The sequence below is a fragment of the Sceloporus occidentalis genome, unplaced genomic scaffold, assembly GCF_023333645.1.
Source record: "Sceloporus occidentalis isolate IW3139 unplaced genomic scaffold, rSceOcc1.0.p SCAF_9, whole genome shotgun sequence".
In the NCBI taxonomy this organism is placed as follows: domain Eukaryota; kingdom Metazoa; phylum Chordata; class Lepidosauria; order Squamata; family Phrynosomatidae; genus Sceloporus; species Sceloporus occidentalis.
Window position 1 is genome coordinate 2,642,465 of NW_028316989.1, and position 279,133 is coordinate 2,921,597.

Below are 279,133 nucleotides of genomic sequence, written 5' to 3' on the forward strand. Positions count from 1 at the left end.
GAGCAACCTTTAGTTGAAGTCTGCTGTTGTTGCGTGCCTTCGAGTCATTTCCAACTTATGGCGACCTCAAACTACTACACCACACTGGCTCCTTAGCAGACCACACCAGTTTCCCATGTCATAAGACTGCCATGTACTGAGATGAAAACATTTGGCAGAACCTGTCCATCTGAGGAATAGACTCTCTCAGAAGGTGGTCAACTCTCTTTCCATGGAGGTCTTTAAATAGAGGTTGGATGGACATCTCTCAGGATTGCTTCAGCTGTGGAGTCCAGCATGGCAGGGGGTTGAACTAGGTGGGCCTTGCAGTCTTTTCCAACCACCTCATTGTAATTCCTTTCACAATGATGGGCTACCACAGCAGTTTGTACCAGCAAAGTCCACTTTCAGGTATTGACACACTCCAGCTCTTCAGTGCTAGCCAGCAGAACCAATGCTGAAGGATAACAGGAGCTGCAATGTGAAAACATCTGGAGGGCTGTTCTTTGCCCATTCCTGCTTACACCAAAGCTTCCCTGCATACAACTGGCACCCAAATCCCTAAGCCATACTGAACCCTTTTCAGCCTCACACCCTCCCCATTTTCCCTGTGCATTTCCATTACAACCCTTTACCAGATCAAAACATGGATCCACCTCCAAAGAACTTCTTACAAAATGTCCCTTAAGGCTCTGGATTCTGCAAGTATGGGAAGTGCTCCATACCTGCAAAATCCACAGTCTGTATGTTTCAAAGCACCTTTGTTTTTGCGGGGGGGGGGGGGTGTCTGAGCTCCCACCTCCTTTAAATCCAAAGCGTAGGAACCTCAGAAGATGCCTTTATGTTGAATCAGATCGTTGGTCCATCTAGTTCGGTGACTGAAAGAAGGTCTTCAAGGTTCCTTGCAGAAAACAATGAACCCCCCACATTTGCCAGGAGGGTTAGGGACACAGGGCTTCCATGAAAGTGGGAAAACTGCAAATATAGAAACACTACAGGGTTTTTTTATCTGAAAGAACGTCTCTCTAGGAATCTATAGGTCCTCCAGAGCAACTCTATGGTCAACGTCCAGCAGACACTGACCACAGAACTGCATTGGAGGAGCTACAAAGGCCTAGTAGAGTGTCCTCTCTAGGAATCTCTAGGTCTTTCAGTGCAATTTTCAGTTAAAGCTGACCATAGAGTTGCACCGGAGGACCTAGATATCCCTAGAGAGAACATATTAATCAAATCCGTGAACAGTCAAATCCACAAATATGGAGGGCAGACTGTAGACCCTTTCTTAAACCTACCTACAGATCCTGGGGGTCTCCCATTCAAGTACAATGGTCCCTCCACATTTGCTGGGGTTAGACTACATTAAACTGCATTAATTCTGCAGCCTAGAAGATTAAATGTCTTCAAATGACAAGAAAAAGAAATGCTGTCCCATCCTTTGGGATCCTGGGATTTGTAGTCTTCTCTATCAGGACGCTCTGGGAGCTATGGCAAACTACAAATCCCACGGCGGTTAGAGTGGTGTCAAAACCACATTAAATCTTCAGTGCAGATGCAGCCTTGAACCAACGTATTCAAATTATTAGGGGGAAGAAAAGAAAAGAAACGGAGACCTAAAGTCTGCATGAGCTGCAATGCGGAAATGATGCGCCTCTTTAACTGCCACACGCTGAGTGCTGTGGCATCCTGGGATTTGTAGTTTTGGCCAGACGCCGGACATCAGCTCGCATTCTGGGCTGCGTCTACACTGCGGAATTAAAGCAGTTTTGACACCTCTTTTAACTGCGTGGCTCCATGCTAGGGAACCCTGAGATTTGTAGTTTGCTCCCTGTCATGAGAAGGTGCAACATCTCATCAAAAACTACAAATCCCAGGATTCCATAGGATGGAACAGCATTTGAATACATTGGTCCATGCTCTAGGGCTGCAATTTACACTTGCAGCAATGATGCTGTTTTGACGCCACTTCAACTGCCATAGGCTCAGTGCTGTGGAACCCTGGGATTTGTAGTTTTTTGGTGGAGGGCAAACTACAAATCCCAGGGTTTCCATTATATGAACCCCAAAATAAGGGATCAGGGGCCTTATTTGGGTCCAGCTGGCCTCCATCCCTCCAAGGCTTCCCAGGCCCCTCCAAATCCAGAGCCCCAGGACCCTCTGCCTCCTCACCGGCTTCCAAGACCAGCAGCTGCCTCCCAAAACCCGATCCAGCCAGAGATGGAGCTGAAAGAAGAGAAAGGAGAAGGATGACACTAAGGCCCGCCCACAAACCCTCACTCTCGACGCTGATTGGACAGCGGGAGACAAAACGCTTGTCAGTCTTCTCCAAGCCCGGTAGGCAAAGCCAAGCATCCCCGGCTCCGGCTCCTCATTGGCTGGAACGCGGGCCGATTGCGTCGCGGAGTGTCAGCCCCGGCGACCAATGAACGTCGAGGAGAGGCGAAACCTGGACGAGGATTGGTCGGGAGGAAGGTTCCTCTTGTCAAAAGTGGGCGGGACGAGGCCACCCTAGCAACACCATTAAAACCCCCGCTCACCGTTAGCAGAAAGGAGCGCGCGCGTGACAGTCAGCTGCGGCTTGTTGAAAATGTGATTAAAACTACAAATCCCAGCATTCCATAGCCTTCAATGTTATTTAAAAATGGCACTAATAATAACGCAGTGAGAGAATGTTATATAAACCAGGCCAAAATAAATAAATAAAAGGGAGCAATAATACTGACTGTTTATAATGCCATTCCCTCACAACAACATTCCTGTCAGCAACAACACAGGCGTTATTATTACTGTGTTTATAGGCCCACTTTATGCACCACCCTCCTGTGGAATTCTGGGATTTTGTCATTTTAATCTCATTTTTAACCATGTTAAAAACAGCGTACCGCTTTGTTTGTGACCGATAGCCAACAAATTACCACAAATTAAGTTTTACAGCCAACATATTACCACAAAATGATTAAAAAACGTTTTTAACCTTTTATTGTCATGGTTGGCTCTATAGCATACAGAGGAAGGTCCAAGATGGAAGCGCAAAGGCAGCTCTGAGGAGGCTGCGCGTTGTAAAGAACACAAAAACGACGACCACGGAACGAATACACAAATTCAATCTAGATGACGAAGAAATTGAAATAGTTAAAGAATTCCCATATTATCTAGGATCAAACATTGACCAAAAATGGAGTCTGCAGTCAAGACATAAGAAGAAGACTAGGAATAGGAATGGGAAACTATGAAAGAACTGGAAAAGATATTGAAAAGCAAAGACAGACAATTGAGCATTAAAGTCAGAATCGTCCAGGCCATTGTATTCCAAACAACAACAACAACAACTTATTTATTTATAGCCTGCCCATTCACAAGGAATCCGGGCGGATTACAACACTAAAAAATACATGGAATACAATAAAATCCAAATTTAGCCCCTTCCCAACCCACCTCCCAATACTAAAATAACAATTTAAAAACAGTTAAATACAGTAACTCTTAAAAAGGGGGGAAATATAAATAAAAATATTTGTTATTCTTATTATGATGATGTACAGATGTGAAAGAAGGACAGTGAAGAGCAGGCGGGAAGAAAATAAACTGATTTGAAATGTGGTGCTGGGGAAGAGTGCTTAGGATGATGCCATGGATAGCCAAGAAGACAAGCAAATGGGTTCTTGAACAGATTATTATTATTATTATTATTATTATTATTATTATTATGCTTAATTCATATAGCACTGTAGATTTGCACAGTGCTGTACATACAAACAATAAAATACGTAGATAAGAGTAAAATAGATAAGATCAGACCAGGGCTCTCCTTGGAAGCAAAGATGGTCAAGTTGAGTATCATACTTTGGCCTCATCATGAGAAGGCACTACAAAAAGCAGTAATGCTAGGAAAGGTGGAAGGCGGAAGAGAGAGAGGAAGACCATAAACCAGATGGATAAGACTCAGTCAGGGGGTTTTATGGGCAAGGGCTTATCGCAGGGTCAGGGCAAGATGCATTGGAAAGATGCACTAGATCATCTAGGGTCAGGGCAAGATGCATTGGAAAGATGCACTAGATCATCTAGGGTCAGGGCAAGATGCACTAGAAAAAACAACAATGCTAGGAAAAGTAGAGGGTAGAAGGAAGAGAAGAAGACCATAAACCAGATGGATAGACTCAATCAGGGGGTTATTATGGGCAAGGGCTTATCGCAGGATCAGGGCAAGATGCATTGGAAGATAGGGATCCTTGGAGATGTCTCATCCACACAGTCTCCATCAGTTGCTGACAACACACACACAGAAGATATTGGTTAAGAAAAATCCTATCTAGCCGCTAGGTGGCAAAGCATTAGCTCTCGGCTAAATGACAAAGCCATTTAGCTTGCCTTGTCTATACAACATACATACATCCCCGTGTAAATTATTAATTTTTTAAAGGACGGTGGAGTCAATTGTGTGAGCGAACCCTCTCTCTTTGTTGAAATGACAACAAAGCCAGCCAGCTCTCCTTGAATGGGATGCCGTTGCGTCTTGGAAAGTTTTGCAGAGTCAGTCCCTTGATCTGTCCTCCTCACTAAGTAATCTTTTTGTTGAAGTCCCAAATCTTTAGGGTTTTTTTTTTTTGTGTGTGGGGTTTTTGGGGCTAGGTGGCCGTGTTCTGTATCAAACAATAGGAGGAAGGAATATCAACAATATAAGATATGCAGATGACACCATAATACTAGCAGAAAGCCTCACAGACCTGGGACACCTACTAAGGAGGATCAGGGAGGAAAGTGCAAAGGCAGGCTTACTGTTGAACATAAAGAAAACATAAAGAAAATACCATTGGCATGTGGCCCTGGGCCACAGTTTGGAAAAGGGACTTCTCTCTGTGCCGCTTTGTTGTTGTATTGTTGTGCATTGCTTTGGGAATCCTGGTGACCAGGAAAGCAATCAATTTGTTGTTGTTAACCACCCTCAAGTCAATCCTGATTAATGGCAACCTTGTGGAGGAGACCTCTCCAAGAAGACCCCTGTCCCACTGCTCTGCTTAGTTTTTGCAGATTCATACCCATGACCACCTTAATAGAGTCCATCCATCTGGCATGTGGCCTTCCTCTCTTTCTGCTTCCCTCCACCTTTCCTAGCATTATTGTCTTTTCTAATGAGTCCTTCCTTCTCATGATGTGCCCAAAATACAACAGCCTCAGTTTAGTCATCTTTGCCTCCAGAGAAATTTCACGCTCGATTCATTCCAGGACCCATTTATTTGCCTTTTTGTCTGTATCCTTAGCACTCTTCTCCAGCTCCACATCTCAAACAAACGTATTCACTTTTAGCCCATTTCCTTAACTGTCCAGCTCTGGATACATTAAATTAAATAACAAATCTCCCAGTATAGTCCCAAACAGGAATGTTTCGAATCTCAGCATCTGATCCTGGCAAAATAGCAACTAAGGACTTATTGCAAATTCCAAAACTCTGTTTTTTAAAAAAGCACAAATAACTTTCCATCCAGGAAAGTTAACGCTAAAATGTTTAAACATGCATTGAATTAAAAATAAAAAATTCGATTTAAAAGTGATAGCACCGGGTGTTGAAAGTTATTTCCACACAGCCACGACGGGGGTACCTTCCGATCCAACTCGCCCATTCTATGATTCTATTTCCAGAAGGTCAGCAAATGAGATAATATCTTTGGGCATTAGTAGCAGGGATCCAATTGCTTATGCCTTTGAAAGGTGCCCAGGCAAAGAGGAGGAGGAGGAGGAGGCGACTGCGCATTACCTGCTGTGTGTATCGGCACAGCTGAGAAACAATTTGTTCCATGACATCAGGTGCCTGATTAAATGGTGCAACATGCTTTCGCTGCCTTGTTTATTGCAGGTGAGACTGTCACCGGGCAACTGATGAGTGGCCATCGATCGGGGGCTTTAATAAAAAGGGCACGATGTCCCTGGTTCCCTGGCGTTCCTTCCAGCCTTTATGGATTTCTGGGCCTTGGGCTGTTTGTGGGAGGAGGAGAGAAACAGCTGTTCAGGTCTGACTTGAATTCGAGGCACAGAAAGCATTGAGGTCAGGTGCACACATAGTTGTTTTACACACATACATATATCATACATACTTGACTATAAGTTGGCCTCATGTATAAGTCGAGGGCAGGTTTGGGGGGCAAAATTATGGATTTTGATATGACCCATGGATAAGTGGAGGGTAACATTTATGTTTTTATGTTGTTGTTGTTGTTGTTACACCCTATACTTTGTCACAAGATCCCAGGGTATTTCTCCAAAGGCAGCAATAAAAAGTTGTGTTTTAGCTTGGCACCAGAAAAGTAAATAAATGTTGGTGCCAGTTGTTGTTATTATTGTTTGTTTATAGAGCACCATAAATATACATAACGCTTTACAGACATCATACATAACCTGCCCATGGCATACAATCTAAAAAGTCATAAGATAAAATCTACCGTAATTAGACTAATTGTTCCATTAAAATACAAGCATGACCCTATAAAACTATAAAACAGGCAATGCATCAACAATCTAGATTATCAAACAGTATCGAAAATGCTTCCAAGAATAAAAACATGGACCTTGAAGGGAAGGGCGTTCCACAATTGGGGCGTCGCAGGTGAGAAGACCCTCTTCACATTGCCACCCTATAGAGCAGTCTTCAATTTACAAGATCCCTTGGTATTTGCTGTTGGTTGGAGCTTCTCAAGCTGTTGTCCAAAAAGATCTGTATCTTGAGAACCACAGATCTACATCGGAGATAGGGAATATGTGGCCCTATTTAAACCATCACTGTTGGTTCTGTTGTTCAGGACTGCTGGCGACTACAAGCCAGTGTTCACAGAAGAGCCACAAGATTGCCATTCTTGGTCTAGAGGAGCGGTTGCTTAATGGGCCAAGCAAGAAGAGAGGTTCACCTCAAAATGTTGGAAGGGTCTATGGGACAACTTCTCTCCAACTCCCATCTCCTCCCTAGAGAGGGTGAGGATCAAACCCATAGCCTCCTGTCTGCAAAGCGTCAACTCCATCCCTTTTACCTCTGAGCTGAGGAGACATGTTGGGTTTCACAGAGTTTTGGGGACAAAATGGGAGGCGCAAACAGAATGGAGAAAATCCATTTTCCCTTTGTGTGCCTACAAGCAGCACATCCCCAAATGCTAATGATGCAGCACACTGCATCCACTAAGTCCAGGTTTATGAGGCAGTTAAGAGATCCCAGGGGCATTGTGAATCCAATGCAAAACCAGCTGGTGCCCTGAAGTTGGAGCCTGCCATTTAGGTTTAACTCTTGCTGTGCCTCACCGACAGATGGCATGAAAGGAAACGTCTGTTCGAATCAGGGAATCAAGGGGGATTCTTAAGCAGTGCCTTCTCCTTCTGTGGCCACTGGGCACCTCTTGGTGGGCTGCTGGATGCAAAAGGGGACTGGGCTCTTGAGCTTTGCGCAGAAGAGAGTATTTGAACAGGACTCTCGTCTTTGGCACCTTCTGTTTTGCACCAGATAGATGCATCTTAACAGATGTGTATACACAAGCATGCATATATGTGTGTGCATATATTTGGGAGAGAGAGCAGGGTTACTGTATCAGGATGATTTAAGGGCCTGAGATTTTAGGGCCAAAACCCTGAGACCTTCCAAGAACCACTTGTGATGCGACAGGAGTCATTCCTCATAGGGTTTTATGGTTGCCAGAACGTCCCCCATTTTAGTCACCCTCCTTTGGACACTTTCCAGCTTCTCAGTCTCCTTTTTGAATTGTGGTTCCCAGAACTGGACACAAGATTATTCCAAGTGGGGCCTGACCAAAGCAGAATAGAGTGGGACTATTACTTCCCTTGATCTAGACACTATACTTCTATTGAAGCTGCCTAGAATCGCATTGGCCTTTTTAGCTGCCGCATCACACTGTTGACTCATGTTCAACTTGTGGTTGAACTTGTGGACTCCTAGATCCCTTTCACATGGAGTTTCTGGACTGACTGACTGAATTGTTCTTCCGGTCAATGACCGGAAAATAAAACATACAATATGGGATATTTATGGTACAAAAGAGTATCCAAAGCGATCCTTTAAATGCAAAGCATCTGATGCGGATGTGATATCGCTGCTGCGCAAAGAACTGGCCCCTTTGGCTGTGATTTGAAGGGACCGATCAGCAGGGAAATAATCAATATAATCGATACAATGTGATTCAGGTTTGTCCAGGGATACAAAACTGAAATGAAATGGTTGCGATCCAGGAGCATCGTTATTGGGACAAATTAATATTAATAATAGTAATACATTTTATTTATAGCCTGCCTCTCGCTGTGGATTGAGGCGGATTACAACAAACAGCAATAACAATAAAATACAAGATACAATTAAAACCCACATTTCTAATTAATCCCCCTCCGTCATAAAAAGTAACAAACTAAAAGCAATAATGATATAAAACAAATATGAAACACTAATTAAAAGGAAATAAATTAGCTAAAATTAGAGGTAATTAGAGGTGAGACATCATATATATAAATTGTATATAAAAATAGGCATTCTGTCCCCCAAATAAAATTTTCCTTAAGTTCCTTAATACAGTATTAATGCAGCAAATTAAGATTTCATTTGAGGATTTGGGGCTCTTTCCCTTTAGCTTTTTGCTATTATCTTTGGGTATTGATTATATTGATTACATAGGTCTCTCTGGGAACAGGTTCAAACAGAGTGCTGGGAAATTTGATTTAATTAATCAGGATTCATTAGGAAATCAATGAGGCTGAACTCTTATTATTACTATTATGAGTTAAATCAGAGTAGAGTGGCCCTTTCCTATACATTGGGGAATCTGTTCTGGGTGGGGAAACCTTCACACGCTGAAATCCCATGACTTTCTATGGGCTCCGGAGGCCAGGGTTCAAATCCTAGCTCAGTGGCAGAAACCCACTGAGGGCAATGGGCAACTGATGTGTGCCATGATATCAGAGGCAGCATGGAGTAGTGGTTTGAGTGTTGGGCTATGAGACTCTAGGGGCCAGGGTTCGAATCTTGGCTACTGCAAAAACAACAACAACAAAGAAAGCCCTCTGAACAAATCTTGCCAGAATAGCAGGTCAGACATAAGATGGAAAGGAAGACACACAACAGCAACAACAGACAGGAGCATTTATTGCCTTGCTCCAGAGCAAAAACCCCATTGGAAATGAAGCCATTGCACACAATGACTTTCCAGTCAACACAGAAGGGATGCAAAAAGTGCAAAAAGTCACAGGAATCATTGCAAAGAATAAAAACGCCCAAAAAACATCAGAGGCTTCTTGCATTTTTTATTGACTTCTTCCAAGAAGCTGCTTGCAATGGACATGCCTAGCTTGGGCCAACACGCATGCGCACTCCTCCCCCTCCCCTCCTCATTACCGCCAAGGCTCCTACTTTGCGCATGCGCGCAGGGACATACACATAAACCCCAGCCAAACCGTCTCTCACTATTACCACCAAGGCCCCTAATTCGCGCACGCGCGCAGACACACAGATATCCTGAGCCTCACCATTACCACCAAGGTTTCGACTTCGCGCACGCGCAAAGAAATACACAACATATCCCCAAGCCAAGCCCTCCCTCACCATTACCACTAAGTTCGCGCATGCGCAGAGAGACACACACTATACCCCGAGCCAAGCTCTCCCTCACTATTACCAAGGCCTCCAGTCCGGGCATGCGCAGAGAGACACACAACCTATACCCGAGCCAAGCCTCACCATTACCACAGAGGCCCCCGAGTCGGCGCATGCGCAGAGAGCCACACACATCCCGAGCCAAGCCGCGGCTGTTCCCTGACTCGGCCTGCCCTCCCTCCTCTCCTCCTCCTCTCGGCTTCTCCCTATTGGTCCGCTGGCTCCCTCCTGAGGCCCCGCCCCCTCCCCCTCCCTCCGGGGCTGTTCCCGTGTCCGGCGCCGCCCCTCCCTCCGCGTCGCTCGGGGAGCCTCCAAGATGGCCGCCGTGTCAGTTTGGGTCTCGGCCGCCATCGTCGGGCCTCTGCCTCCTGGGCTCCGCCTCGCCTAGGCCCCGGTGAGTGCAGGCCGCGGGGCCGAGGAGGGAGGACGGGGCGCGGAGGGAGAGAAGGAGGGAGGGAAGGGGACGGGGCGGCGAGGCGGAGGGCTTCCCTTGCGCCAGGCCCGGGCCTCCTCCTCCTCCTCCTCCTTCGCGCGGCAGGTGCAGGCCTCTCCGCCAGAGACGCCGCGGCCTAAGCAGCGGCCCAGGCCCAGGAGGAGGAGGAGCGGCGGCGGAGGAGGAGGCGGCGGCGGCCTGGGTCCCTCCTCCGGCCTCGGGCCCCTGCTAGGCCTCTCTCCCTTCGCACCCGCCTCGGCCTCGGAGGCGGCCTTTTCGGCCCCGAAAGGGCAGAGGCGGCGGCGGAGGGAGCGAGGGAGCGAGGGAGGCCCGAGGTGTTGTGGCGCCGCCGCCGCCGCTTTCCCTCCTTACATAAGCCTCCTTCCTCCTTGGCTCCCTCTGGGACTTAGGCCGCCGGTCTCTAGGATTGGCAAAGGACGCTCTCCCTCCTCCTCCTTCCTTCCTTCCTTCTCTCCTCCAGACTCCTTTCTTTTCCATCTACAACTGGAGCCTCTCTTTGGCAAAGGACCCTCTTCTCCGCCACAACCAGGCCCTGAAGCCCACTCAGCCCCGATGGCGGCTCGGCTTCATATCGGGCAGTCAGCCCCTTCCTTCTCTCCTCCAGACCCTTCTTTAAAGCCCCCAACCAGGCAGGGAGACGGAAGTCTGGACATTGAGCAAGTTGTCAGCCCAGGAGGCTCTCTCTCTTCAAACTTTTCCCGGCCGGGAGAAGGCGAAGATCTAGCCCCCTTCGTCTGCGGAAGAGAATGCGACTCAGGGGGAGAAAGAAGTTGGCAGCAGCAGTCTAGTCCCTAGACTAAGAGTCTGCTTCCTCAGATGCTTTGGAGGAATTGCACTTCCTTGGAGACACTGACAGATTTCCTCTCCATTCGGCTAAATTTGGGGCTTTCAAAGAGATGGCCCCTTATTCTGTGGAATCGGTCCATAGAGAGATCCTGCAGCACCTTTGAGACTCACTGAAAGGAGGAACCTTCGTAGACCAAAGTCTATGTCCTGAGATGCTGCCAACCTCTTTCTCTGACTGAGTCTCAAAGGTGCTCCTGGAACATGCCTTTCAGACCCGGATTCCTCTCCCTGGGCTCAGTTTGGAGGCTGCTTCTGCTCCCTGGCAGTGAAAGGCTTCCCTCAGCAGCAAAGGATATTGTGCTTAGACCTCAGGTCGACCTGTCCTGGGTAATTTGGGATCACATTAAAAGCATGGTACAGGCCAGATCCACACTGCAGAAAGAACCTGGATCCACACCGCTTTGACTACTGCCGTGGCTCCATGCTGTGGGGTCCTGGGGTTTGTAGTTTCATGAGGCGATTGGCCTTCCATCTCAGAGAGTTCTCTTGCCCAATAAATGATAAATCTTAGCATTTCATAGCATTCAAAGTGGGGTCAGACCAGATTGTTTCTGCTGCGCGGATGGAGCCCTAGTTGCCCTTAACCTCCCCGGTTTTATCTAATTCAAAGACATAGCCGTGTGCGTCAGGAAAACCAGCAAACAGGGATCTTGGAGCACCTTTGGGACTAACTGAAAGTTCATGCCAACTTCTTTCAGTCCAGTTTTCAGTTAGTCTCAAGGGAGCCACAAGATCCCCTTTCCTTCCAATTTTATATACTTCGTAAAAATGTTAATAGTGGTAGATATGTCCGTTTGTTTTTTGTACACCTGTTTACAAGTGTTTTTCCCCCCGGGTGAAGCGAGGAACCGGGATTTAAGTGGCTTTTTCTCCTTTGCAAGTTGCTAGCACCTTCTCTTGACGGATGGCATCTCGCTGCCACAAGGTCAGAGTTGTTGGAGAACAGGCCTATTTCAAATGCCATTTCTTTAATCGCCTTTTATTTTAGCCGCAGCCAAATGTTCTTGGAAGGACCCTTCGGGTTTCTGGCCCGGCTATTGTGGATAAAAATGGCCTTTGGTCTGATCCAACTCCAGGGCTTTTAAAATCATTGCTGTAATATATATAGTGCAGATACAATGCCAGTGTTGCTGTGATGGACTAGAACAGTGATAGTCAAAGCGACAATCCATGGTCCAGTGCTAGTCGTGTGAGCATTGGCTGATGCTCCTGGGTGAGTTTCCAAGAAAGGAAGCTATGGCCTGTTACAGACTGCCAAAATAAAGCTGCTTCAGGTCTCTTTGGAGGTATGCTGTTTAAATGATGCATGGGTCCTAAGAGTCCGGAGGTCGTGCCAAAGCCACACTCCAGTCCTAAGCACTGGAGTGCAGCTTTGGTGCAGCTTCCGGAGTCTTAGGATGCATGCATCATTTAAACAGCATCCCTCCAAAGAGACCCCAAGCAGCTTTATTTTGGCAGTCTGTAACAGGCCTATGTCTAACAAATATGGTGCCAGCCCCTGCCATCTCCCCACATCTGATAGTTTAAGTAGCACTGGGCTAGAGAAACCTTGTAGTATTGTGAGGTTTGTTAAAAAGTGACATAACTGTGTTTTTTCTCTTATTGCAGGTGTGTTTTTCCTTGTGTGTCCGGTTCAGACATCAAGGCCTGGAGTGAGCTGGACTGAACTCTTTCCACCTGTGCGCTAGCTGTTTGGAGGATTCATTGGAAAACATGAACCAGGTTACATGGTTTTTTAAACAGAAAGTGGGAAGCACTCATGTTTGAAGAAGGAAGAGCAGTTTGGGGCAAAGAAGGTGGTATGCTATGGTTAACTGGTCCCCATTCTCCGACCATCTCTTTCCCCACTGCGTGAAACTCCTTCAGCACAGGGATAAGGGATAACGACTCTATGGATATACAGAATTGTTCACCATGGTAAAACTCGCGAACCCGCTGTACACGGAGTGGATTTTGGAGGCGATTAAAAAGGTCAAGAAGCAGAAGCAGCGCCCTTCGGAAGAGAGGATATGCAACGCCGTGTCTTCGTCCCACGGTTTGGACCGCAAAACTGTTCTGGAACAGTTGGAACTGAGTGTTAAGGATGGAACCATTTTAAAAGTTTCCAATAAAGGACTGAATTCCTATAAGGATCCTGATAACCCTGGGCGAATAGCACTTCCCAAGCCACGAAATCATGGAAAGTTGGATGGCAAACCCAACGTGGACTGGAACAAACTGATTAAGCGGGCGGTTGAGGGCTTGTCGGAGTCCAGTGGTTCGTCACTGAAGAACATTGAGCGCTTCTTGAAAGGGCAGAAGGATGTGTCGGCTTTGTTTGCAAACAGTGCTCCTTCTGCCTTCCACCAGCAATTGCGTCTGGCTGTCAAGCGTGCTGTTGGCCACGGCCGGCTCCTTAAAGATGGACCTCTCTACCAACTCAATACGAAAGCAGCCGCAAACGCAGAGGGGAAAGAGAGCTGTGAGTCTCTTTCTTGTCTGCCTCCCGTATCGCTCCTTCCACATGAAAAGGATAAGGTAAGGAATGCTCAGCTTCTGCTGGTTGTGGTGTCAAAAGATGGGTCGAGGGCTCAAGATTACTTGCTTCATGGGAAAGTACTTTTGACATTGTAAACTGTGAGATGAGAGTTTCCCAGTTCGGATTTCAGCTCAGCCCTGAACTCCCAAGAGGCTTTTGACAAGGCTCTCCGTTTGCAGTATGGGAATAACAATACTTTTACAGGTCTGTTGAAGGATAGAGTTTTAAAAATCTCTCTTGAGATGCTGGTAATATTGCTAAATAGTGCAGTTAAAAGGAGTGTGAACATACCTTGTATGTTTTTGTGGTAAATGGGGTGTTAGTTCCACTTGTTGGTGGTTTGTACCCTGTTAGAATAGTAAACATAAAATCCCCTGTGAAAGAATAAGAGTAGATGTAGAATGGTGCAGAGGGATTCTTATTTTAAAGGTTTACATGTTAAATAAAAAGACTGGTAGATTTTACTAAGTTGTTACCAACTTGTTACTAAGTTGTGGGAAATCCACAGGACAGATGTAATGCATTTGTAACTGTTCCTTCTTTCACCGAATTCGCAGCCATCATCTGGTTCTGCTCTTCAAAATGGAGGGCTCTCCCTTCCTCCCAGGATTTCCATGTTTTGCAGAATAAAACATTTTCACTTTCCTTTTCCTAGCTACTCACTTGCGTCCTGTGTGAGAAAAATAAGTTCTGGCTGTTACTAGAAGTTTGCTGGAGTAAGAGATCAGAGATCTATCTGGACTGTTTGAATGAAACTGCCTTTGTACTTTACTTTTCTGTCAATACTGGAGAGCAGGGAAGAGTCCTAAATTCATGGTTTTACTTTCTAAGTAGATGGTGATGAGCAAAAGAGTGTACAGTAAGTTCTTGATACTTCCAGGAAGTCTTAAAACACCACCACTGCATGGCAATAGGAAGAAAATACAGAGTGTAATGTAGTAGTAACACCAGGAAGTTTTAACTGCTGGCATTCACAGCAGCCTTGAGATACTTAAGGAACCATAAACGTAATTCTGGTAGATTGTTTATGATAGTGTGTAAAAGACTAGGCAGACAGTGGAGTAATAGTCAGTGAAGAGCTTGAAAACCAGTGTTCAAGCCCTTGCTAAGCCATTGGCTTGTAAGATGACAAGTAGTTGGCTCTTGGCCTCAGCTCACCTACTATTGAGTAAGAATAACATTGGCCTGTCTACTTGACAGTGGTAATGTGAACGTTAATAGCTCTGATAGGCCTTGGTATAACTTGCTATTGAGAACTTAGTAAAGGGCTTAGACAGAGGGGGGTTGTGGGAATCCTTTACAGAATTTGAAACACAGTCATTCTGCACTCCTTCTGCTGATTGTCATGATATCTTCATGAGTTATTTCCAAAGGCACAAGTACCATTGGCTTGATTTCTAAAAGTATTGTAGCACCGTTGACTTTTGAATGGTAGTTTTCAGTGTTTTACTGCCCTCCTTGCGCTTGGTAGATGTTATGTGAGAGATGTAGGAATATGGAAATAGCTGTGCTGGACCAGCTCAAAGGCTTCATTTCACCCAGCGGCCAGACGGATGCCTGTGAGATGTTCGCAGTCAGGACATGAACGCAACAGCACCCTCCCATTCATCTTCCCCAGCAACTGGTGTTCAGAAGTGCATTGCCTCTGACATGAGAGAAAAGGTATAGCCATGGGATTAGTAGCCACTGATGGCTTTATTCTTCAAGAAAGTGGATTGTGTTCATTCTCACAGCAGCAGTTGTCTAGATGCGTATTGGTTTTGTATCGAATAAATACGGTTGTGCAGCTGTGCTTTTAATCTTGATTCTTGGGATTCTTTACTAGGAAAGGTCTAGCACGTATTTTTAAAGCAGGATAGCACTGGTTAGTCTCAGAGCAAATAGATAACTGCCGGGGATACTAGTTGTGGTCTTGACTGATCATTCTGTGCAGTTTCCATTGGCAAGAGAAGATTCTTCCTGGCCATTTTTTCCCATTGGCAACTGATTGTCCTGTGTGTTACCTGTGCTCTGCTTTTCTTCCAAGGAGCATTGGGTGGTATATTTTGAAGTGATCCACTTTTATTCCCATGACAATGTTGTGAAGTAGATAATACTGAGAAATACAGACTGACTTGCAGTTACTAGTATGAGCCAAGGCTGGAGCGCATTTAGAATCCTGCCCTTCTGTCTAACACTCCAGTTTTACTTGTCTCTTCTCTGCTGGCTCCTCCATCCTCTGTGGCAATCATCCCCAAAGGTTCTAGAGATAGGATGGGACAGGCAATCTAGTACCATCTAGATATTTTGCCAACCCATTGGCCATGTATGGACAGTTGCGAATCGAGGGCATGGTTGCCTAAGCCATTGTAATATTTCCTGTTGGAAACCTTAGCTTTCAGGGAGTGAGTGGGAGGTGGAGAGGGCATCCCAGGGAGACTGGCATCAGACATTCAGTGCCAAGACCTTTTTTGGTTGAGGGTTATGTACCCCTCCATAGACTGGTGTCTTTGCTGCCTCTTCATTAGTTTCTGTAACTGCTTGTTTTTGATGTTGACAACACAGCTCAGTTGTGTATATTTGGCTTTATGTTTCCTGTGGCAGAAGCATGATCTGGGAAGTAATACACAATTACAATTATATGTGCATTGACCCTGATTATTGAGAGCACCAGTAAAAATGACAAAACAAGTTGAATGGCTTGTTTTGAGATGTATATGGGCCCTTGATAGCCAATGGGGTTTGCTTCCAAGACCTGCTGTGCGTGCCAAAATCTGTGGATGTTCAAGTCCCATTAAACACAAAGGCATAGCAAAATGGGCTTTCTTATATAAAATGGCAAAATTACAGTTTGTGTTTTGAAATTTAATGTTTTCAAACCGTGGATGGTGTAATCCATGGATAAAGAACCCACAGACATGGCTTACCAACTGTATATCTATCCACCAGTTGGGATTCTGCTCCTTCTGGCTATAGAGGGTTTCCATTGGACTCTGACATAACTCCCCACTTCCTCAGTGCACGAATCCCTGCTGTATACTCCAGGGAGCAATACAGGGGTACTTCCAGTTGAATTAAAGCTTGGGCTCAGAGTGATATGTCCAGCAGGGTAAACTGGCTGATGCGGGAGAGAGATGTCAGAGGAGTGAAGTGTTAATGCTGAATTCATTGAGACCCCTCCATATCTTATTCTCACATGGAACCCAGTTGCAATCCAAAGCCATCTTACTGGAAAGTAACTTCTCCTGCCTTTAATGGGTTATGTCTGAGTAAACATGGTTAGATTTGGGCTCTGAGGTGAGTGTTGTTCCTAGGTTCTGTGTGGAATATTTACATAACCGCTGTTACATGTTTGACTTCTGAAGAAACAAAGAAATACTCAGCAAACATTATTCTGTTTCTTGAGCCTTAAAGCACTTGGCAAAGTTTTTATACGACTGTTAGCCCGCTCTTTGGTCTAAACCAGCCTTGTAAGTGTGTCAATCAGGGTTACTGGCCTGGAAATGTTTTGCAAGTTTGAGGAGTAGGCTTTCATCCGCGGCTAGTGTTGAATCCAAATAGGCGTGGAAGGAGCAGCAGAAGTGGTTTGTGAGCCTGCTTACTCACCTGTGTGGAATTCCTTGTGGTCTCTGGCAGAGATGGGAAATATGTTGTTAGGCTACAGCTCCCAACATCTGTGTCCATCAGCCATGATAACTGAGATTGAGGAGACTTGGAGTCTAATGGAATATTACAGATTGCCTGTCCCTGGCTGTTTCTGTGATGATCAAATAGATATCTGAGTTCGAAATATTTATTTATTTATTGTATTTATTTGTATCCCGAAAGACTGACAGACAGTGTTGATGCTCATTCATTGCACTTTTTCAGCAAGATAATGCCATTGGTTAAAGCAAACTATACCTCTAAAACTTCCTTTGTATGCATTCCACTGCTTGTTCCCCAACATTAATAGTGAAACTTTAAACTCATGGTACCACTTGCTTACATGATCTTGCTCAGCTTTGCTTCTATATGCTTCCTGTGGTGTTTAGGTGCTGCTTAAAAGCCCTGACTGCTGGAAGGCGATAAATGCATCTTGAAGTCTAGGATAGGTTAATGAAAGTATGCTGCTTCACATACAGGCCCCCCAACACAACAAGGTTGGACTTCTTAAAGTTTAAACCCTTAAGAAAAGATGGACTAAACAATTCAGTCCCAGTCAGTCTTCTTGAATTCTATCTTCTGAGCTGTAGAACTCTTTGGGTGGCTATTCAGATGTTATATTTCAAGTGATTTGTCTGTAGTGCAGGTATGTTGTAAATCAGTGCTTCTCAAAGTAGTGAGCCACAGACTGGCAGCGGTCTGCAAGCCTTGGCTGCTGGTCTGCAGTGAGTTCCTAGAAAACAGTGTGGAAACAATACTAGGGCACTGATTTCAGTCCCTAGCACATGGGGAAAATACTCCACTCTTCTACATCACGTGGTTTGAGAAGGGCTGTTGTGAAGCATTGTTATAAATCACTTAGCACTCTAATGTTATAGTTAGCTCCTAGTTAAACAGATACAGTAGGAATAATGTCTGATGCATTCCATGGTTGTTCTGGACATTTCAGATACAAAATGGAGTTATACAAGTGTTTGTTTAATACAAGCTTGGTTAATTAGTATGAGTGGCCTTCTCTGAGACTTACTTGTTTTCATTCCCAGTTTTCAAGATTCAAACCATTCTTACTTTTATCTTTATCTAACCCAGAAATGGGAATGTGCTGTTGTTGCGTGCCTTGAAGTGGCTTCTAACTTATGGCAACTTTGAGACAAATCTGTCATGTGGTTTTCTTGGTAAGACTTGTTCAGAGGGAGTTTGCCTTTGCCTTCCTTTGAGGATGAGAGAGTGTGACCTGCCCAAGGTCACCCAGGGGGTTCTGTGGCTGAGCAGGGAGTTGAACCCTGGTCTCCAGAGTCACAGTCCAGTGCTCAAACCATTATGCCATGCTTTCCAGTGGATTGCGACTCTGGCAAGGATAGCCAATGGTAAGGAATGCTGGCAGTTGCAGTCCAACAGCAGCTTGATTCCCACCTCAATGTAACAATATTGTTAACATACTTAGTCACTGTTGGAAATGTATGTGTGTGTGTATGTGCCTTCAAGTTGCTTGATGACTTGTGGTGACCCCATGAATTTCATAGGATTACTCAGAGGTGTTTGTGCCAGTTCCTCCTCTGAAGTATTGCCGACAGTACCTGGTCTTGGTTGGTGGTCTCCCATTGAAGTATTAACCTGAGCTGAACCTGCTTAGCTTCCAAAATCAGCCAGGATCTGGTACTTTAAGGGTATTTAATGTTGGCCCTGAAATGTTGCATACATTTAATTATAATTGTAGGGAGCCAGTTTTGCACAATTACAAGTAAACGTCTCATGGAGCAGATTAATAGGAACATACTGTACGTTCTAGGAATATTAAATCAAAACATGTCATCGATTTTGGGTGTGGTTTGTGTTGGAAGTATAATGCAGAATTTGAAAGCTTTTTGTGCAGAACTGGAGTGTCCATCTGTGTCTTACTCATGTAGTTAATAGCTCTTGGTTGTTGATAAGGGAAAACGGGATTCTCTGGGATCTCCCACAGAATTATTCAAACAAAGCTACTCAGGTAGATGTAAATAATTTTTAAACCATGATATCCCGTCTTGTTAGGTGGCAGATAACTTTCCAGTGCGATAATATTAGAAGTGATGATACTTGGGAAAACTTGGAAGGATGAATATTTTCTTGTTTCAAACAAACTTGTAATTCTGAGACTCTTAGGGATTAGTCTGTTGACTAGCCTTTCTCAACCTGGGCCTTATCATCTCTGCCTACTGACCATGTTGGCTGGGAGGTTATAGTCCAGGAGAGAGACCCAGTGGGGAGAAAGCTCATGGTTTGGAGAAACTGTGTAAGCCTGGCTTTTGTTTCCCGTAGTAAGGGGTTTTCTTTTAATTGGAAACCATAAAACAAGTGCCATCTAGAGTCTGGACCAGTGGTTCCCAAACTGTGGTCCTCCATAGGTTTTGGACTTCATAGCCCAGAGTTCCTGTCTGTTGGCCAAGCTCTGCGTATATTTTTTGTAAATGAAATGGCTTCTGGGTTCACCAAGAACTGCTAGAAGTAGACTTGGCATGGTCTTAATTTTCACAGATTGAAGAGGAGCTATCCAGAGTCTGAAAATGCGTTGCCCATTGAGGTGCTGCAGGAACCACTCCCAGAGGATAATGGTTTTTGAAGCAGGCCTCTCTTCTTGCTGCCATGTGGCATAATGTAGTGCACAGCTTGTGTAGAACTGCAGCCTTGCAGCACCTTTCAGGTCTTTTCAAGCACATCCATCAGCCCTCCTTTAAGCTGAGAGGTGCTCCTTTCAGGCCTCCAGCGTGTCCCTGGACAATTGCAGATCAGAAGTCAATGGATTCACCGTCTCGCCGGTCATGTCACATCAGCCTTGGTATTACTAGCAGCTTGTTTTGTTTCATATTGTGTTTGCTGTCCTTCGGTCCTCTTCTTGTTCTTAGGAAAAAAGAGTTGGGTATTTAGAAGTGGCGTGCTGTGTTTATTTTTGGCCTACCTGTAGCCATTATCTCCTTTCAGCTGGAAACTGAGCAGTTCTTTCCCTCCGGGAATCTGAAGTTAGAGGAAGGAAGAGGGAAAAAAGAGTACAAAAAATAGCAACCATTTTTCTGTTTGCCTCTTGCATAAGATGCTGGTCTCTTCTTCCTTTCCCTGCAGTGCTCTAGGGAGGGTCAAAATAAGGATCATAGTTAAGGTCTGTGCATGCAACCAGTGACTCCTCCTTGTCTTTTCTGGTGCATGGGATCTGGACAAGACTCTGAGGGCAGAGATGTATGTAGAGAGAAACCTTTTGGCTCTGCTTTATGACAAGCAAGAAAGACAGAAGCAGATGCAGTGTGCCAAGGAACATTCAGACTCAATTTTGCAGAGTGCTTTTTCAATGGCTAGGAGGTGGTTAGAAGGAGAATATCAAAGCCTGTATACCAGGGTTGGCAAAGATGTTTGCAATTAGGATATGGAACAAATAAATACGGAACAAATTACTTCTTGAACTTTGTAGCATTGTTCTTTATCAATTGGTAAGATTTCTTCAACATAACACTTGGTTTTGGTTTTGGCTTTGTTATCTGTAAACCAAAAGCAATGCTTTAATTTGGTAAGGAGTCCTCTTAATTTGAATACATGAGGAAGTGTTTACAATTGTTTTGCAAAGTTTACTGTTTTATCAAATGCAACAGTATGGTCTTGCTTCTTGATAAGTACAGACAGTTAAAGACAGCAAACTTATCAGACTAGAGGGAAATCTTGATCACATTTTTTCCTGGCGTAGTTTAGTTTGTTGGAACAGTTAACAGGCAGAATAGTAGCAGAGTGGATGAACTGATGGCTTAAATAAGGACAATTTAGACTACTAAGTTAACTGGGTGTTCATCTTTTAAATTATTGCATATTCTATATAAGCATGTCTGCCGATTGTGTGTTATAATAACTAAACCATAGGATGACTATAAAGTATATAGTGAAGTAGAGCCTCTGTGTTTTTCATAGGTATAGTCCAGAACTTCAAGTCTTGCAGCCTACATACTTTCTTGCATTATAGTTTTGATGTGTAAAAGAGCACAGCAGAGAACTGAGAGATGATGAGGTCTTTCTCAGCTTTGTTGACACATTTAGGGATGCTAAGCAAAACTGGTTACTTCTGGCCCTAAAAATGCCAGAACCAAGGGCTGGTAAATAACTGTCTGGATCAGGGTTGCTTCATGAGATGGAATTTGTTTTACATTTTGTAATAAACAACAGTATATGGCTGTGTTGAATTTATAATACTTGAACTCAACATCAGTAGGCAGTAATGGCTGCTGCTGAACGGTGATAGAAGTGGTAAGGAAAAGAAATCTGCGCCCTTACTGTTGGGCCCTATGGGCAGTCAGCTGAAGCAGCACTGTGAAGGGCTGCTGCAGGTCTAGGGCCAGAAATAGTGTTCCCATGTTGTGTATATAGGGCAGTGGTGTCACTGGGTGTGTGGACCACACCAGATGACACCTCATAGGAGAGGTGATGCCTTAGTGGAGTCCTCCCACTGCAGCAGAGGGATGAGCGCACCCCTTGTGGCTTCAATGCAGCCCTGGCTTATCCCCTGGGAGGTGACAGCGAGGTGGGCAAGGGCATGAGTGCATCCCTCGTGGCTTATTCGCCACCTGGCTTCCTCCCCAGGGAGGGAGCACAGGCAACCGGAAGGGGCAAGCATGCCCCTCGTGGCTTTGTCACTGGTCAGGCTCTCCCCACCTACACTGGATATCACCAAGCCTGATGGTATAAGGTATTGCTTTCTGTTCACCAGAAGAGCAGCTGCATGATGGTGAGCATGCCACCCTCTGATTCAGTTGCCTCCAACAGAATCACACCAGCACAGGGAGCCTTTTCCTCTCAGATGCTGCTCAGTTTTATTTCTGGCTGCTATCTAGTTTGTTGTAACATATAAATATGGGCTTTATATCAGTTGTCTTTGTTTTAAGGGTTTGGGCCAGTTTTGTTCATCTTCACATTTGAAACATTTCATTTCCAGCTAGTTTCCATTATTTAAAAGTACAGTGGACTCTTGATATCTGTGGGCTTGCCATCCACAGATTTAACCATCCGCTGACGCTAAGCCCTGTTGAATTCAATGCATTGCGCCTGCCATTAAGTACAATGAGACTCAAGATCTCACCTTTTTTTAATCCATGGGGTGGTGGTGGTGGTCTGGAATGGATGCCCCATGGATGTAAAGGGTGGACTGTACTGTATTCAAGATGTTTTTAAAAAACGAACAAACCCTGATTTTAAAATAAAGTTTAAAGTTTTTACAAGAAGTTACTTGTTTTTCTTCACCCTGAATAGTGCCTCTCTTCTTTAGAATTCTTCTGTTTTACTAATATATTTGGATAGGTCAGTTGGGGCTGCATTAACATAACTAGAGATTATCCCGCCAGAGGGGTCTTTGGTCGTAAAAGAGAGCATAATTCAGAGAATTTCTGTTTCTGCGTAATGAGTTCTTAATACCGCAGCAGTTCTTCTTGCCAAAAGGAGGATAGTTAATACTACTTAGCAAAGGGAGGAAGCAAACAAGCTATTTATAGCTGCATTTTATAATGCTGGGGGTTGCCTCTCTGATACAAGTGATGCAATAAGAAAGATCTTTTGAAACTTTACTCAGGACACAAGCAACAACTGTGTAAGCCTTATTCTGTTGGACTTGGTTATGAGTTGATATATGTACAGGACTGTGCTTGCAAACCTTTTGAGCTTTTCTAGGTAAGGCACCACACACAGATATTGTTTTGTTCTTTTTTTTAACCCCAGACAAAGCAGATCAAAGAAGGGCCTCCAAGTGGAAATGACAGTCCTTTTGGGGCACTGCATGGGCTATGCATCTTATTTAGTAATCCATATACTTTTAAAGTTAGTGTCAAACAACTCTTTGAAAGCTAGTTTAATTGTAGAGTTCATTTTAACACAATGGTATTTGGTTCTCACCATTCATAATCGAGGTTTCTATGAGTTTTCTATGCCAAAGAGCAAACCAAATAGTAACAGCCAGAGATCATTAAGTTTCCTCTGAGTTGACAGGGAATCTCTACCTTTACCTTTAGGGTTTTGTTAGAATCATAGAATCGTAGAGTTGGAAGAGACCACAAGGGCCATCCAGTCCAACCCCATTCTGCCATGCAGGAAATCCAAATCAAAGCATTGACAGATGGCCATCCAGCCTCTGCTTAAAGACCTCCAAGGAAGGAGACTCCACTACACTCCGAGGAAGGAATGTCTTCCACTGTCGAACAGCCCTTACTCTCAGGAAGTTCCTCCTAATGTTGAGGTGGAATCTCTTTTCCTGCAGCTTGCATCCATTGTTCCTGGTCCTGTTCTCTGGAGCAGCAGAAAACAAACTTGCTCCCTCCTCAATATGACATCTCTTCAAGTATTTAAACTGGGTTATCATATCACCTCTTAACCTTCTCTTCTCCAGGCTAAACATCCCCAATTCCCTAAGTTGTTCCTCATAGGACATGGTTTCCAGACCCTTCACCATTTTAGTTGCCCTCCTTTGGACACGCTCCAGTTTCTCCGCAGCCTTTTTAAATTGTGGTGCCCAGAACTGGACACAATATTCCAGGTGGGGCCTGACCAGAGCAGAATAGAGTGGGACTATTACTTCTCTTGATCTAGACACTATACTTGTATTCATGCAGCCTAAAATTGCATTGGCCTTGTTAGCTGCTGCATTGCACTGTTCACTCATGTTCAACTTGTGGTCTACTTGGACTCCAAGATCCCTTTCACATGTTGTCTCATTCAGCCAGGTGTCCCCCGTCCTATATTTGTTGGAAGTAGTTGGATCAAGTGTTGGTTGGTTTAATGTTGTGAAGGTGCTCTACTGATGGACTAGCAAAGAGGTATTTACACAAGATGGAGCAATAAGCTGACATGATTCTGATTTTTTTGGTGGTAGCAGAGAGGTTAGGGTCAGCGTCCAACTTGACAGGTTAAGGTACATGCCAACAGCATGGTAACAGTTGCTTTGCATTTTTCCTCCTCCTGCTTTTTCCTCTGAATGTAAGTAATATTTTGGATTTTATTAATCATATTTGAAATGCTTTCTTCTATGTTAGTCATTGAGAGTATTGCATTGTGATAGTACTAGTAGTTTCAAGGAGGTAGGAGGCAAATTTTGGATTGTGATTGTAGAAAAATATTATTTCCCTCATGGTAGCTGTCTAGTCCATCTTTCTGGGGATGCAGTTCTTTCCCAGCAGTTTAACATCTGCATGAAACCTTTGGGAGAATGCTGCAGATATATGAGCCCTGCAGGTATATGCTTCAGCATAATAACTGAATTGCTAATACCAACAACCAGTTCTCCTTCACACTGAATCCAAAATAGGTGCTTGAAATTTTATCTGCAGTCTGTGGTTGGCTGAGAATGATTAAATATAAATCCAGTCTAGATAGGACAAGGTTTATGATAGCAAAGGCTCATTGACTATTTGATTTGGAAATTACTTGTTCTTGGCAAGACCAGGCTTTCTTCTAAGCATCAGATGTACAGGGTTCTGTATTGTTAGGTGGCCAGCTTGTGGCAGTTGTAAAGATTGCATTATACTAGCTTCCAGGGATACTCCAGTTATACTTGCTGCTGGAAGATAGACCTTTGTGTGCTTTGCAGGCTAGATTGCGCTGTCTTTGAGAATAGATTGGACAACTCTGCCTATTTTATCTGTTCATACATTGTGATGTCGAAGGCTTTCACGGCCGGCATCCATGTTTTTTGTGGGTTTTTCAGGCTATGAGGCTGTGTTCTAGAAGAGTTTATTCCTGTTTATTTACGAGTTTATTTAAAGTCTTCTAGAACATGGCCTCCTGGCCCCAAAAGCCCACTAAAAACTATTCTTACATTGCCTATGTTGAAACCGTTGCATTGCTTGTCTGTGTGGTTCCATACCCATGGCGGTGCTTTGCTTTTTAAACCTTACATCCATAAAATATCTTGTGTCCTGGTCATATCAGAGGATGTTTCCCTCCATATTATATCTCACACGTAAATAAAGATGCGCAGGAGAAACCCTGGTTTAGGTCAAGAGACAATATTGGCAGATTGGATAGCCTTTTAAGCCTTTGTCCATATGACTTATGTTGCCTTTCCTGTAGCAGCCAGAAACTTTAGAAAGCAACTTAGGAGCCAGGAGCTACCTCATAGAAAGCCAACATGTTTGTGGAATGGCTGGTTTTGGGTGGAGCTGTTATACAAAATGATTTGTGGCAGCCAGTGTAGTGTCAAGAGATGAGGAGAAACCTCACCCATGTCAGCGTGGTTTGTCCCGGCTGGAGCAGGATTAGGGGAGTTGCTGTATTCCTCTTGGTTTCTCTGACAGGAGAGTCCGGCTCCGAACAGATGGCCACCATCTGTGCGCAACTCTGGAAACCCCAGTGCCAGAAAATTAGTCTGAATCTGCTTCACTGGGTTTGGGAACAGGTGAAATGGTTCCTAATAACTTAGTATATTGTGTAAATGGTATCCATTCATGGGTTTCCATAATAGTGGCTAGAAACAAAGCAACAGGAGGACAGCACATCCCGGGTGGAATTTTAAACAAAGGAGATGGGGAGCGCATTGGCATTTGATCTGAAAGGCTGGGATGTCTTGCTTCTGTGCAAAGTCACAGAAGTCAGTGGCAATGGAGATGCTTTGGAGGAAGAAAGCGTGCCTCAGGAAAGGGCTGGCTTTAGTTTAAGGTACTGAGAGTTGAACAGCCGGAGTTGAACACAAGGTGTTAAAAAATGAAACCAGCCTATTATACTATGTGTTTACTGCTTTCTATCGACAAAGCTTGTTAGTAAACACAGAGCAGGCCATGCCAAACCTTGTATTCCACGAGTTGCATTTTGAGTACAAAAGCATTCATAGTAATATTGATAAATGTGTGAATTCTGCCAGCATGTACAGGTTTGTATGCACCATTTTCATTTGTGCTTATTCATTTTGTCTAGGCTAACAAGGCAGGGACTAATAAAGAAATGAGCAACATAAGTGTTCCTGGAGAAGCAAACTGGGATGGCTCCTTTTGTACTAGTAACTCTTGGAAATGTATTTGCTGGGTTTTGCAAATAAGAACAAACGGCTTGCATCATAAGGAGTCTGCTTTCCAATTCCCACTTACGAACTTACTCTCTTTCACTATGACTAGTTTAACTGGAAGGTCAATGGTGCATCACTGGTAACAAACAGCAGTGATTCAAAACACAAATTATAAACATAGCCTTTGTTAAGATTAGAAAAACCCCACCACATACTCTGCCTTCCCCCTTGCAAATGCTGAAGCATGGCTTATATATTTAGAAAACCCAGCAGAACATCACAACAGTAGCAAATGGCATGTCAAGACAGGCTTGCATCACATAAAAGAAACGAATTTAATTTTTCCTGGGATCAATAACATCAGAGTACATGGGTCCAGCTAAACCTAGCACCAGGGACAGAGCTGTTGGCCTGTCACTTTCTTTTCTTCCTCCATGCTTTCAAAACAGTCCTCTGTTATTCCCTATTTCCCCCCATCTCTGTGAAGCAAAATTCCATTAGTCAAAATGTTTCTGCTCAGACATTGTCCAAAAGTCAATGTTGGTTCAAGACACACTGCAGAAATAATCCAGTTTGGGACCACCTTAACTGCCCTGGCTCAGTTCTAGGAAATTCTGGGAACTGTAGTTTGTGAGATATTTTGCCTTCTCTGTCAGAGAGCTGTGCTGCCACAATAAACTACAATTCCCAGGATTCCCTAGCATTGAGCCAGGGCAATTAAAGCGGTCTCAAACGGAATGATTTCTGCAGTGTGTTTTGGACGCCAGTTGTTTGATGCTGTTAAGTTTTACTAAGCCTTTTCAACATGAGCATTATGGATATGACAACAAGAATTTCCCTTTTAAAAGCCGCCCAGTGAATATTTACTGAATTGGTAGGCTCTGTTGTATGTGTTGCCCGTTTTCTTCTTATTGTGGTGCTATTGAGCAGTTCATTCTGTTTGAAGCTTGAAGGCAGAGGTTGCAATTGGGCAGCCTTTCAGGTGATGATGGATTGCAATCTCCAGCATTTCTCACCATTTGCTAAACTGGCTTGGGTTGCTGGGACTTGAGGTACAAACATATGCAGCCTGGTATGTTTTAAAGAATTTATTAAAGGTAGCGTCCTTGTTATTGCGGCAGCCCCGCTTGCATGGTGAAACAAGAGTTACGTTTTGCAGTTCCTGGCCTGCTTGTTTGTTAAGGCCTTCCCATTGTTGATCCATTGGATCATGTTTAGATTTAATTCTATTGCTGGAAGTAGCGTGTATGTTTAGTTGGGACTGCACCGTCGAGAGAGAGAGCGTACTTAATAATAGAATTGCGGGGCAAGTCGTTGGAGTATGGAGACGTCGATATGAGTTTGAAGGAGCACTTTGAAAGAGCTGGAAATCATAAATGGTGGGAAACAGTTTACAGCCCACAGTGAATTAAGTGGGTGTTCATCTGCTTTAGGCCATTGTAAATAGTGAATATCTGAGGAATTAAGACACCTTATACTGAGTCAGGCTGTTGATCCAATAAAATCTATTTTGGCAGTAGCTCTCCTAGGTCTTGGTTATATGCCTTTCCCACTTTGAACTAGGATCCCAAGGACTGGGCCGAATGCTTCACCAAGGACCTATGACTCTTCCCCACTTTGTGGTACCGACTGTTACTCTTTTGAACATTTTAAATACCCACTTGATTAGTTTTTCTTCCAAGTTTGGGAGCCTAATTTTGCTTTCCTGTCCTTGCCAAAAGGAAACTTCTCAGTTACTGTCAACGATAACATTGTTTTGGAAATGTTTGCTTGTATGTGATAGAACATGTTCAGTGAGCCAAATGAATTTTATAGAAACAAGCAACCGTCTCCTCTTCTAGTTTGGTCCAAAAAAAGCTTGTAAATGTTAATAATATTAGTCAGGATAAACTCTGAAAACTCTTATCAGGTCAACCTGACACTTTCAAGTTGTGTTGCATTTCTGAATGGATGTATTCCATGAATTGTGGCTGAGGTGTGTGTTACTGTTACCTGGCCCTTGCAAGCATAGTGTGGGATTTAAATATTAAGTGGGCACCAACTTGTTTATGGTTCTGAAAAGTCGGGTGCCATTTTGATGCCGGTGGCAATAATTCATGTGGAAAAATTCTGTAGATCTCCACAGGATCATTGCTGATTTTTAATCTTACCTTCTGCATGCTACTTCTTTAGCAAAGCATGGACCGTGTCCCTGATGCAAAATTACCATGACCTAAATCATGAACTATTAACTAGTGTGTTAAACATTCTCGATGTGGATGAGCCTATGAATGGCTGTCCTAATCTTTCTGCTTAGACCTCAGTGGGCTCTTGGAATAAAAGTGCAAGATTTTTCCATTTTTCCATACTTCATTTGCCTTCATTTTCCATTTTCTAGAAGGTTGTTTTGCTTTGGTCGCAGGGAGGCAGACATATCATCAGTTTCAAATCCTAGATTTCTAATTATCAGATTTCAGGAATAGTTCTTTCTGAGCTTGAGAATATTTCTTTTTCTTCTAAGGATTGTGATCGGAGGACTAATGGCTGAAGCTGCTTCACTGAGATTAGCAAGGCCTGACTTTAAACTGCCCTCTTGATGTTTGGAAAACTAGCAGGAAGATCGGTTCAGGGAAATGATGTGCAGCAGCTGCTAAGGACTTTCTGTTCTTCGTTCCATGTATTCATTTGCAATTTCATTCATGCCTGAGCTCATGTTGCAAAGTCCCTGGTGTCATCTTGGTGGCAAAATAAATCCTGAGGATTGTATTTATGTAATCCACATATAAGAGAATTCACTATCAAGGACCTTCATTGATGTTCTTGTTGTGAACTGTCATCAAGTCAACTTCAACGTACGGAGACTTTATGAATGAGGGACCTCCAAGTCACCTTCCAAGTCAGGTCTCAGGACCGTGGCTTCCTTGGTTGAGTCCATCTATCTACAATGTAGGCTTTCTCTCTTCCTTCTGCCTTCTTCCTTACCAAGCGTTACTGTCTTTTCTAGTGAGTCCTGTCCTCTCTAGTGTCTTCTCATGATATGTCCAAGGTATGGCAGTTGAGTCTTCTTGGCTTCTAGGGAGAGTTCAGTTCAGGCTTGATTTACTCTAGGACCCTTTTATTGGTCTTTTTAGCAGTCCACATTTCAAATGAGTTGGTTTTATTCCTGTCAGCTTAGAGCTATGCATGGAGATTGGGAATCCTAGATTTCCTTTGCCCACCTGCTCAGCTAATGATTTTTCTCTCTAGCACTGAAGCAGCAGCCAGTTTTGTGAATATGAAGCTCAAGTGCCTTGAAACCAGTATGCTCTTTAAGTCTGACTGCTTTCCTTATCCTGAATCTGGAAGAGATTGAGGCAATAATAGGTCCAGCAAAGCAAAGACAAGACCAAAGCAAAGGTCAAAGTAGACATGATAAATTATAGTGAATTTGGTCTTTCGGGAACAAACTGTTGTGCAGAACTTCCTGCAGTTGTCTGTCATAATTATTGAGCAAATGGATTTCAGTTTAGGTTGATTTCAAATTTAGTTGAAATTTATTTTTTAATGAGGGGACCTCTGAGAAAGTGAGCTGCATTTCAGAGAGGCACTTTCCCAAAGCAAGGAGCTTGCTTTCCAGCTATTGTGCAATTGTGTTTAGTGAGTATCTTCCTTTTGAAGCCATAGGCAAAAGTTGGCAGCTTGCGTGGCGATACAGTGCAGTAACCCTAATTACTTGAAAGACAGGTTTATGTTGGCCTCAACAGTAAGCAGTGCAGATTAACTAGATAAATATTACATTTGATATTCATAGCAACCACTGAAGATGGGAAGAAGAAGGAAGGCAGACGTAGTCCTGAAATGTTAAAAGAACTTTTATCTCATTGGGTCAACACTGCCTTTCCATATTGCTGGGGTCCTGTGCTCCTGTGAGTCAAGAGGCTGTGCTGATAGCAGCAGTGCTTCTGGTGGGGTTTCCAATATCAGACAGGATTTTGCTTGAAGAGCCCGACTGTATATGCCAAACAGGTACTAGGCATCAGCAGTAGTGGGCAGTGACACTGGTGGAGGATCTCTCAGAGACAACAGCACTGGCAGGATAGCTAACACTTGTTAGTACTGTGCAGAAGGAGGTACAGTAAACGCCTCTTGAATGTCTTTTGCCATGAAAATCCTATGATGAGATGGTCCAAAATGAGATAGTGCCAGGAGATGACACTCTCAGGAATGGAACATTTTGTATGATGTAATTACACAGTGCTTTAATCAGGAAATGAATGTCTAAGAAGAAATGGGGTGGCATTAATAGTGAAAAGAGACATGGCAAAAGCAGTCAAAGGATACAGTGCAAAGTCCTATCAGTCGGACTTCAGGATGCCATAATCAGTATAATCATAAATTGAATTTATGTTCTAACTATAGAGGCAGAAGAAGGAGGAGGAGGAGGAGGAGGAGGAGGAATTGAAAGATTCCATGCTGGAGTCCAGGAGGAAATTGATCACACACCAAAATCTCATTAATCATAGGCAATTGCAATGCAAATGTAGGAAACAGAGGAGAAACAAAGATTGTAGGAGAATTTGGCCTAGGATTAGGAAAGGAAGCACAAGAGTGACATTGTTAGGAAGGAATGCAAAAAGGACATTATCTGCATCTAAAAAGAAAGGAAATCCACAACGGATGACAGATAAAACTCTTCAAACAGTTAAGGACAGACAAGAAGCAAAAGTAAAGGGTGACAGAAATAGGATCACAGTCCTGAATACAACCATGCACAGGGGCAAACAAAGCTACCATCATAACCAGTGCAACAAATAAGGAGGAACAGGAGACCTCTTTTCCAAAAGATCAGAGAAATCAAAGGGAATTCAATGACATAATGAAAGTAGAGGGGGACACTAATAAAATTACCAAGCACCTAGGATTTGTGATTTGTGGAGACATGCTGGCTCCAGTGTCTACAAACTTGAATCGACTGAACTGTGTTAGTCAGTGTATTCAGTTGATGTACCTTCCTCCCATCTGAGTTGTTATGAAGCTCTGGATTCATTGTGCATTTTATTTTTGTATTGATTTGATTAGCTCATGCTCATTCTGCACTGTTCAGGGACCTGCAAAAATGAAAACATAATTGTAATAATAGCTGCTCCCCCTTCTCCCCAGCCATTATGAAGTCAGCGTACTTGCTGTTTCCTTAAGTATCAGGATACCATCCAAGATACTGCCAGTGATATGTTATTGTTCTTTCAGTGCGAAAAAGACTATTTCAGAAGCTTCATTAGTTTAGCAGCTAACAACAATACGCTTGTTGTAGCTGGTCAGACTCAGGCCAGAAATGAAGGCCAGTTTTTGAACCTTGAGGTTGCAGCGATTTATTTATCAGCTTCTTGAGCCAAGTAGAATCCTATCTTAGACTCTTTAAACTGTGATTGAGTATAGTCCTAGGAGAAAACTTGGTAGCTCTTTCTCAAGTGGTGGTCTTGATATAGGAACCGAATGGGATTTTATGTTTCCTGCAGCAGGAGATAACGAGCTTCTGTTCTTAAAATCTCTGCATGCTAATAGGATTCTGCAGTTTCCAAGGGTACAATTGGTCAAGGAGTTCAGCTATTGTCAGAGCATTTCAGGATTTATGATACTGGGAGTCTTACCGAGATGTTAAAAGAGAGGTTGATTCCAAAGATCATTAGTAGAAACCAAATGTAAATACAGATACCCTTATAAATTGAGCAAGTGGAATCAATTTGAGTTATCCTCTGATTTTTTTTCCACCCACCTCCAAAACACACTTTGGAGTTGTGGTGTTTTCATCCACCTTGCTATTTGTATAGCTTGTATCTCCCCTTTCCTGGTAGTAAACCTCTCTGTTAATCTCCTGTCCCCTCACCCCAAGTAATCCAGGAGAGGGAAAGCACACTTGGGAATGTTTCATGATGCCCTTAGCTGTATATTTGACAGAGATATAACCTAGTTTACCGTTGTTCAAAATGTGACTGTTCAGAAATGCCTGTAACTCCTTTGGTTTTGGGTCTTTCACTTCAGGTGTCTTATTGCTGCGACGTGGGTGGTACTGTGAAATCAGGGTAACTTACTGTGTAGACATGCACCCTTGCACATGTGTTCACATCCATGTGTCTTGTTTCTAAACTGGCTAGTCTGCTTCCTTTGTCCCCTGCCCAGATGTTTTTGTTTGCCTCAAGCCACTGAGAGCGGAAAGGAATAAATGCAATAAATGGTTGTAATGCGGGTCCTTATTTCTCAAAGCAGGACTTGGCAATCCAGCCTCTGCCTGTAGACTTGTGACCACAGAATGAGATAAAATGAGCCCTTATGTCTGCAGAAGGGAATCACTGGCTGAAAAGCCTTCTGTGTGTGTGTGTGTGTGCGTGTGTGTGTGCATTTGTGCTAAAGCCTTCCTTTCCATAGATTCTTCTCTGCTCCGCATTTCTCTGTGGGAGCAGTTTAGTCTTTGAATCTGTCAAGCAAGTTGGCTTCCCAGACATCCTTTGTATAGTAACAGCATGTGCCGAGAAACTGGCAGCTTTTAAAACAGAGTCACTCTTTCTCTCTTGACTCTCCCTTTCCCTCCCCTTGTTCTCCCCTCCCTTCTTTCCCTCTAGCTCTGGTGACATTACATAGATAGATGTGCTTGCAAGGAAAACAGCAGCCAGAGTTGAGTGTCTGCCAAAACTCTGCTGTTGGAAGTGGAGCTGCCCTTCCTCCCCCCTCTTACCTTTGTTTTCCCAGTCTTCAGTCGTAGGCATTTATTCCTTTTAAAATTTCCTTGGATTTCTTCGCTGAGCCAATACGCCAGCAAGGAGATCCTCCCCATGAGCTGTAATGTTTGATTCAAAAGATTACTCTGCCCAGGCTTCCCCACCTCTCTGGTGTAATTACATGTACCCTTATCACATCCGAGTAACATTCAATATGCTTTCTTTCTAAATATACTGGCATTGATTGGACTTGTAAAGCTGTTAGTTTATTGTTCAGTGACTCCCTTAGGGATGATAGCTAGAGGAAAACTTCAAGCTGTGAAAAATGTTTTTCTTCCCCTGTGCTTGTCTGCATTCCTTTCTTGGCTGCACAGTCAGAGTTGTGGAGTTGCTTGTTTTAATGGGGCAATTGTACTGCCGGCATGAAAAGAGCCAGGTAAGGCGACATGGACAGTTGAGGTACAAGGCAAGGAAATGATCTCGTGTTCCTGTTAGGCATGAGAAAGTTACATTATGCAGTTTACATGGCGGAGGGAGATTTACAGAGAACTGCAAGGGATTATGTAAGCCTTCCCCTCATAGATGTTTTGCACAGTGGCTCTCATGAGTCACAGACATCTTGGACAGTGCTTCGGGATGGCTGGGGTTACAGACCAAAGCATATTGAGAGCACCAGGTTTGAGAAGGTTGGATTAATACATGGTGGTAGTTGATCATCTTGGGAAAAAGTCCCATCCTCTCCTTCCCATTTGTAGGTGACAGAATGAAGACTCCTCCTGTAAAACTTAAGACTAGGATGGTCTATGCTGGATGTCCTTTCAGCTTGCATCCAATTGCATCATTAGCCACAGTGCTACACACTTATCCTCTGCTCTTCCCCAGTAGCATGTTGAGTGCCTCCTAACCCCTGAGTGTCATCTTTTGGCCCTGTCTCTTGTTTCATTCTGGAAGGTCTTATCATGGGGTTTTCAAAGTAGAAGCTTCGGGAGTGGTTTACCATTGCTTATCAAGTTTTAGCTGTGGTGCCACTGCTCTTGTCTCTGAGAGATCCTCTGAAAGATCATGGTGAAAGATGGCACTACTTTTCCCTGGTGCTGTGATTACATGCTCCTGTGAGGCAAGAGGCTATGGTGATACTAGCAGTGCTACTGTGGTAGGGTCTTCAGTGTCAGATAGGCTTTTGTTGAGAAGCCAGACAAATTGCGACAAGCAACTACTGGGCAGCAGCAGTGGGGTGGGTGGGTAGGTGACATACGGTTAGTTCTTAAAGAAGGTTAATTCCCACAGCTTGGGCTACTGTTGAGGAGTGCTGTGAAAATAAAACACCGCCTCGTATATTTTATCTTGAGATCTTCTAGAGGGAAATGGGATGCAATGTGATCAGTAATTAAGATATTTATTTGTGTGCTTTGTAGGGCCTTGAACACTGAGTTAGTTGTGGCTATTGAGAGCTTTTGTTAACTTCAATTACTCACTATTCAAGTCCTACATTATACAGAGGTAAATAAATGGGAGTGGAATACATTTTCACAATAATCTTGTGCAGTTAGTTGAATTGTGAGAGTGGGTTTCCTAAGGCCCCACCCAGGGAGCTACTTGGTAGAGCAAAGACTGGCTCTCTTCCCTCTCTCTTGCTAGTTGGCACTTGCTAGTAATCAGATAGGAACTTTGGCTAAAGCCTTCTCTAGCTGGTGATGTGAATCTTTCCATGTCAATTCATTGCAGCACTTTGCACTCTGCAACTATTGCCACTCCCTCCCCACATGCAACCCAATTTTCACCACAGTCATTTACACTCTAGGAGGGTGTTCACACAAGTTAGTCTTATGTATCTTCACTGTAAGATACTCTGAATATTAGAAAAGATATCCAGGTGTAGCCATGTTGGTCATACAGCAAAATGCAACATCCAAAATCCACAAAACAGTGAATGTTAAGAGTTAGAGGTCTAGTATGTCTTACATCTCCTTTCACGTTGGTTGTAACACCCTCCTGTTCTGTTTATATAGTGGTATGCTTTGCAAGACATGCTAATAAATGAAAATTTGTGTTCTTTCCCCTCTCTGCCTCCTTGCAGCCAGTTGCTGAACCAATCCCAATCTGCAGTTTCTGCCTTGGCACAAAAGAACAAAACCGGGAAAAGAAACCTGAGGAGCTCATCTCTTGCGCTGACTGCGGCAATAGTGGTAGGTTACTGCTTATATTTTAAGCAGTGTGGTCCACTAAAGTGTTAGCAACATATTCTCTCATCTGTTTGGAGTCACCCACGGCTGGCCTTTGTACTTCATTTTGTGTGTGCGCGCGCCATCAAGTTGCTTGTTGACTTGTGGAAACCCCATGGATTTCATAAGGTTTTCTTAGGATTTTGCCAGTTCCATCCTCAGAAACATATCCTACAGCACTTCCTTGGCTCTATACAAAGGTCAGTGGTGGAAACTCCTTTCCTCAGAACTGCTATAACACTGACTCTGATCCTGATATTGGTATCCTGATCTTGCTTAAGTGGACAGAAAATGCAGGGCAAAGCAGAAGAAAATAGCTCTCATTGTGATGAGAAAAGTCACCTCCTTTTCTGAATTTACTCTTTAGCCAAAGGAATAGAGCCACCAATTGCTTTTTGAACACCAGAAAGCGAAGAGTAGCTCGGCTCTAACTGCATTTAATTGCTCACTTTGCTCACCACCTTCTTCTGGCCTTAGTTCCTCTCCCTTCTCTTGTGTTTCCACTTTTTAGCTTGTAAGCCAAATGACAGGGCTTCCTTTCCCTTTTTTATTGATAAGAGTAACCCTATCTTAAACTTTCAAAATACAGTGAATGAACAAAGAGTTAAATGTATAGCATCTTTTATGTGTTCCATGCAGATTGGTGGAGGGGTGAAATTGACTAGTCCCAGATAGCATGCAATTTCCTGCAAGAAACATGCACTTGTGTACATTAAGCATACCTGTACTTAAAGACTATGACTACTTTAGAATTTTACTGCCAAGAATGGAAGTGATAAATGAACTTCCTAGAAGGATGGTTCATTGTAGCCGGGGAATACTCACAAGTAGTATCTTGGATTGTTTGAACAGCCTTGCCATTGCTGCTTGCCCTCCTGTCAAGATAATTTGTCATTGTGTGCACACCACCACCTAGAGTTTGCAGGGAATCCAGTTTGTGAAAGACACCTCTGCAGATGTGCCCTTTAGTATAATGAGTGGTTTGTTTGACATTATTTCAGCACATCCCATTGGAAGAATTTTGCCAGTCATATATTGCTGAAACTACCACAGAATATGCTGTTGCTATTTCAGGGCTTGCACTTCACCAGGGTAGTGCAGAGTTCACATTGTTAATGACTAAGAGAAATCATGCCTAAACATTCTAGCACCAGCTGTTCAAATTGCAGTGCAGCAATCCCAACAGTTCTGGTGCTTTGGCATAACTGTGTTTCTTCTAATATAAATAATGGTAATGAAAACAACGGAGAATCAAGCATCTTAAAGGTTAATCAGTTAAGCTGTCATATGCACCTGTCAAAGTGGGGTTTGTAAGACATGAAAATGCATGCCACAATATATTACACAGTCCTTAAAGTGTCATAGCCCATAGTATTAAGAACAACAAACATGGCTACCCCTCTAGAATTTGATAGAACACACACACTATAAGCAATGTTCTTAGGGCAAAAGGTATTTTTTTCTCTGTATCTAGTGTGTATTAGAGGGCAGTTTTAAAAAAAAAAACACCACCTCTAACCATTTTCAACATGTGAATTTAGAAGACAATTGCTTTAAAATAACTCTGTAAATTGAATGTATGGGCAAGAAACCAGCTTCCTTCCGAAGAGACATCACGCTAGTTAATCTTAAGACCGCTGAGCACATGTTGAACTACTCTGATAGAACTGGAACCTTTTAAAGATGTCCAATCTTAACTATATTGGAATCTGTACCTTGTGCTCTTCCTGAGCACAGGCTGCTCCTACTTTGTTACACTTAAATTGTTCTCAACACCTTGGTTACAGGTCATCCATCCTGCTTGAAGTTCTCCCCAGAGTTAACAGTTCGGGTAAAGGCCTTACGATGGCAGTGCATTGAGTGCAAAACGTGCAGTTCCTGTCGAGACCAGGGCAAAAATGCTGTGAGTACTTGGTTTGGCAGTCCGTTCACTGATAGATATGAATAGTTAATTTTTCTAACCAGTTGCATCAGACCTAACAGATGGAGGTCAAGTTAGGAATAACAGAGGGTAAAGGAAGGTTATCTGGATTGTGCTTGCCAGGGGGAAAAAAAAAGTAAGACCTGATCTGGACTCAGCCAAGGGTTACCTTAGTACCATTCTGTAAGTGGCATTTTAAAAAATGATCTGAATGAAGACATTTTCAGGACCTAGTAAGGAGAAGAACAAGCTCTTGATTCTGGTAATTCTGATGGAAGAGATGGTTTTACAGACTCTGAGCTATGAAGGGGAGCCCCCTACTTTATGACTCAAACTCAGTGTGTGGAGGAGGCACTTCCACAAATATCTTGAACCCTGGATGGATTACTGACAACACAAACTTATCCGGGTCTTAGTTTCCATATATCAGAGACTGGCAATGGGCAGACATGGCCAAATCCAAACAGGAGTGCCAGTCATCTGTACCCTTGTTCAGTAATAAAAGGAGCCATTTAGCCGCAATAAATATCAGTGCTAATTGCTGAAATGTTCTTGATCCATTCATTCGTGCCATTTTCCTCCCTCCCTTCCTTTCAGAACAGGTGGGGCAGTTGCTTTGCACTCTGGGGAAACAGGAGGGCACCAGGTCAATCTGCCACTGCCAAATATGTATTAATAGCATATGATCCAACCTTTTAACCACTAGACAGTTGTTTAGTTGTGTAGTTTAATGCCAGCAGCTTAGATCATCAATTTTACTTGAAGTAATTTAAATGTTTAATATTATTAAAGTGCAAGAAAAAGAAGAAGGCATTGGGATTGCCCAGAGTTTTTGATTTCTGCAAAAGATGTCATGTGATATATTTCCCATGCTAATGCTTGTAGATAGTTCCTTCCTGTGTGGGCCTATGTTCATTCCATCCTTAGTGAAATGGGACATTTTTTTCATTAGAGGGAATGGATATTTCTCATTAGACTGGAATTGTAGTGAGATATATTTGGGAATAACCAATCTGAAGTCTTTCTCGTTGTTTAAGCTTTCATTTGAAGGACATTAACTTGAAACCTCTGTGTTTTACAGGATAATATGCTGTTTTGTGACTCATGTGATCGAGGCTTTCACATGGAGTGTTGTGATCCTCCTCTGACCAGGATGCCAAAAGGTACAGAGGGTAGAAGGCTGGTTGACATAAGGGGGCAAAGCATGCTGTTATGGCTTTCAAATTATAAGGGAGTCTTTATTAATTAGAGCAGAACTGGATGGTAGCTTAGCCCAAGTGATGACTTTTAACATTTCACAGCTTTTATACTTGCACACCAGCATATTAAAGTACAGTGGTCCCCCGGGTTACGAAATTAATTCGTTCCGCTGCCGCTTTCGTAACCCGAAAGGCTTTCGCAAGCCGAATTGCCATAGGCGCTAATGGGGAAAAGCCGCGATTTCGTGCGAAATAGCGCCGAAAAGCACCAAAAGTTTTTTCGTAACCCGAAAAAACTTTTGTAACGTGGAACAGTTTTTTTAATAGGATTTTTTTCGTAACCCGGAAATTTCGTAAGGCGGCGCATTCGTATCCCGGGGTACCACTGTATGGTGTATTTGTAAGGAAGTGGCCAAGAGTGTGAGCTATGAGAGCAAAGGCCCATAAATGTCTACTGGTTTTATCTTCCTTACAGGCATGTGGATATGTCAGATATGTCGGCCACGTAAAAAAGGCAGAAAACTTCTACATAAGAAGGCAGCACAGATTAAGCGGCGTTATGCTAACCCAATAGGACGACCCAAAAACCGATTAAAGAACCAAAATTCAACGTAAGTTACTCTGATGTTTGCTGATAAGTACAGTGTGATAACAGTGACCAGTGCAATTATTTTGCTATAGATTTTGTTGTCATTAGTAAAGTATACATTTTAGAAAAGATTTGTCCAAATGTAATGGGTCGTGCTTTTAAAGAACCCAGGAAATGATTGTTCTCAATACTTTGCTTCTGGTTTGTCAGGTCCCTTGGTTCTCAAACTCCCAAAAGTTCAGAACTTGTTTTGGATTTATACTTCTGTCTAAAGATAAAGGCATTGGAGAAGACCATTTACAGGCTGGCAGCGTTCAGTACAGGCCATCCACAGAAACAAGATAATTGTTTTCATTTGTGTTTTTAAGGGAGTCCTCTGTTCTGTGGCTTGAGTGGCTAGGGATAGGTACCCCAGAAGTGGGATATATTCACAAATTCCAATCCATTAGCTGAGTTATGAACAAAAATAATAATCATTTATTTTTATTCTAACCACAGGATTCTTTAGAAATCAGTTTAGTGTGCATTCTTTAAATAGTTAACATGAGAATAAGCCCATTGGAGACGATACATTTCCAAATAAGCCTGCACAGGATTACACTGCAGTTACCTTTTTGTTTGTTGTTGTTCTTTCAAGTTATTTCTGACTTATGGTGACCGTAAGGTAACCCTATCATGGGGTTTTCTTGGCAAGTTTCTTCAGAGGGGGTTTGCCATTGCCATCTTTTGAGCCAGAGAGTGTGCCTTGCCCGAGGTCACCCAGTGGATTTCCATGGCCGAGCCAGGATTCGAACACTGGTCTCCAACACTCAAATGCTACACCTGGTTTGGAGTGACCTTAGTTGCCAAGTAAAAAAATTGAAATCATCATCTACTCAAAGCAAAAGGCTATTTGTGCATGGTTCATTAATACCCTTTTTAAAGTCTTCTGCAATTTTTCTGACTTGCTGTGTTTCCTTGTTTCTTCAGATCAAAAGCCCCCTTCAGCAAAGTTCAGACGGGACCTGGCCGAGGTCGTAAGCGCAAAACTCCCTTATCCAGCCAGTCAGCTTGCTCATCAGATGGGAGTTATCTGGAGCAAGTTGATGGCCTGGAATTCTGCAGAGATGCCAGCACCACCTTGAAATTCAACAAGAAAACCAAAGGGCTCATTGATGGCCTTACCAAATTCTTCACCCCGTCCCCTGATGGGCGTAAAGCTCGAGGAGAAGTGGTGGACTACTCTCAGCAATATAGGATCAGGAGAAAGGACAATAGGAAATCAAGCACTTCAGACTGGCCCACAGGTAACTAAATGATGGCAGGCATTCACTCTGCATTCTCTGAAATTCACACTCTTTCAGCATGAGGAACAGGTTCTGACGAATGCGCAGCTTTCTATTTCTGATTAGTAGTTTTACAGTGATCAGTTGGTTTGTCTTTTAGAGCATCAGGACAATAATCTCTTGGTTTACTCCTGAAATTGATTGCTTCGGTTGGTAGCTCCTTGAAAAACAGTGCTAAATCCTTGTCATAAACCCCAGGGTGATGTAGTACCCTTTAGATGAAGGGCCTTGGATAGATGCAGTGGAAAGTTTATGCTTCTGTTTGGGGTGTTTCCACAGCCCTAGCAACTGTCCTTTTTACGAAAGTCAAGAGGTGTTGAATACTATTTGCAGATTTCAGACATTCATATTGTATTTAGGGTATTAAGTAAAATAAGCATACATCCTGTAGAATTTCTGTATTAACATGTTTAAACCATGTCCAGTGAAAACAATCAGAGTAGTATACAAAAAATGTACAGCGCGCCCGCGTCAGACGCAGGTGCGCTTTACGCGGACTTGAGCTTACGCACTCAAGCCGCGGGGCGTGCGCAGGGCAGAAGGGGTGGCGCGTCCCATTAAATTGAATGGGTGTGTGCGCCCGTTGCGCCTTGCGCGCCGCCGCACTGCCGCGCCGCCATGCACACGCCCCATTGTTTCCAATGGGGCTTGAGCATAGGCGGAATTTGCCTTACGCGGAGGGATCCGGAACGGATCCCCGCGTAAGATGAGGGCCGACTGTATAACTTAATGGTGGTGTACTAGCAAATCACCAATTTTGTAATGCAATAGTACTCCAGTTTTCCTCTATAGGAAGTCATTATCTAAAACCACTTGATTTGCTCTCCATGTTGATAATCACCAAGAGTTTCCAACTGTCCTTCTGTTTTTATTTTCAGACAATCAGGATGGCTGGGATGGAAAGCAAGAGAATGAGGAATGGCTCCTTGGAGGCCCAGATGTCATGGCTGAGAAAGAGATGGAGTTGTTCAGAGACATTCAGGAGCAAGCACTGCAGGTAAAATTGAGGACACTTGCATGCAAAAGCTACAATTAATAGAGTTTAATGGAGGGATGTGTGAGTCTTATCAGGCATTCTCTTGTCATGAGGAGAGGAAGTGAAGCAGGCAGTTTGTACAGGATTTTCTGGGCATCAACCAGCTGACAGAAGAAATAAAGTAGAGAGATCTTAGATAAAAAGAAAGAGAAGGATGCATGCTGCTCTAAAGGGGAACGTAGGATTGCATGGCCCAGAGTCATGGGGCAGAAGGCGCTGATAAGTGGTGGTTAAGCTTGGGAGGCTTTACATGCTAAATATAAAAATTGGCTTTCATTCTTTCTACACTAGGGCACAGATTTTACTGTCGTGTTTTCTCAGTTATATGTTCCCGAGCCCCTTCCGTTCATACGAACTTCTGCAAAGTCTGTTTTAGGATTCAAAGTGGAGTTTGCTTGTTTGTCTCCATCCTGTATAAAAGGCTACAGCTGAGTGCAGAAAAATGGTAATTTCTAGAGTCCCCTGAGTTTTATATATCTGCCCATAAGTTGGACAGCAGCCCTGGGACTGCTGTATATATGTGGGAAAACTTTCAGTGAACGTTGTAAGTCGCCTTTGTGGAAAGATGTCCTTCCTCTGGTTAAACACAAATGAAGAACAGAAAATATTTTATAATATACAAATCAGGCTGTGTAAAAATCAATGATTTTAAATATATCACTGCTCCATTGTATTTAATGGGATATGAGCATTCATGGATTTTGGTATCCATGGGAAGTCCTGGCACCAAACTCCAGTAGACACCAAGCATGCTTTTACCAAGCATCCCTGCAAAGCTGGCACTGTCCTTTGTCTCAGTTTGTTCTTAATTGTTATGCTTAACATTTCTGGAAACTTGAATTAGACTTCATTTAAAAGCTTAAAAACTGATTAAAAATTGCATACCCCGTAGTTTTCTGTTTGTTCAGCCTCATTCAGGCCATTCCTGGTAAAGGCTCTAGTTTTGAACTAAAGCAGCTTCTTTGGCTTGTATTGAAAGCTGCCAAGAAGTCCAGCAGAACCAATGGACACACTCACTCCCTCTGTCTAGTTCCCAACATTGGTATCTACCAAAGCGGGCAGAGCTGTTTCTGTTTAAATCAAATATACTGGAATGTGTCATAGCCAACCAAGGGTTTCTGGATGAAATGGATCACCTAAGTCAATTTCAAACTGGTTTCATAACTAGTTTGCGATGGATCTAGGTAATCCATTTCATCCAGAAACCCTTGGAGCTAGGTGGCTGTGACATACTCCAGTACGTTTGATGTAAGCCCTGATTACCTTGACTTAGATCCTTGGTACGGAGTCTAGTGAATTTAATAGAAATGTTTTGAGCATTTCTGTAACAGATGTCCTAGTCAGAGGCTAAAGTATATATGCCCTGGGAGAATTGTTTCAGACGTTTGAAAGAGATGGTTTGATTTTTGTAACAAAGTGTAAAACGTGGAGTACATGCTTGGGCATTACAGAGCCACCACACATCTTTTGCAAGCTCTGAGAAATATTAAGTGGCACTGATACTGTGTATACCTTCGTAGAGGCATTTTCTGGGTGATTAGTTTCAGCAGAGAGTGGGTTAAACTTGCTTTAGCTGCTGACGCAGCCCTGTATCCAGGTACAGCAAAGGGCTGCACCTGAGAGCAGAGGTGCAGGAATGGCAGCTTGACTTGTGTTCCTGAGAGGGAGAGAGATTTAGGACAGCGCATAGCCACTGTGGGAACTGCCTGTCATGTTCTGATGCAATTTGGGGCTGTTGTGATGTGCAAGCAGTTGTGTTGGAACTGGAACTCCACTTTTACCTCAGGCATTCATTTGGAGGAATCTCTGGCTGTCGGGAAGGCAGAAACGCATGAGGCATTGCCACAGGTGCCGTTTACGTTCTGTGTCTTTGCACCGTCTCTGTGTTAGCTGGAATAGTTCTCTTGGCAGCATTGTCTGAGCCGGGTAATTGCAACACTGGCTGTCTTGGCTGGGATCAGAGATTCTGTTCTGGGTGCTTTTGCATTGTTGATTTTAATAGATATTACACATCTTCCATTCCTTTTATGAAATGGTGTCTTGGTAAATTGGCTTCTGTCAGTAAATAGAATTCTTCCACTGAGTAATTCCTTTTTGAGTAGCAGATGGGGCAGTAGCACTTTTGCTGCCATTATATTTGAGTAGCTGAATACAAGACCATTTCTAGCATCAAACGTGGTATTTTATTCAGCTATTGTATACTCCCCCCCCCCCCCATCGATAGCGGCTGTCTGAAAGTATAGGAAAGGTGAACTGAGTGCTTCATCTTGCATCCTTCCCCTTAGGAAAACCCAACTAATCCCTGGGCTCCCTCCCTGCATTTTGTTTTGTTTTTAAAGAGCCCTGGGGAACAGCAGAGAAGTGATATTCAGCATGGGTGGACTTGCTTATGATTAAACGATGAGCAAGGCTTTTGTTTTGTGTTCCGGTGCTGTGAAAAGGTACAAAATGTTGTGTTCTGGTGTGTTTGGTGTGTTGATGAAAGCATGAAAGCAGAGGGAGGAAAAGTTTTGTGTGGGTGGCCGCTAACCTTTTTGCTACTTCAAGATGAATAACAAGTGAGGGCAAAATAAGGGTGGCTCCTGAAATAGTTCTGCCTTGATACTAATGTTAGTACAGTCATCCCTCGATATTTGCGGCTTTGATATTTGCGGATTTGATTATTCACGGATTTGATTAATATGTTCTCTCTAGGAATATCTAGGTCCTCCAGCACAACTCTATGGTCAACTTTAACTAAAAGTTAAAGGGAGAATGCTCTACTAGGCCTTTGTAGCTCCTCCAGGGCAGTTCTATGGTCAGTGTCTGTAGGACATCAACCACAGAGTTGCACTGGAGGACCCAGAGATACCTAGAGAGGTGTCCTCTCAGTAAAAACATGGCATTTTTGTTATTTGCGGTTTTTCCATATTCACGGGGGTCTTCTGCCCCTAACCCTAGCGAATATGGAGGGACAAGTGTATAGTTGTCTTGGTGGCTAAAATCACACATTTGGCTAGTACAGTAGCCCTTTCCCAATGCTAGCCAGCCAGAGGCGTCCATCCATCAGCTCATGAGCATGATATGATGGAGGTAGTTATCTCCTATTGCTTTTGTCACCAGTATCTGGTACTCTATGACTTACTAGGCCTACAGGTGGAAGCTTTGTGTAGCTGCTGTGGCTGACAGCCATTGATTCAAGTGTCCTCCTAATCCTTCTAAAACTCATCAATATCTCCTGTGATAGTGAACTCTAAAGTTAAATTACATATTGTATGAAAAAGTACTTAGTATCTCAAAACTGAAGCTGGTAGCCAGTTCTTCCTTACTGCCTTCATGTTCTGCTAAACTAAATTAGAAATAAATGTTTAAATGTATGACCAGCAACAAGGGAAATGCTCTCATATTACAGAAGTCAATTGCAGGGTGCACTAGCTACAACCACTTGGCATCTGAGAACATTTATTTGAATATGTTATCTGTGCTCTTTCAAAGACTCAGTGGCTCATTGCAGATTAAGGCATCTCAGTCTAATAAATCATCGTTTATTGGACTGAGAATGAGCATTATAATCCCTTCTTTTGCTTGCTAGAATGAAAAGCTTCCATGGTTTGTTAAAGCCAGAGTTTCCTTTTACATCCAAATCAGGATCCAAGGGAGCTGGAAGTGCCTGTTTTCAGTCTAATTAACTATAGTTTCTTGAAGGTTTTTTGGGATCAAGGAAGAAAAACCAGATACCTAGGTGGATCATATACACAGAGACTGGCATTTTGACTGCCTCCCTGTAAACACACCCTGATGTAACTATTTCTGCACATTATAGGGCATGCTCCCATGACTTGAAACCATTGTGTCCATTAAGCAGACATCATACTCATGCACTTACTTTCTATCCCTAACCTGTCTCCTTGCTCCAGTGCTGTGATTTAGGTTTGCTGTTACGTCCAAACTATGGCCACTCTCTAAACCAACTTGCTGACTGTAATTTGAGACTTATTGAGCCCTGGCTTGAACTGCAAGCACAAACTCTACTTTATCAGTTGGAACATAATGATCAACTTTGGCCAGCACTCAAGAGGAGGCAGCGCATGGAAAGGAGGGTGGGGGAGGAAAGGCGAGCCAGGAAGGAGTGGGTGAGCATGAGGCTTATTCTTGTAGGGCCAGTTTCTAGGTGAGTAGGAGACCAGGAGCCTCTTCCCTTCTTTCCATTACCTAAACGCTTGGAAGTGGCGCCTAGGAAAGCAAAGGGTAAATAGAGACAAAAGGGAAGAAAGCAAGAAATGGCTGTAAGCAGGAATTCCTGCCCTGGCTAAGCTGAACTAATTGGTCCCTACTGAGGGACCATCTGCCCTGGCTTCCTAACGCTGTAGAAATGTGAGCGTGTGGAATGGGAAGGGAGGCCAGGGCTGGATCTTCCGGCATTAGCAGAAATGCTTTTAGCACTTGTTTTAGAACTGGACGTCTGAAAACTTCCTGGGATTCGGCGTCCTTCTGGCACTAAATACAGCACTAGAAACAGGAAAGCGCAGTACAGAGCTGTAGGTACATTTCTATGTAAGAAGCCGTAATAGTGATAATAAGGCACATTTTAAAAAAACAAAGTAAACGGCTTTGCGACCTCATACATTAAGCAGTCTGTGGGTATAATAATAATTAAAAATTGAATAACATCGCTAGGAATAATATAAATGTTTGTTCAGATGCTAACCAAGCCTGACCCCGCTTAGCTTCTGAAATCAGAAGCAGACAGAACAGAAAAGGATTGTGGAAGTCTAATCAGCACTTTCTTTCCTCCTTTCATTCTCCTGCCTTTACATGCGCAGGCAATTTGCAAGGTATCATCTCATCAAAGCATATGTGAGGAGGAAACTGAATTGTGGAAGTGAGAAGAAAGGAAAACTAGTAATTATATTCATCAAAAGTAACAGTGGAGGCCAAAATTGTGTAGAGCTTTTCCTCAGAAGGCTGAGGATTCCCAGTTGAGGAATGATGGCCATGGTGCTTCTAGCAAGAGCACTTTTGCCCCATTTAGAAAACAACAACACAACACACATGAAACAGCTTCCTTTACAACAAAAGATAATTCTCCTACCTGCTTGTATGTTTCAAGTGAGCTTGGAGTTCATTTTCTGTTCAGATGTAAACATTGTTCATTATGAAAAATGGTTTATGTGCAGAATGCAAATACCGTAGGTGCTATTTCTTTTTTGCCCAAAGATTTGCATCTGTGTAAATTGGAGGTGACTGCTTTTTGGAGTTCTGTAGATTAAAATCAAAATCTGAAACCCTGTTCTTTGGTGACTCAGACCTTTAATGTCATGGTGGCAATTCTCACCCAGGGAGTGGTGTCTATTCTATATGTATTTAGGTAGGATATGCTCATGCATTTTTTTCTCCCCTCAGAGGCCAGCAGTTTTCTAGATTTATGAAGGAAGATATAAACCATGTTAAGATCATTATCAGACTGGAACACCTTAAAGAATAATGGTGTCTAGCAAATGAGTAACATTAAATTTTCCCTAGCACACCAGTTTTTATAGTCTTCTTTCATCTTGGTGGTCTGTGCAGAGGAGGAAAGCTTTATTTATCCAAAGCTGTTGCTTTAAAAGACTGCTGGATCTTGTTTGTTAACTCTGGCAGATGTTTCTTTCCTTTACAGAAAGTAGGGGTGACAGGAGCCCCTGACCCGCAAGTCCGCTGCCCATCAGTCATTGAATTTGGGAAATATGAAATCCACACCTGGTATTCCTCGCCATACCCTCAAGAATATTCCAGGTACAGTGCACACACATATCCTCCTCAATATGCGCCACATGTTGTGCTTGCTGATTAGGTAGCAAGTAACAGAAATGCAGCCGTTCTCTAGTTATAGATTTAGCCTGATGACAAGTTCATATTTTAAATGCATGTCCTTCCTTAAAATTAAGGCTGGCATGTTCTCTGTACAAAAACAAATATGTGACCAGGATAAAATTATGCAGAGCAAGTAAATAATGTATGTTTGCTTATTTTACATAAGTCTCTTTCCAAGGTTGAAGCTTCCAAAGAATTTTGAACATGAACTGCAAAATTGGGATGTGGGTGGGGAGGCGGATAATAATAATAATAAATGGTTTATTTATATACCGCCCTTCCAAAGATCAGGGCGGTTAACAAAAGATAAAAATACATAAATACATAAATATCAAATATACAAAATTAAAATACAATAAACACAAATAAAAAACAATAGCAGATAACAGATAACTAATGCCCCTAGGTTAGATACCCATTGTCTGTGCGGTCGTATGGCGGGGGGGGCTTATCGGGACTAGTCGGGGAATGCGATGCCAAACAGGTGGGTCTTCAACTCCCGCTTGAACTGGGCCAGGGAGGTGACTGAGCGGAGCTCTAAGGGCAGCGTGTTCCAAAGGGCCGGGGCGGCGATGGAAAAAGACCTCCTAGAAGTGGAGGATAGCCTCGCCCCGGGGACCCTAAGGAGTTGCTGCCCAGATGTTCTGAGGGTGCGAGGCGGAATGTATGGGGAGAGGCGGTCCTTCAGGTAACCTGGGCCCAAGCCATTTAGGACTTTATAGGTTATTACCAGCACCTTGTATTGCGCCCGGAAGCAAATGGGCAGCCAATGGAGGTTTTTTAGAACCGGTGTTATATGGCTGGCCCTGGACGTGCCAGTGACCAGCCTTGCAGCCATGTTCTGCACCAGTTGAAGCTTCCGGGTTAGGTACGAGGGCTGTCCCATGTAGAGTCCATTGCAGAAATCCAATCTCGAGGTTACCAGGGCATGTACCACAGTTTCAAGGTCCCTCTGGGTCAGGTATGGGCGCAGCTGGCGAAGCAGCCGAAGCTGATAACAGGTGCTCTTGACCGTCGCATTCACCTGAGCAGTCAGGTGAAGGGACGAGTCAAGAAGCACCCCCAAACTGCGCACGGAGTCCTTCACAGGGAGCGTGACCCCGTTCAGGACAGGTGGAACCACCGCCATTCCTGGACCAGGGGAACCTATCACGAGTACCTCCGTTTTCTCTGGATTCAGCTTTAGTCGGTTTTCCCTCATCCAGCCCATTACTGACTCCAAACAGGCCACGAGAGGAGAGACGCCATCCTCGGTCACTGCATCAGTCGGAGACATAGAGAAAATAATCTGGGTGTCATCAGCGTACTGATAACCCCGCGCCCCATGTCTCCGGATGATCTCTCCCAGCGGTTTCATGTAAATGTTAAATAGCATGGGAGACAGAATGGCCCCTTGAGGGACCCCAGTTTTAAGGGGCCTCTCATCGGAGCACACGTCTCCCAGCTGCACCATCTGGGACCTCCCAGAGAGGTAGGACCGGAACCACTGGAGCGCAGTGCCCCCGATCCCCACCTCTGCCAGGCGTCCCAGAAGGATACCATGGTCTATGGTATCGAAAGCCGCTGAGATGTCCAAGAGCACCAACAGGGACACGCTTCCCCTGTCGATGCCCAGACGGAGATCATCGACCAAGGCGACCATGGCCGTCTCAACCCCATGACCAGCCCGAAAGCCAGTTTGAAATGGGTCCAGATAATCCGTTTCATCCAAGACCCCCTGAAGCTGGATTGCAACCGCCCTCTCGATCACCTTCCCTAAAAATGGCAGCAGTGAAACAGGCCGATAATTATTATACACCAGGGGGTCGAGGGAGGGCTTTTTTAACAAAGGTTTTACCACGGCCAATTTGAGAACAGATGGAAATTGCCCTTCCCTCAAAGATGTATTAATTATCCGGTGCAACAATGAGGTTACAACCGGTCCCCCCTGGGCTGCTAACCACGAGGGACAGGGATCGAGAGAGCAGGTTGTCTTCCGAACGCTTCCGAGGATCTTGTCCACATCCTCGGTATTAACCGACTCGAACTGATCCAGCTTAACTAAATCCACGGAGGCCCTGGACGCCTCTACGTTAGGTTCTGCCTGAATGTCGGCGTTAAGACCTTCGCTTATACGAGAAGTTTTATCCACGAAAAAGTCGTTAAATAAGTCACAGCAGGCCTTAGAAGGTTCCAGGATCTGGTTCGGGGCAGGAGGGAGCTGAGTTAGCTCCCTGACTACCCTGAACAACTCTGCTGGACGCGACTCCGCGGACGCGATACGAGCACCATAGAACGAATTCTTTGCTGCTCGTATCGCCTCTCCGTAGTCCTCTAACCGTTGGGCTAGGAGAGTCTTGTCGTGTGAGCGAAGGTGTTTCCGCCAACGGTACTCTAGCCGTCGCAGCTCCCGCTTCCTTGCCCGGAGATCTTCCGTATACCAAGGCTTACGTTTGGAAGCGGGTCTGAGAGGGCGCTTGGGAGCGATACTGTGTATAGCCCTCGAGAGACCGGTATTCCAGATACCAGTCAGGGCATCAACAGAGTCGCCGTCGCTTCCAACCATGTACCCCTCTAGGGCTTCCTGGAACCGGGCAGGTTCCATTAGCCTTCGAGGGTGGACCATCCTAACAGGTCCACCACCCCCGGGAGGGATCTGGGTAGAGACCTTGATTTTCACCTCAACCAGGAAATGATCCGTCCATGGCAAGGGGGAAATATCAAATATTTCCGCCCACGGATTTTCCACATCAGAACAGAAAACTAAATCGAGGGTATTACCCGCGCAATGCGTAGGACCCTGGATTAGCTGGGACAGGCCCATGGCAGCCATGGTATCCATGAATTCACGAGCCGCACCGGATGGAACATAGCTGGCCGTGAGTGAGATGTTGAAGTCACCCAGGACAAGTAGCCTGGGTGTCTCCAACATCAGCTCAGCGACCAGCTGTGTCAGCTCGTTAAGGGAGTCCGTTAGCGCACGGGGTGGCCGATACACCAGCAGAATCCCTAGACTGTCCCTAGCTTTAAGGGTCAGGTAAATACACTCAATATAGGATGTCTGTCTAATGTGGTTCCTAGTGAGGGACACGGTGTTCCTATGTATCAAGGCCACACCCCCCCCCCCGCCCACCTAACCTGGGCTGGTCCTTCACCGAGAACCCGGCAGGCAGGGCCTGAGCCCACACAGCATCCCCTTCAGGCCCCAACCAGGTCTCGGTAATGCAAGCCAGATCACAACGACGGTCCTCCAACAGGTCGTGGAGGATGTGGGTCTTGTTGTTAATTGATCTGGCGTTGCACAGGAGCAGCGACAGGGTTTGTGGCACGGTTGGAGCGACCCTCAGGTTCCTTAGGTTGGGAGGGGGACCGGAAGGAGAGATGGATATAAGGCATCTATCTCGCCTTCCCCTGGAACGCAAGTCCCTCCTCCCACCACCATACCTCCCCCTGCCCCACACTACCTCAATAGGAGCTCCGCTCAGAACGATGTCATCCCCTTCCTCCCCAGCCCGCGCATTCCCGCCGTCCATACCCTCCCCCCCACCCACCCTACACAAACAAATAAAGGGCAGAGGTAAGACACTGCAGACATCCTCTGCCCAATCTAACCCACAGCTTCCCTAGCCCCGTAAAAAACTGCGCAGCTGCGCAGCTGCGCAGTTTCGGAGTCCTGCTGGTGCTCCGCAGTCCGTGGGTGGCACTCCCGGGGCGGTGCGCAGCTGCGCACCTCCGACACCCCGGGAGGAGGCCACCCGGCTGTAGAGCGGCTTGGCCGCGGGCTCCGGTGGAGAAGCAAAGGGGGCGTGGCGGGGAGGTCCGACAAGCGGCTTAAGAGCTCGCCGCTCTCACCTGGCGAGCTCCACAACCCAGCCTTCCCCCCAGAGTCTTAAAGTGCCCCTCTCCGGCTGCCGTCCAAGGGCCCAAGCTGCCTGTGGCAAAGGAGTCCTGCTGGTGCTCCGCAGTCCGTGGGTGGCACTCCCGGGGCGGTGCGCAGCTGCGCACCTCCGACACCCCGGGAGGAGGCCACCCGGCTGTAGAGCGGCTTGGCCGCGGGCTCCGGTGGAGAAGCAAAGGGGGCGTGGCGGGGAGGTCCGACAAGCGGCTTAAGAGCTCGCCGCTCTCACCTGGCGAGCTCCACAACCCAGCCTTCCCCCCAGAGTCTTAAAGTGCCCCTCTCCGGCTGCCGTCCAAGGGCCCAAGCTGCCTGTGGCAAAGGAGTCCTGCTGGTGCTCCGCAGTCCGTGGGTGGCACTCCCGGGGCGGTGCGCAGCTGCGCACCTCCGACACCCCAGGAGGAGGCCACCCGGCTGTAGAGCGGCTTGGCCGCGGGCTCCGGTGGAGAAGCAAATGTTCGAGAGCAGCAGCAAGTTGCAGAAACAAGGGTTGGAAGACACAAAGTTTTAAATCCCTACCCAGACCTCTTTTAGCCCCTTCCTTCAGCTGGTTTTCTTTTCATGCTTTCCAAGAACATTGCCCATATATTTAAGACCTTTGCAATTGAGAAGGTTGTAAACTTGCTTTTAATAAACAAAACACAAAAGCCCAGGCATCTAGCCTGTCGGACTAAGCTGGGTTCCTCTTGTTTATCACATAATCTTGACATACTTGTAGGTACAGCTCTGCTCTGCTTACAGACAGCAAAATATGACATTCAGTCACACGTGAAAGGTAAATTCAGAATAGTCAGCTTTAAATAAAATTACCTTGCTGAAATGCTTTATTGGGAGGATTTCTTTATTTCATTTATTTAAAACATGTTTATCGTTTTCCTCAGCCAAAAAGACTTCCAAATTGGCTTATGTACCATTAATAAAAACAAGATATTCCCTGCTTGTGATACAAAGGAAAAAGAGTTGTGAACAAGTAGACTTTTAGTACAACTGGTGGAATGGCACTGTTTTTCATGTCATCTCCAGCTAAAGCCTGCCAGAATGGCTGCTGGCTACTTAATGAAACAGGAAATAAGTAAAAGAGTGGAATTCTCTTAATCGTATGTGTTTTGAAATGAGAGTAATACATTATGCAACTGCATATTGAGCAGCATCAGAGCTCAGAAAAGCTGAAAGTAGAACCTAAGGTCTAATTCCTTGCAGGTTCATATCGAATACTAGACAGGTTTGGCTGTACTACAGACTGAAGATGATCCCAATAAGTCTTCTATGGAGGCCTCTTGTCTTAGTATTAGAACCCAAGCCAAGCCAAGCCATCTCTTATCCTGCTTTTGTGCTATATTATTATTATTATTATTATTATTATTATTATTATTATTATTATTATTATTAATCATGTGTACACTCAGCTTTTAATGCAGAGGATCTTTTGCTGTACTGGAGAGACCTGCAGTGATTGTCTCACTGAGGAGTGTTGCAAAGCTGCCATGTATTTTGTATCTGAAGAAACGTAAACCCTCTCTCATTTGCAGGCTGCCTAAGCTGTACATTTGTGAATTCTGTCTCAAGTATATGAAAAGCAGAACTATCCTGCAGCAGCACATGAAAAAATGTGGTTGGTTTCATCCTCCGGCGAATGAAATTTACAGGAAGAGCAATGTTTCTGTCTTTGAGGTAAGTTTCTGAAGTTACTAACTGCCCTTCAAGTAACTGCCTTGATGGAACTGTGAATCTGGGACATAAGCGGTTGAAAAGTTTCAGAAGCAAGCTCTCTTACTAAGAACTGGTTTGAGAGCACAGAGCTAAAGTTGTAATGGACTCTAATCATCATATGTTGAGAATCCTATCTGTTGGAGTGATGTAGGAGGAAATTCACATGCATAATGTAGCTGTGTGGAATGGAAAGAAGCGGATGTGGAAATGGTTAAGTGGGCTTGCATATTGTCTTACATACTGTACTCCAAGTTGCTGTCTTCCAAAATGGCTTTCTAAATTGTGAGGTATCTGAGCTATGTTGTAAAGACTAAGTCTTTCAGTGATTCGGATTAAGATCATGGGGATTTGGCCATATTAATCTATTTTCAGAAATGGTTTTCTCATCCGTAGAGTGCTGGTAGTTAGAGTGACCAACATCACACTTTTTTTTTGTTCTTTTAATTCTCAAAGCTACATGTTGTTGTATAGATTCAGGTATAACCCTGCTTAACCGTTGGAGTATTTGTGGCTTCCTTGCTCGCAGCCTATTTAGGATAGTAACTTAACCTGTTCTTTTTCTTGAAGGTGGATGGGAACGTCAGTACCATTTACTGCCAGAACTTGTGTCTATTGGCGAAACTCTTCCTGGATCATAAGACGCTCTATTATGACGTGGAGCCATTTCTTTTCTATGTGCTGACACAAAATGACATGAAGGGCTGCCATCTCGTTGGCTACTTCTCCAAGGTCAGCTTGCAGAGATCCAAACTGCATTTAGACTCTGACTTGTAGATGTGATATTGGTATTCTGTAAGCACTTAGCAGTGGTGCTTTTGTGTTCTCCCTCATTCTCAGAGTGAAGTAAAGTCAGCCTGTGTATATTCCATGCTTTAAAAAAATAAAATCAGATCCTGCACCATGGTATTCCAAATATTTTGTGAATTAACACTGAAGCAACTGCAAGCTAAGAGTGGGGTTTCTTTGGCCAGTGCTGTTTTCTGTATGATTATTATTAAATTATTACTAACATTCAAGGAACTATACAGCCTACTGCAATCCCATACTACTCAATATCCTTTGGTAACTGGTACGGCTTGCCCGCAAGTAAATATGATTGGGATTGAGTTGTAAGTCTAATAATGCCAATTGAAAATAAGCCAGTTTTAAGTGGCTCTAAAACAATTCTCATTTCACATAACTGTACGTGGTTTAACCAGTTCAGTGATCTATGAAATGATGAGTGCAGTTTTCTGTGCACTTTTAAAATTCTGTGCAGACAAAATCCTGGGAAGTGAAGCATTTAATAAGGCTAGCTTTCTCTTTATCCTGTTGTACTAAGTGTATCCTCCAAGGAGCATGAATTCCAGCTTGGCGGCTCTGAGGGGAGAGGGTTTTAAATGACTTCCTAGTCTCTTGGGTGGCGAAGAGTAGAGCTAGTTGGTGAAGTAAACATTAATTGTTACCTCCACTGGGCTTGTTTCTCAAATCAGATGCTGATCTCATTTCAAAGCTTTTGTTTGCACTTTGGAAAAGAGACTATTGAGGCTGACTATGGCCTTAGTATTCCTCACTGAAAGTCTTTACATCCCCCTCCCCTCCCAACCCAACCTCAGCATAGAAGCGAGGAAAGTCAGAGAAAGGAATTGTGTGAGCTTAATCTATGGCTCTGCCCTTTTGTCTTTACAAACACACAGATTGGATTTTGATTTTGGGTTAAGTGCCCTAATTGTATGACTCCTTAGGTAGCAGCAAGGATTTTTGTTCTACTCTAAACACCTTTTTGGGGTGTGGATGGTACTGTGCTTTAAGAACAAAGTCCTGAAATAATGACTTGATGGTAGTATGCACAGTCTTAGGGTTTTTTAAAAAAACCTTTACTAGAGGAGTGGGCTGGGAAGACTTCTGTGACTGAAACCATTGAAAGCGAGTCCCACTTGGAACAGAATTTACTGGGCTAGATGTACAAGTCATCAATTTTGTAATAAGCAGGTGCATGTGTTCCTTGGCAGTTCATTCATCCCCCCTCATCCTGGCAGTATTTGAACTAGTGGCAGTGGCTTATTCTCTTTGCTTTCATTGGAGACTTGTTTTGGGGCTGATGCTCCTGAGTTTCCCAGTGGGGCTATAACTGTGTCTCTTACTGGAATATTCCCTCTGAATTAATTACTAGTCCAGAAGAATTTCCTTTCCATCTCACTAATCCCTTGCTTTAAAAATCTCTGTTTCTTCTCTCTGTCTCTCACCAGGAGAAGCACTGCCAGCAGAAATACAACGTTTCCTGCATAATGATTCTTCCCCAGTACCAGCGCAAGGGCTATGGCAGATTCCTCATTGATTTCAGTAAGCATCTTCTCATTTCTTTTCCTTTTTTCAAGCTTTGTGCAGTAATTGAGGAAGCCACATCGTATTTCAGCAATGAGTTTATGTTGCAGTGGACGTCAAGAACATCAATTGTCTTTAATAGTTACCTTTTGGGATTCTGGAAAACACTCTTTTTCTGCTGATTTATGTGGAGGCATACATTCTTACACTTAATATTTTCTAAAGAAAATACTTTCATCTGTATTGAGTAATGTGTGAACTGAGTAATATGGTTATCTATTTTAATTACAATACAATTCAGAGACACACCATGTTAGTCTGGATCAACATGCAAAGGGATCTTGTAGCACCTTAGAGCTTGAGAGATGGAAGTTGGTAACATAAACTTGTATAGACGTAAGTCTGCTTCATCACATGCGTCTGATGAAATAGACTTCAAGTCTATGAAAGCGTATGCTACCAACGTCTTTCAGCCAGTCTCCAAGGTGCTACAAGATCCCTTTGCATACTGTTTTAATGATGATATTCTGACCGGTGTTTGCTTGTTGTTGTTTTTTAACTAATTGCAGTAAGAAGGTCTGGTACTTTTAAAGTGAAGCAGAGATTTGAGATATCATCATCATCATCATCTTTATTACAGCCAACATGTCAGAAATTCACACTGTGTGAATCCTGAGCTAGTGTTTTAATGAAGGCAACTGTGCCATCCCATCAAAGTCACACTGGTCTGTTTCCAAGAAAATTACTGTGCTTGGTAAAAAATCTTGGGCAGAATTAATTGGTAGAATTAGTTGTTTCCCTGAACATTGGTTAAATCCATATTTGTACCTCTGAACCAACTTGCTGCAATTGGGCAGAGGGTTTTAGCACTGTAGACCTTCGTAAGGAAAGAGCATGCAGTTGAGGTTCTCCCGTTGATCTTGGAGATTGAGCAGCTAAAACAGACCACTAAAGTATCCAGCTTTTAGTCTGTTTAAGGCCTTAAAGACAATAACCAAGCACTTTGAATTGAGCATGGGAACTAATTTGTTGCAGTTGAAACAATAATTGCGTCTTATTTGAAAGGCTCAAAGACAGGAATACAACGTGCCAAGTCTATGCTTTCTCAAAGGAGAGAGAAAAGCCATTTCCAAAGCCAGGCAAACCAACTGTTTGCTTAAGCCTTCCAGCATTAAACAAGGTTGTTGCTCATCAGTTGTCAACATTGATTGTCATCTGCAGTTGAATGGTTTCCTGTGTCAGCAGTCAGCACTCTTACTGGGATACTGTTGTTCAGTCTTTGTCAGGAGCAAACCAAGTTTAACTCTGGAATTTTCAGTGAGAGCCCCCCTCCCGCCGCCATTTCTTTTACATTCTTTAATTATTTGTGTTGTTTGATCCTGTAGCTATCTAGCATGTCTTAGAGCTCAGCATGCATGATCACTGGTCTTGAGGCAGTTTGTTTTCTTATCAGATTACTGTGACAGAAGTGCAAGTTGAAGGCTTGGAGGGGAAAAAACCACTGGATTGTGAGGCCACTTGACTTTGTGTTGCCTTTAGATAACTGATGTTATGAAACAGGAGAGGAGCAAGATGTTTGAAACCAAATGTTGAAAAAGGCAGACAAGATAAGGAGTTGTGCACCCCGTGAGATGAAAGGAATGATGTTACTCATAGTGTGATCTAGTAATCCTTAGAGACTTTTGTAACCTTACTTGTGCACTGGAATAGCCACTTGCAGCAATAACCAGAAAGCCTCAGCCTCCCTCTTCAGTGCAATATCTAGTATCAATCACTTACATCTTTAAAACTTCAGGGTTTGATTGCTGTAATATACTCTAAGATGGGTTTGGTTTTCAGCACTTTAAAAAGCAGCTGCTAGCACATAACTGCGGGTTGCTGTCTGAAAGAGTAATTTATTTATTCATATCCTGCCTTGTCCTGGGACTTGAGTGGTTTTAAAAAAATCAAAAGAGATAGAATTGGAAGCTCACAGAACTCAAAACATAGAAAAGTTAAAATATAATTAAACTGTGGATGGAATCAAAAGCATGATAAAAACGTAAGAGGAATAAGAACAATGCAGCACATGATTAAAAGCCCTTACCCATAAACAGCCATTTCACAAAGCTCTGCTAGAACAAAACAAATAGTCCTTAAGGGCTATTACTAACCCTTAATAGTCCTGAACTTGCTAATAAAAGAAAAAGTTCCAGTCTAAGAAAAAGCTTTCCAGTTAGAGGTTTCCATACTACATAACAATCTGTGCCCCTCCCTTTCCATTCAAGTTGCTGCTCATTACTTTGTCAAAATGCAAATTGTCGTTTGTGTCAGAAATAGTTCTTATAGAGCTACGCTTCCCTTATTTAAGGATGAAAGAAAATTGATGTGAATTTTCTTTTTTGCAACTGTTTTCCTAGTGCTGATCAGGAGAGTCTAAGGTGACATGTGAATTGTTGTGACAAGTTCGGCTCTGCTGCCTGCCTCCCCAACGCATACTTCCTCCATGTCATTGCCAGCTCAGCCAGCAAATTCCAGTGGGATTGCAGCCAAATCAGGGCCACTGAGAAATGAGAAGGGAGGCATCTGCATGCTCAGGGGAAACCAGCGTTTGCATAAATACCAAACCAAGGAAAAAAATTGGGCAGAAACAGTCCCAGAACAGCCCACTAAGAACTGAGCATGCTCAGTGACCACAGTGTGCGGCTGGGGTGGGGAACATAGCAGTAAACAAAGTGGTGTGCAATGGAGGATTCTGGAAGAAAAAGCATGGCTGTCTGGCAGGAGCACTCCACCTTGCACTGTTTTGTTTGAGGTCTCACTTGTAAGCCGCATAATGGGGGAAATCTGCCACCTAGCGGCACTGTTGTCTTCTTAGTCAGCAAGCATCCGATGCAATAATGTTCCCTGAATGTAGTGTCTTTCCTTGTAATCCATCAGCACTGGCTTCTCTTGTGTGGTCACTTGAATTGGGTCCAAAACCCTTCCTGATGTTTGAGGGAGCAACCTTTTCTCTGTTGAAACTGAGCTTTTGTTTGGAGGGTTTCACATTATAGAAGGATTTTACATTTCTATTTATTATTGCAAAAATTCAACGTCTTTAGCACAGATTAGCATCCTATGTCTCTTTGGCTGACTGAATCTGTCTTGAAGGGGCAAAGCAGGCACTGGTGAGCCCCAAAGAAAGAAACCCTGGGCCATACTGATGGTATCATGGGGGCTGTTTCCTTTTATAGAGATACCACTGTGGTGCTTCAGTTTCAGACAGATTCCTCTAGCTGAAAGCCACAGAACAGCAGCTCTTGTTGTGTTGATAGGGCATGGCGCTTTACTGTCTTACAAATCCCAGCCTTCAGTGATTTCTGCTTTCTTTCAGGTTATCTCCTATCAAAACGTGAAGGCCAAGCAGGATCCCCAGAGAAGCCATTATCTGATTTGGGTCGTCTCTCCTACATGGCTTATTGGAAAAGTGTAATCTTGGAGTGCCTTTATCACCAAAATGACAAGCAGATCAGCATCAAGAAGCTAAGCAAACTGACAGGCATCTGCCCTCAGGACATCACTTCAACTCTACACCACCTGAGGATGCTTGATTTCCGTAATGATCAGTGAGCATCATAGCCTGGTTATTTCTATGACAGGACCAGAAGAGCCAAAAAATTGGCAAGATCCATGAGCAAAGGGAGGACTGTGCCTCATTCAGATGCATGCAAAAACATGCAGGGATGTGGCGGAATCCTCTAGCAGTAGAGTAAATAATGCAAAATATTTTTAAACGTTCAGAATTCACAGGCAAAACTGCAGATCACCTAAATTTTCATAATGTGTGCATATCTCTTCGTAGCAGAGAATCTGGATAGCCTAGATACAGAATTGTAATATTTCTATGGACATAGAACCCTAGCCATGAGCTCTCTTAGTTTAACAGCTCCAGATCAGAGTGAAAAGCATCGATCAGAATAAAATGGAGAAGGGTAGTGACATAATTGGCGTGTCGATGGCCAGTACTGGTTGCATACATAGCCTTTTGGAGGTAGAGGGTGGTGTGTCATAGATAGCATGTGGAAGAGGAAAACATGCTTTGCTGCTTTTCCAGTCGATTTAGATATGCAGGGAAGATTGGCAAGTCATGTGTATCCAAGTGTCTTCCTTGTGTTGACTAGCAGACCAAGTCACCAGTACATTGGCAAAAGAGTAACAAGCCCTAGTGAAGCAGACTGCCCTTGAGACTATGAATGACTCGAAAACTGACATTCTGTACCCAGACTATGAAAATTCTGCTTGAAGAGCAAACGGGTTCTGCAGACATCCATAGTTACTTTTATATGGCATAATATGTATTGGTAATTACGGAAAGCAGGAGATAAACTCTACCAGCAAGAAATCCTGCTTGGTAGACTTTTGGCTTCTCAGCCTTGGGCAGCCATAGCTAATATATTTTAAAATTTAATGCCAGAATCGTACGAGCTAAAATAAAAAGGGAAGTCATGTAGTTCTCCAGATGTTGTGGGATTAAAACTCCCATCAGCCCTATCTAATGTAGCATATGGTGTGGAATGCTGAGAGTTGTAGTTCAACAACATCTGGATGGCTGCATGTCTCCCGCTCAGAGCTAGGATCTTCTTTTTTTTTCCTCATCCAAAAATTCTGATTTGTTAGGTATCCAGTGTTTCTTGTATCTTAGAGTGTAAGTAGCAGAACTCTGTCAGGAAGAGAAGCTGTTAAGCTTTCAGGAGTACTGAGAAATTCCTTTTGCTGGGGGCCAGAAATTCAGAATTCTTTGGAAAAAAACCTTTCATACTTTCATTCCTAAACACCCCATCTTTTGCATCTGTTGTAACTTTCATTTCAGTAAGATTCTACACTACATTGAAGAAAGATTAGTGGGAAAGAAGAGTTAAATTGCTGTCCAAAATGTGGCAAAGCATGTATGAAATAGCATCAGATAGGGATTTGGGAGCTATATGTGACTGTGGTGAGCTATAGGTGCCCTGCAAATACTGCTTTCTTGGGATGCTCACATCATTTATTTGTTTGGTTCTTCTGGTCACTTTTCCTTTCCTTGCATCTCTGTGTGTATTACCTGTACTCAGTATCAACTGACTGAAGATCGTGTTTTGTCTTAGATTTGTGATTGTTCGGCGGGAGAAACTCATCCAAGACCATATGGCGAAGCTGAAACAGAATCTCCGGCCTGTCACTGTGGATCCAGAATGTCTGCGCTGGACTCCAGTCATTGTTTCAAACTCGGTCGTTTCTGAGGATGAAGAAGAAGAACCTGACGAAGGGGAAAATGAAGATCAACAGCAGCCAAAGGAGAGAGAAATAGAGGTCAGTAGGAAGTATATTTATACTAGTACATGTTTGCAAAGTAATTTAATACTGTGCTATCTGTGAATGGCAGGTTGTTGTGAACCTGGTCACAAGATCATTTCTGTGGACTGTTTCTTCCAGCCAAGACTTCTTAGGAAGGTTGTCAGGGCTTTCTAGTATGCTAAACGTTTCTAGTATGGCCACATTGGGTCCCCTGCATCAAGAGAAAGACAGAATATAAATCAAATTAAATCAGATTAAATGAATACTCATTTGAGTTAATAACAATAGGTTCCATTTTGGGAATTCACTGCAAAGGCTGTTCAAATGAGAGGAGAGAAAAGGGAGGGAATGTAGAAGAACACATAATGGATGCAAAGACAGAGAGTTGGATCAGAACAAGAGCTGTAGAGGTGAGGGAAGTTAAAACATGCATACTGCTTCGATAGGAAGTTTCTTCCATTGAGCCTGTGGCCTGTAAATGAAACAGGAACTGTCTTCCTTCGTTCTTTATTGTCTGATTTAAATAAAAAATTAAATAATAAATAAATAAATCTTTAAAAAATCACTTGCATCTATTTCCCCCTACATCAGGTGATAAAGTCTCTATCTTGGGAAAGAAAAGAAAGAGAGTCTCGCTTTCCCCTGGAGAGTGAAAAAAAGCCAGAGGTTGCCCCACCCGCCAATCCTGTGCGGCCAAACAAGCAAAGTCTTCCTCTGGCTGGCCTTCCTGCAAACAGCCAAACACCACGAAGGGGCCGATGGAGTCGGAAGAGCAAAAAGCTGCGAGAATCCTATGCTGAGAAGGAATCAAAGCTCCTTTTAGAAGAGAAGTCGGCAATGGCCAGGGGGGGTCGGTGTGGGGAGTGCCAGGAAAAGGCTGCTGCCGCCGCCGCTGCTGCTGCTGCTGCCGCTGCTGCCGCCTCTCGAGGGAGATTTGGGGAGAGTGACGAGAAAATGGCTTCTTCCCAGGGACAGTGTGGCAAATGTGAGGAAAAGGTCCCAGCTCCCCGCAGGCACTTCCATAAAGATGAGGAAAAATCTGCTGTCTCCCAGGGGCAATATGGCAAAGGGGAAAAGCCCTCAGCAACCCAGAGACGGTACAGCGAAAGCATGGAGGTTTGGAGAGGGCAGATGAAGACCCTTGAGCCCCTGAAAAGCAGAATCTCTGAGGACTGTAGCAGGATACCCCGGCGACACAGCACTCCTGCTGACAGGACACTGCCAAGGCACTTCAGTGAGAGCAGTGAAGATGAGGAGGAGGAGCCCATCAGCCCCTGTTCTAATTCTCCACCAGTCCTCACCAAACCCACGCTGAAGCGAAAGGTGCGTCCCTTGCATGCTGCAATTACATTTTCTCTCACTAGCTTCTTGGCTATGCCCCTTTTACTGCTCTTGAGTCCGGTGTGCCTATTTATGTAGGGAGGTTCTCTCAGGGATCATGTACAGAAAAGCTAATTTCTGCAGTCTGTAAGTTCTGCAGATGTGGTGTTCTGCAGTTGTTTTTGTTCTGCTAGTCAAGGGAAAGGGTCAGGGATCTTGCAGAGTGTCATAGCCCCATCTGCTCTCTCTGGAGGTCTTCTCAGCTACCCTTTTGGCTTCTGAGATTTGAACAGGTGTGCTTTCTTACCTATTTTAGCCCCTCTTATTCTAAAGACAGCAAATGGTAATATTAAGCAAAAAGAAATCAAAGCAGAAACTTGTGTCTTGGACTTTACATCTGAAAATTCAGTCTGCTAGAAATGGATGCTATTGATATTCAGACCACTAGAGTCATTAGGGGCAGCCACTGTAAAGTGAAGCAATATTTTATTGGTTTTCCACTCTTAATTATGCTCTCTTTTCAGACTGAGCTGTGGACACTGAACTAATTCATGTGCCCTGGCTGCAAACATTTGCAGAAAATTTGGAGTTATAATGTTAGAGAAGAAAGGGATGACTGAAATGTTGCAGCAGCTAAGGCATAAGGCAGATATTTCTCCCCATGGTCTATTTCTCCAGTCATATTGCTACATGGGGCTGCAATGGTCTCTTTTGGGGTGGCTATATAAATTGAAATAACTGCCCCCAAAAGTGAGCAATGAAGTTGCTTGAGGCCCAGCTACTTCCTGTCCATCTTTGGGAATATACAATATGCTGCATATTTGAGTAAAGTTAAGAAAACTTTTTGAGGATAAAAGATGCCGATTTTATGCTCAAGTTGTTTATATGAAGACCACACAGTTCTGGCAAAGAGATTTCCATGACTGTTTTTGCTTTTGATAATGCTTTGCCCTTCCCACTTTTGCAGAAACCCATTCCTCGAAAGCGGAGGGTCCGGAAGCGCAAGTACCACAACAGCAGTGTGGTGACTGAAACCATCTCTGAGACGACGGAAGTGCTGGACGAGCCTTTTGAGGACTCCGACTCTGAGAGGCCCATGCCTCAACTAGAACCCACCTTTGAGATGGAGGATGAAGAGGATGAGGAAGAAAGTGAGCTGTTCTCCAGAGGATACCTTCGGCACCTTTCTCCCCAGGGCTCCCTTAGGCACAGGCCCTCGTCAAAGAGAGGATCCCAGGCTGCAGAGGAGTCAGATGATGCCACTGGTATGTTTTCCAAACAACGCTGCAAATTGGTGTGTGGTTCTATCTTCCTTTGTTGTGATGGACTATGTACCTCATTGGTGTCCATATAGAATGTGTAGGATTTCCTGGCTTTGGGAATCCATGATTTACCCTACTGTTCTGCAGTTCACAACATCACCATCATTCAAGTATAAAGTCCAAGCAAAGGCTCCTGTTGTCCTACGTTCTATCTGGTGGTAAGAACATGAAGGCTATGAAGTAAATCTTAGTCATATGGTCTTATTTGTGTTCATTGAATTCATTTGCCTAAGTTCTTGAAAAACAGGGCACATGCATTTGAGTCCCTTAGTCAATAGACACTCATTGAAGGTGAAGGACATTCCATCATATAAAAAAAATGTTTCTGGCTTTCATACTTGTCTTGAACTTTGTAAGCCATCAGAAATACTTTGCAGCATTTCAGCCAAAGACCTGTTTCTAAGGGGTGCATAGAATGGGCAGTGCAGTACATAGTGTGCAGTATCCTTCATTGCCCTCCTGGCCTTGATTCTCAGAAGTAGATTTACAAGCATCTGTAAGTATCATAGAATCATAGAATAATAGAGTTGGAAGAGACTGCAAGGGCCTCCCAGTCCAACCTCCTGCCATGCAGGAAATCCAAATCAAAGCATCCCCAATAGATGGCCATCCAGCCTTTGTTTAAAGATCTCCAAGGAGGGAGATTCCACTACACTCCGAAGCTTTTTTCTGGAATTGAAAAGTTATAAAAGCCTTCCTTAGAGAACAGAATATTAGATCATAAAACTAAGTTTCTTGTAATACCACTGAGGATAAATATGGTATGACATGCATATTTTGTGCAGCCTGTGTGTACTTATTTTGTTCTAGCTCTGCAACCATCGGTTCATTTGTTACCCAGCCATAATTAGAGTAGAACTGCAAATTTATTCCTATGATAGACTGTTAAATTGTACTTGTTTGGTTCCACAAGGCCAGCAGGAACCAGTGTGGGGAAGTTGGTACCAGGCGGTAGCTTCTTAACCTTCCCCTAAAGTGCTTTTATACCCCTTCTTTAATGTAGACAATTAAACTGCATTTAACCTCTTAAAATGGCAATTGGTGAGACCAGAAACTCTGTTAAATACATCTATCAAGCTGAGTAGTTGTGTAATAACCTATTAGGCAATCGCTATGTTTTATTAACTAAGGTAGCGCCTTGTATGCCCAATTGCTGTAAAATACTTGGCTCTAATGCTAGGTTACTCTTTAAAGAAATACATTACAGAACATTAAAAGCTGCTTCCCAGTTTGTGCCACCTGGGAGCTGGTGCTTGCAAGATGGATGTGTGTGGATTGAGTCAGTGGGGTAGTGATGCTGGAAGATTCCACCTGGCATTGAGTGCGAGAGTGACTTGATTGGTTTTGGCTCCAGATGACCCTCCTAGGGAAGCCCCACTGGCACAATTCTTTGGGGATTCCCCCCCCCCCCCCCCCAGCTTACCAGAAATGCTAGTAATAACCTTCCTAGCTGACTGGTTTGTTCACAAGATAACCAGGTTACCACAATGCACTTTGAACATCTAAAATGTACTGCATCACTGATGGACAACCTACTTGGCATGTGTGCCACAAGCATAAGTCTCAAGCCAAGAAAAGCCTTGCCCTGGTGCATGCTACAGTGTTATGCACAGGCCACCCCTTATGCCTTACAAAATCCACAAACCAGAGATACCTTTATTGGCCAACCAAAATCCACAAAATACATCTTGCAAACTTTTGAAGCTCCACTGGCTTCTTTATCAGGCAAAGATGTTTAAGATCATATGGGAGAGGGAAAAATAGTTAGCCACAAGCCTACATTTTGTCAGAATCTTCGTGTTCTCAGTTCAGGTATTGTTGGAGGGATATTCATGCAGGCAGACCCCCTCCACCTTTTGGCCGTGTGGGTGCTCCAGGAAAAGAAAATTAAGTTCCATTAGCAAGACAGAAACACACACATACACACACACACACACGTGAGACAGGCGGGGATACTTATTTTGTGGTGCTGAGATTAAGGATATCCCTGTTAGCCTGTGTGCATTGGAAGTTATGTTAACTGTTATTTAATGGTGATAAAGAATGAAATTTTTTTTTTTAAAAATCTAGGTGCTGCCTTTAATAAGAAGTGACAAAGTAACTGAATTGCAGGTCATCTTTCTTTTGCGCCAGAATATTAAAGCAGAATATCTGTTGAAGTTTTGGTCATTGTTGCTAATATGTTTAATTGATATTAATGGACAAGTGGTTGATCATATACAGAGTATTCAGTTACTAGCCCTGGTAAATAGGGGTTATGGGTCCAGCCATTTAACAAATCTTTTCCCCCTGTCTTTTGCATATTCTTCAGATTCTCCCACCTTGAAACCAGTCTCTGTGCTGAGAAAATGTGAAACGAAGGATTCTCCACTCCAGCCGGACACTTCCACACCTATGAAAAAGAAGAAGGGTTGGCCCAAGGGCAAAAGCCGGAAGCCTATCCACTGGAAGAAAAGGCCTGGCCGCAAGCCAGGATTCAAGCTGAAGAGGGGGAAGGTTCTAGCCCCCTCCCCAGAGGAAGTAGCAGATCCCATGGAGGCCACTTCAAAACCAGGGCGCAAACCAAAAGTGCAGGAGAAGGAAGAGCCTGTTGATAAGAAGGAAGAACTTCTGCCTGTAGCAGAGGAAAGAAAAGAAGAAGATGGGCCTACTGAGGTAGGGGATCAGGGAGAGGAAGAGGAAGAGGAAGATACACCTGCCAGTGAAGAAAAAGTGGCTTCTCCTCTAGGTAGTAGCGGTAGCCCAGCAGAAGAAGTAAAGGAACCAGAAATGGAGGAAGAAGTAGAGAAGCCACAGGTCCTGGAAGAGCAAAGGCAGTCTGAAGAAGAGCATCAAGAGATGGAAGAACCTGAGCGTGACCAGGAAGAGGAAGAGGAGGAAGCAGCAGCAGCAGCAGCAGCAAATGAGAATGAAGACCACGATGCGGATGATGAAGAAGATGACGGCCATATGGAATCTACTAAGAAGGATGAACTGGAAGAACAGGCAACGAAAGAGGAGCTGAAGGAAGAACCAGATGTCCAGGAGCCTTTTTTAGAAACAAGCACACAGGATGGTAGAGAGGAAGATGTGAAGAGCAAGAGTGAGGGAGAGGCAGATTCTGAGGAAGAACAGGTGTCCCATGAGACATCTGTGGGGTCAGACCCTGTTCCCGGTTCCGAAGATGACCAAGAGGAAGAACAGCATGCCAAGGAAGGGCTGATTGAGCTAAAGGAGGAGGAGCCAATCCCTCATAGTGAGCTGGACCTTGAAACTGTCCAAGCAGTGCAATCCTTGACGCAGGAGGAAGAGAACCACGATCATGAGGTGGCCTACCAGGACTGCGAGGAGACCCTAGCGGCTTGCCAGAACCTGCAGAGCTACACCCAAGCTGAAGAAGATCCTCAGATGTCGATGGTTGAAGACTGCCAGGCCTCGGAACACAACAGCCCCATCTCCTCTGTCCAGTCTCACCCCAGCCAGTCCGTGCGCTCTGTCAGCAGCCCCAGCGTACCCAGCGCCCTGGAGAGCAGCTACACCCAGATAAGCCCGGAGCAAGGCTCTCTTTCCGCTCCTTCTATGCAGAACATGGAGACCAGCCCCATGATGGATGTGCCTTCCGTATCAGACCATTCTCAGCAGGTGGTAGACAGTGGCTTCAGCGACCTCGGCAGCATCGAGAGCACAACGGAGAACTACGAGAACCCGAGCAGCTACGACTCCACCATGGGGAGCAGCATCTGTGGTAACAGCTCCTCACAGAGCAGCTGCTCCTATGGGGGGCTCTCCTCTTCCTCCAGCCTCACCCAGAACAGTTGCGTGGTCACCCAGCAGATAGCCAGCATGGGCAATAGCTGCAGCATGATGCCCCAGGGCAGTGTCCCACCTGCCACAAACTGCAACATCAAGTCCCCTCAGAGCTGTGTGGTTGAAAGGCCACCAAGTAACCAGCAGCCGGCAGCACAGCCCTCACAGCCCCAGGCCCAAGCCCAGCAGCCTCAGCCCCCACCTCCAACGCAACAACAGCAGCAACAACAACAACAGCAGCAGCAGCAGCAGCAACAACAACAGCAGCAGCAGCAGCAACAGCAGCCTCCATTGTCTCAGTGTAGCATGAACAACAGTTTTACCCCAGCCCCAATGATCATGGAAATCCCTGAATCTGGCAGCACCGGCAACATAAGCATCTATGAGAGAATTCCCGGGGATTTTGGTGCCGGCGGCTACTCCCAACCCTCTGCCACCTTCAGCTTAGCCAAGTTGCAGCAGCTGACCAACACCATAATGGACCCTCATGCCATGCCTTACAGCCATTCTCCTGCGGTGACTTCCTATGCAACCAGCGTGTCTTTGTCTAACACAGGCCTGGCTCAGTTGGCTCCGTCTCACCCCTTGGCGGGGGCGCCCCAAGCACAAGCCACCATGACACCCCCGCCCAATTTGGCATCCACCACCATGAACCTCACCTCGCCCCTTCTTCAGTGTAATATGCCTACCACCAATATTGGCATCCCCCACACCCAGAGGCTGCAGGGGCAGATGCCGGTCAAGGGGCACATTTCCATCCGCTCCAAGTCAGCCCCACTGCCCTCAGCCGCTGCCCACCAGCAGCAGCTCTACGGCCGCAGCCCTTCTGCTGTGGCCATGCAGGCCAGCCCCCGGGCATTGGCCGTTCAGCGGGGCATGAACATGGGGGTCAATCTGATGCCGACTGCCCCTTACAATGTCAACTCCATGAATATGAACACCCTGAACGCTATGAACAGCTACCGGATGACCCAGCCCATGATGAACAGCAGTTATCATAGCAACCCTGCTTACATGAACCAGACCGCCCAGTATCCTATGCAGATGCAAATGGGAATGATGGGGAGCCAAGCCTATCCCCAGCAGCCTATGCAGCCAAACCCTCATGGGAATATGATGTACACTGGCCCCTCACATCACAGCTACATGAATGCTGCTGGGGTGCCCAAGCAATCTCTCAATGGAGCCTATATGAGAAGATGAGCAAGAGAAACTTGTGGTCTTGAAACACACACAAGAGACACACCTACACAAAACACACACACAGAAAACTAACTGAAATCGCTATAAATAAAGGAACCTTTTATACTGACAAACCAGAGACAATGGACCTTTTTCCAGTTAAATATTGCTGTAGATTTTAGATGGGGTTTTGTTCCCTTTTGGTTTCTTCTGTTCTGTTTTGTTTTGTTTTATTTTTAGGGGGCCTGGTCTTTATTCTTTTCACGTTTCGTGGGGTTCTCTTGTGTTGGATCTTCGTTTTCCTCCACAATCCTGGAACACTTCACAGTTCAAATCCATTTTTAAAATGGGCTTTGGTCTTTTTCTTGTTTCGGTTTGGTTTCAGGGAGGGGATTGAAAATGTGCGCAAGACCTTTCCATAATTTTAACACAGAGCCTTACTTTGCTGACCAACTGGGCAGAGTGCGTGTAAAACAGTCATCATCTTTTCCTATTCTATGCCATGTCCTCTTCCTCTCCCCTTACACCTAGCTCCGAAGATGGCCTCATCTCTAAAGGCTTCTGTCCTTCCCTACCTTCTGTGTGCTATTTCAGGGCCAACAGAAGGCCTTGATGTGGTGACTGAGAATGGGATATGGAGCCCAAAGCAAACTCTCTGATCCTCTTTTACCATCTCTTTTCCCTGCTCAAATCCCCCACAGCAATAGGAATGGTTTATTTCCCCCCACCCCTCAAAGCGTCCTGAAATACGGTTTAAATGTAACTTTTAAAAAGTGCACCCATCCACCATACCCTATACAGATAACTGTTAGTCTGGCCTAGCACCTTAAGAAAGAGCTTCATGCAGTCTTCACAAGGGGTTTGGGAAAAGGAGAGCACTGCAGCGCTGTCAGAGAAATCTTGACAGCTGAACCTTCTTTGAGCATGGCTGTGCTTTCCAGCCAAGATCTCCAAAGCTCTCGCACAGAGTGCTGTCCCATTGCTTTTGGAAGCCGGAGCAAACACTGAGCTTCCCACCTTCTCTCTTGTGCGGGTCTCCTGCCGGGAGAGAAAGTGGTGGGCATCCACCCTTTTCTCCAACGCCTCCAAGTTGCATCAGTGGACTCAAGCATTTCTCCAAGGTGTTCTCTCAGCTGTGTGTGTGAGTGAATGAGAGAGAGAGAGAGAGAGGTTGTGCGTGTGTTGTGTATGTGTCTTAGCAGGTAGAGGAGTGAACGTCAGGGAGACAACTGGGGCAGGAGGAGTCCTTGCTCTGCAGTCCATCCCAGCGGAGGCCAGGTCTGCGATGGCACACACCGTCGGCTAACTGAACACGGAGGGGGGGGAAACATAGCTTATCCTTCTAATGTAAAGTTCTCTCTGTATATTCCTGTAGAGCTACAGATGCACTTAGAGTGACTTAGATGTGTAAAGAATTCTTCTTCTTCTTCTTTTCTTCTTCTTCAAAGAAACCTGAAAGGCAGTTGTGGAAGGAGGGGAGGGAAGGTTTCAACTGCACTAGAAAAATACAAAGGACTTCCTCTGTACTGTTCAGTATATTGAAACGTAAAATTAAAGGCAGAATCCCAAGGGCTTCCAGCCCTCGTTTTTTCCCTCTCTCTCTTAGTTCTTGAGCATGTGTACAAGGCTGAGCATAGGACCTATGTCCCTGTATATATATATATCTACGAATCCAGGCTCACCACATCTGTGTCAGAAAAGCCACTCTGGCTGCCCTCTCCTTCCCAGGCTCTCCTCTGTGCCGGCGTTGCGCCTCGGGCGCAGGTGGGTCGGGCGCGGGTTTGTCGGGGGATTGAAAGTGAAGCTGTTGGCACGAGGGCCGTGAAACTTCTTGTTTTTTATTTGTCTGCTGTTACCTTTTTTCGGTTTTTGGGTTTTTTTGTATGGTTTTTTAAAAATCAATTGGGCAGCTCCCTTTTTTCCACAAACCTTTGTGACTGTAGAACTTATTGTAGAGAACCAATGTTCTTTTCTATATTATTATTAAAAAGAAAAAGAAAAAGAAAATATCCGACACAGTAATATTGGTACCTGTCATTTTTTTTCCACTTCTGTTTAAGAAAAAAATAATAATAATGATAATAATAATGATAATAATAATAATGTATTTTTAGCAAAAATAAACTTGGGTAATCTTCTAAAAGAAATTTAAAAAAAACTCACTGTTAGTGACTTTGATGCCTTTTAAAAAAAAGAGCTTTTTCATTTCATTCCATCTTTAAAATTTTTTATCTTTGTTGTAGAATATTAAAGACTATTTTAAGAAAGATGAAAATTCTCTTTAAAGAGATCTCTAGAGTGTGTGACTAGAGCTCCAGATGCCTCTAAAGCCGCATGTACAAAATGAAGCCGCCGCGTCTATTCCTGTCTGTTTATATTTGCTTTTCCTGTTTTGTAACTTCTTTGTACTTTGTTCTTGGTGACTTGTAAGCTTCAAAGGGGAAGGGGTGCCTGGATGATGATCAACCCTTTGTAATTCTCCATGTCATGCGCTCCTTGGGCTGGCCGGCCTCCCTTCCTCTCCTTGTATGTAATATCACTTTTTCCCTCCCCCCTTTCTAGCAAGTACTTTCAAAAGAACTCTGTACATTTTAACATAAAAAAAAATAAATTATGTTGAGCCATTTTGGATGTCTGGTTTTGCACATGGCATTTTTCTTCTTCTGAGCGGTTGGGAGAGTTGGATCTTGAATCAAGAAGCCATGGATGGATTCTGTTCTTTTTGGTAGTGTAGACCAGTGATGGTGAACCTTTTGGAGGCCGAGTGCCCAAAGTGCAACCCAAAACCCATTTATTGCCCCCCGACTTTCTAGTAACAAACTCTGGCAAACGCTGTGCTGGGGCGATGGCACATGTACCCACAGAAAGGGCTCTGAGTGCCACCTTTGGCACACGTGCCATAGGTTCGCTGTCACTGGTGTAGACACATGCCATTTTTTATCAGGCATGGCGAGGCGCTGGGTACTTGGGTCTAAAGTTGGCGGAGGCTAAAATGCCACCTCCGCGAGGGTGAAAGCAACCAACCCAACCGGGCGGCAGGATGAAGAAGCTCTCTCTTGCACCCAAGTAGTAGCCATCTGGGTTGGAAAATGGAGCTGTGCCCAGGAGCTATCCAGCAACCTTTACACAACCGGGGAAAACCAATAACTAAAAGTAGTAGATGCCTAGTTTTTTCTGTTTTTCTCGGGTGATGTGGCCATGTTCTAGAAAAGTTTCTTCCTGACATATCGCCAGCACCTTTCTCTGAAGATGCCACTGCCACAGATGCTGGCGAAACGTCAGGAAGAAACTCTTCTAGAACATGGCCACATGGCCTGAAAAACCCACAAAAAACTATGGATGCCAGCCATGTAAGCCTTCGACTTTACATTAGATGCCTCTTAGGCAACTGCTGAGAAATTAATGGTAGCATAACTCCTGGTTACGGGAGGAAGGAAGGAAATTTATTGACGGTCATAGACCAATAAAAGAAGATGCCATTTACAAAATTTAAGAGTCACATTAGATTAAAACAGTATAAAATGATAGTACAAAAAACTTAAGCTTATGTGTTGAGTATTGAGTTTCAAAAGCAGTTAGTAAGAGTACCTGTCTATGCCATCTGTTCTCTAGTGCTAATCGTAGTTCTTTGTACAGTCGGCCCTCCTTATCCATGGATTTTTTTATCCATGGATTCAAGCATCCACAGCTTGAAAACATTCCCAAAAAGTATCAATTCCAAAAAGCAAACCTTGATTTTGCCATTTGGTATAAGGGACACCATTTTGCTATGCCATTGTATTTAATGGGACTTGAATATTTTGTTATCCACGGGGGGATCTTGGAATCAAACCCCAGCGGATGACAAGGTGTCCGTTTGTCTTCAGAGGTGCTCCTGGACGTAACTCTTTGGACTCGGTCGCTGATATCCCTCTGCTATGGATAAAGCTTTGCTGAATTTGGAGGTCTCAAGCGAGGAGCACAAACACAGCCATAGTGGAGGTGGAGGGAAGAGGGTAGGTAATCCTTTTAAGTCTGGATGGTCAGGGCACTTTGTGATGGTGGGTGAAGATGCCATCCCTTTAGCTGCGCCATTTAAAAACTACACTCTAAAATGTTTTACTAACTTGGGAGTTCAAAATGGCTGGACCCTTCGCCGTTCTGGACCCTTCATCATCTTTTAAAAGTGTTTCAGCAAACAAGCAGATAAAGACGCATGCGCTTGTATGAAAGCTTAGCCAAGACATCCTGCGATGCTCCTGGTTACTGTGAGTTAACATGAGTCTCCCCAACACTTTCTACAGCTCTTCAAGACAACCCTATCTTATATTTTCCTCTCTGTGCCACCATCTGTCCTAAATGTTCTGGATTTCATTTACAAGTTAAGAGAATGAGTTAGCAGCTAGACTCCAACTCCCAAAATTCCATAGCCTTGAGCCAGGTCAGTTAAAGCAGTGCCAAACCGGGTTATTTCTCCAGTGCGGATGCAGCCTAAATGTGGGAAAGGGATGCTGCCTTGTCCTTTTTCCCAGGCTTCAAACTTTCTTGGCCTGGTCCTAACAGTGACTGCTCAGTAGAGCTTCCAACCACCAGCACAGTGGACCTGCTCTTGCCAGATGCTGGAATCAACAGGATATTCATCCATAAACAAGTGAGGAACCCAGAAGAGCATAGTGCACTGCAAAACTACACTATAAGCACTAGGTGGAGGCAGTGTTTCAACAACGGCAAAATTTCTGAGCCAGCGTGGCGTTATGGTTTGAATGTTGAAGTCCGACTCTGGAGACCAGGGTTCGAATTCCTGTTCAACCGTGGAAAGCCACTGGATGACTTTGGGCAAGCCACACTCTCTCAGCCTCAAAGGGTGGCAAGGGCAAACCCTCTCTGAGGAAACTGGCCAAGAAAACACCATGATAGGGTCACCATAAGTTGGAAACGAAGGCACACAACAACAACCTACCTTAAAAGGTGATGATTTCTAATGTGTTGTGTCCTTCACACATACAAGCTATCACTTGAATGGGCAGCGATTGATGGACCTGTATGTGCAAACCTCCTCCCCATAACAAGGATCACATAACCTTCTTGAGATGACTAAAGGCTGTTCCTTACATACGAAATAGGGCAAAATACCTGTTCATTTCTTTTTTAATCTGCCCCTTTGCAAGCGCAGCGAGATCAGTCTCAGCTCATCAATAAAATCTAAGCTCAGCCCTGATGCATTAATCAACTAGTAATTAACTGGATGAGAGAAAGGCGGAAAAGAGCAAATTGAGGCCCATCCTGAAAAACCTGCCAAAACATGAAAGTCTCACCCATCTTAGCAAATGCCAGCGAGGGAAACAACTCTTGGCATTTTGGGCTGGAGAGCTGGTTCTCCAACCCTGCTGCTCAGTTTGTCAGCTCCAAAACTTGGAGAAGTTGGTCTTTTATACTTCAACTCCTTCAGCCAGCATGGTCAGTACAAAAAAGGTTATCTCCCATCTGGAGTCAGTATACAGGCTTCCTTTGGAGAATAACCTCTTGCCTTTTGCTTCATTCTCCACATCTGGAGCGTGTGTCCAGAGGAGGGCAACCAAAATGGTGAAAGGTCTGGAGACCACCAAGTCCTACGAGGAGTGGCTTAGAGACCTGGATATTAGCCTGGAGAAGAGAAGGTTAGGTGGCATGATAGCCATGTGTAAATATTTGAAAGGATTTAGACAACTGCTCATATATTCCTGGTATTTTGGAATGATGCAAATGGTAGCCCAGCATATCTGGAGAGCACCAGCTGCAGGAGACTGAACTATAGGGTCAGGCTGGGGCTGATCTCAGTGACGTGAAGCTTACTAAATTCTTGTCTCCAGCAGGATTTGAGGAGTTAAAAGAAGCCGTGGTCCAAAGGAAGGGACTTTGCTTAAGCTGTGAGTTGTGAACTTGAAACCAGCGCACCAAACCGGCTAAAAAAGCCAATGGATTCTACGCTGCGTCGGTAGAAATATAGTGTCTAGATCAAGGGAAGTAATAGTCCACTCTATGCTCATTCTGCCAGTACTTTGTGTGTCGAGACCCTACCTACGTCGTAACAACTCTACAACCATAAAAGAATACATTTAAACTGAGAAGGTCACACAATGTAGTACTGTATGTCGTTAAAAACAAGGAAATTACATGCACCGGTTCCAATTTTTGATGCGCTTTGGCTGACCCACGTGCGAAAGAAAGCCGTTTGGGGTATAATGCTCGTATTCAGGTTGGCAAGGAAAACAGCTCAGTCTGGGGTTGAAAGGGGATCAGTGATCCTTTAATGGTTCAGATATTGTTGCTTTTTAAACTTATACCGTCATCTGTCAACAAATATTCTCTAGGTTCATGAGGTCAGACGGATCAAACAGTTGTTAAACAAGTTGTTTAAATACTCTAATTTAAAGTAACAGTGAAAAGTGGTAGACAGGCGATGAGGATGATAGGTCCCCAATCCTGAGGGAGCCCTTTTCAGTCCAGTCCAGTCCAGAGAGTGGAGAGGCACCCATGATGATGATGATGATGATGATGATGGGTCCGCAATCCTGAGGGAGCCCTTTTCAGTCCAGTCCAGTCCAGTCCAGAGACTGGAGAGGTACCCATGATGATGATGATGATGATGATGACAAGTCACTAATCCTGAGGGAGTCCTTTGCTCAAATCCAGTCCAGAGAGTGAAAGGGCATCATCATCATCACCCCCAACAGCCTCCCTAGGAAGGAAGCCTTGGTGCATCCGTGGAGAAGGCCTTCTCCTCTGTTCCCAAACCATGGATACTGGATGAAGGTGGTAGAATGTCTTGCCATTTGGCTCAAGCAGTTTCGCTCCAAGGTTTTGGACAAGAGAAGCGTCTTTCCTACCACTTTCTTTCTAGTTGAATCCTTGCCCTGGAGATGGCTGGGAATGAGCATAGGGCCTTCTGCATGCAAAAAGCAGATGCTCCTTCATTGGCCTACAGACAGAAGGCTGCCTTTGTAAAACAAACCTTGAAATTGACTCTCTTTAAAACAAACCACGGCACTCTGAAGCTAAATGGTGGAAGGTTTAGTCTCACTTCCGTGTTTGGGAATTCAAGAGTTTGGAAGAGTTCATAGCTTCAGGGTTTGGCACGATGGGGGGCATGTCTCAATATGTAGTTTGTGTTTTTCCTCTTGGGTTTCAGGGTGCAGTTACCCTCAAGAACAAGCTCATGACAGTTTTCTCTTGGAGGAAGTTTGACTTTCTGCAAAAATCACCTGTTTTAGCCATTTTTTATTTTAAAAAATCATTATTAATCTTCTACTACTGCTCTTTCTCATCTCATTTTTCTGTATTGGCTGACATTAAAAATATTTGACCTCCCGATCAGCTCTGAGTTGGGTTTCTTGCTCTGGAAGAAAGGGCTCCTGACTTTTGAGGCCTCTCCCAAACTTCCAGAAAGAGCATGCCATGCGCAGCAACTTTGCCAGCTGCACCACCCAGAATTTCTTCCAAAGCCCTGGAGACAAGTATACTGGAGCCGAGATATTCGTGACAAAGAATCATTACAATTTTTACACACACACACACACACACACACACACACACACACACACCAAGCTGATTTATGCTTTGCCCCAGGCAGAGCTTTTCTTCCAAACAGGGGAGGTTGTGCAAGAGAAGCCATGCACAGGGAGCGCATCGACTGGGCACACGAGCAAAGTGAATTTTTTGGAGAGGTGTAAGCACACAGTTCGAGTCCCAGCTTGGCCATGCACCCCACTGGGTGCCCTTGGGCAAGTCACACACTCTCAACCTCAGGGGAAGGCAATGGACAAATCTGGCTTCCTCTGAATGAATCTTAGGTGAGAAAACCCTGGGATAGGTTTGCCTTAGGGTTGCCGTAAGTCAGAAATGACTTGAAGGCTCAGACCATGGATGATGGTGGTGATAGGTCCCCAGTCCTGAGGGAGCCCTTTCTTCCAGTCTAGTCCAGAGAGTGGAAGGGCACTAATAATAATAATGATAATAATAGATCTCCAATCCTGAGGGAGCCCTGTCTTCTGGTCCAGAGATGATGATGATGATGATGATGATGATGATGATGGGTCCCCAATCCTTAGGAAGCCCTTTTCTTCACAGATGATGATGATGATGACAGGGATAGGTCCCCTGTCCAGTCCAGTCGAAAGAGTGGAGGAGCACCTATGATGATGATGATGATGATACTGGGTCTCCAAGGATGAAGGAGGGCTGTCCTCCAGTCCATCATTCCAGAGAGTGAAGGCTCCTCAGGACCTTCCTTCTGCTGCTGCTGCTTCTGGCTAGGGCTGCTGTTCGGGGAGTGTCCGCGGGGGGCGCCCTGGAGCCGGAGCCGCGCAGCAGAGCCCTCCGAGGAGCTGCTGCTGCCGCAGGAGCCCCGCCGCCTCGCCTCCTTCCCTTCCCTTTGCTTCCCTTGCAGCTGCGGAGGAGGAGGAGGAGGAGGAGGCAGGCTCCCCAGCAGCGGCAGCTATGAGCCCTAGTGGCCCCTGGCCCCAGCCCTAAGGAGGCCCAAACCTCCTGCTGCTGCTTCCCTCTTTGGAGAGCCATGGGGCCCCGCATCCTCTGGGGCTGAGAGGGAGCCCTTCGGGGGCTTTGGGTTGAGCCCTTCCCCTCTGGAGACCAGGACGAGAAGCAGAAGCAGCAGCAGCAGCCCGACTGAGGAGCCTCTAGACCTTCCCTTGGCATCTCCTTCTCCTCCATCCCCTATTCCTCCCTCTCCTCCCCTTTCTTCCCTTCCATCTCCTCCTCCTTTTCCTCCATCACCTTCTTCCCCTTCTCCTTTCCTTCCTCTTTTCTCTTCCTCCCCTCCTCCTCCTCCTCTCTTTTTCTTCCTTCTTCCCTTCTCCACCTCCTTCTCCACCTCCTTCTCCTCCTTCTCCTTCCCCATCTCCTCCTTCCTTCCCTTCCTCTTCCTCTTCCTCTTCCTCTTCCTCCTTGGGGGCGATCATGGCTCAGGCGGCCAAGCAGCTGAAGAAGATCAAGGACATCGAGGCGCAGGCCTTGCAGGAGCAGAAGGAGAAGGAAGAGTCCAACCGCAAGAGAAGGAACCGCTCCCGGGACCGCAAGAAAAAGGTGCGCAGATCAGGGAAGGCAGGCAAGCAAGCAAGGAAAGAAGGAAGGAGGGAGAGAGAGAGAGATGGAGGGAAGGCAAGGCCTGGACCAGGGGTCCCTCCTGGGCTGGGTCTTGGGTTCCTCCTCCTTTGCGCTTGGCTTGGCATGGTCGGGATCCAGAGGGAGGTGCAAAGGGGGCAGAGGAGGCTTCAGGTGCTTTGGAGATGGTCCTTCTGGGGAGAGAAGCCTCCAAGGGCTCTGGAGATGGTGGTCTTTCTTTGGAGAGGAGTCCCCAAGGGTTCTGGAGATGGACTTCTTGGGGAGGGACCGCTCCAGCTGCCCTGGAAGATGGTGGTTTTCCTGGGGAGAGACCCCTCCAAGCGCTTGGGATATGGTCTTCATGAGGAGAGACCTCTCCAAGGGCTCTGGAGATGATGGTCTTTCTGGGGAGAGGTGTCTCCAGTTGTTGAGGAGATGGTCCTTCTGGGGAGAGAAGCCTCCAAGAGCTCTGGAGATGAGGGTCTCTCTGGGGAGATGGTCATCCTTGGAATAGACCTCTTCAAGTGCTGGGAAGATGGGCTTCCTAAGTGAAGCTTCCAAATACTCTGGCAAGGGTGGTCCTTCTGGAGAGAGACGTCTCCAGGTGCTCTGGGGATGGTCGTTCCTTGTGTTTGGAAACTGGCCCCAAATGACTTGTTTTCAATAATAAAGAAAGACCTCTCTCCCCAACCTTCTCCCCCTCTGACTTCCATTGCCTGCTCTTCAGAAAGAACATCTTCTGAACTCTTGGAGATTTCTCTTTCCCACCCCATCTTCTGTTGGGGGCTCCTCAGCATTTGTCACCAAGGCCACCTTCCCTGGGAGACTCCTGTGCCTTAGGAGCCTCTGAAGATGGGGCGCTGGATGCTGGCGCTTGAGGTCACTTCAGGTAGGACACCAGCCGAGAGACTGTGGGTGTCTTTGGACACTCCTTGGGTCACTTGCGGTCCCTACATTAGGACTGGTTTGGGTCCAATGGCTGGAAGTAACCCAGGTTTGGAAACCAGGAGCCTCTTCCCAGTGAAAGAAGGCCCTGTGCTGCTGTAGCCGCTCTCCCTGTATCTTTCCTTTTGGGGCTCTGCATCCTTCTGTTGGAATCCAGTCAGAGGATGGGAGCTTGGAGGAGGACACCTGCTGAAAACACTTCAAGACATGGCCCTTGGACACAGGAGAAGCCTTGGGGCAGTTGTCCAGAGAGTCCAATAATCCTAGCTTTTCCTTCCTTCCCTTGCTATCAGTCCTCCTTCAGCTCCCAAACACACTGTAGAAATAATCCAGTTTGAAACCACTTTAATGACTCTGGCTCAATGCTCGGCCATTCTGGGAACTGTAGTTTTGTGAGACATTGAGCCTTTTCTGTTGGGGAGCACTAGTGCTACAATAAACTACAATTTCAAGGATTCCTTAGCACTGAGGCAGGGCAGTTAAAGCAGTCTCAAACTATTTCTCCAGTGTGTTTTGGACCTCAGTTGATTCTGGCCAAGAGCTTTGAGAACAGACTTTTTGAATTGGCTGGGAGGACTATAACTCGCCATAACCCTCCCTCCAGCCAGGGATATATAGCCATGGGCTGTGCATGACCCCCAGATGCAGCTTGGCCAAACTCTTCCCCCAGATGTGTCAGGTTGCAGCCTCCAATTGCTCCCAGCTGTTTGTTAGTCCTTTTCTAGAGGAGGGGAAATGGCTGGAGATGAGAGACCCAGCATGGCGTAGTGGTTGGGTTTTGGACTAGGACTCTGGAGACCAGGGTTCGATTCGTGGCTCAGCCATGAAACCCAATGGGAGACCTTGGGCAAGTCACACTCTCTCAGCCTCAGGGGAGGGCAATGGCAAACCTCCTCTGAAGAAATCCTGCCAAGAAAACCCCAGGATAGGTTTGCCTTTGGGTCACCATAAGTCGGGAACGGATTGAAGGCACACAACTCCAACAACCAAAGACAGCTTTCTACAAGAGACAGCTTTTGCTGGCATTCTGCTTTGTGTGCTAGGCTCTTATTTCAGAGGAAAGTAGGGGAGAATTGCCTCTTGGATATCTTTTGCCTATGAGAAAGCCCCTATGATATCCATGGGGTGCTAAAAGTCAACCAGGATTTGGGGGTACACACAAGATCCAAGGCATGGGCCATGCATGGGCCCATCTGTTGTTGTGTGCCTTCAAGGTGTTCCCAACTTATGGCAACCCTAAGGCAACCCTGTCCTGGTTTTTCTTGGCAAGGTGTGCCATGGCCTTTGACTGGGATGTTTTCCTTTCCATGGAAGGAGAGCTCAGTCCCCAGCATCTCTAGTTTGGAAAACAAAGGCACCATGTATTGTTCCCTCCTTAGTATCTTCAAAGACTTGACTTGTAACCCTTTTGTGACCTTTATCAGGTGTAAGGCATCTTGATCAGACTTTCATTCCTTGCAGCTGTGTGTGGAGCTGGAGCTATACATTGTTGTGTGTGTTTGAGAGAGAGAAATGATGTGCAGAAAATGAAAAAGAGTTGTTCTTGTTAATTTCCACAAGGCTACCCCATGGAATATGCCCCATATCCATGCGCGCATGAGGTTGTGTGACTTGTTGCATGACCCCCCAGTTGTTGTTTTTGCTCGGCCCTTGCAATGTGTAAGCATTTGTGTTAGGCAGAACTCTTCTTTCAGGATGGAAGATAGGAGGGGAATGCCTGATTTTTGGAGAAAGGATTTTGAAGTCTCTTGGCTGTACATTGTTAGTCTTAATTCTTGCATTGACAAATATCAACTTACTTTTCTCTCTTCCTTTGATGATCCAGACAGAGGAAGAGTTCAGTGCTTTTGTGGAAGTTTGCATGTGGCACTTTATAGACTATTGTAAAGGGATTATTTGAAACCACTGATTTTTTGGTGAATGGACCAACCTGGTTTTGCCCTTTCGGAGGAAGCTGTTTGAGATGGAAATATGCCAGAGATACTTTAAAGATCCTTGGTGAGGCAGGGGTTTGGTTGTAGTCTATGAAAATGACACCTGTGTTGAAGCTGCATCGCATGCACTGAGTTGCATGGTCACCTGCGATGAGTCAGAAGCGCAACTTGGTGAATAAGCATTTCCCAAAGCATTCCCACGGAATTTAGCTGCTTCTCTCCATTTGCCACAAATGGCTTACAGAGGTGTGTGTAGTCGGGCATGCAAATAAATGGATTAAATTCTAGCATCCTTTGAGTAGCTACACAATTTAATCTTTGTTTGGAACATAACATCCACGATAGGAGTGAGGTCCAAAACACGCTGCAGATATAATCCAGTTTGAGACTGCTTTAACTGCCTTGGCTCATTGCTAGGGAATCCTGGGAATTGTAGTTTATTGTGGCCCCAGAGCTCTCTCTGACAGAGGTGGCTCAATGTGTCACAGAACTATAGTTTCCAGACTCCATTAAGCCAGGGCAGTGAAAGTGGTCTCAAACTGGATTATTTCTGCAGTGGGTTTTGGACCTCAGTCTCTGGATTCCAGAGCAGCATTCTGCAACCCGACATCCTCCAGATGTGCTGGACTATACCGCCCATCATCCTAAATAGCATGCTGTCATGGATGATGGGAATTATAGTCCAGCATGTTTGGAAGATGCCAACTAGAGGAAGGTTGCTCCGGAGGGACTGTGTTCGGTCATGATTTATTCTGATTTATGCTTGACATTTGATCTCTGCAGCCTCAAGTGGCACTTTGGGAGAAAGGATCATAGAATTGGAAGGGACTGCTATAGTCTTTGCCATCCAGGAATAACACAGTGGTCCATCAGAGAGCGAACTTCCATCACCAAATAGAGGCTGTTCAGACACAAGCAAATGGCCCTATATTGTGAAAGATCAAATATATATAGAAGGTGATTCAAAAAGAAGGGTGCAAAAGTCAAAGCTGTCCTTATTCGGTTTTGCACCGCTCTTTTTAAACAACCCGGCATTGTATGCCTCAACCTCTCTAGACGCCAAAATCCATTTTCCTCATTCCTCTGCCGCAGTGTTTTATGAAACCATCTCTTGTAATCAAACGCAGAGTAACATGTTAAAATTGGATCGATGAATGGTGGCAAACTGAAGGTACCCTGGAATCTACCTTAGAATCTCATTGTGGTTTGCAGGAGATCAGCAAGCTTCCCGACTTCCGGTGGTTTTAAAAAAACAACAGCATCAAAATGTTAGGGTTTTTCTTTCCATGGTCCTAAATTAGGCTGCTGGAATAAAGAGGCTTGTGTGCGCATGGGGCAGAGCACTGGAGGATATGTGCACGAACGCTGCATTTCAAGTGCTGGAAATGCGTTCCTCAGCCCAACATAGACTAACCTTATTTTTTGCAATTCTCTGCTCAGTCTTGTGCTGCTTTTTGCACTTGGATCCATTTGGTGGGTTTGGAGGTTCTAGTGGAGTACCACAGAATTGATCCTGAAAACCTAAAGCCTACTCTCCTGAATGGCAAAGGGTCCATCTCCGGCGCAACTGAGGGTCTTTCCGAATTCCTGGACCTGGGTCAAAAACACATTGCAGAAATAATCCAGTTTGAGGCCGCTTTAACTCTCCTGGCTCAGTGCTTGGGAATCCTGGGAATCATAGTTTATTGTGGCACCAGGGCTCTCCGACAGAGAAGGCTAGATATCTCACAAAACTACAGTTCCCAGAATTGCTCAGCATTGAGCCAGGACAGTTCAAGCGGTCTCAAACTGGATTATTTCAGCAGTGTATTTGCACTGTGTACACACACACACACACACACACACACACACACACACACACACCTGTGCAAAAAGATGCTTCAGATAGTATACAGAGGCCTAGTTAATATGTTCAGAAGGCTAATTTTGGAGAGGAAGGCAATATACAGTGGCTATGGTTTTATTCATTTCCTAGCTTGTTTTCTGCGCTGGAACACCTGAGTCAGCTTTGGTTAGGTTTCAATACATACGTAATGTAGGAGTGTGGATCTAAATTTATATCTCGTTGCCGTTTTTGGTATTCAGGGCTGAGGTAACCTTCTGGTTTCATTATGCTGGCATAAACCTGAAGTTCTGTTAGATGTTTAATACCAAATATAATATGAATATATACTGCAAAAGGTGTATGGATCCAGGTTTCCATACATGCCTTTGTAGCACAAACATACCTGGGCAAGTCTTGCCATTTACTCAAGTAGCCCTAATGTTCTCTCTTCATTATCTTGCTGTTCTTCCTATGAAGGGTGTGTGTTTACATTGCACAGTTATAACAGTTTGATGCCACTTTATTTGCCTTGGCTCTGTCATAGTTGTTATTAAGGTCTGTTTAGAATATGCAAATCTCACAGTCCTATCCTGAGACTTGTAGTTTGGTGACCATTTGTAGCACTGTCCAGTTATACATGGCTACATGCATGTTACTATTATTCATTTGCCTGGGCTTTAAAACATCGTTGGTAAATGTGTAGCAGGCCAGGAACTTTAATAAAAGTGGCAGCTTATGGGAGCTGCAAACTGGGCATCCCATGTCTTGGATCAGTCATAGCTGACCAACTTATTTCATGGGTCTCTTTCCCCTTTCTTCATATGTGAGAAAGGAGATGTTGCTCCTTTGGCTGATGACATATATGTAAAATCAATATATTTGAGGTTGCTGTTTTCTTTTTACTGCAGTTGTACAACTGGGACTTGTGTTTTTTGGGAACAGTCATGAAAACAGCTGGCTTTTCTTTTTGCGTTGCATAAGCAGCCAATTGCCTTCTTGGTGAGGAGTGAGCAAATAATGGATGTGTATGAAAATCCCCAGCTCTTAATCCCCCCAAATGCTCAATTGTTGAATTAATGTTGCTCCAATTCATGTCCGGTCAGTTTCTGATAGGGATGTGCATCAGTCAGTGATGTGGAAAAGGAACAATGTAGTGAGTTTGGTCTCTGTCGCCACCAGACAGATGGGTTTTGGAGTCCTTTTTAACATCAAGGCATAAGAGGGTTCATTTGTCTTAGCAATCTTGATGGATACTTTTTGCATTGGCTTTGCAGCTGGAGGCTGGGGACAGACTTCTTCTTGTTGTTGTGTGCATTCAAGTCATTCCCAATTTATGGCGACCCTAAGAGGATCCTATCATAGGGTTTTCTTTGCATGTTTCTTCAAGAGGGGTTGGCCATTTGCCATCCTCTGAGGCTGAGAGAGTGTGACTTGCCAAAGGTCACCTAATGGGTTTAATGGCTGAGCAGGGATTTGAACCCTAGTCTACAGAGCTGTAGTCCTGTGCTCAAACCAGACATTCAAACAACACCACACTGGCTAGAACAGACTTGAGAGAGGGCCAAAACACGCTGCAGAAATAATCCAGTGCTAGGGAATCCTGGGAATTGTAGTTTATTGTGGCACCATAGCTCTGTGACAGAAGTGGCTCAATGTTTCACAAAACTACAGCTCCCAGACTCCCCTAGCATTGAGCCAGGGCAGTTAAAGTGAACTGGATAAGGATGAGAGAGGAGTATCTTTGCTTCTGTCTGTAGGCTCCAAGGGCAGGCAGTCTGCTTTTTTCAGGGGGATCAGTGCTGATTTAAAGGCGTCCGGTATTATATTACAGAGGCATCACAAATCTCCAGGGTTCTTGCCTCCTCAAGGAGATGGGATCTTGTGCTGGAATTTGCTGAAATTTGCTGCTCTTTGGCTGAGGATGCAGACAGCTGAGCAAAATTAGGTTTGTATGTAGAAACAAGCCAGCATGGTATAGTGGATTGAGTGCAGGATTAGGATTTTGGAGATCAGGGTTTGATTCCCCGCTCGGCCATGGAAGCCAACTGGGTGACTTCGGCCAAGTCACACACTCTCAGCTCCAAAAAGACCACGTAATAGGTGATGAAATGACTTGAAAACACACAACCATAAAGAGGCCAAAGATTTTTTCAGAGAATGGGCTGCAACCCAGCTGAAGGCAGCATGCGAGGTTCCCACTCCTATTTGTAGGAATTAAATCCATGCTATGGGTTTTTGCAAGTCTCAGTAGCTATCTCAATGGGTTCCACTTACAGTTCCTGGCACTGTTGATAAAGCATTGTGATCTGGGAACTTTATTCAAATGATGAGCAGCTGGAGATGTCCAGTGATGGTAAAATGAGATGACATGCCCACCTTGTTGGAGGGCATCCTGAAGGTGAGGCGGACCTTGGAGACCCATTGCTTTCCTGGAATAGAATGCATTCTTCCAAGCAGATTTGAACCCAGAAGTATTTCTGGACAAGGTTATTTTAGGTAGATTCCCAGGAAAGTGGAATAAGCCAAGATCAGTCTTTGGCAGTGGGTTCTCCTTGGCAAAGAGATATGGTCAGTTGCAATGAACTGCATTCTGATCTTTCTCCACTATCTCCTTTTCAAAGAGTTGGTTTGGTCCCTTTGGTTAGTACCCAAATCTGAATGCTGCCAAGGTCCCATGCCCAAGGGATGGAGAGATGCCAGGCACCTGGAGTGGCAGGAAGAACTGGGAGACAGATGAGAGTTTAAGACGGCCAGACCTAAACCCACCATCCTATTTTCCGCTATGGGTAACAAATACCCATGGAAACATCACAGGCAAGACATGAAGGCAAACTGCACCCTCTTTCTCATGTTTTCTAGCAACTGGTAAGCAGAGAGGCATGCCACTTCTGATACAGGAGGTCATATACAGCCATCACGATTCTGTGCGAGTGTGTCTTATCTCTTTCCAAAAGGACCATTGCTCAGTGATAAAAGTCTGTGTGCTGAGCTTGATAATAGTACTCCCCCAGTGTGGCTCCTCCAGAATAAAACATGCCCAGCCCTGGACTAAGACTTTCATGCAAAGAGGAGCCTAGTGCTTGTCTTTCTAGCTTTGTCTCCATCTCTTGTCTGTCTATGCTATGTGTGTGTATACATACAAGTGTTCTATACAAATACCAAGATGGATCACAATGCACTAAGATGAAAGGGGAGATGGGTGCAAGCCTGAGCAGAGCTTGGAAAAGTTACTTTTTTTGGTTACCACAGCTCCCAGAAACCCCTGACTTTCTGGGAACAACATTTGCAAGCTTTGCTTTGTTTGGATGTTGTATGCAGAAGGTCCTGTGTTCTGTTCCCAGTGTCTCCAGTGTAAAACCAAGCTAGCTATTGGATAGCTGTTGCTGGGAAGAAACTCCTTCTGCCAGGCAGTGCTCCATAGGCTACAGTGGAGAAAGTCAACAGAAGTAGCTTAAGTTCAATGGGAATTTGGCAGCCCTTCTCAACCTGGCATCCTGCAGAGGTGCTGGACTACAACTCCAGTTGGCAGCAATGGCCAGTTAACCAACAGGCTGGAGATGTTGGGAGTTGTAGTCCACTGTATGCAGAGGGCTGTAGCATTTGACACACTATGGCTATTGCATTGTCTACTAGTGCTACTTTATGAGCACAAGTTTCCAAGTATTTCTCATGCCTCCTCCTTTCATATACTTTCAGAGGCACTGCCCATAGTCCATTGAGTTGAGTGCGGTGCTACATTTTTCTTTTCTCTAGCCTCCCTCCAGACCGTCCACCTTGACAGCAGCTGGGGCATACACCTGGCTGCTGTGGTCATCTGGGCTGGGAGCTCATCGTCCATGCGTTTATAGGCAGGCATCTGGTGTGCAAGGCGATCTGAGAGTTTTGAGAGAAAGGTAGCAAAAGCCATTAAGACGGCAGACAGCAGTTCCCAAGAGTCAGGGAAAATGCGGGAGAAACAGAATTTCCGGACGAATCAGCAACATTTTCATGCTCCCTGGCCAGCGCCTCCATTTGTATTTTGCAGCTGAGTAATTTGCATGACGAGTTTGCTCTGCCCATGCGCTGCCATTAAAAAGCAAGGTTGTCTTTTCTTTTTTTGGTCAAGCTTTGAAGTTAAGTTGGCGTGATATTTGTACTCTTTGTTTAAAGAAGTGTAGCCAAAGAAAAAAAACCCAAAACAGACAGTCTGTGCCCATGCAATTCTTGCCCTCTTGATGCATGCCTCTGGGTACGCATTGTGTGCATGGGATGAGTAGGTCCATGCCCTGCCCCAGACTTTGCCACACCACCTTCTTCACCACTGCATGGAAGGGGTGTATATATACAATAAAGCACCTAAAAAAAATTGGCATCCTATTTATTTATTCAATTTGTACCCTTCCTTTCTCCCAGTATGGGACTCAAGGCACAGGTTAAAGCAAAGCAAACATTAAATGTGGTGTCGGAGAAGAGTGCTGAAGATACCATGGATGACCAAAGAGACCAACAAGTGAGTCTTGGAACATATCAAGCCCAAACTCCTTCTAGAAGCCAAGATGACTCAACTGAGACTGTTGTAGTTTGGGCATATCACAAGGAGACATGACTCCCTAGACAAGGCAATGATGCTTGGCAAGGTAGAAGGCAGGAGGAAAAGAGGACTCCATAGTGTCAGCACTGACTGACAGTTGTTCTCTGGGTTTCTTGTGTGTGTTGTGTGTGGAGTCTTTCCCAGCCCTGTGACCTGAACCCAGGACTCAGTCGAAACATGTTTTTGTGCCACCAAGTCACAACTCTTCCCTGTTTCCCCTGATACTGATGTTAAAAGGTACAGATTAATACCATTTAGACATGAGAGACTGTGCATCTGTTTTTATTGGCTGGAAATGAGCTCACTAAAAAAAGAAAAGAAGAAAAAGGAACTGGAAAGTGGTTGGCTAAATGCTTAATTTGGCATTCAAACAGATGCAGGAAAACCCATTCTTAAGCAATGCTGCTATTTATACATGGCGCTCTTAATTTGCTGAGTGTTTTAGAGTCACAGGGTTCTCTCTCTTCTCTTCCTTGCCGTTTCGGACTCTGACATGTAAGCTCACAAAGGTACACTTCCCAGGGTCATGTCTGCACAGAAAATGATGGCAGATGACTTAGGGAAGTCTAAAGGCCCATGGGCAGGATGCCACAGGCCAACCAAAGGTATCTCACCCATGGTTCAGACCCATTTCTGCTCTTGGACTGGCACAGCAATGGGCAGGTGTTCATGCTGCCGCTGCGGCATACCCTGTTACCTGCCATTACCATTTCTTGGGAAGGCACCCATATGGCCCAAAGTCACAGGCCACAACTGGGACCTTCCAAGGGATTGTGATGCTGGCAGCAGGTAAGGGAGTGCACAGCCATGAAGTCTTCTGGAGTTTCTAAGGAACCCTACTGCAAACAGCTGATTAAAAAAAGACTGGCACAATGGCATTTTGAGCTGGGGCTGGTCTGGAACTACTGGGTTGCAAATGTAGTGCAACCACCTTTTCCTTCCCCTTGAAGCTTAGAGGAGCTGGGCTTTCATGGACTGAATTGTCTATCCCTTTCTCCACTGATAAACAACAGCAGCAGGAGTCTCTTCTGGGGCTTGACCAGTGATGGGAAGATCGATGATGGAGAGAAAGGGCAAGTATATAGCCCTCTGAGCCCTGTCCTAAATGGGACTTACGTGCATCTAAGTTGTACTTGTTGCTGTATGCCTTCAAGTCAATTCTGACTTATGGTGACCCTAAATTGAACCTATGATGGGTTTTTCAGCGGCTGAGAAGGTGTGACTCACCCATGGTCACCCAGCGAGTTTCCATGGCTGAGGCGGGAATCAACATGCGCATAAATCCCCAACAGGGATACAAGTTTGAGTGTGCTGGGGGAGTATACAGATGCATGCTAAGCAGCAAGGATGGGCCTGTTAGATTATTTCATTTGCCTAGGTTTGCATATCTGATAGGACATACTTTTGTGGCCAGAGAGAACTGGTCTGAACACAGGATCAATGTGCAAATGGCCAAAGTTGTGGTGGCACTGAGAATCATAGAAGCCAACTTGGTTGTATTTTGGTTCACAGATGATGCTCAGATGGAGCCATTGATGTATTTACTGGCGTGTCATTAATAGTCATCCAATATTTGTGTGTTGGATGCCAAAGATGCAACATCAGCAAAACACAGAACTTTTATTTTTAAATCACAGATTAAGTTTATAATAGCCAGAGGAGGCCCTTATTTTGCATCTGCTCCTAAAAATACAATGGCTTCCATTTCTTGACACTTTTGCTGATGCCAAAAGATGTGATCTGAATGCAGATATTAAAGCCTCCACTTTCACCCTAATCCTGAATGGATGTCATGGAAATAAATTCAGCTGGAATCAGTATGATTTACTTTCAAGTAAGGCTGCAGGGTTGAACTGGAAGGTTAATCGCAAAAACCTTGGTTGATTTATCTGCAAGGGTCATTTTTAACCGACGGAGCTGGAAGGTTGTGACACACGCTCAGAGGCTACTTTGATTCTGGTGTGTCATCGTAATAAAATAAAAATGGAATAAGAGAGAAAATATTGTTTTAAGTGGCTTTCCCTTCAAAGCATGAATACAACGACGGCTACAAGCTCAGAGTTTATTGTACCACTTACTGCAGACATGTTGCTGCAAAAGCCTTTCTCCAGCCATCCTTCACCGTTCTCCAAATGCTTATGGCTGCTAAAAAAGTTCATGCTGGACAGATGAGGAGGTGGCTAGGCAGACTTTAAAAGACTATAAAAAGGACATTCACAATGCATTTCTTTTTAAAAAGGGGGGAGGATCAGTATAACTTGCAAAGATGGCCATGGTCAGAATCAGAATTTGGAAAAGCTACTTTTTTGGACTGCAACTTTCACAATCCCCCCGACAACATGGAAGCTGTAATACAGAAAAAGAGGCAGCTTTCCCAAGCGTTAGGCCAGACTGTTAGGCATTTGTCATGATGGATTTATCTGACACATTGCAGGAGAAGCAACGTTTGAGAGATCTGTCCATGGTCCTGAGCTTGCAGAAAAGGGGGGTTATAGTTTGACAACAAGTCTACTCTTTCTCAAGAACATATATCCAAGCATACACACACACAGACACACACACACACACACACACAGGATATTATCTTGGCTTTCCATATATAATATTTTTTATACATACATGCATATACCAAAATACACTGGAGCCAGCAACTATACCGCAACTCACACAATGCATTAAAAAAACATCTGAGTGCATGCATAAAATTTAACTTGAACCTATGGATAAATCAAATATTTTCCACCAATGAATCCATTAAAAAATCCTTAAATCAGTTGGCAGTCCCTGTTCTTATTCTGAGCAATTGCATTAAGTCCAGAGACAACTTCTTTGCTTGGGCTGAAACTTAACACTCTGGAGCTCCATGGGAAGGCAGCCAAGGATCCCTTAGAGACTGTGAACGGTGATGTAGCAGAGTAGGGCTTTGTGGGATTATATCCCAAAGACTGTTTAATTAGGCATTCCTTGTCACCAACACTTGGGATCCTCTGCTTCCTTCAGTGCAAAATCCAGAGTATCTGGAGGAAGAATGGAGTATTTCAGGAATGATGCATTCTTATGAGCAGACGCTGTTGTAAGCTAAAGGATTTGGGGACTGCTTAAAATCTTGGGGTTCATCACTGTAGAAATAATGCCGCTTGAAGCCACTTTAACAGCCATTATTATTGCTATTATTCTATTTATTGATATCCCTCCTTCCTCCTGGCATAGGGACACAAAGCGGCTATGCCATGCCATGATGGCTCTATACTACAGAATCCCAGGATTTGTAGTTTTGTGTAGCCCAGCACTCTTTGGCAGTGAAGACTGAAGATTGTAAAGTTACAAATCCCAGGATACCATAGGATGGAGCATTGTTGTTGTTGTTGTTGTTGTAGTTGTATACCTCCAAGTCATTTTTGACATATGTTGACCCTAAGACAACCCTGTCTTAGAGTTTCCTTGGCAAGTTTCTTCTACAGCATTTAAAAGTGGTGTCAAACTGCATTATTTCTACAGTGTAGATGCGACCTGAGTACAAAAGTACAAAAGTAGTTTGCACTGAATTAATTCAGTGGAGGGGTGAGGAAAGGGCAGAGGGCTGGAGTCTTGCCATTCCCAGTAGTAGTAGTAGTAGTAGTAGTAGAGTGCCTTCAAGTCATTTCCAACTCATGGCGACCCTATCCTGGGGTTTTCTCGGCAAGGTTTGTTCAGCAGAGGTTTGCCATTGCCTTCCTCTGAGGCTGAGAGAGTGTGACTTGCCCAAAATCTCCCAGTGGGTTTCTATGGCTGAGTGGGGAACCAAACCCTGGTTTCTAGAGTCATAGTCCAGTCCTCAAACCACTATGCCATGCTGGCTCTCCCAGTCCAAAACACACTGCAGAAATAATCCAGTTTGAGACCACTTGAACTGCCCTGGTTCAATGCTAGGGAATTCTGAGAAGTGTAGTTTTGTGCGACATTGAGCCTTCTCTGCCGGAGAGCTCACATGCTATAGCAAACTACAATTCCCAGGATTCTCTAGCACTGAGCTGGGGCAGTTGAGGCCATCTCAAACTGTGTGTTTTGGAGCCCAGTTAGCTCAGGCAAAAGCAAACTGCTGCAGCCTTTCCTAGTGTTTTCTTCCTCAATATGCAGCAGTATCAGCAGGACAATAAATCCTATGGATTTCATCCCTTTTGGACAATGCAGAGACCACTTTGGGTCCTCCATGCAGGCCTCCCCAACCCTGCTCCTGCCTTCAGGGCTGTGCAAGGCTTGACGGAAGCGAAATGTCTTGAAACTGACTCATTCACCTTCTTCTCTCAGGCTCTCTGGCAGCCGGAGCCCATCGCTACCTGAATAATTTAACAGCCCTGCAGAGCAGCAATGCAGCCCAACCCGTCCCATCCGGCATCCCTGCAAAAAGCCTTAATAAATGTCACCTCTGTCTCCTCCATCCCAAACCGTTCCTTATAACAGAGGGACTCTCAGATGGAGCAAGAGGTGTGTGTTTTCTAGACTGCGGCTGCATTGTCTTATTTATCGGCAGCGGTGCCTGCAATCATAATGTTCAGGGTGCCATGCGTATGCAGGAAGAGGGCCTGTTGATGGTTTATATATATGTGGGGCTTCCATGCCCGGAATTTGCATGTATTTCATGCTGGCACATGCTGTATTCCCTGCATGGAAGCTCTGCAGGAAGTATCAAGAGAAACTGTAGGCAGATGATCACATAGCCGTCCCTTTCTCTTCCAGAGAAGGCACATCTTCCATTGACATCTATGGTGGTTGGAATGCGGATGCATTGGAGAATTCTTTTAAAAGGAGGAAAAATAATTGCTTCTTTCTTTATCATGTCTCCATAAAACTGAATGGCAGTGGCACAGAGCTTGGGGTCCAAAACACGTTGCAGAAATAATCCAGTGAGACCACTTTAACTGCCATGGGAATCCTGGGAACTGTAGTTTATTGTGGCACCAGAGCTCTCTGACAGAGAAAGCTTAATGTCTTATCCGCCTTGAATCCCATTTTGGAGAAAGGCAGGTTATGAATCCTGGAAGTAAGTAAATACATTGCAAAACAACAGTTCCCAGAATTGCCTAGCATTGAACCAGATTAGTTAAAGCACTCTGAAGATGGATGAATTCTGCAGTGTGTTTTGGACCTGGGGAAACTATTTATTTGCACTGTAGTTCCCAGAATCCCCTAGCTGGCCTGTTTGACGTCCCTTTGCTTCTGGTGCTGGAGTGAAATGTCACCCCAGAAGGATGATAGGATCTATGACTTCTCCATAGTTTTGAAAGGGTTTTGCATTAAGATGTTCATGAGTGTGCAAGCATGCACAGACTTTTGGGAGGGTGCTGTTTTTGGTAGCCAAGCCAAGAGGTCTGGTTGCCAGTCTTTTCCTTGCCCTTCTTATGCTATTTTGGCCAGGGAACACTCCATGGGTGACTGCCAATCCCAAATGCTTTCCCATGTTTCATCCTAGTAGCATGTCTGCAATACTGTCTGTCCTACCTTAAAGGGGCGTTGGAAGAAAGATTACTGGCAAAATGAATGTGGAGCCCACAGTAGAAACTATCTGAGTATTTAATATGTCACATTGATGCCACTCAGTTCCTATTGAGGCTTCTCCGCCTCCCTCACCAGCAAATTTATTTAGATTTAATCAGTTAATGGATCGACTTCAAACAAATCTCCGACTTGAGGATGGCTTGCGTCTTGAGGGCTTCTTCTGCAAAGTCCAGGGAGACCCAGAGAAGGGCTAAGCTTGAGTCATCTTCGTGGAGTGCTAAAATTAGACGCTGCTTTTGAATTCTGCTAATATGCTTTAATTGCCAAAGTATGTCACCCATCTTTGGGAAAGCTGTGTGCTCTGCTTGTGGTTCAGGGCTTGGAAAAGTTGTTTTGGACTGCCATTCCCAGAATCCCCCACCCTTTGGCTGAAATGGTGGTTGAGTCTGTTAAACCAGGAGTGCTTCTTGGACTATGGCTTTTTTTTTGCTTTGATACAGCAGCACAGCATCAAAACAGTCGTCCCAAACTTTGGTTTCCCACTTGTTTTGGACTTCAACTCCCAGAAGCCATGTTCAGCTTGGCCAGCAGTCAGGAATGCTGGGAACTGAAGTCCAAAACATCTGGAGGACCAAAGTCTGGGAAACACTGTGATCATCTTTGACTGACAGAAGCTCATTCAAGTTTTTGGTTTGATGCCTAAGATGCTTTGGGGAGCTGAGGAATGAACCTATCATTTTCTGCATGCTGCATAGACGCTTTTGCATGTTACGCAGTGGCTTGGCAGTTCTGGGAGTTGTAGAGGAGCCAAACCTTACAGTGTTGAAACCCCCCAAATTTTGGGGGTTAGCAGGAACTATGATATCCTCTGCCCCACCTCCCCAGACTCTTTTTTTCTTTTGGAGTTTAATGGAAATCCCCACAAACAGTAAATGTATTATGAAGGATCTTGGTTAGCATCCAAAATATTTTGGTCTTGGGTGAGCAAGGGCCACTAGTTATACAAAAGACCTGTTCCTGGCGGACAATGGACGCTGCTTGAAAATGCCTTTTAATATCTAGATCAACCCAGCCTCCTGTATTTTTTGACTCCTTTGGGGTATGTTTCTATAGAGACTAAGGAATATTCTAGGCTGAGCCCTGCAGACAGCTTTTCAACAGGTGCGATCTAGTTGAGATTATTTGAATGGCGAGTTGTTTTCTTCCCTATCTGAGGAAGTGGATTGATGCCTACAACAGCTTGCGCTAAAATATAAAAGTTTAAAAGGTGCTGCTAGATTTCTCTCCCCCTTTTTATGTTGCATAAATAGGTTATAGATCCTCCGACTCTAATATCCTGTTTTGGTGGCTTGCAAGAAGTTTTTAAAAATGGGGGAAAAAATGATGAGTGGCCAAAATGCTGTAGCAAGAGCCATAAATATCCACGGGGAGAGTAAAAATAAAGAACGGGGCCGTTTCAGATGCATGCGTGTGTTAAACCAGGGAAATTGGGAACACTGCAGCCTTGGGCTTTTATTAAGGAGCTGGAAAACAGTATAGGGATGGAGCCAAAGAAGAGAATAAATATGTGGGGTAGATAAGGCAAGAGAGGAAGATAGTGCAAGCTGGAGTAAGAAAGCGCTTTAAAGGCACTGCAAGTGAGCTTTTGTAGATTTGTGCAGGCTGCGTGTGTGAGTATTTGTATGTCAGTTGTGTTGTGCGTACTTGGGCTTGCATCCAGGTAATGGCATGGGCTCCCGTTCAAGGAGCTGAGCACTGCAGTGAAAAGTGGCGCAAGTGGAGGCTGGGCACGCATTTGGTGCAGCAGGAGCAACAACGAAATTTCTCTCGTAGTATCACTCCATGTGTTGGCAGGCAGGGAGGCATTGTGACCTGGGCCTGCCTCCTCCTTATCTGCTACAACAGCTGCAAGGTAAAACCATAGCCGTGCCTCCAGATGTACAGGAGGAAGGCAAAGTGAGCTGCATGGTTGGCATCTGTTTGCCCAGATCTCTTCTTTGTTCCAGCAAGCAGATTCCTTTGCTCCCCCCCCCCCCCAAACCAGCCAGGATGGGAAGCAATGAGTGAGAGCTAGGATAAACACAAGAGAAAGGAGCCACTACACTACAGGGTTGGTATAAGGACACAGGGAGGTGAATTAAGGACTGGGCTTTCTTTCCTGCTTTTGCATTTTCCTCCAAGGCTGGGCTATAGGCCACCCAGCCTTCCCTCTTGCGATGCACTCTCCACGACTGCAGTCTTCACCAGACAAGACTCTGGGAGGCCAGTGCTGTGAATGAAGTGCTGCAATGCCTTTTTGTGTGTGTCTGTGAGTCTGCGTGCGCATGCTTCCCAGGACGTGCCGTGAAAATGGCTCTGGGCAGCAAAGACATGCCTTGCCTGTTGAGGGCTTTCAACTCCACCTTCATCATCTTGGGCTCTGAGAGTTGAAGCCAGCATGAAAGAGACCACAGACTCAAGGCAGTGGCTGTGTTGGCTAAGGGATCCTGGGAGTTGTAGTCCTCCAAATTAACTTCTCTAGGCTGTGAGGCTGATTTATTCCTGGGCAACAGAGAGTCTTAGGATCATTAGTTTTTTGTGTTTTTGGGGGGCTATGTGACCATGTTCTAGAAGAGTTAATTCCTGATGATTTGCCAGCATCTTTGTTTTGCAGATGAAAACCAGAACACTTGTGGTTAAGCAACATCATCAGACTGTGGTCAAGATGGCAAAAGGTATTAATGGGGAAGCACATTAATTGGTGAGATTGCAGCAGTTTGATTTTGCCTAAGTTTACTAGGAAAACTGGCAAGATTCCACCACCAACTTTTTCCTCCTCCATCCGGAGTTAAATGAGTGCAAACTACTTTTGTGCTTTGAACTTAGTTTGCAGCAATTGAAGTAGCCCAGGATGAAGGAGGAAAGTGGGAGGAGGAAGGAGAAACTGGGACCTTATAAAGGCAGCTGAAAAAATGGGATGACAGAGGATTAATTGGGGCTGTTTCCTGCCAGATCAGGACAACTGGAGGATATGGAATGATTTACTAGATAAGGCTTTGCTCTGATCCAGCTTGGCTCTTTTCATGTTCCTCCAATAGTCATGTCTATTTGCAAATCAATGGGTATCTGAGGCTCCAGTGTGCCAAAAAGGAACTAAACCCAGCGGCATTGACTCAAGTCTTTGTTGTTTTCAGGGGGAATTAACGAATTTAGCTGGACTGGGGCCAGTGTTTCTCTGGGATGGAGATAGTGGAAGAACACATGGCTTTCCAGGTGTTGTCAGATTGCCACTCCTATCATCCACAACCATTGGCTGTGCTGGCTGGGGCTGATATACCATAAAACATCATCATAGCAACAACTAAATCAGGTGTCCTTTCTTGATACCCAGGCTTTACATAGTAGAGTTGACCTACATGCATAGTTTGGAGGAAATTGTATATACCATCCATACATTAAGAAAATGTGCAGGGAAATAATGTACAGATTTTTGTGCCGACATTAAAAAAAGCACGCTGCAAAAATTGGGATGAAACCAAAAGTTTGGGAAAACGATAAATTGGGAGACAACAAAATGAATAGGTTTGTGCATTCTGAACTCTGTCCCGTGACAGCTGCAAAGGCGCTCTGAAGGATGTTTTCGGTGACTTTCCTTTTTGCTGATATTGGACAACCCTGAAGGGCGTCATGCAGGCTCAAAATGTTCCCAAATCCCCCAGTGGTTGCTGGGGACAGCCAGCCTAGTTTGGACCTAGCCTGGAGAATATGGCTGGGGGAAATGTAGATCTGAATGCTAATACTGACTGATGTTCTGTTTGGTTGCAATGGCCACAGTTGCAGTTTTGGAGCTTAGGAAGAGTCTGTCTGCTTCCAACGTTCCTCCGTCAAATCTTGCTTGCTAAGACCAGAGCTTGGAGAAGTTATTTTTTGGACTACAACTCCCAGGATCCCTCAGTCAGTGTAGGACCCTGGAAGCTGCAGCTTTAAAACAACAATAATTTCTCCAAGCTCTGTAGCTGATAGCTTCCATGTCAGCTGGGCATGTTTCATTTAATATCAACTTTAAAAGAGCGTTCTAGGGTTCCTCACCTCACCTTGGGCAGCTCCTTTTAAAATAACTTGACCTCAAAATCCAATAACATCCAAATTACATCCTAAATCCATAACAGTAACATCCAGACTCCACAAAACAGTGATACTTTTAACCAGGCAACAAAAATGCACAAAATGCATGAATCATTGTGGATTTTGGGTGTTATTGTACTTTGCTATATGGCCAACACAGCTGCCCCTGAATACCTCAAGCATGGCATAGTGGTTTGAATCTTGGACTACGACTCTGGAGGCCATTTTCCAGCACAGCCATGAAACCCATCAGGTCACACTGTCTCAGCATCAGAGGAAGGCAATGGCAAACCTCCTCTGATCAAATCTTGTCAATAAAAACACCATGATAGGCTTGCCTTAGGGTTACCATAATTTGGAAACAACTTGAAGGCACATGACGTTTGCGCATCCATAATATTATCTTGAGGCTATGTATATAAGGTGTATATGCAACACGTGAATGCTATGTTTAGACTTGACTCTTGTCTCCAAGATATCTCATTATATGAAGATACTTAAAAATCTGGGGGGGGGGGGGATCCCAAATAGTATTAGGGCCAGTTGGACCTATCCTTACCATCCTTGGACCCATCCTTATTCAGCGGCTGCTTCTCGGCTGAGGAAATTGCTTCTAAGGGAGGCAAGGTTGCCTTCCTCCTTCCCTTTTCCCCCTTCTGCCAGTTGGCAAAGACCTTTTTACTCAGCCAGGCTTTTTGGCAAACAACTGGCTGCAGAGACAGGGATAGTTGGGTGCTATATTTTATAAAATGACCTGTTTTTTTTTAAATTGTGTCATAAATTGATTTTAGTTGTGCCCATAATTCTGTCCTAATCTCTGATCTTGTTTTGTGCTTTAACTCTGCATTTTACTCATTATTACTGTGCGCTACCAGGAGCTTGGGAAGAAGATCAGATATAAATCCAATCCAAAATATAAGGAAGGGGAGGAAGGAAGGGAACGCAGCCAGCCAAATTAATTTTGCTTCCCCAGAGCAAAGACAGGATTGAGCTTCCTTTCCATGGCAAATTCAGAAAGCGATGGGACTGGAAGGTGAGACAACACTGAGAATGAGATATTTGGCAATGAAATGGGATTCTCCTTTATAGTTCAAGGGAGATAGGTCAGGTTGTGTGTCACACACAACTCTGTCCCTCGCTGGCAGAGGGAACAACCAGAGAGTCCTGAGACACATTCACACAACATGATGATTCTTCATAGTCCAGTCCTGTGGAATCCTAGGATTTGCAGTGTTGTTGTTGTTGTTGTTGTGTGCCATCAAGTCATTTCTGATTTATGGTGACCATAAGATACACAGTCAGCCCTCCTTATCCATGGATTTTTTATCCACAGCTTCAAGCATCCATGGCTTGGAACTACTTTTAAATAGATATAAATTCCAACAGGCAAACCTTGATTTTGCCATTTTATGTAAGGACGTCATTTTTCTCTGCCATTGTATCTAATGGGACTTGATCATCCACGGATTTTGCTATCCACGGCGGGACCTGGAACCAAACCTCAGTGGATACCGAGGGCCCACTGCAATCCATTATCTCACTTAAGATGTTGTGCCCTGCTGTAACATTTCCATTGCGCTGCCTCATTCTGCCTTTCTGGAGTGGGACATTTTGTCCCTGGGGCTGTTTTGGGCAAGAGAAGAGACAGTCAAGGAGGGACTCTTGTTCCCCTCTGATGTGGGCCATCCTCTTTGCTCCAGAGCTCTTTCCAAAATGGTTTCCTCTCTGACTCCAGGATGGAGGTTCTGTCTGGCGGAGAAGAGGCTGCTGCTGCTGTGCAAACTGGCTAATCCTTTGGGCACAAGACTGAGCTTGCTTGCTTGCTTGCAGTCAGGGGAAAGCGAGGCTGGCTTGGTGACAGTGTCTGTTTCACGAAGAGCCCTAGAGAGCCGGAGGGTTGAAATAGCTTACATGAAACAGCTCCTTTGATGGGGGAAGCGGTTCAGCAGATCTTTTAGTATTATTATATTTTCCCCCATTCCCTTCCCTTCCCTTTCCTTGACTGCCTGAAGGTGCCCTTGTTGTCTGTTAGCTCTCCAGAGTTCTTGAGCTGAGATCAAACAGCCTCTCCTTGCTGGCATTAAGCGGATTGCTTTGGTCCTCCTTTGCTCTCCACTGTTGGTCCTCCTTTTTGATTCATGGAAAGGGTGTCAGAGACCGAAGGCGGTGTGACAGCTGAACATCAGGCTTTCTGCAGGTTGGCACAAGGCAGATGCATCCCCTTCCATGTAAAGGTCTGGGAGTGGTGGACAGGCCCAATATATTTTGCTGCCTGAGTATCAAAAGGATTTAATAAGATGGCAACTCTTGAGACCACATGCATTACCAGTAATTGTCTACACTGGATCATGTTGCAAGCAAGACAATCCAGAAAGGGCTGTTCTCCGGGACACTCTATTCAAAATGAATGCCATTGCAGTGTGCAAAGGAGCAACCAGAGACAGACACCTACTGTAAATATTCATGTATAAGTCTAGAAATTTTAGTCAAAAGATTGACCCAAAAAACCTGGGTCGACATATCCATGGGTCACTGTAAGTACTGTACTTTAACTCTTATCCAAAGAATCTTGGGATTTGCAGTTTGGTGGGGCGCAAGAGCTCTCCAGCAGAGCTCTCCCTAAATTGCAAATCCCAGGGGTCCATAGGTCTGGCTAGGAACAGGACAGCTTCCTATGTTCTCGTGTCTCCAAGCCTGCCTGTGTATCCTGCAAAGGCTTTCTTACACATTTCCTTTGTTCGTGTCCTAAATCCTGTTAGATCCCCAAGCTGCGGCTGTTACAGGCTTTGGTACTTTCCATAGTGTGTTGCTCGCTGTGGATATGTGATCGTATTCTTTTCGATTCTTCCCTCCCCTTCCATAAATGATGGATTTATATTCTGCATCAAAGGAACCCAAATCTCTCTCCTCTCCCGCTTTCCCTGCTTGAGCCAATTTTGGTGGTGGCCAGATTTCATTGTGAGCGTTGCTGCTTCATGCAGCCAGACCAGTGGGTTGTTTATCTCAGCTTCCCTCCATCCCCAAACCCTCCATATTTCTTGAATCCACTTCCCTAGGTCCGAGGAAGAGGTCTATTATTACTAAGGTTGCAAGCAGTGGGTTGTGCGTGTCAGACAGGTGCATTCACACCGTTGCTTGCAAATGTTCAAGAACCATAACCTTTCAAAAAGGCTCAGCACTGCAGGCCTACACCTGCCTAGATGATGTGGGCCTTCTGTCTCCCTGTCCATGCAATCCAATGGGCCAGAAGCCTCCAAAGAGAGGCCAGTTTCTCTGCTGCAGTCATTATAGCAACAGTGACAGCTTCTGAGATGAGAGCAGGCACAGCTTTTGGCTGCTGGCTGGGCTGTTTCCCTCTTGCGGCTGCAAAAGGCAGAGTGAGCCCTGGCTGAGCTTCGATCCAGTTTGCTCTGTAGATGCCATCTAGCGGGGAAATCAGTCCTTTGGGGATGCCAGTTACAGCGGTGTCAAACTGCTTTATTTCTGCAGTGTGGAGACATCCTAACTCTCTGCCCAAGCTACAAATCCCAGGAAGACATAGAATGGGGACAGGATGGTGAAAATGGTAGAAAACAGCTATTGTTGTGGAATAGCCTGTCGGAGGAGATCTGACATATTGCCAGTCTTGACTGCTTCAAAAAGGCGGTCAAGACATATCTCTTCTGGTAGGCTTTCCCATATTAGCCTCTCAGTGGCCTCCCATCAAATTGCCCCTCAATTAATAATAATAATAATAATAATGATTTATTTATAGCCCACCCAATCACAAGGAATCCAGGCAATAAAAAGACAGAGAATACAATAAAATTGTCCTTGCTTAGTTTATGATTAAAATGTAATTTTGTTGTCGATGGGAGGGTTTATGGGTTGTGATGTTTTGGTGTGTTTTATTATTGTTAGCCGCTTCTATCTGCTTGGAGAGGCGGGATATAAATATTATTATTATTATTATTATTATTATTATTATTATTTCTGCGTAATATAGATATGCTCAATGTCTGTTCTATTGTGACTTTTCGGACTATGTGGCCATGTGGCCATGTTCTAGAAGAGTTTATTCCTGATGTTTTGCTGGCATCTGTGGCTGGCAAAACATCAGGAATCAACCCTTCTAGAACATGGCCATACAGCCTCAAAAAACTATGGATGCCGGCTGTGAAGGCCTTCGACTTCACTTTGCAAGAGAGGTTGGCACCTTCTGCTATTCCACACTGAGGTTACAGGAAAGCCCTGATCCGGCAGGTATTCGAAAGAGCATTTTTCAGATACAGAGAATAATACATTGACTTGCCATTTTAGAAAAGCAGCATGATATAGGGTTCTTCCAAGCAATGCATTTGTCTGTCACCCGCCTGCCTCATTCAAAATGCGTTTTGCCGAGCTTGTCGCCTTCGGTTTGTAATCTTCCTGGGTTTTTAACTACTACATCGGCCTTTTTTCCCCTTGCCCAAAAATATCCCTGAAGGAGGTAAAAATGGAAGTAGCAGTACAATAGTGTTTTTTCTCCAATGGTAATGCTAAGAACTGTGTGTCGGAAAGCTTGCAAGCCCAGCTTGTTAGTGGAGGTTGTGCCCTTCTCAGTTGTAGCTTTTCTAATATTGTGTGTGTGTGTTTAATTTTCTCTTGTGTAGTATCCAAGCAAGGATTTCTGGGAGTTTTCTGCCTGCATCCAGCGGCATCTTATGTAATTCAATTAAACTTTGGCCAAAAAACAAGCCCATACACTCAAGTCCTTGTATCTGCTGATGAGCGAATACGGAAAAAAAAAAGGCATGTTCATTGCTTGCTTTCTGTCTTGGAGAACTCAGAAATTAGCCTGAAATGGAAGCCTGATAAGGTTTTCCTCCAACAAGAGGGTCTGTTATCACTACAGGTTGAGTCTTCCTTATCTGGATTTCCGAAATCTGAAATATTCCAAAAACCCGAAACCTTTTTCACGAGTGGCTGAGATAGCAGCACCTTTGCTTCTAATGTTTCAGTGTGCACAAACTTTCTTCATGCACAAAGTATATAAAATGTATATGAAACACTGACAAATTTTGTGTATGCACTTGGGTCCCATCTCCAAGAAATCTCGCTATGTATGTCTACGCAAATACAGGTCTGGTCAGCCCTCCATATCCACAGATGCTTTATCTACAGATGCAACTGGTTTGAAAATATATGTGTTTATTAGATATTTATTTTGTCTGGTTGAATTCTGCCAATTTCAAGTTTTCCGCATTTTAAAATAATCCATCTTTGCCTTTGCGCTAACCAGGATTTTGTTTCCCCCAAAGATCTTTGGATGGGAATATATTTCATGTGGCATAAGGGCATGAGGTTCATCCCCAATTCTGCCTGCCATCTGCAAAACCCCGAAAGTCCTGGGGCATTATAGGGTTTAATTATAGATGGAGGAACAGTAAGAAACATGAAAGGGCTTGAATCTCCTCATTTCCTCAGGTTGGGTTTAATTATGCATGAATATTAATAACCTTCATGGTTAAAAAAGAAACCAGCCTTCAAAGGAAGGGAAAGTGGGAAGCGCTCCTGACTGATAATGTAGTCACAAGAGCGCTCCAAGGGATAAGTGGTTTGAACTCCCAGGGAAGAATCTGCACTGCAGAAATAATCCAGTTTAACTGCCAGGGCTCCATGCTGTGGAATCCTGGGATTTGTAGTTTATTGTGGCACCACAGCTCTCTGGCAGAGGAGGCTCGCAAAAATGACAGATCCCAGGAACTGCAATTACAGATTGCAGTTCCATAGCTTGGAGCCCTGGCAGTTAAAGCAGTGTCAAACTGGATTATTTCTGCAGTGCAGATTCAGTCTGTGAAACTCACTGGCTGATTGCTAGGAAAAACCACTGTCTGTAAGCCCTAACCTACCTCACAAGGTGGTTGTGAAAGGAAAATGAGGTACCTCCCTGGTATCCAATGCAGGGGGTGGAAATAATAATAATAATAATAATAATAATAATAATAATAATAATAATAATTTCTATCCTGTCTCTCCAATAAGATCGAGGCGGCTTATAACAAAAGAATGTGGATGCCCAGAATCCACAGTTTCCATTCCAAGCTCCATTGCTCCTTCCTTCATGTTACCATAACTTAACTAGTGTCCTTGCAAATATCCACATTATTGGCTGGTGTGAGTATGTATGTGTTTGTGTAGAAGCTCTTATTATTGTGGCTCTGTTCAGATGAATTGCACGGTTGTTGTATAGTTGTTTCATGTTGGATGCCTTCAAGTTGTTCATGACCTATGGCCATCATGGGATTTTCTTGGCAAGATTTTTTTTTGCAGGGGGAGGATTGCCATTGCTTCCACCTGAGGCTGAGACAGTGTGACTTGCCCAAAGTCATCCAATGGATTTCCTTGACTGAGCAGGGATTCAAATCCTCCTCTTAGCTGTAGATTTGCATCTGGTCCTTGCCTTTTCCCAGAGCTGAGCTCACCAAACATGGAGGATTTATACCTTTGTCTCCTGCCTGGAGAGGACTCACAGAAACTGGAGAGCCTGAGGCTATGCTGATGCTGAGTGCCTTTCTTCGAGGAATTAATGCAAACCACAGTTGAGTTTTGATATGTGTGGTTGTATGTGTGTGTTACACTGGTTCAGAAGGCTTTGTTTTCAAATGATATTTTAGGACTCCATTCACCGGTCTTGAATAAGTACCTCTCCCTCTGCACCTCAGTGTCTTTGCTGCACACTCAGCCTTGTCACATCTCTTTAGAGAGAATAAAAAGCTGAATAAGTTGCAGCCTTGCTCTCTTGGCCTGAATATTGATCAGAAATAAATTGGATTTTTGGGTGAGAGCCTTCCAGCCCCTGATGCTGCAAAGGGAGCCTGCCTTCCAAGTGCTAAGCAATTCCAGAGTCAAAGGTCAGAAACATAAGATCTCACGGAGAGAACTTGGTGCACTGTGCACATTAATGGCTGGCTCACCTTTTTGAGTGATAGAATTCAAAGATATAGCCATGCTAGTCTGTAGAATCAGTATGTAGAGCAGTGGTTCCCAACCTTCCTAATGCCGTGACCCTTTAATACAGTTCCTTATGTTGTGGTGACCCCCAACCATAAAATTATTTTTGTTTCTACTTCATAACTGTAATTAAAAAGGTGTTTTCCAATGGTCTTAGGCGACCCCCATGAAAGGGTCCTTCGACCCCCAAAGGCATCCCGACCCACAGGTTGGGAACCACTGATGTAGAGAGAGCTTGTAGCACCTTTGAGATTCACTGGAAGAAATTGGCAGCATGAGCTTTCATAGAGTTCAGTCTACTTCCTCAGATGCATTTGGTGGAGTGGAAGCCAGGTACAGACATGTATATGCCATTGGTATGTGATCTTGCAGCACCTTTGAGACTAACTGAAAGACAGGAGTGGGTAGCACAGGTTTTCATAGATTTGAGGCCTTCTCACTTCTCAAAGAACAGCTGCCCTTGAACAAAAAAGACTACAAAGGAAGACTGGAAAGAGAAACTTTCATAAAACTCTGGCTTATATTTTCATCACATTGTGCATCCAGATCATGTAGGGTTGTCAGATTTCAAGGCATGGTCCTGAGTCCCCAGTTTTCATGGTTCATCTCCAGGTGGGAGCGGAGAGTGCAAAATGCTCCAATTTTGGGAGGCTCAGATCCAGGCAATAGGAAAGGGCTGTGTGTGAATCTCCAGCTCAGGTATTAAAACAGCCCCTTGAGTTAAGATTCCTGTTTTAATTTCCAAACTGGAAACTATGTCCTCTGTGTGTGTGTTTTTGGATAACAAGTTGTGAGCCACTGTGGTTGGTTGGTTGGTTGGTGTGGGCCTTCATGTCTTTTCCAATGTATGGCAACCCTAAGGCAGACCAAGCATGGGGTTTTTGTGGCAAAATTTGTGCCATTGCCTTCTCTTGAGGCTGAGAGCATGCAATTTGCTCAAGGGCACCCAATGGGTTTCATGGCCAAGCTGGGAATCGAACCCTGGTTTCCAGAGCTGTAGTCCAATGCTAAAACCACTGCACAACGCTGGCTCTCACTGTGGTTAGTACTTAATGCAAAAGGCTTTATGGCATCACCAGGGGTCTAAGTCTAAGCTTGTGGCCCAGAAACCTCAAGGCCTGGGATGACCCTAAACTGCCATCCCTATGAGCACACATGATGCCAGCCACTTTGGGATGTCTGCACAGGATGGAAATGCAATCCCTCTGCCTCTCAGTTCCTCTCTCCGGTTACAAGGGGGATCAATAAGATTCAAGCAGGATCAATAGCAAGGGGTCAATTAACCGTAGGCAGAGATGAGGGCCTTGGCATGTTCCCGGGGCTGGCAGCTGCCCAGAGGAAAGCAGGAACCTGCACAGTAAGCAGTAATTAAGAAGCAATTTGCCCTTGGGCCATGCTTGCCAGGCACAGCACCAAGAACCTCCAGGTCTCAGTGCTGGGATTGTTTTGATGTGACCCATGCTTCAGTCACAGGAGGGATGATCCCGGCAGCCAAAGAAATAGGTGATAAAGCAATCCAGGGAGATTTGTTGGCAGGACTGGCAGTACCCAGGACAAGAGGATGGTGAAACTCTTGCTCCTCTTTATTTCTTCCTCCCAATCTCATGCGGCTTAATTATCAGTGCTAAATTTTGGAAGGCAAGTACTCATTGTGACAAGCCTTACTGATATCCTCCCAAGCAAAGAGAACCCGAAAATCTATATCGACACACTAGTTCCATCAGTTTTCACCATCATCAGAGAGGTAGGACTTTTATAAAAGCAATGGGTCTTAGTTGCCCATTCAAATCCTGGGGAAAAAGTCATCACTCTGCCGCCTCAAGCGTTGGGGATGATGGGAGTTGTGGCTAGGGAACTAAGGTTGTTAGGAAAGGCTGAACTGCATGTTTATACTCAACCCTCCTCTAGGAAGTTCAGGGTGGTATACTTGGTCCCTCCTCTCTTTTCATCTAGTGAACAACCTTGTGGGGTAGGCTAGGTTGAGGGAGTGTCAGTAGCCCTAGATGATCTGAAGTGGGATTTTCTGTTAAAGAAATAATGCCAGGAGCATATTGACTTTGTCAACTGAAGTATACCTCCTGTTTTGGAGACTGCTTTGGGGATTGCACAGACTCTTCTTTGAGTGGCCATGAGTGGCTCTATCTGAGCAGCTGGGTGGGTTGGACGGACGCAGTGGCCTTTGGGGTCTCTTAGTTCCATGATTCCTGGATTCAGTAACTAACATCCACACACAAAGTCCAGTGCATCATCTTCTCCTAGGTGCCACAACTAGCACCATTGTCCGCCATGCCCCAGCTGTCCTTTGAATTCCCCCAAGGGCTTGGCTTGGGTGCCGCCACTCTTTTGCCCAACAGAGCCAGGAGTTGGCCTTTGATGGCATCCTTGGTTGCCGGCCATGGATCGGAGCGTGGCCAGCCATTTCAGTTGGTTGCCATGTAGCTACGAAGAGAAGAACTGGCAGCAGATGCTCTTGTTCCACAGAGTAGGGATTTCTCTTTTCTCTCTCTTTTGGATGCAAAGCCTGGGCTGTTCCCTGGGGCTTTCCTGATGCACAAAGAGAGGATGGCAGCCCATCATGCCTCCAGATTATTTTAAGCACAGCGAAGGGCACTTAAGGCAGAGGCTGTGAAGGAAAGGGGCATTTTGAAAAAGTAGTTCAGATAGGCAGTGATGGACAGTTGCTGAAGTTTGGCCACAGGACCCCTGGCTCAACGCCTCCACCCCATTTCTGCCCCCAAGGAAGAAGCATTGTGTTCGGTTGATGCTGTTGAGCAGAGTGTTTGTGCAACCTCAAATATATATTATTTTTAACTTTTGCATTTCGTTGGCATCCCCGACTCAAAAGGAGGAGGGAAATAAACCCTTCCCTATTCCTGTGCCAGCAGATTTAATGCAAGTGGCATGCTAGACTCTTCTTCCTGAGGTTTTGTGAGGGTAGTGCATGCCCTCCAGCGTTTCACGGATGAAAACCTGAACGTTTGTGGCCAAGCAAAACATCACAGAAACCCCACCCAAATATGTGAAAGCTTACAGAAGCATCCCAACCCCACTCACAGGAATCCCCAATATCCCCAAATATTTGCATTTTGGTGTGTTCCCTCTCAAAATGGGAACCGGAAGAGAGACAATGTCATTTCCAGCCATTATTTTGAGAAGGATGGCAGAGGAGAATGAAGGCATTTGGGTTTGTTGTATGTAGGATGTGTGTGTGTGTTTGTGTAGACCACGTGTAGTTGGATTCTGGGATGCTGAGGGACCCAGTTGCCATTCTGTGGGGGCCAGAAGAAGGTCTGTGATCAAAAACCAGAGCAGCAGCTCAAGAGATCAAGCAAAGGACGGAGAAGTCATAGAATCACACAGTTGAAAGAGACTCCAGTGGCATCCAGTTCAACTCCATTCTGCCATGCAGGAATACACAATCAAAGCATCTGCTGTCATGGTACACATGTGTGAGTGTGTTTTGTGTTGGAGATGGAGGGAGAAGGCATCTCTTGGTGGGGCAACATTTTGAAAGGCCACAAGATGGCACTGTCTCCCTGAAAACGTCTCCAAATTGGATAGGTTTGAATTGGTTTCACTCAGGTATCTGCTGACCTGTTCTGTCTATATAGACCAGCGCTTCCCAAACTTTGGTCCCCCAGTTGTTTTGGACTTCAGCTCCCAGAAGCCCCAGACAGATTGGCCAACAGTCAGGAATTGTATAAAGTATATATATTTTAGCTTTGCCCCATTAACTGGTACAAACAAAACCATAGCTCATAACAAAACTGAAACTCACTCCGCAAACAATCCTAGCAATCCATTTTAACACTGTAAGCCGCACTGATCATTTTAACAAAGTCCAGAATGAGTGCGACGTTGTCTGAAAAGGTCTGGCACGATTGCGCGATTTCCCCAGGATAATCCCTTTTACTCCTGGTTTTTCCCTTCTTCTGCAAATCTCCTCTGTGTGAATGGGGCCGTATTATAGCCATCTCCCATTGCATGCAAGAGGGTTGGTCTTTTGGTCCAGGATATTAAGCCATCTTTCAGTCCTCCTGGCAAAGGTATCTCCTCCTCCCCAGGAGAATGTGCTGACTAACTGAGCGTGACGGTGGGGATTTTGATCCCTTCCTCCAACCCTGACAAGCAAGAAAGATGGCGTGTGGGAGGTGAGATGTTACAGGCCAATCAATGGGAAAGAACACGCTGTCGAAGGCTGTGATTAAAGCCGGGAAATAATTGATAGAGCAAGGCAAATAAATCTCTCTGGGTTGGCGCCCCTGCCATCTTCGAACAGCAAACAAAAACAATTAGTGAGCCGTGCATGAAGCCCTCGCTTGCCATGTGTCTTTGCCCTGATGGATGAGAGCCAAACTAGTTGATGCAAAGAAAATAACCCCCCTACAAGATGCATTCCTATATGGCAAGGATAAGAGATTTCTTTGTGAAGTTGAAGGCTTTCACAGCCAGAACCCATAGTTTTTCATGGGGTTTTCGGACTATGTGGCCCTGTTCTGGAAGAGTTTATTCCTGATGTTTCGCCAGCATTTGGGATATATATACCATGTGACCCTAGGTTGGGAGGAGTGATCAACAACAGAACAACACACAGATTGACAGACTCGTTCCTATTGGAGAGGTGGGATAGAAATAAATTACTATCATCATGGTCATCATAACAGAAATCACTCTTCCCAACCAGGAGTCACACAGTATATATATACCCCACTCACTTCCATGCCAGCATTCTCTGAAGATGCCAGATACTGGCGAAACATCAGGAATAAACCCTTCCAGAACACTCCCACAGCCAGAAAACCCCACAAAAACCTCTTTTCCTTTCTTTCTTTCTAGTTGCACTTGGCTTCTGCCTTTCCCACAGTGAACTCAAGGCAACAGGCATCCTTCTCTCCCACTCTCGTCGCACCTTTTTCTCACAACCATCTTGTGAGGTTGGACAGGTAGATAGCTTGCTAGATCTAAGGTGAACAGTGAGGTCCATAGCTCAATGGGAATGTGAACCAAACAAACCTTAGGCCTAAGCCGATTCACTCAGCTAGGTGATGCACAGCAGCCTATCTCAAGCTCAGAGTAGGAAAAAGGTGCTATTTGGGACGATATCCCCCAGAGTCCATCAGCTGGCGTTGCTACTAGCCATGCTGGCCCTGGAAATGCAAGAACCGTGACCCCCAAAAGTAATTTTTCTGCCTTTTGTGCCAGGCTACAGTTCCCAGAATATTGATTTGCACACAGCTGGCTTGTGCTTTTGTGTATTGACCAGATAGCCGAAGTCTTTGGGAATGAATAGAAGTGTGTGCACTAGGCAGTCGGGTGCCAGGCATATTTTCCTGGGATGTCCCAAAATGGTAGTTACGACACAGTTGCAGTGTGCCAGTGTTGGATGCACAGTGTCCAATATGTCCCTCAAGGCATCTGCACTGTGCAGTTACAGCAATCTGATATTACATTAGCTGCCGTAGCTCCATCCATTGGATTTCCGGTTTGGCGAGGGACTTAGAATTATTTCCTTGGAAGGTTTACTGCCCTCCTCTGAACTGTAGCATTAAAGCTCTATAGCAGAGAATTCCTGCATCCCCCAAACTACAAATCCCAGGATTCCATAAGAGAGAGTTATGCTTGCTATAACTTGGTAATTGCCAATTTATAATTTTATTAGACATGTATAACAGACATACATAAACATGTACATTAACATACACCCCCAAAGTAGTTTAAATACTCTTTTAAGGAGCTAAAAGCAACACTTGGAAAGAAAATGCCTTCCCAGTTTGGATGTGACTTAATGTTTTGTTCTTGTTTTCTCTTTCTCTCCCCCTTCAGTGTCTAATCCAAATCCACACATTCCTCATTTTAAAAGGATTCTTTCATTTTCTATGACCATTTCTCTCAATCTTTTTAAGCTCCTTTTCTCCAGTCTAAATATACCCGCTTCCATTTTGTTTCCTCTTGCGATTCTGCTTTTGAAAACCCTCTCTGTTTCCCAGCCCCTTTGCGCTCTGAATCCTCTCCGTTTAAGAGTCAAGGAACGGCCGCAAAAGTCCCAGCAGTAATCTCTGGTGAATTAAACTGGGCTTGTTATTAATTCTTGTCTTCCCTTGCATGCTAGACACGGCATCCAGATGTCTCTCTCTGTGTGACCGTGAGAGATGCTGTGGATCCTGGAATCTGTGCGGATTTCTAATGCAAAACCCAAGGGCACATCCAGGATTTTGAGAGTGCTAACTTCTATTTAAAATCAGGTTTCTGGTCCTCGTGGAAGAAGAAAAAAATACATGGATGTTTCCTGTGCAAAATTCAGGAAAGGAGCTGGTGGCTTGGAAGGCGCTTTTGCTCTGATGGCGGTAAACTGGAGGGTCCTCAGGGGAGGACAGTGCAATTGAAGCATTCAAGCAAAGGTGCCAGCAAATCGACACCAAGAATGTGAATGTTGCAAATAAAAGATGTTTAGTGGTGAATGATTTTCAATGCCTCACTCTCTGCAATGCTAGAAATCTGGAAACTGAAGGAGTATTTCATTTATAGGGGCAGAATCTTGGTTTGGGAGACAGTGGCCTCCATTTGCCCCTCCACCAGAAATCTATACATTTCCTCGTAATTGCTAGGATTGTTTAGGAGGTTCTTCTGTAGTTTTCTATTTCTTTCTTTGTTCTTAGTGTATTTATACACTTTTTCCATTCTGAAACCATGTTTCCCAGTTAGTTCCCCATGCAAACACCAACCAGACCTAGGCAGCATCTGCGCTGTGGAAGTCATGCGATTTGACATTGCTTTAAATGCCATGGTTCCATGCTATGCAATTCTGGGATCTGCAGTTTTGTGAGATATTTAGCCTCCTCTGGCAGAGAGCTTGGGTGCTACAAGAAACTACAGATCCCAGGGATTGCAAAACAGTGAGCCATGGCAGTTAGTGGTATCAAAACACATTAATCCTGTACTGTGGCAGCAGCTCTATTCTTTAAGGTGCAAAAAGGCTATTTCTTTTTATTTTGGCTGCAACAAATGAACACAACTGACTCTTAAAAGAGAGGCCAGGGGAGAAATTTAGCCTTCTGTGTCAGTGACACAGTGAACTACAAACCCCAGGTTCCCATAGCATGGGGCCTTGGCAGTTAAAGCGGTGTCAAACTGCATTATTTCTACAGTACAGATGCAGACTGAAGTCAGCAGTGGCCGAATGGTTGCCTCTTACAGTCTGTCCTCAGTGACAAGGTGGCGAGTGCGATTCCGACCAAGTCTTCTGTGCGTTTCTTGTAATCTCACATTCCCAGAGACCAAGCATGTGCGGCAGGGTCTGCTGGATAAAAGGTGTGTCCCAGCTTGTGATAAAAGGCTGGGTAAATATTCGGAGGCTGGAGACGGTCTACACTGAGCCTCCATCCCTGAGTGGGCCCTTGAAGTCTTATAGCAAACGGGCTCCGCTTCCTGGGAGGAAGAGACCGCCATGTCGTGCTTCTCATGGCGCTGCAAAGTGAGTAGCGGATGGTTCTCTGAGGATATTTCTGATCAGAGCCATAAGCTTATTGGGAAGGGGGAGACTTTTTGGGGACTACATCTCCCAGAATGACCTGGCCAGCATAGCCCTTGACTACGCTGGCTGGGAGATTATGGGAATTATAGTCCTTTAAAATGAAGTTCCAAGTTCTGGGCAACAGGCAAACGTTGGTGCTTTATAACAGGAAACTTAGGTCCCAAACACACTACAGAGGTAATCCAGTGTGAGACTGCTTTAACTGCCTTGGCTCAATGCTGCAGAGGCAAGCGTTGCCCTCTTTTGCTCTCCTTGAATAATCCCAATGGATGCTTTCCTATCTTTTGGGCTCTTTGATAGATTGCAGCAGACAGCTCCCTGCTCTGAGCCTTCTTCTTCGCCCCAAAAGTCTGGGCCAAGCAGGTGTGAAGTTGGCCTTGTTTCTGTCGGGTTGAAAAAGCTGAGAAGGAACAGATTGTTGGAATTAATGTTCCTTTAGCAGACATTCTGCAGCAGATTGCTGGAGGGAATGGCTTTTGAAACCAGAGAGAATGGGATCCTTACCTTTCAACAGTTACTTCGTCCCATGATGGCTTACTCTCTTAGCAGTGGTTCCCAAGCTTTTCTATGCCCCACATGCAGAAATTAATACAGTTTGACACCGTTTTAACTACCATGGCTCAATGCTATGGAATTCTGGGATTTGTAATTTTGTGAGATATTTAGCCTTGTCTGTCAGAGCACTCTGGTGCCACAGCAAACTACAAATCCCAGGATTCCATAGGATGGAGCCATGACAGTTAAAGCGATGTCAAACTGCATTAATTCTGCAGTGTGGCAGCAACATTGGTCACCTGGTCCAACACCACACTGGCTCTCTGCTGCATTATACTCTATTTTATGTGGATTTTCTGTCCTCCTAGTTCAGGTTCTGTGGTCTTTAGCGCCCGCGATCTTCCCCAATCTGGTGCTCACCTCCAGTTGTATTAAGTACAACTCCTATCACCACCAGCCAGTGTTCTTGTTGGCGTATGGCTGGAGATGATGGGTATTGTAGTCCACCACATCTGGCGGATACCCAAGTTGGGGGAGACTGGTTTGAAGTGTCCCCAGGATTCCTCTGCATTGCTCTGTGAAATACTGAGAATATCTTCCCTGCGCAAGAGAAAGATGTGCCATGGCATGTCCCCAAAGCCCTTATCAGCCCCTGGCACCTTTGAATTTTAACATCAATATGGAGAGGCCTAGACAAGGGGCGGTTGTGCGTTTGTGTGTTTAAACTGCATATGTGAACTTTAAAAAATACTCAGAAAAATGTAATGCGCAGCCACATGAGTAGAGCATTCCGTCATTATTGCAAAAATTTGTATGTTTATTACGTTAACATCCCAACAAAACTATAGAAAACTGTAACACAACCACAGAAAGAGTTGTGTTGAGTAGTCAGGTCTTCCATGATTGTTGCAGAAGTGCGTTTGTTTTGTTTTTGGTTTAAATGCATATCCCACTGAATATTTCACAAATGCTCTGTGCTATTGGCATATCAGATCAGCTGCAAATCAGAAAGACATGAATAATAACAGGGAAGGAATACTGAAAGGGATCAACTTATTACTACTAATGTCGTTGTTAATGGTACATTGCGGTAATAGCTTCAACAACTCTTGAAGAAGGTACACTGTACTCACACGTAATTTTGCAACACCTAGAATCTCTCACGATTTGAAGAGTTACAGTCCAGCACAATAACTTTAGTCAGCCTTAGTAAAAATGTCTGGGAAGCTGTCCGTTTGCTCCTAGACATGCCTTGCCTTTGGCAAGAACTCCCCTATGCACACTTTTTGATTTGGAAAGATCTGAGTGGATAAAAGATTAGGTGAACTTTCACCTGTGGTTCCCAAATTTTAGTCCTCCGGATGTTTGGAACTTCAACTCCCAGAAGTCTCTGCCAGTTTGACCAACAATCAGGAATTCTGGGAGATGAAATCCAAAACATCTGGAAGACCAAAGTTTGGGAGCCACTGTTTCAGATGGCTCCTTTATTGATGCTACAGATAACTGCTTGGGTTGCTTTTGCTCTCAGGCTGGAATAGCAACGCCATGCCTGAAGAAAGAGACCTGTAGCACTTAAAGCAGACTAACAAATTGATCATGACTTATAGACTTTGGTGCACTACAGTTGTCTTCTGCCCTAATAAATTCCTCTGTCTATAAAGTGTGACTGGGCTTTGTTGTTATTTTTACAGCAACAGACTAACACAGCTATCCCTTTGGAATTTGCAGAGGTGAGGTGAAGGTTATTGTGTTTTATAGTGAGCAGGTCCAGAAGGAGATGGTCTTGCGGATCCCATTAGGGATCACATTTCCAGAAATATGGGAGCGCTGCATATGTTCAGAACACTTGGTTTTGGGTAGGGAAGGTTGCAAATTGCACTTTTCCTCCTGGTTGGTGACGACATTTGAGCCATGCTCCCAAACAGGAGGCTTTTACAAAACCCAAACAAACAGGACATGAAGGCTTTTTTGTTGAGACTGCAGTCTAAAAAGCCTGTGCATCGTTTTTAATTATTCAAACTGGAGTGGGAAAATAGGTCATTCGTGGCTAATGACCACTGCAGTCCAGTTCCCCCCAAACTTCTTGGAGCATGCTTCTTCTCGGAGTCAAAAGAAGATTAAAATATGTGTTCCAAAATAAGTTTTGAAATGGTTAAAATGTGCATTCTGTAAAAGTGGATAGCATCTCACAAAGGGTGCCTTCTTGAAGGTTCTTATTTGTAAGTGTGATGTAGTGTTGGATTGGGACTACTGGGTTCAAATTCTCTCTGCGCCATAAAACTCACTGGTTGACTATGGGACAATGTCTCTCCTCCTCGCTCTGCACATCTTACAATCCTTAACTGTCATGGGTCCATCCTGTGGAATTCTGGGATTGGTAAGGTATTCAACCTGGTCTGGGTCAGAAAGGTTGTTCAAACACCATTTCTTTAGTGCAGTTAAACAAATAATCTCACTCATGCGTTCTGGTTTTGTTGTTCACACTGTTTTTCTAATTGGAACCACATCTGTGCACATCTCTGTGAGTTCTGTTGCTCAGCACTGCGAATACAGATGGAGTCAATGATGTAGATGTATTTGAAATGCATTCAAGGCATGCAGAGTTTTATCCCGGTTTAACCTGGGCCTGTTCTCATCAGTTATTTGCACTGCTGACAATGCAAAACTTGGGGGGGGGGGGGGAATGAGATCAATTATCCCGGGTTAAGTGGGGTTTTTGGAAGCCAGCACTCCACCCCAAACTTACTTGAGTGCATTCGAAATGCATGCGAACAGTAAAGATTTGGTCCACATTCTACCGGGAACGACCGGGATTATTTTCACCGTCTGAATTAAACCCAGAGAGATCTGGTGCCTTGAGATCTAGCAGTTCTATGGCTAACTTTCTCTGTAAACCACCATGGATTCAGGTTACAAATGTTGCTGCTCAGCTTCCAGCAATAACTGGAATAACTGGGGAAGGCAATGTTATTTGAAAGAGGACGGCTTTGGCCACCACTGGCTCCATTCAAAATGCCTTAGACTACATCATCCACCACCAACAGCCACTGGGGCCATGCTGGCTGTGGATGATGGGAAGTTATAGTCCCACAGATCTCGAGCAACGTAGGGTTGACTGGGGTATATAAGTACTGCTTATACATCCTTCTGCAGATATAGTGTTGATGTCTGGAGAGGTGGGTCTGTAGTAGGGAGAATAATCAGCAAGAGAGTTCCTTATCTAAGTTATAGGAACCCAAGTTGTAGTTGGGTGGAGGATGTCTCCTGCAGTCGCTGTGGCAGGCTGTTTAGGGCAGATTAAGACTTGGCTGGGTTTCTGGAGGGCTTAAGTTTTTAGCCAAAGTTTAAGCCATTCATGGCATGGAAATATTTTAAAAATAATCCAAAAAGCAAATCTTGATTTTGCTGTTTTATACAAGGGGCATCCATTATGTATAATGGGACTTAAGCATCCACGGAACCAAACCCCAACAGATAACCAAGGTCCTATTGTATCTCACAAAACTATGAATATCAGAATTCCATAGCATTGACCAACGGCAGTTAAAGCATTGTCAAACTGCATTCATTCTGGAATAGAGATGCAACCTGAGTTACTAGTGCATCCCTCTCAGTGCCTCTGTTTAGGGATCTTTTCCCATTTTCTCAGCTTTCTATTAATGATGATGCCTTGAATGCACCCAAATGGGCAACTGTCCTTCCCCTCACAAAAGCTGGACTATGAACTTGCTTGCTTCTGTGAGCAAGCAAACTCTCCAGTCCACTGCATTGGCTCTGCCTTTATGGGAGACTTCATTGCTACAAATACAAGACCATATGGCAGGAGACCATAGGTCTGTAGGATGAACTGAGAGTCCCTTTATATGGCTGGTTGCGGGGCTTGCTGCCCTGCCCTGCAATTACACTGCCCTTAACCCGCCGCGAGTCCAGCTGCTGCTTCTTTTTCAAATCCCAGAATATTGTCCTTTAGGAGGTTGGCTATTTTTAAAGCTCATCTTCCCCACTTTGCTGCCTGAATTGCTTCTGTATTTGTGTCAAACTGCAGCAAGGGAGTTGGTGTTTCTGGAAACGGTTCTCCCTGTGCCATCATCCGGCCTCCATGCCAGTGGCTGCCGCCTGGATCATTTAAAAATTCATTTTTCCTATTAAAGCTGCAAAAAGCTCTCCGGCTGAAGATGAAAAGGCCAGATACAAATATGTCAAGAGGCTTTGGCTGGCAGGGGAGGAGGAGGCAGAAAGGGAGCTGGGGAGAATTGTTGCACTTGCCTTCCCTTTTTTCTGAGAGTCATTTATAAGCTTCTTGGGGCAGAGCATCCATACATCTAGCTGCATGTCTATAGCTCCTCCTGTCTGCTTCTGGTCAGCTTTGCTTCTGTACATTTGCTCCTCTGCAAATTGCTAAAATGCACTAGTATTCCTTTGTCAAATCTAACACTAGGTTTCTTCCTTCCCCCCAAAACACCCTTCAAATAAGAAGTAAACAGCAGTAACTGGGGGACGCTTGCAGGGTAACCTGGGCAGAGAGGAGAGGAAATGACAGCATTAATTTAAGGGAGACCCTCCAGGAAAGAACCTGCAGAGCAGGAAGATGTAACATTTTGGCCGAGGATGGGATGGCTCATTGCAATGCGACACAAGAAGAATTCAGGCCTGAGCTGATGGTGCAGAAACACTGTTTTGCCGTTAGAGGGAAGTGTTGGATTTTCCTGGTCTTAAAAGAAAAATAATTAAATGGATCCGGAATTGAAAAACTGACGTTGGGACCCACTTCTGTACAGAAGTGTACAGAAATGGAAACAGAAATGAGGCACATCACTTCTTTGGACTACAAATCCCCACCGCCACGCCATTGCCGTGGCCAAAAAAGTCATTTTATCCAAACTCTGGATGGATAAAAGACCTGGGAACTACAATTCATGGTTTTCTTGTCTCTGCATAGAGAACAGTATTGAGACTGTATACATATCTTGACTTTTGCTGGGCAGGAGCTGAACAACTTTCAGAGAGAAAGATATTAGAAGAAGCTTTAGGTCCTACGTGGTGCGATGGTTGCTTCAAAAACAGCAGATTTTGGGTGTTGTGTAGCTACTGATAATTATTTAATTTGCTGTTATTATATTTTTACTGCCAAGTATTTCGGGAACCACTTGTGGGAATTTCCGCTTCTGGTGTTAAAATGACTTCTCAGGTCAAACATCTTGACTTGGGAAAAATGTCTCCGCTGTCCAGAATTTTGGGGCTAACTATGGCCAAAAGAAAAGACAGAGATAGTTGAAGCAGATGGTTTTAACTGCTAAGGGTTTTGTCGAGGGGCACAATGTGTGACAAGCCTTTTTAGATGGAAAACCAAGGGCTGAACAGGACACGATGCCTTGTGCCCATTCATACATCACAATAAATCATCATCGGCATTAACCCTGGTTTGTGGCTTTAGCTACAAAGTAGATGGCTAAACCATTCTTGCTAAATAGTCTTTCCCATTTATATCACTTTTTATTTACAGCTCTGTTTCAAGGTGGGCGGCTGAGGAAGCAAGCCATGGACAAGCTGTGGTTGCAAGTTGCAACATGACAACAAACAATGATTTCAGTATGCTAGAATTTGTAAACCAGCAGCAAAGCACATATGTTCTGATAGTGGTTTGTGGCTGGTTAACAAACCATGGTTTGTTAGCACAGGTAGATTCACCCATCACAAACAAAACCAAACAAGGGGTTTCCACCACACACACCATGGCTTGTGTCGAGTGTAAGTGCACTCTTTTATTAGCTCCCTCCTTGCATCACCTTGCACAATGTTACACATGTGTTGTTATGCTATGATGTGACATGTTTCTGTGCTCCTCTCCCTATCCATGCTAGTTTCTATGGCATTCCTGTCCTGTTTGTGTCTTCCTGTAGGTCTCTGGTTGGCTGACTGCTATGGGAACAGAACAGTGGACTAGAGAGGTACCAAGTCCAATTCAGCATGGCTCTTTCTTGTTGTTGTGTCACTGGTTGTTACTGACAAGAGCTGGGAAAAGCGGGGCCAAATCAGCAAGCAGAGCCCAGACTCATCTCTTTTGTAGTCATCCATTGTTGTTATTGCTTCAATTTGTTTCTGACTTATGGCGACCCTAAGGCATTTGCCTGTCATCGGGGTTTCTTGGCAAATTTCTTCAGAGGGGGTTTGCCATGGCCATCCTCTGAGGCTGAGAGTGTGTGACTTGCCGAAGGTCACCCAACGGGTTTCCATAGCCAAGCCGGGATTCGAACCCTGGTCTCCCAGTTTCCAAGTCCAACAGTCAAGCCACTGCACCACGCTGGCTCTCTAGTCAAAGCATAGAGTAAATGAGTGCGCAGTCTAAAGCACTCCAGCCATTGCTGGACTACAGCTCCCATGAGTGCTAGCTGGCATACCCAATGATGGGGGGATGATAGGATATGCATTCTGCAGTTTGTTCCTTGATCAGGGCCGACTCTGCCATTAGACAGAGTGGTGCAGCTTAGCTTTGGTTCCAGGACCCCCTGGACCCCTCCCCCCCGGATGCCAAAATCCCTGGATGCTCAAGTCCCATTATATACAACGGGGTAGTAAAATGGTGGGTGTTTAAAAACAAAATGGCAAAATCAAGATTATATATATATATATATGCCCTGCATGACTCCATGGATGCAAATTTAGGGACCTTCACTTGGGGGTCGGTGACTGGGTAACATTTGCAGCTTTGCCTCGGGCAGCAAAACGTCTTAGGTCAGCCTTTCTATACCTTGCTTTGGGGTCTTAATTGTCTTTGAACTCATTGGCTGTCTCTGTGCTGCAATTCAAAACAGGGGAGGTGGCGTGCGTTGTGAGCGCCGTGCCAAAAAGCATGCTCTGGCTGATAAATGTGTCTGCTTCGAAAAAAAGGGCCGAATTCTCCAGAACCATCCTTTATCATCCAAGCGCAGAGCTTGTTAGGGCTGGGTGGCGTGAAGATATTAAAGGGATGGCATCAGACGGAGCGAAAGAGGAAGCGGGCATGTTGCAAGTCCCTTAATATTTGCAACACGTACAAGTGCTGATAATCCGGTGTCACTGTGGGCCTTTATTGCCTTCCTTATTTCGAAGGTTAGAGCATCATAAGAGGCATTCTCTACTACAAGTCGATTTGGACAGTTTTAATAGGGGATTTGACAAATGAATAGAGAGGAAAGCTATCAGTGGCTTTTGTCAAGATGGCTGTATATCTTTCCTCCTGTGTTGGAGCCTGTTTGCTTCTCTATACCAGGTGCTGTTCCTTTTATCTCCTGGAGGGCTGCATCCGCACTGCAGAAATAATCCACGTTGACACTGTTTTAACGGCCGTGTCTCAGTGCTATGGAAGCCTGGGATTTGTAGTTTTGTGAGACATTTGGCCTTCTCTGTCAGAGAGCTCTGGTGCCACAACAAACTACAGTTTGAAGACTTCTGAGCCATGGCGGTTAAAGTGGTATCAGACTGCATTATTTCTGCAGTGCGGATGCAGTCTTAGTGGGCTTCACATTAGCACTGTGTTCATCACTGTGCAAACAGAGTGCTGGATGAGATGGGCCTTTGGCTGCGGCATGCCTATGGAACGGGTCACAAAAATTTCTAGCATTACAGATATTGAGATACTGAAAGATGTTGACACCTAAGCTCCTCTGTTTGTTGTGCTCGCATTCGATTTATAACATTGCTTGCGCCTTCTCCTTGCATGCCTGAACTGTATTTCCGAACACTCAAATGAAGTTTCAGGTTATTGCAAATGCAACGCTAGAAATTTAGGGACAGAAGGACAATTTCATGGGGCAGTTTTAAAATCCTTCTGGAGGGGAACACCTTCATTTTGCACCCTTCTGGTTCCTACAGAGAGCCAGCCTGGCAGAGTGGTTTGAGTCCCTGCTGAGCCATGAAACCCACTTGGTGACCATGAGCAAGTCACACTCTCTCAGCCTCAGGGGAAGGCAATGGCAAACCTCCTCTGCCACAAATCTTGCCAAGAAAACCCCACGATAGGTTTGCCTGAGTGTCGCTATAAGTTGGAAATGATTTGAAGACACAGAATATATACAGACTGGTTCTTATACCCCCGTCCTTTGGTTTGATCCTGGATGGGTGCTATTAAAAATATTATTTATAACATTACCTTCATGCTATGTGTATATGAAACATAAATGAATTTTGTATTTGGATTTGACTCCCATCTCAAGATATCTCATTAAGTATATGCACATATTCTAAAATCTGAAAAAATCCAAAATTCAAAACACTTCTGGTCCTACAATTTTTGGATAAGGAAGGCTTAACCTGTATATCTTTCCAATTAACGTTACAGTTAGGTTTTTATGGGAAAGGGAGAAAGATAGAGAGGGGGGAAAGTTAAAAAAGAAGGAGAAGAACAAATAGGGAGGGATAGAAAGGTGAGGTTCTTTGTCTTGTGCCATATGATAAGTTCCATTTGTTGGTGATATATTGCTTTATTTCCATATATAGTTCACGGAAGTTTATGCCAAATTGCCCGAAACTTGTCCTCTCTTGTAGTTTAATATAGACCATCTTGTCATGGGTTGCCAGTATGAGAAAGCCCTAGATCCAAGTGTCAATACTTGAAGTGGTCTTGGATTTCAGTGTTACGGGTTTCCTTTGGTGTCGCTTCAGTTGCAGCTCCTGAAGGCTTACTGATTTTTCTGCTGCAGCTTGCAGCTTGGGATGTCTGCACAGGGGAAGGATAGGGGCACAACAAACACACATGCAAACACACAAAGTCCTTCTGGGTCTTAAGGAACAGGGTGGGATTTGGTTACACCAGGCACTGTAGTCTGGCACTAAACAATTATACCACTAAGATTTCACTTTAACTGCCTGTGGATTCCTGGGGTTTGAAGTTTGAGGAGGTACTAAAACTCTCTGGCTGAGAATTGTGCATGCCTTTCCTCAGGGACGTAGCCAGGATTTTAGGAAGGGGTGGTGGTGTCCAGACTAAGTGCCACCATTATAATGGGGCTTGGGTGTGGCGGCGCAGCAGCACGCACCATTCATTTTCTAATGGAAGGGGGGGTCCGGACCCCAAGAACCCCCCCCCCTTGGCTACGTCCCTGCTTTCCTTAAACTGCAAATCCCAGGTTCTCATAGGCTGCACTACAACTGTGTAGAAGATACACAAGAGAAGCAGGTGGCCAAGGAGTCGCCATAAGTCAGAAACAACATGAAGATGCACAACAATAATGACATCTATTTTTTGTTGTATGCAGTGAAGTAGTGTTCAAATCTAATATGAAAAGCTAGTAAATTTCACATGTTTCCAGGCCACAGTCCATATCCTGCAATTGCATCAAATAATACTTTGCCCTCCCACTTTTTCAGCTGTTTTTGAAATGTCCCAGTTTCTCTCTCTTCCTTCTACTTTCCACCTTGGTCCACAGTTAAAGTAATTTGCACTCAATTAAATGAAAATCTCTGAGCTTTTGTGTTCGTCTTCATTAATCACTTTGGTGATCTTGACCACAGTCTGATGTTCTTTGGCGATACGTGTCCCAGTTTTCATCTGCACATTGCTTGAGGATCCATCATATGCCGCTCTGCAGTCTGTTCCCACAGGCATCTGAAAATTAATGTTTCCAGACAATTGAAGAGATATTAAATATAAAATTTAGAATGATATCGGAACTATATTTATGACATGCTTTATGAAATATGAAAGACTAGGGGACTTTGTTCAAAGTCGGGAGCAGGTTGTAGCGTATATAAGTAAACGCTGGGGCATAATGAAAATGTGGGGAATTAAGGATTAATAGAATAATAATGGTAATTATAATCTTTGGTTGTGGTTAGCTGGGTGGCATTAATCCGAGAATATAGGATGGGATTTGTATAAACTATAAGTTGGAGGAAATTTGGTAAACACTAAGCGTTTACCAGTTTGGGGAGGTGAGCATGGAAAAAGCAAATGATTGATCAGGACAGAAGACGAAATGTTAATAGTAGAATACGTATGTTGCGTGCTAATTGATTTTCTTTGTATTTTAAACGATAAAAAAAAGAATATTAGTCCTTCCTTCCTTCCTTCCTTCCTTCCTTCCTTCCTTCCTTCCTTCTTAGGAGCTTAAAGCAGAGTAGATGGTCCGCTCAGGCCCAGCTTTATCCTCACAACAATCCTGTGATGTTGGCTAGGCTGAAAGGGTCATATGTATGACCCAGGGATACACAACAGGCTTTGTGGTTGATGGCAAGTTTGGATAAATAGTGCCCAGACTCTGCCTTTGACCTTCCCGATTGCTTCATCATCTCTCACCCTCAGCCCATCTTACATCAGACCCTTCAATTGGTGCCAGAACCTGGACCTATAATTTTAAAAATGAATTTTGGCACCTGTGCGTGGCCAGAAAGCTTTCCATACTATAATTTCCAGCATACCCAGGGACATAAAATGCTCAAGTGCCTCCATTATAGGTTCGCTGGGGTTTACTAATCTTCCTCTTTAGGGAGTCTGTTGTTGAAAGTGGCATGGCTGTGGCAGACTCCTCTTTGCCAGGAATGGCAAGAATCCTTCATTATGATATTTGTTGACTTGCCATTCCATACATGTCTCCAAATTGCCTTGGACCAGCCCTGTTGGCTGGTGGTGCGAGTGCCAAGCCCTTCTCTGGCCTTGCCGTTCCCTGTGTGGCGCTGGCACCTGCGGCTTTTCCGACCCACAGCCCCCATGGGTTGGCAGCTGGCAGCATGTTGCTGGGAGGCGAGCAGCTATTAAATATCACTGCCTGACATAATGATGGGGAGAGAGGAGGGCTAAAAAGAACATATTCCATTAGCATCTGGCTTGCCCTGCAGTGGCTGCACCGGCGGAGGAAGAGAGCCTGTATTTTTAGACAAGATGCAGCGTAACTTTCTGGCTCACCTAAAGGTGGGGAATAGCTAAGGAAGGGTCGAGAGGGAGAGATCAGACTCAGGTTTCGGCTCAAGCGTGGGACTATGGCAGGGCGACAGGGCAGGTCTGGCCCAGCCACCGCTGTGAGTATATGGCACCACTCTTCCCATTCCTGCAAAATGGTCAGCCCTCTCCACTTTTCCCTTCTGCTTTTGAACCTCCCCTTCTGCCTCTCCTGACAGCTTGGCAGGCCCTTTACGTGGCCCAAATTGGGCAGCGGTGGCATTTCAGTTGCAGTGTTGGAGTGTGCCTATGTTGGTGCGCATGTGTTTTTTGCGTCTCTTATGGGCACGGGGAGCTCACTGGGCCGGCTGCCGATGTGATTTGTGAGTATGTGTTCCAGCACTTGACAGGCTGTGCAGTGCCTTCTCTGATTTTTGACTTGGCAAACAGGCTCCTAAACTGGGGAAGTCCCTTTTGGGGAGCCCTAGTTGTGGAACCGCAGAGGTCAAGGCCAAGAGGAGTCCAGTCCTGCAAAGATGAGTGAGTGAACGCCTGGAAGACCTTGCACATTGCCTGTTTGTGTGCGCTCGGTTTCCTTTTGCATAAGAAATCCACAGCTGTTCCTCCCCCACTCCTATCACAAGTGCATTTTCACCCAACTCATCCTTCATTTTCTCTGCTGTGGGTTGCATGCTGGAGCCTATGGGTGGCCCTATAGTTCATGTGAATTATCATTTGACTGTAGCGCACTGCATGCATTGGGGATCCCCAGGTGGGCCAAGCCTGAACCCTCTTTTTCTAGCTGAGCTTCAATGGCATCCTGCTGTTGCACAAAATGGGAGACATTTCATTCATTGGCTTCACAATCTTCAGGCATCACAGAGAGGCTGAAGGATGACTATGTGGATGTGTCTCCTGTTTTTGTGTTGTGTAGGAGATATTGAGCTGATCTCCTAAGAGCTGGCTGGGAGAAGGATATTCCTAAATGTTGGGCTTTCCTTGGGAGTATGTGTGACAAGGGTCCTTTCCTTTGGGAAAAAGTAATTGGCCCTGGAAACTGGCCCCTTCTTCAGTTTGACCTACCTCGCAGGGTTGTTGTGAGGATCAAGTGGGAAGGAAGAAAGCCCAGGGCACCATCTTGAGTTCTTTGAAGGAAGCAGGATATAAATCTAACTAATAAAATATTATTGATGAGGGTGATTGATGAAATGATAACTAATACTGTGTAAGGAGGCAGGAGGGAAATGTAATAAATTTATATTGGACTGGATGGCCCTTGTGGTCTCTTCCAACTCCATGATTCTATATGTAGAGTTGTTGTTGTTGTTTGCCTTCAAGTCATTTCTGACTTATGGCAACCCTAAGGCACCTATCATGAGTTTTTCTTGGCAAGTTTCTTCAGAGGGGGGTTGTCATTATTGTTGAACTGAGAGTGCAAAAACAGTTTGCACTCAGTTAACTCAGCAGAGGAAGAGAAGTGAAGTCTTGCCTTTCCTAGTAAGCTCAGCAAACCTCTGCAGCTTTTCCTGACTAGTATATCCTTCCTCACTTCATAACTTGGTTGCACTCTGATGTTTTTTGCCCACATGCGTCCAGGTTTCCATCTGTGCAATGTTAGAGGGCATGGGATGTCAGACAGGGAAAGATCTCAAAAAGGTAGAGGAAAATTGGCTTCCGGTCGTATAATTTTGTAAATAAAGATGGCAATGAATTTGTGGGCATAAGAGATGCAGGATAATATGTTCAGGATTGAGTACTGTGCAATTATATTATTAGCTGGTAGAGAGTTTGGGAGATCTGTCGAGGAAAACAGTTAAAATCAGGCGAAAAAGTACACGTAAATGATAGAAGGGGCTCAAAACCAGAGGAACTTGGGAAGTGTAGTGGTATATTTTATTCAAAGATGTAGTGTAAGAATTCAAAGATATAGCCATGTTAGTCTGTAGCATCAGTATGTGCAGAGATCTTGTAGCACCTTTGAGACTCATTGAAAGAAAGAAGTTGGCAGCATGAGCTTTGGTAGACTTCAGTCTTACTTCGTCAGATGCATTTGGTGGAGCGGAAGAACAATATTTTATTGTTCTATTAAAATAGGTTTAAATGACCGGATGGAATTTTGGATACATGAAGCTGGAAAAATTAAAATTAAAATTGAAGGAAATGTTAGAGGGCATGGGATGTCAGACAGTTTCACCTGAGGATGTAAGAAATTGGACCTGGGATCTTCTGTTTGCAAAGCAGAGACTCAGCCACTGAACTGTGACATCTCCTCCCCAGCTTGGAATTGGCACCGGGGCAGTTTTGGAAACAGTCTGGGCAGCATCGAGGTTACGCCAGGTTCCATTCACAACTATTCCTCTGCTCCGGTGTGTTGCCAGCTTGTTTTCCCTGAGCCTCCTCTCCCTTCTCCTGGACCCAGGGGCCTCCTCCTCTTATCCCAGCCGAGGGTCCTCCTTGCGCAGGAAGTGCAGAGTTATTTATAACCAGAGCGTCTCTTTCTCAGGCACCTGCCTGCTCCACTTTCATTTTGAAAAGTGTATCTGGGGAGGCGGATTTGGGAAAGAGTTGAAGGAGGGGGGTTTCCATTCCTGAAGGCTTAGGCAAGACTCCCGATCTGGTCTGTTTGGCTTGGGCCAGAGACCTGACCCAAGTCAGTTTCCAAAGCTAAATACCAGCTGTCCTGGACCACGAGGTCCTTGCCCATGACTGGAGGCATTGGGAAAGGGTTGGTTGTATGATGCAAATTTAGACAAAGAAGACCATGGCGCTTCAAAAGTTTGCAACGTGTATTTTGGGCATTTTGGCTGGCAAGAAAAGTATCACTGTTTTGCAGATTTTTTTAGTTGAAAGGTGTTAGAAAAGGGGCATCATCCCTCTCTTTGGCTTGAGCATCTGTTTGTTTTGTCCCAGTGATGCCTCCTGTCAAAACAATAAAGGAGGTAAAAAACATGGAGTGCAACAGACAACCCTTCTTTTAAATCTTATTCTGAGGAATAGTCTCTGTGTATTTGTGCACCTTTAAGTCGCCTGTCCATGAATTTCATAGGATTTTCCTAGATGAGGAATAATCAGAGGTGATTTTTCCAGTTTCTTCCTCTGAAATACAGCCTTACAGCACCAGGTATTATTTGGTGGGCTCCTATCCAAGTCCTAACCAAGGCTGCCCCTGCTTAGCTTCCATAATCAGATGGGAGCTGGTGCCTTTAGGGTATTTAGGAAGGCTGGAATAATCAATCTCTTCCTTAAAAAGTGGCATGTGCAACAAAACATCTTTTAAAGTCCATTGTGAGGAATAACTATTGCCTGTTTAGAATAAGTGGGCGATTCAACAGATTGCCATGTGCAAATGAGCAGGCAAAGCTGTCTTAGTTGTTTTGCTGTCTTGAGTCAAAAGGCAAGCTCATTCCCCCGCCTCACTACAGTTCACACACACACACACACACACACACACACACACATAAAAACCTGATTGGGATGGCTATTTATCTGATTTCAACACTGTCAGTGGAATAGGGTCCCCCTCACCACCTGAAATGGCGGTTTCATTTAGGGAGGGCAATAATGCAAGGAAAGCAATAATGGATAAAGTTGATTGAAATATTGCAGTTTGCATGTTGATGTCAGAACCCAAGCTTGAAATTTTCCGTTTAGCTTTTGCAGTCAAAACTTGACACTGGGAATTGGCAAGCGCTGGAGTCCTGTCACTTGTTGGAGAGGATGTTTTTCCTGATCGTTTGACTGAATGCATGAAATACATTTTGAGAAATGCACCAGATGCTGCCTTTGCATTGACTGTCAAAGGCAGGGGCCATTTGGCAGGGTGAGGCGGCCGCCTCAGGCAGCTGATTTGGGACATTCCAAAAGAGTGGCAGTTATTTAATTTATTACGATTGGATTTTTTGCTGTCTGGTAGAAGGAGAGGAAGTTGTGTGATTTTCTGTCTTGGGTGCCAAAGTGGCATTGTACCTATACACCTTGGCTTTGCAACATGGGGAAACACCATTTGCTGCTCTATCTCAGGCAGCAAAATTTGGAGGCAGCCCCAGTGGAATGCTGATCGTCAGCGCAAGCGGTCTAATGCCTAGTGCCTATGTTGAAAATTCAGTATAGATTCACATTCTTAGAATACTTTGCAAATATTCGTCATCAGTTTTTCTGTAAAACCTTTAAAAAGCCCACAGACCACTCTAAACACACTCAGATTTGTCTGGTTCCAGAACCTAAGAAGGGTCAGAAGTGGTTTGTACTGGGATGGAAGACCACCATGAAACACCAAAGCTCTCCAGGTAGCAATAGGAAAGACTTCTGCCTAAAACCCTAAAGAGATGCTGCTGCCAGTCAACATTCACAGTACCAGGTTACCCTGCATTAATAGACCCATACTTTCCAAGACAAGGGAAGTAATAGCCCCACTGTATTCTGCACTAGTCATTTGGAGCACTGTGTTCAGTTCTGCCCGCCTTGTTTTAAGAAGGATATATGGTGTAATGGTTTGAGTGTTGGACTAGGACTCTGAGGACCAGGGTTCGAATTCTGGCTGAGACATGTCAACCCACTGGGTGACTTTGGGCAAATCGCACTCTCTCAGCCTCAGCGGATGGCAGTGGAAAACCTCTGAACAAATCTTGCCAAGGAAACCCCATGATAGCTTCGCCTTAGGATCGCCATAAGCTGGAAACAACTTGAAGGCACAAAACAGCAACAATAACATATACAAACTGGAGCAGGTTCAGAGAGGGGCAACAAGGATGACCAGAGGTATGGAGAACACAGTTCTCCTTTAGAGCAAGGCATTCTTTTGGGGGAGGGATGTGCGGTTTGCGTAGCTTTCTACTTTTCAACTACCAAAATTTGTAAAGGTATGGCAGTAGGGTGCAGCATGAAACATGAAGCATTACAAAAGGAAATAATGGACTCCTGGAACTGTTGAATTTGCCCACAAATGATCTAGAGAGATCTAGAAAAATCATTCACGGGCGTACATGTGATTGATTAAAGAATATCTAGAAATATCATTTCTAGACATTCTTTAATCACATGTACGTCCATGTATGCAAACTCAAGACACCCCACTCTTCCTTCCCCACTTTCATGACATGAGTTAGCAGGTAATACTACCTGTCTCTCTGGCAGCCTGTAGTCAAGAAGTATTGAGCTGAGAAGCCCCAGTGGACATCATAATGCTTTATTCTTTCCATCAACTGCAGAAATAGTACAATAGAAAGGAAAACAGAAGGTTAGGTAGATGGGTCAATCGATATTTTGTAAGTGAATATAGTAAGTGAATTCTCTGCTTTTCAGGCTGCATCCCTGCAAATGTGGAGGACTGTGGAGGGCCAGCCCTAGAATTAGGAAGGGATGCTAATTTCAGAAAGCAAGTTTTGGATGGCATGAAAGTGGACCAAATCATTACAGTTACCGAACTGGGGATTATTGTATAATGGGCAAATTCATATTGGTGCAAGGGATCCCACAGTTGGACCCCCAAATGCAGTGTCAGTCAGTCTAGTGGGTACAGAACCAATGTTGCAGTAAAAGCTTCCAGGTTGGCTTTAATGTCTTGAATTGTCTTTAAACTGGGACATTTTAAAAGCAGCTGAAAAAGTGGGATGACAGAGGATTAATTGGGACTGTCCCAGCCAAATTGGGACAGTTAGCGGTTATACATGTGTGGTGGGTAGTAATTCTATGTGAGGAGTAAAGACACGCAATGGCTAAAGAAACAAACTAAGGCTTTAGTGTAAGAATTCTGTTAAAGATAGGAGAGCTCTTTAAGGATGCTAAACTAACACAGGACTAAGCTAGTTTAGTTGAAGTGAGAGAATAAGGGGATGGGAAGAGAGGAGGTGGAAGGGTCTCCGGGAGCATCAATTTACTCCCAAAAAGCATATCCAGGGGAAATGTAGCAAAGTACAATAACATCCCAAATCCACAAAACAGTGATACCTTTATTGTCCAACCAAAATGCACAAAATACCTGCTGCAAGCTTTCAAAGCTCCATTGGTTTCTTCATCAGGCAAAGGTGTTAAAAATCATACAGGAGGGAAAATAAATTATGACAATGTTAGTCACAAGCCAGCATTAAGATGTTGCTGCTCTCAGTTCAAGTGTCCAGAAAGCTTGGGAGGAGGCTTTGGGCCGTTGGGAACTACTTGGTTGTATCAGTGCTGTTTTCTTTAGGATGTCTTTAACTTTTTAAGGTTCTGAGTGCTCTTGCTTTTCCAAGAAGAACTAGATAAGGATAGCATGATCCAATTGTTGATCCTTTTTGCTTCTCTCTCCAAGGCCGATGCCGCAACAAGCTTCCTTCGGGCAGCGCGATCTGGGAACCTGGACAAGGCTCTGGACCACTTGAGGAACGGAGTGGATATTAACACCTGCAACCAGGTAGGCTCTTGAACTCTTTACTGGTGGCCCCGCATTCTCCATTCGACACTTTTTGGGATGATTTGGACTGAGCCGTTCACAGATCTTCATCTGCCCCTGAAATGCAGTTAGGTTTGACACTTGGAACTATACGCTTCTCCAGCTGATGTGGTCCGAGATGCTGAAGGGAGACACAGTACTAGAGCACCCACCCCTCTCTCTTTTGGTCTCCTGGGATTTCTTCCTTGGTGTGTTTAGAACATGATAGAAGTCCTTCCACCAAGTGGAATCTTTTTGTTTTTAGTATACATTTGTGAAGGGGAAAAAAATTGGTATATACTGTGGTCTAGTGGTCTAAAGTGTTGGACTAGGACTCTGAGAGACCAAGGTTTGAATCCCCATTCAGCCATGGAACCCTTCTAGCTGACCTTGCACAAGTCATATCCTCTCAGCCTTAGAGGAAAGCCATGGCAAAACTCCTCTGAAGGCAGGAATACTGGGCTACTTGGAGTGTTGTTCTCGTCCAGCAGGGCTATTCTTCTGAACCAACACAATCCATTGGCGGAGCATCTCATTCTCAGTGATGGAGTGGTAAATTCTGAAGTGCAAACACTTATCGTGTGTAGCCACAGAAAGGCAGACAATTGCATTGGTGTGTTCGATCTGAATTTTTTTTTTTGGGGGGGGGGGAGTTCTAAAAGTTTTCCTCTTTACTAGAAGCAGGTCTTTAGGGAATAAATAGGTCTTAATAGCTGATTGAGAGCCAAGCCACTCTAACATACTCTCCGTTATAACAGAGGAACTCATGTCAGTATATTGGTGTTGCTGAGAATATTCATCTCTGACCGTTACTCTGGGGATTTAAGCTAAGCTGAAAATGAATGGTAGCCTGTGCTGGGTGGCACAGGCCACTATCATCCCATTTAATAAGTCCTAATTCTTCACACTGCAAGACCTTAGCTTACACTTTATAAACCACTTAGGGAGTGCTTAAGTGCGCTGATAAGCGGTATAGAAATATACTTGCTATTGTGATTGCTGGCTCTGTTACACCTCTGTTTATTTCTCCCACAACTGCTGTGAAGTTGTGTCCTCCAAAGCAACTTTTCCAGTATCTATTGAGAGTTTTTCCTTTGCATGTCATGTCTCTGCAAGGTTTAGCTGTCAATTTGTGGATAAGCTGTCAGTTTGTGGATGTGCTTAGCTCTTGTTGTTTATATAGTGCTGCTCTATGTTCATGTTCTCTTAAAAATGAGAGAACAGAACCCTACCCCAAGGTGGTCTGCAATCTAAAAAAGACTGCAATATTAAACCTTAGTGGGGGTACAACTTCAGGGAAGTTACTTTTTTTATTGTAACCCCCAGAAGATGCATGACTATGCATGACTGAGGCCTTCTGGGGGATGTATTACAAAAAAGTAACCTCCCAAGTAAATCTCTTATTCTATTCCAGAGACACCTCTCCCCTGCACTGTCTTTCTCTCAAGCTTAAAATATTCTGCACGAGGTTTTTCCTCTGGCCAGCCAAGCTGGAGTCCCTCCTTGAAGGATGAAAACAGGACAGAGCCAGTGTCCTTGTGAAATCCATTTGGTATTCACTGCTTGCGCTCCAAGGCAAGGAGGGGAAATGCCTGCAGCTGTCTGACAGTGACTCACCTGGCTCATCCGGATGCGCTCCCATGGCAGCACCGAACAATGGAGCCACTCCATCGGTCTGCTTAGATCTGCAGAAGAAAGGGTTTGCATGGAGAGTGGCTCCCTGGCATTCCCTCCATGTCTTCACCCAGGAGACTTGTCTGGTGAACTCTCAGATCCTGGAACAGGCCTCTCGGCACTCACTTCCAAGGGTTCAGAAGCAGAGCTCTGAGATGGCAGCCAGAATTCACAATTACAGTTTTGCATGACGAACCCAGAGTTACGCATTCTTGACTGCTTGGCATACATGATCCCTAGGTACAGTGGGCCCTTGGTATCTGCTGGGGTTTATACCAGAATCCATGGATGCTTAAGCCCCATTATATACAATGGTATAGTTAAGTGGTGTCCCTTGTGAAAAATGGCAAAGTCAAGATTTGCTTTTTGGAATTTATATGTTTTTAAAATATTTTCAAGCTGTAGATGCTTGAATTGGTGGATTTAAAGTCTATGGATATGACGGGCTGACTGTATTTTCAACCCGTGGATGGTTGGATGCATGGATAAAGATAACTGACTGTATTCACTAGTATAGGGAATATATAGGGACAGTGAAAGTTCCCCAGTCCTGCTTTACCAGGCATCAACCATTGCAAGCAACAAGACTCTGTTCTCCTGTCAATCAGAATGCAGCTGAAAGACTTTCCCACCCTTCTGCAAGTGATCTGGTATGAAGGTGAAACGTGACAGGGATCTTGCTTTTGGCTGTTGCATGGAGATTACTTGGAGTAGAGGAGGTGGAAGCATCAGTCTGTTACATAGATGTCAACAGGAGAACTGACTCCTGTTGCTCACAACTGCTGCTGCCCAGTAAATGTGGACTGGGGGCAGTTAGGCTGGGAGACACTAACTAGGTAGTAGATGATCTAGACCTTTAGGTATTATTTTTGGACAAGAACTGCCCACTGTATGGTTGCCAGGTTTCCTACAGAGCAGTACAGGATGGATTCCTCTTGCTTGCCAGACCAGCTCAAGACACGGCACATGGGGCAGGCCTATGGAAGCAGATCCGCCAACATTTTGCTGATGAAAACTGGAACACATATATGGCCAAGCAACATCAGTGCATGGTCAAGATCAAGAAACTGGCATAATGCTTCTGAACTTTGTCAATTTAAGAACATATCAAGGCCACAGATCGAGACTGGTTTCATTGGGAAGTGAGACTGGAATGATGGAATTCATAGTTTGTTGTGGCATGAGCTCTCTGACAAACCCCAGAATTCCATAGGAATGAGCCATGGCAGTTAAAGTGGTGTCAAACCTTGACTTAGGTGGAGAGGTTTGCTCTGTTGACTCAGGCAGCAAAATGTCTTGAGTCATCTTTACTCACAATGCTGCCTGAAGCAGGTTATTTCAGGATGCCTGGGAAAACATGACCCTGGTCAAAAAGTACAGCAAGCAACAGTCCTGTCTGCATCTGTTTTCAGGATCAAACCTCTTTGGACAGCTGTGTCCCCAAGTGCCTTTTGGGAGGAAAAAAAATGCAAACTTCAGCTAGGTTCCAGCTAGTTCACAAAGACATTTTCTTATAGAGAAAGAGAAATAAAATGTGTCTTCCCCAAAACGGATGACATTTGGTTAGGAACAGCTCCTGTGTCACCAAAGGAGCCCAAGGTCCCAGAGATAAGGTCAAGGAGAATGGTAAAACCTACGGAGGTCAGAAGCAGGTTAATCAAATATCAGCCTTGTGAATTTCTAACAGTCTCCCAAGCAGATTCACAGAAGCAATGATCCTTCAAGGATCCTTTACTCTCCAGTATTTCATGGATGAAAACTGGGAAATGCATGGCCAAGCAACACCAGAATGTGGCCAAAATGGCAAAGGTTATGAATGAAGAAGAACGCACAAGCTAGGCAAGACTGCAGCAGTTTGTACATGCCTGAGCCTATTGGGAAGGGTGAAATTCTTCTCTTCCTCCCACTGCTGAATTAACTGAATGCAAACTGATTTTGCAGTGTTAACTCTCAGCTTTATCACATTATTAAACATACCCAGCAGACAAAGACACATGCTGGTTTTTTTTTTTTCCTTCTCCTTCCGCATGACTCTCGCTCTCTTGAGGTTGTAAAAGCCTGGGAGAGCATTGTCAAAGTGTCATTTTGACCAAACAGATTATTTCAGCTTGGCAAACAGGACACTTCTATGACCCTCTCTCATGGTTTTACAACCATAAGACGGAGGGAGAAAAAACAAACAGCTCACACCTTTTCATTTGACTGCCAGGTTTGTTTAATAAAGCTCTAAGGCTTTCTGTGTGCAGCAACTGAGGACCAAAGAGGGAAGTGGGACATGAACAGAGAAACCAGGACGTTTTAAAAGCTGTTGGGAAAATGGGATGAAAGAGGAATAATCCAGACTCTCCCTGCCAAATCTGGACAGTTGGAGCATATGAGATCTGGCCCTTGGTTTGGGAGGCAGCTGCTGCTCCTTCTTAATTGGGAAATGTTGCTCATTATAGGAAAGCGCTGGTCTCATCCATGCTCCCTCTCTCAGTCCGCTGCCCCCAAAAGCAAAGGAAGAAGAGGCCTTGTGGCAATGGAGCTACAGCAGCAGTCCTCCAGCTCCTGGGCGCATTTCCTTCCCCCTGACTGATCAGAAATAAATAGTTATTCAAGGTGCCCCGCTTTCTGGTCTCTCATAGCTCAATGGGACAGAAGAAAGACAGTGCAGAGGGGAGAGATTTAATTGGGTTGCATTTCTCTCTGGTGCACTTTGAGATGTGGACATTGTCTCAGCTGTATGTCATCTGACAGGCCTTACACGCTTCCTTTCCCATTGAGTTTTTGTATGCCATTCACCGTAGGTGAGAAAGAGCAGAGAGAGAGGAGGGAATAAAGGTTGCTTTGCTTTGAAAGCACTGCTGGCGTGATACCTTTCTCAGGCTGAAATGTCTCTGCGTGAAAAGAAGATGCAACACAGAGAACTGACTGAATGGGAGCTTTTGCAAGGGGAGCCGGGTTAATCTTCATTACTGAACTTATTAAAGCAAATACAGTTGCACTTTAAAAAAAAGGCTCACTGGAACGCCTTTGAAAGAAAGAGCATGAGCTTTCAAAGTAGTTAATTGCCTCCCTAATTGGAAAATTACAATTCCAGAAGCTGCAGCAGCAGCAGCAGCAGCAGTTATAGAGAAGCACTCGCATTTCAGCAAAGTGCTTGGGTATGTCAGTGCAATCCTAGTTTGTTTGGTTTTTTGGGGGGTGGATTGGGGAGGCCCTGCTTAACCATGGATGGATATGGTTTAAATAGATGCAGTGGGAGGGAATGCACCAACCACAGCTTTTTTGTCCACCATTTTATCAGTTTCTATGTGTGGAGGATGGCAGTCTGAAGAGGAGTTCTCTTAGCCTTAGAGGAAGACAGTGGCAAACCTCCTTTGAATAAACCTTGCGGAGGAAACTCTGTAATAGGTTCATCATACTTGAAGACACACAACAACAACAAAGCTAAAACATGACAAAACAATCACCAAATGCATCTGAGAAGGTAGACTGAAGTCTACAAAAGCTCATGCTGCCAACGTCTTTCTTGCAGTTAGTCTCAAAGGTGCTACAAGACCTCTCTGCAATACTGATAAACAAGTGTTACTGTTAACGCACTACAGTCGGACCCATGAATCCAACTATCTGTGGCTTGAAAATATTCCCAAAAAATATAAATCCCAAAAGGCAAAACTTGATTTTGCTATTTTTTTTAATGAGGGACATTTTAGTCTGCCATTGTATTTAATGGGAGTTGAACATCCATGGATTTTGGTATCCGCAGGAAATCCTGGAACCAAAGCCCGGTGGATGCCAAGGGCCAACTCTTTTAGTCCTTAATGGTGAGATCAGACATATGCTGGGACCCCAAGGTTCATTTTGGGTTCATAACAGCACTACTATTTTGTGAAGTCAAAGACTTTCATGGCCAGTTTTTTGTGGGGTTTTCAGGCTATGTGGCCATCTTCTAAAAGAGTCTTGCTAGCATCTGTGGCTGGCAACTTCAGATAATGCTTCTCTGAAGCCACAGATGCTGGCGAATTGTCAGGAATAAACTGTTCTAGAACATGGCCACATAGCCCCCAAACCCCACAAAAACCTAAGCACTACTATTTGTTTAAACCACCACAAAGGCATCATGAGGGTCCTTTGAGTTTGTAAGTATTATCTTTTTTGGACTAGAGCTTCCTAAATGTCAACCAATAGAGGATTGGGATAGTTGTGGTCCAAAAACGGTTACTTCTCCAAACTCCTAGAGTTTTCCCTTGGCATGCCCTGCCTCTGCAAGGTGTTGGTTTGTGGGTTTGCTTTGTTTATACAATACCTCTTGGGTACAAGGGCCTTTGTTACAAAATCAAGACAACAGATCCCTGCCCTAAGGCATTTACAATCTGAAATGGCACATAAGGGAAAGAACACTGGAAGAAGGAGAATAATAAATAAAGGGGAGACTTATTTTTGTAGTAGTAAAACTATCAGGCCTAGGTTTCACAGGAAAGGGTATGCCTGAGCCCCCAGAACATAGGGATGTTTAGGTCTCTACTCCGAAATCTCACATGTTTTAGCTTCAGTGACTCGCTTTGGTTCTGGGATATGAAATTGCTTTAATTTCTAAGGGTTATGATGGGTCTGAACACAGCTTCTTTCCAAGAGGGAGCCAAAGGGAGTTGTCATAGCTTGCTCAGCACAGCAACGGAGAGCTAGCAAAAGCCCTGTAGGTTTCAATTGATCGATCTGTTCCCGTACACAGCCTGCGGCTTTCCAGTTGCATTAGGCGCTCTTCCAGAATATTTCATTTGCTCCTTGGCTTGAAAGGACGGTGGTTGCTCCACCTAATAGGGCCAGGCCCCCGTGTCCTTATTGCTCCTATGTTCAGCACATCATCACGGTAAGCTTCACATTAATGTCTTCTGAGGCCCTCTTAGGAGATGGATTGTTTACTTGCCTCTCTATAATGAGCTTGGAGCTAAAGTAGCAACCCAGATCTTTGCAAGCGAAAACTCCACTTGCTCTCTAGAAAAAAGAAAGTGGCTTCCTAAGCTTTCTTAGATCAGGTCAGTCTGGTTTAGTACTGGCGTGAGGTTGGGGATATGGAGAGGATTAACTGAGCCAGAAAGGTTGCTTGGGATGCCCTTTATTGTAGTGGCAAAGCAAACCATGTGTATATTTTAAAACATCCAGAGGTAGCCATATAACAAATCCAGTAACACCAAAAAAATCTACCAAGCAGTGATACTTTTATTGGGCCAACCAAAATGCACAATATACATGTTGCAAACTTTTGAAGACTATTTCAAGACTATTTCTACCTTACTAGTCATGTTGGCTGAGTCCTATAAAGCTCGCCTAGCAGCCATTCTTGCGGGTGATGTTTCATTGTATTTTTGCAGCCGTAAGGGCTAGAAATAAGAACAACAAATAAAAAAGCTGCTGATCTCAGAAGTCAGAGTTGGATAAGACTTTTATTGGGATTGCTAAAATATCACACAAGTGTCACAAGCTTTGAGTCCTCAAAACTCTTGATAGCTAGATAGTACAGCAGTTACAAAGAGCACCCAGACGGAGCAGCATTGAACTAAGGGTGCATCTACACTGTACAAATAATGCCGTTTGATGCTACTTTCAGTGCTGTAGTACCATCCTGTGGAATCCTGGGATTTGTCATTTTACAAGGTCTTTAGCCTTCTCTCCCAAAGAGTGCTGGTGTCTCACCAGACTGCAAATCCCAGGATTTTGCAGGACAAGCTGCATTATTTCTCCAGTGTAGAAGCACCCTAAGATTCTGGGAGTCTGAGGTTCATATCCATGATCAGCCATGTTGACCCACTGGGTGACCTTGCACAAGTCACACTCTCTCAGCTTTAGAGGAAGGCAATAGCAAACCTCCTCTGAGGAAATCTAGCCAAGAGAGTCCTATGATAGAGTTGTCATACGTCGGAGCTGGCTTGAAGGCACGTGACATTGGCAAACGGTTGTATGGGAATGGGAGAAGCAGCAAAGAGTGAAAACATATGGCTTTGTGTAATGGCTATTGTGTGTCTGCGTCTGGAGTGACTGAATTCAGCAGCATACACACAACCCTGTTTCATGTAGATTGTAGATGAGCCCTGAAAGTTGTTGAAAATGGCTTCTGGAATGAGAGATGCTTGTGCTGAAGAGGAGACAATAAAGGAAAAGTTATGCAAGGTTTGGGGCTGGAGGTATGGTTTGTGTTTACATCAGATTGTGCATCATACCCTGCAACCTGCATGAGAATGACCACCTACCAGTCGTGGGAAGTTCTGGAATTTGCTCTGTGAAGACCTGGTTGCCTTTGTACCATCCTCCCATGATCACATCTTTGTCTTTTCCATCCTGGGGAATATCACACTTGTGGTCAAGGTCCAACCTCACGTGTCCTGTATGAGATAAAAGAGGGATGCGTGTGGTCAGACCTGGCCCACAAGCCCTGTATTCTCGCACACAGTCGATTGAGGCCTCTTGCATACCATCCGGTCATCACCGTCGTCATCTTCACCAGCTTTGGTTCCATCCATCTCCTCCTCCTCTTCCTCACCACCGTCAGAGATCACGCATTTGCATCTTCCATCTGTCATACGCCACTTCAGATGCTCAACAATAGAGAAAGAAAAAACCTGCAATTAGTTTTGGATGCCCATGTCTGGCTGAAAGGAAACAAGAAATGTTTGTGTGTGAATAAGAATATAGAGCACTTGTGGTTGCTTTCTGGAGGTGGGGGGACTGCTTCAGTGCTGTAAGATTGCATAGGTGTTTGGGGATCATTTGGGACAAATAGACATGTAGGCAAAGTTGTTTGAAACTGATATGAACATTAACTCTGCTCTGCAACTATGGCTCATACTTGCTGCTGTTATGTGCCATCCATTAAGCTTTGAATTATGGCAACCCTATGGATGAGAAATCTCCAAAATCTCCTGCCATCAACATGCCTTGCGCTCCCAGGATTGTGGCTAGAGTTTTTAGATACTACTGAGAGTTCAGGCTTGATCCACAGTGATGCTTGGTCATTGGATTTTGTTACTGTATGCCTTCAAGTCAATTCTGAATACTGTACAAAATCATTTAGAAATCTCAGCATGTGGGATATTTGTTTTTCTTTGTTCTAGATTACAGTACCAAGTCATGGGTGATTCTTTGCACTAAACTCAGCCACAGCATTCCCCATCTGTAAAATGGGCAAATGTGCCTGTATTATTGTTGTCACATTCCTTCAAGTTGTTTTGGACTTATGGCAATTTTCTTGGCAATATTTGTTTGGGGGGGGGGTGCTTTTGCCTTCCTCTGAGGGCGAGAGAGTGTGACTTCCCCAAGGTGGTTTTCCATGGCTGGCATCTGTGGCTGGCATCTTCAGAGAATGCTGGCATGGAAGAGAGTTGGATGTATATGGGTATATACATACATACATACATACATACATACATACATACTGTTGGTTGAGAGGAGGTGATTCAAATGTTAATCTGTGTATTGTTCTGTGGCTGAATGGCAAGGCCCACAGGTTGTCCTGTAGTCACTAACCATGATCTAATGTATCCTCTCCTTTTTCTAGAATGGCTTAAATGCTTTGCACCTGGCCTCCAAGGAGGGCCATGTCAAGATGGTAGCTGAGCTGCTGCACAAGGAGATTGTCCTGGAGACCACCACGAAGGTAAGGATCCCATGCACCTGAAACAGGAATGCTATCTTTTTGCTGAACATAAAACCCCCCAAAAATAACGACCACAGAGAATTTCCACAAATTCAACTTAGACAATGAGGAAATAGGAATAGTAAAAGAATTCTCATACCTGGGGTCAGATATTGATCGGAGCGGGGACTGCAGTCAAGAAATCATAAGAAGACTAAGAATGGGGAGGGCGGCTATGAGAGAACTAGAAAATACCCTAAAATGTAAAGACATACAACTGACCACCAATGTTAGAATTGTATAAGCCATTGTATTCCCTATTACTATGTGTGGATGTGTGATCTGGACAGTTAACAAAGTGTAGAAGAAGAAAATTAATTCATTTGAGATGTGAAGCTGGAGAAGAGTGCTGAGGTTACCATGGACAGCCAAGAAGTAAAATGCATCCAAGAGCAGATCAAGCCAGAAATCTTTCTGGAAACCAAGATGACTAGACTGAGGCTGTCGTACTTTGGCCACATCATGAGAAGGCATGAATCATTGGAAAAAACAATAATGCTAGGAAAGGTGGAGGGAAGCAGAAAGAGAGGAAGGCCACATACTAGATGGATGGACTCTATTAAGGAGGCCCAGGTATCAATTTGCAGGACCTGAACAGAGCAATGGAGCATAGGGAGTCGCAATGGGTTGAGATTGATTCGAAGGTGGATAACAACAACAACAACAAAATCTAATATTGTACCAAGGGAGAGGGGCAAACAGCTGAAACGTAGGACGTGTCCTAGAAAAGAATGGTAATTGTGACTGCCTTGCTTACAGTCACTATTAAACACTGCTGGTTACTCCTAATTGTGTGGTTTACAAGATATGTTAATAGGAATGGATGAATGAGTGGCTAACCACGGGTGCAGATGGGAATCTTGTTTCCGCCATAAAGCAACGCATTTAAAAAAACAAATATTAATCCTTAGAGGCTGAAAGCATATCTGCACTACAGAATTAATGCTTTGTACTTCTCCTTAGGGAACCTTGGGTTCATGCAGTTTGATAGGGAGGTCAATAAAGGCATTTCCAGCACTTAATGTTTCCCAGGGTTTTTCTGTTGGAGAAAACGCTATGGTCATTAAAGTGTCATTCATTCATTGTATGTGTTTCTCTTCTGCTGCAAAGGCTTATGGAAGTGACCTGTAGCACAGAGGCATACTTTGAGAACAAATTAGTAGCTGCTGTTCTGAATTTGTAGACCCACAATTTTTCAAAAGACGATGTTTCCCTCCTCTGAACTTACACCACATTTTTTCTTTGTGTCCTGCATGAACATTACAGAAAGGGAACACAGCACTGCACATCGCTGCCCTTGCAGGACAAGAAGATGTGGTACGAGAATTGGTGAACTTTGGGGCCAATGTCAATGCACAGTCACAGGTGAGTTGCTCCTCTCCCTGCAGGGCGGGCCATTTATGGCTTCCAGATTGCAGAATAAGAGGCTGGTTAGCTAGGATATTTGAGAGTTGTAGTCCAACCACCCACTAGCTTTTCCAATGCTTTGTAAAGAGATCTTTCCACATCTCCACCAGGGTAGTGTGAAATACATTGGCAAGTGCTCCTGTGCTTTGAGTCATTTAAATGATCTGTAGTTGGTTACTTACTGGTCTTTTAACCAGTTAATCACTCAATTGTATTCACAGACATTTCCAGGGATGTAGCCCTGTTAGTCTACTGCAACAGAAATAACAATAAAGTAGGTTTTTTGTGGGTTTTTCAGGCCATGTGGCCATGTTCTAGAAGAGTTTGTTTCTGATGTTTCGCCTGCATCTGTGGTTGGCATCTTCAGAGGATGCTGGCATGGAAGTGTTGTCGCTGTTTAAAAAGGGGCAAGTTTTGTTTGGCAGAAACAAAACTTGGTTTTGTTTTTGCAGTTATAAAGTTTCCTGTTAGTAAAACTTCTTTCACCTTCACTGGCAAAGATCCCAAAGGGTTCAGGGGAAGTCAGAGGCTGGTAATAGCGCCTCTTTCTACTCCCAGTTGCAGTCTCACACTGAAACTGAATTAGGCTATTAAAACATGCTTTTTAAAAACTTTAGCTGTCAGATCTACAAATTAAAATTAGTCCTTGTCAACTAAATCAGCCTTTTAGCAAACATGACAGAAATGTGGATAACATGTGTCTATGAAACCTAAATGAATTTCATGTTTAGACTTCGGTCCCATCTCCAAGGTATCTCACTGTGTATGTGCAAATATTGAAAAAGCTGCAAAAAGCTGAACTCCCAGATGCTTCAGCATTTCAGATAAGGTAGACTCAACCTGTATTTACTTTTAAGGGAAGCAGTCTTATACAGAGAGCCTTATATATAGCCTTATATAGAGCTTGCACTCAAATTAAATATCCGTTAGGCTTCAGTCTATCTGGGCCTCCCCTCACAAAAACTATATGTGGATTGGGCAAAACCGGCACATTTGAAGGCATTTAAGGTCTCGAGACCCAGCATGGTGTAGCGGTTTGAGCATTGGACTATGACTCTGGAGACCAGGGTTCAAATCCCAGCTTGTTCATGTAAACCCACTGGATGACCCTGAGCAAGTCATATAGTCTCTCAGCCCTAGAGGATGGCAATGGCAACCCCCCTCTGAAGAAACTTGCCAAGGAAACCCCATGATAGGGTTGCCATAAGTTGGAAACAGGCACACAACAACGACAACAAAAGATCCAGAGTCCCTTCATTTGCATTGTGTTAGATGTTGGCAAGTAGCTCTGGTTCCCCGTTATGTTTGTTAGGATCACTCTTTTTCTGCCAACCATCCGCAAGTGACCTGCTCCAGCGTAGCTCTGGGTGTGCGTTTTGCAATTGTGATGGTGGGGAGACACATCCCCAGGAGCTCATCTGTCGCAAGGGGGGCGAGCGTTGCGCTGCCTATTAGAGGCTCTCTGCTCGCTCCAGAGTCCCCTGCTGGCTGTGAGGTTGCACAGCTTGCCTGTGACAGTCTGTTCGCATGTATTTGGGTTATGTAAGTAGGTATCTGAAGGTCAAATAAATGCTGGGGAGACAGAGAGGAATAGGGTAGGGAAGCATTGAGGCAGAGGGGCAGAATGCAGAATGACAAGCCTAGGGAGCCTAGAGGGCAAAGGCTCTGTTTTCAGGACTAGACTGGTGTCAGTCATTCTGGTTGAGATCAGCAGGGAAACAGCTCCCTTTCTCTTTTTTGATCCTGTTTGCAGTTTGCACTTTTGAATCCTTTTCTGAAAGGAGGGAGACGGAGTGGGCTTGATTTGGGCTGCGTAAACATGAAACCAAGTTGTTTTTTCTTTTTGGTGATGGTGGGAGGGCTGTTATTAGGAACGTGCTCCACATAATCTGGAGATACTTTTGCTTAGCAGGTGAGTAAACAGCTGGTGATTTGCTTGAACGTATGCACTCCTGCTTTGCGTTAGGTGTGCATATTTAGTCTCCTTCCTTGGTCGTTCCATTCCTCTTTGTTAAGCAGGAATGAATAGATGCTGGAGTGCATCAAAAATGCAGAAAAATCACGTGTACATTTTCTGCATTCATAGCCAGCCTTCCTTTTCCAAATTTTGCCTTGCTTTGGAAATGCTTTCCTTGTCCTAATCCTCTCCCTGACCCAACAATAGTTCCTATCATGTTCTAGATGGTTGCAAGACCACTCAAGGTTTTGTGATTTTGCTGTATCTGTGTTATAAAAACAAAACGTCACCCCACTTCTCCCCTTTCCTATACTATTAATCCAAGGCATAATCTTCTGTACAGCTGCTCTGCATATAACCCTCGCTGAAATGAAGAGGATATGTTTCACTCATATCCTATTAGGTTCCCTTGCCATTGAAGGCTGGGCCATCTAGAAACACATTTCTTTCCAACCTAACAGTGTCCCCAGAGGTTATGCTTTATATATGGGCCAGAATCCTGTTGCTGCACTATGCCAGAAGTTGCACTTTCCCCCCAGGGTTGCACAGTGTTGGCAGCTGGCAAAATCTGGCAGCCCTGAGAAGCCTCTTTCTCCAATGCTTGGCTTCCATTGCGGCTGCTGCAGCCTTTTCTTTTCTGACATCACTAGAGTTCATCGGCAGGATTCTGATCATTAAGTGCTTGTAAGCCGGAGAGAAGACTACAATGACTACAATCCCCTCATTTTGTTTCATATTCCAGCCATCTTCCCATAAAATCCAACAGCTCTTGATAACACAGCCTGCTCCTACCTTCATAACACATATATGGTATCCGATGTTTACATGGGACTGTGACAAGACAAGAAAGACTCAGAAATAGGGCTTATTTATTATATCTAAAGGGCCATTGCTTCTGTGTAATCTTCACAGATCTCCCCCACCTTCATCACAGCAAAGTGGTCCTTTGCATCTTGTATCTCTCCCTGATCTGCTGCAGCTGTGGTTATTTTTGCATGCATTTGGAAGTAACAGTGTTGAATCTATGATTGCAGAAAGGCTTCACGCCCCTGTATATGGCAGCACAGGAGAACCACCTGGAAGTTGTCAAGTTCTTGCTAGAGAATGGCGCCAACCAAAATGTGGCCACGGAAGTGAGTATTCCCTTCCCCATCTCTACTGCTGGTCCAGCATTCTTGCCCCGCTTGCGTTCCGTGTGTTTACTTTAGTACGGCGCAGATCTGTTTGCTCACATGTTTCTTCTTCCCCAATCTCTGGCAGGATGGCTTCACACCGCTGGCTGTGGCTTTGCAGCAGGGCCATGAAAATGTGGTGGCCCACCTGATCAACTATGGGACAAAGGGCAAAGTGCGCCTCCCGGCCCTGCACATAGCTGCCCGCAACGATGACACGCGTACGGCTGCCGTACTCCTACAGAATGACCCAAATGCTGATGTCCTCTCCAAGGTACGCCTAAAGGCCCAGATGGGATGAGAGGTGTTTGTCTACCATTTGAGGGAAATGGCGGGTCTCAGAGGGCCAGTGTGGCTGTAGTGGCTAGTGCTGGACAGTGATTTGTGGGATGTGTGTGTCCACATTTAAATTTCCAAACAGAATGGACATGAGGAAGAGAAGGACTCTCATCCCAGAGTTTGGTGTTGTTGTTGTAATGGATCACAAATATGGTCTCTCTTCATCCAAGACCAAACTAAATTTGGTTGCTAGAGAACCTATGCTATAGGTAGCTTACAGGACCAGTCCTGCTTTGTTTTAGCATTCTGAACTACATCCCTTCATGCTAGTGCTCTAATGAAATATATATAATGAAATATATATATATCAGACAGTATTTGATCGATTTTCGATCCCAGTTGGCCTGGGACCCTGTTGGAGAGCTCCCTTGACTCATCTCCCTGCTCTCTTCTCTCTCACAGACTGGTTTTACCCCACTGCACATCGCCGCACACTACGAGAACCTCAATGTGGCCCAGTTGTTGCTAAACCGTGGAGCAAGTGTCAACTTCACTCCCCAGGTAGGAGCAGAATCTTTCCTTGATAACCATGGGAGACCCTTTGCCATTGGTCTCTGCTGCCAGACATTGAAAGTCTGCCCTTTGCCCATGCTAAACAGTTTCAGATTGTGAAGGGAATGCAGAATATTCTGAACAAACTGAGTACTAAGTTATGTTTAGCTTTGATGGCACCCTTGTGGAGCAGAGCCTGACCCCAAGAACTAAAGATGAACCCTGGTAGTTCAGCAGGCAAAGTGCCAAAGGCATGTGCAAAGGAGGAGCCTTTGAGCCAGAGCAGGGAAGACCCTAATATACTTTTGGGCTCAAACTCCCATCAGCCTTCCTTCACTATCTCTAGCTGGAGATCCCTCATTGGAATCAATGGAGTCCCTTCCAATTCTATGATTCTTAAGGCTTAGGAATTGAGGGACACAAGCGCCTGACCTCAGAGGTTCCTGAAATCTTATGAATCTTTATTTTGGACTCCTTTAGGGAAAGCCAGCTTTGCTTCAGAGGAGGACTCTAGATTCCTTCTACAGCAGCCCATTTTGGTGTGGTACCTAAGCTTTGTCTAAATGCATCCCAGTTTGTGTGTAGAAGATCTTGAGTCCAGGCCATGATTGGGGGGGAAAAGCCTGAGACTTGGAAAATCCGTTGCCAGCCAGACTTAGACAGTATTAGGTGAGATGGACTGGTGGCCTGTCTAGATATCCGGCAACTTCATCCATTCACCTCTTTTCTCTCTCCATATATGCAGAACGGCATCACCCCGCTGCACATCGCCTCCCGTCGAGGTAACATCATCATGGTACGGCTGCTGCTTGACCGGGGGGCCCAAATCGAAACCCGCACCAAGGTAAGATAACCCCCAAGATGGGACTTGTAGGAGGGGATGGGTGAAGGGAAAAGGAAAGCAGCACCGGAGCTAGGAAGAACAATCCTTTCCTTGGGAGTTTATCACACTGGGGTTGATTTCGGTGTTAAAGAGAGATTAAAGTGCATTTAAAACATCCCGCAAATGAAGCAGAAATTGTGAGTAATTGCACAAATGATTATCATGTGCAATTGCACAAATAAAGCGACATCAGAAATGCATTGTCGCTTAAATCCCAAAAGTAAAAAGATGCACGTTAATACTTCTTTGTGACTATTTTAATGGCAGATTTTGTGCAATATTGTATGAAATTGTTACGTGTAATTACCCGATTTCTCTGGGATATTCACGGGATAAAATCCTGATCTTTGTGTGATAAATATCTTGGACTGCAACTTCCAGAATCCCAATGCTGGTTGGGACCTTTTGGAAGTTGCAGTAAAAAAAAGGCATTTTGTCAAGTTCTGGGCAGCATCAGTCTTCCAACTCCAAAGAACACTGAGTCTCAAAAGCTGTCAAATAAAACAGCTTGTTTATTTCCAAAAGCACTCCAAGTATCTCCTCTGTGAGAAGTTTCTTTATCTCTTTAGAGAGCTCTCCAGCATAATATGATCAAAGTGTGTCAGGCAAGACAGCAGTAACAAAAGAGCAATTTCCTCAAGCACAATTTGAGCTTTACCTTCCCTTTCATGGCTTGTACGGAGGGAGGGATTTGCAGGATAGATCTCACCGAAAGCAGACTGGGGTTACACCAGGGGAAGCCGTGGGCAGCCTCAAGAAGTGTGTCAGTGAGGTGAGCAAGTAGGAGTTGCCCCAAATGGTGCCGTCGCTTAGGCAGGATAGAGCTGGTAACAAGTGTGATGCCAACAAATAGGAGAGAAAGAAAGATCCTTTCCCTTCTTCATAGATAACTCATAAAGAAGAGGCTCTCCCATTCTCACTAAAGCAATGGTGGAAACAGATTTGTTGGCATACCTAGTATATTTGGCACCTAGTGTGGGTCATTTTTTAATACCTCCCTCCTCTTTTCAATAGCCTTTACTGGGTCATCTGCTAATTGTACAAGTATATCTCCATTAATGAAGGAGATTTGTTCCTGGGCATTACTTTGCTAACGGAATATTGAGTTGTCTTCCTTTGCTGCTGGGTGAGTGGCAAAGGGAGGCAACTTACCTTCTCATCTGGCCAGCAGAGAAGCCAGATCTGGAAGGCAGCCCAGTCCCACCAGTGAGAGAAGGAAGAAACACACTTTCCTACCTGGCCAGCACCAAGTGACACTCCATCTAAGGTGTCACCCAGTGTGTCCTGTACTCTGCACACTCCCCTAGTGATGCCACTGGGGCCTTCCTTCACTATACATGAGAACAGCAGGTACAGGCAAAGACACCACTTAAAAAGTAGAAGCAGCATTGTTGATTTGGGCATTCTAGGCAACTGTAGTCCACAAAGTAACTTTTCACAGCTTTGAATGGCACCCGCTATTTTAATTTTCCAACTCTGCATCAATACCTCCATTTCATAAAAACTTTACACCAGCGGCCAGACCTGGTTTTTTTCAGCTATGGTGCAGTTCAGAGCCAAAGCTTTTGTAAGAATGAAGTAGCCCCGTTTCTTCTTAGTTCTTGGCCCCAATCCAGGCTGGTGTTGGTGTGTGTGCATGTGTGTGTTTCATGCAGAAGAGAGTGTTCTGAGGGTGGTAATTAATATGTTACTGTGTTAGTGCAATTCATTGTAATACTATATTTGTTTTGCCATCTGTTTCTGCAAGGTGGGTTGTGGCCAAAGTAGGCAAGGGACATGTTAATAGCAACTCTTGGAGTTAATGGAGGAAAGGTGGAGTTACAAGACCAAGTCACATTCATTGCTGCAAGAGAATTCTTCCCTCCTCCTTGTGCTTTCCCACTTGCTCTGATGACTTTCCTACTGTTGGTGTTCCTGCAGGATGAGCTGACGCCCTTGCACTGTGCTTCCAGAAATGGGCATGTGCGGATTGCTGAAATCCTACTGGACCATGGTGCTCCCATCCAAGCAAAGACCAAGGTGACATGCAGCGAAGGAGTAGCGGAGCTGGAGAAAGTTGCTTTTTTAGGCATATGACTCATGGGAGATCATGGGAAAGTAATTTTTTTTGGAGTGGGACTATGCTGGGATCTAGTTACCAGCATAGGTTAGAGAAGGCTGCAATAGAGAATGAAGGAAGGTGTGCAGAGGGTTATTGATGGCATGTGATCTTCATGGAAAGGTAACTACGTAGCTGGAGCTGGAAAGTAGAGGGGAAAGTGGTACCACATGCATCCTCCATATCCACAGGAGTAAGGTCCCAAGACTTCTATGGATACCTGAAACCATGGATAAGAGGGAACCCTATTATATTCAATGTAAGGAATGACTTCTGACTTAATAATAATAATTTTAATAATTTGTTTTATTTATATACCGCTATTCCAAAGATCATAGCGGTGAACAGCAAGTAAGCTAATTAGCAAGTAAGCTAATTTGCCCCCAACAATCTGGGTACTCATTTTAGCTCCCTCCTCGGAAGGATGCAAGCCTGAGTCAAGCTTGGGCCCTTTTGCTGGTCTTGAACTCGCAACCTTGTGGTTTCGAGTGAATGGCTGCAGTACAGGCATTTAACCACTGCGCCACCAGGGCTCCATATTAAGTAAGCCATAGAATCACATTGGAGAACCAAGAAATGCCTAGAGAGAACAATCCTTCTAGGTGTGATTCGATGGTATGCTAGAGCAGGAAGTTGTCCATAGAATTGCACTGGAAGACCTAGAAATGCCTAGAGTCAACATCTTTTTTAGACATGGATAAGTCAAATTGGAGATACCAAATCTGTGAATATGGGGGTCATAGTGTGGGTTCAAATTAGGCTTACAGTAGCTAAGTCCCAACATGGGGCCTAAATACCCTGAAGGCACCAAATCTGCCTGATATACTACACAGGGTCAACTACCATTTGTACTTGGATGGAAGACCACCAAGAACCCATTAGGCTATATTCCAGGGGAAGCTAGTGATAAACCACTTCTGAGTATACCCTGCCTCAGAAAATGTCATGAAATTCATTGGGTTGCCATAAGTCAATAGGCAACTTGAAGGCACATAGACACACAAGTGCCATCACACATGACCAACACTCTGGTTTGATGCTTCCCTTGCGCAGTGTTCCATTCAGCAGCAGCTGTTTGACTATCTTGTGCTTGAAAAGCTTTAGGAGAGAGGAGACTCTCAAAATGTCTTTCTTTGCCACAGAATGGCCTGTCCCCCATCCACATGGCCTCCCAGGGGGACCACCTGGATTGCGTACGGCTTCTGCTGCAGTACAATGCTGACATTGACGACATCACGTTGGACCACCTGACGCCGCTGCATGTGGCTGCCCACTGTGGCCACCATCGGGTCGCCAAGGTCCTGCTGGACAAGGGTGCGAAACCTAATGCACGGGCCCTGGTGAGCAGAAGAGGCAACAGCGGGAGGGCCACATCAAGACATGCGTACCTGCCATGGCACTGACAAGCTTTTCTCTCACTTGTCTTTCCCTGTGGCCGCAGAATGGCTTCACCCCTCTGCACATCGCTTGCAAGAAGAACCACATTCGGGTGATGGAGCTTCTCCTGAAGACAGGGGCCTCCATTGATGCTGTCACTGAGGTATGCAGAACTACACGTTTGCGAGACAGGAAAGTGTATGGCCCATTGACATAATCGTGACCACACAGATGTTTTGGCTTTTCTGGATTTCTCTGACAATATAGTGTATCAAGGGCAGCCTTCCCTAAAATTGGCAAGCCTTCAGTTATCCTGGATTACAGGTCCCACTATCATTATGGCTGATGGTTGGGAATTGCAGTCCAGCACATTTTGGGAGGCACTGGATGTGAAAGACAGCAGAGTCGTTGCTATTCACTAAGGTGCACATGGTTTTTATAGGGGGAAAATGGATACTTAGATTATGACTCTGCTGAAGCAAAGGCAACCTGTAGCCCATCAGGATCACAACCTTTACCTATCAAGACAAGGATATAGCCATGTTGGTCTGTAGAATCAGTATATAGAGAGATCTTGTAGCACCTTTGTGACTAACTGAAAGAATGAAGTTGACAGTATCAGCTTTTGTAGACTTAAGCCTACTTCCTCAGATGTATTTGGTGGAATGGAAAGCCAGGGACAGACCTATATATGTCATTGGTGTGTGGCTTTCCACTCCACCAAATGCATCCGAGGAACAGGATTTAAATCTAGAACGCTCATGCTGCCAACATCTTTCTTTCAGTTAGTCTCAAAGGTGCTACAAGATCTCTTTGCATACTATCAAGTAAAAAATAGCTTACGGTGGGATATAGTTGTTTTCCTTTTCTGGGGTTTGCTACCTTCCTGGGACTGTGAGAAGATGGGAGATATCAAGCAGATGTGGCTCAACAAGATCATTCTTTGTTCGCAGTGGGTTGACCTAAGTATAAGTGATGCCATCCCTACCACCAAATTGGAAAAAAAAAACCATTGGCTTACTTATGAACTAAGAGGAATTAGGGTCAGGCCTCTGTCCTCCTGCAAACCTCCCCATGTCTTCTATAATAGCCATTCCCAGTTGCTCCAAGGCCCTCTCTTCTTCCCTTTACTGTATTTACTGGTATGATAAGAAATTAATGGCAACAACAGTGACTCTTTAGTTGCAGTGAGAAGGAGTGTTTCTCCTCCTACTTCTAGGCTAATGCTTGGAGATGGCTTTCTGTACAGTTTCCAGTGGTCCTTGGGAGATATAGCTTAGGGGATAGTCCTTTGGGAAATATTGTTTTCTCATTGCCGGTTTCTCTCTGATGACGGCTGCAAGCTATCAGAGTTTCTATCCAGGCTCAACTGGCATCTAATGTCCAGCAGCTGGCAGAGCAAGTGGCATGGATTATTCTCTATTTGATTTAGAGATGGAGCAGGCCTGGTTTCGATACTAACATGTTTAGTGTTTAATGTGTGAAAAATCTCATTAATAAACTTGCGCCAGCAAGGAAGCACACGGATTTTAACACCTAGAAGGCACCTCTCCGTAATTAATCTGAACCACAATTAAATCACTGTTTGGAATGGCTCAGAGGATTTTCTTGGTCACATTCCTGTTTTGGTTGATCACTAGCTAGAACACAAGAAGGAATTTTTGCCCAAATCATGCCTGCGCGAGTGGGAGCGCAGGAACCTTGCACATGTTTTCTCCAGCATCTGACTCACAGCTTGGCTCCTGATGAAGCAAAGCCTTTTGGCATACTAGCCTTGGGGAGAATTTAGTCATTTTAAGGCTTTTGACTGATTGCAGAATGTTGGGTTGTTAATTGTCTTCCCTTGAAGTGAAGCAACGATATTTGAAAACCTATTTTCTCTTGGCTTTTAGAAACCATTCCAAAGCTTTCTTTGCATGATGGACATAAGGAAGTGAGGAGAGCTTCTAGAGCTTAGAAAAGTTCCTTTTTAGACTATGACTCCCAGGACGGCCATGTTGGCAAGGTGGCATTCTGAGAGTTGTGGTCCAAAAAAGTAACGTTCCCAATAATCCAGGATCCTGCTTCTGATTGTGACCAAACAGGCGCATGAAGGCCACGGCCCATGTCTGTTGTCTTTCTATTGGTAGTAAAAGATACACTGCGTCCGAACAAGAAAGTTCCATTTAGTTAGCCTGACTAATTCCAAGGGATAAACCTTCATTCTGAAGTGGCATCATAACGTAGAGCAAGGGTTGGAATCATTCAGTTATCCAGATGCTGATGAATTCTCATCATCTCTTATCAGTTTCTAGGCTGATGGGGAAAAGTTTAACATCTGGAAGGCTGCAGATTTTCCAGTCCCACATTAGGGCCTGAATGGTACCTTTTTGGGCACTATCTCAGTACCGCTATTTTGTGTAGCATCGAAATGATTTAATAAACAGAGCCCTGCCACTCACTCTTGTCCTCTTTTAAGATTTCCACTTAGCTTCCTTGCTTACATTAACGCACCAACATCCAAAGTGCTTGTGACTATAAACACTTGTGACGTTGGCTCTTACCACTTCGGTTTACTCAGAGAAATCTTTAGTCAATCCATCTGCAAGTTTAAAAATTTCCAAAACCAATTGAGGTATTTGTTTGGACTGTTACCCGAAAGTGCTAGCTGTGTGAAAATAGATTTAGTGGGCAGACATGTCTGTTTCTCTAAGCGACAATTGCCAGCCGCAAGGAAGAATCCGCACCTATTGTGTGCGCATGTTTGTTTCTTCATTCCCTCTGTCTTGTCCACAGTCCGGCCTCACCCCGCTTCATGTGGCCTCTTTCATGGGCAACCTTCCCATTGTCAAGATCCTGCTGCAGCGTGGAGCATCTCCCAATGTTTCCAATGTGGTGAGTAGCAATATTTTAAAGGCATGCGGGGTGGAGGTGGTGCTGATACCCCATCCTCCCTTGGGATGTTTGTTTTGTTTGATTGATGGGAGAACAGAGATTTTGGAAAGGAAGTAGAGTGATGCATACGCAACATGCACTTTATTATAAAAGCTAAACTTCTTTTATTGCTTTAATATTATTTGTCAATTAAAACTTATCATAACTAATTTTACTGTCGAGGTTATTCCTAAAATTTACAGATCAAGCCCGTACTCTTGGCCCTCCACATTTGCAGCTTTGACTGTTGTGGTCATTTGCGGTTTTGATTAATATGTTCTCTCTAGGAATCTTTAGTCCTCCAGTGCAACTTTGCCAGAAGTAGGCCATAGAGTTGTGCTGGAGAACCTAAACATTCCTAGCGCAAACACTTCTCTAGGCATTTGTAGGCCCTCCAGCATGATTCTATGATCAACCTCTGGCAAATGTTGACCATTGAGTTGCACTGGAGGACCTGGAGATTCCTAGAGAGGCATTTGGGGGGGGGATATTTTACATGGAATTCTTCAAGTTTCATCTCATTTACTTCTCAATCATACAGGCTTTTTAATACAGAAGTAATGAATAACTCAACATTGCTATTTTTATTACAACATTAAAGGCAGTTACTTATTTTTGAGGCAGGAGTAAGTATACAATGAGTCAAATAATTAATTTATGTAAGAAATGATTTTTCCAAGCTTTGATGGTGACACAAAGGAAAAGTTTTAGGACAGGACTTTGGTCATACTGCTGGATGCAAGATGCTCCCACTGTTTCATGGACACTGATGCATTCTTGTTTTTCCCCCTCCATTTTGCAGAAAGTAGAAACTCCGTTGCACATGGCAGCCCGGGCTGGGCACACCGAGGTGGCTAAATACCTTCTCCAGAACAAGGCCAAAGTCAATGCCAAAGCTAAGGTAAGTGGTGCTTGCTGGAGTTTTTGGGCCAACAAGAGTCCCATGCCTGGGTGCATTTATGCTGCAGAAATCACACAGTTTGACTCCACTTTAAGTTCTGTAACTCCCTCCTATGGAGTCCTAATTTGACAAGGGAGATTTTCACAGGGGCAAAACTGATAGGAACATAGCGGGATGCTTCCGTCACTATTGCACGAAGCCTTCCTCTTACAAAGAACATGTTTCTAGTCTTCGAGGCTTCTTCTGTCATTGTGATTGTGACGCTCGTACCATTTATGAATGTGTGACAAGGGGTGCGGTGGCTGAGAGTCTCTCTTCTTCCCCATTGCAGGACGACCAGACGCCGCTACACTGTGCTGCCCGCCTTGGGCACTGCACCATGGTGAAACTCCTTCTAGAAAGTGGTGCTGACCCCAACCTGTCTACAACAGCGGGGCACACTCCCTTGCACATCACGGCCCGCGAGGGCCACCTGGACTGTGCTTGTGCCCTCCTTGACAAGGGGGCTTCACAGACAGTCATGACCAAGGTAGGGAAACAGGGACGCTGGCTCATTTTTCCTTCTGTCTTCCTGATCTCTGGATCTCTCTCACATTGGAGTCACCTCTAGGTGTGCTGAACAGCATCTTTGACAGTTGGCACTCCTGTCTTAATTTTGTTTTGTAGTAAACTGAGATATTTCATTCTGATCTGATTATATTTGCATTCTAGTATAGCCATTCTGGCATTCTGATTAGATTAAGAGTACATTGCTGTTCCCTAGTTCACAGTTTTAGAGTTGCTTGATGCTTAATTTGTGTATTTTAAAATTTTATGCTTTGTGATTTTAGACTGTAGGCCACTGGCAGTACTTATTGGTATTTTATTTTTGCCTTCTTTGTATGATCATGTAAAACGCCGTGTGAATCGTACAGCACTATATAAATAAACTTTAATAATAATAATAATAATAAGTGTAGTCTTCTTCTCCGGCTGACGCCAGGCACTGATACTCTCTGTTTCTCCCCAGAAAGGATTTACCCCTCTGCACGTTGCGTCCAAATATGGGAAAGTGGATGTGGCTGAGGTGCTGCTGGAGCATAATGCCCAGCCCAATGCAGCTGGAAAGGTATGTACATTGTGCCATATACTTTGTGTATGGGAGTGGGGGAGAAGGCAAATTCAGGAGCCTTTTGGACATTGCTCACTAACATACTGCTGTACCATCAAACATGGTGACTGGTGATGGTCAGCCATAAAAGCCAGTAGGGGAGTCTGCACTTGTTGCCTACACTGTGCTATAGGGATGCCAGCAGCATTGGGCAAAAGTGCTCCACTTCTGCCAGCTGATTCCCTTCTCTTATGCCTCTTTCTTTGCAGAATGGCCTCACGCCCCTCCATGTAGCTGTGCATCACAACAACCTGGACATTGTGAAAGTGCTGCTGCCCAAGGGAGCTTCCCCACACAGTGTGGCCTGGGTAAGGCTCAGTTGATAGCACCCCAAAACCCACTTCTATCCCACTGTGTACGTAGAGCATAAGAGTCTGGGTCTCAGTTTGAAATGGATATTACTCTGGGCAGAAAGTGTGTTGAACCTGGTTATATCAAGTCCTTGGGCCAAGAGCTCCAAGCGAGGAAGAGTGGTAGGCTGTGTAGACACTCTTTGCCTCTTGGCAGAAGGTGAGAAGGGAGAAGACCAGCTTAGTCTCCTTGGTAGACTATAGAACTCCCTGCCAAGGGAGACCAGTCAGTTCCTTTCCTCTTCACCTTCTGCCAACAAGCAAGGACTTTTTTCTTTTATTTAGGCAGACCTGTGACAATGAATCTGGATACTAAGGGAAACATTTTTAAATAGATGGGTACTATTCTTTCTTCTATTGTTGTGTTTTTAATTATGCTTTTAATCTGCTCTACATTCTGCTGGTTTTGTTTGATTTGATTTTATCACTGTTAATTGTTTCAGATGCCATCTGTGAAAGAAAGGCAGGGAATCCAGTTAAGAGCGAAGATAAAGGGATAAGACTGAGCACTCCCAGAAGTGAGGCTGATGATGGTTAGAGACAGGCAGAAGTACATGCCGTACCCTGATGCGATACCAGAACCAGGGTTGCAAGAACTGGGAGCGTAGTGCAGAAAGCAATAACCAGCAGGCGGCTGTGAAACAGTCAGAGATATGGACAGGAATCTCAGAGGAATTGGATAGTAGCTTGTTTTGCCAATATTGCACAGACTGAGAGAGTGCAGGAGATCCGTTCTGGTTGATAGCGTCAGCATCCTAGCTTGAAAAATTCACTGTTCCCTTCTGCAACCAATAATCCAATTTTGCATCTTTGCAAAATTCATACAGTGGTGCAAAAAAGAGAGCAAAGGATTGATTTAGGTCCCATGGCTCTCCTGACACTTGATAGCTTTGACTTCCTGATTTGCGTGACTTCTCTGAATCTGGTGGTTTCTCCATCACAGAATGGATACACTCCTCTACACATCGCTGCCAGGCAGAACCAAATGGAGGTGGCCAGCAGCCTCCTGCAATATGGTGCTTCTGCCAACGCAGAGTCCACACAAGGAGTAACCCCACTGCATTTGGCGGCCCAGGAAGGCCACGCGGACATGGTGCTGCTCCTGCTCTCCAAGCAAGCAAATGGCAACTTGGGCAACAAGGTGGGCAGGTTTGCTTTCCCTTTGCATACATAGAAGAACAGAGGAATGTTTGTTTTTGTCCCCCCCCCCACACTTTTCTTTTCCCATTTTTCATACATGTTTATACATTTGTAGTTTTTAGTGTACTTGGAAACTTTTCGATAAAAATTTCCGTTAAAAGAAAGAATAGGGCAAAAATATCATATGTTCAAAGGTTACATCTGCACTGTGGAAATAATGCAGTTTGATACCACTTTAACTGTCATGGTGCAATGGTATGCAATTCTGGAATCTGTAGTTTTGCCAGATATTTAGCCTTCTCTGTCAGATAGCTCTGATACAACAACGAACTACAGATCCCAGGAATCCATAGGATGGCACCATGACAGAAGAAAATGAGAATATAAGAAGAGCTGTGTTGGATCAAATCAAAGGCCTATTTAATCCTCTGTTCAAGCAATTGCCTACAGGAAAATCCACCAACAAGACTGGAGTGCCGCTGCAGAGGACATATTTCTTTTCGGTAGGGAAAAGCTTGCAATGAGACAAGGAGATATGACTATCTGTGCCTCCCAAAATCTGTATTTATTTCACCTGATTCATGGATGATGCTTCTACCAGTAGCTATTAACTAGGAGGATTAATGGAGCTTCCAGATACAACAGCAGTACACTTCTCCATATAGAGCAATGGTTCTTAACCTGTGACGTCTTCATAGGGAGTCTGCAAAGGCTTGAAGGCAGTAACATTTTTTAAAAGCTCAACATGCATATTCCTAAAGGTGCCTAAATAGCCTGAAGATGCCAGATCCAGTATGATCTGGGAAATGCAGCAGGGTCAGGCTTGGCTTGTACTTAGAGTGGAGGTGAGACTGCTAAGGAATACCAGGCCTTAAGAAATTCAATAGATGAAGGTTCCTGTGAACCCAAAATGAACATCCAAAGATGATGCAGTCTTCTTTGATTTCCCTGCATAATGCACTGCTCTGTTACTGCAAACCTCCTCTGAATAAATTCTGCCAAGAAAGCCCTGTGATAGGGTCACCATAAGACTTATCATCTGCTTGGTTTTTGTCTCTGTTAAAGGCCATTAGGTGGCACTCCTGTAGTGGCAAGGTCTGCTTCAAGATAGCTCTTCAACCCTAATTAACAATTAAAATAGTAATTTCCAGACTAAGGACCATGAAATAACCACTTGCAGAGCCTTGAGAAATTGAATAAATGGAGGCTCCTATGGACCGAAAAGGAGCACATAAAAATGGCGCAATCACTAGCTTCTCCCTGCATAATGCACTGACTGCTGTGTTACTTCTTCCTTTACTATGAACCTCTGCTGAACAGGGACACAATTTTGCCTGTTGTGCTTTTCAGTTAGATAGGACTGGAAACAGATGCAGGCAGGCTTAGCTCTCCCATTTGGCCAGAATGAGACCCTGGGAATAGCAAAAGCTGTCTCTCAGCTTTGCTTCCTACTCACCTCCTGTTAGAAATAAGGATTTTAGACCCTGAATTGTGAGTTTCTGTTGACAACATTTTGGCCACTGTCTGACCCAACAACAGGGCTCTTGTGTTTTCTTAATCCAGGACACAATGCACAGATCTGCCTCCATCACACTCCATTTGGCTCTTTTTAGTCTCTTATTTCATTTTTAAAAAGAAGAAGCTATAAACAGCGGAGGCAACAGCTTGTATTGATCCATTCCTGCCACCCCCTCCCAGGGCATTTTTCTTCGCTTACTAACAGCAGCACCTTAAAATGTGCTGCACGGCTAGGAAATAGTTCTCAAAATATATTTTTGGGGCACGTATTCCCAAACACCGATCCCACCAGCCATCTGCTGCTACAGCAACAACAGCAAGGCCTGGAGCACCGTCTGGGAAGCTATGGGGGTATCTTGGCTGATGCCAGGATAGAGCCCTGGCATGGTGCCACTCTGCTAATTTCATCATAGCCTTTGCCCGGTCTTTGATGGCACTGAGGTTCAAAGCACACTAGAAGCAGAGGCAGAGTGTCACTAGGGCAAGAAAGGGAAGAGTCTTCCAACTCCAGCTTGTTTTCTGCTGTTCCAGTAGCTAGAACATTCAAACAACAAGAAAAGAGATTCCACCTAAACATTAGGGAGAACTTCTTTGCTGTAAGAGCCTTTTGACAGTAGAATAGACTGCCCCGAATGGTGGTGGAGCTTCCATCTTTGGAGGTCTTTAAACAGAGGTTGGATGGACATCTTTCAGATATGCTTTGAGTACACTTGCATGGTAGAGGGTTGGAGTAGATGGCCTTTGCCATCCCTTCTAGCTTTATAATTCTATTCTACAATTCTTCATCAATGTCTAGGTCCTATAGAGCAGAAACTATGGGGACAGATAACTTCAACCTCTGAAAAACTGAATATGTAAATATAGTATGACTTCCATATCCATGGGGGATATATGGATACATTTCTCCCAGTTTCAAATAGGCTGAGAGAGGTAGGGTTTACCTGGTGGTATGGGAGATGCACTGTGGTCAAGCTTGGTTTCCTCCTTTTCTTTTGTCTGTTGTCCATACTAGTGATCTTCAAACTTTGGTCCTCCAGGAGTTTGGACTTCAAGTCCCAGAAGCTTCAGCCTGCTTGGCCAGAAGTCTGGGAGCTGAAGTCCAAAACATCTGGAGGACTAAAGTTTGGGAATCACTGGTCTATGCTGGAGCAGCTTTTTAAAAGCCACACAGCCTTGGTTCGTCGTAAAGTTGGCAGCCTTCCATTTGCCATGGCTTCCAGTGTGCCCACCCACCAACCACATATCCTTTCTGTGCATAACTTAGCCCCTGCGTTTTCTCTCCAGAGCGGCCTGACCCCACTCCATCTGGTGGCTCAGGAAGGACATGTCCAGGTGGCAGATGTCCTCCTCAGACACGGCGTCCGAGTAGATGCAACAACACGGGTGAGTCCTCTTGGCAACCTTATAGTCTACCCCCCCAACCTTCAGGAGTTAGTTTCATGAAGGCATGCCCAACTGAGAAAATGCCCAGAACCAACATGATGTTTGTATCTCTTGGTTACCTTTATCAGTGAGCCCTATTATGTGGGTTAATTTGGGGAGTAGATGGACAAGAGAGGGGAGGCTGGCATGCAATGGCTTGACTTGATTTATTTTCTTTTGGTCCTTTCCTCCTGTCTCTCATCCTGACAGTATTAAATACTCTATGGGTTCTTTATGTTTGGGAATGTGCAAGGGCAGAAGGATGTCCTCTGAGCCCTCTTAATACCATTGATCCTCCAGATGTTTTGGATGCCAGCTCCCATAATTCCTAACTGTTGGCCAAGTTGGTATCAGTTGTGCACTGGCATTTCTTGTGCTAGAGAAAAAATATGGGTTGCTGTCCAACCAAACCATATTACATGCCTGAAGCCAGCCTGAATTACTTTTGATGGAGGAAGTGCACAAATGCATTTAAAACAATGTAAGCCGCTCTGATAGTCTTTTGGTTGAAGAGTGGGGTATTAACAACAACAACAACAACAACAACAACAATATGCTTCAGGTACATTAGTCCTGAGGGTGACTCTGTTGCCTTTATATCTGCCTTACAGATGGGTTATACACCATTACATGTGGCTTGCCACTATGGCAACATCAAACTGGTGAAGTTTCTGCTGCAGCACCAAGCGGATGTCAATTCTAAGACCAAGGTATGCAAGCAACAAAATCTTTCATTTGTTTTTACCTTTTTTAATTCTAAAATTCATGCTATTTGGTTTACAATGATGTTAAACAGTGTAAAATATGCATGGCCAATGTGCAGTGGGGCTGAAAAGAACCAGTGTCCAGGAACACCTGGAGAGCCACAGTTTCCTTAACCCTGCTTCAGTTGTTGTCATTCTATTAAGTGTTTTCCAACCTATAGTGACCTTAATATAAACCTATCACAGGGTTTTCTCAGCACGATGTTGACTAAGACTAAGACACAATGCCATATAATCATCCCAAGAAGGTTGCATTGTATGCAAAACCTCTATATCCTGCAAGTATTCTTTATGGTCTAAAGCTATTCCTGCTGCTTACCTGCTTAGTGTGTGGATCTCTTTTTCTTTCCCTGACAGCTTGGATACACTCCTCTACACCAAGCTGCCCAGCAGGGCCACACTGACATTGTCACCCTCCTGTTAAAGCATGGAGCCTCACCCAACGAAGTCAGTTCGGTGAGTATGGGATCCCAAAAGCCTGAACATCCAAGTAGGAACATCCTCGAGTGGCTTGCATATTCAGCCCAACTTTTTTCACTTGCCTTATGCATGTCGACCCTTTTCACACTGTGACCTGTGCCTGATGCAGACACATGCAAACCAGTGCAGGCAGGCAGCTGAAATGGATGAACACAATGTGCTAGAAAGGGTTGCGTTTGAAAAGATGTGAGATGAAATGGGAGTTTTGCCTGTGACACTGAAGTGTGACACCTCAGCAGTTTCTTGAGGTGGCAGACATTGATTGATGTGTTCCCATACATAAAGACTGCCTAAAGTGCAGAATGAAAATGGATGCTACTTTTCCTCTTGGTTTTAGATGCATTTAATTTTTGTGCCACTGCATGAGTCCCTCTTGTCCTTAATCATCTAGAGTTTCTGGTTTAACTCACACAGCCATTCTGTGCATGATCAGAGACTTTGGGCAGCTTATAGTGAACATGTTGAGAAGCTCGCATATAGAGTTAACCCAGAGGCTCTTTTCTCTGACTCTCTGCAGAATGGTGCCACTCCTCTGGCCATTGCCAAGCGTCTGGGCTACATTTCGGTCACTGACGTATTGAAAATTGTCACTGAGGAGACCAGCTTCCTGGTGAGTTTCACAGCCAAGTCTCCAGTGGTTGGGTGTGAGTCTATTTTAGTGCATTCTTTTAGCCCTAAGGGTAAGGATAGGGAAAATATAGTTGATGGGTTGCAGTGGGGTTCCAGACCTGTTTTTGCTGCCCCCAGATGTCTCTCCCAATTTTTTCTGAGACGACAAGAAGGGGTCACCCACTAGTGGTCTAAATCACATTATCACCTAGATCAAGCAGGAGACATGTGAACGAAAACACTTATCTATTATTATTATTATTATTATTATTATTATTATTATTATTATTCCCTAATTCTTTCTCTTGCCCTGCCCAAGTCAACTCTTCTGTCTCAGCTTTATTCGTTTTACTGATTTTTTTCCTCCTCCTTTGCTTCTTGATCCTTAAAACCAAAAACACCTTTAGTGCAGTTTGCCACTCAAGCTGTTATAGATTATGGATTATTGATTATTTTACTTCATTTTTTTAAAAAAACTTTGTTGCTTAGTTTACCTTGCTGACTTCTTGCAGCCTCAGACTCCTTGAACGAAGGACTCTTTGGTCCAAAAACTGAGGACAGGAATGGAAGTGACCCAAGGGAAAAGCTCAGGCAGGGATTCTAAGCACCAACCATCTCTAGACTCCATAGACTCTTATTCACCCTCCTGACTTGTTGCTTCTTGCAGCCATTGAACGACAAGCACCGCATGAGTTTCCCGGAGACAGTGGACGAGATCCTGGATGTTTCCGAGGATGAAGGTGAGTTCCCAGAGTTTGGCTTCTCCTTTTCTAGGAGGAACTGTGCTGGGAGATCGGTCACTGAAAGGCATCAGCAGGACTGTCTCACTCTTGTGTCCGTGGGATGATATTTGCAAATATTTTTCTATTTGTTAGCTGTGGGGGAGATATATATATATATATATATATATATATATATATGGGGTACAAGTGTTCAGTTGAAGGGAAGTAGAGCATTCCCAACCCTTTGTCTTCCTGCTTGATGAAATGCCCCTGTTTCTTCCCTGCCCTGCTCTATTCCTCCTGCCTTCCTGCCAATACCTTACTGACTCCCAGTAGGACTGCTGTGAGTGACATCTGTCTTTCAAGGCATCATAAAGGGGATGGGCTCAGGGCGTTTTGCTGCCAGAGGTGGAGCAGCAAATAGTGCCTCCCCCTACATTTAGCTCAGTCAAAATATACATTATTTAAATCTTACCAGATTTATTTTGGTGCAAGAGGCCAGAAATTGTACAGCTGCTTCTCTGCATCTGCACTGCAGAAATAATGCAATTTAACAACACTTTTAATTCCCATGGCTCCGTCCTATGGAATAATGGGGTTTGTGGTTTGTTGTGGGCACCAGAGCTCTCTGACAGAAGGCTAAATATCTCACAAAATTACAAATCCCAGTATCCCATAGCATGGAGCCATGGCAGTTAAAGTGGTGTCAAACTGCATTATTTCTGCAGTGCAGATACAGCCCTTGGCAATAAAAAAAAAATCTAATAATAACCTATTAAAGAATGAAGAATTTGCTGTCCTGTTATGACACCTAAAATCGATTAAGTGAGGCAGCTTCTGGTTATATATATATATATATATATAGAGAGAGAGAGAGAGAGAGAGAGAGAGAGAGGGAGAGAGAGAGAGAGCAATATGTTAGTGACAGTATTTCTGCTTCTTTAAATTCAGCATAGTGAGTTAAAAGCCATGTCCCATGTCAGCTCTTGCCTTCCTTTAGAGGACCGAAGGTAGCTTAAATCTGTTCATATACATGAATAATGCATAGTCATCAGTTGCGCATGCACTTTGGTGGTGCTGGAGCACACAAAAAGTGGAGAATGTGGTACTCGGTACAAAAGTTATCCTTTTCAGATAATAAATTGATTCCTTTTTTTTTTTTTTAAAGAACAATTTTGTAGCCCCTGTGAAAGTAAATAAAATTTTGGAATTGCTTAGACAACATTTACTGCAATTTCTAAAGCCAGAGAGAAACTGCAACAGAGCTTGGAAAAGTTGCTTCTCTGCACTGCAACTCCCAAGAGGATCCTGGGTTGGGAGTTTAGGGAGTTGTACTCTCCAAAAGTTACTTTTGCAACCTGTGGATTGCCCCAGCTTTTCAGTATTGAAGAAGTGAGGTTTCCATTGGACATCTCCTATTCTGTTTAGTCATATGGCAAATACCAATCCACCTTGGAGACTCCCTGCCAAGAGTCTGCCTCCAACCGTCTCCCCGATCCCACAGGCCCTCTGGCTTTCATCCTGGTTGCATTGGTGCCATCTGCACCCCCTGTTTTGAGCCAATAGTTCAAATTTCCTTTTTCTTTCCCTTGCTTTCCAGGCACGGCTCACGTAACTCTCCTGGGTACGAACTGTGTGTTGTTGCTGTGGGCTTGGCTTCCCCGCCTTCCCCATCTGCCCCATTCCACCCACGTGGGACCTCCTGGGCCTCACGCGTCTCCATCCCATGCCACACTTGGCTTCCTTGTGGGCCAGGTTGCCCACTCGCCTGCCCATTGTGTCTGTGGCCATGCGGATGGCAGGGGAGGTTGGGTGGGTAAGTTGCATGGACAGACACCATCCCATTGCTGCTATGCACCCGCCAGCAAACTGCAAATGAAAGGGATTCAAAGATGTCTGTTGGGGGACTTATTTTGGCCAGCCTGGGTTTGTAGCCCATCTCTTGAGAAGGGTTGATCGTCTTTTGCTGTACCTCCCCTTGGCAAAGCTCTGGCTTCTCACTGCTGCTCCTGAACCTCCCGCTATCTCCCTTGACCCTGCCTTCTCCATTTCCACTTCCGTTCCCACCTTCTCCAAGGATCTCAACCATCCCTGGCTCCCTTCCCCAAAACCTTTCCTTGTAGCACCTGAGGGTGACAACTGCTCAGATGTTGCCTGGGGGAAGTGGCCTCTCCTTCACACTGCTTGGTCAGCACTTAGTGGCTCCCCTCTGCCTTGGACCCTCTGCCTCCTCACTGGGGACCTAGACCGGCCTTTGAATGCCCACAGCTTGGAAGGAGGACCCCCTCCCCAGCCCCGGCCTGGCCACTAGCACTCTTCCACATAAGAACCCGAGGATGTTTTTTCCAGAGAGTTCAAGGTGCTTTGAAAGAGGGGTTACTACTGTGGTGCAACTGCTCACCCATCTTTGCCTCTGCTCAGATGGGCTTGGTAAGCATTTCTGTTTTTAACCCCAAAAGCTGCAAAACGTGTTTGACGAGAGGGGACTGCAGGAACAAAGGCGGATGTTGGTACCCCAGAAATGGGCAGGCTGTAAGCAGCCCTTGCCTGTTTTTGAAGCCACTGGGAACACACAGCCCCCAGTGTGCAGATAGATAGATAGATAGAGAGAGAGAGAGAGAGAGAGACAGACAGACAGACAGACAGACAGACAGACAATAGGACTCCTGGTAGCTTCACATAGAACCACTTCTTTGTTAAAACAAGGATACCCTTATTGGCGTCTTGTTTTGTGATTTTATGAAACTTCAGGGCACTTCTGGCCTTGGGGCAAGATGCTGCCTGTGCCATGTCCCAAGGGCTTGAATTTTCCTACCCCAAGTTATACCATGGGGAGCAAAACCATCCATTCACTGGCCACAGCTGGTGCCATCAGTTGCATTTGGTTACGGTCCTCAAACCGAACTGGAGTAATGGGGGGATCCAGCCCAGCGGAAAGCAACAGCTTTAGGAACTGGGCCCAAAACTGACTTTTTTGTCATTGTAATGGACAGGGTAGCCAGTGGAGCCCACAGCACCTTTTCTGGCCAGGATTTGAGGCAGCAGAAATGTTTAGGTTCTTCCGCTATCCCTTTGCCGAGAAATGCTGAGCCGCTTTGCTTATGTCAGCTTGTTCCACTTGGCCACGGGCCCAATCCGCACCATTGTCCTGTGTTTTCAACCCTGGTCTCTTTTCAGGAGAGGAATTGCCTGGGCCCAAGTCCCACAAGCGAGAATACCAATATCAGGAAGATGAGAGAGAAATCGTGGAATTTGTTCCCAAACTGGATCATGCGTAAGACATGCTTCTTGGGCCAGTGGATGTGGATGGGGCTGGGTTAGGATTGCGGGGCAGCAAAGAATTGTGTTGATGTTGCAGAGCAGTTCTAGACCTGGGGTCAACCTAAGACATTTTAACTCCTCAGATCTGATTGGTATCCTTTTTGTCATCATAGTGAATTAATTAATAAAGAACACATATCTTGTTGAAATGAATGAGAACTCTTCAAGAACCTTTTTAGCTTATTTGGGGACCATGTTTTTTTTTTTTACTGGCCCCCATTCTTCATGCACTTATTTTAGCAAGGCTGCATCATAGCAGTCTTCTTTCCAGGAGAGGGATCACTTATATTATGCCAGGCTTTGAACCCTTGTTGCTGAGAAAGAGCAGGATGCTGAGTTCACAGGAAGCAGGATTTGCAAGCAACGCTACAGAATCATTGCTTAACTGGATTGTATATCCTTCTTCTCCCACCATTCCTTGTTCTTTGCTTTTTCAGAAGGGAAGAGTCGCCAGCTATCCCTCGAATCCCTTGCGTCACGCCTGAGACGGTACTACTCCGGCCTGAGGAGCCAGAGCAGGTGGGGATCTGGCTTAGCAAGATTGGGTTCAAGCAGACAATGTGAGGAAGTATTCTGGCTCTACAGTTTCAAGAGAACAAACTAGTTTTCTCATATCCATCTGGTGTGGGGAGCCTTTACTTAGGGTTTTTATCACACGAGGGATCCTCTCCTGCTACAATAGCATTGTTTGTAAAAGACACTATTCAATTGGGATTGCTCTCTTTCCTTGTGGATCTTACAACTATTCCAAGATCACGGTATCCATTTTACAGATTTGAGTTTTTACGGATTGCAAGGAGAAGGGAGCAAGTGGAACAGTGAACGCAGAGGGATGGGAAATCTTGTGTATGCATGTGGAGATTGTTGGGGTGAAGAGCCCTGTATCTCTCCATGTGTTGGTATGATGTAAAGTCTGTCTTTTTCATGAGTGATGTCTGTCTGTTCTATTAGCCTTCCAAGGAATTTGACGAAGAGTCCCTCATCCCAAGCAGCCCTGCCACAGAAACCTCTGACAATATCAGCCCAGTGGCCAGCCCAGTCCACACAGGGTCAGTGACTCACCCCAAACCATCATGCGTCCTTTACTGAAGCGCAGTTCCACATGAAAAAGCAGGGTGTACCCTGCTTGCCCTTCGCTGCAAACAGAACAGGTTGTCAATAAATCTTGCCATTCTCTCCCCACCTCTGGCAGATTCCTTGTGAGTTTCATGGTGGACGCCCGTGGAGGATCAATGCGGGGCAGCAGGCACAATGGCCTTCGTGTCATCATCCCGCCCCGGACGTGTGCAGCACCCACGCGGATCACCTGCCGCCTGGTCAAGCCCCAGAAACTGCCAGCACCGCCTCCTTTGGCTGAAGAAGAAGGACTGGCCAGCAGGATTATTGCACTTGGCCCTGCCGGACAACAGTTCCTCAGGTAAAGGTAGATTCCCCCACACTGGAAGGGCTGCAGCAAACATCTTTCTTCCCCGGATAAAGCCGCAGGTGTCACTGAAACCCCATAGGCACAAAAGTGTTGTCCCAGCAGCAATTCTGGGACTAAAGCAAACAGTTACTATCATGTGATGGAAGCAAGGTGTACACAGAAAGCCTCTTGTCCTCATGTCACCTACTCCTTTTTCAGGTCCAGCCCTACCATTAGATAAGGTGAGGTGCTTGTCTCAGCAAGTGGAAGTTCCTGGGTGGTGGCGGCAGCAATATGTTATAAGAGATAGTAGGTGCCATGCACCTTGCCTTATTTTCTTCCCAAGACATTCTGTTGTTTTCAGGTGTAGCAGAAGATGCTGCCCCATTGTCAGTTTTGAAGGAAGAATGAATTTTGAAGCCAGTTAGTTTTTGTACATGTGTATGACTTCCATGGATGGCTGTTTGTAATTGAGATGGCTATTGGCCTCACTCTGTGGCCATGGGCTGCTAGACCACCCTTGGACTGTGGTGGTCATCTCCAGAACAGGAGTCACTGGGATTGCCTTGTGGGTTATGCACACCTTCTCTCCCTCCAAGGAGCTCTGGCTTCATGGCTTGTAGGTCATTGCCTGGCCTAAATCCCCTAAAGGCACTAGCTTTCATCTGATTGTGGAAGTTAAGCAAGGTCAGTCCTAGTTGGTACTTCAACATGAGACTACTGACAAAATACTAGTTAATATAAGCTGTATTTCAGAGGAAGAAATTGGCAAAGTCACCCCTGACTATTCCTTACTTTAGAAAACCCTACAAAGTTCATGGGGTTCCCTTAACTCATCAGGAAACTTGAAGGCACATACACACAGGCCAGTGCCTCCTCACTTTTCCTGTTATTGAGACACAACACAGATATATGGCAGAGTTTGAACTGTGTTTTTTTGAAGGCTGGATGGGAATGTGTTTCCTCCCAATCTACAATGAGACTATTTTAGCTGACACTTGGTTCTCTTGCAGCCCTGTAATTGTGGAAATCCCTCACTTTGCCTCACATGGGCGTGGCGACCGAGAGTTGGTAATCCTGCGCAGTGAGAATGGGTCTGTGTGGAAGGAACACCGCAGCCGCTACGGAGAGAACTGCTTGGACCAGGTCCTCAATGGGATGGATGAAGGTGTGCCTTAGGGGGTGTCTATGAGGGAAAGAAGAGGACAGGTTTCACAAATGCTGCTCAACCCCCAGTTACCAGGGGCTCACTGTTGCAATGCTGGGTGGCTGTTCACACATGCATACCAGTGTGCCATCCAGCGCAGCCATTGCTGCAGCAAGTCACTTGCTCTGAAGTCAGAACCCAGCACTGATCGTCTGACCTCAGAGTGAGCAACTCGCTGCCGCAGCCACACCAGATCGCATAGCAGGATGCATTGTAAACAGCCACCTCCGTTGCAACAGAGAATTCTGGGTCTCCTGGGAAGATCTAGAGTTATTTTAAAACATTTTAAGGATGTTATACTGAACTGTCTGGATATCATCTGGACTCTTTGTACCAGAAATGAGAATTGAGCCATGCATCATCTGGACTCCCTGCCAAGATGATGGGCGGAGGACATTTTATTTGGCCCATGCAGCCAGGGCTTTTGGCACATCATTGGTCCCTGGAGTCCAGTATTCTAAGCTATTAATTGATTGATTAATTAATATTGATTTGTTTCTTGATAGCATGCTATCAGTGCTTTCATGGTGCATAGCGTAGAGATGTATCACTCTTGTATGCTCACAATTTTTCAGAGCTGGAGAGTCTTGAGGATTTGGAAAAGAAGAGGATTTGCCGAATCATCACAACGGACTTCCCTCTCTACTTTGTGGTCATGTCCCGCGTGTGCCAGGACTGTGAGTTGATTGGTCCAGAGGGTGGCTGTCTACAAAGCACATTGGTGCCCATGGTCCAGGCCACATTCCCAGAAACAGCGGTCACCAAGAAAGTCAAGCTGGCATTGCAGGTACCAGTTTCTTGCTAACGGAGCAGGCTGGAGCTCTCTGACAGAGAAGGCTAAATACCTCACAAAACCACAAATTCCAGAAAACCATAGCATTGAGCCATGACAGTTAAAGCATTGTCAAACTGCATTATTTCTGCAGTGCAGATGCAGCTTAGATCTAACATTGTCCTGATTGTCGTTGGTTTGGGAAATAGGAAGATGGAATTTGGGGAGAGGGGTTTATTTATTATCAGAGAAAGAAGATGCCAGCCACAGATGCAGGCGAAACATCAGGAATAAACTCTTCTAGAACATGGCCACATAGCCCGAAAAACGCACAAAAAACTATCATTGCAATCTTTTATGTCCATTTATGAAGGCTGTAAGCTGCTCTCTGATCCTTGCTAGTCTATTGTGTTTTTCTGACCCTTGTAGAGGTCTATCTCAAGAGGAACATTCTAACCCTTTTGCTCATATCTCTGTAGGCTCAGCCGGTGCCAGATGAGCTGGTGACGAAACTACTAGGGAACCAGGCAACGTTCAGCCCTATAGTGACAGTGGAGCCACGCCGCAGGAAATTCCACCGCCCCATTGGGCTGCGTGTCCCTCTGCCACCCTCTTGGAGGGAGAACCCCCGGGACAGCGGAGAAGGTGACACCACCAGCCTGCGGCTTCTCTGCAGTGTTATAGGTAAGAGGGCATATCTGGTGGTTTGACTTGAAATAAAAGGGTATGTTCTGTATGAACGAGAGTGTCAGTCTGGCATTTGGGAGGTCTGGGTTCAAGGTCTCACTGATCTGTGAAATTTGGTCAGGCCACACCTGGAATACTGTGTCCAGTTCTGGGCACCACAATTAAAAAAGGACATTGAGAAACTGGAGCCAAGTGTCCAAAGGAGGGCGACTAAAATGGTGAAGGGTATGGAAACCATGAAGCCCTATGAGGAAATACTTAGGGAGCTGAGGATGTTTAGCCTGGAGAAGAGAAGGTTAAGAGGTGATATGATAGCCCTGTTTAAATATTTGAAGGGATGTCATATTGAGGAGGGAGCAAGCTTGTTTTCTGCTGCTCCAGAGACTAGGACCCAATGGAGCAATGGCTGCGAGCTCCAGGAAAAGAGACTCCACCTCAACATTAGGAGGAACTTCCTGAGAGTAAGGGCTGTTTGACAATGGAACACACTCCTTCCTCGGAGTGTAGTGGAATCTCCTTCCTTAGAGGTCTAAACAGAGGCTGGATGGCCATCTGTCAATGGGGATGCTTTGATTGTGATTTCCTGCATGGCAGGGGGTTTGGACTGGATAGCCCTTGGGGTCTCTTCCAACTCTACGATTCTATGATTCTATGATGTCAAGCCAAGTGAGTGGCAGAAGTAGGCCTGACCTTATAGGATTATTGTGAGGATAAAATGGGGAGGAGGAGAGCCATGTACACTGCCTTGAGCTTATCAAAATATGAGATAGGAATGCACAAATGTAATAAATGAATAAACAAATAAATCTTGAATAAATGTCCCAAGTTTAGCATCAGCCCTGGAAAAAGTATGCTGTGGGCTAAATTCAGTTGAGGCAGGGTGTCTCTTGCTTGACCTGACTGGTCCCAAGAAGTTTATTTGTGTTTTGTCTTTCTGTCTCAGGAGGGACAGCCCCAGCACAGTGGGAGGATATCACTGGGACCACAAAACTGGTTTATGCCAACGAGTGTGCAAACTTCACCACCAACGTGTCTGCCAGGTGAGACTGAAAGATGGTGTGGGAGAGCAGGTTGTGTGTAGCATCTCCAGGACATGTGCTGAAAACAATGCGGCTGAATGGCCTCTGGGAGTACAATGCATTGTTTCTTTCCTCATGGCCCTAGAAATTCTGGAAATGAAAGATGATAGGTTGCTTATACTGTGCCTTTGGAGACCTCCACTCAGATGTTCAAAGAGTGTGTTCTATAGTAAGCAACAGAAGAGCCATTGCAGTGCTTAAACATACATAAATGCTTGCTCCCCTTCAAGTGGTCTGTAACATCAGGTTTCATCCAGTAGCATTCCAAAGCTGCTGATATATAATATGATGCTGCCTTCTTTCTAGCAGGCTAAAAGGTTCAGGACATCTTGTACTTCCCATTGGTGCAAAGTGTCTTGAAGGCATATTTTCAAAAGGCTGAGGAGGTCTTAAGGTAGTCAGAAATCAGCTCATAGCTGATACTAGTATTGTTCTTTATCAGCCTTGACCCAAAGACTAGAGCAGCTTTCCAACTCAGTTTGCACTACCTGCCCCAGCATGTCTACCAAATATGTCTGTCTGTGCCCAGGTTGTTTCTCTAACCTTACTGACTAAGATCACATTGTGCTTTTTTTTGCTGCCCAGGTTCTGGCTGGCAGACTGCCCGCGTACAGCTGAAGCCGTCCATTTTGCCACCCTTCTGTACAAAGACCTGGCAGCTGTGCCCTACATGGCCAAATTCGTGGTGTTTGCTAAGATGAATGACGGTCGGGAGGGCCGCCTGCGCTGCTACTGCATGACCGATGACAAGGTGGACAAGACTCTAGAGCAACATGAAAACTTCACCGAAGTGGCACGCAGCCGGGACATTGAGGTAGTTCCCCTGGCACCTTTGTTTCACACTGTGTTTACTGTCTGCTTACCCATTTGGCCTAGAAGGTGTGTTTCCCAACCTTGGGTCCTCAAATGCTATTGGACTGGAAATCCTATCATCCCTATCATTGGCATGGCCAATGGTCCAGCAACATCTATGGACATTGTCCGCACATGCAGCCCGCAGAGTGGGAAACACATTGTCATTGGTGGCGTTGTTAAAATTTCTTACATGCTTCCCCCCATAACTATGAAAGTTTAAAGTGGTATAATAGAGGCATTATTGCCTATCATACCATATATACATATATACTTGCATTTATTTGGACAAACTCTCGTGTCAAGCCATATGAGTTTAAGAGGGCATATTGTATATTCATTAATATTCATGTATATTCATGATTGTATAATGAACAATGGTGTTGCTCTTATAGGAAGGCAAAGAAATAAAGGGAAGGTGATAGATCATCTTGCCCTATAAATTTGGAACAGATCCTTTCCCCCCAAAATATTCTAGTTCTCTAACTTAACTCTGAGCTTATGTACAGCTCTGCTGGCGAACTCTCCAAAAGGATGGGTGATTCCTAAATATTGTGTTACTTACAATGGCTGTTTGTGGAATTGCCGTCAAATGTGCTAGCAAAGAGAGAGAGAGAAGCCATTTAGAAATCTGGATGAGTGAAGTGAAGTTTACCATTTTGCAAAATGGCTTTCCTAGAGGTCCTAGCTGTCTGCTTCTACAGGTGGTAGAGGGGATGCCCCTCCATACGGAGCTGTCGGGGAATCTGGTGCCAATCAAGAAGGCTGCCCAGCAACGGAGCTTCCTCTTCCAGTCATTCCGTGAGAACCGCCTCATCATCCCTGTCAAGGTAAGGGGCACATGGGCAAAGTGATGTTTGGGGTCAAAGCAACCAAGGCTCTGGCTATGATCTGCTGGCCTTTCACTACTCTCCACTAGTGGTGCCACCTCAGTTTGGTATGGAATCTACTTATACCTAACTCATAGTACTCAAATGCACAATGAATTGAGCATCATTTTGCTTTGGTACATTCCATCATAGCCTTGTCAAGCCAACCCTTAGAAACTAACACAGGCTCTAAGAGGGGACTCCAACACCCAAATACTAAAAAATGAAAGGAAGTACAAGACTATTTCCAGTTTTAAAAAGCTCCTTTTGGAGGTATTAAGAAGGGATTAACAACGTACATGGAGTATCCAAAAGCACAGCTGCAGTAGCAGAATTATTCCTTTCTACTGACATTTTCATCAGCAGGGAGCTTTGGGTTGCCTCAAAAAAGGCCCTAAAACAGACATAATTAGAAATTGAACTAACAACTAAATGTAGATTTGTTTAATAAATAGACATAATTAATATGTATTATGTCTAATTATTTTCGTAGAATGTATGCCAGAGGCAGGTTTATCCTGAGGCAGAGAGGGTTTTTTCCCCCTTAAAGGATATAAAGGGAGGCTGAGCTTCAAGTTTATTCAGTTGGGGAGTTTCCCTGAACTTGTTCAGACAGACTTATAAAGTTCAACCAGCTACTTTGGTCCTGAAGCTTGGGGGCTGCCCTGAACTGCAAGCTGTGATGATCATCTGAAGATTCTGGAGATCAACTCTGAGCTGTGACTGACAGGTGTCTCGTACATGAATCCCCACCACCAGTACCCAAAACAGATGCAATTTTATGGGGCAGTTGAGGTGGTGAACTCTTCTTCTTGGGAGCTCTTTAAACAGAGGTCCGATGGGTATCTTTCAGGGAATGCTTTAGCTGTAGATTCCTGCAGGGCAGGGTTGGTTTGGATGGCCTTTGTGGCCTCTTCCAGCTCTAAGCTGCTTCTCCCTGCAACAAAATGGATTGCAGTGCTTTTCTGAGAATTACAAAAATGAGAACGAAATTGAAGAGACTATGCACCTGTGGGTAGAGCGAGACTTCTGAACATTCATTGAGAAAGCTGGTAAAGGCTGGTCCTGAATCCCATTTGGATCACTGCTGTCATCTCCTTTCCTTTTCTGGTGTTTCTTGGACAGGTGCGAGACAGCAGTCGGGAAGCAAGTGGCTCATTGTCCTTCCTACGCAAACCCATGAAGTATGAGGAGCTTCAGCATGTCCTCTGCCACTTGAACATCACCATGCCACCCTGTTCTAAGGTAAGGAAGCCCCCTGCCCAACCTGGATCCATTCCAGACCTCCCTCCCAATTCCCGTTCCATTGCTAGAAATAAACCATGACAGATATAATGAAGCATGTTACTGAAAATGTGGAGCATTGCCAAACTATCATAATTTCATGCAAAGAGAACTCCAGTTCTGCAATAAGGAGGGATTAATTTTCTGGGCTTGTAGAAATGATTATTGTTAGGGTTGTTTGCATATTTTACATGATTTATTATATAATTGCTGCCCAGGAAGCATCTAGAAACTCTGCAAGACACATCCCCATGACAATTGTTAAATCCTATTTAACAGCTTCTGAAGTTGCATTGGCTATACGCTTTCCAAGCCTGTTTATTGTTAGGGGCTAGAGACCTAAAAAACAAAAACCAAAAATGCATATAAAAGCTTCCCAATACTTTGTACTAATGGCAAAGTCAGTCCTTTTCTTCAAGAGTTAATCCTTATGTAGCCAAAACAGCACCATCAAAGGACTGAGAGACGTATCAGCAAGGTTAAGGGAATGCAAAGGTTTGCATAAATCTCCCTGATACTTAAAGGGAGGAAGGAAACTGGAAAAGCCAAGGAAAACTGAGCATTCTCTTTAGACATTGCCTGTTGGGAAGAAAAGGGAAGTGGAGGGGAAGGGAATAGTGGGTCCTACAAGAAGTTGTAACTAACTGGCTGGCCGCAACCTTTAACAGCAGCGCTCTACATGCGACAACATTTCATTGCATGCCCCACTCATTGCAGTGATTTTGATCCGAAGAAAGGTTGTGCGTAGTAAACAGTTTAGCATTACAGAATCACCTGAAAGAAAGTGTAATCATTTATCGATCCGTTTGTCTTTTAAAATTGGTACTGACACATCATATGTCTTTTTCTCTCTCTCCAGAGTTCTGGAAGTGAGGAGCGAAGGAGAACGTTGACACCACTTGCCCTGCGAGAGAGATACAGTCTCCTCAGTGACAGCACTCTGGGTAGGATCCCTCTTCCTCTTTGGACACAACATGTGCTAGGATGGGTCACCTTTATTTGGTTCAAAATGGAAATGTCAACTCATGGCACACAACAGCTTCTCAGGCTGGAAACAAGAGCTCAGTTATTATTATTATGCACAATGCTTCTATGTCTATGTAGTATTTTTCTTTTGTTCTCTAAACAGTGTTAAGAATCTGCGTGCTGTTACAGCTCCCACCTGCGTCTCAGTGCTGAGATTTTTGCACCTTGCTTGTTAACCATCCTAGGTCCTGCAAGGAGGTCTTGTAGTACCTCTGAGTTAGTCTCAAAGCTACTACCAGATCCCTTTGCATACCAATAGTTCAAACTCTTCATGTTAAGTCCTATCTCTCCCATCACTCCTTCAGGTTCAGTCAGCAGCACGGAGAAAGACAGAACTGATATGAAGATGGCCGTCATTGCGGAGCACCTGGGCCTCAGTTGGGCTGGTGAGTAGCACTGGAGTTGGATGGGATTGAACATTGCAAAATGGAGCCAAGCAAGCTTGGAGCAGAGCATGGGAGAGAAGGATAGCCAGGATAGTCAAGGCTGCTCCTCTGGTCTTTTGATCTTCAGGGCTTGAGGGAGGATCATCATAGCTCCAAGCAGGGGCCACCATGTAGTTGCTACTCATAGATCCACAGACCTGAAGGTGACACATAGTGATATGTAACAACAGCACCTGTGATTAGCATGTTATATGAAGCTTCTCAATGGGCCAACGCTATTGTGAATACAAGGAACCAAGATCATATTCTGGTTTCTTGTCTCTGCTCCAACAAGTGACCTCCGGACTGGAGCCCATGTTTTGGTTGAGTTTTAGGCTGCTTGAGGGTAGAGCAGCTGGGATCAAGTGCCCAGGTTGTGTACCTGCTCAGATATAGGCGAACTCTTGGGACCACTTTTCCGGCCCTAGGACATTTCAGGAGCCACACCAGCCTCTCTATATGTGAAGTGATGTGAAGGTCCATTCAGGTTGGGGAAGGGGGATGGAATCCAGTGTTTTTTGTTTGATTGATTTTTGTAGAACAAGGTGGAGGCTCCCATACCCTTTTCTAGCAGGGAATCGTTGATTCTGGAAGCTTCTAGGAACAGCAATGTCTATTTTTAAGCACAACAATATATGGGGTGTGTGGGTGAGGATCTAGCAAGTCTAGGAGAGGCTTAGAGGCTGTAAAAGTGGCTTATTATGGAGGTGGTCTAGTTGATTTCACCAGTGTCTGATGCCACCTCCTTGCATTTTGTGTTGTCCCTTTCACCACTCCCTTCCAGAACTGGCCCGGGAACTTCAGTTCGGAGTAGACGACATCAACAGGATCCGTGTGGAGAACCCCAACTCCTTGCTGGAGCAGAGCATGGCACTACTGAACCTCTGGACCAGTCGCAGTGGCCAGAGTGCCAACAGTGAGTAAATAAGGATGGTGTTCAGGGCATGCAAATATCATCTCTTGATTTACTAGAGGGATTACTTGAATCCCACCCAGATATATATGTGTGTGTGTGTGTGTGTGTGTGTGTGTGTGGGTGGTGGTGGTGGTGGTGATGTTTGAGATCCAGTGTGGTGAAGTGGTTTGATAGTGGTGATGATGATGAAAAAGGTGGGAGCCTTTTCCCCAGATTGGGACTCAAAGCAGTTTACAACAATTTAAAAAAAAAATGTTAAAAATCCACAAAATAGCAATTTAAAAAAAAGTTGGAAGCTGCTTTGAGTCCCAATCTCATTGTTAACATATTTTTAAACCTTGTTAAAAATCCACAAAATAGAGAAGTTAAAAAGTGTTTGTGTGGACTTTGAACCCGCGTCCCTCGCTTACTTGTGAGGGGCAAATAGAGGGATTTAAAATGGGTTGTGCGCCACCATTCAAGCCAATAGAGGTTAAATATCAGCGGATTTCCGTTTTCGCAGGGGGTCCGGAACAGATCCCATGCGAAAATGGAGGGGCAACTGTAGTTGAATAAAATTCAGGTGCTCTGTTAAGGAATAATTTTTTAATTCACTGACAACCCTAGTTAATACGATGTAAAATGTAAGTGGGCAGTGTTTTCAGCTCCTGTTGCCACCCGTCCTGCATTCAGCACAGTGCTTGGCTTTTCATTGCTGATGTCTCTGTCTCTCCGCTTTCTTCTTTGACAGTGGAGAACTTGTATACAGCGCTCCGCAATATTGACCGCAGTGAGATCATCAACATGTTGGAAGGCTCTGCGCGACAGACCCGGAGCCTGAAGGGTGACAAACGCTACTCGAATAGAGACTACTCCCTCTCGCCCTCCCAGATGAATGGTGAGTCCCAGCTAAGCCCATCTTGCAGTGATGCCAGATTGTTGTCATATTCCTCCTATAGTCCCAGGCTAGGTTTACACAGGCCTTTATGCGCATCTGTCCTCTCCCTCCCTCCTCTGGATCTCTGCTGCCCCTTTGGCCTGTTCCGTGGTTCCTGAGATCAGCTCAGCAACTAGCTGTGTCTTGCTAACTCTTACCTTCCTTGGAGCTGCTCTCTATTTTACTAGCCTTTGCTAGAACTGCCCATCTCACATCTTGCTCCTTGGTGAAATCAAATAAACCCACATGTCCAGGAGATCCCCAATGTGTGAGCAGGTAGTAAGGGAAGGAATTTGCTACCTGCTGGGGAAGAAAACTCAGAGCGCAGCCAGAAGTGTGAATGAGAGCTATACACAGGTAGTAAGGAATGTCTGGGCATGTAGGTGAGTCTAGTTAGGGCCAAACTAGACATGGTCACCTGCATCCAGTTGTAAAAAAACAGGTGTAAGGAAAGAGAAACTGAAGAAAAGAGCTGAATGGTGGAGCTGGAGAGAAACCTGTGTGTATTAATAACTGAAACATAGGAGATGGAGGTGCAGAGAGCAAGAAGGGAATGCACGCAATATGCAGAGAGAAAGAAAATACTAAGGGGTGGAAAGAGAAAAGAAGAGCAGATGGAGTAAGAGGCAGACTCAGTCCTGTAGTTGATTCAGAGAAAAAGGAAGAGTGAGCCTACTGTAGCATGCAGCAGAAAAAGGAAGGCTTACAGAAGATGTGTTGCAAGGAGAATGACAAAGCTCCTGCAGTTAACCCTAAAAATATCACCTGGAAGGACAAGAGTGTTGAACCTGGCTGTGTTGAGTTGTGTAGCTTTGCGTCAAAAAGATGGTTTGGAATCTGCTGTGAATTTAGGAATGCTGGCTTAGGATCAGACCAGGAAAGTGACAGGGACTACTGCCACTCAGAATCCCCCATTCAGATTGGCTACATTGGAGGGAGAAGTCTGGGAGCAGTCATCCAAAAGAATAACATTTCCAAACTCTGAACCTGGGTGCCACTCTTGGGTTAAGGAATACAAATTTGGGGTGCCACATTTCATCTTCTTCCTATGTGGTGGACCCTGAAGGCGCAGTAGTGGTGTGACCTGAAGTGCCTGCCTGGACCAGGCCCTGGATGATTCAAGATGTGAATGGCAATATGGACAGCAGGCACTACGCATGAGGCCAAAGGGGGCAGGTTTGAGATCAGGGACCTATAATCCCACTGGAAATCTGAAGGCAGACGCACTAAACCTCTGCCCTAGTGATACGGCTGAATCAGCCCTGGAGCTTGGCAGGTGATGGTGCAGTTGGGAGCAGTGCACACAGGATCTCAACTGCTCACTTGCTCTCTCCTTCCTTCCCTTTGCCTCCCAGTATAGTCTGCACTCTTCCATGAGCTATACATCTGGAGGGGAAGGCAGCTCTTCCAAGTTAGCCAGGCAAAGAATGCCTGTCACTGTTGTCCTTGGGCCTCATCCTGACCTCTCTCCTTCTCCTCCTTTTCTTCCTCCTCTTCTTCCTCCATTGCCTGTCTCCACTGTCTCTTTCTTTCTGCCTCTCTCTTGTCTAACCTAAGTTGTCCGAGCGCTTCTGCTGCGCTGACAGATGCATGCTATGTGCGCGGCTCGACTTGGCATGCCTTTCTCTATAGCCACGGCTGGTTGCGACCACTTTGCCCTTTGCTGCTTTCCTCCTCCTGGCTTTCTCTTCCTTGCCCCACAGCTGCTTGCGGTCCTGATGAAACTGGAAGGGCTATGCCCCAAGCCTGCCAATCCCTATACCCACCTGGCAGACTATCCCTGGCACTGCTGAGCAGGCAAGGTCAACTAAGCAACACTGTCAAAAGGCTGCATGGATCAGAGTCATGTCCAAACAGGAGCACCATGGGGAGTGTGTATGGGATCTCTTTATGCCCCCAAGGGTGAACTACATGCCCATTGCTACTCTTGTTTGTTTATATAGTGCCATTGGTGCACATAATAGTTTATAGAATTCCAATGAGTTAGTAGGGTTAAAGGATCTGGCAGTCTACATGTTGATGGGTGGTGATGGCAGGAAAACAGATCGGAGAAGAGAGGCAACTGTGGCAAAAGAGTGGATTGTTAACAAATTCAATTAAAGTATTTAGGCTTGGTCCCAATTTAGTATTGATGAGGGGAATCTAGCAACCCACCTTTTCCAGGAAGGTTTTAGATTAACCCCTTAATCCTCATACTCAGCCATAAATGCACACTTCTCCCCCATCTCCCCATCCCTTCCATGGAGACTCAGTCTTTCAGCAAGGAGCTAGGCATTTGCTTTAACAGACAGTGGTGCACTTCTTCTAAGGCTTCCTATAAGCCGCGACCCAGATGCCTTTGGCAATCATAGCTGGCCTCTTTTTTAACAAGTACTGGAGTCATCCTCCTGCTGCAGCCCAGCAGGAGTTTCTAGAAAGAGCCGGTGCCAAAAGGAACATGCTACTCTGCCCAAAGAGCATCTAAGAACATGGTTTGAAGACAATCTGTGTACTGTGGCATGGGGAAAGAAATCCTGGCCTTCACATAATGGCCGCCAGCCCAAACCAACTTCTTATATTAGGACCACATGTAGCAGGTGGGAGGATTGGCATCTTCTCACCTACTTTGCAGAGGCAGAGCAGGAAGCTCAGCCTGGTCTATGAAAGGAAGCAAGAGGAGGAGAAAGGCTGGATGTGTCACACTGTGCTGGTATTTTGATGTCCGACTCAGACATCCACCCGCTCCAGATGCACACATTAATTCATAGGTGGTGCAACTGACTTAGACTTCTCAGACACACTGCAAATTTGCAGGCGCACTGGAAGCCAGTGTGATGTAGTGGTTTGAGCGTTGGACTATGACTCTGGAGACCGTGTTTCAAGTCCCTATTCAGCCATGGAAACCCAATGGGCAACCTTGAGCCATTTACACTCTCTCTACCTCAATGGAAGGGCAAAAGTAAACCCCCTCTGAAGAAACTTGCCAAGAAGACCCTGCAATAAATTAGCCTTAGGGTCACCATAAGTCTTGTTTTTCTGCAACAGGTTTAACAGGTTATTTGGTACTTCCTTTGGTTAGGGAGGGACTGATCAGCCTCTTTCTGTTCTGTGCTGATTTCCCATGTCTTCAGTCCACCTCAACCTGTTTTACATACAAACGGACACTAAAATTATTCATGTTTTTGTGCCCATTTCTTCCTAAAGTACACACTTGTGTATGCAGTTTTGGAAGCCAAGAATTGTGTTGCAACATGAGATGCAGTCTTAAGAGAAGGCTTTCGTTCTGATTTGTATCATTAGTCTAGACCTGCAAATTAGTTTTGCTTTAAAATGTGGACAGAACTAAATTATCCAGTCTCCCTAACCTTAATCCTTAAACTCTCAGCTCCAGGTTAGCATTAATAGTTTGATAACTAATCCTGTAAAAGACACCATGTGTACCAGATAGTCTGGGAATTAACTCTAATTCCCTGATCCTTTTCTTTCGACTTGGTTGTATGCCTTTCTGGCAATATATGGGAGGATCAGTACCCACAAGGCTGAATTTCTTCCAGGGCTGAAGTTGCTCTGAGTATATAGGAAAAGGCTGGGTGCTGGATTAGTATACATTCCTCTTAGAATGTAGAACAGCTGGTTGGGCAATTCTGGAAGTTGCAATCTAAATAACTTTCCCAAGGAACTGCTTTTTCAAACCAGTTTCATCTCCTCCAGACTTTACGTACCTGCTGTGGCAATGCCAGTCTTTGCAGGCAGGAGGTACTAGGAAAGGCAAGGAGGGCTCCAGAGGATTTTGGGGAAGGTGCCAGGGGCATTCTCAATGTGACATTATAGGAGTCCCCACCTTCCCTCCCTTTCCGTCGGGTGGGAAGAATCAAAACCTGAATGAAAGAAAACTGCTTCCAGTGAAACAAATAATATAGAATGAGTCTGAAGTCTTTAATATTGAAAAGAAAAACTGAATGTGTAGCAGCCAGCATTCCAAAATCAAAAAGTTCTCTTTTGAGACCTGACAAAAACCTCTATACAAATCATGTATAAAAAATTGGTTTCTATCATTTGTGTTATTTTCTCCTCTAAGCCAATAAAAATACATTCAACATGTTTTCAGTTTTTAAAATATCTTGATATGCTACAGAAATGGACTTTAGAGGGTATTAAAGACTTGAAAGGAGTTCTCATACATGAGGCTTAAAGTTTTTGCTGGTCTGTTTTTGTGGAAATTGATTTTGCACTGCAAATGGAAAACCTGCAGGTGCCAAAAGGTTCATTTGCAGCACAAATGCCTCTCCTCCACTTTATCTTCCATATTAATGACTGAACAAGTGGGGGAGAGAGAGGTTTACATGCCATTTGAGCCTCACATATGAAAGCAGGCAACTCTCTGGCATTTGTTTCATGATGAAGTTTTCTTTTCAATTCCCTCCACCCTTCGGTTGCTGAAAAGGGTTCCCATATTTACCCTGCATTAGTCATACTCCCCAGAAAGTATCTGAATGTTGGATGCTCCCTGCCTTGTGTCAGGGTCAACCAGAAACTTTATGTCTGACTTAGCAAGCTCACAGTGTTCAGAGCAGCTTTTTCCAACTGGGCACACTTTGGGCATCATATAATAACTCAGGGTTCTTGGGCTTGGGCTGATGGGAACTGAAGTCCAGACAGCACCTGAAAGGCACCTGGGGAAAGAAGGCTGGTATAGAAAGCTAGACTGAATAGCTCATGCTTCTGGTAATCATTTGAGTGACAGACTGGCAGGACTGTGGCACAGACAGGAGAAACTTTTCCTTCTCCTGCCATTTCGCTGCTTGTGCAAGCTCTGGGTTTGTTCACCACTCAGATGGGAGCATCCTCTTGGAACCCAAGAAATGCTAGTTGGGACTGGGCCCCCTTGGTTATGCAAGGTATGGGCCCTGTTTCCCCAGGGCCAGGTCTGGCCGTACTGGCAACTCCATTAGACCACTACTTCTGCCCGTCTGTTGTCAGCCTGTCACTCTCTGTCTGCCCATGCAGGTTACGCTTCGCTGCAGGACGAGCTGCTCTCCCCCGCCTCCCTGCATTATGCACTGCCTTCCCCGCTGCGTGCTGACCAGTACTGGAGTGAGGTGGCCATCATGGACGCCATCCCCATGGCCGCCAGCGAGCAGGACGCCCTCATGGAGATGTCGGACATGCAGGTGTGGTCCTCAGGGCTGACGCCCTCGCTGGTGACTGCCGAAGACTCCTCCCTGGAGTGCAGCAAGGCCGAGGACTCGGATGCCACGAGCGAAGGCCGGTTCCCGGGGCAGCTCCTGGAGGAGGCGCATGGCCCTGACCCGCTGGGCTCCATGGACCTGGTCGAGGATGACACAGTGGACTCAGATGCCATGAATGGCCTGATGGACATGCTAGAGCAGGAGGAAGGTCAGAGGGGAGGAGGCCAGACGGCAAGCACCAAGCAGGGCTTTGGAGGGGGCGTCTTCGAAGGGCAGAGTTTCCCACAGTGATGTCTCTCTTGTTTCAGGTCAGCAGAGGGTTCAGGCCCACATCACGGAGTCGCCCACAGTTAGTCGCGTCATAGACAAGGGCAAAGACAGGTAATAATAAATAATAATAATAATAAATTTTATTTTTACCCCGCCTTTCCAAAAAGATGATCAAGGCGGCTTACAAAGGATAAAAGCAGTTACAATACAAAATAAAACAATTACAGTATAAAAGTTAAAACATTACTACGTAAAATGGGAACAGGAGTCAGGAAAAATTACACATGTCCAGGGTAATAACAATCAAATCACAATAATCCGGGCTCAAAAAAGGAAAACAAGGGACAGAGAAAAAACAATTAACTAAATTGAGAAGGCCAACCGAAATAAGTATGTTTTTAAATTCTTTTTAAAAGAATCTAATGAGGCGGCGGAGCGGAGCTCTACAGGGAGCTTATTCCAGGAGGATGGGGCAACAATGGCAAAAGCCCTCTGAGAGGTCCTCACAAGATGAGATCTGGGGACCTCCAACAAATTAGTCCCGGATGTTCTAAGTGTGCGGGGCGGATTATATGGGGAGAGGCGGTCCTCCAAGTACCCTGGGCCCAAGCCATTTAGGGCTTTATAGGTTAAAACCAACACCTTGTATTGAGCTCGGAAGCGAATAGGCAGCCAATGTAGATCTTTTAAAATAGGTGTTATATGGTCCGACCTGGAAATACCAGCGACCAATCTGGCTGCCATATTCTGTACCATTTGCAGCTTCCGAGTTTGGTACAAGGGTTGCCCCATGTAGAGCGCATTGCAGAAATCCAATCGAGAGGTTACCAAAGCATGTACAACAGTTTCAAGGTCTCTACGGTCCAGGTAGGGACGCAGCTGGCGTATCAGCCGAAGCTGATAACAAGCACTCCTAACCGTCGCATCTACCTGAGATGTTAGCTGGAGCGACGAATCAAGGAGCACTCCCAAGCTGCGGACCGAGTCCTTCAAGGGGAGCGTGACCCCGTTCAGGACCGGATGACAGATCTTGCCACCCGGAACCGGAGAACCTATCACCAGTACTTCCGTTTTCCCTGGATTCACACTGAGTTTGTTCTCCCTCATCCAGCCCATTACTGACGCTAGGCAGGCATCTAGAGGAGAGATGCCATCCTTAGTTACTGCATCAGTCGGAGACACAGAGAAAACTATCTGGGTGTCATCAGCGTACTGATAACACCGCGCCCCGTAATGAGTTAAGGGGAAGGGTTGTTGTTGTTGTTAACCACCCTCGAGTCAATCTCAACTCACAGCTGCCCTATGGATGAGACATCTCCAAGACTCACTATCTTCCATTACTTTTCTTAGTTCTTGCAGATTCATACCCATGGCCTCCTTAATGGAGATCCATCCATCCAGCATGTGGTCTTCCTGTCTTTCTCTTTCCATCCACCTTTCCTAGCATTATGGTCTTTTCTATAGTCTTCTCATGACGTGGCCAAAGTATGACAGCCTCAGTTTAATCATCTTGGCTTGCAGGGAGCTCTCAAGTCTGATCTGTTCTAGAACCCATTTATTTGCTTTTTCGGCCATCCACGGTATCCTAAGCACTCTTCTCCAGCACCACATCCCAAATGAATTTATTTTCTATTTATCCATTTAGGAACAAGGGAAGGTTTTGTTCTTCCCCCATGTGAATAATTTGGCCAGGGCCCATGCCTACTGGGCACCCTATTAGGATTTCTTCCTGCCCACTGAATCTTCTTTTGCTTTGTGAGAAAAGTCTCCATTGGTCTTTCTCTTTCTTACCTTTCTTTCATTGGTCACCAGGCTGGGCGAGTGGACCGTGGAGAGCTCTTTCATCTCTACCCTGCCGGAACTGCCCAGAGGAGTGTCGTTGAGTCCGCCATTGCTGCGGCAGGCGATGCCCTACAAAATTCGGGGACGGGAGCGGGAAAGGCCAGAGCACATGCGGATCGACTCGTCGGAGGAGAGGGAGAGCCCCCCGCCACACAGAGATTGGGGGCTCCATCCTCCGAGGCGGCAGGGCCTGACCCAGTGGCTAAAGGAGACCGACAGCAGCTTCTTTGGACAAACGCAGGTAGGAGGATGCAAAGTTATTGGAAATATTAGGAAGAACTTCCTGACATGTAAGGGTTATTGGACAGTGGAACACACTCCTTCGGAGAATGATGGAGTCTTCTTCCTTAGAGGTCTTTAAACAGAGGCTGGATGGCCATCTGTCGGGGATGCTTTGATTGAGAGTTCCTGCATGACAGAAGGGGGTTGGACTGGATGGCCCTTGTGGTCTCTTCCAACTCTACAATTATATGAGACTGTATATACAGTATACAATTGACTTCACACTACAATACTTCTGGTCTTTTTTGCAGAGCTCTTTGTTGAGTCATATAATTGTAGAGTTGGAAGAGACCACAAGGGCCATCCAGTCCAACCCCCTTCTGCCATGCAGGAACTCTCAATCAAGGCATCCCTGACAGATGGCCATCCAGCCTCTGTTTAAAGACCTTTAAGGAAGAAGACTCCATCATGGCCAGCATCCATAGATTTTTGTGGGTTTTTCGGGCTATATGGCCATGTTCCAGAAGAGCTTACTCCTGACATTTACCGCGTTTAATCCAGAGAAGATGCCAGACACAGATGCTGGCAAAACGTCAGGAATAAACTCTTCTAGAACATGGCCACATAGCCCTAAAAACCCGCAAAAATCTATAATATTGTGGTGTGTTTGAGGGGAAGGAAGAAGCTAAGCCTGCAAGAAGAAAAATCTCTGAAAAGTTTCAGGAATCGAGTCTAGTCTGTTCTGTCTCAAAGGATTTTCATGGCATCATTTGGGATTTCCTGCCAGTGCTCTGTTTGGGTGGGTGGTTTTGCCCCTTTGTGTCTGTTTCACCTTGGGGAGAAATGGATAGGAAAATGTGCAAAACCGCACTCAGTCCTGCTAAGGTTTGCACTGTGGACCCTTGCTGCGGGGAGGGCAGGGGACAAGACAGGCGTGAGACCAGCCTCCTGGTTGCATTTTGCCTCTGTGCTCTATTTATATCCTTCCCTGGGCAGCATCTTCGATTGCTTCCAAATTGGGTAGTGCCTGGTTCTTGCCCAGAGCCAGCTTGTGAAAGACCTGAAATAGAATCTCCATGGCATTCCAGAGCACAGTGCCAGAATTGGGCACCTACAAAGCCTGGGAAAGTTACTTTTTTTGGACTACCTCTTCCAGAATCCCCCAGCCAGCTTTGCTGGCTGGGGCATTCTGCAAGCTGTAGTCCAAAAAAGTAACTTTCCCACACTCTAGCCACATGACCCTCAGCCCACACCCAGAGCAAAGAATTTATTGGAGTTCACGAATGGGTTTGGGGGCTGAATGGATCACCTTCCGTTATGCACTTCTTTGGCACATGGGAAACCTCAGCCAGGGCTAGGTGACATTGATAATGTCCGTCAGCTGCTCCCTCCTAGTTGGAAGGGGGCAGGGAGGCTTGGCTGAACTCCTCCAAGCAGCTGGTCCTCCAGAGGCAGGCTAAAATTACCCCCATGCCTTTTCCCATCCCCACTTGGCAGTCCAGAGCCAAACGCTGCTCCTGCTGTTGGCCCGGGCAGTGCCCTCCTGCCATGAGGAAGGAAGGCAGGCGTTAGGGTTTGGGGTGTGGGGTGGGGATCAGGCAACCTGGCTGACATGATGTGGGGCTTCCTGACCCAGCTGCTCATCAGCTTGGTGCTGCTGGGCTTCTTCCTGGTCAGCTGCCAGAACCTCATGCACATCGCCCAGGGCTCGGTCCGCTTTGTGCTGAAGCACATCCACCAGGAGCTAGACAAGGAGCTTGGAGAGACCGAGGGGCTCAGCGACGATGAGGAGCCCGTCTCCACCCGCGTGGTGCGACGGCGCGTCATCGTCCAGGTAGCTGCTGTTCTCTCCCAGGAGGGATTGGAGCCACAGAGGAGTATTTTCAAGGGTTAGCAATGCTAGAGTCCCCACAGTGGAGGGGAGTTCTTTGGCTCAGTCTGCTTAGCTCCCATGTTCACCAGTTGTGGCTGGCATGCTAAGCTTGGCTAACAGAAGGGCAGAAAAGCAGCAAGAGGCCCAGGGAGGTGATTCTTTCTCCCAAAGAAATTCATTAGATAGTTTTTTGGGAGGGGCGTGTTCTAGAAGAGTTTATTCCTGATGTTTTGCCAGCAGCTGTGGCTGGCATCTTCAGAAAAATCAGCCACAGCTGCCGGCAAAACGTCAGGAATAAACTCTTTTAGAACATGGTCTCATGGCCCCCAAAAAACACAAAAAACTATGGATGCTGGACAGGAAAGCCTTCAAGGTTCATTAGACCTCTGTTATACATAAATAGCATTTTGTCCCCACACCGAGGCAGCTTCCCCGTTCTTCTTTCAGGGTAACGAAGTGCTGGATATGCCCGGGGAACAAGTGACTGAAGAACAATTCACGGATGAACAAGGCAACATCATCACAAAGAAGGTGAGTTCCTTGAAGAGGATTGTGAGATGGAGGCAGGGTAGAAGGAAAGGTTGAGATCAGCAGTAAGGCCTCCAAGAAGCCAGCTTAAAATGGGCTCTTCTTTCCATCCCCACCCCAGGCAGAGAGACTTTTCCTCCATGTCAGATGCCAGGGAAAACAGCTTGCTGGATGCCATCCAGTTGTGTCTCTTTGCCAACAGGCTCTTTTTGTTTGTATGAATGGTTGCTCCTTTGATTAAATGACAACAGTGACATCTGCACCCCAGTTACTTTTATCCAGGTGTTCCAAGGGGTGAGAACTTCAGTGGTATAAGCTTTGTACTCAAAAGTTTTTGTTTCCTTGGAATGAGGCCACTGAAAACCTATGGCATTCTTCTGGTAGACGGATCAGTTGCCCACATGCGTGTATCCCCACATGTGAAGGCACAGGCTGAGGATAGTTGAATACCCACAGTCTTAACACTGGTACACTGGACACTTAGTCCATCTTGTGCTCAGCTTGCAAGGTAGGTTAGGTCAGTGGATGCTGGCTAAGTAGTCTTCCTCTTTCAGCGCGGTAGATTTTTAACCACATCTTCCTAGCCCAAAGGTATAGAAGGCTATTCCCTGTAGTTTTTCCCAAGATAAAATGGCAAAGGAGTTTCTTGCATCATTTGGCTTGTAAGTGCATGTGTAGGTTGGAGGAAACATTTCCTTCATTCACATTATAGTGGAGACAGGGAATGTATGGCCCTCTTGATGTTGCAGGACTGAAATTCTTATTAGCCATCACTATTGATTAAGGACTTTATCACAAAGGGGAAAATCAGGGAACTCAAAAGGCATTATCCAGGGAAAGCCACGCGATTGCAACTAAGATTATCACACATATCGCGATTACAGAGGGCTTATCCCAGAAATAACCAGCAACAAATAATTCACAAGATAAGTCCTTTCTAATTGTGACATCATGTGATAATCTTAGTTGTGATCACACGACTTTCCCTGGATAATGCCTTTTGAATTTCCCCCATGTGACAAATTCCTAAGTTGGCCAGGATAGAAAATGCAGTCAGAGACTTACTTGCTTGAGTTATTTCTAGTCGTTCATAGTCCACACACCTTTTAGTCTACAGTAGACACAGACTTTGAAGTGTGTGTGTGTGTCGTGGTTAGGTTTTCCCCAATCTGATTCCCTTAATGGGGCTGGAATCCAATGCCTGAGCCAGCATTCAGTCCGAGGGCAGCAGCTTGTCTCCTGACTCAGCTCCTGTGCCTCAGCCAAGCTGATCTTTTGCACCCAAAGACTTAGTTGTGAGAACTGGATAAAGGGGAGAGTGAACAGTGATATTATCATTTTATTTGACACTTCATTGAACCACTAAGATAAAAGAGGAGGTTGCTACCTGAATATGCTTACAGTGTAAATCTGAGAGCGGATGTGGCAAATTGGCTAATGCTGCAATCTTGTACATGTTTCTGCTAAAGTACAACTTTGTATGTTCTAGCGCACTTGCTCCTAGTTAAGTGTACTTAAGTCAGTGGCCCAGTGGCTTCTCTGTCAGGGGTCAGGCAATTCTGATCTGGCCTTCATTCCAAAATTTACCAATACATTTAAAGTTTGGCATTAAACCCAAAGTAGTTCCACTGCACCCCTGATAGAGATGCCCCCAGCCAGCGGTGATGCTAAACCTGAGGCAAAATGAGGGTTTGGGCTGGATGGTACTGTCATGAGGCAGCACCATGCAGGTGTTTGTAGGAAGGACATCTAGGCTTAAGGGGTGGCAAAGGAGAATGGGCAGAGTTTTCAAGAGAGACTGGGTTGCATTTAAAGCAACAGGAGATCTGCAAGGGCTGACCTTGATTTTTCACTCTTCCACTGCAGATTATCCGGAAGGTGGTGCGGCAGCTGGACACGGATGGCACAAGCGACGGGCGACAACACGAAGAGGTGATTATCATAGGCCTTGTAAACTTTCTGAGCTTTGCCACTTGGTAGAAGGGGAGTCCAAGCAACAAGGTATCTGAGCCCCAAGGGCGGCTTGGCCCCAGGGCTCCGGCGGCATCCTCCCCGTCCTCTATTCCTTGCCCTCTTGCTCTTCCTTACTCATCCTTGTCCTGCCATGCTGCAGCATGCCCTTTCCTTTGCCCACCTCAGACTTTTGACCAAACCCAGCGGAATCTGCCATCTGACTTCCTTCTCCTTCTGTTTCTCTGTCTGTCCGTCCATCCGTCTCTCTTTCTCTCTGTCTGTCCGCTCACCCGCCTGCCTCATGGGTTTGTCCGTGACTGTCTCCTGCTTTGTTGTTTCCCGCTGCTGTTCCCCAGGAGGAGGCTCAAGGGGGCGTCCCAAGATCGGAGCTGCTTGGGGGCAGGATGGGGGCTCAGATAGTGAAACGAGCCAGCCTGAAAAGGGGAAAGCAGTGACCCCCCAGCCCTCCCTCGAGTGGCCTCTTTGGAGGTAAAAAACCCTTTGTTCTTACTGGTAAATGGGGAAATAGATGGGAAAGGGGGAGCTGTTAGTTAGTAGAATTCAGAGATATAGCTGTGTTAGTCTGTGGAATCAGTATGTAGAGAGATCGTGTAGCACTTTTAAGACTAACTGAAGGAAAGAAGTTGGCAGCATGCACTTTCGTAGACTTAACTACAAAATCTCATGCTGTCAACTTCTTTCTTTCAGTTAGTCTCAAAGGTGCTACAAGATCTCTCTATAGTACATACGGGGAAAATCAGGGGGTTTAAACTAACATTATTTCGTGAACATTGCACGATTGCACTCAGATTTTTCACACGACGTCATGATTAAAGATGACTTATCCCGGCAATAACCAGGTAATAACTAGCAACAAATCATTCATGGGGAAATCCCATTGGGATAAGTCCTCTTTAATCGCAATGTGTGTGAAAATATTCAGCGCAGTCGTGCGATGTTCATGGGATAATGTTAGTTTAAACCCCTGCTTTTACCCCCATGTGATAAAGTCCTTAGTTAGTTTGTCTGTGGGCTTCCCTTCTATATACAGTCCTCCTATATACTGCTGTCCAGGAAAGTCCTTCATTGTCCTGGAAAATAATATTTCAAAATAATTTATTATTTTCAAGAAACATTTTTCCCAATGATGGATTATACATAAGTATATATACTATTTGAAGGATTATATACATAGTGTATGCATAGTGAAGGATTATATATATAGCATACATGTAGTATAATTTTGGGAGAAAGGCCTCAGATCCCACCTGATCTTGGAAGCTGAGCAGGGTAAGACCTGGCCAATACTTGTGTGGGAGACCACCAACAAATACCAGGCGCTGCAGGCTGTATTTCAGAAGAAGAAACTAGCAAAGCCATCTCTGAGAAGTCCCATTCTTGGGGGTAAAAACCCAAATCATCCGTCCACCTCCCCTGGCCACCTTGCCCATTTTGTGGCTTGCCAATGATGGCCACAGCAATGTCTGTGCCTACTTGTGTTGCTGTCAGTCTGTGTTGCTCTTATAGTTGCTTCCTCCTGTGCTGTATCCCCCTGGGACCCCAAAGTCTAGGCACTTTTACATTAGGGCCTGCCCTGAACTGAAGAGGGCCTGCGGAGATGCCTTCTGGTACCCCTTGCTTGTCTAATGCATCTGCACTAGGAATCAGTTGGGCAAAATGGAATGGAATGCTTCCTCTTGCATTGCACATCCTTATCCACCTATGTATGGGGAGCCTGACTGAAAAATACAGTTACTCTTAAGGTCTACTCTAGAGACTTTACTTTTAAGATTTAAGTCTTAATTGTTGCATTTGCATGGTTTGGTTGCAGTGACATAGAACATGCCAGCTTGAATTACAAGGGAAAAGGTAGAGAATCCTTAATGAAATACACAAGCCACACCTCAACCCTGTCTATATTTAAGCCCATCCATCCCAAAAGTCATCTGAAAGCAAGAGTAGTGCGAATGTCACCAAAGAGGAGGCGATCTAGTCTCCCCTGTAATTCTAGCAATAACTTAACTACAAAAATAGATTAGAAAAGTTGCTTTGGGGGATCTTGGAATCCTCCAGCCATCATGCTAGAGCATCCAAAAAGTAATTTTTCCAAGCTCTGGACATTGCTCATTTCCAAGTCATTTCTTTACCCTGACTGAAATCATCAGACGCATTTCTCAAACAGAAATTTAACCAACTTTGCTGAAAGCTCAGATTCGTGGAAAACGAAGGAATGGCAAAACACACAAGTAACAAATAGTTCTGGTCTCAGTGAATTGTTCCATCTCTCCCCAAATTTCCCAGAACTTTTACACAAACAGGAATCTCTTTACTTGTTTTCAAATTCATTGATGTCAAGATTGGACTGCAGCTTTGACAAAAATCTCTAACCTAACTAGATTATGGGGTGAGTCACTTCCGAAGGAACCAGACAGGCACTGCCTTTGCCTGTTTTCCCTTTGATGTGGCTAATGCGCACTTTGGAATTGATAGGCCAAAATCCTTTTGGAGCCCTATGTAACTAACTTTTCTGATGTAAGTGGTTGGACATTTTTGGGTGCTGCACAAGTCCTCATTCAGTTCAAGCTTATAGAAATGGAGTTGTGCATTTGGCACTGTTGTCCATAAAGACGTACATTTTTACTTAATGCATATCTTTCTGCCCCAGTGAAAAAGAGGGTCGTGGTCCTTCTGTTGTGCCTTTGGTTGCACAATATTGCCATTGAATACAAGGATGTTCTAGCACACATGGAGATTTTGCTGTGCAGCCCTGATGTAGGAAAGAGCCTATAGGTGGATGAAGGATCCTCACAGTATGTTCTATGCCTTCCAGCTCCAAAGCCACAGTTCCTTTGCGGAGAGAGCAGGAAGCCAGCTAGCGCCAGACTCTGCATTTGTTTTCCCTGCAAGTGTTATGCCGCAAACGTGTGGGCCTTTTGAGATTGTAATCCATACTTGCTTTCCTCTTTCCACCAGGGCTTCACCTCGACACTGACCCACTGACTTCCACCCCCCTTGTGCCCCCCACACGGCCAGGCGAGGGGAGCTGCAGGCTCACCAGGACGGAGCTGGCTGTCCACGATTCTTTAGGTTAATGGCATGATTTCCGTAAGGGACATAACTTTATCGTCTTATTCGCATGACCGACCGACTGCAGACGCATGAGCTACAGTTCCTCCTCCTGAATCAAAGCCTGGACCATGGAACCCAGGAGAGGGGGAATCGATGCCAGTGTGTGGGGGCAGGAGAGGGGGCTGCCCTTTCCGTAGCCTCCTCCTGGACGTGGCGCCTCAGCCTCCTGGGGACGGAGTTTGCCCGACGGAGCTCATCGGCCATCCCACCCACCCCTGCTCGGCCCTCTTGCCGGCTCCATGCTCAGCTACGCTACATGTCCCATCTTGGGTGCCTGAGCGTTTCCAGCGTGGGCTTCCAGCAATGATGGTCTTCTTAGGCCTGGGAGACAGGAAGCAGCAGGCGGCTGCCCTGATCCTCCACCTTCCAGTCGTTCTTGCCAGGTTTCGGGTGAAAAGTGTGACCTGGACAGTTGCTCAAACCTTGTGTATATGATGATATGAACAGATATCTACTATGCAAACACAAATAGGGACGTTCGGCAGGATTGTATTGGCTCGGCTCCCCGAATACCTCCGCAGGCCACCAGCCATTCACGGGATGGAGGTGGGAAGAGTTAGGATTTGTAATAGGCAGAGCAAGTCTCCCAGGCTCATCCCTCCCTCAGTAATTCACATACACACATCCAGGGCGGTGGGAGTTGGGAGGTGGGGAGGAACAGGTGGGGAGGAACAGGTGGGGAAGAAGGGCTAGTGCACAAGCCTCTGCCAATGCACACTCACACACACTCCCCACGCACAGACGTGCGCCAGGCACACTTGCCCCTGACCCTTGGGATGCTTCCTGCAATTTGGCCCTGGGCTGGAAGAGTGCCGATGCCCCCCTTGTGCTGCCAGTGCCCAGCTCCATCCAGCACAATCTGTGGCTCAGGAGGAGTGCAAGAGTTACGTTGCTATCTTACCTGCGCTTCTACACTGGGAAGGGCTCCCAACGGCTCTTCTACTTTCAGCACAGACGTGGCACATGCCAGTATTTCCTAGACCAATAGCTGAATTCAAACCCACCCACCATTATAAATAGTGGCATGGGGGTAGTTAGTGGTGCCCTCTGGGTTTTTTCCTCCCCGCCAGAGAATTTACCACTGCAGCCAGGCCTGGCTGTCCCATCCCTGCCTCTTGGTGCTTTGGGAATCCTCCCGCCATCCCTCCCCAAAATCTTTTCCCAGCTATGCCAGGACTCTTGGGATGCTCACCTTGAGCAATACATGGGTCCTTTGACATCTGCTGTAGGCTTCCAAGAGACATGGCACTTGTGCCAGGGGGAGATGGGTTGTGGGTGGAGGTATATGGGTTTGTTGCCACACAACACCTCACCCCAAACACATACACAAACACACACATGTTCTACTTCAGTCTTTGGACCCAGAAGAGATGTGGCATGGCCCCTGCTTCCTGAAGAAATGCACAACGCCTTCAGCTCTTGTCCCTAGGGACTTGCCCCGTTTCAGTTGGTGATCTGCCCCATAGATGCTGGTACCAGCCCTGTTGCTTTAGCCGCAAGCTGTTTGAGGCTGGAGGCGGGAAACGGCCCCATGAGGAAGGAAAGGCGGATACCAGTGAAAACACCGAAAGGATGTCTGGTCGGGCATCTCCCCAGAGAGAAGAGCTGTCTCAATACAAACGTGGGGCGGGGGGTCCAGAACATCCAAACCCCCCTCTGCCCTCCCACCCCAGCCCTAGAACACACACCCCGTATGGCCTCCTCGCCCCACCAAATTGCTGACACGGCATTGCCATAGACTCTAGGGTGGGCCCCCCATGCTTTGGCCTCCTGTAGTGCCGTAGGAAAATGAGCTGTGAACTGCGCCCCCCCTTGGCTGCCTGTGGGGTGCTGCTTTGCCCGCTGACCCGCTTGTAGGAGCTGTAGGGGAGGGTGATGCCTAGAGAATGCTGCCGTCTGCACTCTAGATGCTTTTTAGAAGTTTTGAAATTTTAGTTCCTTTTTTATTGTTATGGAAATTGGAGCCTTTTGGCTCTTCCTCGGTCTCCCCTCCCACCCTCCCTCTCCATCTCACCCCTGATGTATAGACCATCCTCCCCTGTCCACCAGCTACCAGAATCCAACTTAATAAATAAACCAACACCAAATCTTGGCTGCCTCTGGCTTTTCTTTTTACTTCCCCCTTCGCTTTCTAACAGCGTGTATGAACAAAGGCAAGATTAGAAAATAAAGACAACTAGAGTGTCTTGGAGCACCTTAAACACCAGCCATTTTTATCTGACATTAACTCTTGGAGCACATTTGTTAGTTTTTTAAGGCACCAAAACAATGGTTGGATTGGTACGGCAATCCAACATGGCTTGTGTCAACCCTAAAGTGAACCTATTACGGGGTTTTCTTGGCAAGATTTGTCCAGCGGAGGGATTAGCTTTGCCTACCTCTGAGGCTGAGAGAGTGTGACTTGCCCAGAGTTGCCCAGTGGATTTCTATGGCCAGATTGGGATTCTAACCCTGGTCTTCAGAGTCCTTATTTAATTAAAAAAACTAAATGACGTAAGGTTTTGGGGTCTAAGTGCTGCTGGTTTGGGGTGTTTTACCGAATAATACAACTCTACAAAAGAGAATCTGGGTTCTAGAAGTTTCCAACAAGAGAGCCAGCATGTGAAAGAGAACCACTGACTCTTTGCTCTAATGCTGTTCTGGAAGATTTAAATCAAGTCTGCATGTTTGCTATCCTTCTGTGTCTGTGTGCAAAAAATTAGTATTTTTGCACAGTTAGAAAACCCATTCTCCAACTGCTCCTTTTATGTCCCCAAAACCACCCATCATGCATAAAGGGGAGGAATCAGGTGATGTGGGAAAACCCAACATTTGCAAAATTGCATACCAACATACACATAGAAGGGCTGGGGGGGGGGGGGTGAATCTAAAGGGAAAACCAAAGAGAGTCCTTTGAGGCCAGGGCAATGCTCAAGTTGCACAATGTTGAGTGGATGAGGGACAAAAAGGGAGTAAAAAGAAGGAAAAGAAAGGAATATCAGGAATTGGGTATAGCTGGCTGGAATGTAACGCTGCAGCATTTTGCACCAAGTGCCACCTGTTACTCAGAAGCAACACTGGCCCTATGCTTAGCAAAAGTGTTACCTTTGACCCCTGTGACAGGGCTTTGACACTGCATGAAAAGGTTTTAGGGCCAAAATCATGGGACTTTATCACATGGGGGAAAATCGGGTTTAAACAGCAATTATCCTGTGAAAATTGCACAATTGTGATGACGATTTTCACACACATCACAATTAAGGAGCCATTCTCCCGGGAATAACCAGGCAATAAACAGCAAAGATGTGGAAGTAACTCACCCACACATCCCATACCTGGCCTCACTTATGTCATGATACAGGACATTTTTGCCTGGTAACAGTAAGTGCTCTCCATCTAGAAGCACCCTAATTTTCGTAAGGCCCAGTCAACTGGGAAGCTCTCTTGCATTGTGTTTTTATGAAAAATAGGAACAAGCAAGAGTGCGGCAATGCCCTTGCACATCTCCCTCTCCCTTTCACAAGGATTGTGCATGTCACCTTCCCAGAGGATTGTGGTGGCAAGCATCCTATTTACCTGTCTTTAATGGCACACAAAACCAGCTGCCTGAGGCTGCTGCCTCACCTAGCTTTCCTATCCAAGGGTTCTTCTGTAGGCACCCACTCTTACTCAGTCTATCCACTATAATGCTGCAGAGTTGCGCTCTCTCGCACACGCCGGCATGCATATATGCACACCCCTCCCACCCTATAATCCATCACACCCCGAAGGCAATGGCAGGCCCCCTCTTTTCCTCCCCCTTCACTCCACCGCCATCCAAGCGTTAAGGTTCTGGTGTTGACCGTCGATCTCTCAAAGGGCAATTTGTCTAGGAGCAGCCAATCCAGGTCCTGCCCTTGGCCAGCCCAATGGGAGCCAGGGGACCCAGCGCAGCCTATCGGAGAGCCAGTATTCTAATAAGCCCCATCTTTTATCAGAGGAAATGTAGCTTCTCTTGAAGTTAAACTTGGTGGCTGGTCAGTCTTGGTTTCAGAGTCTCTTTGGGCATGTGGGAGACCACTAGTTGGGCATCCAATGGACTTGAGCAACAGTTTGCCTTGGCCAGTGGTGTTGCCCGGGGGTGCCAACTGCCTTGGATTGAGCAACGGGGCTACTGAGTGAGAGTACCAAGGGGATCCCTGTGGTTTCAGAAGTATGGCACTGTCCATGTGCTGCGCACTCCTGGAAGTCTAGAAACTGTCTGGTTGGCCACCTGTCCTAAGCAAGGCTCTTTCCCAGCAAGCGACTGAGCTATGGACTCCAATCTGCAGGGGACGTTTCTACTCAACAACCCTTCTCTCTCCACTTTCCAGGAGGTTAAAGCACCAATGTGCCAGTATTCGGTGCAAAACTCCTTCTACAAGCTCAGCCCAACAGGGTTGAGTGCTCAGCTGGCAGCTGGTACACCGCATGGCATCAGTGATATCCTAAGCAGGCCAGTGGCTGCTCCAAACAGCAGCCTGCTGTCTGGCTACTCCCATGTTGGTGGATTCAATGGATTGGGAACCCAGAGTATTTACTATGGGTCCCAAGTGGGCAACTTTTCCAAGGCCGGGAGTGAATATGCAGCCAGGGGCAGGAACTGCTGGGCAGACACGGGGCAGGAGTGGCATGGAGGCCGGCCATGTGGCAACCGTAAGTAGCAAACTAGATATGGAGATGTAATGCTGGAGGGTATTGGTTTGTGTCTGTCTGACTATCCGGATAGGAGTTCTGTTGCTGCACTGTTGGTTTTGAGTGGTGAAAGGAAACTGCCTTGCCCCGAAATATGAGATTGTGATTATTTTATCCTTATGCCACCGAATAACATGGTGCCTTACAGAGTCACTTGGAGATGCCCCAAGGTGCTTACAATTTGAATTCCAGCAGCAAAGAAGGCAACACAGCATGGAAAGGGAGAAAGAGGGGCAAAATCATAGAGTTGGAAGGGAGCAAAGGGGCTGGTGTGCAAGGAATAAATATTTGCAAATACGCATCTATATGAGGAAGTAGGCTGAAGTCTATGAAAGCTCATGCTGCCAACTTCTTTATTTCAGTTCGTCTCAAAGGTGCTACAAGATCTCTCTACATTTGCAAATGCAGTTTGACTTTGAAACAGGGACCAAATTAAATTGAGGGTGAGGCTGAAGAAATGATTGTGGGGGAAAGAGGGATAACTGTGACTTGGTGTGTTGTTGGTATTCGGATATAGCAGCCTTCCCCAACATGAAGCCCTACATGTGTGTTGTATTAGAAGTCCCATCATCTGATGCTGCCTGTGGTTGTAGCCCAATACACCTGGAGGGTCTCAGGATGGGGGAGACTGTTACACAGAGTTTGGGGACGTATGGCGCTTTTACAAAACTAGATGAGAATGCTGCCTGACCCAAGGACCTCACAAGCTATGTTTCAACAGCATGGGAGTTGGCAATGGAAGTGTAGGAGTTTATTTTCCCTAAACATGGGCAGAGATTTTAAATAGCCCCACTTGACCACCCTCTCTCTCATTTTGGGGAGTAGGGAAGACCTGTGGTAGTCCTGAGTCTTTACCTCTCCCTCCCTGCCACCCAAAAATACAGTAACTACAAAACAGAATAAGAAAAAAGGAGGATATTACCTCGTTCTCTGATCAGAAAGCCACAGGTTCAGCTGACAAGAGGCGAGTGTTTCCTTAGCCCTCCTTCTTCCTAGTCCAAGGGAGTGGTTCTCAAATCAAGCAAAGTTTATGGTGAGCTGCCACCAAAGTGCCCCTTGGAATGACGCATGGCGCCAAGCAGCCGGGTGGCGCTGATATGGGGCTCAATTAAGAATGGCACAAGAGGCAGGCGCCAGGCACAGGCACCAAGGAGACAGGACACTGGGGCATGGAGTAATGGGCAACATGGTTCCATTCTCACACTGCTTTGGGAGAAGAAATGCGCCCCACCCTGTCCTCTAGGATGTGCCATTGAGGTTCCTTCCACACCTCTGATTCTGAACATCCCACGCAATGTGAAGTCGAAGGCTTTCATGGCTGGGATGCATAGTTTTTTGTGGTTTTTTTGGGCTATGTGGCCATATTCTAGAAGAGTTTGTTTCTGATGTTTTGTCAGCAGCTGTGGCTGGCATCTTCTCTGAAGATGCTGGCGAAATGTCAAGTGTAAATTCTACTAGAACATGGCCACATAGCCCCCAAAAAACCACAAAACACTGACCCTCACAATGTTTAAATGTTGCCATCTTTTCCACTTGCCCTTGCTTCTGTGCTTTCAACAATGATCAGATTCCTAGAAACATGGCTGGTGCAACTCTTCTTCACCACTCCCAGTAAAATTGAAGTATCTGGTTGTTTAATTGCTGTGTGTGATGCTGATGAAAAAGGCACAAAAGCAAGGGCAGAAAAATACCACCCCGTTGTATCCGACATGAAAGAGGATGAACTATGAATCAGAAAGTCCATAGTTTTAGTCTTTTCTTTGCTTCATAAATAAAATTAGGAAAACTGAAATCCATCAGCGATAACCTTTATTGGCCAACCGAAATGCACAACGCACGGTTGGCCAACAAAGGTATCACTGATGGATATTTGTTTGTATTTGTGAAATGGCCAACACAGCTCTTCTTGCATGTATTCCTTAGGAAATCTGGACGTTCTCAGTCCACTTCAGTTTGCCTATTTGCATTAGGAGTACCCAGAATACTGACAGAGAGGTTGGAAAGGCTATGACTAAATAATGCAATGATGAGCAGCTTTCAGGGATATCACAAGGGAACATCTCTAAGTTTTGGCCCTGAATTCTCAGGTCCTGGATGGGTCTGACCCAGAAACTTAGTGTGTGATGAGAGAGAAGTCTACTTTTTATCTAGGCTTCCTCTTTCTAGACAGAAGGTGGATGCAGAGCAGAGTGGAGGGTGAGCGTTGGCACCACTATGACTGGGAAAGAAGGATAAAATCAACTATGTATAACCTGGCATTCTACAGACAGCCTCCAAAACTACTCATTTACAACAGGATGCATGGGAATATAGGGACAAGACCGTGCCAACTCTGTCCCCACATCTACTCTGGGAGCAATATTACAACAACATCACTCACAATTTTACAACAACATCACTCACAATATCTAACAACATACCTCACAATATCATGCAAACGCTCTTCCTCCAATGTGATACCAATGTGATACGTACCATCCCATGCCAGCAATGTCCATCTACACTCCACACTGCTCAAACAGGGCAGTCTCTATGCAAGAGCATTAACGGACCCAAATTCGGATCCTTAATCTAAATCATGCACATGGCACACACCCACACCCTGGCTGCTATTTTAAAACTTGCACAAATTTAAAGTTGAAATCCAGTGTGGGGTAATGTTCCTGGTGTTGCACTGAGACTTAGGAAGCCATAAAACTCACTCAGTGACTTTAGGCCACTTACACTCTTTTTCATCCTTTTGTCGTTATAAGTATAAAATGGAGGAGTTTTGACTTAGTCTCAGTGGAGGAAGAAGGGGGCATAACTAATGTAACTCTGTCACTAATAAAGTCAAGAACATAGCTATGTCAGTCTGGAAAATCAGCAAGACAAGCGGTCTTGGAGCACTTTTGAGACTAACTGAAAGACAGAAGTTTATTTCGGTTGGTCAATAAAAGTATCACTGATGGATTTTTGTTTGGATTTGTTAAATGGCCAAGACAGCCATGTGCTGAAAGAAAGAGGCTGGTAGCATGAGTCCAGTATGCAAAGGTACCTTAAGTTAGTCTCAAAGTTAAGTTAGTTTCTATCCTGTAACAAATAAAGCTCAGCTAGTTTGCGTTATGTCAACCTGGGAATAAGGATGTTGGGAGGGTCAAAATGCCTGCCTCCAAACAAGAATCCCCCCGATTAAATTCCCTTTCATCCCCCAAATTTCTAACATTCCAGAGAGTGAGACATTGAAAACCATTCACATCTAGACCTACCATATTTGCTATGCTCACACACGCTGCTATGCCCATTTTGCTTGCCCCTTTTCTTTGCATGCCTCACCTGTGTTTCCAAATACTGAAATGAAGGTTTAACTTAGGAGTTTATCACACTGGGGTTAATTTTGGCATTAAAGAGAGATTAAAGCTCATTTAAAGCATCCCGCAAATAAAGTGAAAGTGGCAAGTAATTGCGCGGATGATCATCACACGCAATTGCGCAAAGAAAGGGATATCAGAAATGCATTATCGCCGAAATCCCAAAAGTAAAAAGATGCATGTTAATGCTTCTTTGTGACCACTTTAATGGTGGGTTTTGTGCGATGTCGTGTGAAATCGTTTTGCGTAATTATGCGATTTTTCAAGGATATTCACAGGACAAACTCCATAGTGACATGTGTGATAAACCCCACAGTGAAATGCTGGTAGGCTGATGGAGGAGTCATCCTGCCTAGTGGCCAAAGGTTAGACAACCAGCCCATTTGGGAGGGTTGTGATGATGCTACAGAAGGCATTTGCCAGTCAGTGACTTTACTGCCCCTCTCCCTCCGCACAGCCACAGGGCACATGGGTGACGGCCTCCACAAGAAGAAGCACACACGGCCGACCTTCACAGGCCACCAGATCTTTGCCTTGGAGAAAACCTTTGAGCAGACCAAATACTTGGCTGGGCCTGAGCGGGCGCGACTGGCATATTCCCTAGGCATGAGCGAATCCCAGGTGAAGGTGAGTTTCCCATACCTACTCTCATAGACACACACACCAATCTGCATATCTTTCTTAACATGGGTATTGTGGTATCTGCAACAGACCCTGGGGAAGTTACTTTCTGGACTACAACTCCCAGAATTCCCAGCCAGCATGGCCTCTCAAAAGTCTGCTGTAGGGTCATCCACAGAGTAGTCAAGAGAATATCCCATGGATAATTGGCACATTTGGGACCATGGCATATTTAGGACCAGGGCATACATACATTATAGATACCCAATAGATGCCAAAATACTCTGAAGGCACCAGATCCCATCTGGTCCTGGATACTAAACAAGGTCAGCATCACAACAATGAGTTTCCAGCAATATACTTTGGACTTTGGTTGCCCACTTTCTGATGGAGCTGGTCTCCAAACACCCCCAAAAAGCTGCTGCTTTCTCGTTTCTGCAGATCAATTAGAAATTAAACACCATCCGTTTTGAAATTATCAGTGAACATTACTGTAATGGCAAGTTTACTTTGGTTTTGAATGATGGCAATAATTGAACCATTTAGACAGTCGGTAATTAATAGTATCTTATCAACTGGCTATTACTCCTGGAATATTGTCTTTTTTAAAATGTGATTATGTACCTGATTTTTCTTTTTTAATGAGAACAGATCTAAACAAACTAATTAACACTGCCAGCCGGTTAAATGTATCTTAGTGAATTAATCATGCGAGATGCTGTCACTTCATTCATTACAAAAATCGGATCGTCATATATTTTCATAGGAATATAGCAAGGGCATTCACCTTTCTAGAAAAGGTGGACACAGATTGAAACAGGCACAGTTTTAGAAGATCATGGCCACTTTCTAAAAAGGTTGCACAACGGCGAGGAGGAAAGGCAGACAAAATCTGCAGGCTCTGAGCAGCCAATTTCTCCCGTGCTGAATTTTCTTCATGCCTGAACCTTTTTCTGCTCATATTAATCCTAGTTATACTAACCTAGTTCACCGACATCTACATTTGCCAAGTTTTCAGAACCGCAGCAAGGAACAGGCGAAATTCATGACAAGTACAACCCACGATCAAGTTTGTGTTCTGCCTAATTTCCAAATGGAAGTCCTGTTTTCAGTTCACCTAGGCATGCACTTCTCTGCAAAATTAACCGATTGTGAGTTGAGTCTCCCTTATCCAGAACTCCAAAATCTGAAATACTCCAAAATCCAACATTTGGTCCACTATTTTGGCTGAGATAGTGACTTTGCTGCTTTCCAGTAGTTCAGCGCACACAAACTTTGCTCCATGCCCAAACATATTGTGCATAACATTGACTCCACGCTGTGCATATAAAGTGTACATGAAACATAAATTAATTTCATGTTTAGACTTGAGTTCTTTTTCCAACGTACCTCATTATGCATATGCAAATATTCTAAACCCTAGAAAAAACAAACATCCCAAATACTCCTGATTCTAAGCATTTTGGATAAGGGAGGCTCAACCTGGATCCACATCCATAGATTACACAGATTTGGGCTGAAGGGCAGGATATAAATACCTTCAAATCAGGGGTTCCCAACCTTTTTGACTCGCAAAGCCCTTATTTCTACGGTAGATCTCCCAAAAGGCCTACCCTATGTCTTACAAGTTAATGGTGTTTAGGAGTACAGTATATACCCGACTACAAGTCGACTTTAAGTCGAGGGCAGGTTTCGGGGCCAAAATGATAGATTTTGATATATGACCCATGGATAACTCAAGGGTAAAACCTATGGGCATGTATCAAAGGATGAAGCAAAGGAAAGCAATGCCAATGAACGTACAAAGTTCTAGCAGACATAACTGTTTGTGCTCACACTATAAAATGGATGGATAAGAGAACAGAAGGGAATCGGTGCTTCCAGGACAGATTATGCTCTTGCCTTTCACCAGGGGATTGTTCCCTTGTTTTAAATAAGAGTTAAAGTACAGGACATTGACCCATGGATAAGTCGGTCCAGGTTTTTGGGGTTGATTTTTTGACTAAAATTTCTAGACTTATACATGTTTGTATAAGAACATATTCTTATTCTTTAATTTCATTCCATTTTTATTTCTTCCATTTTCCTGGAGCGGCCACAGAGCTCCTGGAAAGTGCCTGCGGAGCCTAAGGTCTCTTTGGAGCACACTTTGGGAACCCCTGCCCTAAGTAGGTGCAACAAGGAGGAACAATTCAGAAGCTCACTTTGCCTTGTAGCACAGCTCTTTTTTTAAAAGCACAGGAGCCATGCTAGGGAAAAGCTGGCCACTTGAAAGACCGGGCAGTTTTGTGCCAGCCACACCTGACCTCCCGCATCCCGCCTGTCCTTCCCAGGTGTGGTTCCAGAACCGACGCACTAAATGGCGGAAGAAGAGCGCCCTGGAGCCATCTTCCTCCTCTCCCCGCGCAGGGGCTGGACCGGGCGAGCGCTCCGTTTCAGATGAGGACGATGAGTACAACAAACCCCTGGACCCTGACTCAGACGACGAGAAGATCCGGCTCCTGTTGCGCAAACATCGGGCGGCGTTTTCCGTTTTAGGCCTGGGCTCTCATAGTGGCTGAGGAGCCGCTGAAGGAGAAGGGCAGGTGCCTTCAAACCCAAAAGGGATGGAGGCTAAATCCAGCAAGCTGGACATTGAAGGGTTTGTGTTGAGGGTGGGGAGGAGGGAAAGACTATGGTGCCCTGGAAAAATCCTCCGCAACAAGCCCCTTCCAAAATTAAACAAGAAGGATCACCAAACTCAGACCGTATTGGTAGCCTTCATAGCTGTGTGTAGTAACTCAGACGGAACATTTAAGGCTGCCAATCCTCCTGCTCGGTCCCTCAAGCCTAGCTCTGGATGGAAATCTTATTTTCAGTTGCATATGTTTTCATCCTTCACTGTATTCGCACACACACAAACGTTTTAAAAGCACTTGTAAAGCGGATCCAGGGATGGTGGGAGAAGCATGTGAGATGGCGTCGCAAGCACTAGCCAATAGGTACCTTCAGTAGCCATTGCCTCCTAGCTCAGACTGACCCAGAACTGAAAAGTCACAAGATACATATATTTCCCCCAGGGTTTGCCTTGTGTGAGAAAAGCTCTGTGTATGTGCATGTGTCAAAGGCACTTACCAGTTGTATCGCTCCTCAAACGTTAGATGTATCTTCACTCCCCAGCAGCTCGTCTTCGTTGTCAGGATCCATCTTGGGAAGCTATGAAGCAATCATAATGAAGAGTACATCTGAACATGTGCAGAGTATGCTTCCGTAGCCACTAATTAATCACATTTATTTCAGACTGAAATAAATACCGGAGGTAGATTAGAGCTCCAGGTGTGGGTACCCTAGAGCTGACTCTTACTTTACTTCTTGGTCTTTAAAAAAGGCCTATAATGGCTCAGGGGGCAAATGAAAAATTGGGAAAGTGCCCCCATGCCTTTTAGAGGGCATAGAGACACTTTTAGCAAGTTTTAAAGTGAAAAGGGGGACAAAGCAAGGGTGCATGGCCCTCCATTCTCACAACATACATCCGCCACCTGACCATTCGCATACCTCTACCTTGGCTGCATTCCTGCTTACAAATAAATCACTTTGTGATCTGGATCAATGGATCGGTTTGGCAGCGGAGTGTGGTTCACACTACATTTTCCCTGATTGCATTTTCATGCTGCAAAATAAAATCAAATAACCCACTTGCGGTTCACTTTGACAAATGAATCAATTCAAAATGGACCCGCTCCAGCCGGCTGAAAGGCAAATTTAAATCGATTCTGATCCACATCCGGTTCACACTTGCGCTGAATCGATTTATCCAAAAAGATGCAGGAAAAAATCAGGATCAAAAAGACGCGGGTTAAATGGGTCTAGTGCATGGCCCCCCTCCCAAGTGCGAACCGTGGTCATTTAAAAACAGTTCAAACCTATTTGCGATCCAGTTTAAAAGGTAGTGGGAATGAGGCCCTTATATGCATCTCCTTTAGCCGAAATTTTGGACTGTAGCTCCCATAAGCCATAAACCAGAAGGTAGCTGGGGGATTATGGGAGCTGCATTTTCAAACATTTAGCAGGCAGAAAGGTGGTCTAGATCCCGACAACAGTTTTGCAATGAGGACTTAAGCTGCTTCAAGAAATAATTTTGCTTCGCCAAACAGAGTAGGATGAATCTTTAATTTTCAGCAATTTCATGCAACTATAATTCTCATGCTTTTGGGTTTGTTTTTTTTTCTTGGAAGCTATGATGTTGAAAGAGAGATAAAGTTAATATATACTTCAAGTGTAGATATTCCTAGACATTATCCATTGGGGGGTCTAGCAAAGAGGGATCTGACATGCGCTGCATCTCTTATCTCAAAGTAATTGTGAAAGGGAAAACTACATTATAGGCACTGTTTGAAAAGCAACAATGCAAAAGTTTGGTTCTGTTGCACAGAAAAGGAAGCATACTTTTCAGTACGAAAGGACAGTTTCCAAGTAGTTACAAACCTGTCTGATATCTGATGTCACTTGGTTGTCCAATGCTGCTGAAAAAGACAAGAAAAAGATGCAATATAAATAAAAATAGGAATATAAAGTTGTTGTTTTTCCCCTTTAACACATATTTGGAATGATTCCAACACTTTACAAATGCTTCTTTCCATGGCTTTTAAGGCATATCATTTAAGCCTGTTATCCTTAATATATATATATATATATATATATATATATATTGGCAGTTTGTGTCGCACTGAAACTAAAGAGGCTTAATTTTGAGAAAACGGGCTTGAAACTGAGATATTAAGTTAAGAAGAGCAGTGAAAAACCACCCTTAAAACCCCTGAGATGAAGCCACATCCTTGTGAAAAAAAGAAAAATCAGAGAAATAGAGATATTTTTAAGGCAGATGAAATGATGGGATGATAGAGTTGAGTCTATTGGAAGCTATGGAAATTACTTTTTTAGTCTACAATTTCCAGAGGTCTTTGGTGTGGGGATGATAGGCACTACTGCCCAAAAGGTCATTTTCCTGAATGTTGCTTCTTCAACTGTGATTTTGCAATCTCAACACGACAGCTAAAAAATACTGCGCCCTTGGGGTTTATCTCATTGGAGAGGTGGGGTAGAAATTATTATTATTATTATTATTATTATTATTATTATTATTATTATTATTATTATCCCATGCAGAAATGGGATTTAAATTGGGAAAATCCCACAAAAGCGGAGTCTTTTTCAGACGACGTCGACGGGGATCCTGCACAGAAAGTGGACAAATCTCGCAAAAGGGGATCGTTTTCAGACAACGTTGGAGGCACTGAGCATTAATCCGATATTAACCTGCACAGAAAGTGGACAAAATTGGCTGCTTTTTACTTTTCAGATTTTCCGGAAAGTAAAAAGCGGATGATTTTGTCCACTTTTTGTGCCGAAAATGATCCTGCTTTTGCGGGATTTTCCCAGACTTTAAATCCAGTTTTTGCACAGGATTTGGGCACTTATCATCCCATGTTATAAACTCCTTTATTTGGGTTGCCACATGCAAACAAGGGGATCAGATAGACCCGAATTTGGTTTGGGGTGAGTTCCAGATAATGTTTGCTTGGCTTCTGCATCAAATTCAAGTGCCATCCTCTGCCTTTTGACAAATTCATCTCTGCCTCTAATGCTTTCCCTTGCTTTGCGTTGTCCGACTGAAAGACTAGGGCCATTTTTCAACGCTAGGCTTTGGGAAGGGTGGCGCTGCACATGAGATGATGTGCGTCTGTGTGCGATGTGCTGTGTACATATCCTTGGACATAAAATAAACAAATACATACGCGTCATGGAAAAAAACTGACTCAATAAAGGTTATAATCTTGATGTACCTCAGGCCCAGTTCTTCCTCCTTCTCCAAAGTGAAGCTGGAAAGATTCCTTCCTTCCTTTCTTTCTTATAAAGGCTCACAGAGGTTTGGCTTTTTGCAAAGCAAAGCTTTTGATGGAGAGATAGAATATATACTAATTAATAAAGATCCCAACAGAATGTGGAACTCAGCAGTTAGTGATGCATTTCAAAGTACATTAAATAATAATAGCAATATTAATAATAATAATAGTATTTTTATTTCTTTCCTGCCTCTTCTTGAGGCAGAGTACAGCACATTTTTAAAGAAATAATTTCATTTACAAACAAAACACAACAACAAACAGTATACTAAAACTACAACCAATAAAAGAGTGCAGCGTGTTAAAATGCAGAACACAACTAAAAACTGCATAAAAGCATGGCTAAAATGCAATACTGTAAAACCACTGAAATACACTCAAAAGAGTACATAAAAAGAGTGAATAAAAATACATTTACACATACCTATACACACAGAGTAGCATCCTTGTTTGTGGGAGCAGAGTTGCAGAAAACACAGACAAAAAGGCCATTTTGCAAAAAAGCACACCTGAAGGAAATAAGTGAATTTTGCACAAGGCTCCTGTGCCTCCAATTAGCTTTTTTAGCAAGGTTTTCAGCAAGATCAAAAGACACGATCCTGAAACTGACCCATCCAAAGTAGTATATGCAAAGTAGTATATACAAAGAGGTGGACACTTTTAACCTTATATAATGCATCAGAGATATTAAACCACCAGGGATAATGGAGCAGCTGGATTTCAATGCCCTTGCAAGGAAGCAAATGACGATTAACCTTCTTATGGTTGTGTTTTCCCTGCCAGAATAGGGGAGAAGTGTTTGTAGTTTATTGTAGTCGTACGTACCAAAATAATTTGGCTATCTTTTGCTACCGTTGTGTCTTGGAGGAGGTTTTTGCTTACTTGACTCAGGCGGCAAAACTCCTTGGGCTGGATTGGGATATAAGAAATGGTGGCATTTAAAATGTGGGATACATTCAAATGTGAAGGAAGGGGCATGATGCCAGTTTCACTGGCACGCATATTCCTTTTAGATTTAAATGGCATTTTAAAAGGGAATTGGCTTCCGCTGCGGAAACTTTGGGCTTGAAGACACCTTGCTATAAGTTGTTTGTCTTTGGTGTTCCTCAGACTGGTTTTCTATAGTATCTCCAGTGTATCTGTATATAATGAAGCAGATAAAGAAATGAAAGGCATTTGCATGACTCTTAAGGTGTAGACACACTGCAGAATTAAAGCAGTTTGACCCCACTTTAACTGCCATGGCTCAATACTATGGGATTCTAGGAACTGTAGTTTGTTGCAGCACAATTGCTCTCTGGCAGAGAAGACTAAACGTCTCACAAAACTACAGTTCCCAGAATTTGAGCCATGGCAGTTAAAGTGTTGTCAAACTGGATTGATTTCTGCAGTGCGGATGCATCCCTTGGTTTGCATGCTGACTGCTGGGGATATATGTTGAACTCAGTTATCAGAGCTTTCTTGCCAATTATAATTGTTTCTTTGTTTCTTAGTTTTGGAAGTAGGGTCAAATATTGTTCCCAAGCATTTGGGATAAAGGAAACTCAGCTAGTAGGAGGTGCATTTTGGATTTTACAGCGGATTAGACCTATTTAGGGGTTCCTGCAAGTAACCGGACATATTAGGACCTCTCCAGATTTTGGCAAGCGGTGTCCCATAGTTTCTTTCTCCTTGGCTCTGCACTCCTTTGCTTTTTCTTGAATCCTTGGAGAGCCACACAGACTTTGGTGAGATCAAAAGTCACTCATTAGGCCTCTTGGCTGGAACATATTAGCATGCAATCAGTCTCCATTTATCTTGGGCCGAGGAGGAAAAACCCATTGAGCTGTCAAAGCTGCAGGATTGATGCTGCGTCAATAGCAATGGCGTGTTTGTCCACACTTCTGCCCTGCCTATAGGGCCATGGGTTTGTGTGCATGTGTGTGAATGCACACAGCAGGAGTGTTACCAGGGTGTGGCGACAATTGCACCTGTCCCAGTTCGACCTGGATGTCAAAGATTAGGCACTGCCTTGACAGCGGCTAGCAAAATGTTAACACAATGTCATGCTCATTTCCTCCGAGGCGTAGGAGATTATCACACTGGGGTCGTTTCCGCAGCTATCGTGATTGTGTGAGACACAAATTACGCTCTTCCATTCCGTGCAGTTTTGCGTTTACGATACAATGGGTTGTAGGTGCCTGAGAGGGATACGTTTAGCTCTGTGCGGCTTCTGTTCTCTGCGGGCGGAGTTTCCATCCTCAAAGAGTTCCAAAATCCCGTGGAAATTATCGATGCCGTCCATTGCGGAAGGGACAAAAAGTAGCTCCATCCAAGCGGCAATTAAACGGCAGCTGTCCGGAAGCAAACACGGCTGCGGACTCACAACCGAGAAAATCAATGGCAGATAAGGTGCATCACAGAACGATTAATAAAAGGTGGGAGCACAAGGGTGAGGCCCTGGACTGCAAACGCAAGTGTCCTGGGCAGAGTATCTCCTCCAGCTCAGATTGGGCTTTTAAAGCTGCCTCCTCTTCCTCTGCTATAGACTCTAATGCAATTTCCCCAAAACTAATTCAGTTGCATGCTGCTGTGAAAAGAAAAGGCACCCGTAGAAAGCTGTAATTTAATCTCCATTTTCCCTTATATATACTATTTTTCTGCTCTATGACAATTCAAGAACTTGCCTTTTCCACCCAAGAGTCAATAGACAGACCTCTTTGTTCCAACCAGTCTTTCTGTTTCACAAATGGAGTCTGTAGGAGTCTGTAGGATCTTGGTATCCGCTGGGGTTTGGTTCCAGGACCCCACATGGATACCAGAATCGGTGAATACTCGTCTCATTATATTCAACGACCCGGTAAAGTATGGCCTAGTGGTTTGAGTGTTGGACGACAACTCTGGAGGCGAGGGTTCGATTCCCCACTTGGCCATGAAACCCACTGGGAGACTTTGGGCAAGTAGTCGCATGCTCTCAGCCTCAAGGGAAGGCAATGGCAAACCCTCCCCTGAACACATCTTGTCAAGAAAAGCCTACGACGTATAATTAAATGTGATTGGTTTTCCTTTAAATCACAAATTTAATTTGTGCTTGGTGCACATTTTTGCTAATTTTGTGCAACAGTTTTAAAATATCTCAGAGAACCATAGAGTTCGAAACAATTCCAAGGGCCTCCTGCCATGGAAGCAAAGCGCTCCGAACGGATGGCCATCCGGTCTCTGTTTGTGAATCAATCTGTGAATTGGATGGTAAAAGGAAAATATATTTTAGCTCAAATCTTACATCTTAAAAGGAAAAAAAATCAACACACACAAACAACTCCATACACACTGCCTTTCTCAGCATTGCCATTTTTAAGGGCTGTGCCCTCCACTCATGCTCTTCATGCTTGGCTTCACATTGCATTGGACAAAGAAATAAATGTTTCAGGCTGCAATATTTCCCTTCTTCCAGGCTGAGAGAGTTGTTAAAACCTTTGAAATAAGAGTCGTATTATTTATGTTGTTTGGTTCCCTTTTCATTTTATTCCTGGATGCCCTTCCAAATCTCTTTCCCCATTCCACCGGTGAAATGAGGATAATACGTTGTGTTAGGTAACATTAATACTTCTTCTTTCGGCTTGTACAAAATGCACCGTCCTTTTAAAAAGAAAGATTCTAATAATCTGAGGTTCTTGGACAATGTCTTTGGTAAACTTAAGCTTTCTAGCTATTAAGTGGTTTCACTTTTAACATTATGGAAGCATGCTTTAACTTTGCCCAGTAAAAGTGAGAGAAGGAGGAGGAATTTAATCTTTCGCCTTCCTGACTAGTCAAGTGTGGTCTGAGTTTTGGTGTCATGAAAAAGCAGCAGATTCTTAAATATTAATGCATTTCTCTTTGTATTTTTACTGCCAGCGAAGGGGAAGAAGTGCATGGGAGATATTGTTTTTAATTTGGTGGTTTATTGTTTGCTTGGCAACGATGGACCACGGTTTTGGAGACAGGGCCACCGTTTTTCCGATACTTGGGAAGAGCATCCTCTGACTCCCTCCTTTGGCAGCCGCTGCCGCCGCGGAGGTCTCTTCCTGGCTTGGCTTGGGCTCCTCCTGCCGCTGGAAGATGTTTTTGACATTTTCTAAGCTGTTTGGCGTAGCTGACAATTTTTAATGTACTAACTGCCTGGTCCAGTGAGCTGATTAATTGGTGCTGGGGAGATCAATACAAAACAGAAAATTAAAACAATTTTAAAGTGATTAAGTAGTTTAACACCTGTCTGCCATACCGTCAGCGCAGGAAGAAAAATACAGCAGGTGGCAAAAGGGCCTCGCAGAAGCACGGAGGATGACAAATGGCATCTCAAAGGGATGGCTGGCTAGCTGGCCCGCTTTGGCCCCCAGAGTTTCTGTGCCAGAGTAGAGAGCGAGTTTTCAAAAGCCCTCTGTCATCTGCCCAAACACCCCTTTCCTGGAGTTTTTGTTGTTGTGGCGCTCACAGGACATGCCCAGTCTAAGGGTGTTTCCTAAGCTCCACCCAAAAGCATGGGCAGAAAGACAAAATGTACCATCTCAATGACCCATGGCTTCTGTAGAAGAGCCCAAACCACAAAAGGGCAGCCAAAAAATGTGATTGTCATTTTATTGTATTGGGACTCGTAGGACATGCCCCTTCAAATGGCATTTCCTAACCTTCACCAGAAAGCGCACATGTGTGGAAAGACCGAACGGTTAATGTATGGTCTTCTCTGTTGACCCATTGCTTCTGTAGAAGGGCCCAAACCACAAAAGAGGTGAGCTGGGCTTGCAGCCCAAAGTGTGATTGTTGTTTCATTGTCGTGGGACGCGTAGGACATGCCCCGTCAAATGGTATTTCCTAACCTCCACCAGAATGCGCACATGTGCAGAAAGACCGAACGGTTCATGTAGCATCTCCTCAGTGACCCATTGCTTCTGGAGGAGGTCCCCAAGCCACAAAAGAGGCGAGTTAAGCTTGCAGATAAAAGAATGTGATTGTTGTTTTATTGCTGTGGGACTTGCAGGACATGGACATTCAAATGGTATTTCCTCACCTCTGGGTTGTGGGTCATCTTTAGGCAGGAAACCAAGGTACAAAATTGCCAGTTTTGCTGGGCACAGTTCTGGGCTAAAGGAAAGGACTGTGTGTAAATTTCCAGCTCTGCTAATAGAACAACAGCTTGTTACAATTTGCCAGGATTAATTCATTTGCTGCTACAGCTTGCAAAGATTCTCCAGTGAGTCTATGCATTTATTTATTCCTCCTTCGCTCTTTAGCCCATCGCCCTGAGAAGGAACCTGCTGGGGTTCAGTTCCAGTGGTTTTGTGCCCACTGTAATGGCAGGTTTTGAACGATGTTGTGTGAAATTGTTATGCATAATTATGTGATTTTTCCATGATATCCATGGGATAAACCTCCCAATCTCTTTCGCGTGATAAACTCCATTGTGTTGTTGTAAGGACTCCCTGCAAAAGTTTGCCCAGGCCCTGCGCCTGCCAGGAAGAGAGGCTTTTGGACCACAGAGTTGTGGGTGGCGAGCACAAAGTGGGGGGAGAAGGAAGGTGGCAGCCGGATGGATGATGCCTCTGCTTCAATTCCACATCCCTTTTCTCCTAGACAAACCCCGTCGGATTTTCATAAATCAAAGCACCACACTCTTTAATAAAAATTTATTGACTTACAAGTGATTATTTATCAAAAGGCCATTAATAGCAGATCCTGGAATGATGTGCTATTGGGTGGTGCAGGGAGACTAATAGGAAATCAATGCCCACAGCAGGGCAGAATGCAGATAAGGGGGCCCCTGGTCCCCCCCAACCCAGCAGCCCTCTTGGCGGCAGCCGCCAGCACCCCCATGCCTCACTCGCCGCCCATGGAGCCGCCTATTTATATATCATTTACAAATGAAATGATCGATACTTTTAATCTAGAGCTAAATTTATTAACTTTCCCATCGGAGAGAGAGATGTATTGACTGCAAGGGGGAAGGAGGTGGGCAGGAGAGGAGGACGGTGGCGTCCAAGCGGAGATGGATGCTTTTGCAGTCACCTGTGTGGCCTTGCAGGCTCTGCCTGCTCTCTCTTTCTCCCCAGGCCTCAAGAAACACACTCCCTCGGCTGGCTTGCTGCTTTTGTATTCAAAGGATGCCCTTCCAAACTCATCAGACAGATGCCAACCTAAGGCAGAAGGGAAGGAAGAGCCAGCAGATTAACTGCTCTCTGCTTTATGTCATCTGGAATTATACTGTGTCCAGTTCTGGGCACCACAATTCAAAGGTTGAGAAGCTGGAGGGTGTCCAGATGCCCTATAGGGAAAGACTTAGGGAGCTGGGGATGTTTAGTCTGGAGAAGAGAAGGTTAAGGGGGATATAATAGCCTTGTATAAATTTTGAAGGGATCTCATACTGAGCATGGAACAAGCTTGTTTTCTGCTGCTCCAGAGAATAGGACACGGAGCAACAGATTTAAGCTAGAGGAAAAGACATTCCACCTAAACACGAGGAAGACCATTGCTTCCCTCTGAGATTGAGAGGGTGACCTGCCCAAATTCACTCAGCGGGCTCCCATGGCAAAGTAGGGATCTAAATTCTGGTCTCCCAAAGGGCTAGTCCGACACTCAAACCACTATACCAATAGTTCCTGAACTTTGGTCCTCCAGATGTTTTGAACTTCAGCTCCCAGAATTCCACAGTTTACCAGACCGGCTGCAGCTTCGAGTTGTTGAAGTACTAAACACCTGGAGGCTGAAGGTTTCTGAACCACTGCACACTACACCATGCTGGCTCTCATTCAAATAAAAGGGGTAGACAGAATTATAAAAGGAATAAGAACACAGCAAGTATCGGAAAGATGATGTCTTCTGATATGAACCTGCCAAAGCTCTTAACATTTCCAGGGAGGGCTATCTCTTTATCCTGCCATCATCAGAGGCTTGCTTGGTAAAGACACATGAGAGCGCCTTCTCAGTGGCTTCTCCAATTCTCTGGAACTCCCTTCCGCAGGAGGCTAGTTTGGTTCCCTGCTTGGTCAGGAGGACGAAAGAAGGGTATGTGAAGTCGAAGGCTTTCATGGCTGGCATCCATAGTTTATCAGCCACACAGCCCGAAAAGCCCACAAAAAATGAGGGTATGCTCTCAAATGGAGTACAGCTTTTCCTTCCCCAAGGAGACCAGAGCAGCAAGATCTTCATGGCCAGAATCACTTCTGCCTTCCCTCCCATCCCCACCAATAACTGGCAGAAGTAGAGGCACCTCTCAGGGTTTAACAGACGCTGGGCATGGGAGGTTTTGGAATAAAGGGAATGGGAATGCCCTCTGTGCCCCATCCAAAAAAGGGACTCAGGTGCATGTAAACTTCACTTCTGTGTGCATAGCTCACTAACACAATGTCAGCCTGTAAATGTGATGTAGAGCTACAACTGAAATACAGCGGTCCCTCCACATTTGCTGGGGTTAAGAGTGAAGGACCCCCATGAATGTGGGAAAACCGCAAATAAAAAAAAACACTTCTTTTTACTTAAGAAAACACCTCTAGGAATCTCTAGGTCCTCCATGGTGCAACTCCATGGTCAACATCTGAGCAACATGTCTATGATTGTATGATCAACAATAGACATGGCCACCTGAAGAAAGAAAAAAGTGAAGAAAATGGATCACTGGAGAGAAGCCACGGTGAAGCAGGAGCTGAAAGGACAGCGGCGTAGCCGGTAATACTGGAATTACCAAAGGGAATGCAGACAAGGAAGAGGCAGATAGAGAAATAGCACCTTCATTACTTTTGGCATTGTGTTTGTCTCCAGGTCAAGGAACTGAGGAGGGCTAGAAATGCAAGCAAGCACCAGCTTTTCAGTGGATCAAATGGGAAGGGGAGCTTAAATAGATACCAAACCCAAGAGTTCTCCTGGCCTTTCAGCATAGAGGTCCAATACAGCTTATGAGTAAAAATATGGGGGCAATATGGCAGGAAACAGTCCACTGAGATGAAGCCAATATGCGCGGGTTACTTTAACTCTGTTAAATAAAGATCAGGAAGTGAAGGAGACAAATTCTGAGAATAAATGCTATAAACAGCACGTTTCAAAGAAGGCCGCTGCACTTCATACATCACATGCTCTTCCGATTCTGGACTTCAGTATTTGAGGCTTCTGCCTGCCTCAGCAGATGCTAAAAGCTTCTTTTGAGCTGAAATTAGCCAGGATCTGTTATGAAGTCTGGAAGCTAGCTTGCTGTGGCAGGAGTTCTACATGTTTGTAATTTAGGCTGTGGTTATTTATGGTCTCCCCGTATAATGGGCGAAGCAGAGGTACCCAATCCAAGAGACCCATGTGGGCCAAACCTATCTCTACAAGTGTCAGGAATTGTATCCCAGATCCAGCACCACAGCAGCTCCACACATGCTTTGCCCTTCCACCCAAAAGAAAAGCATGACATAAAAACCCATTACCCCTGGTCTTGGCATCTCTTTTTAAGGAACCTCTTTCCTATCTGAAAAAGACCACTTGCCGCACCATCTATGAGCTGGGCAATTCCATTGCAAAGGCAGCCTGCAAATATTTAGCACAAGATCTTTGTCTATACCATTTAATTATAAAATGCAAAGTGAATCCATGCAACTGATGTCAGTTCTTTTTTTGGGGGGGTGGCAGACGGAAGAAGGGATACAAGGGTGGGGAGGGGGGCTGAAGAAGGATGGAGGGATGTTGCAGGAGGCATCTCTGTCACTGGCAGTAGGGAATCAATACACCCAGCTGGGCTCAGAGCCATGCTGGAGCATCTTACACAGGCACGCATGCACGAATGCACACATACAGATACATGGGCACCCTGCAGAGCTCAGACAATTGCGCACGGGGTAGCCATGCTGCCATTTTGACTGTGATGTCCAGTTCTCAGATGCTGATGCTGCTGCCTAGGCAGTGGGGGAAACCACAAGAATTTAAGGCAAGGCCTTTTTTTCAGTAACCACTGGCCAGCACCACTGAGAGGCTAGAGAACAAAGAGTGCCCATAGCCTTAAGAGAAGTTGCCCCTCCGCATGGGATCAGTGCTGCAGAAGCCCCGGCCATGGCAGCTCAGGAACGGCTCCGATCTTCGTGGTTGCCCACAATCATCTTGCTGTAGAGCTTCTGCTGTTCCTCCTTGAATGTGTCCTTCACCTTTTCTCTCTTTAGGCCTCCATCCCTAGAGGAGGAAGGAAAAAAGATGTCAGCCAGAACAGACTCACTCTGGCAAAATACTCTGAAAGGAAGCACAGCTCTGGAATAATCCAAAGGCAGAAGAAAGGCAGGGGCACTTTGCAAATGTATACCCAAATCTTATTTATACAAAGCCTAAGCATATTAGGTTTTCCATGTGGTACTGCCAAGGAGTAAGCCATGCTTACCACACACAGACATTTCCAGTGCGCATAGCTAGGCCTCACTACCATAATCCATCTGCTGTGGAAAAAAAAAACAGATTGGCAACACAGATCCTAAGCCTATGAACCTTTCCGAGGGGGGGGGGGGGAGGAGCGTTGAAGGATTGCTTTCACACACACTGAAGGCATGATGAAGTTTCAATCCAACGTCAGCCTCTGTGGCATGTTTAGCAGTATAAGAAGTTGCTCTAACCTTCCTGAGGCTTAAGATACACCTGATGCAGAGTTTCATGGCTTTTCCCTATTAAAAAACAAACAAGCAAAACAGCCTAGAGAGCTGCTGAACAGGAATCTTTGCTCTCCCAAATGATTTTCAGTTCAAAATCTACCATGCCCTGGCAAAGTGATTTAAGAGCTCCAAATGGTTCCTCTTCTACTCAACATGCAGCCTGCTTTGAGCTGTTCTTGTTGTGTCTTAATCAAGGGTTCCAAATTGATCTTGCAATGTGAAGGGCCAAACTTATGCAGCACAACAGTTGTCTTCCAAACAGAAGCTGAAGAAGCAAGGCCAGTGGTCTGGCTCTCAGGCAGTTTCATTCAAATCTGCACAATTCAACAAGCAACCTGCTTCCCATCTTTGTCCACTGATCTGTAGCAAAAAAGAATGGTTTCAGGACTCACCACAAAAGATCCACAAGGCCCCCTTGCCTAGCAATGGCAGATTTCACACGATTGGCAAACTGCACCGCATCTTCGTCAGGCTAGAAAGAGAGAACACAGCATCAGCATTTGCAGAGGGGCCTGGTAGGAATGTTCATCATTCATCCAACACCAGCCTGGTCTAGGTCCAAGTGACTCACCTCTCTGGTCATTGGGGGGAGATACCAGACACTGCAGACAATTGCCCAGCTGGTCATCATCCTCAGCAGGTAGGTCACCATGCCATATTTGCTGCTATTAAAAAAGGCGTCTCCAAACTGGGGGTCATACTGAATGACAAAAATGGGGGTGGGGAGATGGAGGAACAGGATGGTGAGAGCACATAAGACTAGGCTGGGAGCTAGCAAGAACAGTCAGGCATGGAAGTGTTTTCTACATCTCCTGTCTTCTATGCACATAAGAGGGATGCAAGATTCAACACATATCAAGAGAAACATATCTTTAGCAAAGGATATTTTTCGAATCAGTGCTAACAATCATGTCTGTATCTGGTTCTTCTTTCGAAGAAGCTAGATAAATCATGCACTAGAAAGCATGAGTCTACCTTGTTTTGGTTTTCAAATTGTGAAAAATCCATTTCTGATTTCAAAAGTTTTAACTACCTGAATATTCCTTGCTCAAGAAAGTGCTATGAAATTCATGGGGTCACTGTAAATCTTGAATTGATGGCGCAGCCAACCACACCAGCTGGGATAGGAGGCGGTCGGGAGGCCTGCAGCAGGGCTGGGGGATGGAAAATTGGTCCCCGGGTTCTCCAAAGTTGCCCATTCTTGTACTACATCATCATGGCACAGACTAATAAAGCTGAAAACCACCAAAAGCCATGCCCAAGGCTCTTCATAAACTACAGTCACTCTTCAGATTCCGAACTCTGCACCTCAGAAGCACATGAGGTATGTTTGTTCTTAGAGATTCCTGTAAACATTTCTACAAATATATTATCTCTGCATAAAGCTGCAAGTGTCCTCCTGCATTTGACAGTTAGTGGTTGGTAAGACTGAAGAAACAACTGAACATTAAACAAAAAAGACAGAATCCATTGGGGTGTTCTCTTGTGCAAGAGCCAAAGAACAAGCAGGAGCCACTCCTGTTCATTTCAATGGTAATCAGGCTGAAGAATTAATGCAGTTTGACAACAAATTAACAGCCATGACTCAATGCTACAGAATGCTGGGATTTGTCATCTGTCAGAGAGTTCTGGTGCCACAAAAAACCACAAATCCCAGAATTCCATAGGATGGAGCCATGGCAGTTAAAACTGTGTCAAACTGCATTAATTCTGCTGTGTGGTAGAAGTCTTAGGCAGAAGAATTCCTTATGGATTGTGCTGCCTTCCTTAATGCAGGGGTGGATAGAAAGGAGAGTGAGATTTACTGGTAGGACTCTCTGGATGACTGGTACTACAATCAGCAAACTCCCAAGTATTTTGAAAAATGCAAATTTTATCTCTAAACATAATCCTTGATCTGAGTATTTCTTGCTGTACAAGTCCATCCAGTCTCATGGGATTCAACAGTTCAGGGGTTCCTTCAATTCTGTTCCCATTTTACATTTGCTCCAGGACGTAGGTATCTGAATTCTAGCAAAAACCAAAGCAGATCTTGTAAGCCTACAGTGTGCCTTCCCGGCTTCTAATGGTACAATCTGGAGGGATCAAAGTTACATGATATGTTTTGCATTCTAGGGTTCTTTATCATAAAGTGCTTCTCAACTGCATTGCACCATTTCAGCAGGATTTCTCTACAGACCTGCTTGGCAATCTTCACGGTCCTTGACCCTCACCTTGATGGCAACAGGATAAACTGTGGCACCAATTTCAAAGCTCCCTTTCTTGAACATCATCACAGATGTGTTGTTGATACAAGTGCCTGTCAAAAGAAACCACAACATGTGTAGGAGCAGCTTTCTTTATCCATGGAAAGTCATGTGCAACATTGCAAGTTACTCATAAATGTAGTTATTTGTCTGTATTAAAGAAATACGACAGAAGAATGACCTCCCTATTTGTGTCACTGCCTTCCCACCCAAGTCATGCCTTTCAATTAGGTACTAGAAATTTGGGGCTGAGGGTTTCAACTATATTTTATCAGCTCTATGGTATAGATGTCCTCTCCAACTTATATTTTCATTCATTCATGCATCTTGTGGAACACTGTGCCATATGGAACCATGCAAAATAGCTAATTTTCTTTGGTTCTTGCTTACCTTCAGGGAAAATCAGGATGGGCAACTTATTTTTATCATGAGCATGCTCTGACAGCCTGCAAGAAGTCAAAGGAGAGGGGAAAAAATGTATATAGCAGGGATGTCATTTCTTACCATTGCTGAAAAAACGTATCAAGATGCAATAAGACACTCGAGAAAATGATCAACTGCCATGAGATATTGAGACTATTTAAATGAAAACAATCTATTTGCACAAAATTATTTTTTTAAAGTAGCATTTAGCAGAAAATATATTCTTTCCTGCCCAAAACAGGGGTTTGTTCTGCATAAAATCAAGTATTTCCCCCGAGAGATTTTAAAGTCCCCAAATGTGAAAAATAATTGAAGCTACACAATACACAAAAGCTCTTGTAATCTCACCCAGCAGAAAGAAAACTTTTCAAACCATTCCCCTTATATGTGAGAATGAAATAAGATTTAAACCCCTAGTACATATAGCACTGATAGTAACCATCATAGATGGATTCTGGAAGCCCTGGCACCCAGTGTCTCAAATTCAAATCTATGGTAGTTTTATTTACAAATCTGCAACTAGCCAATGCTGCTTCTTTCCTATTCCTTTTCTGATTCATGTGTCTATCCCAAAAGCCCTCGCAAAGCATTGGACATACTGGGCACATACCTTCTGGCCACCAGATGGCGATCCTTAACTTCAGAGCGTTCAAACCAGACATGGGGACAGGCCTTCACCATGGCCCTCTGGATCACCCCCATGAGCCCTCCGTGTACCTGGCCCACCTGAGCAACAGAGAAAGTGAAGGGGTCAGAGGCCATTCTCAGGGAACCTGTAACTGAGCAACCCCTGAATGAAATAGATATGGTAAGCCTTAAGCTTATTCACCTTTGACACCACTAAACAATCCTGCTGACGGAAGTCTAAACATCATGAGGGGATAACACAGCCCTTATCTCCTCATGGGTTAGAGAGTCTGTCCCATGCAAAGCAGCAAGAACCTTCCCTATTCTCACCAACAGATACAGAGGTCTCAGGTGAAGGAGGGCTTTCTCCTTTGGCACACCTGAAGCACTTGCCCAAAGTATTTTTCAGAGGCCAGAAAAGGGCCCTTTCTAGACTGCAGAACAGCTGCTCCACCATCCCATACTTCCAAGGAATGGGAGCAGCAGTCATGTTGTTCAACTGCTTCCATGGACCAGTTATCACCTAAATGAACAAGCGATATTCCAGTGGCATGAGAAGCACCTTCTTTTGTTAAGCACGGGTACTTTGGAACACATTTTAGAGGCTTTTAAAAATAAACAACCTCCGCTAATGCTATCTGACAGCACTGGCCAATGCTATCTATTAAACTGGAATATTAAAGATTGTGATGAAGAAAGTTCTGCTGTATGTCTTTGTGTACCCTCCTTCCCCCAGTAGTTAAGGCTCATCTTCCTCACCATGGCATAGTAACCATCGCTGGCCAGAATTATGACATCAATTGGGGAGGTGTGGTTAGCCACGCAGATTCCTCCATTGCGGGGTCTGTTCTCTCTGAAGTTGGAAAAGAAAAAGAGATCAGCAAAAATCTGACAAGCCAGCCCAAGAAGAGCACTGGGCATAGATTTTCCTCTGTACTGCACTCATTCCATCAATGCTAAGAGGTCCTCAATTCCCTGACCCAAAGTTAACAGTTCAGCACCCATGGATACTCTACAGCTTATATAAATTACAACAACTGCATTTTGCTCTTAGTTTTGCATATATTATTCTGGCTGTGAAAGAGTGGGGAATTACACAAGAGCAGTGAAGACCCTTGACCACCAAAAGCATGTTTGGTCATCTTCCTAGTTTCTGAGATTTCACTCACAAACTTTCAAATATATTGTCGTAGCTAAATGATCTGGAAATTTGCTTCTAAGAAACAAGGAGAAAGGAAACAGATCTTATGTGTTCAGGTCCACATCCTGCAAATCTTCTGTTTTCCCACAGCCCGAGTCAGTTTTCTCCTTCCCCGAGAAAAGCTACCAGGAGGTGCTACCCAAACTCCCCCGTACCTGTGGTGGTAGGTGATGATGGCTGTAAGAGCTCGCACACAAATCCGGTAACACATTAGATGGACATGCCTGCTCAGGAACTCCTTGCACCTAAAGGACCAGGCAAAAAAATCTCAAAATACCCACAGTAAGCAGTCTTTAGTGCCACCCTCTGGAAGCTGCTCACATGGCAGCTGGTTTTTAAATCACCACTGCTTGGATTCTCCACCTTGACAAGTCTATCTTGGAACACAAATATAACTAAGGTTTTGAAGCAGGAAGGACTATCTCCACCTTCCTCTCTCTGACATATTGATGGGAATGGTTTCAGATTCAGCCTCCTGTGGCACTGTAGACTTTAGTTCTTTCCCCTCCCTGATGTGGCCAGGAGGTGGGATTCTGCGTTTTGCTCAATGGAAGGTTTGGGTCAACAAAGTCCCTTTAAGGGGAAAGTTGACACCTCCCCAGTAAAGCAGCAGGGGCAACCACCTAAAGACATGATGCTAAAAGACAGAAAGGCCAGTGCTTGTTGACATTACTTTTTTGGATTACAACTCTCAAAATCTTCCAGCTAGCATAGCGAAAGGAATCCTGGGACTTATGGTCCTAAAAGGTAACCCGTTCAAGCTCCAAGGCAGATCAGACTAGTGGTGTATACTCATCCATCAGCAAAGGTCACATTTGCATTTTGCAGTATTCTCTTTTTCACCTATCAGGCCACTCTTTAGAGTTCTTTTCTGACTTCCCAATTAAATGGGGAGGCACACGAACGTGCCCTATCCCCTTGTACTCCTGACAACTACCTGATAACATGATGCTGAAGGCCAAAGGTTGGATCAGGAGAGCTCAATCAGAGAGGTCAGCACAGAAACAGGGAAATGGTATTATATCCTTCTGAAATCCCAAGTACAATGGTGATCTTTGCAGTATTCTATGGCTGAGAACTCACCTTCCATTGGGCAAATAGCCCACCACAGTTGTGCCTGTCACCAAGAGGCTAATGCCAGTGAAAGCCAGGGCTACCCTGCACAATGAAAGGAAAGAGAAATAGGAGAAAGTGGTGAAGTGTGGCCTGCAGATGACCTTTGCCCACCAACCTTGAAAAGGGAGCATTTCTACAGGGCTGGACCATAATATAGTTTCAAGCACACACACATATACAATATTGACATTGCCACCAAGGTTTCATGCTAAGGAACAGACTACAGGAAAGACCAGAAATACCAAATCTGGTCTTCCCACTGCTCAGTCCACTTCTTCCAAGGAGAGGCACTAAATGATGCTAGCCTTTACCTGAGTGGTAGCAAGAAGCAGTAGCGGATCAAGACGCCGAGCCCCCATAGCACTGTAAGACGCAGGCTGATGTAATGGAAATTATAGTTGGTCCTGCTCAGCAAGTTCCAAGATTCCAGCTCTTCAGCCGAGAAACGTTTGGTCACCTCATCGTCCATGATGGTCTCAATGCCCTTGCGGCAGAAATAGAAGATGTCAGAGAGCTCAAATTCCGGGGCTTCCAGGGCCTTGTTGCTCCCACTCCGCCTGATCTCCTTAATTTCCTCCTCCAGTGAAGTGGGCTCCTTTGCAATGATACCTACAAAAAAAGATAGAAGGAACTTTCAGCTACACAGGTGAACCTCACCCCTGTCCCACCCCTTTCTTCTCACAAGAAGACCAAGTGGCCTCATACCATTGACATAGGGCTTATAAAGTGGATGTTTCTTCTCTTTGGCACCACGCTCGATCCTCAACGTTGCCCACTGGAAGACAAAGAGAAGGAAATTATATGCAACTGACATGGCTGTGAGATGGGACTGATGGCCACCGGCTAAAATTGTTCTCAAAAGACTGGATTAAGTTCTGGGAAGAGGGTTGGCACACCTAACATCATAGCTGAATAGACTCCTAGAATTCCAGCTTCTGGAAATGTGAGGATTGGCCACTGCATCCAGGTCCCACTACTTTAAACTTGATGGACCCTTGGCAGAACTTTGAAAATGACTTGGGGAAGGAGACTGCATCTTCCAGAATTCCCTCATTCCCAAAGCAAATGGGAGCTATATCCCTGAAAAAGGTCACTTTTCCAAGCTCTGACTGTTGGTCTACTCCAGAAAGGCAACTCTTGGCATGTAATAAAGTGCATGCCTCCTGTGGAAAAGCCCTCTCACACAATCTCTAACAGTTCCAGTTAGAAGACTTGTAGTTGGGGACAAGATTTTGAGGAACAGCTGCAATACTGAAGAGCAGAGTAAGCAATACTGGGTTTGAAAGACTTTGGCCTGTTACAGACTGCCAAAATAAAGCTGCTTCGGGTCTCTTTGGAGGTATGCTATTTAAATGATGCATGGGTCCTAAGAGTCCGGAGGTCGCGCCAAAGCCGCACTCCATTACTAAGCATTGGAGTGCAGCTTTGGTGCAGCTTCCGGATTCTTAGGATGCATGCATCATTTAAACAGCATACCTCCAAAGAGACCCGAAGCAGCTTTATTTTGGCAGTCTGTAACAGGCCTCTGATTCTGCCTAAAGTAGCCCTGTTATGTTTCTGGCAGAGGGAGTCTCTTTGCAGTGAAAACTGGGCTTGGTGCTGTTTCTTGGCAGCAAAGACTAAGGGACAGGCTTGCATAACATCCGAAGGATTTTGGGCAGCCCACGAGATGTGGAATGACTTCAAGGCTGATCAGCCTTCTCCTGAGGAGAGAGCCAGATGGTGGAGGAGGACAGGCGAATGCTCACCCCTCAAAGCTCCTCTGCCACTTGGCTTTCTTCTGAGGATAGTACTGGGCAGAATTAATATTTATATCAATCAATCAATCCTTATTTGAAGAAGTATGGTGTACTAGCAGTTATGCTCATTAGGGCAACACCACATCAATGCACTGATCAATGGAATGATCATTCAGATTATGACAGATAACATTCAGGACCTTGTGAACATACTCACCTAAATTAGAGTTTGGAAACATTACTTTTGGGATTACAATTCTCAGAATCCCCCAAAGAGTTAAGGTAAGCAAACTGATTAAAAATTAATGGTTAAAATAGTTTAAACATTAATGATACCTCTACTTGGAAAGTGAGCTGCTAAAAACCTACCTGCTTCCAGAAGAAATTTAGCCTATTTTAATTTTGGTCCCTTCCTACTATCAAGTTGTGCAGGCCTGCTAAGGGGCACAGACAGAGCTATGGTTGCTTTGTGAGGACACTGGAGGAAATACTGGGTCTAGCAGGCCTCCTGTTCATGGCAAGTGAAAACCTGGCCCTTCCTAACCGCTCTTCCCACAGATCAAGGTGATCCCTCTTTCTTTCTTTATTCATTTTCACCCCCTTCTTCTGATGCTGTGCTCCCAGCAGAAATAACAATCTGCAAAATGCTTACAATCAATAATAAAGAGAGGAATCCTAATTAAAACCTGGAAGGGCTTAAGAGTTTGAATGGCAAAACCACCTCTAGGTCCAGATTAGAAAAAGAGCCACAGGAGGCAGCTTCCAGTCCAGTGGTCAATAGCTCTGAAGGGGTGCGTCAGGGAAGGCCCACACATCCCACTTTCTCTAAATGACCTCCAAGCCACAGAAGAACCAGCATGACACCCCATCAGCTCAGGCTCTGTCCTTTGCCTAAAGCTGCTTCTGGATTTCGCCTGCCTAACTTTCAGCAACAGACAGGCAGCACACTTGGCCAGATGTGAGGGAGCCAAAGAGAGGAGGCAGTGGGGATGATGGCTAAACTAAAAGGTCCATAAGCTTTCCCCTGTAACCCTCTCACCCCAAGGACAACTGCTGCCTCTTTCTGCCCCATGTGCTCCAACCAGCAACTGGATACACTATCCCAGCAGCAGCTGCCAGAAACCAGCATGTCTCCACATTGTACCAAGATCAGTCTCTTCTCCCAAGGGCATCACACACAGAGAGCCCTTGCTTGCTTGCTTGCTTTCAGTTTACTTGGCTGCCCTCCACCTGAACCTCTCAATGTACCACAGGCACAGGCAGCAACCTCATATGCTGGGCTGTGTCTATACCACAATTGCACAACAAGACACAGAGGCCTGCCTCTTGACAATTTGAGCTTTCGTACTGAAAAGAAGGAAAAGAGCAAGTTTCCAGCTCTTAAGGATATAAAGGTAGGCTTGAAAGAGCAGGCACCACACTTGGCAAAATCTCAGAAGCCACAGAGATGGCTGGGTAAGATTTCTAGAGGGTAGAGTGGAAGTGCTTTCACATCCTACATAGCTTGATGCCTCCACTCATGAACAAAATATGCAAAATTGTGCATGCTGGAAGCATATGGAAAGTAAAAATTGTTCAAGATGCATAATGCATATAAAGTCAAAGAATTTGGAATTGATGCCTGGGAAAAGAATTTAGGAGGTTTTATTATTTTTTCAAAGACGTATGGTGCACAAGCAGTTGTGTTCATTAGGGCAATGCCACATCAATGCAATGATCATTCAGATCATGCCAGATCACATAATTACCTCAATCAAAGTGTGGAAATGTTACCTTGTGGGACTACATTTCTCAGCATCCCCCAGGGGTTAAGGTAAGCATATTGATTAAGACTTTCAGTAGAATTCTGGACTTAAACGTTTCCTTAAACTGTTTCCAAGACCAGAAGGACCTGGAGCTCTATGGGAATTCCTGGAATGAAAGCTGTCAAGGAGAAACTGATTGATGCTAACAGTCAGAGGCAGCCTGGATACTGACTTGACCAGGCTGGAAAATTCCACTGGACTATGGGATAAAGACCCCCACCTGCTAGCCTTGCATTTGTTCTTCACCTTTATTGCATTAGCACACTGTTGGGAAACCATCACAAAGGCTCCCAGTAGCAATGGGATAAGAAGAGAGGTCTTCTCATGGATCAGTCATGAATCAGCAAGCAGAGAGGAAATAAACTGGCAGTACAGGTTGATTCTCCCTTATCAGGAATTCTGAAACCTGAAATATTCCAAAAACTAAAACCTTTTTTCATGGCTGGCTGAGATAGTGACACCTTTGCTTTCTAATTATTCAGAGTATACAAACTTTGTTTCATGCACAACATTATTAAAAATGTATAAAATTACACATATATTAGATGTATAAGAAACATAAATGAATTTTGGGTTTAGGCATGGGCCCCATCTCCATGATGGACAATTAGAACAATGCCACATCAATATACTGATCAATGCATTGATCACTACCTATATGCAAATACAGGTTTTCTTAAATCTAAAAAAAATCCCAAATACCTCTGGTCCCAAGCATTTCAGATAAGGGAGACACAACCTGTACTTACAAGGGAAGGCTGTATAAGGTGGGACTGTGAAAACACCTGTAATGGGACTGGTGCTTTTTAACTTATTCATAAAGGATCTTCAGTAAGTGAGGAGCAGCAGGGTAACAACTTTTTGCAGATGACACCACATTATTAAGAATGATTTTAAAAAGAGATTAAGGCCTGTTACAGACTGCCAAAATAAAGCTGCTTCGGGTCTCTTTGGAGGTATGCTATTTAAATGATGCATAGGTCCTAAGAGTCCGGAGGTCGCGCCAAAGCCACACTCCATTCCTAAGCACTGGAGTGCAGCTTTGGTGCAGCTTCCAGATTCTTAGGATGCATGCATCATTTAAACAGCATACCTCCAAAGAGACCCGAAGCAGCTTTATTTTGGCAGTCTGTAACAGGCCTGTGACTTCTCCAAAGTGGGTGAATGAACATTAAAATGGCAAGGGTAAGCAAATGTAAAGTGATGTAGATTGGAAATCATTAGGAAAGGAATACAAACTGAAACAGTATCGCAGTGTCTCCCAAAACCTCCACAGTGCTGTCACATTTGGAATACTGGGTTTGTTTTTGGCAACAGACACAAACAGCCAAGTCCTGGCACCAACCGAGCCTGGTCCAAACCTCCCAGCTTACTCATCCAACTTGCAAAACTTACCACTGTAGGGTTGATTCACACTCCTTTGCCCTGGAGTTTACACAACTTGCACATTATTCCCTCAAAGAAATGTCAAGCAGCCTGACTCACCTGGAAGATCTGCAGCAGCGTTTTCATGTAAAGCTGGCGGATACCAAAGGAAACTCCAAAGATGGCTGGCACGATGATGAAAACCAAGAGTAGGGTGAAGAGGACGGTTAGGGAAATGCCTAGCAGGTTCACCACCAGGCTGTCAAACGGCAGCAGTAGAAACATGATGAGAGGGAGGGGGCAGGTGAGGCCAGTGCCCTACAAAATCCTGCGATGGGCAGAAAGAGGTGGCCTGGAGCAATCAGCCAGTTCGCCTGTCACCCAGTGGCAACGCTGTGCATGCAGTAGGTCCGCAGCCTATCAGAGATGCCATTTCAATGTTCACATCCTGTCTCTGATGGGCCTGAGGTTGGAAAGAATCCCCATCATCCAGCCTGGAAAGATGCCACAGCAGAGACGGAAACTGTGAAGACTGGCCCAGTATGGGATGGCTACAAAAAGGGTAGCCAACTAAGCTGTGTGACAGGGAAGCTCCTGGAAAGCCAGGAAAATGAGGCCCTTGGGAATTGCTGAGGGTATGAAACGTCTCTTTGCAAGGCTGAGGCGAGCTCCCTCCCTTGCCCTGCATTTGAGGAGAGCCGCTGGCCTGCAGAGTTAAAGTTCTTGCCTCTGGGATGCAAAGACTGGCTCTAAGTCTCTCAAATAGCTTGTGGTAAGCATAGTTCCAAAGGACTCTTGTTTCAATCCATAGCAGAAAGTTACACTGGGTGTTTTTCCTCTTCCTTTGGAAACCGCTTCAGAGGGTACAGCATTCATAAATCCCAAACACTAGGAGAGGAAAAGAAAAGAGACAGGCATATCAAGGCAGTGAAATATCAGTACAGTGGAAGGGGAACTTTAGGCCAAGGAGTAGTAACCACCTGTTCCAAGACGGCAGACAGATCTCATTTACCTCATTAAAATGGCAGAAAGGACAAACTCTTGGAAAGAGCAGCTGATCTTGCCAGAAGGACTACTGACTATTAAACAGCTACTAAAGTTAGTAGCTCACAAATATTGTTTAGCACTTGCACTGCATTTAATTGCGCAACCAACTCATAGTCTTAAAAGGATTTTTAAAAATGAGTCACGCTTTGAGAGAGTTCTCTTAGATAGATGGCTGAAGGAGATTCTGACTCATCAGAGATGATGAAGTCAGAAGTTACTGACAAGCATGGCACACTGGCATGAAGTTATTTCTAAAATGCAATCAATGACGAAGGCATTTCTGTTATGAAAATGTTTCCACCACTATAATTTTCCAGCACAAAAAACATGCTTAGATTATCAAAGACAGATAATCGGAATAATCACAGTGGCACAGAGGTCTCCAAAAACTCACAAATCATTTCCCGGGGAGAGTGAAGACTGAACTATCTAGCAAACTGAATACAGCAAGGATTGCATTCAGAGCTTGGAAAACCCATTTTTTGGACTGTTGCTCTCAAAATCTCACTGCCAGCATGGCCTTTGGAAGCTTACCGCTGTAGTCCAAAACATGTATTTCCCCAATCTCCGGGTAAGATGGTCTTCTTGGTAGGGCCTATTTCAAAATTATGAGTATCTCAGCAGAAATACCTACCCACCTTGTTAACAAAGGGACATGAAGCAAGACCTCATGACTACAGCTTATGAAGGAAGATAAGATAGAAAATGGTTTTAAATCCCTTTAAGACTATCAAGATGACTACCAATGCCTTGATTTGAGCCAGGAACATCAGAAAATGAACATTTTACAAGTAAGGATTCACCCTTTCCATACCTCAGTAACAATGCAGGCAGATTGGTTGAGAGGGAATATGTATCACATAACACACAAAATATATTTCTTTGCTAAAGGACTAGAGGAAGGCAAATTAAAGCCGAAGTGTCCATGATGACCCAAACACGACAATTCAGATGCCAACTGAATTAGGACATAAGAACATTCCCAATTCAATTTGTTTCAGAAAGCCTACATTATTGATTGTAATGCAAAAGAAAAAGTATGCCTTTTAAAGATGTACCACGTGGCTTTGAATACAGTCAGGGTCAGGGAGCAAAACGCAGATGGGCCTGGCTCGATGGGAGACCTAGCCAAATACTAGGATATAATTAAAAGTAACTGTAAAACATGCATATCGGAAGCCCAGATCTCTGCCAGTCCAGCCCCTGGAATTTCAGACAAGCTATAATCCTCACTTCCCAGTTTCAGATCTGAACAGTCCACTGCCATGGTAGAAATCTCTTCCTGAAAGCAATTCCTAACGTGTTATTTACTAAGCCTGGCCTAAACCTAGTGAGACCCAAGCAAAGGCTCAGTTCCTCTGCAAGGTCAGAAATTCTCTTCACAGAATTTTGACTCTACACAAAGTAAATTTTTGCTCACCATACATTTTACTTACAGTAAACAGACGCTGAACAGAAGTCAGGCAGGGACGAAGTGGAGAGCTGGAGCTATAACCCAAGAGTGGTTTATAATTTTGGTTAAGGAGTAACCAAGCAAAAGGAAAAAGAGGCAATAAAGGGCTTTGGAGTGAAACACACTCCCCTCAAACTCCCTCACCTTCAAAGAGATCTCGGCTGCAGCAGCACTCAGCCTTGCATCACTGCTGGAATGGAACAGCAGTCAGGTGTATGTAAGCTAGCTGGGGTGTGTAATCACTGCAAAATGTTCCAAGAGATTCCAGAGTCCATGCAGAGGATGGCAAATCAGCTTTCTCCACGTGGGAAGCAACATACCAGTCATGAGAAGTCACTGCCTGAAGGTACCAGTCTGACTCTTGGGAAGTGGCACCGTGACAGGACTATTGACTGTTCCCCCCCAAAACTGACTGATGGCTAGAAATGTGCATCTGATACAATTAAACAGGGTAGCTTGGATATTTTGCAACAAAGAAAGCTTTTACAGTGATCATCACAAGTTAGAATAACAGATTCATAGTAGGAAGGGGCCTCATGGGTCATTGAGTCCAACCCCCAGCAGGAGCTTCAAATAAAGCATCCCCAGCAAGGAGTGTCCAGCCTCTTTTGGAAGATGCCCATAGGAGACCCCATCACTTCTCTAGGCAACTGGTTCCACTGCACTATTCCATGCTCTTACTGTCAAGAAGTTCTTCCTAATGTTGAAATCTACTGTCCTGTAATCTCAAACCATTAGGCTTGCCTCCTCTTCTGTGGCAGCCCATGTGTCATCTCTCTGTCTTCTCTTCACCAGACCGAACATGCCCAACTCCTTCAGACTTTCCTCATATGCTTTGTTCTCCATATCCCTTATTCCTACTGGCTTTCTCTGAGCCCATTCTCACTTGTCTATATCCTTCTTAAAATGAGGCACCCAGAACTGAACAAAGTTCAGCCTGAGATCAGACTGACTGGTCTGAGGTTTTCTGGGTTTTCTTTCCTTTCCTTCCTTCCTTATTTTCTGCTCTCTCTTTTTTTAAAGAGAAGGACAATGTTTGCCTTTTCCCCCCAGTTCTCTGTCACCTTACTTGTTCTCCAAGATTTCTAAAAAATGTTGACAAATGGTTCAGGGACTACCCCAGCAAGTTCCTTCAGTACTCTGGGATACTGTTCTTCCGGCCCTGCAGATCTGTTTTAGATAGCATTATGCAGATAGTATCATGGTTGCAAAGAGAGTCAGTGTGGCATAATTTGAGTACAGTTTGAGCATAGGATTAGAACTCTGGAGAAAGGGGTTTGATTCCCTGCGCGGCCATCAATGTATCGCTTTTTACAGATGGGTTAAGGATGACAAGACCAATTAGAAAAAAAGACCATTGTCACTTCCATATAGGTGAAATAAAGTATGTTGAAATGATAAGACTTTACTTTTGAGTGGGCAGCTGGTTCAAAGGTTATTCTCCTTGTTCGCTGGAACTTTACACCAAGAATGGTATATAAAAAAAGAACCTAGATTTTTACTTGTCAGGAGGTAGGGTCTCCCAAACACAATGCAATTCAAAGGCCAGCCAAACAAATGAAGCATTCAGAAAGCTTGGGTCAAAAATATCTATAAACTGCTAGCCTAAGTGGCAGCGTTTCCTAACTAGCAATTGTAAACTTCAATAGCAGTACTTGCAATCCTCATAATCATCGTTGTTGTTGCTTTACATCAAAGTCTGAAGGATGCACTGTAATCATAACAGGTCCTATATTAAGAGATTTCCCTTCCAGGATACATTGCTTGGAGCTCATTAAAGTACGGTAAGGATATTGATCACAAGACAAGCACAATTAATTACCAATGTTGAAGGACATGACTGTTGCAGCTAAGGTGTCACCGGTAGATTTTTTCCTTATCATATCCATCAAGGGAAGCAAGCTTCTTTGGAGAGGAGTTTATCATACCAAAAGCATCAACCCTTGTTATTAATTGGCCTGAGCACAAGTGAGGCAGCATTGATGTTCTATCTCAATATATCATTTACAGAAGGAAGAGCTTTGTCATAGGGTTAATAATTAATCTATGGCACTCGATACCATAGGAACACTAGATAAATATCTGGAGGACGTCTGTGTCCTCCCAATCTGTGATCTGTGACAGCTAAATAGAACGGTCAGATAGAGAGGGAGGGTATCCCCAATGAACAAGAGCTGGGGATTTTTTAAGTTCCCTCCTCTGAAATACAGCCAACAGCACCTGGTATTTATTGGTCTCTCATCCAAGTGCTAACCAGGGCTGACCCTGTTTAGCTTCCAAGATCAGATGGGATTTGGTGCCTTTGATGTATTTGGAGCAGGCATTGTCTTTATACCTGTTTCCTAGTCCCTGGTAACCTGAGGCAGTTAGAATCAAACCTGCTCCAATCTGCATTGTCTTATCCTGTACCTTATCTCTTGGTCAGGCTTGAGTGAATGCTATTTAAAACAAAAAAGGATGGGGCAATGGACTAAATCACTAAGTGAACCATCCAAGCCCAGACTCCTCTGAACTTTGGCTGTTGTTAAGGTATCAGGCAAAGAGTTTTCCCACTAGTAACAGTAGACTAATGGACCAATAATTAGAAAGATCATCCCTAATCCCCATTTTTGTAAACAGAGATTATGATAGCCTGAGAGCAGTTGTTTGACAATCAAGTAAAAAGTGGTTTATTGCCTCTTTCGGAGGTGCCAAATGGGTCTGATCCAGCAGGGCTTTTATACTACAGTAGACCCCAAAAGATGTTTCAGCTTCACAATCACAGTCAGCTCACATAAACTAATGATGCCCCTGTTCCTCCGCTGGAGCTGAGCACTGGGGAAATCATTAGAAATGTACCAGTTGTTTCTATGGAAGCTTATCTACCACTACAGACCTTCTCACGGATGAACTCAAATTTCCTGGAACAGCTTGAACACCATACTTTTACCCAATAAATCTTGGTCCCCCAGCTGACTGAAACTGACCAGAATGCTTTGGATTCATTTGAAGGCCAAAGAGTCAGGAATGGGACAAGGTTTGTTTTGTACTACAAGGAGCAGAAGCACACCGTGTCCTTGCCGGATGCCGGACTGCAGCCCAGCAACCCCGTTAAATGTTGTGAACACAGGAACAAGGTGCTCCAACCCAATCTATAAATGTCCCCCATGTGTCAACAGCCTGAGCTTGTCGTTCTAGTGGCAATGAGAGGCAGGGTACCTCCCAGCACATGGCATGGCCCACCACCCCTAAAAGTAAGAGAGAAATAACTTGTAAGAATGGCATGAGTAGGGAACCTTCTTCAATCCAAGAAGTACAGACTTAAACATTTTAGAAACAGGCTATTAATACCCCAGTGTTTTTAGCACCTTAGACATTGCAGTATAACTCACCATGTTACTGCTAGATGCTACTAAAGACACTGCTTTTCACAAAGGTTGCAAACCATAAAAATTCGTGCTTCATGGGGAAAAAAGTATTGAAAAGTCCACATTGTAGGACTTGATTCCAATGGGTGACTGCCACAGCACTGGCAAAATGCAGTTCACACAAAGTGAAATGCTGGGATGTCCCCAAACTATAGCCACAGCCTATTCATTTTCCTTTTCAGATTTGGCTCCTGAGAGAGCTAGACAGTAAACCACAGGGGCCATATTTGGCCTAGTGGCTATTACTTGAGTTGATGGTCTATAGTAAATGATGAGAAAATGGAAAGTAATTCAAGCTGAGCACTTGAATCAGCCATGGTCTTCAAAGGTTAAAGAAAAGGGCTTTCTCAGCTAGGAAATCAATGTTCCATATGGAAATCACATGCGCTCCTACTGAGTCCACCTCAACACTTGTATCTGCCTGTCATTTTCTCCAGTGGAAAACTAGATGACTTCTAATCATTGATCCCAATTTTAGAATTGGGATGGTGTAGTGGTTTGATGTTGGATTACAATGCCAGGAGACCCAGGTTTCATTTCCTTCTCAACCATGGAAACCCAGTGTGTGATCTTGGGCAAGTCACACTCTCTCAGTCTTAGAGGAAGCAACAGTGCTGCTTTAAACCCGAGTTGACATGAAGGCACATGAACAGCAATAACTTCTTATCACAGTGTATAAATATGTATTAAAATAGATGTATCTGGAGCAACCCAGATATTTTGAACAACTACTCCAACAATATGGTTCATAGTCAGGCATATCCAAGACATATGGAGGGCAACAGGTTGCCTACCCTAATATAGAGGTCTTTTTTGGATTTCACTTCTAATCATTGATTTTTAAAGATATAAGTGGGGATAAAAGAAGAAAGAGCTCAAGAGGGATAGGGAAAGACACAGAATTGTTAACAGGCAGCTTGTTGTAAGATGTGGTAAATGAGGACTCCAGCATTCAAAGGGTCTGAAGCTAACAGACAGAGGATGCAATAGGGAGGGAAACAGTAAAGGAGCGCTGATAAGTGTGGTGCAAGAAAGGCCAAGCTGGAAGGATAAAGATAAGGGATATGCGCACACAGAGATGTGCAAACAGCGTGGCTGAAACAAATCCATTTGTCATCATTGTATGCCACCCCATAACCAAGTTCTTTGGGCAGCTTACAAATGTCCTTACGATTCCCATTCTTTGCAAGTAAGGCCAAGCAAGTAACATATGAGTAAATGCAACTGTTCACTTCCCCTTTAAAAGAAGGAAAAGAAACAGTGACAGAAAGACCGCTTTACGAGGTTTTTAATTGGCTTCGTATAAGACGAGTTCTTGCCTTCATGCAGTCGTTCCTGTTTCTCACTTTACTGCGGCAGGATGTATAGATAGATGCTCATGTATATATTATGGCTGTCACCTGGTTAAACAGGAAACTGCCATACTGTGTTTAGATGACACAAACAGGTATCACTACCTACGGCAGACACCACTGACCCATCTATGCATGATTACATACAGCATTTACAGGACCGGGACCCACTTTTGACTTACCCGCACCCCAAAAAATATGGTCTCCCCAGGCATCTGGAGGCCCCCCAATGTGACATTATGGCCATCTTCCCTTGGAAATATAGGGTCCGCTATGATTCAGGATGTTCAGGATCCGCGATGAGTCTTCAGACCTGGGATTAAGGAAGAAGAAACAGGGGAAAGAAACATGGTCACTTCACAATCTTGCAACATGTATTTTTGGCTACTCCAATAAAAGTAGGGTTGCCATCATTCTCTACCACAAACCGGGACAATATGTAGGACAATTGTAGGATACAATTTAGCCTGAAATGTAGGACATTTAAAGTCCTCCATTTTCCTAAATGTCCTACATTTTGGGCTAAATTTCATCCTACATTTTGCCCTGGTTTGTGGTAGAGAATTATGGCAACCCTAAATAAAAGTATCGCTCTTTTGTGGCTTCTGGACCTCAATATATTGTGTGTTTTGGTTATTTTCAATAAAAGTATTGCTCTTTTGTGCATATTCTTGATGTCAATATATTGTGTGTTTTTGGGTTATGGCAGTTTTGTGGATTCTGGGTATCCATATATCGTGTATTTTAGTCGACCCAATAAAGATATCCCTTTTCTGTGGATTCTGGGTGTCGATATATTACACATTTTAGTCAGTTCAATAAAAGTATGGCAGTTTTGTGGATCTGGGTGTCAATATATTGTGTATTTTAGTTAACCCCATAAAGATATCCTTATTTTGGGTGTTAATTCATTGTGTATTGGGCTTGTCCCAACAACTGTACTATTGTTCTGGGGATTCTGGGTGTTATTGTACATTGACATTATTCCAACTGCATGGGTTTCGTGAGGCATTTCAGTCTCTCCCTGTCAGAGAAAGGCTCTGGGGCGAGAACAAACTACAAATCCCAGCATGCCACAGGAGAGGGCGCCATGACAGCTGAAGCGGGGTCGAACTAGGCCCGAACTGGAGCCTGAGGGGAGCTTTACTTTTCCCTCAGAGGGAAAGGGGCGTGGCTACAGGGAAGGGGCGTGGCACTCACCTGCCGCCGCAACCGCCGTCTTTTTCTTTCGCTTTCCTCTCTCTCCTTGCCCCCCTCCCCTACTCAGCTCTGGCTAAAGAGGCGCCGCCGTCGCCTCAACCGCGTGCCTCTGCGCATGCGCGCGCCACTACCACCACCGCCGCCCCGGCTGCTCCTTTTTCTCCCTCAGCATCGACGTCACCACGAGCGAGAGAGCCGGTAGCTCCGCCCACACGCGCACTGCCACCTTCTGCGACAGCCAATCAACGACTGCTTCCTCTGCTCTTGGCCAATCGGAATGGTTCGCCGGCGATGGTGGTGTTGGTAGTACTGGCTGTCGTCACGCATGCGCCGCTCTTCCGACGCATCTTTCCACTTTCAGGCGGGGAGGGGTGGAGTTGAGTGTGCGGTTTCTACGCATGCGCGACGCTAGAGCGGAGGTTTATTAGAATCCTCCTCGGCTCCTTTGCGCCTGCGCAGTAGGCAGGTTAAAAAAACACTCTGCACATGCCTCTGAGCGCTGTATTTTTTGACTTTTTAAGCTTTGGGCGTTGCTGTGTCATGACAGTACGCCGCAAAAGGCCATTCCTAGTAGCCCAAAGGGCATCTCATTACATTTAATTAGCTGAAGAACTTAATGTTCCAAGAATTATGCCACATATAATGTGGGTGTCATATAATGTTGTAGTTTAATGGCAACTTGGAGGCCTTCGGCTTCACATTTGTTTCCAATGCTTTCTTGCTGGAATACTGGAAGAAAGTAAAGAGATAGGGTTTTTTTTTTGGGGGGGGGGTTTCAGGGTATGTGTCTGTCTTCTGGAAGAACGTTCCGGAAACGAAGCAGAATTTAAGAGAGAGAGAATGTAAAAATATAAGAATAAAGGTATTACTGGCTTGTTCTTGTTCATTGAAGGAAAGAAGAGGAGGAAGACAAGAAACAAAAATGGAAGGAGGAGAGGAAGAAAAGAAGAATACTGGACAATATTGGAAGATGCAATGCCTCAGACAAACGCACTCCATGCTCAAAGAGGCTTTCCTCCTCAATGGCCTCCTGGCTTAAAGGTGTCACTTCTAGTTTGCCAGCTTCCCTTTCATGTTGCCAATGCTAATCGCTCTGGCGGAGGATGCAAGGACTAACAGGATTTGGGTTCCATTGACGCCATCCGTCGCAGGAAATCCAGGTTCCTTGGACCAGATTAAATGGCTGGCTAAAGATGGAGGAGCTAAGAAGGGCATCGCAGATGCGGCAGAATAGACGCCCTGAGCATGGTATGCGCTGCCAAGCGCTTTTTGCGAAGGGCAGAAAACAAAGTGGACACAAAGCGGACAAAAACGACACCTTTTTACATAGTTTTTGGTGGGTTTTTCAGGTTTTTGGGATGTTCCGAAAGTAAAAAGGTGTCATTTTTGTCCCCTTTATGTCCGCTTTATTGCCTTATACCCAATTTCTTTTGGGACTGGAGCTTCTTTGGGACCCAGCCAGGACCTTTATGCCTGCCAAGCATGTGATCTGTCCCTGATCCATCCCAGCCCCATCCCAAAATAACTGGCCTTAACTTACCCTAAATACGATGATGCATAGGAAACGGGGAAGGCTGAGAAAGACTACTCTTGGGGAAACAGAATGACGACTCCATGCACCTTTTAGTCTAATCCTGAACTGTCATGACGCTTCGGTGTAGTGACTGACAGTTTCATCACATGCCTGCAAGCAATAATAATAATAATAACGACAACAACCCACCAGCAAGAAAAGAGTCCAGTCCAGCTGTAATAGTCCTCTAACTTTATTGGTCATCTCAGAAAGCACAGAGATCAGAACACTGTCCAGAAACCTAAACTCCATCACTACAGACTCAACAACCACCTTCAGATGGAAGTGTTTAGTCCAGATTTCGGCATCTTTCGTTGCAAAAATACCAGCCAAATCCTGCTGAGAGAAAGGCAGGTGAGCAGGGTTTTGTGTGTGGATGGATATGTGGACTTTGCTGAATCCATATATATATATATATATATATACATACATACACTGACCTTCTTTATATTTCTTCCTACAATTTAGAGATCCAAAGCATGCCCAGAGACCTAAATTGTCGAGAACAGGAAGGCAAGTACCTCCTCAGGAAGGCGGAAAGCACAGAGGTAATAAAGGATATTGGAATTACTTTTTTGGCTGCCAAAAACAAATAGGTCTGGGAGCCGAAACGTTTCCATAGAAGGCAAAATGACTAACCTGAGCCTATTTGTACTGTTGGCGTATCATGGGGTAACATGATGCATTGGAAAGGATGGTTATTCTTGGGTGCCTTCGAGTCATTTCTGATTTATGGTGACCCTAAAGTGGGGTTTTTTTTGGCAGAATTTGTTCAGAGGGGAAGAGTTTGCCATGGCCTTTCCCTGAGGCTGAGAGAGTGTGACTTTCCATTTGATTTGAACCCTGGTTTCCCTATGTCCCATTCTCAACCATTTAAACCATCCTTGCTTTCCTTCCATGGCAGGTTAAAACACTCATGTGGACAGGCTTGTAGAAACGGACTGGGAAGTGCTTTTCATGGTGTGCTGCTTTGCAATTTGTATATAATATTTTAATTAATTTTAATGTTTTTATTTTAATCAATTGTTCAACTGACTTCATAGTCCATTATTTAACTGGCTTTGTCCCAGAGCTCTCTGGCAGAGAAGGCTAAATAGCTCACAAAGCAGCAAACCCCAGAACTCCATTGCATGGAGCCATGGCAGTTCAGGCAGTGTGAAGCTGCACCTCTTTTTTGTGTTTTTAATTGTATTGGTTTTTGCTTTTTTAATATTGTGAAGCCACTCTGAGTCCCAGTTCTATGAAAGGAACATGTAGAAAAGAAAAGAAAATACATGTAGTAGTAGTAATACTGCATTATTTCTGCAGTGCAGATTCAGCCCTAGTCAGTGCATGGTAGAATGCACCTCTTAAGATTGCACAAAACTCACTGTATGTTTCAGAACTCATTGTATACATTATCCGCACAACAACCCTATAAGCAGGACTATTTTTGCCACTCTGTTATCGTCTTTCCTTCTCACCCAGTGGTCTGCTTGGAGTGACCCAGGTTGCTTTTGCCAAAGATTTGCTCCAATGGCTTGCTGAGGGCTGCAGGTTGGCTATCTCTGACCTAAAGGCAGAGTCCAAACCTTTTTCAGTGCAACAATGCAAATCACCTCACTCGTGCATTCCAGGTTTGTTATTCACACTATGGAACCGCATCGACCTGCATTGATGCACATCGCTGTGAATTCAGTTGTTCAGACATTTGAATGAAGATGGAGTCAACAATGCAAATGCATTTGGAACCCTGATTTTGGTATGCAGAGCGTAACCCCAGTCTATTCACATCGGTTACTCACACTACCGACAATGCAGATCTTTTTAAAAAACTCCGGGAAAACCCCAATATTGATTATCCCAAATTAAGTGGGTTATTGGCAGCCCCTCCCCACTTAATGGGGTGCATTCTGGGTGCATGTGAACAACGGAGATTCAACCCAGGTTCCTCCTGGGTTATTTTCACCATCTGAACAACCCCTGGGACTTTGTGGCTCAGAAAGCTAAGCAACTAGGGTTATGCTAGCTCTTGATAACTTTGCTAGCTCATGCCTAATAAAGCAAAGCCCTGAAAAGGCTCTGTCCATGGTCCCTTCCAATTCCTGTTTGTAGAAGAATAAAGGGAAAAGCCCATTCTTTCCTTCTCCTAGTGTTGCGCATGGCCTGCAACATCCATCTAGAGAGTCTTCATGAGCCAAGGTATCTTTGCTGCATGCAATCCTGTTCCCTCCACAAGACTTAAGGACAACAATGCTCCAGATACAGGCCGCCAAACTATTGATCCCAGGAAGCTGGAGATTTATAGCTGCATTGCAAAGTACAGCTTCTCAAAGCACCGGCGGCCAAACTAGTGACTCAATGCGTGGTGCCGGCTGCAGAAGAGTCATCGCCAGAGCGTCCCAAAGTGTTGAAGAGAAGAACAGGAACGATATGGAGAGAGCATGGTTCAAAGCATCCCCTACCAGTATGCCTGGATCTCCGAACGCCTCCAGGTCTGCAAGCGAGAAAGGACCAGAGCCGCGGCCCGAGAGGTGCCCAGCGGTTCACCGTTGGTGAGGGTGCCCTTTGCTAGACGGGAAAGGGCACTGGGAGGCGAAGGAACCATCGCTTGCCGTACAATGTAGTTCTTCCCATGGTTGTTATCCCAATAAACTTTCTGGCCGCAGTGAAAGGAAATACAAAACTCAATGGTGTCACAGGGAGCTGGCCCTTTAGGTAGCGGGACCTCAAAGGAGAAGGTATCCGTGTCGGTGTAACCGTAGGTGTTGGGCATGTACTGGCAACCGATATCACAGAACCTCCTCCAGGAGTCAAAGGTAATGCGGATGTACACTTCCTTCTCGTAGCTGATGTTTCTGACCTTGACGGTCCCCGAGATAGACTTCTCCTGGATCAGGCAGTTCTCCAAGCAGACAAAGCCACTCTGCAGGCGGCTTCGGAAAGCCACGTAGTCGGCAGACGGTTGGGGGAAATCCAGCATGTATTTTCTCGGCTCGGGACGGGAGCCCCGCAGCTTGTTCCGGAAGTTGGTCAAGTGGGACAGAGCCTGCTGGAGATCACAGAGGTCTTCCTCGATTTTGGAGAAGATCCGGACGGCTGTGAGCGAGAAGCCCTTCATGTCTGCAAAGACCACCCTCTTCTTTTTCTTGCCGCGGCACCCTTTGGCCGTATCCGGCTGCCTCTCCGGTTCCACAGAGAATTTATTGTTCAGACAGGGGCGCAAGGGCTGGTGGCCCAAACCTTCCCGCAGCTCTTCATAGGAGTCTAGAAGCTTCCGGATGGGAGGCGGGTGGCTCAGGCAAAGCCTCCTGGCCAAGTCGATGGGAGCGGCTCTGGGGGCAATGGCCCGGGTGCCAAACACCTGGAAAAGGCTGAAGGCAGAAGATGGCATTAGCAGCCGGTTTGGAAATGGCTCACCAGAAACAGAAAACAAGTCAGGATGTGACTCTTCCATGCGCACCTTATTTGTTGTTGTGTGCCTTCAAGTCATATCCGACTTATGGCGACCTGAAGGCAAACCTATCATGGGGTTTTCTGGGCACGTTTCTTCAAAGGGGGTTTGCCATTGCCATCCTCTGAGGCTGAGAGTGTGTGACTAGCACAAGGTCACCCAGTGGGTTTCAGAGTTGAACTGGGAATTGAACCCTGGTCTCTCAGTGCCCTACTCTCAGCCATTAAACCATGCTGGCTCTTGGAAAGGACGGTAATGTCCAGTAAAGTGGAAGGCAGTACGAAAACCCCCTTAAAAAGGGGAATTGCTTAATCTAGAATGAACTTCATTTTGTTGTATGCCTTCATCTTCACACTAGGTTGCCTTTTCGTGGGGTTTTCTTAGAAAGATTTGTTCAGGGAGGGTTTGCCATTGCCTTCCTCTGAGAGACTGTGACTAGAACCAGGGTTTCCATGATGAAATGGGAATTCAAATCCTAGTCCCCTGAACTCCTAGCCCAGAATTTAAGACCACTAGGCCACACTAGCTGTCCCTGAACATAGCTCATATCCTAAAGAATTAAACCAGGCACTTTCAGCATCCCCAGCCTATGTCCGAAAATGCAACTTATTGGAAGAAATCAATTCTGTTCACAAGTGCAAGGAAGGATGCCAGTTTCCTCCTCTTCCTGGCTTGATCCCCATTGGCATCAAGGTAACTGCTTAGCATGAAACCCATTGGGTGACCTTGGGCAAGTCACTCTCTCTCAGCCACAGGGGAAGGCAATGGCAAATCCCCTCTGAACAAACCTTGCCAAGAAAACCCCATGACAGGGTTGCCGTAAGTCAAAAACAACTTGAAAGTCACACAACAACAACAAACTGCTTATGGAGACCAAAGAAATACTGGGCGATGCCTCACATATAGGCTGCATCTGCACTGAAGAATTAATGCAGTTGAAGGCTATCTAGCTGAAGAAACTACAACTCCCATAGCATGGAGCAATAGCAGTCAAAGTGGCATCAAATGGCATTATTTCTGCAGTGCAGATGCAGCTAAGAACAGGAAAGACGCAGGTTCTCCCCTCTCTCCCTTCTTGGTTTCTTTTCCTCCCTCCCTTCTTCTTTTTTCCTTTCCTTCCTTTTTTTGTCCCTCCCTTTCTTTTTCTTTAGTTCTTTCTTTCCTGCCTCCCTTTCTTTAGTTTTCTTTCCTTTTTCTCCCTCCCTCCCTCCCTCCCTCCCTCCCTCCCTCTTCCTTTCCCTCTTTTCTTCCTTTCTCTTTCTTCCTTGGGATACTTGCAAAGCTGTACTTACTCTCCACAGCTCATCTCGCTTCTTTGCAGCCTTTACCTCCAGCTCTAGATCCGATGAATGAAAGGAGCAAGAAAGGCAAGACCTCTAAGGCCACGCCCCTTCCCCACCTGGCCACGCCCCCAGGATCAGGCCCATGTGCCGACAGAATTGGGCCCCTCACCTGGCTTGGCTCCCACTTTTTATATACATATATTTAAATATATTTTTATTAAACATTAAAAATAATTAAAAACACAACAAAGCACATTGCAAAAACAAGGTTTAAACAGCTCTACTTGTGACTCGACCATGTGTGCTTGCAAGCCATTTTGGACTTATGGCGACCCTACCCTGGGGCTTTCTTGGCAAGATTTGTTCAGAGGAGCTTGGCCAGGGCTTTTCCCTGAGGCTGAGAGAATGTGACTTGCCCAAGCTCACCCAGTGGCTTTCACAGCCAAGCTGGGGATCGAACAGTAGGGCTGGCTCCAGAGGGAAACCTAGGAGCCGAAAGGCAAGCTAGAAGATAGTGACCCGGGCAGAGCTCCGGTGGCATCCAATCTACTTCAGGCTTTGGAGACAATGCCTCCATCGGATTAAAATTAACCTCGTCGGCTAATCCTCAACAGAAGCAGCCTTGATCTGAACCCAGGAGACAAGGTTTCTAAAAACAGTGGCCAGTCATGTGCCAGCTTCTCTTATTAGCGTCATGGCCAGTCCATGACCCTCTTGACTTGGGCCAGATTCATTCTGCATCATGTCATGGGGCACCATGGTGGCTATTGAGAAAGAATTCATCTAGCCGACCCTCCACATCCAGGGGTTAAATCAACCATGTTCTAAAATCTGTTGCGGTCATGCACCTTCCAAGTTGTTTCTGACTTATGGCGAACCTATCCTGGGGTTTTCTTAGCAAGATTTGTTCGGAGGAGGTTTGCTATGGCCTTCCCCTGAGGCTGAGAGAATGGGACTTGCCCAGGGTCACTCCAGTGGGTTTCATGGCCAAACTGGAAACTAAACTAAACCATGGTTTCCAGTCTTAGTCCAGCACTCAAATCATTACTCCATACTGGATATTTACATACACAAAATAAAATAAAATATAAAATTCCAAACAGCAAACCTTGGTTTTTCTACCCCATTGTATATAATGGGACTAGAGTACCCACAGATTTTGGAATCCATGTGGAGTCCTGGAATCAAATCCCAGCAGACACCAATGGTCCACCGTAATTCAGCTCATGTTTGGTGATGTGATAGACATAATGCCATAATAGGATAAGATCTGGGCATATTCAGTGGGATACCTCTTTCTGGTTGGACATTACAATGGATTAATTCTTGCAAGAATGTACAATAAATTGACATAAGAACCAGGAATCAACTTTTATCACTCTAGAATACAGTCAGGCAAGCAGACACTTGCTAAGGTAGGAGTACTCTCTGCACCTCCCTTCTCTGTTCCACAGGGTCTTCCAATCCTACAGAACAGAAGCAGGAGAGGGATTTAGCGGTTTCCATTCAGCTGATGAATTTATAGTCTTGGACACAACCCACAGTACAAGGAAAGGATGCATCAAGGTCGCTGGATCCTTTCATTCTTGTGGAATTATTAAGATAAATTGCAAAATGTGGTGATCCTACAGAGGAAGAGGTGTTGTTGGCGGAGTACTACTTTTGGAACCAGTGAAAACACAAAAGTCTTGCAAAGTACTGTATTTTAGGTCATGCATGTTCCTCTTTATTGCCCTGTAAGAGACAAGACATTTTCTGTAGGTCTGAAAAATTGGGTCAGTCCTTGGAGTCCCTCCAGATGTTGGCTTCAAATGTGATGCACGGTATGCACCACACCTCCCATCATCCTCAGCCAGCACAACAGGAGCCACAATCCACCACATTTGGAGTCTGCCAGCTTTGTGGGGTAGATAAGGCTCACAGCCAGGCCTTGGAAAAGTTACTTTTCCAAATGACAACACTTGGAACCCCGTAACAATTGGCACGTTCTGAGAGCTGTAGTCCAGAAAAGTAACTTTTCCAAGCCATGAAAATACACCTTATTTCCATTGTTTGAATACCAGTTAGATCTAGAATAGGTCTAGTGACATCTGCTGGAGATGCAGCAGATCAGCAGAACTTCTCTTTTTGCATTGCAACCAATTTGATAGGAGAATCTCTCTTCTGCAAACTAAACCCTTCCTGCAGGAACAGCCTTCATGCTTAGATACCAGCTGGGAAGATCTCTCCCTTTGCAAGATGTAATCACAGGTTGCAATCTGAGTTACAATGACAGTCATCCAGTCACTAGAAGTTTGTGCGCAGAAATGCAGCTGGGTGGAAAAGGGCGGTCGCCAAGCAAAGGTATGTCTTCTGCTCATTGCAAGCTGATCTTTGCAGTTTAGATGAGCTGCACGGCTCCGGAAGCCACCAAAGGAGCAATGGTTTTGTACCGGATCAGATGCTGGGAGTCTTTTTCCAAGTCAATCGCATACTCTCTGAAAGAAACAGACCACAAGAACAGATTATAGTCCTATACACACTTGCAGTAATGTCTTGAAGTGCAGGTGAATGCCATGGCAATCCTCACAGCCAGGAGAACCCAAAAATGCAGGCAGCTATGCGGATTCATAGAAGGCAGCCAATTCCCATAGTTTTCAAACGGCTGTGTAGATGTCCCTACCTTTGCTCATCTGACTCTGGCTCCACCAGGATATTCTCCTGACTCTCCTTCACCCGCAAGAACACAAAGGAGTCCAGGTTTGGTTTAGGAACTGTAGAGGAAAAGCAAAGGGGAAAAAATCTTCTCTACCATTAATGCCCAAATAGAGCCCAATTGTTTGGGGAGAAGTCCTTTTTCATCTCCTCTCCGGACAGAATTTGCCCCCAAATATTCTGCTATTCTGCACTTGCTTTTAAATATGTGTAGTTAGAATTAACACAAAAACCACAAAGCTATTAAACCAGGAACGCTTTAAATGCTGATAAATGGATTTAACCGATCCATCAGCTGAGCAGAGCAGTCTTATGGGACGCATGGCAATGATTTACAGCCAAAGTTCAGTCTTTTGAGTTAATGGGAAAGAGTTAATGGGAAATGCTTAACACCCGCCTAAAACAAATCAATGGGATTTAAAAGTGCCAAATCAATGGTGGCTAGTTGCATCTGCGTTGCGGAGATGGTGAGTTTTCATTTCAACTTTACAGAAACTAAAATTAACACTGAAACTAAAAATCTATTAAACCAGGAACGCTTTAAATATAAATGGGTTTCACCGATCAGTCGGTGGACCAGAGCAGTCTTAAGGGATGCAAGGATGCAAACTCTATTCCCCCAAAGAGGACCAGCTTCTTGCATAGCTCTTGTAAAACCTAGATCACTGCGGTCCAAAACACACTGCAGAAATAATCCAAACTGAGACAGCTTTAACTGCCCTGGCTTAATACTAGAGAATTATTCCCTAGCACCAAGCCAGGGCAGTTAAAGTGGTCTCAAACTGGATTATTTCTGCAGTGTGTTTTGGACCTGCCTCACAGATCCAACTATCACTGTGCTCTCTACCTTGCTTTTACTCTGCCTCCTCATTCTGGGGCCCTTAAGAATGTATCTGACTACAACACCCATCATCCCCAGCCAACAGCAATGCCACATTCCAACCTGACAACATGAATTCATTTCCCTGCATGAAAGGAAAGTTAGGAGCCAAGCCACCATCTTTGTACATCCTTGGAGCAGCGATCCAAATGTTTGTTCCTGGCGCTCTGCAATGTGTTTAAATGGTCCAGACAAACAAAACCAAGCCTTGCTTACCTATTTTGAGGAGATCCACCTTCTGTAGGTTGGGAGGCATGTGCTTCAAAGCCACGTTTTTGAGATGAGCCTCTGTGTTGGCCATGTACCTGAAAGGAAGAAAATGTCTGCCTTCAAGGAGTTCTCAAAGCTTCCTAGGCTTCTCTATCAGATTGTAAAATAGCTTCCAGGACAAAGAAAGGCATGGAATTGCAGTTCCAGCACAATGTTTCCCCTGGATGCTGCTTTAGCATCCCTGGCTCATGAAGACACCTGTGAATGAAGCTTTGAAAGATAATGCGATGCGTTATAGGTCTTTTGGGTCCAAAACACACTGCTGAAATAATCCGGTCTGACACTGCTTTAACTGCCCTGCTTCAGTGCTAGGGAATCCAGGGAATTGTAGTTTATTGTGGCACCAGAGCTCTCTGACACAAAAGGCTCAATGTCTCACAAAGCCACAGTTCCCAGAATTGCCTAGCATTGAGCCCAGGCAGTTAAAGCGGTCTCAAACTGGATTATTTCTGCAGTGTGTTTTGGATCTCTTAGCTGGCCCAATGAAGAGTTTGCCCCAGATCTCAGAATTTGGATCCATTATTATTATTATTGTGAAGTCAAAGGCTTTCACAGCCGGCATCCATAGATTTTTGGGGGATTTGGGGGGGCTATGTGGCCATGTTCTAGAAGAGTTTATTCCTGATGTTTCGCTGGCATCTCCAGATGTTTCACTGGCATTGAATAGATAGGTAAAGAAACGTCCACTCGCTCACTCACTCTTTGGCAAAAGCGAACTCTTCCGGGGACAGGATGGATGGCTCTCCCTCTTCCCGGGTCTTCTCCTTCTCCAAGATGTGGGGGAAATACTTCTCAATCTTCAAGAAAAAAAAACGGTGGAAGAACGAGAAGCGACAACGCAACTGGCACTGAAATGCCAACGTTTGAAAGCAAGAGATATCGGGGGGGGGGGGGGGGGAAGGCTGCACTGAAAATCAAGGGTGCGTCTACACTGCAGAAATAATGCAGTCTGACACTAACTGCTATGGCTCCATCCTACAGAGTCTTGGGATTTGTACTTTTGCGAGGCACCCACACTCTTTCTTCGGTAGGAAAGGCTAAAGACTTTGTGAAACTACAAATTCACAGCACTTAAAAGTGATGCCAAACTGAATTATGTGAAGGATGCTGGAAGCTGCAGTCCAAATAACATCTGGAGTATTCAAACATCTGGAGGGCTGCAGGATGCCCAAGTTTGCTCTACTAAACTAAAGGATACCAAAATAATAATCTGTCATTCCTAATCCATGCGTGCACCTGTTTTATACTATACACCTCTTGGGATAGGAACCCATTACTAGGGCTTGGAAAAGTTACTTTTTCGGATCATACACAGTAAGCAGGCATATGCAAAGAGGCTACATCCGCACTGCAGGAATAGCCCAGTTTGACACCACTTTAACTATCATGGCTCAATGGAATGCAAGGAATTATAGTGGCACCAGAGCTCTCTGAAAGAGAAGGCTAAACGTCTCACAAAACTACAATTCCCATAATTGTATAGCATTGAGCCACAGCAGTTAAAGCAGTGTCAACTTGGATTATTTCTGCAGTGCGAATGCAGCCAGAGTGACTCCAATGTGCTTCCTATAGAGATCAATACCTTTGACTCTCCCAAAGAATAAAGCCGTACCTTCCTGATGCGACAGCGCAAATAGCTGCTGAGAACATAACGGATGCGCTCGACCTCCATGCGGTGAATGCTGACCTTCAGGTCGCCTCTCTTGGCCCTCTTCAGATTCTCCTCCTGCCAAGACACAAAGCAGAAGACATTTTGCAAGAGGAAGGGCTTTCTTAGCCTCCGCACGAAATGTTATATAACTGAGAGCAACCCTAAGGCAACCCTATCCTGGGGGTTCTTGGCAAGATTCCTCTGGATCTTATTACCATGTGTTCCAGTTGTTCAATGACGCACTCAACAATTTCCGATTTGCTCTCCAGCAGTTCGGGGGAAAACTTCTCGTTCATCCAAGCCTGGAAAAGGAAAGAAAGCAATGGAGATTGCCCAGCTGTTTTCAGATTGGGACACACTTTCCCCAGACATCATACGTATATGGCTTGCCCTCCGTGTCCAGGGACCTTAAATCCACCAATTCAACCAGGGCTTGAAAACACCATCTATCTCTATCTATCTATCTATCTATCTCTCACACATTCCCAAAAGCAATCCTTGATTTTGCCATTTTATACAAAGGACACCATATTACTACCCTATTGTCTACAATGGTATCAATTGGGTGCTGATGGTCCTGGAACCATGCCAGAGGATTCTGGGAGTTGCAATCCCCCCCCCCCCCCAATAACTTGCCACGTCGATGGGAGGGATTCTAGGAGATGGCCAAGAGGGGCATTCTGGGAACTGTAGTCCTTCAATAACCTGTCATACAGATGGGAGAGATTGTGGGAGCTGGCTTGGGGATTCTAGGAGTTGTAATCCCCCCATAAATTGTCATGCTGATTGGAGAGGATTGTAGGAGCTGGCTGGGGGATTCTGGGTGCTGTCATTCCCCAATAACATGTCATACTGATGGGATTCTGGGAGCTGGCTGGGGGATTTAGGGAACTGTGCTCCCTCCAATAACTAATCATGCTGATGGGAGGGATTCTGGGAGTTGTAGTCCCTCCAATAAGCTGTCATGCTGATGGGAGGAATTCTAGGAGCTTGTTGGGGGATTCTGGGAATTGTAACCCCCCCAATAATTTATCATGCTGATGGGAGGGATTCTAGAAGCTTGCTAGGGGATTCTGGGACTTGTAGCCCCATCCAATAACTTACCAATTCTGCTGGGAGGAATTCTAGGAGCTGACTGGGGGGTTCTGGGAGTTGTAGTCCCTTCCAGTAGCTTGCCACAGTGATGAGAGGGATTCTAGGAGCTTGCTAGGGGATTCTGGGAGTTGTGGTGCCCCCAAATAACTTGCCATGCTGATGGGAGGGATTCTGGGAGTTGCAGCCCCCCCCCCCCGTTCTCTGCCATAATAAAGGAGGGGATGTGTAGTTCCCCCGGGGCCTGACCTGCTCCAGGTGGCGGATGAGCTGGGCCGGGGTCAGCACCACCTCTTCCTCCTCCTCTTCATTCGCCTCCGGACCCGCCATTGACTTCCCTGGATCTCCCGCCATTGCCTTCCAAATAGGTTCCCGCGGCGGTGACGTCAGCGCCTCTGAACCAGGGCGGGAAAAAGGGAGGCACGCCCCGCCCCTTTATACATATGCATGAAGAGAACACGCCCCTCGAGCCTTTTAAAGGGGCCGCGACGCTAGTTTCACCAAACCAATTCAAACTGGAAAAAACCCAGGTTTCTGGAGGATGGAGCAATGTTTGTTGCTTTGCAAAGGAAAGAGGATGATGGATAATCCATGCCCCTTGCTGTACTTGATAGTATATACACCCATCCCACCCATCTGCCCCATATTTTGGACTTCAGTTCCCAGAATCCTTGACCAAAAAGGTCTGGAGGACCAAAGATGCCTTGAATCAAGGGAAGGGAAGAAGAATAATGGGTACGATACAATGCTGCAAGGAGAGCATGGGATATTTCCTTGCTTTGAGTCCCTATATTGGGAGAAAGGCGGGGTATAAACAACAACAACAGCAGCAGCAGCAACAAAAGCAGAGTTTCAGGTCAGTGCTAGCAAATGAAACAATTTATTTAAGAAAAAAAATGGTTACCGATCCGTTAATATTTCCAAAAACTGATTTTAACAAGAGCCAAAACACTGTTACAAGTTAGAAAAAAGGAAACACTCTCCCCTTTCCCCCAGGTTTTATTTATACACTTAAAGTATTAACCAGACTCTAGAGAGGAGAGGATACGGAAATCAGCAAAGAGGAGGAATGGGAGAATAACCCACCTGAAAACCCTGATCCGCTATTGGCATCCCTTGTATTGCTCTAGTCTTAAAAAAGGTCACATATTCCATCCATTAAATGGCCTCATTTGGCAGATCCCTTAATTTCTGGAGCTGGGAAGAGATGGCGACTCCCAAGCAGCAGAGTAACGCTGCCAACATCTATCTACTCGGGTTTATATCCCGAAAGGCCCATTTTTATGGAGGGAGAGGGAGTTCGACAGGAAGCATTGGATTCAGCAGAAGGGACTGACTCAGAAGAGGAGATGATGGTCCATATGTTTTTGCAAGCGCTGCCAGAGAGAGGAATGCTGAACGGAAGAAGTGAACAGTTTAGCAGAGGGGAGAGATGCACTTTGTGAGAAGACAGAGACGAAGCACCATCGGAACATCATTTCTACTCAAGTTGCCTGCTTGCCCTAAAAGGTATATATATATATATATATTCCTTACAAACCGGGAAAGCCATTGATCACCTAATTCACATATCTAACACTCAAAAGGGTTGTAGAGCAAAGGTGGTTGACATTTACTGGTACAGCATACATTTTGCCTGCCACACTTTTATCATACATCGAAAGATGAAGTTTTATCATACATCCAAAGATGCGGCCAAAGCAAGAGTCTCCATTTTATTCAAGATTATGCCAGCTCCCAGCTTAGCATTGAACACAGAAGCCCTTTTGCATTTGCTGAAACTGTTATTGGGACACATTCCAATTCAAGAGGGCATATGTTTCAAGTCCCTTCTTGACCAACAGTGAAAAACCACACCCCGCTTCACAAATCCATCTGCCCAAGCTATGCTGCTGCTTTCTTTCCGAAAAAACAGTGATGCCCAATGTCTGGGGAGGGAGCCACGTTGCCCTCGGGGGACTCCCGGTTGGTCTCATGCTCACGGTCCATGACTGTTCAACTTCTTTTGAGACGCTAGCCACCTAGACGACACACCATCACTGCTTAAGGCTTACCCTAACGACACAAAATGGACACTGGCCAGCTCACGGGGTTTCCGCCCCGTGAAGGAACAGGGTTTTGACAAGTTAGTCCTTGCGACAGATGGCACTGTGGAGTTGGCAGCAGCAAAAAAGGAATGATGCGATAATGGAAGAGGTAGGGGGACTTTCTGGAACAAACAGGTTGGACCCTAGGAAGGAAGGAGAACGCAGTGAACGGGCTTGATCACACAAACTGGCATGCTTTTAAATCACATTCATCCCACTGTCTGAGAGCTGTAGACGAGTTTGAGGAGGGGACATTTTGCTATTGATAGGCTTCTGTAGCAGTGCCCACAGGAGTCTATGCTGAAAGTGACTCAAAGCACTGTTTGCCCACAAACTGCAGCTCAGCATTATGACCATACAATCAAACCTCTCTCTGGCATCCCCTTTCTGCAGAAAGATTAAGAGAAGCAGCGAAAGGTTCTCAGACGCTCACCTTGAGAAGGTTACTCTTTTCTAAAAGGATGGCAAATGCCACAGGAGCTGGGCCTCTTCCAGATTCAGTCCCCATCTGCCTTGCTATTTGAGCCAAGCCAGTGCAATATCCCCTTATATAAAGAGGTGGTAAATATTCCCTTAAGCGCTCTCAGTAAGCCTTTAAGATCTTTTGCTGCATGGAGTTTTGCCAGGCAGAGAACGGCTCCCCTTTTTGTCTTTTGTTCTGCCTCAGCTCATGGAGGCCAAAGCTTTGAAGCCCTTGCTGAGTGGGATTAGAGAACATAACCATTAGGGATTCTTTTACCCTTGTGATAAATAGTTAGATTATAGGGCGATTCCCTCTCCCCAGAAGGAAAGAGATTATCCACCCCTGGTTTAGGCCAAACTGCAATGAAGAAATGAGAAGGTGGGTGGGGGAGAGAAGCAATTAACTGCTATCCAGCAATCCAGAAGTCGCCCGCAGCATTTCCCTGTGGATTTCCCAAGGTGTCAACTCTGTAAATTTGTTCAACATCAAGTACTCTAACTCCACCTTTCCTTAAGTGGTTCTCTGCCAATATCTCAGACAAGAACACTGTGGGAAGGGGCAGCTCTTGACACACCAGCTATACTGGATGGGAAGCAAAGGGCAGGTTATTGCAACAGGCATAGGACCTAAAGGCAGATTTGGAAGCCATGCACTTGACAATGCTTCTCTCTGCTAGTTGCTGTTGTGTGCCTTCAAATTGTTTCTGATTTATGGCGACCCTAAGATGGACCTATCATGGGGTTCTCTTGGCAAGATTTGTTCAGGGGAGCTTTGCCATTCCCTTCCCCTGAGACTGAGAGCATGTGATTTGCTTAAGATGGGTTTCATGGCTGAGCAGGGAGTTGAGCCCCAGTCTCCAGAGTTGTAGTCCAGTGCTCAAACCACTATGCCACTTTGGCTCCTTCTCACTGTCTTTGCTAACCACCACCTTATTATAAACCTTTATAATACTGTAGTAGAATAAAAGCAAAACATTTATAGTTAATGAAGCCACCCAGAAGTTCAGTATCAGTCCACCTTCCTCCAGTTAACACAATTTCACAGTGGCTTGAACACCAATTGCGTAGGCATTCTGTGTCTCTGTGTGTAATTGCTCAGAATCCCTACAAAGCATACTGGTTAACACTAGCAGCTGATAAATGACTCATATCTAATGGACTGTGCCAAACAGATGTGGCTTGTAAGAGAAGAAAATAGTACTTCAGCCACAGAAGATGAGAGACGTAATATGCTACTTTCCTCTTGAGCTTTCAGAGGTTATTTGAGCCTTTGAAACAGTTAGGATGCTTCCAGCATGCCAAAAAATCAGGCACAACACAACTAAAAGGTAAATGCATCACTGGGGAACTCAGGAACAGATAGGATGGGAAGCTGCTTTCATAGTCATGCTCAGAGGAGACCACTGAAATCCAGGAACTGCTTGGGTTAAATTCTTTAGATAGCTGTAGAAATAATGGAGTTTGACATCACTTTAACTGCCATGGCTTCATCCTCCAGAATCCTGGGATTTGTAGTTTTGTGAGGCACCACCACTCTTTGGCAGAGAAGGCTAAAGACCTTGTAAAACTACAAATCCTAGGATGTCTCATAGGACGGAGCTACAGTGGTGTCAAGGTGCATTATTTTTATGGTGTCGATGCACTCAGTGTCTTCCAGTTCAACTCCAAACCATGGGTCAAAACCAAACCATGTAGTTCCTTCCTTCTTCAGGACAAAAATAATAGAACAGGCCAGGGGTATGTGAGTGGTATCAGTGTTTAGAAACAGAAAAAGTCCTTGGCTTTTTCTGTTTGCTATTTTGGAAAACAGTGAGCTTGCTCACACAGTTAGGTGAGAAGATTAAGGATGGTTGTTGCTGTGTTTAAAGCGTACTCCTCCCCCCGAATGTACTAATTACCATCTCTCTGACCCTTTCTATTTGCACAGTGGGGCTAAACAGATATGCCCACTTCCGCTACTCCTTTTTTTTGAACTGGCACTAAATCTATTGGCTTGTGCCAAGAAACATAACTGCATACATGAAAGTTAAAAGAACAGGAGTAGACAATTCTGGCTACTCAAGCAAAGGAAACCTAATCTAAATATAGGCAATTTGCTCAAGCTGGTAAAGAGTTCAGAGCACTTTCTGCATAGTGTCAGCCAGAGCAAATTAGAGTTACTGGAGCATGCTTTCAATACTAAAGAATGTAACTGCACTAATTGGCCCCCTTTGATGAGCTAAGGATAAAACTAAATGTCTAGGTTTGTGGATATCATGTGTCTATGCCAGATGTTTAGGGTCTACGTTTATTTCAACCCAACTAAAAACAGATCTCCAGCAGATATGGTAATGGACTGAAACTTGCAACCCTCCTTACCCATTGGGCTCTCTTGCAAGGATTGCTTGAAGTTGTGGTCCAACGATTTCCGGAGGGCTGCACAATTCCCACCCCACCTTAGATTTTTAACATTACAGGACAAATAAATAGAATGGTTCTGATCCATTCTTTTAAGGAATGCAACTTCAAATGTTGATTCTATACTAAACTAAACACCCACCCAAAAACCCCACTTTGTAAACTGCAGCTTTCGAAACAGTATGGTGGTGGATTTCATTTCCCAAATCTGCCTAGCAATGTTTTTGCTGAGAAAAGCTCAAGGCTTGATGGAGTGATTACATAAACAGCATCTCACACAGGCAGCAGAGGGGGAAAAAGGTTTTCAGTGGGTGTTTTTGTGACAGAGATCTAACATCTACTGTTAAGTATATACTGTACCTCAAATGCCGGGGATTTATCTTCCACTGCTCATGCTTCTGTCTTCATAAATTGTAATTTCAATCTGCACGGCAAGACTGTTAAGAAAAATATGCTGAAGAAGGGCCAACAGGAGGAAAAAAGAACAAGATGGCAGGAAGAATAGATCATACACCATATACATCTGCTTGAAGAGGCAATTCCTGCTTTCCAAGAGTTGGTTCAGAAGTTACCCTCTGAATGAGTGAGCTTATGTGAGTCTCTCTCTGTCTGGAATTCTGATTTAGGGAGTAAATTCATGCCAATCTGTTGCCCCTTAGACAGAGATAAGATTAGGAAGTACCTTGATATATTCCCAGTGTGAGTCTGTAGTGCACTTACCTTCTTCAGGAGTGAATCTCCATGGGACTGAGAGACAGGGACTGGTCCAAGGCCATTCAAGGAGCCCTTGCATCTCCCATCCCCATAAACAATTTTGGAGCAATATCTTTTTACCCCTGGCATTTGCCCATCCTTCAAATAAAGCAATATGCACAACCACAATTATTTTATTTTTGGTAAAACTCAGTGTTTTAATGACTGGAGACATTTCAGTCACAAAGCTATGAATATGTGTATGCACCACATCTCAGATAGAACAAAAACAGTTAGTCCACTCAAAAGGATATCACTCTTAGCCCTCTCTCAATGGGGTCGGTCAGGAGGAGGCCCTGAGGGGCATAGATCTTTTCGTTCTGTTCCTGAATATACTTGGCAATTTTCTTCAGGACCTGGGAAAAGTACACAATAAGACAGTTCACTTGACATTTTTATAACACAACAACAGGCAACTGTTTTGAAATATCTTGTGGTAGTCTTTCCTCCCATTTTATAACTGGGAAAGTCCAAGGTTGGAAGACATCCAGAAGACCCATGCTCCCTCCAGGGAAACCTATGGTGAATAAATCTTTTGCTAATACAAGTATTGACTTTGCTGTTGAACTATTGGCAGTGGATTCTTGAGTGGAGACACCTGCCCTTTGTGTTTATGTAACTCTAAAATGTCATGAATGTTGATATAACCAAATGCGGTTTTATATTGGTTACTGGGCTGGTACTAAGAATTTAATGGCCTATCCACAAACAGTTGGTATTTATTAAAGTTTTAAATAATCAGCACTATTATGATTTACATTCACTTTCCAGGTTATCCATTCCTACTTGAACTGGGTTTAACAAAACCATTAAATCGTGATGATATTGTAAAAAGCAGTGTGTTCAACCTGCTTCACTATACACTTACGGGCTCCATTTTCCAGTGGAAAATGTGAAAAAGGACTCTATACTGAAAAGGGGGGATTTAGGCCAAGATTATCCAGATAATTTACTGAGTGCTAGAGAATTTATCATTCTTTTTTGAAGCTTTACTAAAGGCTTTATTCATTGACAAAAAAACGCATTAAACACAAGTGTGGTCTCTGGAAACTTGTGTTTTTATTCCAAGTCAGGAACAGCAGACTTTGGCCATGTACTTGGTGGTTGGATTTAAATGCTTTCAGCATCCCTTCTCAAAAAAGAGATGATTATAAAAGCACTTTATTGAGAGTCCTCAAAGCAGCAAAGGGACTGGCATCAAATCCAGACTATATAAAAGGTCAGGAACACAGTACTGTGGAAATGTTTTTACCTGGATGACCCAGAGAAGTATTTTATACTGGCTTACAAGAAGAATTGACAATGATCTTTTATTCATGACATGAAATGTCTTGGCCAGACAGTTAGACAGACCTTATAATGCCAGGAGCACAGTGGGTGGAAAAACTCCATCCATCATTTTATGAATGGCATCCTAAAAATTCAGCAGGGAAAAGAAAACCTGTTGGAACAATCCCCAGCAATGCTATTGTGAAATGGAAGAGCAAATGAAGGAATTCCCACATCGAAGAAAGACTTCTCTGCCACTGAACTTAGTAGGGAGCCCACCAGAGAAAGATACATCCACTTTGGGAACACTAGAGAAGAATCCCTGGGCTTGGATGATAATTGAAAAGCAAAGGAGCTTCTTTCAAATATGGCCAGGCAGCTGCACAGTCATAGCTGCCTGCAGATGTCCACATGGTGATATGGTTTATTTGCCACTGGCCTGTGTTAAGAGGCAGGTCAGAAGCATAATGCAATGCTTTTAAAAATGCAAGGAGAAAGGCTTAAGGCAAAAACCACAGGAAAGGCAGGAGTGATAAAAGGAGCTTATTCAAACCCTCCAAGGTTTCAAAAAGACCAGCTATCAATAGATGTGGATAACATAGCAGTCCTCTTTTGAGTGCGCAGGCCTAGGTCAGAAAGAGACATGAAGACGAAAAAAATAGGAGCCCCCCCAGCCCTTTTTCTCTTGGAAAAACTGAAACAACAAATTATGGAATAATTTATTTTAGAATGAATATTTTCATGATGTTCTATTATATTCTCGCAAACAAGCTTGTAAAATGTCTAGTCTTGGATCCTTTTTCTAAATTCTTTTATGAGAATGAGTGTTTATGTTGCTTGGTACAATGGAGGAGACAAATTAATTTTGATTTACTAATGTTCATGGTTTCTCATATTTTTATTGCCCCTCCTCGCAAAGTCCTTAAACTCTTAAAAACAAAGAGGTTCCTTATAGTTTAGGGATTCTTTATAGATCTGGCCCTTGTAGCTCCTGGGTAATTTGTAATTACTTCCTAAAAAATTAGTTTTGTTACATCTCTACAATGGATACTTTCCAGTTCCACTGAACTTTGTATTGTAGAATTAGGAATTAGGTCAAGTGAATGTTATCTTCCTTAAATGAACAACAAAAACAAAAACGAAACACTCCAGGGTTTAAATTACTGATGTTCAACCAGGATTTTAATAAAATGTGGTCGGAAGAGGAATTCAATAACGCACTACTTTAGCGCAAGGCAGATGTCCTTTTTGGATACATTACTCACAGAACAACATTCCTATGGGGGGGGGGGGGGATAATAATCTAGCTCTCCTTAACTATTCCCCTTCTCCAACCTGCAAACTCTTCCTCACACAAAACAGTCGGAGCACTTTTACACTGGTATGTTGTTTGCTAATGCTCCAAGCTCTGCAAGCCAGGCAGCAAAGGGAAATATCCACACCCTCTTTCAATATGCCCTCTTAAATATTATGTAAGATAAAATGCTTTATGTACATTTCTAAGGTCAAGCTCTCCCTGTGGTAGCTCACTTCCCTCTGGACTCTCCCAATGCAGACTGGAGATAGGGATCCACTTGATGGAATATTCCTCCATCCATCCATATGAAACAGTCTTCACAGATTAATCACTGGGAAGAACAGATCTCGCCAAGCCTTCTTCCTGACACACCAATTTTTCTGCATGCAGGAGATTTGTTTGTTCATGTGGAAACATACTCTCAAGTCAGACTAAATACCATGGCTCAGGATTCTAGGACTGTAATCCAAAAAGAGAAATTTTTCCAAGCTCTGGCTGATAACTAGGCTAATGTCATCTACTATTAGAGTAAGAAAAGAAGCCTTGTTAACAGGGAGCTAGATTGGAGGGGAAAGTTTTGACTCTTTGCTGCGATACGTTAACACGGCTATTCCTTTCTTTCTACCGCTGACAATTCCAGTTTACACACGCTGCCCTGTTCCTTCTGAAGAGGGCAAAAGAAACCAACTTACCTTCTCATAGTGTGTCTCCATGCACAGAAATATAGTGTACGCAGTCAAGCAGGCCAAACACCCCTCGAGGTATGACTGGCTCCCAAGCTTCTCTGCTTCTGCATAAAGATTGTTTAGTGTTCGTACCGTTTCTTCAAACTGCTGCCTGTCAAGCTGGAAAAAGGAACACAGGTTGAAATAAATACACTCAGCCTAGCTCAGGTGTCTACTTGCTCTTTTGGTGATGGTTCGAGATATTTTTAGGGCAATCCTATGTACGTCCATTAAAAATTACACTCCATCAAGTTCAATAAAATTGACTCCCAGCTATTTTTGCTTAAGACTGGAGCCTTACTCTCAGCTGGGAAGGTTAATAAGTTCAGTTCTTGTTTCCAGAGCTAAATGTTTCATAGGCACAAATTAAAAGTTTTCAAAGAAGTAGCTATATGATTTGCTGAGCCTGCATAGGGTAGTGGTTTGAGTATAGGCTAGGACTCTGGGAGACCAGGGTTCAAATTTCAGCTCAGCTACAAAGACCCACTGGGTGACCCCAGGGAAGTAATATTCTCTCAGAGGAAGGCCTGGAGATTCCTAGAGACGTGTTCTCTTAGGTAAAAAGAATAGTGCTTTTAAAGTTGCATCCCCCCCATTCATGGGGGGTTCTTTGCCCCTAACCCCAGAAAATGTGGAAGGACCACTGTCTACTGACCCTCACAAAGTTACTCACCTCTGCCTTAATGGCTCAGCAGATCCTTACACCAAAATGTCTCAAAAGACCATTCTGCTATTGTGCCAACTGCTTAAGAGTATGTTCTATTGTGTGATTTCCAATACTAAGAAATGTGGAGTGGTTGCACTGCCACATACCATTTTTGTATGACTGATGGGACTCAACCCTGTAAGCTGTTATGCATCTCCATGATCCCCACACTTGAAATGAAGCAGCTGAATGAGCATCTCAATCATTTGGTATACAACCAGAATCTATTCTGATGTCCAAACATCAAACTCTGGCAGACAGGCAACGCTTCAGTTGTTTTAGTCACACTTTGTAATGAAGAGACTCCCACACATGTATGACACCAGAACTCAGCTGCTTTGAATTGCCTGGGGTTGAGTGTTCAGCAGGATCTACTAGTTTACCAAACTACAAACAGGATGTGACAATGGTCACTGATGACAGAGATATTCAAGACCTGTTCACATCTGAGAGCTATAGCTCACTTCTGTGCTAGCATCTTACACCTAAGGAAAGGCTGATATTCCCAGTAACCACTAATATGAGCCCAGTCTATTGACACTTCATTTTCTAGGTTAGGGACAGACAGCTTAAGGCCACAGGCCAAATCTAGTCAACAATTCCAATACAGGCCCAGACTATCTTAAAGCCCATGTAACAACAACGACATTTATTTCTCTCTCTCTCTCTCTCTTGAGAGTTGCAACCTAGTCCTAGCTGACTGAAGTACATATCCACCTGAATACCTGATTGTATGATGCGAACTCTGCCCTGGGATTTGTAGTTTTACAAGGCTTTGGGCTTTCTCTGCCAGAGAGTCCTGGTGCCTCACAAAAGTACAAATCCCAGGAGTCTGTAAGACTCTGACTTATGATGACTCCATCGTAGGGGTTTCTTGGCAAGATTTCATCAGAGGTGATTTGCTATTGTTTTCCTCGAAGGCTGAGAAGGTGTAACTTGCCCAATATCAGCCAATGGTTTCCACAGCTGGATAGGAATTTGAACCTTGGTTATCTGAAGTTCTGATCAGCACTAAAACCACTACACTGGCATACCTACACAAGTTGTATACTTTTCTTTATTATTTCAGCCCCAAAGGTTATCAGAGTGGCTTAAAATTATTAAAATTATTTGTTTCCAAACCAGACATAAAAAGCTGGTAAATCTGCACCAACTTTGGAGGGAATGTATGGGATCGTCTCACTTAACATATAGGCTTTATGGCCTATGAAATTCGTTTTCACACAAGCGGTGTGCTTGGCAGCAGACTGGGAGAGGCTTGCGTTCTCAAGGGCGACTGAGGGCTGCTATACAATGTGAGGCACATTTGAGCACCCAGATAGGCGGGCATTCTTCACAACAGTTGAACAGAACAAAGATTAACAACGGTTAATGATTCTTCTGAGCAGCACTGGGTACTAGAGTGAGTATTGAATACTTCAATAGTTCATATGACCTACTTGTGTGTCAATGGCCTTGCTTTACAGACCAGAGACAAGGATGGAAGCCAGTCACATGCTTTGCAAAAGCAATCAGCAGTTCCAATTCTATCTGATTCAACTAGTTACTCAAGACCAGAAACATCACATCAGATAAGAACTATATATCCAGAGCAGTTTACAGAGGGAGAGTGCTTGATGCCCCATTTCCAAAGACAGATAGGGAAAAGAAACATCAACAATTTAAGATATGCAGATGACACTATACTATTATCAGAAAGCATCACAGACTTGGAACGATTACCAAAGGAAGTTGAAGAAGAAAGTAAAAAGGCAGGCTTACTGTTGAACATGAAGAAAACAAAAATAATGACAACAGAAGATTTACATAAATCCAACTGAGATAATGAGGAGACTGAAATAGTTAAACATTGACCAGAATGGTGACTTCAGTCAATGAAAGAACTGGACAAAATCATTAAAGCGTAAAATTAAACAAATGAATACTGAATTGTCCAAGCCATTGTATTCCCCATTACCGTGTATGGATGTAATAGTTGGACAGTGAAGAAAGCAGACAGGTAGATAATCAACACATATCATCACTGGAGAAGAGTAATGATACCATGGATGGCCAAAACTACAAACAGATCAAAGCTGAGCTCTCCTTGGAAGACAAGATGCTCAAACTGAGGCTGTCGTACTTTGGAAACATCATGAGAAGGGATAACTCATTGGAAAAGACTAATAATGCTAGGGAAAGTGAAGGGTAGCAGAAGGGGAGGAAGGCCACATCCCAGAAGGCTAGACTCTATAAGGGAGGTCATAGGCCTGTATCTGCAAGACCTGAGTAGAGAGGCTGAGAATAGGGGTCATGATGTCTCATTCACAAGGTCTCCATGAATCAAAGTCAACTCAAAAGCAGCTAACAACAACAACAAACCTTCTCCTGCAGAAGACAGTTACTGCATCTTCATTTATGTCCCTTGGCTTAAAAAACCCACAACTTCAAAGCCAAACCATCTCTTTAGCATCCAGAAGAAAGCTGCAATCTTAGAAGCTCCCATCACTGTTAATACTGTGTAACTCAGTTCTCTCCCTCACAGTGCCTTAATGCAATGGCAAAAGAGGAAAACTATTCAGTGCTTACCCGATTCTCGAGCTCTGGAGGGAATTTGGTCTGGAACTGGCACTTGGTGCCGCTGCTGTAATCCCGCTGGACAAACACCTTGCTGGCAACAGGCGGCTGCTGGGGCCTCATCTCGCAGTTCAAATTGGCCCGTCTGGAGATGGGAGAGGAAAAGAATACGCAAAGGGACAGAGGATCCTTATGTGGACTTGACAAACACATCCTCTTTCCCATGGATGCATTCCGAACCCTATCATACAATGCCTCCCTCAAGCAGGGCTGGGGAAAAAACCCCACTTCTAAAGTCAGTTTGTTTGCATTAATGTGTAGGACTACACCAATACAGGTCCAAATCAGAACATTTAAGCTGCAAAACGCAGTTCAGATGTTATTACAACTAGCTCAAATAATAATAGTCCCTTGAAATCAAGTTGTTTTGGTTGAATGTACAGTAATTGAAGGATTTGTTTCTGAGTGACATTTCTTACACTATAAAATAAAGGGATTAAAAAGAAGCAACTGAGACTGAATACTGGTCTAGCAATGCACAACTGCCGATAAACTTCATGCTTAAATTCAGACAGACATAGCTGTTCCAGTAACAGGGTTGGAAAATAGTCATAATAGGCAGACTTGCCAGCCAACCCTGCTATGCCCCCCACAAACTGATCTGTCATTCCTTCGCCATCCATTTAGCCTTTTAATCATCTTGAGTTTCCTCTACTCTTCCATTTCAAACTGCCACCCAGGGTGCCACAGAGGGAGGGCAGGCTGCGTTTTCGTCACACATGCTCCTTCCTCAGCAATATGTCTCTTTGACCAGGCCACCAGTTGTACACATGGCTGATTAACATTATGGACAATTAAAGAGGTCTATGTAGTTGAGATGCATACTGAAGGCAGAAGTAGTCACTTTGCTTAAAAAGGATAACCATTAGACTCGCACCATAACATTACAACAACTTTTATGGCATTCAGATAGCCAGAAAGTGATCTTTATACACAATGCATCTTGAAACCTCATCTTGAATGTACCCAAGGACAGGGCTTGAGCCTTGCTTCAAAACATCACTTTCGTGACTGCAACTGCCAGAATCCCATTGCGCATGCTGGCTGGGGGATTCTGGGATCTGTACCATCAAAGGAACGTTCCCAACTTCTGGTTAAGGACCACACCTTCTCCTCTAAGCTTTCTCTGTCCTTCCTTGCAACCCAGCACCCTACAATTTGAACCAGGAGGGCTGTCATTCAAAGAGGTTTCTTTTCCATCTCTATAAGGCCCTTTGCACTGTCTCTGAGCTTTTAAGCGTGTTGGCAGGGTTGTGTCCACTTCAAGATTTTTGTTGTGAGCTTAATGTAAGTTTTCAACACGTTTTATCCTTAGAGTTTAAAAATATCCTTGAGTACTACTGTGTAAAGGGTGAGGCAAATTCCAGGTTGATATGATTAGTTCTTAAACTGCTGAATAATAGAAGATAGGGAGCCACAGATTTTTATAGTTTTTTGTGGGTTTTGGGGGCTCTGTGTCCATGTTCTAGAAGAGTTTCTTCCTGACGTTTCGCCAGCATCTGTGGCTGGCATCTTCAGAGAAAGATGCTGGCGAAACGTCAGGAAGAAACTCTTCTAGAACATGGACACAGAGCCCAAAAACCCCACAAAAAACCATGGATGCCAGCCATGGAAGCCGCCGACTTCACATCAAGCCACAGATTGCTTTAAAAGTGGCTATACATTGTCTAGTTGCTATAAAACTTAGGAGACAAGTAATGAAGGACCTCAGTGAATAGTCAATCTATTTTAATTACTGTTTTACCTGCATTTGCTAAGTAAGTTCAGTGTTTTAAATATGTTTGCATTAGAGCCGTCTCACTTCAAAAGTGGCCAGAAGGTACACAACAACGATGCTGTAAATATGATTTTGTTGTTTATGTGCATTCTGGTCTGATGACTGAAATTAATTTGTTAATTCATTCACTGCGCAAAGGATGCTTGTGAATGGAAATTATATTAACCTCAGTCCGGTGAATACAACAGAACCTCTTCTCCCCTTTTCCAACTCAAACACCTCTCCTTTCAAGCCGCAGTTTCACAGAAAGCATTCAAGAGGAGTGAAGCCATCATGAAAGTAAGCTGCAAGCCAGCAAGCACCCATTTCAAATCTTTTCTCAGCCACACACTTAAGGCAGGCACTTCTGATCTCAGGGCTACCTCTGCAACCTGGGGATAATAACAACAAAGATACTACAGCAGCACCATACTCATTACATAAATCCATTACTAAAAAGAACACAACGCATGCAAAGTCCTTTAGAACCATATACATATTTAGTATTTACTTAATAAGTGGCATTATCATCATCATCATCATCTATTTTACAGGACTGTAGGAAGAGCAAATTAACAAACGAGGAGCATCTGGAAAGACTAGAGACATGCAAAGTACTATAGTCACTTATTTGTTGATACTTGCATTTGCATCCTCCCTTTCCACCATGAACATGATGAGTCCAAAACACACTGCAGAAATAGTACACTCCTCCCTCCACATTTGCGGCTTTGATTATTCATGGATTTGATTTATATGTTCTTCTCTAGGAATATTTAGGTCCTCTGGCTTTACTCTATGGTCAACTTTAACCAAAAGCCGCACCGAAGGACCTAGAGATTCCTAGAGAGAAGACGCCACTAGGCTTTTGGAGCTCCTCCAATGCAATTCTATGGTCAATGTCTGGCAGATATTGACCACAGAGTTGTACCTAGAGATTCCTAGAGAGGGCCCCTGCAAAACTACAACCCCCAGAATCCTCTAGATCACAGTGACTCACAGAATCGTAGAGTTGGAAGAGACTTCCAAGGGCCATCTGGTCCAACCCCATTCTGCCATGCAGGAACTCTCAATCGAGGCACCCCCCAAAGAAGGAGACTCCAATACACCCCCCCCCCCAAACTTTGGTCTCCTATGCCTTTGGGGCCTGAAACTCCCAGAAGCCCCAGCCAGCTTGACTAATAGTGAGGAATTCTGGGAAATGGAGTCCAAAACCCCCCTGAAAGGCCCAGAATTTGGGAATCACTGGGTGCCACCCCAAGACCCACAACCACAATGGCCTCCCAGGACCCTCTTCTCCCCCCCAAAATAAATGAAGCCCTCCAACCCTCCTAGACTCCCCTTTTGACTACCAGCCCCTCACCCATTTCACCTCCCCATTCCCCACAAAACAAAGCTTTGTGTGCATATATCCCCCTCCACACTCCACTAAGACCCCCAGATTCCCCTTCCCCCCATTCAGCAAAGCCTTGTGGCCACCCCTTCCTCCTCCATTTTGAGCCCCACAAAAGACCCTGCCTCCCAACAAACATGGCTTCCTGGGGCCCTTCCCAGCCCCACTGCCACCCACCCCTCAAGGGACACAGCCAGAGTCCCTGCTCCAGCTTCTCCTCCTTCCTCCTCCTCTGTGTCCAGCTCCTGTCGTAAAAGTCCAACGCCTTCACTTACGGCTGCCGTAAAAAGAACCCTCCCTTGTTGACGTCAGAAAGAGGCGGAGCCGAGGTTTCTCTATTCGTTCCTAGCTCTGTGGTGCGCACCACAGAGCTAGGAACGTATAGAGAAGCCTCTGACTATCTAAAGTTGCACAGCTTTTGTGTCTCCCACACAACTTTCTCCTTCTTGCCATGGCTGTCCTTTGAGGCTGAGGAAGTGTATTTGACGACATGCCCAAAGTTAGCCATAGGGGAACCCATTGAAACCTGAGGCAAGTCACACTCTCTCAGCCTCACAAGGTGGCCATGGCAAAGACCCCTCTGAGGAAACCTTGCCAAAAACAAACAAACAAACAAACAAACAACAACACAAAGCTATGATAACATCAACAATCCTTTGGAAGCACACAAGGGCAAAGTCACACTCTCTCAGCCTCAGAGAACTATTTGTGTCCGAAATGAAACGCTTCCCAATATTGTGACAGATATTTTTGTCCTGTGGATTTTAATGGACGCTTCCCAGTTTTTGCAAAACAACCTTCCCCTGCTCCACCTTTCTGTCTCATATACAAACAGACATGTACACACACACACACACACACACACACATGCACACCACCACATCATTAGAAATAAAAGAGCCATGCTCCAGGAAATGGTTGCAGCATGAGTCAAAAGCGAGTCAGTCCAAAACATCTGTTCCCTTTCAATGAATGCCCAAATGGAAATGCACATGGTTCTCCCTGGCAAGAGCTTAATCAGGGAGAGCAGATGTTGGAGGAACAGGTAGGCAGGCAAAGGCTGCTGGCCTGGCTTCGAAAAGGACTTCCAGACTCGTGAACAAACTAGGCCTTTTCTGCCGACGGAAAGTCAGGAGTGGATGAGATGGAAAAGGCCGAACACGAGAATCCATCCATTCACAAATGAGTAAAATGCACACACAGACACGCAGAGAGAGACAAATACATGTACATATACACACACAAACACACACATAAACATGTACACACACACACACACACACACATGCATGTGTCTGTTCCAACTCTATGATTCTATGATTCTCTATATATGTTTATATGTGTGTGTATACTCACACACCTGTATATAAGCAGACACAAACATACACACACACACACATCATCTACAGGGTCGCCATGAGTCAGATCAACTCGAGGGTGGACAACAACAGCAAAATATATAAACAAACACACACACACATACACACACACACACATATATATAGACATGTACACAAACATGTATACATATATACAAACACACACACACATATATACAAACACGTGCACACAAACTTATATACAGTATAAATACACACACACACACACACAAACATATATACACACATACATACCAACACGCACACACACTCATATGGATATATATAAATATACAGGCACACCCATATATATATTTACGCGCGCACACACACACACACATATATACACACACATACATATATATGTATATATGGATCTCCTTCTTTTCTTGCAAAGATGCTGGGAAACTGATTCCTCCTGAAAGCATCTCTAGATGGTGCTCTTTCCCTTTGAATCCCACTTTATGGTCAAGTGCCCCCATAAAGTCCTCCTCCATTTCATTGCAATCTGTGCCCTTTTAGAAACCATGCTTTTAAAGCCTGCCTCCAATGCTTGGGTGATGATTTATGCAATTCCTCCTCCTCCGCCGGATGCCGTTTCCTGAGCATTGGATTATGACTCTGGTATAGTTTTGGATCATGATTCTGGAACAAGACCAGGGATCAAATCCTGTCTTGGCCATAGAAACCCATTGGGTGACCGTGGGCAAAGTCACACACTCTCAGCCTCAGAGGATGGCAATGCCCCTCAACCCATGAAACTTGCCAAGAAAACCCCATGATCGGTTTGCCTGAGGGTCGCCATAAGATGGAGATGACTTGAAGGTACAACAACAACAACAACATACTAACTTAAAGAAGCAATTAATGTCGCAACCAGTTGTACGCATACATGATGGTGTGGTGCCCACTTGGCAAATGGCTAAGTCCACATTTTCCAGATGATGAGGATGATGCATTTCCTTGGCCACAGTGGCAGCCCCATGTTCCTGTTTTTGTGAGCTAACGGGAAATGGATCATGCGTTCCAGAAAAGAGTCCAGTCTGAAGTCTGTTTATAAAAGCAAGAAGAGGCACATGGCTCCAGCTCAATGGACTCTGGGTTTAATGGCATTTATTTGGAAAGGTTTTAACTAAACAAAAGGAAGGGATGAGGAGGAAAGAGAAAGAAGGGGGGAAGCTGTGGGTGAATGAGAGCGGCTGAGCTTTGCACAGAACTCCTATTTACTATTAAGAAGTGTCCAAGGGTCAAAGTTGCTTTGGAGGCAGTAGGCTTGCATGGGTCTGCTCCCTTCACCTAAAGTGAGAGAAGGCAAATCTTTCTACAGGTTGTAATATTCCAAAAACCAACATGTTTTTCATAGGTGGCTGAGGTAGTGACACCTTCGCTTCCCAATGGCTCAGTGTACACAAAGTTTGTTTCATGCACAAAGTTATTCAAAATGGTGTATGAAATTGCTTTCGGTCTATGGGTATAGGTTGTCTATAGTTTATCACACTGGGGCTAACTTTGGCATTAAAGAGAAATTAAAGTGCATTTAAAGCATTCCACAAATAAAATGGAAATGGCGAGTAATTGCGCAAATGATTATCGCATGCAATTGTGCAAATAAAATGATATTGGAAATGCATTGTCATTGAAATTCCAAAAGTAAAAAGATGAGCATTAATGCTTCTTTGTGACCACTTTAATAGTGGGTTTTATGCGATATTGTGTGAAATTGTTTTGCGTAAGTATGCGATTTTTCTGAGATATTCACGGGATAAACTTCCCGATCTCCTTTGTCTGATAAACTAGCTCAAAACATAAATGAATTTTGCGTTTAGACTTGGGTCCCATCTCCAAGCTATTTCATTATATCTTATACACTTTAATGCAAATACAGATATTCCAAAATCCAAAGCACTTCTAGTCCCAAGCATTTCAGATAAGGTAGTTTCAACCTGTACCTAGCTAAGTACCAGAAGTGCTAAGTATCTGGTGCCACAGCAAACTACAATTCCCAGAATTACATACCCCTGACGTGGGGCAGTTAAAGTGTGGTCAAACTGGATTATTTCTGCAGTGCAGATGCAGCCTTAGATGACCAAATTCCATCAGAATGAGCTCAGCCTCAAACTGCCAATCCGTAACCTTTCTAATCCGTTTGCAAAACTGACCTCGTTCTCCAGGTTAGTAAACAATGAGAAAGCAAGAGCACGACTCTGTCACGTGGTTCCCCCGCACCCTTGTAACTTGATGTTAATAAATTCCTGCTCTAGGGCTTTAATAAAAGAGCAATTTATTACAAGCTGTTATAAAATAGCAAGTCAGGTGGGGGATTTCAAGAGGCATTCCTTTCCGATTCGTGTTCCAGTGGGTTTTTGTTCAGAGTAACGATGAACAGCTGATAAGTCAGAAGTCGGACGTTTCCAAACCAGAGCTTGGAAAAGTTACTTGCGGTGGTCTATAAATGCCAATATGCCTTGGCCAAAATGATCAATTCCCAGAATTCTTCCATTCCCAGAATCCCTTATCTGCAAAACCAGATGGTTAGGGGATGCTGGGAGTTGTAGTCAAACAGGGACACCTCCAAGCTTAAGAGATGCCTATCTGGAAAACCCACTGTTTCAAAGGTTGTTCTTCCTCCTCTGGGGAAATCAAACCTTTCCAGTCCATCCCTCCCACTCACATTTCTACCTTATCTTAACCCAAACAGCTTTGCAAGAATATACATGAGGCTCTCCATGCTCTCCTTCCTCCCTTCAAGATGTTTGCTCTCTCTCTTCCCCATGAAAGTCTAGTGGACATAACAAGTCTTCTGCCTTAGTGTCCTCACTGGGATGCATACAAATCGCACCCAGATGGCAAGGTACCAAGGTGTCTCTGTGGGCCTTCTCTAAACTGAAAGACACAGATATCTCTCCGTTAAGTTACAGTAGGAGAGTCGAGTAATGTAGTAGTTTGAGTGTTGGATTATGACTCTGGAGATCAGGGTTTGATTCCTTGCTCAGCCATGAAAACCCACTGGTTGACCTTGCCACAGACATTTTCAGCCCCAGAAAGCCCTATGATGGGTTCACCTTAGGATTGCAATAAGTCAGAAAGGACAATAATTCCCTAGACCAGAATTTTGTGACTTTGCTAACTTTGTCTCTATGGTCAGGTTGGTCCCAAATTGTCCACTGTAAAATGCAAAACAGTTTCTTCTGCCTCTACTGAGCTTTGCATCGAGAGTTTTCAGAGCAAGATGGTGAAGCTCTGGGTTATTTGCCAGCTGTGCTTGGGGCAAAGATCGCACCTTTTATCTCCTTGATGAACCAGCCCTTCGCCCCATCCTTGACAACCTTTATCCGAAAACTGTCTAGACTTCAGATCAGGCTGTTTCCAAGCACATCTTCCCAGCTAGATTAAATTCTCCTCTTCCTCTTTCTCTCTCTGACTTCTGGAATTACAGCATTTGTGGGAGGCGGGTGGCATATTTCTGCACTATTCGTTGCTTGGAGCAGGGAACAAGACCTTGATGTAAAATAAAAAAGAAAGGTTAAAATTTATAAATGTTGAATTTTGCACTGTTAGTATCTTTGGCACTTCTGAGGTCTTCACTGTGGGTCATGTCCGACTTAACGTTTTGGGATTGTCATCTTCCGTCTGCCTTGTTCTCCTTTGAAATTATGGGGAGATGCCCCGTTGGAGACTGGCATTGTGGCTGAGTTGTGGTTTGCAGCCAAAGACCTGTTCATTTCAACTGTCCTGTAGCAAGCATGAGGAAACATGTCTGAATCCAACCTGGCATCCAAGTGATTGTCAAAACTTGGAAATGTAACTCTTATGGCCTACAACTCCAAGTATCCCCCAGTTTCTGGCATTGGCCAAGTCAAGTTGCATCAGTGTGAGTCAGGCCAATTTTGGGCTTTGTGGTTTGATCTCAAAATTGCATCGTTGCCAATTGGTGCAATTGCTTTGGGAATCGGTACCTGAGCTCACGTCCCATAAAGCACCCCAAAGCTATCCATGGTCCATTTCTCCCTTGGTGCAGCAATGCCCTTGTTTCCTTTGTTGGTGTTGTGTTGCTTTTTTTGTGTGGGAAGCCGCTCTCAGCATCCATTGTGCCGCCGTCTTTCCCCAGATATTTTTCCTCCCTGCCAGGAGCCGAACACTGTGCAGAGGAGTAATAAAACCATTTTATTTATTAAATAGAAGAAGGTTCTGTAAAAACAGGAGGAGAACTCAGTCCAGATGTTATCTGTTTCGAAGGCTTTTGAAATCTCAGATGGGGAGAGGTAGGGGGGAAAAAAGCAAGGGATGTCTCTAATGCATTTTGCTAGAGATGGGGAACGCTCCCGGGTGAGTTAACCTGGACTTGTTTAGAGAGAACTCAACATCTTATTTCATGGCCTGCCCACCCTCAGGCAAGCCAAGAAGCTACTGAATCTATTGCTGTAAGATTTAATTTTATCCCTTTCCTAAATAACCCTTCTGCATTTCTTTTTATTACTCAGGGCAAAATTATAGGTATACGATGGGCCTGCTTTGTGAAGACAATAAAGCACTGGAACATCGAACTGGGTACTCCAGTTACAGTACTTACTTGCAGATATCCACACAACCAATAAAACATGCTGTTTGAAGGTTGGACATCGACTTGCAAATTATTAATAAGAAATTACATAGAAAAGGACTCTGGTCCCATCTGCATGGGCCAGAATAAAATGTCCATAGCATTGGGCCATGGCAGTTATGAGAGCCAGTATGGTACAATGGTTTGACTATTGGACTATGGCTCTGGAGAGCAGGGTTCGATTCCCAGCTCAGCCATGAAGCCGAGTGGGTGACTTTGGGCAAGTCACATACTCTCAGCCTCAGGGGAAGGTTTGCAATGACGAACCTCCTCTGAACAAATCTTGCCAAGAAATGATTTGAGGGTATGCTTATTACAAGCAACTGTAGGAAAGAGGAGATTAGGTTTTGCTTGTTTGTCAAAGTTATCATAGAATCATAGAGTTGGAACTTGAAAGAGACCCCAAGGGTCATCCAGTCCAAACCCATTCTGCCATGCAGGAATACACACTCAAAGCACCATCCAGCCTCTGTTTAAAAACCTCCAAAGAAGGAGGCTCCACCAGACTCCAAGGCAGCCCATTCCACTCTCAAACAGCTCTTACACTCAAGACATTCTTCCTAATATTTAGGGGGAATCTCTTTTCCTCTGGTTTGAATCCATCGATCCGTGTCCTAGGCTCTGGAGCAGCAGAAAACAAGCTTGCTCCTCCATCCTCAGTATAGCATCCCTTCAAAGGATGTCATATAGATCATTGGTGTCCCACTGTTCTCTGCAAATTTGTCAAGCCAATAGCCCTGCTTAGTGGTGGAGTTGGCCTGGGAAACTCAATATCAGCTTGGGTTGGTATGGCTTCAACACCACCTTCACCCTCAGCCACAAAGCTCCTGAAGGAACAGCTTGAACAAATTAGCCCTCTGGCACTTTGTAATGAAGGCTAATAAACACCTTATGGAGCTATATAAGGCCCCATGCAGGCAGTGAGGAAGCCGAAGGGAGCCAAGAACTGCATGCGGGGAGAAAATGGTTGCCATTTCTTTTGGGTTTCAGTCCTGGCCTCAGCTTATTGTCTGATGCACAGTGCCAGCGGTTGACCATGCACATGCTCCAAAATACAATCAGCCCTCCATATCCATGGATTTTTTTTATCCATAGATTCAAGCATCCACGGCTTGAAAATATTCTAAGAAATATAAATCCCAACAAGCAAATCTTTATTTTGTCATTTGATATAAGGGGCACCATTTCACAATGCCATTTATATTTAATGGGATTTGAGCATCCGTGATTTTGGGATCCACGGGGCATCCTGGAACTGAACTCCAGTCCCAGCTCTCTCTGACAGAGGCTAAATAGCTCACATAACTACAAATCTCAGACTCCCATACCATAGAACCCCATAGCATCGAGCCATGGCAGTTAAACTGGTGTCAAACTGCCTTAATTCTTCAGTGCAGATTGGACCATTGTTTCCAGTTCATGAATTCATTGTAGTAGCCAAAGGCCACACTGAGCACAATATCGCTAAATCTGTATGGCCATAAGTGCAGTTTTTAATGAAATAAAACACATGCATTTTGATTTTGGGAAGATGCACATATTGAGGTTTTCTAGACGAAACTTTTATTGTGCTTATTTCACAGGATTTTTACAGGGTTGTAAACTGCTTGAAACCCTTCCGTATTTCCCCACAGACACAATCCCTTTGGTTGATAACCACAAATGGAAATATAACGTGTAGACAAGGATCAAATGTAAACATCATAGCCTTTATTGTCAGATTCATTTGCAGCAGGAATGCCATTCATATTTTATCTTCTCCCTCCGACTCTTCCGTGATTCCACAATGAAGAAGACATCCACAAATGCTTTATCCAAAGCCCCAAGGAGATGCACACACAAAATAATCTTAATATATTTCTTTATTTTGCAGAACCAGATGGGCGATGTTTCCCCAACCTTTAGCGCTTCCCAAAGTGCAACCAGTTAAGACCATAATGTTAAACATTTTCTCTGTGAAGTTTTATGTGCATATAAAACATTCTGCAAGAATGCGCTCTTGAATACAAAATTTGATCCAATTACAATTTTACTAGCATTAAAAACACACATACGACGGCAGCCAGGAGTCTGTTTTGGGGGAATTTAGCATCCCATGGGCCTTTGTAGGGACCTCATGGCAAAATTGCCTCCTGACTCCAGAGATGAATCTCCCAAATTTCTATGCAAATATGCCAATATTTCAGTCCAATACGGTTTGCTTTCAGGATGGTGCTAATGAACACAGGAAAAAACAAATGGATGCCATCATTCCTCCAGCTGTAAGCAATTTCTTATGAGGGTCATCATTAACCGTCTGACAACGAGAAACATCTCTGGCAGCTCAATTGGAAGCAAAATGCTTTGCTTAAGTGCTAACTGCATCGCATCTGTCTTGAAAAAACCAGAAATGCGTTTTGATGTTTGCCTCTTAGGGACTCTTTCGACATTTTTTAAGCAGAGCGGTTGCGTAAGTGTTGTCGGATGAGGCATTTGACTTTAGCATCCTGGGATCCCTAACTTCTCTGGTTCTTCTTAAAAGGAACAAGTCTGAAAAGGAACAAGTTTCTGGTCCCTGTGGTTGCAAATATATGCTTGGAATTGAAAGCTAAAAGCATGCAAAATTTATTTTCTCTTCTTTCATTCCTTTATTTTAACTGCTCAGACAACATTATCCACAAATTCAAGCATCCATGGCTTGGAAATATTTAAAATATATATATAAATTCCAAAGAGCAAAGTTTGATTTTGTGGTGCGTTACAGATGGGCCAATGAGACACCATCGTCACACGTGAGGGGCAGCGCTTCCTGATGCGCCTTGCCCCTCGCGCGTAACGAGTACGTCAAAATGGCGGCTCTGCATACAGATGGGCGCCGCCATTTTGACGTCACGGATGCACGGCGTCTGGATGTCACACGCTGGAAATGGCGCCGTGAGTGCGCGCCTCGTGCCTTGTGGCGCCATTTCCGGGGCGCAAGAAGAAGCACCATTTTGGTGCTTCTTTCTTGCTGCGCCCGGGAACTGCGTGGTTTGGCTGCTGTGGTTCCCGAATGCAGCAACTGGCAGCGGTGCGAGACCGCCCGTTTTGGGTGGTCTGTAATGCGCTAGCCTTTTTATTTAGGGGACACCATTTTACTATCCATTGTGTTTAATGGGATTTGAACATCTACAGAGTTTTGTATCCACAGGGGTCCTTGAAACAAACCCTAATGGATACCAAGGGCCCACGGTAGCTTTATTCCTATGAAAAGAAAACCAAATTCCTTTTAGCCATCACAAATTTTATGTTGAGGCCTATAACCTCATAAACCAAAGCAAAGCCATATTAGATCCAGGCTCTTCATGTTAAACAAAAGGAACTTTTCGTCATTGACTTGGAACAATGATTGAGGAAACTTAAAGAAGAAAGTGCAAGCTCAGGCTTACTCCTGAACATAAACAAAAATAATGACTATGGAGGATTTACATAAATTTAACACAGACCACAAGGGAATTGAAATAAAGATTTCCCATACCTTGGATCAAACATTGATCGGGACGGAGGCTACAGTCAAGAAATAAGAAGATGCCTTAGAAATGGGAAGGGCAGCTATGAAAGAATCAGACCAGACTGTGTTTTGATTTTGTATCCCTGCATGGCAAGGGGTTGGACTTGGTGCCCCTTGAGGTCTCTTCCCACTCTATGATTCTAAGATCCTAAAATGTAAATATATAACAACTGAACACTAAAGTTAGAATTGTACAAGCCATTTTATTTCCCATTACCATGTACGGATATGAGACTTGGACAGAGAAGAAAGTGGATAGGAAGAAAATCCATGCATTTGAGATGTGGTGCTGGAGAAGAGTGCTGAGGACATCATGGATGGCCAAAAAGGCAAACAAATGGGTCCTTGAACAGTTTTTGGCCATCCATGGAAGCCAAGATGACTAAACTGAGGCTGTTGTTCTTTGGCCATATTATGAGAAGGCAAGGATCATTGGAAAAGACAATAATGCTAGGAAAGGTAGAGGGATGTAGAAAGAGAGGAAGACTGTAGATTAGACGAATCATTAGAAAAGGCAATGATGCTAAGAAAGGTGGAAGGCAGTGGAAAGAGAGGAAGACCAAAGGCCAGATGGTTGGACTCGATCAAGAGGTCATGGACCCGAACCAGCAAAACTTGAACAGATTGAGGACAGAGGGTCTTGGAGATGTCTCATCCATAGGGTTGCCATGTGTTGAGATCAACTCGAATGCAATTAACAACAACCACAATGACTTTTCAAAGCTTGGGGACTGACAACTTTCCAAAAAAGAAGCAACAGCACTTAAATTTAGTTTTCAACTAATGTCACATTTTACTTGTAACCTTGACTATTTTCAGCCAGGGCATTAAGGAAGGCAGCTTCTGCTGCAATGCAGGCTGTAGCAGCTGGGTGTTTGCTGATGTGACGTTCAGAGCTATCCATCCCGAGCTGCATTAAATAGTCGTCTATCTCTTACAGCTCCATGCTATATCATTTTAACAGGCTTAAACACACACACACACACACACACACTTTGCCCAGAGCCAGCAGAACGCCTCGTCCACCGCTTTATGCAATCATAAAATAAAAAGTGGTGCAGCACAGCCAGAGGTCTGGTTAGAAACAGATTGCTCCCACAATGATGTTTTGCACATGGCAAACAAAAACCTCACAAAACCTTGCAAATATTCCAGAGATGAGGTAAAGCGGGAGGATTCCCAAAAACAAAACGGTTTATTGCCTTCCTCCTTCCACCTTTTTCTCCCTGTTTTTGTTTTGTTTAATTAAGCAATAACAGGAGGGCCGGCTGGGGAAGGAGGGAGAGCATCCGTTCAAGTCAACTTGCTGCCCTCTCGCTTGGGGAGGCTTTGGCTTGGGCAATGGAAACATTACATCCCTTCCCCTTGCCTGATCTGATGGGGAAAGGGACCAACTAAACATGCCGGGTCCATGGTTTACAGAGCAAAGTGGCTTCAGAAGGTCTTCAAGATGGAACTGAACATAGTCCAGTGCCAAATTTGAACAGTCTTTTTGGAATTATGGACACAATACATCCTGAAGAAGGCTTGAGCCCTGAGGGGTTTGGGTCATGAAGTCAGGTCAGTTGGCTGTGTGATTCAGACAACCACAGAGACCTCATAATTCAGCCACAGATCCTTAGCATAACAGTAGCAAGCAATAGCAAATACATTTTTATACTGTTCATCAGTGCACTTAAGCACTCCCTAAGCGGTTTACAAAGTGCCTCTCATAGGCCAGAACAGGTCCATCATCTCCAATTGTCCTGCTTTAACAGGGGCCCTCCTGAATAATCTCCTGTCATCCCACTTTTTCAGATGCTTTTACAATGTCCCAGTTTCTCTCTCTTCCTCCCACTTTCCCCCATGATGTTTTCCATTGCAGCAAACTGAGTTCAAAAGTAGTTTGCGCTCAGCTCACTCTGCAGGAGGGAACAGAGAGGATGGGAACTTGCCCTTCCCAGTAGGCTCAGGCAAAAGCAAACTGGATATTCTTTGTGATTAATAACATTTGCCATCTTGACTATACTGTGATGATCCTCAGCCACACATGTCCCAGTTTCTCTCTGTGAAATGTTGGAGGGTATGCAGGGATGCCCTTGACAAGGCCTTTGTGTCCCACGGGCCGTTCTTTGGTCAGAGCTACTGAGGATAGGTGATGATTTACCCCAGAAACACCTAGCAGCCACTGGGTCCTGGGGGAATCATGTTGAATATAAACTGTTTTGACATCTGGAAACCTTAAGGACCACCTCCCATTGCACTGGCCTTGTGTAACAACGTTGTAGCCACCCACATCTGGAGGCCTGCTGCTCGAGGAAGGCTGGTGGAATAGGTGCAGCCAAGGATGTCGTGGAAAAACCAGATCCCCTTCCAGCAACCTCTTTCCCAGCCAAAGCATTGGGATCTTAACATTTGACTATTTCATTCTCACAAGTGGGGACAAAGAAATGCCACAGTTTTGCCCCAGGTGCAGAAAAATATGAATACTTCTGCACAGTTCTGGTATTTTGCACATCCTAAAGTGTTTTAGGAATATTTTTCTGGGCAGAAATGCATTTGAGGATATATATTCACAGAATCCTGAAGTTGGAAGGGTCCTCATGGGTCATCCAGTCCAACCCGCTGTTCAATGCAGGATCTCCAGCTGAAGCATCCCCTGCATCCTCTAGAAGATGTCCAGAGAAAGAGACTCTGCCGACTCTCTAAGCAATTGGCTCAATTGCTGTACTGTTCCCACTGTCAAGAAGTCCCTCCTAATATTCAATCAAAACCTACCCTCCTTTAACCTTAACCTTAATCCATTAGACCTAGTCCTACCCATCCATCTACTCATGTACTATTGTATCCTCCATCCTATACCTGGCCATTTGATATTTGCAGTCTAAATGTAAAATTTTGCATTTGTATTGAACTTCCTTTTATTATTTTCTGCGCAATCTTCTAGTTTATCCTTCTGAATTCTGCTCCTGTCTTCCAATATGCTAGCCACCCTTCCCAGTTTTGTATTATTTGCACACTTGAGAAGGATTCCCTCCACCCTGTCATTTTACATCATTAATAAAAACGTTGAGGAGTAATGGCCCTAGCACACAATGTTTTTGCATGAGAATTATAGGGGTTTCGACAAAAAACACTTCCTGGAAAGTCACGTTTGGTATTTTTTGTGCAAGACTATTTTCAATGCAAAAGCAGGAGTTTTCTATGCAAAAACAGGTACCTTATACAACAAAAATCTTGTACAACAAGAAACCATCCATCTTGCTCAACAAAACCATGTACCTTTTTTTAGTGCAAAGGTTGTTCTCTTTTTGTACAAGTTTATTTTTGTGCGTAAGATTTTTGAGGTGCAAAATAGCAAACAAAATAGCCATCTTGCATGAAAAACATAGAGTTTTGTTGTTGTTGCACAAACCCCACAATTCTCATGTAACAAACCGTATGTACGTCTACACATAACAGTTCCCCAAGACCCTTCGTGTTGTGTGGATACTGGCTGAAAATGGCACAAAATTCTCACCCCTGTATTATTCTTCCCAATTGGGTTTCCCGAATGTTGGCAAACCCATTTTTCATCCAGGAAACTGAACAATGGTGAAAATTCTTTCCATCCCTGGCCAAGGAGACCTCATTCTTCCTGCTTCTCTTTCCCTTTCTCTCCCCCCCTCCTTCTCCAGCCTCCCTCTTTCACTCCTTCATGGTGGATTTTTCAACAACTCAGCCGTGAGGAGTCCCAAGTCTCCCCCACCTCTTTCGCCCCATCTCCCGGTGTAATTTGAACCTGTGTCGGAGGGAAGTCCAAAGAGAAAGGAACAAGATTGCATTTGTTATTGGTAAGTTGAACCAGCTGGGATCTAAAGGCTACAGATCCAATCCCTTGAGAAGGACCACATGTTGTTGCTCTTTCCTGAGCCAGGGCTTTTTCCACAGTGTTTGCAAGCTTAACTCTTGTTCCTGCCACCCACTCCCCATCCGTTCACCCCATGGACCACATCTCCCTATAGCAGTGGTTCTCAACCTTCCTAATGCCGTGACCTTTTAATACAGTTCCTCATGTTGTGGGGACCCCCAACCATAAAATTATTAATATAATAATATAAAATATGTGTTTTCCAATGGTCTTAGGTGACCTCTGTGAAAGGGTCGTTTGCCCCCCAAAGGGGTTGCGACCCACAGGTTGAGAACTACTGCCCTATAGGAATGTGTTAGAGCTCTAGGATCTTTGGGAAAGGCCCTTCTCTCTGCCCCACGACTGGCATCATTGCAGTTGATGCCACCCGTTGTGTGTGTTTGGCTGGGTGGCCGGTGCTGGGTCTCCGGACGGCTGTTTGGGAAGCAGCATACTTTCTCTGTCACCCAGCAGCCACACCAATCCTACCTGTTTACTCACTGTCTACCCACTGGTTATACACACCCCTTTGGGATGTGTAACGGATGCAGTGACTTAGTGGTTAAGATGCCAGTTCTGATGATTGGAAGATCAGGAGGTTGGCAGTTCGAGGCCCGAGTGCTGTATGATGAGGTGAGCTCCCACCATTAGTCCCAGCTTCTGCCAACCTAGCAGTTCGAAAGCATGCAAATGCAAGTAGATAGATACTTGCAGTGCAGATTGGCTCAAAGTTACAGATTTGGAGCACAGATACGGGTAGATCTTTAGAGGTAGTCAAAGATTTCCACTCTTTTATATACAATTCTATGACTGGGTAGCGCATGTCACCTCCTCCCGCAAAGTATATCCATTTATCATTAATGATCCTTGGCATAATGCACCACATTTTGCAATACAAATTTATGCCTAATTGCTTCAGCTGCTAAAATGCGATCACAATGTTTTCATTCAATTCTGTATGTAATTCACATTTAATTGTGTTCTGACAATGCTTCTTTCTTGCCTCTCGTTAATGTTTCTGTTATTAACAAAAAGGAATAAAACTCAATTTGGGTTTTTTAAAAAGTTGTTCTTCTTGTTAGTTCTCCAACAAACCCAACATTAAAGCATAATAGTATACATTTTGACTCAGAAATAAGACTCACCGAGAAATAAGAAATAAGACTGACCTACCTCACAGGGTTGTTGTGAGGCTGTAGTGGGGAGGAGGAGAGCCAAGTATGATACCTTACATTCACTGGAGGAAAGATGAGAAACAAAGGTAACAAATAAAGAAAGAAATATTTGGATCTGAGGTATGATGGAAAGGAACCCAAAATTTTCTTCTAATGGATGTTGGAAAGATTTACCAGGCAGAGCCAAGGTGGTTCAGAGCACATCTGAAGTTGTGCCAGTTTGCAGAAAGCCCTGATCATGGTGGAGGTTTTGCATCTGTTCTTTCACCTTGTTGCACAGAAGAAATGCAGCCCTCCCTCCTTCCCTCCCAAATATTGTCTATGTAATATGAGACAACTCTCCTGCACAGCAGCTCCCTGACATTCCCTGGAGCTTCATCAACTGGAGTCGGAAGGTCTGGTTGGAAGAAATATTGGCTGCAAAAAGGATTGTGGGGTGACCCCAGGATGTCAGGATAGCTATGGGTTCGGCATTGGTCACTGTGAAATGGAAAGGGAACCCAAGTCGCAGATGCATATCCTCCGACCTTTCACAGATGAAAGCCAGAAAATATGTGGCTAAGCAACATCAGAGTGTGGTCAAGATGGCAAAAGGTATTAATGAGCAAGAACAGACCAAGCTGGGCCTTGGCATGCAGAAAGATGCCCATCCAACCTTTGTTTAAGACCTCCAAAGAAGGGGAGCCCACCATCTTCCAAAACAGTTTACAGTCGGCCCTCCACATTTGCAGCTTTGACTTTTGTGGTTTTGATCAGTCGCAGATTTGATTAATACGTTCCTTAGGAATCTGTAGGTCCTCCAGCTTGACTCTGTGGCCAGCTTTTGCTAGAAGCTGTGCTTGGGGACCTAGAGATCCCTAGAAGGAAAATTTCTCTAGGCATTTTGTAGGTCCTCCAGCACAATTCTATGGTCAACTTCCAGCAGATGTTGACTACAGAACTGTGCTGGAGGACCTAGAGATTCCTAGAAAGCTCACTTCTCTTGGCATTTGTAGGTCCTCCAGCACAATTCTATGGTCAACTTCCAGCAGTTGACTATAGAGTTGTGCTGGAGGACCTAGACATTCCTGAATGTGTCCTTTCAGGTTAAAAAATGTGTTTTTTATTTGTGGTTTCTCCACTTTCACAGGGGTCCTGCATCCCTTACTCCAGTGAATGCGGAGGTCTTAATATATTCTACTGATGAGCAGCTCTTCTGGTCAAGAAGCTCTTCCTAATGTTTAGGTAGAATCTCTTTTCTTGTTGTTTGCATTTTATAATCCATTGAATTTTGTAATTTGAATTCATTTTATAAGTCTCCAAGCCCAGGGCTGGAGTGGCAAGGGCATTTTGGTGCCAAGCTGTTGGCCATGCAATGCAAAAATCCTCCGGAGACCGAAACCGGCCTGTCCTCCCGGTTTCTCCCCTCCCTGCTTTTCCCCTTCCTTGCAAAGTTGCCAAGAAAGCTCTGGGGGGGGGGGGAGCACCCAATCTTTGTTTAGTCATTAATGTCGAAAGCAAAGGCAGAGGCTCTTAGGAAACGCTTTAAATGATTAGGGGGATCTTAAGTCTAAGGAGCTAAATAAATGCAAAACAATTCTTCCTTGGAGACCCCTTGCACTGCTCCATAATGTAATCTCATTTCTAAACACACAATTACTGGGGTTGGGTGGGATGGAGGGGGCGGCGGTGGCGAAGGTGGTGGTGGGGAGAGTGGAAAAGAGAAAGAAAGCAAGCAAGCCAAGATAACAAGCCAAAGAAAAGAATAATTAATTTCTGCTTCCTCATGCAAATCTTTTGACCGATCATTTATGGATCAGGGGCCGATTCAAACTTCTGGTGGAAAGCCCCAAGCGAAGGCCTTGGAGAAGGAGGGGGACAAAAAAAGCAGCGAGGGCAGGAGAGATGTTGGTGGTGGTGGGGAGTGAATGGATTGAGTTTTCTAAGAACCGGCCCTAACAAAGGTCCCATTTTCCATGGTTATGGAGTCTGGCTAGACAGGCCTTGCTGACAAGCTCTCAGCAAAAAAACATGTGTTGCCCCCGTTGAAAAGGGGCTCGCCGTTGACTGACAGACAATTGAGCGGACAAATTGTTTCACTGTCGTGGACAGGAGGAGCCCTGCATAAGATAATTATGGCGAGGAGGGAAGCGAGAGGTCGGAGGTCAGAAGACACGTCTGACCCTGTTTTCTGAATGGCCTGAATGGAACCGGGGGTCCCCCAGCCCAGAGAGTGTGACACTGCCCCATTCCCCCCCATTCTAATGATTAAGAACTAAAGAATATAGAGAAGAGAGAGAAAGAGAGAGCCCCTTTGCCCACCTCACTTCGCCCGCCTGGCCGGGTGGGTTTTGGCTCTCATGGAATAAAACCATCATGGATTCTACCATCAAGACCATAAGCCTGTTTTTGGGTATACAACAATAAAGTCATACAATAGGACTTTGGTATTCATTGGGCTTTGGTTCCTTGCTGATACCAAAACTCGTGGATGCTTAAGTCCCATTAGATACAATGGCAGAGTAAAATAGTGTCCCTTACATAAAATGGCAAAATCAAGGTTTGCGATTTGGAATCTATGCTTTTAAAAAATATTTTCAAGACCTGGATAAAGAATCCGTACATATGAAGGACCGATGTTAATTTCAGTTTGCAGTTGGCCCTCCACATCTGCGGCTTTGACTTTCGCGGGTTTCATTATTTGTGGTTTTGACTAATATGTTCTCTCTAGGAATCTCTAGACCCTCCAGCGCAACTCTGCCAGAGGTTGACCATAGAGTTGTGCTGGAGGGCCTAGAAGTTATAAGAGAAAACAGCTCTCTAGGCCTTTGTAGGTCCTCCAGCATGAGTCTATGATCAACTTCTGGCAGATGTTGACCATAGAGTGGCACTGGTGGACCTGGAGATTCCTAAAGAGGTATCCTCTTAGGAGATTATCGCATGGCGTTCCCCCTTGATCTGGGCATGGGCTGAGATCTTGTAAAAACTGATGTTATCATACAGCTCCATGCCCAGATCAGAGGTATCTCATACCTGATCAGGACTTCTCCCGTACTTTGCAAAGAATGGGTATCGGATGCCTCTAATCTGGGCATGGAGCTGTGCAATAACATCTGTTTTTACACGGTTTCAGCCCGTGCACAGATTGGGCGAAAAAAGCTGGTGTGATAATCTCCTTAGATAAAAACAATACTGTTTTTTGTTTGTGGTTTTTCCACATTCATGGGAGTCCTTCACCCCTAACCCCAGCAAATGTGGAGGGATCACTGTACAACACATTTGTAGACTGATGGCTATTCTGCCAAGTGGCAATGAGGACAACAGAGGCAATATTTTAACCATGCTCATGGCATATCTTCCAACATTTCGGGGACGGAAACTCCAATGCTGGGAGCTGCAATCCAACAATTTTTTGAGGGCTGCATGATTCCCAACCCCAGGCTGGATGGTCCAATGGCCCGACTCCACTGACTATATTCACATCTCTTATGGGGCACCACCAAACCCTTAAAATCTAGGGATAGCCCCTGGCAATGCTGTCATGAGGGGTCCTGATGATGTCACAGAGAAGAATGGGGACAGGATTAGCAAAGGAAGCAAATGGACTCTCTGGAGTTTTTACAAGTTGCAACAACTAGATTGAATCAGTTAAATTCTGCAAATTGAAGCAAGCTGGCCAGCTAGAAGAGCATAGTTTTTAAAAAAAGATTGGAAAGAATATGGAAGAAATAAATAAATAAAGGAAAGATAAACACAGACATGTGACTGGCAGAGAGTTCTCAGATGCATGCAGCTCTTGCCTGGAGCTGACCACAGAAAAGATGGAGAATTTGCACCCCGTTTGCCACCTGCAGCTGACCAAGGACATCTGGAGACTTTTGGGGGGCACAAGAAAGATATGTGCTGTTCCAAACAGAATGGACCCTATGCCCAATACGTTCATGGCTGGTACTCATGAGGACTATGCAGCCATGTGCTAACAAAGACATTGTCTTGGCACTGAGCAAGTGTGAGAGGTAGGCTGGTGACTTCCATATCGGTGTGTTCCCCAAAGCCCTCTAAAGCCAAAACACATAGCACTTCTGGGCACAATATAAATGAAGAACACTCTCACATTCCTGAGTCAAAGTGCAGCCTGTGACTGAGTTTGGAACATATGGCCTCTTGACCATTGGAAGTTGTCCATTTCTGCCCTAGCAATTTGAATAACCGTGGGAGAAGCTGAACAATCCCATTTTTCTTTGCCAGTTCTGCTCCTGTAAGATATTATTGTGTTCTTTGGCCTAGGCTGCGTCATGCTGGTGGGTGTCGTACGCATGCATACATTCCCCTTCGGAAGAGGTTGGACATTTTTTTGTCCAGCGTAGAACATCCACATTCAGTTCAAGGTTATGGAGGTGGAGTTGGAGTTGGCATGCGGTGCCATTGTACTTGCAGATGCATACTCCCACTCACCCACACATTTTGATGTGCATTCAGGTGTGCCACAATGAGTCATTCAATACGAGGGTTGCCTAGTACGA

At 44.7% G+C, this 279,133-nt stretch overlaps 7 protein-coding genes and 1 long non-coding RNA gene across 21 annotated transcripts; 4 read left to right on the forward strand and 4 right to left on the reverse strand.

Annotated features, from left to right (window-relative positions):
- The first annotated feature begins 9,914 nt into the window (after positions 1-9,914).
- Positions 9,915-70,260, forward strand: KAT6A (lysine acetyltransferase 6A). The gene is made up of 17 exons (XM_089538540.1): positions 9,915-10,001; positions 12,516-13,424; positions 34,790-34,898; positions 36,722-36,837; positions 37,937-38,018; positions 38,530-38,665; positions 39,613-39,929; positions 40,847-40,965; positions 46,643-46,758; positions 52,240-52,381; positions 52,988-53,149; positions 54,649-54,742; positions 58,080-58,311; positions 59,830-60,034; positions 60,611-61,342; positions 62,307-62,604; positions 64,973-70,260. The coding sequence occupies exons 2-17, from the start codon at positions 12,822-12,824 to the stop codon at positions 67,648-67,650; spliced, it is 6,141 nt and encodes a 2,046-aa protein (XP_089394666.1). The 5' UTR covers positions 9,915-10,001; positions 12,516-12,821; the 3' UTR covers positions 67,651-70,260.
- Positions 70,261-76,237: 5,977 nt separating this feature from the next.
- ANK1 (ankyrin 1) lies at positions 76,238-190,687 on the forward strand. Of its 9 annotated transcripts, none has more exons than XM_089538655.1 (46): positions 76,238-76,686; positions 116,456-116,503; positions 127,694-127,795; positions 137,025-137,123; positions 138,429-138,527; positions 141,561-141,659; positions 141,787-141,972; positions 142,440-142,538; positions 143,275-143,373; positions 145,333-145,431; positions 146,653-146,850; positions 146,952-147,050; positions 149,663-149,761; positions 150,603-150,701; positions 151,033-151,230; positions 151,711-151,809; positions 152,061-152,159; positions 153,145-153,342; positions 156,144-156,242; positions 156,893-156,991; positions 157,403-157,501; positions 158,043-158,135; positions 158,802-158,874; positions 160,457-160,480; positions 162,034-162,130; positions 162,615-162,696; positions 163,129-163,226; positions 163,370-163,594; positions 164,596-164,750; positions 165,365-165,576; positions 166,041-166,245; positions 167,192-167,288; positions 167,913-168,141; positions 168,884-169,009; positions 170,174-170,293; positions 171,192-171,276; positions 171,664-171,744; positions 172,568-172,699; positions 173,430-173,576; positions 178,602-178,991; positions 179,092-179,164; positions 180,866-181,136; positions 183,438-183,521; positions 185,385-185,450; positions 185,828-185,960; positions 188,445-190,687. In XM_089538655.1, the coding sequence occupies exons 1-45, from the start codon at positions 76,561-76,563 to the stop codon at positions 185,924-185,926; spliced, it is 5,706 nt and encodes a 1,901-aa protein (XP_089394781.1). In that variant the 5' UTR covers positions 76,238-76,560; the 3' UTR covers positions 185,927-185,960; positions 188,445-190,687. The 9 variants fall into 9 exon arrangements, with proteins under 9 accessions (XP_089394781.1, XP_089394782.1, XP_089394783.1 ...); XM_089538659.1 differs by lacking the exon at positions 76,238-76,686 and adding an exon at positions 109,899-110,000; XM_089538656.1 differs by lacking the exon at positions 160,457-160,480 and having other exon boundaries at positions 76,239-76,686.
- Positions 190,688-192,871: 2,184 nt separating this feature from the next.
- NKX6-3 (NK6 homeobox 3) lies at positions 192,872-199,824 on the forward strand. Its single transcript, XM_089539050.1, has 3 exons — positions 192,872-193,253; positions 197,100-197,269; positions 199,597-199,824. The coding sequence occupies exons 1-3, from the start codon at positions 192,872-192,874 to the stop codon at positions 199,822-199,824; spliced, it is 780 nt and encodes a 259-aa protein (XP_089395176.1).
- An 11,858-nt stretch (positions 199,825-211,682) lies between these two features.
- GPAT4 (glycerol-3-phosphate acyltransferase 4) lies at positions 211,683-231,940 on the reverse strand. 3 transcript variants are annotated; one of them, XM_089539206.1, is made up of 14 exons: positions 231,744-231,925; positions 230,726-230,856; positions 223,405-224,172; positions 219,081-219,150; positions 218,687-218,984; positions 218,343-218,417; positions 217,415-217,504; positions 216,818-216,911; positions 216,042-216,157; positions 215,399-215,454; positions 214,976-215,061; positions 213,334-213,462; positions 213,155-213,234; positions 211,683-212,295 (listed from the first exon to the last, which is right to left on the reverse strand). In XM_089539206.1, exons 3-14 carry the CDS (start codon positions 223,567-223,569, stop codon positions 212,187-212,189), a joined length of 1,368 nt encoding a protein of 455 aa, XP_089395332.1. In that variant the 5' UTR covers positions 223,570-224,172; positions 230,726-230,856; positions 231,744-231,925; the 3' UTR covers positions 211,683-212,186. The 3 variants fall into 3 exon arrangements, with proteins under 3 accessions (XP_089395332.1, XP_089395333.1, XP_089395334.1); XM_089539207.1 differs by lacking the exons at positions 230,726-230,856; positions 231,744-231,925 and adding an exon at positions 225,768-225,980; XM_089539208.1 differs by lacking the exons at positions 211,683-212,295; positions 213,155-213,234; positions 213,334-213,462 and adding an exon at positions 214,036-214,064 and having other exon boundaries at positions 214,942-215,061; positions 231,744-231,940.
- Positions 231,941-233,261: 1,321 nt separating this feature from the next.
- LOC149306737 (uncharacterized) lies at positions 233,262-235,069 on the forward strand. Its single transcript, XR_016282378.1, has 3 exons — positions 233,262-233,670; positions 233,785-233,864; positions 234,933-235,069. It is a non-coding gene; the product is annotated as an uncharacterized LOC149306737 (long non-coding RNA).
- Positions 235,070-235,271: 202 nt separating this feature from the next.
- LOC149306738 (protein phosphatase 1 regulatory subunit 3C-B-like) lies at positions 235,272-239,638 on the reverse strand. The gene is made up of 2 exons (XM_089539061.1): positions 239,141-239,638; positions 235,272-236,669 (listed from the first exon to the last, which is right to left on the reverse strand). The coding sequence occupies exons 1-2, from the start codon at positions 239,200-239,202 to the stop codon at positions 235,757-235,759; spliced, it is 975 nt and encodes a 324-aa protein (XP_089395187.1). The 5' UTR covers positions 239,203-239,638; the 3' UTR covers positions 235,272-235,756.
- A 93-nt stretch (positions 239,639-239,731) lies between these two features.
- Positions 239,732-245,144, reverse strand: GINS4 (GINS complex subunit 4). Its single transcript, XM_089539063.1, has 7 exons — positions 244,869-245,144; positions 243,743-243,829; positions 243,489-243,602; positions 242,576-242,673; positions 241,823-241,911; positions 240,695-240,785; positions 239,732-240,509 (listed from the first exon to the last, which is right to left on the reverse strand). Exons 1-7 carry the CDS (start codon positions 244,971-244,973, stop codon positions 240,413-240,415), a joined length of 681 nt encoding a protein of 226 aa, XP_089395189.1. The 5' UTR covers positions 244,974-245,144; the 3' UTR covers positions 239,732-240,412.
- Positions 245,145-245,480: 336 nt separating this feature from the next.
- GOLGA7 (golgin A7) lies at positions 245,481-260,343 on the reverse strand. Of its 4 annotated transcripts, none has more exons than XM_089539067.1 (7): positions 260,258-260,343; positions 258,875-259,079; positions 256,884-257,016; positions 253,577-253,729; positions 250,571-250,674; positions 249,926-249,987; positions 245,481-246,849 (listed from the first exon to the last, which is right to left on the reverse strand). In XM_089539067.1, the coding sequence occupies exons 3-6, from the start codon at positions 256,992-256,994 to the stop codon at positions 249,942-249,944; spliced, it is 414 nt and encodes a 137-aa protein (XP_089395193.1). In that variant the 5' UTR covers positions 256,995-257,016; positions 258,875-259,079; positions 260,258-260,343; the 3' UTR covers positions 245,481-246,849; positions 249,926-249,941. The 4 variants fall into 4 exon arrangements, with proteins under 4 accessions (XP_089395193.1, XP_089395191.1, XP_089395192.1 ...); XM_089539065.1 differs by lacking the exons at positions 258,875-259,079; positions 260,258-260,343 and adding exons at positions 259,333-259,520; positions 259,619-259,958; XM_089539066.1 differs by lacking the exon at positions 258,875-259,079 and having other exon boundaries at positions 260,258-260,341.
- Positions 260,344-279,133: the final 18,790 nt, after the last annotated feature.

Bases quoted from the DNA above. Each gene is read 5' to 3' on its own strand.
- ANK1 (XM_089538655.1), top strand. From the start codon at position 76,561: ATGGCTCAGGCGGCCAAGCAGCTGAAGAAGATCAAGGACATCGAGGCG. The intron at 147,051-149,662 runs GTATGCAGAACT...TCTTGTCCACAG, and splicing joins CCATTGATGCTGTCACTGAG to TCCGGCCTCACCCCGCTTCA. The intron at 181,137-183,437 runs GTAGGAGGATGC...TTCTTCTTTCAG, and splicing joins GCTTCTTTGGACAAACGCAG to GGTAACGAAGTGCTGGATAT.
- GOLGA7 (XM_089539065.1), bottom strand. From the start codon at position 259,430: ATGAATAATCAAAGCCGCAAATGTGGAGGGAGGAGTGTACTATTTCTG. The intron at 257,017-259,332 runs GCAAGTATCAAC...TCCCATCTCCAG, and splicing joins TGGAAAGGGAGGATGCAAAT to ACGGGCCAATTTGAACTGCG. The intron at 253,730-256,883 runs GTAAGCACTGAA...TCCTTTTTCCAG, and splicing joins CTCCAGAGCTCGAGAATCGG to CTTGACAGGCAGCAGTTTGA.
- GINS4 (XM_089539063.1), bottom strand. From the start codon at position 244,973: ATGGCGGGAGATCCAGGGAAGTCAATGGCGGGTCCGGAGGCGAATGAA. The intron at 243,830-244,868 runs GTCAGGCCCCGG...TTCCTTTTCCAG, and splicing joins TCATCCGCCACCTGGAGCAG to GCTTGGATGAACGAGAAGTT. The intron at 240,786-241,822 runs GTAAGCAAGGCT...TTTCCTCTACAG, and splicing joins GGTGGATCTCCTCAAAATAG to TTCCTAAACCAAACCTGGAC.
- KAT6A (XM_089538540.1), top strand. From the start codon at position 12,822: ATGGTAAAACTCGCGAACCCGCTGTACACGGAGTGGATTTTGGAGGCG. The intron at 38,019-38,529 runs GTACAGAGGGTA...TCTTCCTTACAG, and splicing joins TCTGACCAGGATGCCAAAAG to GCATGTGGATATGTCAGATA. The intron at 60,035-60,610 runs GTCAGTAGGAAG...CCCCTACATCAG, and splicing joins CAAAGGAGAGAGAAATAGAG to GTGATAAAGTCTCTATCTTG.
- NKX6-3 (XM_089539050.1), top strand. From the start codon at position 192,872: ATGGACTCCAATCTGCAGGGGACGTTTCTACTCAACAACCCTTCTCTC. The intron at 193,254-197,099 runs GTAAGTAGCAAA...CCCTCCGCACAG, and splicing joins AGGCCGGCCATGTGGCAACC to CCACAGGGCACATGGGTGAC. The intron at 197,270-199,596 runs GTGAGTTTCCCA...TGTCCTTCCCAG, and splicing joins TGAGCGAATCCCAGGTGAAG to GTGTGGTTCCAGAACCGACG.
- LOC149306738 (XM_089539061.1), bottom strand. From the start codon at position 239,202: ATGGATTCCAAAATCTGTGGGTACTCTAGTCCCATTATATACAATGGG. The intron at 236,670-239,140 runs GTTTGCTGTTTG...TTCTGCCTTCAG, and splicing joins AATGGGGTAGAAAAACCAAG to CCTTTTCCAGGTGTTTGGCA.
- GPAT4 (XM_089539206.1), bottom strand. From the start codon at position 223,569: ATGTTTCTACTGCTGCCGTTTGACAGCCTGGTGGTGAACCTGCTAGGC. The intron at 218,985-219,080 runs GTATGAGGCCAC...CTTTTTTTGTAG, and splicing joins TTATAAGCCCTATGTCAATG to GTATCATTGCAAAGGAGCCC. The intron at 215,062-215,398 runs GTAAGCAAGAAC...TTCTTTTGACAG, and splicing joins CATCCTGATTTTCCCTGAAG to GCACTTGTATCAACAACACA.